General features: G+C 41.5%; 3 protein-coding genes across 5 annotated transcripts in view; all 3 read left to right on the top strand.

Annotated features, from left to right (window-relative positions):
• Positions 1-13,420, top strand: part of DUSP5 (dual specificity phosphatase 5) — a 14,724-nt gene extending 1,304 nt beyond the window's left edge. Inside the window, exons 2-4 of the mRNA XM_073354396.1 lie at positions 4,102-4,244; positions 7,613-7,832; positions 11,787-13,420. Coding sequence (XP_073210497.1) covers positions 4,102-4,244; positions 7,613-7,832; positions 11,787-12,187 — 764 coding nt within the window. The 3' untranslated portion in view covers positions 12,188-13,420. The remainder of the gene's footprint in view (positions 1-4,101; positions 4,245-7,612; positions 7,833-11,786) is intronic.
• A 24,072-nt stretch (positions 13,421-37,492) lies between these two features.
• Positions 37,493-90,511, top strand: SMC3 (structural maintenance of chromosomes 3). 3 transcript variants are annotated; one of them, XM_073354389.1, is made up of 29 exons: positions 37,493-37,628; positions 46,100-46,175; positions 47,609-47,647; positions 48,524-48,591; positions 51,816-51,887; positions 52,070-52,149; positions 54,649-54,727; positions 56,378-56,495; positions 60,443-60,618; positions 60,839-60,919; positions 63,206-63,370; positions 64,127-64,248; positions 64,951-65,164; positions 71,852-71,955; positions 72,207-72,306; positions 73,030-73,190; positions 76,230-76,371; positions 77,667-77,817; positions 79,340-79,492; positions 82,384-82,535; positions 83,031-83,189; positions 83,953-84,060; positions 84,554-84,662; positions 86,711-86,958; positions 87,091-87,303; positions 88,035-88,226; positions 88,405-88,582; positions 89,194-89,300; positions 90,101-90,511. In XM_073354389.1, the coding sequence occupies exons 1-29, from the start codon at positions 37,614-37,616 to the stop codon at positions 90,170-90,172; spliced, it is 3,654 nt and encodes a 1,217-aa protein (XP_073210490.1). In that variant the 5' UTR covers positions 37,493-37,613; the 3' UTR covers positions 90,173-90,511. The 3 variants fall into 3 exon arrangements, with proteins under 3 accessions (XP_073210490.1, XP_073210491.1, XP_073210492.1); XM_073354390.1 differs by lacking the exons at positions 37,493-37,628; positions 48,524-48,591 and having other exon boundaries at positions 46,094-46,175; XM_073354391.1 differs by lacking the exons at positions 37,493-37,628; positions 46,100-46,175; positions 47,609-47,647; positions 48,524-48,591; positions 51,816-51,887 and having other exon boundaries at positions 52,091-52,153.
• Positions 90,512-120,805: 30,294 nt separating this feature from the next.
• On the top strand, positions 120,806-280,053 carry RBM20 (RNA binding motif protein 20). Its single transcript, XM_073354387.1, has 14 exons — positions 120,806-120,994; positions 248,989-250,192; positions 251,114-251,175; positions 251,338-251,429; positions 251,800-251,897; positions 259,943-260,086; positions 261,583-261,714; positions 263,700-263,779; positions 264,801-265,491; positions 269,009-269,107; positions 272,073-272,727; positions 274,130-274,249; positions 275,362-275,483; positions 279,866-280,053. The coding sequence occupies exons 1-14, from the start codon at positions 120,840-120,842 to the stop codon at positions 279,974-279,976; spliced, it is 3,765 nt and encodes a 1,254-aa protein (XP_073210488.1). The 5' UTR covers positions 120,806-120,839; the 3' UTR covers positions 279,977-280,053.
• The last annotated feature ends 8,305 nt before the right edge of the window (positions 280,054-288,358 follow it).

Raw genomic sequence — 288,358 nt, 5'->3', positions numbered from 1 at the left:
TCTATCAAAAGGGAACAATGGATTATTTCGCTTGGCAGTGTTGCCGAGTGTCTGAAATCCTCTACAATGGTGGAAATTATCTCAGTCAGACATTATTTCAGTCCTGCGTGTAACTGAAAACCCAAACCCCAAGTAGTCTGTTCCCGGGTTCAGCAGAGCAGAGAACACCTAAGTAATCTGTGAAGAACGGTGCTATAAAGACTTCCCTGGGGCCCGCAGTATTGCCCCAGTGTGAGAATCCTGTGGCTGATGTCACCAATACAGTACTCCCAATGACTATTTATAGCATTTTCATTGCTCCTTTTTGTTTGTCTTTTGTGTCATGCATGGGTCATAAAACAATAAAAATGAGCACTCAGCCCTTTCTTCTGTCCGCCCTGCTCACCCTTCTCCTTCATTTCTCCTCCTAACGCTTTTGTCTTTTTTTATCCTTGCTTTTTCATTCCCTTTTTCAAAAATCCTGTCTGCCTGTGCTCTTCTCAATGCTGTTAGTAAAGGGGAGGGAGGGATCCCTGTAAAGAAACAGAAGCCCTGTTCCATACTTTTCCAGTAACACTTCATCTTGTGGTTTTGCAGCTCTTAAACTGCAGTTTTCTATTCCAGAAAACAGCAGAAGATTTTATTCCTGAAAGGATTTTAAAATGTAAAGTAGAAATTTAAAACAAAGAAAAAGGCTTCCAATCCCTCCCAATAAACAAATAAATGATTGCAGCAAATGCTGGGAAACTAGGGCATTTGTAAGTGAGGAGCGGATAAGTTTTAAATCATAGGTGTCTGTGTGAATTACAAACCCATTGATAAGCATGAAGTGTAATCTTTTAGTGACCACAGGGTAATCTGGTCAGCTCTTCTGTTCACATAGCCTCATTGCAATTTGTGCGTCATATAAGGAACAACACAACAGAGAGGAGTGTAGTTGCATGAGATACAGGCATATATTCCGTGGTACGAGGCTGAAGGAAGGCCCTTGTACCGGAGATGGGAATATGTAGTAATATTATATCCTCTTCCCTTGGGTGAGCTCAAAGCATTTTCCGAATGCCATGTTAAGCTTTTCAACACCCCTGTGAGGTAGAGGTTAAGTGACTTGTCCAAGGTCACTCAGGAAAAGCTGGGAAAAGAGCAAGATCTTCTGATTCTCAGTCTTGTGTTTTAACCACGAGACCATCTTTTCCCTCCTAATGCACTGCCCCTCCCTTTGAAGTTGTGTTTGTGGGATATGTAATATATCTGAGGAAGAGTGAAATGTAGGGGTTTTATTGCAAAATGTTTTCTATCCACTCAGTGTAGAAGTACTTTCCCTTAATTAGTAAAACTACAGACTCTCTTCCTCTTTCCCCCTCAACCCTGTTTCATTTCCAGTAAACACACTGGAAGCTTGAGTCCACCACGCAGGAACATAAAATATGTAGCAGCATTTAGGAAATGGTGCGGTTTGAAACAAGCCAGGCTGACTCAGTGGGCAGCTAGGCTGACTCAGTAGGGAGACAGACCCTTAGAAGTCATGGTGGTTCTCGAAGATGCCTTCTTCCGAAATGCCAGGGGGAAATAAGAATCACTTTTGAAACTCTCTGATCACTGGTCAGAAAACAGTTTAATTTTGTTTTCAGTAACATTAACATTGCTGCCTAACCCCAGGTATGTGAAATGGATCATCCTGTTGATTGTTGGAGGGGTTTTTTCCTGGAAGCTGTAGCTGGCTTTGGTAGGCAGGCTGTCCTAAAGCCTGTCTGTATTTTGAACTGTGTTAAAAATCATCTGACTGTAGTGTGAGGACATAAATGCGAAGAGCCATAAGAGAGACCAGAGACCGTTCTTAACCTTTCTCCCTGTCATCCTTGTTTACCATTCAAGGGGGTGGCATGAAGAGAGGGGGCACTGGGGAAAGTGTGGCTAATTGGGGTCTTAACCAGGGAGTTATGATGCGATTGAGGCATGAGTCAGACTCTTGTCAGCTAATCACAGTGCCCTGTACAATTCTATAGGGAATTGCTTTTAGTACTGAGTAGCGTCATGCCTGTTTGGGTGGGTTTTTTGTAAGCCTCCCTTACTTGTTTAGCTCTAGGAGTTCAATGTGTCAGATCTTCCATGTGTGGAGGAGCAGTTTCTGGGGGGGGGGGGGGGGGTCATGGAAAGGTAAAACAATAAATCACTTACCACTGGGTAGTGGTACTAGCTTCATATAACAAGAATTACGTTAATGATTGATGAAAATAGAGATGTGTACTGTGCTTCAATATGATGAGCAATGTAGTATTTGCAGAAATGACCTCAAGGAAGTTAGGTTTGGGGAGGGGGGGAGAGGATGACTCATTTTAAGAATGGTCTGCAAATATCTTGATCCCCAAGGCTTGCAATTAACCATTTGCCGGCTGCACCCACAATCTGCCCAAGAGAAATCTGTGTCTCTGTTGAAAACATACCTAGATTTCTCTTGGGTGGATTTCTATGCTTATTCAAGAGGAAAAACAACAATATGGGTCATAAATAGATATCATGGTTAAATATATAAATAACATAGATTCTTCCTACGCAAGGCCATCAGGAAGACTGATCAAAACCTTGCCCGGCGTATGGGTTGTTTTGAGAGGCAGGGGGTTTGAGAGGCAATTTCAAGGCATGGTTGTGGGTGAGTTTGAGGGCTTGTAATACTTACCTAAAGAGCCAACACTATTTGCCCTGGATATTGTTTTATTAGCCCCTTTAAAGCCCTGTATTTTATTTATTAATTTGCCTCCTGACCTAGTGACTTTCACTGTGTGCTCACTGGCAAAGGGTTGCACTGTCTTGCAGTAGGTGGAAAGGTATACTTCTGAATTATGAATGGATGGGATTACTATTCTTCTAGGGCCTGATCTAAAGCCCATTGAAGAAAATAGAAAAAATATTGCAACTCCAGCACCCGTGTTATTAAGAGCAACATGAATTTCAGCATATGTCCTTTTTATTAGACATCTGAGACACAGGTTAAAATGTCAGCATGACTGTACCATGCGAATACATCCATATTACTTATGCAGTCGTTCAAAACTTTAGCACTTCTGTTTGTTCTTGAGGAATTCCATTAATGTGGTACCCTGCACTGACATCGTGTATAGTAGTAATAAACGGTTGCAAGTCAGCTAAGCATATCTTGCATTTATTTGGTCTGGGGGCCTTATTTACTTAAGGGCCACACTCCTGAGGATTATTAAATTTACTGTTAAGACTTATTCTTCCTTTTTTCTTTTACTGGAAACTCACTAAAAGGTGCAATTAATAAAGTACAAAAAATGGCTTTTAAATGGTTTCTGTTCCAACTGTTCACATTCACGCTTGAAAGTGACGTGCAGAATATTCACAGTGGTGAAATAGATGTCAGTTTAGCTAATGACAAACTTTGAGTTACAATGTAATAATAGGATTAATTCCTTTTCATTAGCAACGCAGTGAATATAACACTGTACTTAAACGGTGCAGAATAGCTCATGTGAGGCTATCCAGTTGTCAAAGGCTATTCCAGGATTTCATTAAGTTTTATGGCTGTTATTTAATGGATCGATTTCATTCAAAACATCTTCATTAACTTTCAATCCCTTGTGATTGTGTAATTAATCATCACAGTGCAAACACCTCCTATATGTTTATACTCATATAAAAATGCAAATATATGGAATTCATTTATGTTATTTATGTTGGCACACTGCATAGAGTAATAATTGATATTAAGAGGATGAAAACTGTAGCTAGCAATCTCCTTTTCTGTCTCAAGTGCTAGAAATTCTGATAATTTATAAAATACATTAAATGGTTAGTCCTCATGAAGTTAATATTTGCCAGATTCAACAGATTTACATTCACAAACCGTTTTAATCTGTATCCATCAGCTTTTTAGCAAGTTAATAATTGTTAGCTATAGTGCAGTTTTTCTTTGAGAGCACAAAGCCTTTTTAAACAAACTCTTTGACTGAATGGAACTTTCTTTGTTATTGAACACCCCATGGGAGTGGTCATTTATTATGCAGTATTCTGATTTATTGGAAGCTTAACTTCTGAGCTAGCTTAATTAACTAAATTTTCAGAAACCTGAAAATTCATATTTCTCTCTCTGTTTTTTCCTAGGGGGATATGAAACCTTTTACTCTCAATATCCTGAGTGCTGTGTAGATGTAAAACCCATTTCCCCAGAGAGAAATGAAATGGAGAGAAACCTCAACAGCCACTGTGAGAAGCAGAGCACCAACCACAAACCGGCTTATGATCAGGTGTGTTTAGGGGAAGCTGTAAATAATTCTCCCTGTCCCCTCCCCCACATAGACATTTTCCAGGGCTTCCTGTTATAATTGACTATTCACTCTGTTATTTTCATCTGGTGCTTCAATTAAGCTGTCAAAGAATGGGTCTGTGGTTTTTCCTGTTTTCCTGGGGTCTTAAGTGCTGAGGGCTTGAGACCAGGACTGGAGCCAGCAAATACTATTTAACAGAGCAAACACATTCAAAATGATCTGACAAATGCTGTAGGGGAAGGGAAACAGGGATAAGGAGAACATAGCATTTGCTGCACTTCTGAGGTTCAGATTAGTTGTAGGTTATTTCTTAGGGGTTTAAAGGGAAAGGCAGTAGGGAATCCTCTGTCCTCTTTTTGCAACGCCTCCAATTTATGCAAAAAAAAAAAAAAGTTGGAAAAAACTTACAATTTAGTTACCTTAGAATCTAACTATTTATGATATCAAATATACATATATGTGTGATACGTAATATTTTCACAGAGCCAGCTTCTGCTCCCATTATCTTCCGTGGTACAGGATTAAGCCCACAGAGAGAGCTTTCACTTATCCCAAGAAATAGGAAAAAAAGCAAAATACCATCTGTCTTACTTTTAAAAAATCCATAATTCCAGATGTGCAAGATAGTCTTTGTGGTATCTTGGGACAATAATATTTGTAAATATCTGATTCTTCCTCTTCCCCCCCTCCCCCCCGCACTGAGAAATAACCAAATCTTGATCTGAGAAACTTTGGCCACTCCTCTGGAGGTACTGCCAGCCAAAGGAATCATGATGCCTCTTGAATTAAAGCCCCAAAGTAGATCACAAGTGATAGCTGCATCTGTTATCGATCTACCTTGTGAAATATCTGCATACTACTACTGATGCAAACAAACCTGGGTGCTAGTAAAAAAGCCATTGTAGTGTGAATCGGCAATCCACATGTCGAGTAAAGAGCTGTTCCAAATACTGCTCAGTAGTACCCTTGTACTAGTGTTTTCAAAAGAAGGAAAACCACAAACCAACGCAGCTAGCGCAAATATTATATTTTGTTGACTTTCTCATTACACTAGCAAGTACGTCACAGTCGGCAAAAGGAGACTTTCCTTTTCAAAATCCTTAAGCAACAAATGTCACTCTAGGGGACTTAAATCTTAAAGCAAGGACAGGAAAAGAACCGCCACATGTATCATCAGCCATTAAGGACTTATGCATCTATCTACCTTTGATCTCCAATGCTTTTCAGTCCCCTGTATCAGTGGTTCTCAACTAGGGGTACACATACCCTGGCGGGTACACCGGGGTCTTCCAGGGGGTACATCAATTCATCTGGATATTTGCCTAGTTTTAGAACAGGCTACATAGTGAAGTCAGTACAAACTAAAATTTCATACAGACAATGATTTGTTTATACTGCTCTGAAATGTAAGTACGATATTTATATTCCAGTTGATTAATTTTGTAAATCTATGGTAAAAATGAGAAAGTAAGCAACTTTTCAGTAATAGTGCGCTGTGACACTTTTGTATTTTTATGTGTGATTTTATAAGCAAGTAGTTTTTCAGGTGAAACTTGGGGGTACACAAGACAAATCAGACTCCTGAAAGGGGTAGAGTAGCCTGGAAAGGTTGAGAGCTACTGCCCTGGATGACATGCAAGGAACCACTCCTGCAATCCGCAACAGATGCAGATTCATTTTAACAGGAACAAGACACCAAAGGGACCTGCGGGTGCCCTGCATCTTGTTGGATTGGGACCCCTAGTAGCCCAGTTGAAATTACTGGGGCTATTCATATGCTAGAAGCTGGGAATGGGCGACAGGGGATGGATCACTTGATGATTACCTGTTCTGTTCATTCCCTCTGGGGGCACCTGGCATTGGCCACTGTCGGAAGACAAGATACTGGGCTAGAGGGACCTTTGGTCTGATGCACTACGGCTTCTTAAGAGTGAGAGTGGGAGGACTAGGTTCTGTGAATAGTATATTGTTTAGAAGATCAATTTCTCTGTGGTACTTCCTCTTTGTGGGATTTCCACTGGGGAAATCCTCACACCAACAAACACACCCAGGGGAACACTTCTGATTACAGCTCTCAGTCTGGGGTCGAGCTGATTTTGTTCAGTAGTGTTCTGTTTCTTGAACCTGGAGGCCGGTTTTGTCCTGAGCAGGCTGAGAATGTTCATTCCTTTTTACCGCTGAACAAAACATTGACTAAAAGGCACTCTTTTGGGGGGTGTCTCGAGGTGACCTGCAAAGGGAAAACACTCACATTCCAGCCGCTTTCCCAGCATGTGCTGAATAACGGCATTAATAGCCAGACTAAGGCAGGTATTCAGCGTACTGCAAATGAAGGCAGTGCCGCTCAGCCTAGGTCCTGTGCAGTGAGCGCACCATGGGAAAGTTACCTGCCGAGTCTTTGAAATGCTTCTCTGTTAGGCTGTGTTTTGGGTTTTGTTCCCTTTCTTCCCCCCTTCCCACGCATCTACTATTTACTTCCTTTCGTGGAAGAAGGAACAGAAATTACATCTCTGGTGGCAGAAAGCTGTGGGTGGCCCAGAGCAGCAGCAGTGAGTGTGCGGTGCATATGACGTGGCAGAGTTCTGTGCCTCCATGTTACTGCTGTTAGGCATGCAGGAAATGGAGGCAGCTAAGCTTTGTCACTGAGGTCGGGGGAGGCTCTGCAAACAGACACCAGCTGTCACTGTGCAAGTCTCTCTTAGGTGTGGGTGAAAAAGGTGCTTTACTCTTCAATCCATTTATGTTTTCAGGTTTGCTTTCAAAGCAGCCATACAATAAACACACACATCTAGGCATTCGGAAGTCTAGTGTGTGTGTGTGTGGGGGGGGGGTGGGTTGGGTTGTTTTTTGGTTTTTTTTCTTGGTTACAAATTGGGTACTGTGAGGTTTCTTGTTAACATACTTGGTGTGCGTGGGTTCCAAGCCCTGCACTGATCGCACAAACTGGTTTTCTGTGTGCACCTTTGTGCACTGCTTTGAAATGGCACCCTTTTTGTCTCCGCAAACTCTCCAGGGAAATTAGCTTCACATATGAAAGCACTTTGGGTGAGTTCTAAGGGGAAGCATAGCACTTTAAAGAAAGCAAGAAACATCATGTGTGTGAGTGGGCTGGAACTGGTTTCGGACCTCAGCTGTGGATGGACAAGAAAATGAAAGCCTTTTTCTGTGTGGGCTCTGCCATTACAATGATTCACTGGTCAGGATCTAAAACCACCAGACAGGGAGTCAGCACCCACGCTGGCTCTGCTGAATTTCTCTGTTCAATGATTCTGCCATAACGTAAGACAAAGCTCACTTTGGGGTGGTGGGAAAAAGCAAAATAACATATTTTTATCTTTAACTTCTAGGGTGGTCCAGTTGAAATCCTGCCTTTCCTTTACCTTGGCAGTGCCTACCATGCTTCCAAGTGTGAGTTCCTAGCCAACCTGCACATCACAGCCTTGCTCAATGTCTCCAGGAAAGGTTCAGAGTCCTTTAAAGAGCAATATTGTTATAAATGGATCCCAGTGGAGGACAGTCACATGGCAGACATCAGCTCTCACTTCCAGGAAGCCATAGATTTCATTGGTAGGTATAGCTATTCTACTGTATCTTTAAAAAAGATTGAAGAGTCAATGAATTTTAAAAAATCTCAAATACTCTATACTTCTATAGCACCTTTCAGCCAAGGAACTCAAAGCGCTTTTCAAATCATGAGAGGCCCATGATGCGGTCAAGTATTATACTGATTTTACTTAAGGGCAAATTGACATATGGAGTGGTTAAGGATTTTGTTTAAGGTTTCATGATAAATCAGTGGTAAAGTACCCAGCAATCTGATCACCTTCTCTTGTCCTAACCACTAGACAACACACCTAAAAACTAGATCTATATCTGTGTCTGAATATGAAAATTGCTGTTTAAATACTAAATCTAGATCTATGTGCAAAATCCATATGGAATTGGCATACAAATTAACTTTTGAAAGGGAAAACTGCATTTAACCATTCTTTCTTTTAAATGAGATTCCATTTTGAAAAAATCTCTTCTAGCTAAATGCAGCAACTAATTTACACACATTCCTAGAAAAGGGAAAGCACAAATTATTTTCATGCATTCCCAGATGTCATTGCAAATGCCCAAGCTTATTTTAATCATGTATAAAATTAGACTGATATTTTTTTCTCATCATCAGATGAATTAAAAGCAGGCAAATACGGAAAATGTGGACTGGGAGCATAGTTTCTTTCCAGGTCTCTCTTCCAGATTTGTGTAGAGAGCAGAATTTGAGGATAAATATGATTTACATTTGGCTTTGTAGGGGGAAGACGGGACAAAGCAACTCAGTGGTATCAAGTTGCACAGACCACGGGCATGCGTAGGGCAGGGGCAATGGGATGGTGCTGGAGATAATTATATGAGTTATATATATATATATATATATATAACTCATGTTATATTATATAATTCGGTGTCTGTAAGACTGTAGCAAACACACATGTAATTTCAGCCCAATAAAGGAATGTTTCCAAAGACGATGGTCTTTCTTCTAGCTTTCGTATGGGGGTGTCTTCTGCACATCGGGCCTTGTACAAAGCCTATTGATGTTAATGGAAAGACTCCCACTGACTTCCTTGGCCTTTGGATAAGGCCCATGATTCCTAGTGAATGCAGGGTTAGCTTATTTATTTATTTGTTTGTATTGCAGCAGTGCCTAGGAGTCCCAGTCATGGACCAGAACCCCATTGTGGCAGGTGCTGTACAAACACAGCACGTCCACATTATTGCAGAGCCATTTTGGCCTTGCTTTGTCCTTTAAATCATTTTGATTACTAAAGCCAAGTCTACATGAGAAAATTAGGTCTATCAACTATCTCAGTCAGGAGGGTGAGAAATCCACACCCCTGAGAGGTGGCATTAAGCCGACCTAAGTCCCGGTGCCGATAACACTAGGTCGACTGAGGAATTCTTCCATTGACCTAGCTACTGCCTTTCGGGGAGGTGGATTGCCTATGCCAATGGGAGAACCCTTTCCATCAGAGTAGGCAGCGTCTACACTGATGTGCTACAGTGGCACAGCTGCATTGACGCACTGGTGCCGCTAGAGCATTTTACGTGTAGACAAGTGCTTAGTAACTTAGGGTATGTCTGCACAGGGAGAAAAGATCCGTGTCCCACATGCGGTAGGCCTGGCTCAGCTGGCTTGGGCTCACCGGGCATGGACGGCATGGGGGAAAATTACTGTGTTGACTTTTGGGCGTGGGCCGGGGCCTGAGCTCTGGGACCCTGGGCGGGGGGAGCATCTAAACAGCATTTTTTCAGCGTTGACTGTGAGCCCAAGTCAGCTGACCAAGGCCAGCTAAGGGTTTTTTGTCTCTCTGTAGACACACCCTTTAACTTTTGCTTTTAAATAACCCTGTCTTGCATCAAATTGGGAGGCCTTCCGAAAGATCCAGTCCTCCCCTCTCACCCCCAGGATATTGGACAGACCTAGATAGGGTTAATGGCATGGCAATTAACTCTGTGGAGCACTACAGAAGGAAGCCACAATGTAAAACACAGAGTTGATGGGCGTAGACTTGTGGGTGGAGACTTGTGCTATCAATAACATTTGAAAGGAAAACAGAGAGGAATCACAAAGTTAATTATGAAGTCTCTCTTTTTTTCTGCCTGTCTGTTGCTGGTGGTTTAGTTGGGTCATTCAGATTCAGCGGACTCTTAAAAAGAGAGGGGTAGCTTGCAGGTTGTAACATATATTTCTAGCCTCTAATTGCTTTCTGGTGCTGATGACTTATGGGGCTTTTTACATTTTTAAGGGGAAACTCCAGTGCACCACAATCAGTAGGGATTTTTTAGTATGATTTTCCCCCTCTTCTGGTAGAAGTTTAGTCACTTAGAACTCGCCAAACACTTTGAGGATGGCTTAACTTTTGGTTTTCCTTTTTATTTCTAACGTAGTGGGAACTGTAGATTTCTGTAGCGGTTCACACACATAGATTATTTTGTACAACAACTAAATTTAACCAACTGCCGAGGATTTCGTCCTTCATCAGATGACAAAAGGGGAAAGGAAAACGATAACGTGTTCAGCTTTTTATGTTGTTTCAGGGTTATGTATAGAGCACACGCTCATGTTCCATTTCTCAGTAAACTCGGGAACATATTTCTCAAGCCAGCCTGACCAGAGAATTTCTATTTTCAAACTAGATTTTTATGGAAGGAGCTTATTTTAAGCATTTTTCTTTAATCTAATAACAATAATTGTGTTGTGTGAGTAACCTCCATGCCTCCTGATGTGGAAAATGGTAGTTTGCACAAGCCATTTATAGCCTGACTTAAGTCCAAGTATCCTTTAACTGGGCTATAATTAGAGACTTTATACTATTTATTATGCACTTTGTGGTGGAAGCCGCAGGAATCAAGCTTGGCATCCCCATACAACTGTAAGTGTGTGTGTGTGTGGGGAGAGGGGGCGGCGTACCAAAAAGATCCGGGTAAGGGAACAGAGATGGTATTTCACATTGGCTAAGAGCCTATCTCAGCAATGCTGAGAGACCTTGCTATAACATAGCAGTGACCCAGCCATATTATACAGCAGTTCTGCCCTGCCAGCAAACAGGTGCATGCTCTGTTATGGTGCTGTATTTCTCCTCTAGTTTTGTGTTATAACAGTCATTTTTGCTGTGTTGATGAACCCTCAGTTCTGTATCTTCACCCACTGCGGTCGACAGCTCCCTGAGAGACTTTCGAAGATGGGTTGAGATACTTGCCCAGTGCAAACCCAATAACTTTCTATTTTCCAGTTTGGGACCATTTAACGTGGGTTTGTAGGTTGGTGTTTTGGGGGTATTTTTGCAACACAGCTGTCAAATGAGGGCAAATACGCGTAATGTTGTGTCTCAGAACCAAGTGAGGTTCAGGTTCATCGTTTCTGAAAACACTAGTTGCCCAGGTGAACTTACCCAATCAAACTCAATTCTGAAGTCCTATCCCAAGTGAAACTCCTGCTGAGCATGACTGCAGCTTTCTCGGGGTTAGGACAGCGGAACTGGGCCCGTGCATTGATGACTTTGAGCACTAACAAAGAAAATGTTACGCTAGCTGCAAGGGCAGCATCATACAAGTGCCTGTTGGGTACCAAACTCTGTCCCACAAAGCTGAACGAATACAGCATTCTGATTGCTGTGGAATTGCTGATACTTTCCACCTTGTCTTTGTAGGAAAAGATAATTTAATTTTTTTGCGGAAGAGAAGGGGAAAAGCCTTCTTAAAATTAGAGCTTGGGCCAAAGGGACGGCTCTTAAGCAGATCCCAATCTGTATTTTGACTCAGACCCATCTCTGCTTGTTGTTTTAATCTCTGCTTGATCATGAATTGTTTGTGTATCAAATAAGAGGGGGACTCACCCTCCTCCTGGATGACTGGACATGTGGCTTCTTCTAGATGATGCATTTTGTTTTCAGTGTCCCTTGAAATGAGAACTGCAGCATCCTTCTTGTCCGTAATGAGAACTAATGTCTGTAATGAATTATTTCTTTCCAGACTGCGTGAGGCGAGCTGGAGGCAAAATCCTGGTGCACTGTGAAGCCGGAATTTCACGCTCCCCCACCATCTGCATGGCTTATCTCATGAAAACGAAAAAGTTCCGCCTGGAGGAGGCATTTGATTACATCAAACAACGTAGGAGTCTGATCTCACCAAATTTTGGTTTCATGGGCCAATTACTACAGTATGAGTCAGAGATCCTGTCTTCCACTCCTAGTCCCCCTGTTGCCTCATGCAAAAGAGAAGCTGTGTCTTTTTTTGCAGAAGAACTGACTTTAAGCAAAAACTTTGAAGGCTCATGTTACACATTTCCTACCTCAGTCTTGAGTTCTGTGCCCATTCGTTCTCCTGTCCATCAGCTAAAACTTAGTCCTATTACTGCATCTTCATCATGCTAAGCTCTATTGGAAATTAGAAATAATATGTTCCTTTGTTACCAACTGTGATTCCAATAAGAACATTTCATGAACGTGCAATACAGAAGGCCTCACTGATTTATTCCAAAACAGAATAGTCATAGTGGGTGAAAACTTGTGTATATGGACACTAACTACCAACAAAAGTGATGTACACAGGGCTGGCTTTCTAAAGATTTAATGTCCTCTTTAAAAACAAAACAACACTGCTTTTCTAAGTTTTTAATAGAGTGCAACCACTACTGTACTTCCAGACCCCTAGGGAACAATGGAACCCCTTCCACGTAAACGGGTCAGACCCATACAACTGTCTCTCAGTTCCTGTCTCTTTGAAAAATTGTAACAGCCTTGTTTAAAGGGTAAGCAATAAACAACTGTATCAGGAAAGATCAAGTCAAATGAAAAGCACAATCCTTGAAACGACAGGGAAGGCAAGCACTCTAATATTCGTTTTGCCTTTTTTCTTGTTGTTTGTTTTCATGCGTCAGGGATTAAGCTGATCTGAAGCTGGGGTTAGAAAGAAATTTCCCTTTGTGATTTTATTATTGCAGAATCAGGGGCATTACAGTGGGTTTTCACCTTTCTCAGAAGCATCAGGCATTGGGCCACTCTCTGTGACAAGATATTTAATTACATGGACCATCGATCTATTTAGGTGTGGCGTTTCCTGTGTTTCTGCATTTGCCTTTGTACTGTATGTGCTTTTACCTAACACAGAGAACCAGGGACTTTAAATGAAGTGATCAGGCTATCCTGCTGAGCTACTATATCTCATCTGTTATTTAAGAACTGCCCTATAATACTTGAACATCTATCTAACCCTCCTCAAAGTTACTCTTCCATCCATTGAAACTGTAATTGATGGAATTTAGACTAAAAGTCTCAGCCCCATCCTCTGACCCCTTCAAAGTGTTACTGGTTCGTACTATGTGGAGAAAAGTGGTCTTGTTCAGTGTTACATGGCTTGCTGTCATATGTAGGGTCACTCCCACCTAATGTTTCTTCTGATAAAATTGTCTCTCACAAGGGGACTGACTGTCTTTTGTGTTGAGTTTCTGTGTCTGCAGGGAGTTCGGTATGTGCTGCTGCTTTGTCCGTTGACCTTTGTTTTTTTATATGGGAAATAGCAATAATTCCCTGAAGATCTTGTGAATGTGAAAGAAAAACTGAAATGTTTTTATGGAGTGTCAAATAAAAGAAAAACTGTTGAAAAAATTCTGCTTGCTTTACTTGCAACAAGTCCATTAGGCTCATAAACAGCTTGTGCCACAGAGTGTAGTGAAAGCAGTCTTGGGCCATGGGAACCCCGAAGCAGATATATTGAAAGAGGAGAGAGTAAAAGCACCTGGGCTACCTGCAGAAGACCCCAAAAGTATGTATTTATTTAAGAAGCCTGAAACACGGTGGCTTATTTCCAGGTGGTTTGTGGGAACACTCCTGGTTGACAGCTGCCATTTTGTTTGTGAGCAGGGACTGAACTGGGGACTCACAAAGTAAAACCATGAGCCTTTTACATCTTCAACTGAATGACTTATGTCCTCTCCTTGGGAGCTGTAAGAGTTCTGTGAATCAAGCACAAAGGGGTGGGGACAGGGACATGTAATACACAGCAAACTGTGGGTTTATGATGTTTTGGAACCGGAAGTTCATGTGAAATGTCAGAGTCTCTGAGCCATTTCTTGTCCTGGAACCAGCTGCAAGTGGTAATTGCCATGAAGCTGCCCTGGAGATGTTTCTGGCTCAGCACTACACCCTGCTCTCTCCAAGTTATCAGAATCTAACGTTTTGGCTCCTTTACAGACCCTCCAAATGCTGTGTGGCTTATCCATCTGTAGGAGAGGCTAAACTAAAGGGAAAGGGGATGAAGGACAGGGCACAGGGGAAGAAGAGGGTCGGACAGACAGGGGTGGAGTGAATCTAAGGTGAAGAGATGGGGAGGGTTGGAACAAACAGCCAATCAGCTCAGGGCAGAAAAAGTCAAGTCAAAGCTCTGAATGTCCAGAGATCCCTGCCTTGGCTGTTTCTGCTCCTTCCAGCTGGAGTCTCTGGCTGGCTCCACGGAGCAGCAGGGAGCCACCACCTGGGTCCTAGTGGTCTAAGAGTGGGGGAGTTCTCTTCCACACAGTTCTGGGTCCAGTGGGGTACTGGATAAAGGGGTGACCCCAGCTGGGGCCCATTATACCCTCGCTCCCCTCCTTTGGCTGCTTCTGTCCCGACTGGCTGGAGTCTCTGACTCTGGCCTTAATGTAAGTACTAGTAATAACTCTTTGCCTTTATGGCAACTTTCATCAGAGGCAGTCAGAATGCTTTATGAGAGAGGGCCCAGAACTGTTCCTTCAACCTGAGGAAACCGAGGCCCAGAGTGTTAGATAATTTGTTGGAGGTCGCAGTGTGCGTCAGTGACAAGGCAGGGAATAGAGCCCGTGCCTCCCGCGAAAGCTCTGCAGTATTATTAGTCATTTGTATTTCTCCTAGCTCAAAACTCCATATGGCCGCGCGTACGTATTCTTTGTGCATTAGGCACTTTGCTAAAGGCCACTTTCTCCTCCCCCTCCCCAGTGACTCACATAAAGAAGATGATTTTATGTTCCCCAGTGAAAGCGTGATGTCCAATCTGAGCTACTACTGGCAAATGCATCTACAAGCTGTCAGAAAAAAGCTAAGCCAAGAAATGGTTTGGGACACTATTGTTCTACACCAGAAGCAAGAACTACAGCACAGCTATTGTCTTCCTCTGTTTGCCACTCCTCTCCCTCCCCGTAATCAATCTGTTGGTTTCCATACTGGTACCTGGTTGACGCTTCCACAGCTGCTGTAGACACAGCTTTCTAAACCCCAGAGGTCCCAGACAACTGTCTCACTCTCTGCCTCTACCCCAAACTCCAACACTTACACTGGCTTCCTATTGTCTCCAAATCCTATTCACACCCTGCTCACCCACGCTCAGCAACCTCAGGCTGAGGCTGATCCTGCTGACTCTCCACAGTCAAAGGCTACTCTTTCACTGGTGCTGTCCCTTCTGTCTGGAGCTTTTCACCCCTTCTGAGTCTCAGCCTCTCTCCAAATGGCACTATCAGACTTCCTTTTCCTCTTTAGCACAGCAGGGGTTGGGTGAGGCATGTTTTGGCCTGGTGGGAGAAGGATCCTTTATAAACATAAGCTGTTATCTTCTAGAGCCATTAATGACATGGTACCAGTAGCGCACATTGCAGCTCAGGAGGTATACGTGTTAATCCCTCTGAGCAGGCGAGATTTAGCTCCTGTTAACAGTGAGCCAAATCAAGACCTGGTGTAAGCAAGTGCAACACTATGCTTATCCCCACCCCCTTTGAGTTTGGTCTTTGAAACTTGCAAGCAACAGCTATGCTGAAAAGCTTTTGGGAACTGTTGTTTGACTTGCCAATAAGGTGGTTTGTTTTTTTTTTTCAATCCAGGTCACACTCTAGCAACTCCCCTGGCTTTTAAAAGGGTTAGAAATCTGACTATGGAGAGAGGTTGGTAAAAGTTCTTGCACCTCTCGCATTGATGTTCATTAACTGGTTTTAAGGAAGGTCTCTATTGTTCTGTGGGGATGGCGGTAATAGATTTTTTCCCTATTTATATGATTAAGGGCCTTCTCATTGCAGAAGCTACTCCACTGAGGCTGTTTTCACTGGAAAACAGGTGTATTTTTGCAGTGAGTTAGTTATCTCAGTGTAAAATCCAAGTGGAAATAGATAGGGCATTGTAGTTTTTACCTTGACTAGCTACGTTGAGGTAAACCCCAGGTTAGGGGTCTAGAGTTGAACTGGACTAGCTACATCAAAGTTAAAAATGACCTGCACTTGGTTTCCACTGGGATTTTACATCAAATTAGCTATAATTCCACTCTTTTTGCAGAGAAGCCGTAGCCTGTGAGTGACCTACTTTAGTTTTTTTTATTTTTTAATTCCTTGCTTTCCCTTGGAGACAATTTTCAGGAGATAAAAACTGAATGAACATGGTTCTCTGCCAATATTGTAATTTGTATGTTAAAGATAACACTCACAGCACTGAAAATTCAAAGGACCAAATTCACGCTAGGCATAACTCAGTGAAAGGCAATGGAGTGCCACCCAGGAGGAATGTGACCCAGTGCCTCCCTTTTTCATGGGGCTGTGCTAATTGGAAGGGAGAGACAAAGTTTCTTCTCATTCTTTTTGGGGGAAAAGCAAGAATGAATTTATAGAGCCACATGAATGTGGAAGTAAGATTTTGGCACCGGAGGTGTTACCACCACCGCCACCCATTACACTTCCCTGACATTTGCTTTATCACATTGTAGGCTTTCTCTGAGACATGAGTAAGGCCTCTAAATAAGGAATATGAAAAATAGCTCATGAGATAGGATGAGTCATTGAAGTAAATCAAAGGAAGTGCTGGTGCTTGACTTTCAGTGGTGAAGTCCCACTTTATTTCATATTCATATTATAAATTATGGGGCCATTTTGCTCCGATTCCATCTCAACTTAAAAATTGTAAGTGCTCAGCCATTCATGAGGCATTAAGGATTATGAGATAAATTCAGTTTTCCATTACCAGTTATGATGCATTTCTCTGCCCTGGTACAGGTACATGCAATGAATATAAAGGCTACAGAATGAAACAGCCTCTGTGCTCATGTCCTAAATGTTCAGCTGTTGTTTCAACTTTGTTCTCATGAGGGTTTGTGTCAGTAAAATATCCCTTTCAGGTGGGGCTTTCAGAAGCACTCAGGATTGGCCTCACAGCTCATATTGAAATCAGTGGGAGGTTTTTTTATTACTAATTATTTGCATTAAGAGCGCTAATCACGGACCAGGATCTCATTGTGCTAAGTTCTGCATACACAGAAGAAAAAGACGGTCCCTGCCCCAAAGAGCTTTCAATCTACGTATAAGACAAGAAACAGTAGGTGGATACAGACCAGCAAAGGAAGGAGTACATGGAAACAATGAGACAGTATTGCATGATAGGCAGTGGTCTCAGTATACCAGCTGGGCAGCACATTATTAGTTCTTCCAGTGGCTTCAGTGGGAGAAGAGTTAGGCCAATGCTGAGCAAGTGAAAATCCCACCCTTCAAATATACTTCTCTCTCCATTTGCCTCAATTAACTTTTCAGCAAAGTATGTTATGTGGTCATCGTTCCCAACCTTGAAGTCCCTGGGCTACTCTTATTAGAAAAGTTACTCACGTGGGTGAGTGTTTACAGATCTGGTCCCCGTGTCCCCAAAGCAAAGCTGGATTGTAGTTTTTTTCATGTACCTATTCTTTTTGTTAAACGAATGACTTGTGGTTTATGTCTGTCATCAAGTGATACTCAGTTTCTGAGCTTTCTGTGCAAGGCTGACAGGATTGGATAACAAGACAGCAATAGTCCTTAAACTGTACTGGACTGGATTCCACTGATAGGGCCTAACCCAAAACCCACTGTGGGAAGTGGGAGTCTTTCCATTGATTTAACTGGGCTCTGGGTAAGGCATATGGCAAAAGAATCTCTTCCCATGCCCAGAATAGCTTTACTTTAAAAGTGGGTCACTGTAACTAGAATTCCAATTTGTGCTGTATTTTTCTATTTATTTCTTTTTATAGAACTCAGACTAGAGAGAACCACACCCAAGAGTCAATGTTTTCTGAGTGTCTACATTAGCACTTGCAATCATGTTAGTTAAGTCAAGCTAATTGGAAAGCAATTCACTGGATTTATAATATAACGAAAAGCTGTCATCTAGGCAAGCCTGGAACTGAGCACTCCAAGGAGTGATTTAATAACAAACATGGTTGCTTAAGTGTGTAGGTTTCTAACAAGGATGGAGTAAACTTGTGCTCGTTACTTTTAGGGATGTTCTGAATCCTACGAACTGTGGTCTCTTGTGCAATGTTCACAGCGCCCTCAAACAATTGACAAAGAGGGAGGATGTTTATGTGGTTAATGTACAGGGCTAGGAGTCAGGTGAGCTGGGAACGGTTCCGGGTTCTGCCACTGATTCCCTGGGCAAGCTTGGGGAATCTCATTCAGACTCGGTGTCTCATCTCATAATAGTGATACTCACCTATTTCTGAGCGGAGCTTTGAAGCTTTATTCATAGATTATAAAGCCAGAAGGAAACACTGTGATAATCGAGTCTGACCTTCTGTCCAGCACAGGCCATAAGATTTCCCTGAATTAATCCTTGTTTGAATAAGTGCCTATCTTTTAGAAAAACGTCAATGTTTGCAAAGCACTTTGAGACGGAAGGTGCTACAGAAGTGTAAAGTACTGTTATGTAGTAAGTTCTGTCCTCCCTGAACCCATACGTTCAATAAGAGATAAGATTGTTAATGTTCAACTGATTTTTCCAGTATATGTTTTACTTCAAATCAAAACCAGCAGGCAGCACTTTATAAAATAGTTTAATAAACTACAGGGCCTGCCAACCACTCCACCAGTAAGTAGACAGTGCAAAGCCCTGGGTGGGTAGTGAAAAGTCTGTGGGCTATAGAGTGCTAAAGCATGGACATGGTTCAGCTTCCTAAATCCAGCTGTGAACAGCAGCTGGTTTTCTGGCTGTCAGCATGACATACGCAGGCGGATATGCTTCAGAGAATTGATCAGGGGGCCACTTGTAGGGGGGAATTAAAATGGGAGAGTGTATTAGTCTGTGAGCTATGAAGCTTGAAGTGGCTTCTCACGGTTCCGATGACTAAATCCAGCTGTGAAGAGTACTTGCTTTTTTGGCGTTTAGCATGACGGCTGGTGAGGATGTGCTTCAAAAAATGTGTGAGAGAGAAAGTGTGTGTGGGGGCGGGGAACCTGCAAGGAGGAGAGAAATTGAATGCTTTTGAGTAACCTTGCATTGCATCGCCTGAATGTCTGACTTGCTGGTTTGTGGGGAAGGGTCACTAGGACGAGTGAGAGATGCCTACAGACTTTAGTAGAAAGGTGCCAAGTCTTCCACTACAGATATTTTTTCCCATCTGGCCTCCCTTCCCACTGCCTTCTTCTTCAGCCCTCTCCTGAGAGCGAACAGAGAATCCCCTTTTGTGGCAATTCCTGCTTTGGGAAGGAGGCTGGGAATTTTGATGGAGGCAGAGAGGAAGGAGTGGGAAAAGGGGTTCAGAAAATGAGGCAACAACCAATGAATAAAACCAATAAAGTGAGAAGACAAAGCGAGCAATCCCTGACTCCCTGAAATGCTCTAACTCAGCAGAGAGACAATTCCTATAGAAAAAACCAATATTGCAATGCTGGAAGGCATCAATAACTCCGCGGTAGACTCCAGAGGGGACCCCACGGAAGTCGGTGTAAAAGCGGGCAGAATTCGGAGCGGACACCTTTTGATTTCTGTAATTTATTACCAAAAATTGCCTTGTCCCAGTTAACTCTGTAAAGCATTCTGAGATACAATTTGTGTGAGAGTCTTTCTATAAAATAAAGCTGTATTACCAGTTAGCTATAGAAAAATGTACAAACACAGGTGGATTGTGGTAACTCACTTCCTTGCAGAGGTGAAAGAGTGACCAGAAAAAGTAATTTGGATGCCTATGATGAATTGGATTGAATGAAATTTGTCACTTTCAGCAGTACTGGTAAGACAGGGGCAATGTTCACATGATAAGAGAGGAAGCTGCTCTTTCCATTGCCTTCCATGAGAAGGAGTAGTGAGATAAGAGTGCTAAGTAATGTTGCCATCAGGACCCAGGGAGAGAGAGGACCAAGCGCTCCTGGGTGTAACACTGTGTGGCAGTTAGCTGCAAGGATCAGACTGCAAGTCATCTTTGTTTCCCTTTGATCTTCAAAGGATGAAAATAAATTTCACTCATTTGGAGGGCCACTCAGCTGCCCATAAAGGATGCTGTTGTTTGTGGGAGCCAGTTAGTGCCAATTTTAAAATGGCGCCTCTGCCTTGGCATTAAAACGCCTAAAAAAACTTTATCTACCCTTTCATGATGCTGATTTTGGTACCATCTGTATGTTTGATTTGGGAAGCTTGTGATTTTATGGATCTGGGTGTAGTGATCATCACTTGATCAAAAGGGGAGTTAGATCCAGGTGGAATAACATGATTCCAGATGTAATGTAGAGGCCAATCTGACATTCTGGTGGATATAAGCGGGTGACCCAATATTGGGCTTGAAGTTGAAACTCAGAACATAAGAATATCCATACTGGGTCAGACCAATGGTCCATCTAGCCCAGTATCCTGTTTTCCGACAGTGGCCAGAGCCACATGCTTCAGAGGGAAGGAACAGAATAGGGCCATTATGGAGTGATAAATCCCCTGTTGTCCAGTCCAAGCTTCTAGTAGTCAGAGGTTTAGGGACACCCAGAGCATGGGGGTTGCATCCCTGGCCATCTTGGCTAATATCCATTGATGGAGCTATCCTCCATTAATTTATCTAATTCTTTTTTGAATCCAGTTACAGTTTTGGCCTTCACAACATCTCCTGGCAAGGAGTTCCACAGGTTGACTGTGCATTGGGCGAAGAAGTATTTCCTTACATTTGTTTTAAACCTGCTGCCTATTAATTTCATTGGGTGACCGCTGGTTATTCTGTTATGTGAAGAGAGAAATAACACTTCCTTATTCATTTTCTCCACACCAGTCATGATGTTATAGACGTCTCTTCCTTCGTAGTTGTCTCTTTTCCAAGCTGAACAGTCCTAGTCTTTTTAATCTCTCCTCAGAGGAAAGCTGGTCCATACCCCTAATAAATTTTGTTGCCCTTCTCTGTACTTTTTCCCAATTCTCACATATCTTTTCTGAGCTGGGGTGCCCAGAACTGTGTGCAGTATTCAAGGTGTGGGCATACTATGGATTTACATAGTGGTATTATAATATTTTCTGTCTTTTTATCTATCCCTTTCCTAATGGTTCCTAACATTCTGTTAGCTTTTTTGGCACTGCTGCACATTGAGCAGGTGTTTTCAGAGGACTATCCATGATGACTCCAGAATTTTCTTCTTGAGTGGCAACAGCTAATTTAGACCCCATCATTTCATATGTATAGTTGAGATGATGTTTTCCAATGCGCATCACTTTGCATTTATCAACATTGAATTTCATCTGCCATTTTGCTGCCTAGTTATCCAGTTTTGTGAGATCCCTTTGTAACTCTTCACAGTCTGCTTTGGATTTAACTACCTTGAGTAATTTTGTATTATCTGCAAATTTTGCAATCTCACTGTTTACCCCTTTTTCCAGATTATTTATGAATATGTGGTCCCACCCAGTGCAGATCCTTGGGGAATCCCACTATTTACCTCTCTCCACTGTGAAAACTGACCAGTTATTTCTACCCTTGGTTTCCTATCTTTTAACCAGTTACTGACCCATGAGAGGACCTTCCCTTTTATCCCTGAGTGCTATTTGCTTAAGAGCTTCTGGTGAGGGACCTCAGATTTAACCTTAATACAAAATTCTTCCATTCAAGGGGCCAGTAAGTGGGCACTGGGATGGGAAGAGGGACTTTTCTGTGTTTCTTAGCTTTTTGTGGAAGTCAAATGCCCTGTTAGTGAATCAGTAAGGAATGAGCTGGCACCTGAAGACAAACAAACAATCAAAACTCTGCCCTTTAATTATATGGCACCAGTTGAGCTCATGCACATAAACTTTCCTCCTCCTCCTCCTCCCACAGCTCAGCTTACGACATATGACTCCTAGGGATTTTCAGACACTTCTCTGGAAACATGCTGGTTTCCTTACAGGCTGAGGTGTCACCGCAGCCCATTGTTAGAGAATATCCCTGTGCAGCCAGGAATGGGGGATAGGGGTTTCAAAATATCTCTTAGGTTAAGCTGCCCACTGTCCGGTGGTTTTTCAGCTGACATCAGCCCAGAGGAGACACCTACAGTACCTTGAAATGTGCCTGTCCTTCCCTCAAATAGTTACTGGATTTCCCACAGGCCTTCGCCCACCGTTCCCCAGTCTCTGAAAATGAGTCTTTTCCCAGACGTGGTTTCAGTGCAAGCAGTGATCATGCCTCTGTAATGTTTTCATTCATGTTCACTAGTTCTCTCCTTTATACCAGGAAGACTTGTTATTGCTTGTTCAGCTTGCTGAGCACCTTAGTGTGGGGAAATTCTCTGTAAGTGAAGAAGGCTACTGTTAGCATCATTATTATTCTGACAAGGAACAGCTCATCCCCATTCCCAGCCCCGGGGCACTCCCTGAGTACACTCAAGTTAATGGCGGATGTACAAATCCAATCTCCAGAAATATAGGACCTGTCAGTAATGCAGATATTTGCCTGGATGCTGGTACACTGCTGAATGCATAAATACATCAGTCTTTTGTGCATGTTACTCTAGGCGCCTCCTGTCTGCCTTAATAATAGGCCTCCGGGCTGAGCTCAATGCACTGCTGCATGCCTCCCATCTGGGGTAGAGGCACAGATGGGTGAGGTGACTTGCCCCAGGACTCACAGCCAAGCTGAGAATACAACCCAGGTCTTCTGAGTTCCAGTCCTGTTCCCTAGCTACTGGACCACACTGCCTCTCCCATGAGCCATACGTCTCGCAAATGGCAGAAGAGGTGGTTGGCGCAGCCCAGGCTCTGTAGTGGGGGAGACAATGAATGGGAGGAGTGAAGGAAATAGCTCATGCAGATGCAGTCTTTGAGCATGTCTTCACAGCAGCGTTCACTTGAATTAGCTCAAGTGGCCATGCGGTGAAATAACACTCGAGCTGCTGGGTTCACACTGACTGTGATACTAAAACACGTGGGCACAACCCGTGGTTCTTAGCTCTCCGCTCAGCTGAGATGCTTTATGAATTCTTTCCCAGAGAATTGTGGGAGAGCTTGTCTCTCCGGTCTCGCACATAAGAGGAATTGTGGTAAGGTATTAGCGTAGTGTCTCTATACTGAATGGTTGTGCTAGCCACTGATGAGTGGTATCCACTCAGGTTTTAGCCTGTAACCTCCTTGGGCCAGGCAACTTGAGTAAAAAGCACCACCGCACTTGAGCTAAGAGGTTTTAGGTGTGGGTGGGCCTCAAGTTAGGGGCAGCATCTGAGATATAACGCAAGTTAACTTTGCAGGGAAGATAAGTCCTCAGTCCGATCATCTGCTAGAGATGACCAAAAGGGTTGAGAACCACTGTTGTAGGGGCTAATACTATTTGGGTCTGATCCTATGAGGTGCTGAGGATCTTGTGTATACTCAATGCACTATCATGTCGGGGAAAGTGTGTGTGTGTGTGTGTTGGGGGGGGGCTTAGTCAGCACTTAGCAGGATCAGGCCTTCATTTGTTTGTTTTTTTTATAGAGCTCTAAGTGGAAAAAAATTTCTCTGGGTCAAAACTTGGAGCAATAGCTTCGCCTTCACCAAAGCTGCAAACTTTTTGTCCATGTTTAATTTACAAGTCTAGAAAAATTATAGAAACGCCTTTGGTTTTTGCCGGCTAACATCAGGTCTTCTAATGTCATTTAAACATCAACTTTGTGCAGGGAATATGCTGTGAGATTTCACCTGCGCCACCTGCTGGTAGAAATCCATTAAATGTGTTCAGAATTATCTCTGAGCTCTGTATTTAATTTCTTACTGGTGAATGGTTTGCCTCATAAAATTAGGGAAACATGCAATACTTTAATTCATCCACAAGCAATATTTTATTTATAAAGAGGTTGTGTTCAAAGGCAATGCGCAGAAACATTGCTTTCCCCATAATAAACATTCAAAACATTTGGACATTGACAATACAATCAGAGTGGTAGCCGTGTTAGTCTGTATCAGCGAAAAGAACAAGGAGTACTGTGGCACCTTAGAGACTAATAAATTTATTTGGGCATAAGCTTTCATGGGCTAAAACCTGCTTCATCAGATGCAGCTGATGAAGTGGGTTGCATCTGATGAAGTGGGTTTTAGCAGATGAAAGCTTATGCCCAAATAAATGTGTTAGTCTCTAAGGTGCCACAAGGACTCCACGTTGTTTTGATAATACAATATGTCATTTTTTAAAAGTAACTATTTCCCTAATATGTAATTAATTATTATTTCAACCCCTCCCAAAGTATACTAAATGCTATTGCAAATGTTGTTTAAAAAGCATTAGAAGTAAATACTGGTGTAAGCAGAATTGGAACCCAGGTAATCCCAAACCAGGGGGAATAACTGGGAAGACATTGCTTGCACTTGCCACAACTCAGAAAACCACATGAGGAAATTCAAATTAATACCAACCCTGTCTGTTGTGTGGCCCATTGCTATCTACTGGATGGTATTTTTAAGTCTGCATCGCAATAATTTCCATTTTTTCAAAAAACACTTAACTTCCTGATGTAGTCGAGGGCACTAACTTAACTACACACGTGAACTCATACGTATGCACCCAGCAGGGGAGAAGGCAAAATAATAGTGATATCACTAGTTTTCACAGACACATGAGTTTCTGTGCTGGACGCACTAAACAAATTGCTGTGTGGAGCCCAGTTTCTAAGGTTTTTACTAAGGGAGGCAGCCATAGGAAAGAAGTGGGAAGATTTACCCTGCCATTGAACAGTCAGCTGAAGAAAAATGCCGTGATAGGTTGGGCTAAACCTCATTGAAACTGGGTGGGGCGGTGGGGGCGGGGAGCAACAACCATCTTTCATGTAGGATGAATGTAAGAAACTGTTAAGCTTCTTTATGGAACCCGATAGCTGAAACAAATAGGAGCCTCTACCCAAAACAAAGATACCTTCAAGGCACACACCTGGGTGGAGAGGGTTTTACTGGGTAGTGTTAATAGAGGTGTGTATGAGAGTGAGAAACCCTGAGAAACACCATAGAGACAGAGATAAAGAAGGAGTAGAAAGCCAAAGACACAACCTGACCAAGCAGTGGGAGCATGGCCCTGAGAAAATCGGAGAGAGAACTTTTTGGACTAAGTTCTGGCTAAAAGAGATTTGGAATGGTGAGCAAAGAAACTGTCTCTTGTTGTTTGATTCCTCCTGTGTTAAGGGAAACAGGACTATGAACATTTTTTATTGTAAATAAACAAGAGTGCATCAAAGATATCTGTCTCCATCATCAATTTCTCCTCCAAACCAGAACAACCCCCAGCACCCCAAATTTTGGTGAAGTGCTCTGGACAAAAAGGAATAACCGTATACTATATTCTATGAAAAATTAACCGAAAGTATGACTTCCACTATGGATAGTAAGAAGCAGCTAGAATGAGAATACATCTTTGTACATCAGATTTTTAACATGGTTGGGGAGCATACCAGACTATTGCTTAAGAGCAACCTTAAGGGCAATTTTTGTAAGTATGTTTCATCAACGTGTGCTTCAGTGGTCTGCTTGCCATTTAAGAAGCAGCAGCTCCTGGAGGAAACTTTTTGCTCTTTTTTTTCCATCGGGCATGATAAATGGTCAGCAATGATGCCCCATAACAGTGTACCATCACTGCCCATGCCCTGTGCTGCCAATCAAGCTTCATTGTGGTAATGTATTCAGATATTTAACACTCTTCAGCAGGGAGAATTTTCTATAATTATGGAAATTGAATATTTCTGTTTGATCATTTTAATGAGACTAATATTGTGCTCTTAAAATTTTTAATCTATTTTGCTAAGTTTTCTCTGAATAGTGTTGAACTGCAGATCTTTGCTGGCCAGAGTTGGTGGATTGCGCACAGAGGATCTTAACTCTTTCTGTATCAAGTGCCTTCATGGGGTGATGAATTTCTAAAACTAATCTGTTGTTAATGAATAAAGAGAAAGCAAGATTGACTAAAGACTCCCTTAAAAATATGATTGGCTTTAACAAAGTTGAATAATCTAGCCTTAACCCTTTATATTGTTCAGTGACACTATTAAGTTCTGACTTTTAAAATCAATGTTTTAAAATAATTTTTTAATATCTTAGGTGGTTTAAAATGTATGAATAATGAATTTTGATGGCTTTTTATCTAAATACGCACACACACAAAATCAACTGTTTTTATAAGATATTTACTGTGTCTCAAACATTTGACAATAAAAACCAGAACTGGGAAAAAAATAAACACAGGAAAAGAGAAATCCTATTTACATTCTTTTGCACTGAACTTGATTGGTGAAAGGGATAATGAGTGTATGTTTTTCACTTGTGGAATCCGAATGAATTAAATTGTCATGCCTACTTGTTGTCCCCTTTCTAATGCTAATGTTTAGTTCTAGTATATTTATAGAAAACCACCACTTATAAAATAGGACCATGAAAAAAGATGTATGCACCACAGCATGTATTGAAAGAGCTGCATTGATGTGAACTCCACATGTAGTAAGCGCTGATTATATGTTTTCAGGTACTTATTAAAGTGTGCTGTAGTATGAGCTGCCATTTTGCTGTACTCCTACAGCAACAGCAGCGTGACAGAATAAAGAAGTGACACACCATATTTCAATGGGAGTGCGGGGGGAGGGGAGGGTGGGTACATTTCCAGCATGCTCTACAAACAAAATTTAGTCACAAACCTCCAGTTCATCTTAATGGGAGGTGTGTAGCTAAAGCTCCATGCACTGAGCAGAAAAATTGTATTCCCCAGGTGTTTGAAACACCCACCACGCCCTTACTCCAGTTATCACTCATCACGCTCTTTTACAAATAGGGTAATTTTATAGCATGGGATTGTATCTCTGACCATCTTGGCTAATAGCCATTCATGGACCTATCCTCCATGAACTTACCTAATTCTTTTTTTAACCCAGTTTTTGGCCTTCACAAACAAGTTTCACAGGTTGACAGTGCGTTGTGTGACAAAGTATTTCCTTCTGTTTGTTTTAAACCTGCTGCCTATTTCATAGGGTGACCCCGGGTTCTTGTGTTATATAAAGGGGTAAATAACACTCCCCTATTCACTTTCTCCATGTCATTCATGATTTTAAGGACCTCTCATACTCCCCTTCAGTCATCTCTTTTCCAAGATGAACAGTACCTGTTTTTTAATCTCTCCACACATGGAAGCTGCTCCATACCTCTAATCAGTTTTGCTGCCCTTCTCTCTACCTTTGCCAATTCTAATGTATATTTTTCGAGATGGGGTGACCAGAAGTGTGGCATACCATGGATTTATATAATAGCACTGATATTTTCTGTCTTATTATCTAACCCATTCCTAATGCTGCCTAACAATTTGTTAGCTTTTTAGATTGCTCATCCACATTGAGCAGATGTTTTCAGAGAACTATCCACCATGACACCACATTCTCTTTCTTGAGTGGTAACAGCTCATTTAGACCCCATCCTTTTGTATGTATAGTTAGGATTATGGTTTCCAATGTGCGTTACTTTGCACTTATCAACATTGAATTCGTCTGCCATTTTGTTGCCCACTCACCCCGTTTTGTAAGATCCCTTTATAACTCTTCACCAGTCTGCTTTGGACTTAACTATCTTGAGTAATTTTGTATTGTCTGCAACCTTCGCCACCTCCCAACCAGCTCTAGTGTTGTATGATCTGTTGGGTTGATCAGGGGGTTGGGATCCAAGACTCTGGCACTGACCTCGGGCAAAATCCCTTAACCTCTTTGTAGTTCAGTTCACACTTCTGTAAAATAAGGATTAAAAACTATAGTAGCACATACCTCAGAGAGGTTCTGTGAGACTCTTTGAATTTAATAATGTACCTAAAGCCCTTTGAAATCCAAATGAAAGGTGCTTCCGCAAGTGCAACTTGTGCAAAGTTAATTTTTGCTTCTTAGTCCCATTGATTTTAGTAGTAATCTGAGTGTGTTAGGAGCATGCAGTGCACAGGTGCTGAGTGTGTCATTTTCTAACATCTCTTTCTGTAATTGTTCGTTCTTTGTTTATTGGGCAATGTGTTCTATTTTCTGCAGAAACTGCAATAGACAATTTCTTTAAAAGGAATAGGTAAAATGTACTTCTGATGGATATTCATTAACAAACACTTAATTAAGGGGAAGTTAAGATGGCTAGGTGCACTGGAGATGTTGACATTGATCAGAGGAAGTAATTTACCAAACTATTATTCTAGGAGCGGCAGGAACCAGCCAATTATGTTTTGAACAAATTTTTATTAATGAGAAAGAGGATAGCAGTAGGGATTCTGTTATACAGATACTTTAATTTTGATAATAGTTATAATTTTTGAAGGGGCACTGTCAAGTTGCAAATGACATTTCCTTCTGAAAATCTGCCCCCCCTCCATTGTTACAAGTAACGTCTAAAATTACTGTAATTGAAAGAGATTAGAAGAAAACTATTTTTTCTCTTTCTTCGGTTTGTTTACTTTGTGCATTTGACAACACTTTGTTGAGTGGATCATTTGCTCTCTGGGAGATAAATGAGTGGATATAGTCTCAGGCTAGTTTTGCCTGATCTATTTTTCCGAAGAATATGCGTATCATTCCTGTTATTGCCTTGAACAAAGACGGATTAACAGCAAATGCTGCAGCAAAGCCAAGCGTGCTATTCACATGTAGAGCTTCAATTTCAGAACACTGGTAAAAGCAAATATGTTTGAACATCTTCAGTCAACCAATCTGGTTATCCACACTATTGAAGGTCACTGCTTCCAGCTCTGAGTGTCTTAACCCCCAACACATAAAAAATCCTTTCCCAAGAATGTGCATTTGGACTGTCTTTCAAAACACCTAGGAGTTACCAGATCATATTCTCAGGATTCAGAGTAGCAGCCGTGTTAGTCTGTATCCGCAAAAAGAAAAGGAGTACTTGTGACACCTTAGAGACTAACAAATTTATTTGAGCATAAGCTTTCGTGAGCTACAGCTCACTTCATTGGATGCATGCCGTGGAAAATATCATATTCTGCATTGCTTCTCAGTGCACAACTGGAGGACCATGAATGTAGAGCTAGCCTAACCTGCTAATGGAAGATCACCCCTGTGTAGGGGATCCTCTAGTGGATGGAGATGGTGCAGCAGCTCCTCAGCCAGCTCTTCTCTGGGATGCTGGCAATGCTTAGTTGCTGTATCGGTTCCTAGGGTTGTGTTATCAGCGTGTGTAGATTACACTGTTCTAATTTATGTCAAGGGAGCTGACCCAACATGCAGCTGCCCAGGATCAAGGAAATGCAAAGTTAGTTTTACAATATCTTTACACGTACACACCTACTGTTGAATTACTGTTCTGAAACTTGCCAGTATAGCTGCAGCCATTGTGTAACTATGACAGGGTATATGGATTGTTAGTGCTCTGGGGAGGAGGTTCCAGTCCAGCTCATCCCACACCAGTAGTGCTCCTAGCAGGAAATCCCACTGATCCAGACAGCAGTATGTTTTAAGTTTTTGCGGCTGTGTGGGAGGGTAAATCACAGCAGGGGGGTTAAGGGCTTGTCTACACTCGGAGCTGTTCAGGAACAGCTCTTCCTGAATAATTCCATGTGGACACCCTTATTCCAGAATAAAGGTGCCTTGTTCCTGTTTTGCTCAATCTATATGTGTTAAGCGAAACAGGAGCAGGTCACTCTTATTCTGGACTAAGAGTGCCCACACATGGAGTTATTCAGGAAGAGCTGTTCAGTGTCTCAGCTGGGAGTACTTTCTTGAGCTGAATCAATAAGGTGCAGCTGTGACAACTTGGACTCAACCCTTTAAGGCAGTGGAAGAGGAGAGTGGAGCTGGATTGTTTTTGATGTGGGAATTGGGGATTTGTTGGCCTGGAGGGAAAGGGAGCTGTGGAGACCTAACAGGTGTCTGGTATGTGTTGTCTGGTTTTATATTGTTTGTTGGGAATATACAGCCTGTTGAGATGCATGAATATGGTTATAGTCAGACTTTGTTTTGTATTTGGTTTAACAAGAATCCTAGTACTTCAGAAAGTTCTGGGGGAGCTCTGAGCTGCTGATGCTGGGCCTCTTCCGGAGTTTCTCTTTAGCCATTCAGATCCTAGCCTTGCTGTAGTAAATATTTTTAAACTTATTACATTAAAAAGGGACTTCTGGTTTTAAGAACCCAGAAAAGCCAAAAGGGCTGTTTTAAAGATGATCTTATCCTGCTTCTGTCACCTTGGCATTGGAATAACTTGAGTACCTCATTTAAGACTTGGGGTAAGTAGATGCAATCCCAGAATAGTTAATGCTGTTACAAAGATAGAATTAGCCCAGGGAGTCTGATTTCTTGGTGTTAATGGTAGTATTCTCAAATCAGAAGTTGCAAAACTTCTAAATTTAATGCACTGTTCTCTGAAAATGTATTATTACTTTATTCCTATTGTAGAAGGGAAGCTGCTTACAACTACAAGCATTGAAGAACATAAGAATGGCCATACTGGGTCAGACCAATGGTCCATCTAGCCCAGTATCCTGTCTTATGGTGGTAGCCACTGCCACATGCTTCAGAGGGAATGAATGGAATAGGGCAATTTACTGAGTGATCCATCCCCTGTTGTCCAGTCCCAGCTTCTAGCAGTCAGAGGTTTAGGGACACTCAGAGCATTGGGCTGCATCCCTGACTAGATTGGCTAATAGCCATTGATGGTCCAATCCTCCATGAATTTATCTAATTCTTTGTTGAACCCAGTTATACTTTTGGCCTTCGCAACATCGTCTGGCAACGAGTTCCACAGGTTGACTGTGCATTGTTTGTTTTAAACGGTTATTAATTTCATTGAGTGACTCCTGGTTCTTGTGTTATGAGAAGTAAATAACTTGTCATTTGCTCCATACCTTTTCATTATTTTAAGGATCTTTATTTTATTCCCCATCAGTCATCTCTTTTCCAAGCTGAACAGTTCCAATCTTTTTATCCTCTCCACACATGGAAGCTGCTCCATACCACTAATCAGTTTTGCTGCACTTGTCTCAACCTTTCCCAGTTCTAATATCTGTTTTTGAGCTTGGGTGACCAGAACTGCACACAGTAGTCTAGGTGTGGGTGTACCATGGATTCATAAAGTGGCATTATGATATTTTCTGGCTATCTATCCCTTTCCTAATGGTTCCGAAAAATTTATTAGCTTTTTTTTTTGATTTGCTGATGCACATTGAACAGATGTTTTCACAGAACTAAGCAAGATGACTCCAAGTTCTTTCTTGAGTGGTAACATTTAGACCCCAACATTTTGTATATATAGTTGGCATTATATTTTTCCAATGCGCATTACTTCGCACTTATTGACACTGAATTTCATCTGCTATTTTGTTGCCCAGTCACCCCATTTTGTAAGATCCCTTTATAACTCTTCACAGTCTGCTTTGGACTTCACTATTTTGAGTAATTTTGTATTGTCTTCAAATCTTGCCATCTTACTGGTTACCCCTTTTTCAGGTCATTTATGAATATGTTGTTGTCCCAGTACAGATCCTTGCGGGACCCTGCCATTTACCTGTCTCCACTGTGAAAACTGACCATTTGTTCCTACCCTTTGTTTCCTACTTTTTAACCATTTACCAATCCATGAGAGGACCTTATCTCTTATCCCATGAGTTTGCTAAAGAGCCTTTGGTGAGGGATCTTGTTAAAGGCTTTCTGAAAATACAACACACTAAATCCATTGGGATCACCCTTGTCCATGTTTGTTGATACTCTCTCAAAAAATTCTAATAGATTTTAGATCTAATAGATTTTTCTCATTCTTTATAAGTACTGCTGTTAGAAATTCTCAACATAGTATCCAGTTTCAACTGTATTAGGGTCTGAAATTCAGATAAGCAGTATTTACTACTGGCCAGAGCAAGATATATGCCGTTCTCCTGCGTTCTAGTCCTGAGCCTGTTAATGATACACTGTACGAATGTGAGTCATTTAACAGGTGTGCCTCTGTTTCTCCAATAGTAATATGGAGATGATGATTATCTTTCAGGGATGTTAGAGGCCTGACGAGTAAATGAGAGAGAGAGAGAATGTGTGTGTGTGTGTGTGTGTGTGTTTAATAAATGCTTTGAGATCCTTGGATGAAAGCTTCTGTATAAATTCAAAGTATTTTATGCTATTGGTTTAAAATTGTACGGTATTTTCTAACTAGCTACATGGAGAGTATAGGATCAAAGAAGGATACTTACAGATCTACCACTTTCTTCTGTGTTCAGAATCATTTAGTGAAGAATTCTGAACGCTTTGTAGGAGATGGAAAGGGAGTCGTATTTTCCTCTCATTCTTACCTTTTATAAAATAAATGTGAATACACTACAGGCTACATAGTTTCCTATGATACTAAGGTGTTGTCTAAACACTATACCCTATTTGTGTGGTTGAAGTGGGACAGCTGCCTTAGTGTGGATTCAGTTATGCTGGAGCGGCTTATTTCTATATGGCAATATGCTATACTGCTATAAGGCACCTATACACTAAGGGTTTTACCCATATAATTATTTTGGTAAAAAACATGCCTCTCATCAACAAAGTTATACTGGTACCAAATATTTTGTGTTTATAGCGCATAAGCCAATGACTCAGTAAAGGTAAAAATTTCTATCAGGATCTCAAAATTTCCATTCAGTTCAGAGATATCTGGGTGCACAAATAAAGTATGCAAGCTTAGGCTTGGGTCTTTGAGGCATAAAACTTCGGTGGAACAATGACAGCTCTGTCAATGTGATGTATTATTGTAATGATCCATGCAGACAGCAGCTCCACCAGTAAGTGGTGCTATATCTTTCTCTTAGTGTTTCGATATCATGATTGTGACCGAGATGGCAACTTCCTGCAATATCCTTGAAAAACCTAATTGAATTACATTTAAATATCTTTGGGGGTACATTGTATTAAAGGCAAAGCTTATGTATTATTGTGGGCCAGGATAGTATGTAACCTCTTCGCGGGGGAGATGTGATCCAAGGCCTGGAAGTTAAAAGGTCTCACATTTTTCAATATAGACAAGGTGGGTGAATCTTTTATTGGACCAACTTCTGCAGAGAGAGAGAGAGAGATGCCTTTGAGCCACACAGCTCTCCTTCAGGTCTGAAAACATGGTTAAAATATTGAAAATGTGATAGTCAATAATAGACTTCTGGAATAATACATGGTAAATGGATTTCCTGGGGAATACCTAGGGGGAGCTTAATGTAAATTCCCCACTTCTGGTTATGCAAAAATCCTGCCTGTTGAAGCTACACCATGAGGAGAAGGTCTTTGCAGATTACTTGTTTCTGGAGACTGGAGATCAATGTAGTTGCTGGTGTCTCAAACCCTCTCGCCGGGGCAGAGGTCAAGAACTGTGAAGCAGACCAGTCACTAAAAGAGCTAGGGGGTAACTTGACTGAAGCATCTGTAGAAGGCAACAAAAGGAAGCAATTACAATAGCTGCTCTTATGGTATGCATGCGTGTTCTCTAGGAATGATGAAGAATTTGGGAGATATGATCAGGTGCAACATTGGACTGTACTTAAGCCAGAGTGTGTTCCTGTGAGGCAAGCCCTCTGTCAGATTCCCCTGGCATATCAGGAAAGAAGGTAAATCACATGCTGCAGGATTGCCTGACTGAATCACCGTAAGCATCCCCAGTTGTAATTGTGAAAAAGCCCAATGGAGACTGGAGGATAGGCATTGAACTGGCTATAAATGAAGTCTCCTGTAGTCAAGATAGGTACCCATCTCCTCACATAGTAGACAGCCTGGATAAAATGTCAGGAGCAAATACTCCAGTATCATTTTGATACCTGGATAACATCAGATGAAAGTAGCAACTGACTATCAAGAAAAAACAGACCCTCTGACACCCTGTGGATTGTTTCAATTCTGAAGCATGCTTTTTAGACGCATGAATGCACTAGGGATGCTTCAGAGGGTAGTAAATGATCTAGCCCAAGTTCAGAGAAATGAAGACATCCTCATGAACTTGGATGACTTAATTTCTTTCCATCAAACACATGAGGAACATCTAGTAGGAGTTGGAAAGGATTCTAAAGCCTATTAAAGTGTTTAAACTTGCAGGAAAGAAAGCCCACACCCCCAGCCAGAGCCCTCGCCTCCCTGCACCTCAACCCTCTGCAACAGCCCTGAGCCCCTTCCTGCACTATGAACTTCTCCTCCCCAGCCCCACCCCAAAGCCCTCACCCCTGCACCCCAACCCTCTGCCCTAGCCTTGAGCCCCTCCCAAACCCCTCATCCCCAGCCACACCTCAGAGCCCTCACCCTCCTGCAGCCCAACCCACTGCCCCAGCCCTGAGCCGCCTCCTCTTCCACTGTGAACCCCTCATCCCTGGCCCCATTCTTTACTTAGGAGTTGGCATTTCTTTCCTTTGTTCTTTATAAGTGGTTCTTAGTCTAGCACCCACAGCAATGCACCCCATCTGACTTGTAGGCCTTGCTTGCACTGGGTTATTTTACACCAACATAGCTGCATTTGTGCAAGCCCCTAGTGTAGACAATCCATGCCCAGTTAACCATGACTTGTGCTGGCACAGTTTCTCAGCATGAAACCCCATTGTGGACAAGCCCTTAGTAAGGGGACAACTTCGCTTTATCTAAAATATTAGTTTTATAAAAAGAAACCCTTAAGACAGCCAGAAAAATGTTCCCCCTATTATTCTTTTAAATTCCACTGAAAACACTGGTTTTACAGCAAGGTCAAATTTCCATCAAGTGTTCGCAACCCAAAAATTACAGAACTGAGAACTTGGTAGCACCTTAATTGATTTTCATTGTCCAAGATAAAAGATGCGCAGACTGTGAGAGAGTCATAAATAGGCAAATAAATACTTGCTTACAATATATGGCTTTCAGCTGGCCATGTCCCCAATAACAGTTTCGCATTTACCTCCCTGTGCACATTAATGAAAATTTTAGATTCCTTTCATCTTGGTTACTAGTCTGAAATATTTGTATAATAGTTAAAACAACAAATCCAGTTAAATCAGTGTCCATCCCCAGTAGTAATGCTCTGCACCGCCATGTCAATAATCCAGTTCTGCCTGCTCTCCCGCCTGGGAGAGAAAAGGAATCTTACCCCTCATCCCCACCCCCACCCCAGAGCCCGCACCCTAACCCTCTGCCCCAGTCCTGAGCCCCCTCCTGCACCGTGAACCCCTCACCCCTGCATCCCAACCCTCTGCCCTACCAGAGCCTCCTCCCACACGCCAAACCCTGCAGCCTCACCCCATTAATTTTGTGAAATAATAATCAATGGATAAATTCTTAATAAAGTTACCCAGAGAAAAAGAACAAAAGCGACGTTATCAAGTGACAGCCTGAGCTCGACACCCAGCTTGCAAGCTGAAGTTATACAAAAGAAAGATACAGCAAATCTAAAAGATAAGGAGTTTTCATCAGTCTTGGCTATCAAGATCTACGTGGTTGGGGTACAATAGCTACTTAGAGCTTTTTGCTTTTGAGGGTTATTGATCTAAGTGCTTGGTTGTTTCCGTATTCAAGAGTATTAATAAAGTTGATATTTTTAGTTAAATAATTTTTTCTTACGATAGTGATATTGTGCAATATAAGAAACTGTTACATGCTTACTGTTTCCAGTCCATTTTTACATTATATAAAAAAAATATATCAGCTTACAAGGCGGGCGGGGCAGGACTTGGACCCTTTTGGGGCACCACCAAAAATTATACAAACCTGCCATCACTGACTGGAAGGATCCTATAAACCTGGTGGAGTTATAGTGGTTTGTAGATATTCCACTGAACACCTCAGCAGATCTATCTTGCATCTTGTTCCCTAGACAAGTTATAGACACTTTACCATGTGTATTTGGAGCCTTCTGTTCAAGCCAAGCACACCTAGTACTTACTCTTCCACTGTATCAAATGTGAGTTGCCTCTGTCCTTCTACAGCCACATGTAACACTTGGGCTCATTTTGTACCCACTGTAATGAAACAAGTGTAGTTTTCAACAGTGGGTACTCATTCATCTTTTTTTATACATTTTACTGCAGCTGCGTGCAAAGCTTTCATAGCAAAGGAGAAGTGGCAGGGACTCCCTGAAGTTCACTATGGACTTGGCTATTGCTATTGAATTTGCATGGATAGTGCTCAGATATCAGAGACCAGGGCAGCAGTATACAATCCTTAGATAGCATTTATGCTGAAACTCATTATTTATTTTTTTTTTCCATTCAGTGAAACTTCATTGAAGTGTCATAGACATGACAAGCTGTTACCAACCCATACCATGGGCTTACGGGAACCAATGTTAACACTCTAGTAGTCACATCCGTCAGTTCACTGCTGGGTTTCGGTAGTAACTGAGGCAGTCAAGTGCCTTTAATGTGCCCCATTTTTGTCAAACATTCAGTTTACTTCTAACTGGTGCCTGCTTATTATTGCCACCCGCACCCCATAGCGCCCCCGTGAGAGTCCTCCCATACAGCCATCCCCCTACCACCCGATCCCATAGAGCCACCCTCTGTGGGAACCCTCCCATACAGCACCCTCTGTGGGAACCTCCCATACAGCCACTCCCCTGCCAACCTCCCTCCCCATTGTGCCCCCACATAGGAACCCTCCTATACAACCATCCCCCTGTCACCCCATAGCAGCCCTATGGGAACCCTCCCATACAGCCACCCTGTGATCCCATAGTGCCCCCCTATGGGAACCCTTCTATATAGCCATCCCCATCTCCCCATAGCACTCGGTATGGGAACCCTCCCATACAATCACCCTGCGACTCCATAGTGCATCCTGTGGAAACCCTCCCATACAGCCATCCCCCTGCCAAGCCCCCACCCATTGTGGCCCCCCAATAGGAACCCTTCTATACAACCATCCCCCTGTCACCCCAAAGTGCCCCCCTATGGGAACCCTCCCATACAGCCACCCTGTCACCCCATAGTACCCCCCTATGGAAACCCTCCCATACAGCCACCCTGTCACCCCATAGTACCCCCCTATGGGAACCCTCCCATACAGCCACCCTGTCACCCCATAGTACCCCCCTATGGGAACCCTCCCATACAGCCACCCTGTCACCCCATAGTACCCCCCTATGGGAACCCTCCCATACAGCCACCCTGTCACCCCATAGTACCCCCCTATGGGAACCCTCCTATACAGCTATCCCCCTGCCACCCCATAGGCGATGCCCCCATACAGCCATCCCCTGTCACTCCCACCCCATAGCGCCCCCTGGGGGAACCGTCCCCTACAGCCATCTCCTGCCACCTCCCCGCCCACGCCCTATCTCCATCTCCCTTCTCTCAGCCCCCGGCTCCGCCTGCACTTGCCTTTGGCGCCCAACCCTGACCCAAGCGGACGGCACCACCTGTCGCACCCGGGCGGGGGTGCGAGGAGCGGACCTGAATGTGTCCACTCGCTCGCTTCCCAGCGCTGGGCTGGGACGGGAGCGCAGTCTTGGGGTGTAAGTGAGCGGCACCCCCGCAACCTTCGCTGCCGTGCCCGTCTCGGCCCTGCCCCTGCCGCCCCTGCTCCACATCCCGAGTGGTCCGCTCCGAGGGGAGGCGGCCATTTTGTTTGTGTGTGGGCTGACGAGCGGGCTCGGGCTGCCGCGCCGCGAGGAGGCGGGGGAGGCTGCGGGGAGGGAGCCGGGAGGCCGAGCGCGGCGGGGGCAGCCGCCGCCGCCCCCATCCTCCGGAGACATGTACATCAAGCAGGTAAGGCGGCGGGCTCCGCGCGGCCCCCCCTGCCGGGGAGAGGGCCTGGCCTGGCCTGGCCTGGGGAGCCGGGGCCCAGGCCCTAGCAGGGGGGAGCGGCTCTGGGGTGAATGCCGGGCCCTGTTGTGGGGGCCTGGAGGGCTGTTGGCAGGGGAGAGCGCCTCCGGGCCCTCCCAGTGTCTTCTGCCGGCTGGGGCCCACCGGGTGCCGAAGCCCGCGTGGGTCGGTTCAGAGCTTGCTGCACGCCTGCTCGGCAGGGAGGTAGGGCTGGCGGGAAGAGGGGGGAATTGTACCCGGGCCCGGAGCTCAGCCCTTCCCCATAGCTCGATGTCACTAACGTCTGCGAAAAGAAGGAGAAGTGGGCGGGGCGGGCAGCCGCCAAGATGCCCCTTTGAAGGGATAAGGAGGATGCTAGGTGGCCCAGCTCTGGCCGACTGTGCCCCGTGCAGTGGGGAGACAAGGTGGGTGGGGTAATGGTATTCATTGCAGGGGTTCTCAACCTTTTTCTGAGGCCCACCCGAAATGTTATAAAAACGCCATGGCCCACCTGTGTCTATAAAAGCCAGGGCCGGTGTTAGGGGGTAGCAAGCAGGGCACTTGCCCGGGGCCCGCTACCATGGTGGGGGGGAGCGCTTTCATGAAGCTAAGTTGCTCAGGCTTTGGCTTCTGCCCCAGGTGGTGGGGCCCCAGCTGGTGGGGCCGCGGGCTTAAGCCATGAACAGTGGGGCTTTGACTTTCTTCCCTGGGCTCCAGTGAGTCTAATGCCGGCCTTGCTTAGAGCACCCCCTGAATCCTGCTCGCAGCCCCCCAGGAGCCCCGGACCACTGGTTGAGAACTGGTGATTTATTGGATCAACTTTTGTGGGTGAGAGAGACAAGCTTTTTAGGGCAGTTTAAAAGAAGGGCACAAAGCTAAGGGTGAAGAGGAGGCAGACATTGAGAAAAGAACATCAGATGTTAGTGGGAGCAAAATCATTCAGGCCCTTGAAAATAGAGATGTGTGAAGCCTCAGTGTGAGGCATACTGGTGACAAGTTCTGTTCTGAGCATGACAGTGATTGAAATTTTATGTGACTGGGCAAGAGCTAAAGAATATTTGTGCGTCTCCCATGGAGTCCGTGAAGTCTTGACTGGGGAATTATTCCAGATGGCAAGTAACTTGCTTAGTCTGTATGACGACCGTGAGTGTTTTCAGATTACTTTATAGATAAAGTAGCTGGATGTCTAGATTGGAGTTATTCTTCCAAAATATGATAGACTAAGATAAAAAGGTGGATTTTTACAAAATATACTAGCTAATAATTTTAACCATCTTTTAAAAAAACACAACCCTATTCTCATTGGGAACAAAGTATTGTTTGGAGGTAACAAACAATGTGTTACGTATTTGAGTGTTCACTGGTGTCATTCATTAAGGGTCTGGTGCTGGTTGGGGGATTTGTGGGCCAAGACTTCTCTAAGGACATTGAGAGGTGCTAGAATCATTGCTGATGTTTGTCAAGCTCTCCATTCAGGAGTGCAAAATAAACCCCCTTCTTTCAGAAAAAAAGTGTTTAGAGGCCTTCTCTCATTAAAACCATCTATTCAGACTGAAAAATTCTTAAATTGTTGCCGTCTCAGATTTGGGGGGGGGGGGGGGATTGTTTATTAGGCAAATCCAGCAAAACCTGGAGTCCTTAGTTCTAAAACCAAACTATCTGGGTTAATAAAATTCAAGAGTAAACATGCCAGTTTTTTAAACTTTTCCTTGTAGATCTAGTTTTCTAAACCTTTTATCATTTTGGTTGCTTCCCTCTGGACTCTCTCTCCAATTTCTCTGCATCTTTTCTAAAGTGTGGTACCCAGAACTGGACACACTACTCCAGCTGAGGTCTCACCAGTGTCGAGTAGAGCGGGTCTTACATACAACTCTTCTGTTAATACGCTCCAGAATATTAACCTTTTTTGCAGCTGCATCACATTAACTCATGTTCAATTTGTGATCCCCTGGAATCCACAGAGGCTTCACAGTAGTACTGCCACCTAGCCAGCTACTCCCCATTTTGTAATTAAGAAGGAAAAATCAGATGCACAAGTGTAATTCTTTGCAGTTTAATTCTAATCCTGTCTTGCAAAGTGCTTGCTAGCAATCCTTCTCGGGTTGGTGTCATTTGCAAATTTTATAAGCATACTCTCCAGTCCATTATTCAAGTCATTAATAAAAATATTGACTTCTGATGGATGCAGGACGGACCACTTTGGGACCCTACTAGATACACTCCCAGTTTGACAGCAAACCATTGATAACTACTCTTTGAGTGTGGTCTTTCAGTTACAGAATCATAGAACTGGAAGGGACCTTGAGAGGTCGTTTAGTCCAGTCCCCTGCACTTGTGGCAGGACTAATTATTGAGATCATTCCTGACCGGTGTTTGTCTAACCTGCTTTTAAAAATATCCAATGATGGAGATTCCACGACCTCCTTAGGCAATTTATTACAGTGCTTAACCACCCTGACAGTTAGGAAGTTTTTCCTAATGTCCAACCTAAACTGCCCTTGCTGTAATTTAAGCCTATTGCTTCTAGTCCTATCCTCAGAGGCTAAGAAAAACCATTTTTATTCCTCCTCCTTGTAATAACCTTTTACATACTTAAAAACTGTTATCATGTCCCCTCTCAGTCTTCTCTTTTCCAGACTAAACAAACCCGGTTTCTTCAATCTTCCCTCATAGGCCATCTTTTCTAGACCTTTAATCATTTTTGTTGCTCTTCTCTGGACTCTCTCCAATTTGGCCACATCCTTCCTGAAATGTGGTGCCCAGAACTAGACACAATACTCCAGTTGAGGCCTAACCAGAGCGGACAAATTACTTCTCATGTCTTGCTTACAACACTCCTGCTAATACATCCCAGAATGATGTTTGGTTTTTTTTTTTGAAACAGTGGTACACTGTTGACTCATATTTAGCTTGTGGTCCACTATGACCCCCAGACCCCTTTCCGCAGTACTCCTTCCTAGGCAGTCATTTCCCATTTTGTATGTGTGCAGCTGATTATTGCTTCCTAAGTGGAGTACTTTGCATTTGTCCTTATTGAATTTCATCCTACTTACTTCAGACCATTTCTCCAGTTTGTCCAGATCATTTTGAATTTTAATCCTGTCCTCCAAAGCACTTGAAATCCCTCCCAGCTTGGTATCATACGCAAAGTTTATAAGTGTACTCTGTATGCCATTATCTAAATCATTGGTGAAGATATTGAACAGAACTGGACCCAGAACTGATCCCTGCGAGACCCTGCTTGTGCCCTTCCAGCATGACTGTGAACCACTGATAACTACTCTCTGGGAAGGGTTTTCCAACCAGTTTTGCACCCACCTTTTAGTATCTCCATCTAGGTTGCATTTCCCTAGTTTTATGAGAGGGTCATGTGGGACAGTCTCAGAAGCTTTACTAAAATCCACCCCCCTTATAGTAATTTCATCAAGACCAGATTTCCCTAGGTTCCTTATGAGAATGTCCTATGGGGCTGTGTCAAAAAGCCTGATTGAAATCTAGTCCTTTTCCCCTATCCACTTGGCCAGGAACCCTGTAAAAGAATATTTCAGATCTATCCGTTACCTTTGCAACTGTTGTGGTGTTGATTCACTTGTTACCCTAGCACAGGGACATGTGATGTTTATTGGCTACATTTCTTTCTTTTTGAGATGGGCCAAAGAGTAGTTAGTACTGAGCTATTTCCCATCTTCCCTGAGGGATGTGTTGTGTGAGGGTTCCATTTTGTTACCTCTCCCCTTCCCATTTTGTATGTGGCTATTAATAAGGAGGTACTGGCTATGGTGTCTTAGTATTTTGGAGAATATTAGTTTGATATTTAAACTTCATTGACTGGGTCAGATGAGAAAGTGACTTACTCAGTGCTTAACAGTGATTGAAGCCTGAATGTCTGTATCTCTGTATGTTAATCCATAGAAGACTTTATACAGTGGGAGATGTAGCCAGAGGAATGGTCAAGATTGTGTCATTTTTCCTGAATGAAGGGTATACATGCTGTTTCTCAGGTTTTCAATTTAATGGTCTGGTATCACCAATTTTTCTGGATATCCAGATAACTAGCTGTAGTTGCCAGTAGTGATGTGTGGTGTTTGTGCTCTGCAGATGAAGAATACATTTCTTCTGTGAGAGGGCCAACTATCTGATTTCTTGTGAAGTTTTGGTCTTAACCTCTAAGCCCCTATATGTGTTGTGTCCTGTCTGCCTTAGGGATTGCTTCACTTTGTCTGATATCAGTGGAGTTGTAATCTGAAGTATCCAAGCTTACAGCACATGAGTTTAAACAAGAGTTGTTTTCCATGAAGAGTCCTTGATTCATAAACTCAGACTTACCCCTGCTGTTTGACAGAGGCTTTTAAAAAAAATAATTAAAGAATGAATTAGGCCATTCTCTTCCCTCCCCCATCTTCCCAATTCTTTGTCTTGTCTATTAAGCCTATAAGCTTTTGGGAGTAGGAGTGTCTTCTATTCTGTTTGTACAGTTCATAGCACAATGGGGTCTTTAGGTGCTACTGGAATACATGAGCTTTGCAGCATTTATTGTATTTTATCAGGATTTTTCAGGGTAGAATTTGAATGGGAGTTTTGTAGTAGAAGGAAAGATTGTTTTGGCATGTCAAGAGGATTTTTCTAGTCTTTTTAATCTCATGAATTTGTATGCGTTTTTGATGATTGTATGTATGGTGCCTAAGTCCCAGAATAGGTGCTTTTTATCAATTTTGAATAAATACGCAGGGATGCTGGGGTCAGAATACTGGAAAGGAAGATGCCGACAAAACTATTCTGCTTAGAAGCAGTTTTGCTTATATAATCTATTTCTTCTTTTCTTCAGTAGTGAGAATGTTAGTAGGAAAACAGTATTGGTGTTTAATAGCTCATCTGTTCCTACTAGGGTGACCAACTTTCTCATTTGTGAAAATCGGACACTGAGCACTGGAACCAGTCCCACCCCCCGTTCCTCTTCCCTCACCTTTAGTCGATGCTCTCTCCACTTCCCTCCCCCTGCCAGCTGAGCAGAGCTCTGGGGGTGGGGTGACTGGGGCAGGGCGGTGGAGGGAGAGCCATGCTACAGGGGTGGAGGGGTAACTGCGGCAGGGTGAGGGAGGGAGAGCCATGCTTGGGGCAGGACGCGGGAGCTTCCAGTACCTCTCTTCCAGAGCCGTTCCTGTGTGCTCCTCCAGGCTCCAGCAGCAGCTGCTGCTCTTCCCGCCCTCTGGCAGCAGAAGATGGTTACCGTGCTGACTGGACACTTATCAGGTTCCCTTTTCAACTGGACTTTCCGGTCGAAAATTGGACATCTGGCAGCCCTAGCTCCTACCCATAGTTATAATTACCTATTTGAGACACAATTACAATTTTCAATTGAGGGAATAAGCTAGAGGGAGGAAGATGAAAACAACACCAGCGCTGTTTCTCCTACTAGTATTCTCCCTAAAAACTAGGCTGGAGAAATGTAATTTTTTAAAAGTGGGCTCTATAGTTTTCCCTCATGTCCTCCTTTTTGTCTCTCACTTCACCCAGTCTTGTATTAGGCAGACATGGGGAGAGTTAAAGACATTAGGCTTACTGGGGAGAGTTAAAGGAGTCTCCTGATGGTGTCCCTAGCCTCTGTTTGCCAGAAGCTGAGAATGGGTTACAGGGGATGGATCACTTGATGATTACCTGTTCTGTTCATTCCCTCTGAAGCATTGGCCACTGTTGGAAGACAGGATACTGGGATAGATGGGCATTTGGTCTGACCCAGTGTGGCCGTTCTTATGTGCTTTTGTGATTGGAGGGGTTTGCTTGAGATAGACATATACTCCAAAAGCTAACTGAGTTTTTCTGGTATGCAGAGCCAGTTTTAAGATACAAATACCCTATGCACTATATTTTACTTTAGCTTACCAGACTGAAATCTCTACTACATACAAAGAAAAAAAATGTGGAACTGACAGAGTATCTGAATTTTGCAGTGTTGTTGTAGCTGTGTTGGTCCCAGGATATGAGAGAGACAAGGTGAATGAAGTAATGTCCTTCACCTGTAGAAATTGGTCCAAAAAATTTAAGCTTTTTAGCTACACAGAGCTTTTCTTCAGGTTTAGGAAGGGTATTCAGAGGGCTGGTCTACACTGCCGCTTAAGTTGATGCAAATTAAGTCGCTCAGGGGGGTGACAAAATCACCCCCTGAGCTACGTAGCTTACATCGACCTAATGCGTGTCTACACTGCGTTATGTTGGCAAGAGATGCTCTCCCGCCGACCTAGCTTCCGCCTCTCAGGGAGGCGGAGTACTGAAGTTGATGGGAGAGTGGTTTCCCATTGACTTATTGTGTCTTCACCAGACCCGCTAAATCGATACCGCTGCATCGATTGCAGCCGCGCTGTGGCCAGTGTAGACGAGCCCAGAGTGTCACAGCTAAATAGAAGATGGAACAGATTGTTTAGCATAAGTAGTTAACACGCAGTCTAAGGGACCATTCATGAAGAAAATCTGCCATCTATAGCCTGGCCCTGAGATACCACAGAATAATCTCCAAGGAGAAAGTCCGCGATACACCCTGTAACACAGGGGCGGGCAAACTTTTTGGCCTGAGGGCCACATTGGCCAATTTCAGAAATTGTATAGAGGGCTGGTTAGGGGAGGCTGTGCCAAGCTGTGCCTCCGCCCCCTGACGCCCCCTCCTCCCCCCAGGACTCCTGCCCCGTCTAACCACCCCTAGAGACCCTGCCCCGACTGCCCCATCCAACCGCCCCTCCTTCCTGACTGCCCCCCCCCCGGACTCCTACTCTCATTCAACCCCCCCATTCCCTGCCCTCCAACTGCTCCGACCCCATCCACATCCCCGCCCCCTGACTACCACCCCGAACTCCCCTGCCCTCTATCCACCCCCCCCCCCCCGGTTCCTGCCCCCTTACCATGCAACACAGAGCACTGGTGGCTGGCGGTGCTACAGCTGTGCTGCCCAGAGCGTTGTGCCGGTGTAGTGTAGTAAATTGCTCTCCGTAACTGCTACCAGTAGCATACTCCTACACGGAGCAGTTCAATATGATCTTTCAAGATCCATGGGTCCTACATATGCCTATCATTACCTGTGCACTAAATGTCCCAATAAAAAATGTGTGGGTGAAACCAGACAGTCAGTATGCACTTGAATGAACTCACACAGAAATATAAGACAAAAGCACTATGTCACCTGTGGGCAAACACTTTTCACAAAATGATCACTCCGTATCTGACCTCTCAGTCCTCATCCTCAAAGGAAACCTGCACAACATCTTCAAAAGATGAGCTTTGGAACTTAAATTAATAATTCTCTGGTAGATACTAAAAATCATGGGATTAATAACGACACTGGATTTATGGCTTATTACAATAATCTGTAACCTATTAACTCCCCTTTTTGTCCTATGGCTGCCGGGATGTTAACAGGCAACTTCTCCTTGAATGGTCCTTTAGAGTATATGTTAAATATTTATGTATAACAAGCTGAGTACCTTTCCCAGACCTGGAGAACCATTCTGTGCAGCGAAAGCTTGTCTCTTCACCAACAGGATTTGGTCCAATAAAAGATATTACTGCTCCCGCCTTGTGTCTCTAATAGATCTGAGAGATATTTCTGAATTTACCGATTTGTGTCTCACCTTCAGTTAATCCCTTTCCTGTAGTTTTTGTGCGTATGTACTAAGTGAGCTCATTGGGACAAAGACCTTTTTCTTCCTGGCTGGAAAATACTTGGACTATTAGCACTATGTAAATGCACATTTTCACAAAAAGGTTAACATAAATGGTAGAAAAGGAAGACTGATTTTATTCCATTTGAAACTGGCAGCCTTCTTAACACTGAGAGGTTTTGATCTTACTCACCAGTTTTAGCACTACACGCCAAAAAAGCTTACTGAGCATGTTTGTCTACTTCCTATATAGAAATACGTCTGTAGTCTATAATTTTTACATGCAGCCACTGCTCTGCTTAGAGCTTGCAAGTTGAACTCTTATGCTAAATATGCTAATTGGGGTATGAAATTAATTTAAAAAAAACATTCCTGTCCTGCTAGAACTGAGCCCTTTACTTTTTTTACTCTAATCTGTCATTGTAAGTACATCCTTTCATGTTGCTTTATGCTGTGACAGCAAGGTTGAGTTTATTTGAATATTTCCTTATTTATTATTCTTTGACCTAAATGTGTACAAGTGTACCTTCTGTGATAGAGAAAAGCTACTCATAAACTTACATTGGTTTTGTTTTGTTTTTTGAAATCTCACCCTTAATTTCTTAAAATGTACTTGGATCTGAACTGCAAGACCGGAAAGAAAAAATGACTAAATGTATTGTGATTTTTAAAAAAAATAGAAACCTATTCATTTGAGTTACAAACTTAAAATCTTGTACCTCTTTAAAAAAAACAAACCTAACTTAGTTTTCTTGATTTTTAAGATTATTTTATTTGTTTATCCATCAGGTGATCATTCAGGGATTTCGAAGCTACAGAGATCAAACAATTGTAGATCCTTTCAGTTCAAAACACAATGTCATTGGTAAGTTCTTATAAACATATTACAGTATGAACTATCATTACCTCATTTTTTATCAAGGGTCAAGTCAGTGGTCTTTATGATTTTTGAGAGCCCTTCAGATTTCAGAGGCAGTTGTGTACATATTAACTAAATTTGAAACTGTTCTCTCCAGTAATGTCAGATATGTATTACAGGAAGAATTATTATAATTTGCAGATAATTTAATTTTAATTTTGCCATAATGATTGTTCATTGGTTCTAATCTTGCAATAAGCTTCAGTATAGGATAGGTGGACCCCTCCACCTGTGCAGAGCTCCATTGAAGTCAGTGAGGCGCCACACAGACACAGAGGTTCACCTGCATGGAGCTTGTTGTAGGATCAGGGTTGTGGAATACTTGAACTGTGTCTCGTGAATTACATTCTGGATGTCTGGTAATACCTTCTAAGATTCAGCTTGATTAAAATACTTTGAGGGGTGTTACGTATTCTGCCACTTAAAAACTGACAGACTTGAAAGAAAAATGTCAAAAAATAAGTAGTAATATTGTGGTCAAATAATATTTGATGCTTCAAGTGTTAATATATACCAAAGTGCAAAATCTATCAGAAATGAGCTGTTGGTAATTTAATTGTATATTTAAAGGGCTAAGTGAATTCATTCGTGCACATTTAAAAAAATTTGTTAAATGACACTGTGCCTGCTTATGTCACATACATCTTGAGTCTCACCTCAATGAGAGTTTAAAAAAAAATCATCCAGACATTTGTTTTTAAAAGAAAAATGTTGTCTTACCATTATTTCTCTCTTAAAATGTCATATCAATGTGATAGGAATATTCACAGGTGTTGATTTGATTATAGGAAACTATTGTATATGTATTGGTGTAGACCTGTTGGCTTATACTAATAGTTTCAATGCTGGTTAAATATAATTAAAGCTGTACTCTTCTTGTCAGGTGCAAAGAAATGAATGCATCAGCAAGTTGAGGACTTAAATATTTGTATGTGTGGATCAGTCTCAAGATCTTGTAAAATATGAGGGATTGAAACTGAAGGATCTAAGAAATGGATCCAGGGTTAAAATTGATGTAACCTGGCCAAAAGTTAGTAGTAAAAATACAGAGAATGATTATTATAATAATCTGGATTGGTTTAATATCATAAATGTTTGGGGTATAAAATGCTCTATCATAGGTTTTGTAGATCACAGTAATGTCTCTGTTTTGGGGCAGGAGGGAACTGGGGCTAGGCGCCATTCTATCTTGTTCAGGTAATGACTCCCTGATCCATCCTGTAAAAGATGCTTTGATTCCTAGAAGGTTGTATTTTGTCTAGATCTACTAAAGTTGGATTCTTAAATTCATTGCTGAATTTTCATGTATTGCCATACCATTTAATTTATTTAAATTCATGAAAACTTCTGAATTTATACCTGTTACCTTTCATGTTTAGTGGGAAGAAATGGATCTGGGAAAAGTAACTTTTTCTATGGTATGTATTACTGTTGCTACATGTAACAACTAAATGATTGAAAAGCTGTAAACTTTTTTTCTTTCAGTTTTACATTATGCACTTATTTAATATTAAGTTTCCTTTGTGTATTTTTTTCACATTGCAAAAGAGGGGGGAAGGGGTGGGGAAGTCTTTAAAAATAAGAAGACAGGAAAATCAGGCAAGTGTAATACCAGCGACTTTTTTAAATACTTTTAATTGAGTAAATTCTAAGTTGTCTGTGTCATAAAAACAAACATCAGAGTATTTTAGGTGAGATCAGGTAGTTGTTCTGTGAGTCTTCGGCAGTTGTGATGCTTCCCCATTGTGCTTTATCATTTTTGACTGTAACTTGTGCGACGAGCAATATAGTGTAGATTGCTTACTATCACTTATGCTGTCTCAAGGCTACATCTACATGTGGCTTTTTGGGAAATATTTATCACCTTTTCTAACACCAGTGTTGCTTGACTGATAGCAGCTGTGGTGGTGGTGGAGGTAGTATATACAAAGCTCCAAGTGCCTCCTGCATTTTTAAGTACTGTGTATTCTAAACCTGCTCTGAGCAGGTCTACATGACATGGTGCAAATCCTGGTGACTGTTTACATTACTGTTATTTCAACAGTTCATTGATCTGGGGTTGGCAACAATGGAAAATTTTTCAGAGCAACATTTAGCATAGACAAGGCCAAATGACCAAGACCCAAGAACAGTTTATTTTAAAAAGTGAGACACTGATTTAATGCTTCTATGTTACTTTTAATATATGAACTAAAGAAGGATACAATTTGGTTATAAAGAAACATACTGAGTACTGCTCTTAAAAGAAAGAACAGACCTTTTGTACTACTACTCTTTTTTTTTTTAAATTACAGCAATTCAGTTTGTCCTCAGTGATGAGTTTAGTCATCTTCGCCCAGAGCAGAGACTGGCTTTGTTGCATGTAAGTGAAGATACTTTAAAACAAAACAAAATTATGTAATATGTGTTTTGTTGTTGTAAAGTAGGCAACTCACTGAAAAGCAAAGACTTAAAAACAGCTCTTGTTGAAAGTGTGTATAGCAGCTTTTCCTCACTGCCTCCTGGCAGAAGTTATTTTGCTATAAATTAACATAATTCTGCCTTTTTGTAACATGGCAAGGGAACCACTGATTTTCTAATTAAGTAGTACAAAATTCTCATATGCATTTCACTGTTTAGTAGGCAATTGCCTTTTCAGCTTATAGACCTAACTATTCCATAATACAGTCAGTCAAAAAAGTTGCAGTACTACAACTTACTGATATAATCAATATTTGATTTTTAAAAAATATTTGAAATTCCATATCTTCAACCTCATTAAATGTCTACAACGGTGCAGCAGAAAATTGGATATGATACTCTTTTGGCACATGGAAAAGGAGTACTTGTGGCACCTTAGAGACTAACCAATTTATTTGAGCATAAGCTTTCGTGAGCTATAGCTCACTTCATCGGATGCATACTGTGGAAAGTGTAGAAGATCTTTTTATACACACAAAGCATGAAAAAATACCTCCCCCCACCCCACTCTCCTGCTGGTAATAGCTTATCTAAAGTGACCACTCTCCTTACAATGTGTATGATAATCAAGGCGGGCCATTTCCAGCACAAATCCAGGGTTTAACAAGAACGTCTTGGGGGGGTGGGTAGGAAAAAACAAGGGGAAATAGGCTACCTTGCATAATGACTTAGCCACTCCCAGTCTCTATTGAAGCCTAAGTTAATTGTATCCAATTTGCAAATGAATTCCAATTCAGCAGTTTCTCGCTGGAGTCTGGATTTGAAGTTTTTTTGTTGTAATATCGCAACTGTCATGTCTGTAATCGCGTGACCAGAGAGATTGAAGTGTTCTCTGACTGGTTTATGAATGTTATAATTCTTGACATCTGATTTGTGTTCATTTATTCTTTTACATAGAGACTGTCCAGTTTGACTAATGTACATGGCAGAGGGGCATTGCTGGCACATGATGGCATATATCACATTGGTGGATGTGCAGGTGAACGAGCCTCTGATAGTGTGGCTGATGTTATTAGGCCCTGTGATGGTGTCCCCTGAATAGATATGTGGGCACAGTTGGCAACAGGCTTTGTTGCAAGGATAGGTTCCTGGGTTAGTGGTTCTGTTGTGTGGTACGTGGTTGCTGGTGAGTATTTGCTTCAGGTTGGGGGGCTGTCTGTAGGCAAGGACTGGCCTGTCTCCCAAGATTTGTGAGAGTGTTGGGTCATGCTTCAGGATAGGTTGTAGATCCTTGATGATGCGTTGGAGGGGTTTTAGTTGGGGGCTGAAGGTGACGGCTAGTGGCGTTCTGTTATTTTCTTTGTTAGGCCTGTCCTGTAGTAGGTGACTTTTGGGAACTCTTCTGGCTCTATCAGTCTGTTTCTTCGCTTCCGCAGGTGGGTATTGTAGTTGTAAGAATGCTTGATAGAGATCTTGTAGGTGTTTGCTCCAACCCCTCAGACAGAGACAAATGCGGTTGTATCGCAGAGCTTGGCTGTAGACGATGGATCGTGTGGTGTGTTCAGGGTGAAAGCTGGAGGCATGTAGGTAGGAATAGCGGTCAGTAGGTTTCCAGTATAGGGTGGTGTTTATGTGACCATTGTTTATTAGCACTGTAGTGTCCAGGAAGTGGATCTCTTGTGTGGACTGGACCAGGCTGAGGTTGATGGTGGGATGGAAATTGTTGAAATCATGGTGGAATTCCTCAAGGGCTTCTTTTCCATGGGTCCAGATGATGAAGATGTCATCAATATAGCGCAAGTAGAGTAGGGGCGTTAGGGGACGACAGCTGAGGAAGCGTTGTTCTCAGTCAGCCATAAAAATGTTGGCATACTGTGGGGCCATGTGGGTACCCATATCAGTGCCGCTGATCTGAAGGTATACATTGTCCCCAAATGTAAAATAGTTATGGGTAAGCTAGCCGTCACCTTCAGCCCCCAACTAAAACCCCTCCAGTGCATTATTAAGGATCTATCCTATCAACCTATCCTGAAGGATGACCCAACACTCTCACAAATCTTGGGAGATAGGCCAGTCCTTACCTACAGACAGCCGCCCAACCTGAAGCAAATACTCACCAGCAACCACATACCACACAACAGAACCACTAACCCAGGAACCTATCCTTGCAACAAAGCCCGTTGCCAACTGTGCCCACATATCTATTCAGGGGACACCATCACAGGGCCTAATAACATCAGCCACACTATCAGCGGCTCGTTCACCTGCACATCCACCAATGTGATATATGCCATCATGTGCCAGCAATGCCCCTCTGCCATGTACATTGGTCAAACTGGCAGTCTCTGCGTAAAAGAATAAATGGACACAAATCAGACGTCAAGAATTATAACATTCATAAACCAGTCGGAGAACACTTCAATCTCTCTGGTCACGCGATTACAGACATGACAGTTGCGATATTACAACAAAAAAACTTCAAATCCAGACTCCAGCGAGAAACTGTTGAATTGGAATTCATTCGCAAATTGGATACAATTAACTTAGGTTACCTTGCATAATGACTTAGCCACTCCCAGTCTCTATTCAAGCCTATTTCCCCTTGTTCCCGCGCCCCCCCCCCCCCCGACGTTCTTGTTAAACCCTGGATTTGTGCTGGAAATGGCCCGCCTTGATTATCATACACATTGTAAGGAGAGTGGTCACTTTAGGTAAGCTATTACCAGCAGGAGAGTGGGGTGGGGAGAGGTATTTTTTCATGCTTTGTGTGTATAAAAAGATCTTCTACACTTTCCACAGTATCCATCCGATGAAGTGAGCTGTAGCTCACGAAAGCTTATGCTCAAATAAATTGGTTAGTCTCTAAGGTGCCACAAGTACTCCTTTTCTTTTTGCGAATACAGACTAACACGGCTGTTACTCTGAAACCTGTCATTTTGGCACATGATTATTATACATATTACATAATTTCTGCACTATAGACAGAGGGCAAAATGTCCATATGACCTTTTGAGCTGTATACATTTCAAGTTTATTTTCAGAAATGTAAGTTTGAAAATTGTCAGATAAGTAATGTGTATATAAATTACTTCGGAGTCTTTGAGAAATCAAGAAAAATATACATTTTAAAATCAATTTAAAGAGGGAGTAATCTAACCAAAATAAATATCTTTTTTTTTTCTTTAGGAAGGCACAGGTCCTCGTGTTATTTCAGCATTTGTGGAAATTATTTTTGACAACTCAGACAACAGGTTACCAGTAAGTTTAAAAACTTTTCTAGAAAACACATCTTCTCATTAGACTGCAGCCTTAGTTATTCAAATCTTCGTTAAAGTAATTACCTTTTGGTTCACTCTTAGTGGAAAATACTGTAAATACTGTGGATTAATCATAAATGACTATCACAGGCAGTTGAGTTTGTGCTTTTTCTTTTTCTTAAGATTGATAAAGAGGAAGTTTCACTTCGCAGAGTTATTGGAGCCAAAAAGGACCAGTATTTCTTAGACAAGAAAATGGTGACGTAGGTACTACTTTTCCTCCCCCAAAATGAACTGAATACATAATATTGTGAAGTTTGGTGGAATCATTCAGCATGTGTATTTATTCCTACCTTTAGATTGAATTAATTTATAACATATGAGTTCCTTTGTCAGCAATATTTAATACTAATAGAGTCTGCTAATAAAACTTTATTTTTAGTCCTTATATAATATCTGAACTGTGTGAGTGGGCTGAATTTGATACCCACTTAATTTCATAAAAGAAAACTTCTGTGTATTTCCAAAAGTCACCATTCTTTTTAAAAAAAACTAAATTGACATTTATTTTGAAATTTAAATATTTACCATTTGTACAGTTTGAACATGAAGATGCCATTTCCTGCATGACAAGTTAGGGGTCTGATTCTATAAATACTTCTTCAAGAGTAATTCTTACCATTAGGCCTGTTCAGTGGGGTTAGGCCTAGTAGGAAGTTCACTATTCCTGCTAGTGCTTGTATGTTGAGGCCGAAGGACAGGAAGAGAAGAACTCCACTAGATTCAATGGAAGGAACAATACTTTTCTATTTTTAAATTGGAATCTGTTTTGAAATAACTTTTTTTATATGCCAAGTTTTTTTTTCCTTTAACTAATTTTTTTATTCCTAGGCACATGGCATTCAGTAGTTTTAAGACTACATATAACTAGCATACCTCAAACTTCCACAAAGTAGTTCCATCTTCTTTCCATTCCCATCTCCTCAAAGGCAAGGTTTTCTGCTTTAGCACCAAACTGCACTTACTTCTGTTCCACACAACTATCTTGTGAAGTTAGTGGAATTGTACAGGTTGTTGTAAATAGCACAGAATTTCATTCCCAGTCCTCTGATCCCAACCACTTATGCACTTGAAGCCTTCTCTTATCCTCCTTTGTCACCAGGAATGTACAGCTGCCGAGAGAGAGGCATATTTGGTATGATTGGTGGCGATGTGGAGCACCTTGTCTGGTGTTTCCAATTGTGCTCTCAAACTCCTGTACATGATCTGTGTATGAAGAAAATAGTTATTGAAAAAACAAACCTTTATACAGTGATAAAAGTATTTCAAAACACACTCCAACTTGCATGCAAACAGCAATACTCCTCCCCCTCCTCCTATTGAATCCAGTAGAGAGATTTTATGGGAGTGCATATGTGTATATGCACATTTTTTTTTTTCATGAAACTTTATTTACTCATGGAAGGTTAGATGATAAATCACTTGAGTTTTTTCATTTATCTGAATTCAGCTTCCCCCGCATTGGTGTTAGAGATTGAAGGCTGTCAAGTTTAAGGGCCATTCTTATCACCTGTAAACTTGAAAAGTTTCTCTGAAACTTTTTTTACACTTAAAGATGAATTTGAATGCTCATGAAAATGAGGATTAATATTACTAGCTTGAGGCAGTCATAGCATGGGCACTGTGTATTCTTTCTAAACTTGCTTTACCAGTAGTCCTCAGTTCTCACCAACTATTCCAGGCATCTCTTTCTCATGACTGGACACTTCGAATCTTGCTACATTAATGGGGCAAGGGATTATGTGAATAAGTACAGTCTAGAAAAGACTTGACTTTACCAAAATTTGAATCTTAGCCTTCAGAGTCGAAAGATTAGTGAGTTAAACCACAGTAATGCATTAGCAATACAAATCCTTTTTAAAATTTGGCTCACAGAAAAGAAAATATAGTATCTTGTTTCTCTTGTTTAAGTTTTATTGTTCAGGCACGAAGACAAAGTTGGCCAACAGAGCCAGAGATAAGTATATTTTTATTCTTAGTACCTCTTCATGTTTAAATTGCCCGGTAAAACTGGTAGATTCCTCTTCACCAAAATTGAACGAAACTAATTGTAAAATTCTAATATGAGCTATCTTGACATATGACACTTTATTTTAAAATACCTATGTTAAACTAAACTATGGCTTTACAATTTTTCTGACAACTCAGCTCTTCTCAGTATGGCTAATACTTGCTGATGTCTCCACTCGTCCAAATGGTCATACTACTTTATCACTTCCTTTCGGTGTTTTAGGAGTCATCAGCTGACCTAACTAATTATTGGATAGTGTTAATGTTGTTGCATTAATTATATAATCCTCAGCAACTTGCTTTTAATAACTGAAAATGAGAAGAAAAGAAGCAAAATCTTATGCTAAATTCCAAATTATTTGTGGCATCAGTTTCTCAGTTACCTGTACTAGTCTGTTGGTGGTGTGGGGTACCTTTCTTGGTTGTAATCTCTTCCCAGCCCCATATGTCTTGCTTAGTTTCTTTCTGCTTTTATTTTCTCATTGATTGTTTATCAGTTTAGGTTTTAGTACATGATTAGACATGATCATATACAGAAACTTATTTGAAGAGATACCGTAATGGGGAGAGTGCACCACGTGCAATTTTCATATATGTAGGTTTAGTACTGTTTTGCTGAATTTGTTGAGTGGTCATGTTTGTCATATGTAGTTTTTTAAAAATATACTTACTATTTGAGAAATTATTTACAGGAAAAATGATGTGATGAACCTTCTTGAAAGTGCTGGGTTTTCTCGCAGTAATCCCTACTATATTGTCAAACAAGGAAAGGTAAGATTGGTTATCACAAAGCAAAATTAAATCACTCATTTATAAAGAAAGTTCAGACTTTTTGGAGGACTATAATTTAACTTAATTATTGCAAATGAATAATCAGGCTTTCTTTTTACTTTTAAACAATGTAGAAATGACTAATTCTTCCTGTGCATTCTTATTTTGAAAATGATTCCTCAAGGTACGGCTCCTTTATATAGAAATAAAGTAGTTGTAATTATAAAGAAAAGTAATTGTGTTCCTCCATCATTCTGATTAGAAGCCCCTATTTTATAAGTGTTCCCACATATAATGTTGCTGTAATCTACCAGCTTTATTTAAGTACAGAGAAAACTGAATCATAACAGGCGTATCAGTGTAGCTTTCGAAATCCTTGACTTCCAAGAAGAACCCTGAAAATAATTAGAACCATTTTTTGTTTGTATTTCTATGTTATATTTTCCAGTTCAGAACGTTTTACAGAATTGTCAGTATTGAACTTGTTTGACTTTCACTGTGGGGCAAGACCCGTTTAATATCATGTCTAACGGCTGAATCTGCCAATTGTCTATATTCATGAATTTGACTTCGCAATCCTAAACATAGTTCTCTTGACCAATTACTGAAAAACTCATTTTATCTGCAAGTACTTGACTGACCAGAAAAACTGAAAAAATAAGAGCAATATTAATAATTCCCATTTAGCAACACAGGATATGTTTTTGCTATGCACTGAATTTGCCAAATTGAGGAACAAATAAAAAACTTGAGTTAGAAAGTAACTCTGTGCTAGTGCAGGAGTCAGCCAACGTGGATCCTATCACCGGTTAAAAGTCGAAGTAGATAGACTAGTCTTCATGCTCTGCATAAATTGAAAACCTTTATCTACAAGCATACCATAAAGATGGAACAACTAAAATTCTTATGAAGAATGGTAAAGTTCTAGAGAAGAATAGTGAACCTGGCATGGTATTAATTATTTAAAGCCCATACACCATTTCAGTAATGTTAGAGCGCCAGGTGCTGGTGGTGTGAAGGACGACAGCAGTGTGAGCTGGTGGTTGTGTTTTTTTATTTTTGACATGATGTGTTGAAGTACATGGCCTTATGGAGATAGGGAAAGTAAGAGGTAGTCTTGCTGCAGCAGAATATTAATGCGCATAGTTAAGTTTCTATGAAAATCCGTTAAGCTGATGTATTTTCTCCCTTTGAAGTCCAAGAAATACTGACTGATGCTGCTAGCATTTGAAAATTAATAAAAATGAATTACAAGCAGATTCATAAAAGTATACAACTTCCTGTCTCTTAAAAAGTAATTCATGTGTCAAAAGGGGGAAAGTAGGGTAAATGAGAATTTTTAATCTTCCTGAAAAAACCCAGTCCTGAAGAATTGTATCCTTAAGCAAGTATATATCAGAAATTGGGCAGGGTGGGTTTTCAGCTGAATGTTTCATACTAGCTTGATTTTAAGCATATGATACCTGACTGAAAAGAGTTATCAGGTCTGTTGGTAAACTAAATGAGAATTAATGAAGTTCTGCTGTAATTAAACAATTATAAGAGACATGCGCCATATTAGATCTCTTATGGGATGTTGATCATTATTACTATATAAGGAACATGATGTTCAAAATGTAATCTTGTAACTTTGTTTTCTTGAATTCTTAGATCAACCAGATGGCAACAGCTCCTGACTCTCAGAGACTGAAGTTGTTAAGAGAAGTAGCTGGTACTAGAGTGTATGATGAGCGTAAAGAAGAAAGTATTTCCTTAATGAAAGAAACGGGTAAAAATAGTTATCTTTATCCCCTGTGTTTCTTTTATATAAGGAATGTCCTAGTTCATGCTAGCATCGTTCCACTAATTTCAGGGTTTATAACTTGCTTGTTAAAATTAATTCTTTAGTTTTATTTGTAAATGTTTGATAAATTTAATATTTTAATTTTTTTCTTTCACTCCAAAGATTCCAAAGGGCTTTACAAACTCTATAGAACATCTGCACATGTAACCTACTGCTAGGTTGCAGGTGGCAGTTAACCAGTACACAGAATGCTGCACCAAAACAGTGGGAGGGGAAATATTTATCCACTGGCACTGCTAAAATAAACAACGTTTAAAAAAAGCTTGGGTTATGATGCTTACAAACTTAAAAAAGCCAGAAAATTCAGAGTTAGGGCTAGAGTATCATATATTCAGCTATGAAATTTGCTACCGGGTTGTGTTCCAGAGTCAATTTTCACTTCCTAAAAGTTACATTTCTAGCCCTTATTTGTGGACATAACTTGTACATGCAAACTGGCATTGATGTCTTCCTGAGGAATCCTGAAACAATACCTCTAAATTTTGTGAACTTCCCCGTTCATTTCAGTCAGGCACCTATGGACTCCACAAATGCAGAATTTGACACTTTTTCCCAAGATGCCACAGAAATAAAAAAAAATTTTTTTTACAATGGAATTCACTCTTGCTATAAACAGACTTCCAGTGTTTGGTTCTTCTTTCCATAGCTCAGTGGCTCTCAAACTTTTTTTACTGGTGACTGCTTTAACGTAGCAAGCCTCTGAGTGCGACCCCCCGCCCCTTATAAATTTAAAAACACTTTTTCATATATTTAACACCATTATAAATGCTGAAGGCAAAGCGGGATTTGGGGTGGAGGTTGACAGCTCGGAACCCCCCCCACGTAATTACCTCGTGACCCCCTGAGGGGTCCCGACCCCCAGTTTGAGAATCCCTGTCCTAGCTGGTCCTGGCTGCAGCTGTCACTTATTCTCTAGCTTTCCCCATGAGTGGGAGGTAATTGGATTACTGTATGTTCTCCCTGCACTGTTCCATGGAGCCAGAATTGGAGCCTAATTTGCACTTAAGGAGTGGGGGAGCTAGAAGTGCAGGCTGGCATGTTGGACTGTCTGAAAAGCACAACAGCAGCAGCTGAGGCCCAGGAGCCAAATCTATGAAAATGGCTTCTAGCTGACCCCTTCACTGGTATACATGCAGCGGGGGGATTCTGAGTTTTTGGCTGCCTGGACCATATCAGAGTATTCAAGGCCTGGGAACTGGAGCTAGGTTGCCTGATGAGCATTGTGCAAAAAAAAAATCCTCGGAAATGATTGACTGCTTTTACAGCAATGGATGACTTCAGCTAAGAGCCATAGTTGTGTGCATTTGTGGTGGGGAGTGGTGAGAGAATAGATCAATGTTGCAGCTGGATTTAGCTGTGGTTGTCATGGAATTTGGTCTCATTATGCAAGGGAGTACATGGCCCCTGGTTTTAAGGCAACAGTTACACTTTCAATTCACGTTCTGATATCTTTATCTCATTCTCCCTCTCATCTCCCTATCTTACCCATTTTCTTATACAGGTTGAACCTCTGTAATCCGTCACTCCCTGGTCTGGCAACATCTATGCTCCAGCATAGGCGCCGACTCCATGGGTGCTCTGGGCCTGGAGCACCCATGGGGAAAAATTAGTAGGTGTGGAGCATCCAACGGTGCCAAGCTCCCCCTTCCCTCCATGCCTCTTGCGCGCTGGTGACCCTGCACTTACCACCACCACCACCACCACCTCCTCCTCCCTCCCAGCACTTCTGCAGCGCTGCAAACAGCTGATTTGCAGTGTTCAGGCTCCGGGAGGGAGGACGAGGACCAGGGGCTGGCAGTAGAGCCCCCAGGCAGGGGGCCAGTGGCTGGGACCCTGGGTGGCGGCGGGGGACCACGCTGGTTGCAAAGCCTCAGGGTGCTGTAGCACCCCCCCGCACCTCCACTTCCCGTGCCTATGGAGACCCACTGGCACTCTGCATTGACCTGCTGTGGTTCAGCAAATTCTCTGGTTCGGCACCGATCAGGTTCCGAGGGTGCCGGACTAGAGAGGTTCAACCTTTACATCCAAAACACAATCCCCAACAATTCAGGAATACTCAATGGACAGACAGCTCTATCTCCAAATTGTCTGGCCTTTGTCTTTTCATGATCTTCATGTTGACTAAATGTAAATTTTTTTTTTTTACTTACAAAAGACTTTGCTATAAGTAGAATTAGCATTTATTTTTCAGACGTATCAAAAATTGCCATGCATTGAAAATGACCTATGGTATCGATTTGTATTAGAATTTAACACCAAAGTCAATTTAAACACAACGATCCTTACATCATCCAAAATAGTACCTGCCCAATACTTTTGATGTATGTATGTTGCTAATTTGTAGATGACAAGAGTGCCTTTAGAAAGCATCAGTCTGTGCAGTCATACAGTCCAACACAGACAAAAATACTGATCTAGTTTACTGAAAATTCCTGACTCTTTTTTTAAAGATTTTGAAAGTTGGTTGGTTCATTTATGTAATTTAGTTGTATTTATACCAGGCTTCAAAAACAGTGTATTAAACAAGACTCTTCAGTGCAGCTTCATGTTCATTCAGGAAAGCCTGTAAAACATTCTGTTTAATTGAATAATCATGTCAATATGTTGCTAAGTCCTCATCAACTGCTCAAGGGAACTGTTTGGGAAATTATGGTTATGTATGTAATCAACTTCCCATGAAAATTTTGTTTGCATAGTTAGCATACTCTCTTGCCTCTTTCAGGAGCTGTCACTTTCTGGTAGTGTAAACTAGTTTGCTGGAACCCATTGCCCTCTGTATCTCCAAAATGTTCTTTAGTGTAGTAAATTTTATCCGTATTCTAGCTTCTGTAGAAGTGGATAGATATTTTTCCTTTGGTGCTGGTGTTTAATGGATCGAGCAGCAAGTTGCACACCAGCTGCCTTTTCTAGACCTATGTTATGCATTCTGTGAACTGCTTTAGCTTCATTGGAATGAATCTTGTATCTTGGGCACTTCATTGTGGCATGCATTAATATTCTAGCACCCACTTTTGCTCTTCTTTTAGAGATCTGTTTAAATGAGTGGTTTTATTTGTTTGCTCTTCACAATGGGAAGTGTAAAAGGCACTGAACCTGTTGACTCTTGAGAGTCTGCTGTCTTTGTTACCTAGAAGACATACCCATTTGCCTTGCAGTGACACACTTCTCCACCCCATTATGGTCCTTCTGCCAGAGTTTGTGAGGAGGTCCCTGGAAGGCAGCCTGTGACTGTATTCTACAGTTTCTGCACTGGTGAAATTGTCCCCCAGCTGGATCCAGGGCTCCTAGAGTCCCTTTACATCCCCTTTACTTTATGGAAGAGGATGTCCATAAAAGGCTGTTGCTGTGGTTTGTGTAGTCTTCTGACTAAACTTTCATTTGCAATTTAATTATCTTTGTTAGATTTCTGGAGTGTGAGTTTGTAGAGCACATATTTGAATTGACTTAAGTTACCTTGTACTTGTGAGGCATGGAATTTATATTAGACGTAGAGCAGAGACTAGAGTGCAGTAGCTTTATAAATAGAGCTTTCAATTTTTGATAATTTGATTCCAGAAAATACCCACATATAATATTTTTGGCAAAGTCCAGCGATGGCTTCATTCTGTTACATTTATGCTCAGAACAGTTGCCCATTAACTATCCCCTACTGAGAAACGGAAGTAGAGTTGGAATAGCATGAGCCTTGGAAGATGGGAATTTTTGGAAAGAGGTGTCCAGACCTAGATCTTCATTTCAGTCCATCTGTTTTTTCAAATCAAAAGCTTTACTTATGAATCAAAGATAAGAGAATGATGTAAAAAGAAAAACAAATATTCTGAATATAATAATAATTTAGTTGCTGTCTTTGTCTTGCTTCTCATTTTCTAAAGAGGGTAAACGAGAGAAAATCAATGAGTTGTTGAAGTACATTGAAGAGCGATTACATACCCTGGAAGAGGAGAAAGAAGAGCTAGCTCAGTATCAGAAGTGGGATAAAATGAGGAGAGCATTAGAATACACCATTTATAACCAGGAACTCAATGAAACACGTGCTAAACTTGATGAGGTAAAGCATCTTGTTACCCTTCATTACATATTTCCTTTGTGACAAACACTTAATATTTAAACGTACATAGTCTTGTATGGACATTTGCTTACTGTAAATAGAATAGTTAAATTGTGAAATTTTTGTGCTCGTTAATGTACCAAATTAACATTTTCTTTCTGAATCAATGAGTGATTTCAAAAATGGAACTTATTCATTAAGCAATATTATTTCTGTACAGCTTTCTGCCAAACGAGAGACAAGTGGAGAAAAATCAAGGCAGTTGAGAGATGCACAACAAGATGCTAGAGATAAAATGGAGGTAAAATCTAGAAGCAGTGTACTAACATGAGCAACTCAAGATTTTTGCATTGACTATACATAGTCTAATTGCCTTGAAAAGTCTTTTGGGTCACTTTTTGTGTGTGTGAACATTTCAGTCAGATATCTCAAATCTGAGTGAATTTAAACACAGAATTTGGAGTTATTTGATTATTTAATGCCGATCAATGGAAAATGAATCCTGTCAAACCAATTTGATATATATAAAATGAGATCACAGGTTTGATTTATAAAGGTAGTAGTGTTGATCTAGGTCTCAAAATGTAGTTGTAAATGCGGGATCATCATTGAGCGGGTGTGTTTCTAGTGGGGACCCTCAGAGATTGGTATTTAGCCTTACATTATTTAACATTTTTATTAATGACCTTGAAGAAAACATAAAATCATAACTTATAACATTTACAGACAACACAAAGATTGGGGAGTGGTAAATAATGAAGGACGGGTCAGTGATACAGACTGATCTGCATTGCTTGGTAAGCTGGGCCCAGACAAATAATATGCCTAAATGCAAATATATACATGTAGGAGTAAAGAATGTAGGCCATACTTACAGGATGAGGGCCTCTATCTTGGGAATCAGGACCCTGGAAAAGATTTGCAGTTCGTGGACTTTTATCAGCTGAATGTGAGCATCCAGTGTGATGCTGTAGTCAAAAGAGCTAATGTGATCCTTGGATGCATGAACAGGGGACTCTCGAGTAGGAGTAGAAAGGTTATTTTAAGTCTGTATTTGGCGCTGTTGCAGCCGCTGCTGGAATATTATACTGAATTGTGGAGTACACAATTCAAGAGGGATAGTGATAAATTGGAGTGGGTTCAGAGAAGAACCATGAGAATGATTAAAGGATTAGAAAACATGCCTTATAGTTCATGGTCTTTGTGTGTATATAATGTCTTCTGCAGTTTCCACGGAATGCATCCGATGAAGTGAGCTGTAGCTCACGAAAGCTCATGCTCAAATAAATTGGTTAGTCTCTAAGGTGCCACAAGTACTCCTTTTCTTTTTGCGAATACAGACTAACACAGCTGTTACTCTGAAACATGCCTTATAGTGATAGACTCAAAGAATTTAGTCTACCTAGAGATGATTAAGGTGTGACTTGTTCAATCTTACAGGTATTTACATGGGGAACAAATATTTAATAATGGTCTCTTCAGTTTAGGAGAGAAAGGGATAAACCAATTTAATGGGTGGAAGTTGAAGGTATGCAAATTCAGACTGGAAATAAGATGTACATTTTTGAAACAGTCATTAGTCATTGGAACAGTTTACCATGGGTGATAGTGGATTCCCCATCACGGACCATTTATAAATCAAGGCTGTATAGTTAAAAAGATGTACTCTAATTCAAAAGGAATTATTTTGAGGGAGTTCTATGGCTTGTATTTTACAGGAGGTCAGACTAGATCAGTGGTTCCCAAATTTTTTGGCATCACGCCCCCTTTTTAACTTTTGAGAGACCCTCACACCCCGCACTTCTCCTTTACCATCATCCAACCCCCTTGCTCTTTGTCACCTGACCACCCCTTTCCGGGACCCCACCCCCTATCCAACCCTCCCTGCTCCTTGTCCCCTGACTGCCCCCGACCCCTGTCCACACACCCACCCCCGACAGGACCCCCCAGACTCCCACGCCTATCCACAGCTCTCCCCCCCCCCCCACCGTCTCCTGACCTCTCCCCCAGAACCTTCCATCCCATCCAAGCACTCCCTATCCCCTGACTGCCCCCACCCCCCGGGACCCGCCTGCCCCTTATCCAACCCCCGCTCTCCCTGCCCCCTTAACAGGCCCCTCAGAGCAGCAGGACAGGCTTATTGGAAAGTCTGGATGGGCGCAAGCTGCTGCCTCCGTGGCAGCATGGCTGCGGGGGAGGTGGATAGGAGGGGAGGGGCCGGGAGCTAGCCTATGCCCCTCTTGGAATTTCTTTACCCACTTCTCTCTCCCCCCCTTCCCCCCCCCTGCCGTTTGGGAACCAATGGACTAGTTGATCACAACAGACTCCTCTGGCCTAGGAATCTGAGTTATCCTATGGGTGTTCCTAAATTTTAAAGCAAATTAAAGAAGCAACTTATTTTTAAGGTTAATTTTAAAGATTTTTGGACTTCATATTGTGGTGACTATTCTTTTCTTCTCACATTCTCTTTAATCTTAAGGGTTAAATAATAAAGCTGTCTTGTGCTAATTCCCTTAATAGGTACTGAAATATGGATTAGATCAAGCTGTGTTTGTGTGTGTTTAATTACATAATTCTGTCTGTGTAGGATATTGAACGACAAGTTCGAGAACTAAAAACAAAGATTTCAGCGATGAAAGAGGAGAAGGAACAACTCAGTGCTGAGCGACAGGAGCAGATTAAGCAGAGGACCAAATTAGAACTTAAAGCTAAGGACTTGCAAGATGAACTAGCTGGCAACAGTGAACAAAGGGTGAGAAACAGCTGCAAGAATAAAATGTACAAATTCAATATTTTGTATGGATCACATTTTTGGCTATAACTTATGCGTGTATTATCAGTACTAAGGTATTATGATACCTACTAATAGAATCCTAGAATATCAGGGTAGGAAGGGACCTTAGGAGGTCATCTAGTCCAACCCCCTTCTCAAAGCAGGACCAATCCTCAGTTTTTGCCCCAGATCCCTAAATGGCCCCCTCAAGGATTGAACTCACAACCCTGGGTAGATGTAAGATTTAATTACACTGGAAGAACTTCACAACAATACAAGAGTTCTGTGCCCTGAAGTGTGTAGCGTACTTTTGAGTGCTGTAAAACATGATAATAGATCAGTTATTTCTTTCTGCCCCCATACTGTAAAATCAACTAGCTGTAGCTGTTGTCCTAATCTTTTTCAAGCATATGGTAAATACCAAAGGGACGATGTTGTGAATTGTCTGAAAGAAGATTAGTCAGTGTAGCAGCACTGAGTACAACTGTTCGGCCTGTACTGATCTTTGTTACCCTCCTAGTGTAGCTGCACCTTCTCAAATCTTGCTGATTCAGGGTTGCTCCTGAACCTACCTCTGTCATGTAACAAAGCTGTGTAGTGTCAGACAAGCATCTAGCATTTTTACAGATAATAAAATATGTTCCAGAAATGACATACTAAGTTCACTAATTAAATGATTATACGAAGTTGATCTACTAAGTTACTGGTATTAAATATTACTTTGTTTACTTTTAGAAAAGACTTTTAAAGGAGAGACAGAAGCTTCTTGAGAAAATTGAGGAGAAGCAGAAAGAGCTAGCAGAAACAGAACCCAAATTCAACAGTGTAAAAGAAAAAGAAGAGCGAGGAATTGCTAGGTCTGTGGCTCACAGTACAAGGAATTAAACCATTTTAAAAGGAGCAAGAAAAATAATGCCAAAGCAGTATATAATGAAAATTGTACATACATTACAGCTGTTATAAAGTGAGAGAATGCATTTGTCTAAATGTTTTTTTATTTACAAAGAAATACCCCTTTTGCCAACAAATTAAAAAAATAAAATGAAAAGCGCACACATTTGGTGCTTATGTGGCCCTGTGTTATATTTGCTTGTTGCTTGGAGCGGCACTGAGTTTGAAGATAATTGTTGTTTCTCAAGAACCTTATTAAAGCTTTGTTCAAAGAATCAGTGATTTACTAGTGAACAAGGAGGCATCAGAGCCATGTTGCCCTGTTCTTGAAGAAACAAAGTGAGGTTCTTTTACTTATTAGAAAAAGGCAAACTTGATAAGTGAAAAGGAACTTGTTTTCAAGTTTTAAAAAACCCATGGAGAGTAAATGAAAATTCAATACAACAGTAAATTGGTGCCTCTTAATTGCTTTGCTCATTTTAAAGCTTTCTCTGAGATGATTATACAGCTTGCAAAAAATAATTCAAAGTGTCTTTTGACCACTGTTAACAGTTTAAAATTAATTTGATAGCACTTTGTTCTTGAAGATCTTCTGAATAAAATCTTCAAATGAAATATGTTTGACATATTATAAAGAAACTTATTTTTTCTCTCTCTCTCTGATCTAGACTAGCACAAGCTACCCAGGAAAGAACAGATCTTTATGCAAAACAAGGCCGAGGAAGCCAGTTTACTTCCAAAGAAGAGAGGGATAAATGGATTAAAAAGGAACTCAAGTCTCTAGATCAGGCAATCAATGACAAAAAACGACAGATTGCAGCAATACACAAAGATTTAGAAGATACAGAGGCTAATAAAGAGAAGAATCTGGAGCAATACAGTGTAAGGAGTTCTGAGTTATTACTGCAGAGATATTTTGAGAGGAAAGGCTAAACCACTGGTGAGCAACCTGTGATTACCCGCATGTGGCCCATCAGGGTAATCTGATTGGGGGCTGTGAGACATTTTGCTGATGTTGACCGTCCTTAGGCACCACCCCCTGCAGCTCCCAGTGGCCGCAGTTCTCTGTTCCTTGGCCAATGGGAGCTGTGGGAAGCGGCGGCCAGTATGTCCCTGCAGCCCCTTTGCCTGCAGGTGCCGCTTTCCACAGCTTCCACTGGCCGGGAACACAGTACCGTGGCCACTGGGAGTTGAGGGGGCGGTGCCTGCAGACAGTCAATGTCCGCAAAATGCCTCATGGCCCACAATCGGATTACCCTGATGGCCAGAGGTTGCCCACCACTGGGCAAAACTCTGTGTTCATAATTGGATTTGTTTCAATGAATGAGTTTTATTTCTATTTAAAATCTAGAGGACAAGAGACGGTCTTATTGTGTCCTGCACTATTGTAAATGTTTGCATGCTAACACTAATTTTAGAGTCCTGTTCTCAGATATTTTTCTTCAACACCATATATTTCTTTTTTCCTGATTTTGGAGGGAGGAAAAAAATTAGCTAGACAGCATTCAGCAACATCCTCTAAGACAGCATGCCCGTGTATTACTGTTTCTGCCAGTTAACAACACTCATGGATAATTTGATCTAAAATTTTTCTTAAGTCTTAGAAATATTTCTGTTTAATTTTTTATTTAAAACAAAAACACTGTTCCTTCAACTGCATCTTGCATGGATTTTGCATTTGGCTTGAGAGAGTGTTCCTTTGAACCCTGTTAGATAATTATACAAGTCTTAATATAGGCAAAGCACTTTGTATGCAATAGGAATCAGTTCCCATCTGCACAAAAGAGAAGAGGGACTATCTTGTGTTTTAATGTGTGCCCTTTGTTATTCAGAACATCTGCTTTCAAAATCTTCTCTGTGATGCTTTAGGGAAGGATAAGAATTTGGAGAACACTGAATCGTAATGCCTAAGAGAAATACTGGTGCAGAAGAAGTTTCCTTAAATTCTGTCAGGTACTCTGTGCTGCTGTAGTATTAAAGGAAAAGTTCTCTAGAAAAAAATAAAGAAATTATCACCATTATGGAGTCTGATCATTCACTTCACTAAATCTCTGATGAAAGACATGTGGAGGAGGATCAAACTTAAATACAGCGTGTGGGGTATCTTTGCAGTGGATACATTAAGTAACTGTTATCATAGAATCATAGGACTGGAAGGGACCTTGAGAAGTCATCTCGTCCTGTCCTCTGAGCTCATGGCAGGACTAAGTATTGCCTAGACCGTTCCTGATAGGTGTTCATCTAACCTTCTCTTAAATCTCCAATGATGGAGATTCCATAACCTGCCTGAGCAGTTTATTCCAGTGCTTAACCACCCTGACAGTTAGGAAGTTTTTCCTAATGTCCAACCTAAACTGTCCTTGCTGCAATTTAAGCCCATTGCTTCTTGTCTGTTCTCAGAGGTTGAGAACAATTTTTCACCCTCCTCCTTGTAACAACCTTTTATGTACTTGAAAACTATTATCATGTCCCGTCTCGGTCTTCTCTTTTCCAGACTAAACAAATCCAATTTTTTCAATCTTCCCTCAGAGGTCATGTTTTCTAGACCTTTAATCATTTTTGTTGCTCTTCTCTGGACTTTCTTCAGTTTGTCCACATCTTTCCTGAAATGTGGTGCCCAGAAGTGGACACAATACTACAGCTGAGGCCTAATCAGCGTGGAGTAGAGTGGAACGAATACTTCTCGTGTCTTGCTTACAACACTCCTGTTGGTACATCTGAAAATGATGATTGCTTTTTTTACAACAGTGTTACACTCTTGACTCATATTTAGCTTGTGATCCACTATGCCCGTACGTCACTTTCCACAGTACTTCTTCCTAGGAGGTCATTTTCTATTTTGTATGTGTGCAGCTGATTGATTGTTCCTTCCTAAGTGGAGTACTTTGCATTTGTCTTTATTGAATTTCATCCTGTTTACTTCAGATCGTTTCTCCCGTTTGTCCAGATCATTTTGAATTTTAATCCTATCCTCCAAAGCGCTTGCAATCATGAGGAAAACCTTTTTTGTGTAATGTTGGCAACGACACGCTGCATACGTTATCACCTAATAATAATAACTTTGTGGATATTATTTATGAAAATAAATTCTTATCTTCCACATTGTGACTTTAAAGCTTCTGTGAATATTTTTGTTTACTGTCTGGTGTAAGTTTAGTCCTTGAGGCCTGTTTCTTTGCTTTGTTTCTCCTTTCCTATGGCCTTTAGCACTGCATGCTTTCCTGTTTCCAGTTTAAAGCTAAATATCAGTTGTCACTCCGCAATCTTGTGTGCTTTGTTAGATTTTCATTTTTATATGTCTCTCTTGAATTGTAATTGTTTTTGCACAGGTTTAAGCCCTACAGCCTTATAAGGGTGTGCCTATTTAATATGAACCACTTATAAATTACCTTTTACCCTCACATGTGGAGGGAAGCTAGTTTCTACCTACTTCAAAACAAGGATTTATTTTTAGACCTGACTTTTTACACTTACACCTAACTTTTTTGTTCAGTACTAAATCAATCTGCCTGAAGTTTCACATGTGGTAGGTTAAGGTATAATTTTCCTAGAAAACTTTACAAGGCATTTGAAACACAGGCTCAAAAATTAGGTGATTTTTGCTCCCCCCCCCCCCCACATCTTTTAAATACTTGGCATAGGAGCAAAATATAGTCATATTCCTTATTCACTATGTTAGTGTCCCACAGGGCTTTAGCTTCCCTAGAAGGGTTTCCAGAGGAATCGTTACTTTGTCTTCCTTTGCACCAGCCACAGGAGCTGGCCAGCCATACAGCGGAGTATATTCTGTACTGTTTTGTGCGGTCTAACTATGGGTGTTTTCCCTTTTTTGTATATGACAACTCCAGAAGGCATTGGTAGCAATGCCTTCTAAATGCTCCACCTGGGGCACTGCATAAGAATATAAGAATGGCCCTACTGGGTCAGACCAATGGTCCATCTAGCCCAATATCCTGTCTTCTGACAGTGGCCGGTGCCAGATGCTTCAGAGGGAATGTACAGAAAAGGGTCGTCATCAAGTGATTCATCTACTGTCATCCAGTACCAGCTTCTGGCAGTCAGAGGTTTAGGGGCAGTGAGAGCATGGAGTTGCATCCCTGAGCGCCTTGGCCAATAGCCATTGATGGACCTATCCTCCATGTGCTTATCTAATTATTTTTTGAACCCAGTTATACTTTTGGCCTTCACAACATCCCTGGCAATGAGTTCCACAGGTTGATTATGAACTGTATGAAGTACTTCTTTTTTTTTTTGTTTTTAAACTTGTCTATTAATTTCATTGTGTGACCCCTGGTTCTTGTTATGTGATGAGGTAAATAATACTTTTTCTCTATACCATTTGTGATTTTATAGATCTCTATCGTATCCCCACGTTATCTCTCTTCTAAAATGAACAGTACCAATCTTTTTAATCTCTTCTCAGATGGTGGTAGTTCCATTCCTCTACTCTTTTTTGTTGCCCTTCTTTGTACTTTTTCGAATTCTAATATATCTTTTTGAAATAGGGTGACCAGAACTGCACACAGTATTCAAGGTTTGGGCATTTATATTGGCTACCATGCATTTACATAGTGACATTATATTTTGTCTTATCGTATGATCAAAGATCAAATATTTCTTCTTTACCCCAGGCCTATGAGTCCTGTGGCTAAAAGCCACTGCAGAACATATGTTGAGCAGAATATTGGTCTGTCCTGTGTTGCTGTCCAACTGAGATATCGTGCATATTTTCTAAAGGTTCAGCAAGACTGCAGAGTATTAATGAAGGGTTAAGGAATGTTGCTGATTCTGGATGGGAGAATTGACAGCAGCTGTGATGGCACTATGCTGGCTGTTTTGTTGGAGCCTTTAATCAAGGTTGAACGGTGGCCTATTCTAATCGTGTTGATTTTTCCAGACTGTTTAACGCCCCCCAGTATGTCAGGAGAAACCATACAAATGAAGAATCAGTTCTAACCAGTTACATGGCCATGCAGGGAGTATGCCCACTGCTAATGCCATATGCTTGATGTGCTGACAGATGCAGCTTTTACAATCTCTATTGCATAATAAATCTCCTGAACTTGGTGATAAATGTGAAACCTGATAAAGTTTATGAACATAGTCACACTGAGGAAGAAGGTGTTCTGCCAGTGTAAACCATATTTTGGAAGAGAGCCATGCTACTCGAGCAATTCTCTTCAGTTGGTTGAGTGAGGGAAATGGCATACCAGTCTGGCTATTTTTTACTGGCAGAGTTCCTGCAATAAACCACTCTCAAGCCTCTGTTTCTTCTGGAAGTGAAAAGGATCTTGTCAGTGCTGAAACGTACGTGTGTGTAAAATCACATATCATAGAATCATAGAATATCAGGGTTGGAAGGGACCCCAGAAGGTCATCTAGTCCAACCCCCTGCTCAAAGCAGGACCAATTCCCAGTTAAATCATCCCAGCCAGGGCTTTGTCAAGCCTGACCTTAAAAACCTCTAAGGAAGGAGATTCTACCACCTCCCTAGGTAACGCATTCCAGTGTTTCACCACCCTCTTAGTGAAAAAGTTTTTCCTAATATCCAATCTAAACCTCCCCCACTGCAACTTGAGACCATTACTCCTCGTTCTGTCATCTGCTACCATTGAGAACAGTCTAGAGCCATCCTCTTTGGAACCCCCTTTCAGGTAGTTGAAAGCAGCTATCAAATCCCCCCTCATTCTTCTCTTCTGCAGGCTAAACAATCCCAGATCCCTCAGCCTCTCCTCATAAGTCATGTGTTCCAGACCCCTAATCATTTTTGTTGCCCTTCGCTGGACTCTCTCCAATTTATCCACATCCTTCTTGAAGTGTGGGGCCCAAAACTGGACACAGTACTCCAGATGAGGCCTCACCAATGTCGAATAGAGGGGAACGATCACGTCCCTCGATCTGCTCGCTATGCCCCTACTTATACATCCCAAAATGCCATTGGCCTTCTTGGCAACAAGGGCACACTGCTGACTCATATCCAGCTTCTTGTCCACTGTCACCCCTAGGTCCTTTTCCGCAGAACTGCTGCCTAGCCATTCGGTCCCTAGTCTGTAGCTGTGCATTGGGTTCTTCCGTCCTAAGTGCAGGACCCTGCACTTATCCTTATTGAACCTCATCAGATTCCTTTTGGCCCAATCTTCCAATTGGTCTAGGTCCTTCTGTATCCTATCCCTCCCCTCCAGCGTATCTACCACTCCTTCCAGTTTAGTATCATCCGCAAATTTGCTGAGAGTGCAATCCACACCATCCTCCAGATCATTTATGAAGGTATTGAATAAAACCGGCCCCAGGACCAACCCTTGGGGCACTCCACTTGATACCGGCTGCCAACTAGACATGGAGCCATTGATCACTACCCGTTGAGCCCGACAATCTAGCCAGCTTTCTACCCACCTTATAGTGCATTCATCCAGCCCATACTTCCTTAACTTGCTGACAAGAATACTATGGGAGACCGTGTCAAAAGCTTTGCTAAAGTCAAGAAACAATACATCCACTGCTTTCCCTTCATCCACAGAACCAGTAATCTCATCATAAAAGGCGATTAGATTAGTCAGGCATGACCTTCCCTTGGTGAATCCATGCTGGCTGTTCCTGATCACTTTCCTCTCATGCAAGTGCTTCAGGATTGATTCTTTGAGGACCTGCTCCATGATTTTTCCAGGGACTGAGGTGAGGCTGACTGGCCTGTAGTTCCCAGGATCCTCCTTCTTCCCTTTTTTAAAGATTGGCACTACATTAGCCTTTTTCCAGCATATACACAAATGCTTCTAACCAAGCTGAAATAATTGGCTGGCTTTTTTGTAACATGGAGGTGTTTTGGAGAAATTGGTCTGGAGACTGGAAAAGTGAGCAATAAAAATAAGAGATTTTAAGACTGCAGAAAATAGTAGTACTAATATTAAGAATCATAAAGTTATTACTTGTAAATTCCTAGTCATTGAGCTGCTGAAATAAATGAAAGCTCTTAATTCCCAGACAATGGGGACAGAGGAATATCCACTGGCAAGTTCTCCAGATATGCTGCATTAGCAGAGTACCTGCAGCTAAGTAATACCAGTGCTTGACTTTATTGGGGAACACACTAGAACCTTGATTATAGCAAGAGTAGCATGGAAGGCTAACATGCAATATATTCTTAGCCTCAGAGGCTTATTACTTTTGTGTTGTGAAGGAACAAACTTCCAAGCAGATGGGAGTAATGTGTCTCTTTGATTCCAGTTAATAGTGTAACCTATGGTGGTTTTGAGTATTTCTGCCAATTCTCTAATCCTTTTAGTTCCAAAGGTGGCTGGAACATCCAAATCAACAAAATAAATCTCGTTTTCTTCTTTGTCCTTCTTGCCTGGCTGTTAGCACCCAGTTTCTTCATAGGCTCCATGCTGCTGCTGCTGACCTCTGAAGATCTGTTTTTCTTACCACTTGAGTAATTTAAGTGCAAATCATGGAAAAAGTTACAGGAATTAATTCTGAATTGTAATATAGGGATTTAAAGCTAGAATTGGATAATAGAGGGATTTAAAGCTAGAGTTTTACAGTTGAAAGATGTATTTTTTTTATGTGCATTAGAAATTGGACCAAGATCTTAATGAGGTGAAAGCTCGTGTTGAAGAACTGGACAGAAAGTATTATGAGGTGAAAAACAAAAAAGATGAACTACAGAGTGAAAGAAAGTTAGTAAATTTATTTAAAATTTGTTTTATTATGTGTAAAATGTAAAGAGTGCCAGCTGTGTAGTCGTTAACTTGGCATAACTACTTAAGTATTTTTAAATACAGTCATGTTTTGGAGGTTTAAACATCTACATTTCAATTTGTAAAAAATTACTACTCTAGAAGGAATTTAACCCAGTTTTACTTGCTAAGAATTTTCTGGTAATCAAAGTGCTTAATAATGTTAACCTGGCTTTTGTCTCATTTTGTAGTTATCTATGGAGAGAGGAGAATGCAGAACAACAAGCTCTTGCTGCAAAACGAGAGGATTTGGAGAAGAAACAGCAACTTCTTAGAGCAGCAACAGGAAAGGTGAGATACTGTGCATTTGTGAAAGTTACTAATTGATTATCTGACATGAGGAAAGGTTTCATATCTTTTAAAGATAATTGCCACATCTTTTAGGGGAAAAAACAGTCTACGGCTGCAGATCACAGTATCAGAACTTTTTCATAAGCCTTATTTTTCAAATACTTATTGCTCTCTGAAAAAGAATGATTTTTGGGCTGAAATATCTCCTATTTATTCTCAGCCTAAAGCCAGTTTTTGGAGGGAGAAATTTTTTGTTGAAATTCAGTTTGAGTTTATCAAAGCATTGAAAAACTGGTGGCTCTCAGACTCTCAAATTACCGCGCCTGTTGGTTCCTGTATCCAAAGCAGGAGCTTGCTGTCAGTGGCTGGGAGGGAACTTGTGGTGGCCTTAGAGAAGTCAGTGACAGCTCACATGCACCACCCATATGGGGTAGCCATGTGTTGTCTGCAGTCCTAACAAGAACTGATCAGTGACTGTGGCCTTCATAAGGCCCAATGGCTGACACTGAGCAGCTGAGAGGCAGATCGTGAATGACCCATGATTTCAATTAGAAATCACTAACAAACTTAAAATCCAAGCAATAAGCTTACAAATATTTTGTCAGTTTATGTTTTAAACTGGCAAGACAAAGGACAAAAAATTCTAGATTAGCATTATTTGTAGGTCATGTGATCCTTAAAGTCTAGTAATATGAGTTATTCATTATATTTTTTTTATGACAGGCCATTCTAAATGGTATAGACAGCATAAACAAAGTCTTGGAGCACTTTCGCCGGAAAGGCATAAACCAACATGTTCTAAATGGGTACCATGGAATTGTGATGAATAATTTTGAGTGTGAGCCTGCTTTCTACACTTGTGTTGAAGTTACTGCAGGGAACAGGTAAATTATACCGTATTGAATTCTTCTTGAGTTTGAAAGGGTAAGAGGAAGACGTTCAACTTCATGCATGTTGAAAGCCAGTTGCTGGGACAAGCTTGCCATAGGAGGGTTTATTTTTTGATGTATACTACACCCTTCCTTCTCTCAACCTGTCCCCTTAGGAAAATCCTTGCTGTGTGCCCAAAAGCTCAGTAGGCTTGGGCTGTACTGAGCAAAACTGTGGGGAGGAGAGCAAATTCCAGACTCAAGAGCTCTTCACTGAGTCCTTCCCATAGTCCATTATGTAAATATCTAGAGGTTATTTGCCCACATAACCTGGTAAATGTCAGGGTACGACAGAAATGGTACTCTGTAGGATACATAGGTTTCAGAGTAGGAGCCGTGTTAGTCTGTATTCGCAAAAAGAAAAGGAGTACTTGTGGCACCTTAGAGACTAACTAACCAATTTATTTGAGCATAAGCTTTCATGAGCTACAGTTCACTTCATCGGCTGCATTCGGTGGAAAATACAGTGGGGAGATTTTATATACACAGAGAACATGAAACAATGGGTGTTACCAAAGACACTGTAAGGAGAGTGATCACTTAAAGTGAGCTATTACCAGCGGGAGCGGGGGCGGGAGAAAAATCTTTTGTAGTGATAATCAAGGTGGACCATTTCCAGCAGTTGACAAGAACGTCTGAGGAACAGTGGGGGAGGGGGGGAATAAACATGGGGAAATAGCTTACTTTGTGTAATGACCCATCCACTCCCAGTCTCTATTCAAGCCTAAGTTAATTGTATCCAGTTTGCAAATTAATTCCGGTTCAGCAGTCTCTCTTTGGAGTCTGTTTTTTTGCAGTTTTTTTGTTGAGGAATTGCAACTGTTAGGTCTGTAATCGAGGGACCATAGAGATTGAAGTGTTCTCCAACTGGTTTTTGAATGTTATAATTCTTGACAGGTCCAACAAAGAAAGTAACAGAACGCCACTAGCCGTCACCTTCAACCCCCAACTAAAACCTCTCCAGCGCTTTATCAAGGATCTACAACCTATCCTGAAGGATGATCCCTCATTCTCACAGATCTTGAGAGACAGGCCAGTCTTTGCTTACAGACAGCCCCCCAACCTGAAGCAAATACTCACCAGCAACCACACAACAGAACCACTAACCCAGGAACCTATCCTTGCAACAAAGCCCGTTGCCAACTATGTCCACATATCTATTTAGGGGACACCATCATAGGGCCGAATCACATCAGCCACACTATCAGAGGCTCGTTCACCTGCACATCTACCAATGTGATAGGTGCCAGCAATGCCCCTCTGCCATGTACATTGGTCAAACTGGACAGTCTCTATGTAAAAGAATAAATGGACACAAATCAGACGTCAAGAATTGTAACATTCAAAAACCAGTTGGAGAACACTTCAATCTCTTTCGTCACTCGATTACAGATCTAAAAGTTGCAATTCTTCAACAAAAAAACTTCAAAAACAGACTTCAACGAGAGACTACTGAATTGGAATTAATTTGCAAACTGGATACAATTAACTTAGGCTTGAATAGACACTGGGAGTGGATGGGTCATTACACAAAGTAAGCTATTTCCCCATGTTTATTCCCCCCCCTCCCCCACTGTTCCTCAGACATTCTTGTCAACTGCTGGAAATGGCCCACCTTGATTATCACTACAAAAGATATTCTCTTCCCCCCCCCCCCCCCCGCTGATAATAGCTCACCTTAAGTGATCACTCTCCTCACAGTGTCTATGGTAACACCCATTGTTTCATGTTCTCTAAGTATATAAATCTCCCCCACTGTATTTTCCACTGAATGCCTCCAAAGAAGTGAGCTGTAGCTCATGAAAGCTTATGCTCAAATACATTTGTTAGTCTCTAAGGTGCCACAAGTACTCCTTTTCTTGTAGGATACATAGGCTCAAAACCATCGGGCTATCGTTTGAATAGTACTTGGAAATTAATTGGAAGCCACTGTTGTCTTTAGAGTAGGAGTTTGAGATATGCTCCCAGAAAGAATACTAAGTAAGCATTTAACCAAGCATTTAACTGCCGTCTGTGGACCAGCTGAAATTTCCAAGTGGTTAATAGCCTCAAGGAGAGTATGTCACAATGATCCAATCTGGAGGTAGCAAAGGCATGAGTATTGGTGGTGAAGTCCACATTTCCTAAGAAGGCTAACAATCTCCTAGCCATACACAATTTGTTCTAGTATTTATTCTTGTAAACTTTCTGATTATTTTCTTTAAGTCCAAACACACACCTTTTTAATAAAAATTATTGGCAATGGTGATTTTTATAATTTTTTTTTCTTTTCCTTTTAAAGCGTAGTGGGATGCTGTGTTCGATGTCCTAAACAATAGGAAGAGAGTTAATCTCAGAAGCAGTTAAAATTACACTTTTTGACTCCCTTTGATTAATGATGATAGTAATGATAATAATGATTAACTGCCACTGGGAAAATGCTTTTTATTACCCTTTCAGCACCTGGCTGAAAGTTGATTGCATGGAACAGAGTATTTTAATTTTGTCTACCCATGATCCTATCCTTGGACAAGGTGTTTCTGTGTAAACTCTTACAGGGAAGAAAGGTAGACTGAATAGGCTTGCTATTGCAGGGGTACGTGACAGGTATGCACAGCTGATGAGAAAAAAGACCTGAGGTCAAATGTTTATTGGGCTTTCCCTGTGACCAATGCTAGTAAGTTCTTGGGTGGCTTCATCTGGATGAAACTGAATAAGATGACTATTTAAAAAAAAAAAAAGTACAAAAAAACACCCCTGTCCCAACTGCTTAAATGGTGTTTCAGCAGATTTTAGTATTGTGTAAATTATCTTCCTATTTTAAAAATTTCTGTGACCATTATTTTTTCCATTTGTATTTTCTAAGGTGTGGTAATGCCAAAACCTGTAGAGAGAATAAAACGTGGTTTTGTCTTGTTTAATGGTTCCTGGAAATTTGAGTTTGGGGTAGAAAATATCAATGATTTTGGCATAATAAAACCTTGGTGTTTTTTTTTCTTTGGTCTGTTAAATTAGGTTATTTTATCATATTGTGGATTCCGATGAGGTCAGTACAAAGATCTTAATGGAGTTTAATAAAATGAACCTTCCTGGAGAAGTAACTTTTCTGCCTCTCAACAAGCTGGATGTCAGAGATACTGCTTACCCTGAAACCAATGTGAGTCACTGTGTTGATACTGACTTCTGTTTTTTCTCCCAGTAGATTACATATAAGTCGCATGTTTATGTCACATAGATGCTACGTACTCTTGCTGGTGCTACTCTATAATGCCATTTTCTTCAGGCTGGCCATGTCCAACTAAATATTTTTTTCAGTATTGTGCTTCTTCAAGAATCTCTAACACCTGGCAGATTCAAAAAAATAATGTTAAACTTCATGCATTTAAAAAGATACAGAGGTGAGAATGAAAGGAAGAATTTCATTGTTATCGTAATAGAAATGGTAATTGTTATAAGAGTTGTCAAATGTACTTTCCTCAAGTTGGAAGGCAGCCTTTTTACAAGACCTGGACAAGAGGATGGTATGACGTAGTATAAGACAGCGAAATTTATTATTTGAAATAAGTTGTGCTCTATTGCCACTATGAAAATTTTGTTAAGACCATTATTTCCACTAGTAAATATATACTATACTTACAGTAAATATCTATTTGAAATTGTAGGCTAGAAAATTACTGATTTCCTATGGTGAGGTAGGTCAGGTAGACTTTTTACACAGTCTATTTAATTTTGCATAAACAATGAAACATAAATGATAGGAATAACCTGATTCTTCACACACGTTTACTTTGGAAATACATTTGTTTCTGGTGGCACCCACAATATCTTATTCCTTGTACAGAAAAGGTTAAATTGACAGTTACAGTAACAAAAATCATTTAAACTCACTCAGTTGCTACTTAGCACCTGATCCTGTTTCTGTTGAAATTACTGGCAGACCTGTCATTGCTCCAGTGAGAGTAAGATCAAACCTTAAATCAGTCCCTTCAGATTTTCAGAATTATTTGTGCCTAACTTGCATGTACAATATTTTGTGGTGTGTCTGGGAAATTGTAATAAGATACCCCCTAATTGATTGTGCAGTAGTTTAAAGAACACCATGGCCATACACAGAGACAATAATTTGGGTTCACAGTCACAGACATTTATGTAAATTATGATGGGATGCACAGTTCTAAATGGACTTGCTTCATTAATTTTCAGTACATAGGAATGACCTGTTCCTAATGTTTACATTACAAAAGATTACAAAAGTTCTTATTGTAAATTTGAGTGTTTATTTTATTTTGTTCTTTTTGTTGGGTTGCCAAGGGTTCTCTGTAAATTATTTTTCTCTGGCAATTGCACAGTGCACTCAGAGGATGCTTCAGGCTATGTGTGACACATTCGTGCAACTTTTTGTTCTTATTGTTGGTATGTACTGCTTTATTGATGTGACTGCTACATTTTTAGGACGCTATTCCTATGATCAGTAAACTGAGATACAATCCCAGATTTGACAAAGCCTTCAAACATGTTTTTGGAAAGACACTCATTTGTCGTAGCATGGAGGTGTCTACCCAGTTGGCCAGAGCTTTCACTATGGATTGTATTACTTTGGAAGGTATGTATCATAATTATATAATGAATTTAATGGAAAAACAGGGTCTTTGGCAGATTGAGGTTCATTGAAACCAGTCTATTACTTTCCTAGTGTTCTTTGCAAAACCTGATGCTATGGTAATTTACCTGGGTAAGCTCGATGAAACAAACTAAATGCGAAGTTCTCTAGGTTTTTTGTGACTTGAGTGACAAATCAGTAGGAATTTCTCCTCATCCCAGAGACTTACAAAATGGATTAGACTTGTATCCAATTTTATCAGGTATTGATGTCCCTGAGGAATTGAGAAGCTTATTCCACTCAGTTTAAAACAACTTCCGTGGCATGCTTATGTACCACTTAATGACTACAAAGTGCAGTTTGCTACTTTGGTATACTAGACACATGTCTGTCTTGACAAGATATCTGCCTGTTTTTTGGAGAGCAATCTTCTGTTTAGTGGCTCCCCATGGGCTACGCTGCTATGTTCTCTCTCCTTTGAGATGTTCCTCAGATACCCACTCTGAGAGAAAAAGATTATTTAACAATAACTGGTTCTTGTGGTGGGGTGTCTTCTGCAAATCCACTCTGTCACTTTCCTGTATTTTTCCAGAGTACTTTAATGAATCTTTCAGTGTGTAAGAACAAACTAAGGGCAGTTGAGGCCACAGTCCATTTTATATCCTGGAGTCCAAATGTTAGGATCCACACATGTTACTTGCATGACCCAAACAGTCATTGCATTATAGAAGATTCTGGGTCCAGCAGCATTGTTGCTGTTTTCATCCAGAGTGCATCTTCAGAGGCAGTTCTTTAAGAATCCCAGTTAGTGACGAGTAATGTTTCTTGGGCAAAACAGTTAACCATAAGATCTGTCAGGCCTAAAGCAGACTAAGGTTTTGATCAACCGGGCCGGCAATTACAGATCAAGGTACGGCAGAAGACTTGGTAAAAAGGATGCAGTGTAACAGCAAATGTTAAGAGAAGGTTGGATCTTGCTCCTTTTTGAGTGGAGTGTTTTAATAGAGCGCACACTAGTTGTTTCAGGTTAGCCCAGTTTGCCTTGGTTGTGTCTGCCTGTTTTGGCCACTTTTCTCAAAAGTGCTCTACCATGATGCATTTTAAAAAACTGGTGGTGATATGGTGTTTGGATGTCCCCATTGTTCCTATAAATTGACTTTCATGTAGATTACATGTTTTCAGAAGTTGTTAAAAGAAATTGAACTGCTTGATGATGAGAGAAGGCAGTTCATCATACTAGGAATCTGCTAGTCTTGAGGCATTAAATACACTTTTTAAAAGCTTTACAAAAATAAATGTGATTTTTTTTGCCTTGTTAACATTTGAAAGTGACATTTTGTAAATTAATTGCAAACATTACGTGCATGCATGACTCCTCAGAATTGTATAGAATCTCTCTAGGAAATTGACAGTACTTAAAGTACATATTAGCAGAATAATCATTAGCTTCTAGGAATTGCTTTGAACAACATGTCCTATGGGTGTGCAGTACAAAAGTGCCATTTTAATTGTGTTCTGTTCATAGGTGATCAAGTCAGCCATCGTGGTGCTCTGACTGGAGGTTATTATGACACAAGAAAGTCTCGGCTTGAACTACAAAAAGATGTTAGAAAGGCAGAAGAAGAACTTGGTGAACTTGAAGCAAAACTCAATGAAAACTTGCGCAGAAACATTGAAAATATCCTTTTTGATGTATTTGTGCATGTTGTGTGGAAAAAGTTGCATGGTAATAAGGCCTCGTGAGCTTTCTATTTTCTCCCACCTTCATTACACAATGAAAAATTGTTTTAATACTTTATTTTTACAGATTGTCTATTTTCTGTGGTATTAGTTGTAATTGCTGCCTATGCAGGCTTTCTTCTATATACTGGTATAGAGGCTCTAATGAGAGTAGAGTCAACATTTAAAAAAAACAAAAAACAGGAAAATTACTATATTAAAAATGCAACAGAGCCCACATAAATGAATCTGTTAATAAATTTTATGCCAGATTTATATTGTTGGAGAATTTAATTTCTAATATAACGTGTCTCTCAATTACCCTTGATTAGTTGTACATCTGTAAATAGAGTTTGACATTAGTCAGTGCTCAGGAGATGTTTTAATAAATGATTAAGTGATATAGACACCAACAGATCAATAGGTTACTTATAACACCTTTACTGATATAGTTATAACCACCTTTAACACATACTGCTCATGTCTGACATGCTTTTGTCCTCTATTATCAATTTATTAACTTTCTATAAACTATACCTGTATTTTTAATATAAAGAGACCAATATCTCTAGGTCTTAAAACATGATTTTATACTATAAAAAAATGTCAGCAAGGTTAATTTTATTAGATACTAGCGACTAGATCTTAAAGACAGCTGCATGATGTCCTTTCAGAAAATATTACTATGGCTCTAGCATCCTGAGATTTAAAAGGGGGAAAAATTAGTAAAGTTGTTTTCTGAACATCTCTACTAGATTATAACAATTGTTAAAAAAAATCATCTTGAAACCATAAGCTGTGTGCATAATATTGTAGTCCTAATAAAATATTTTAGTCTAGTTTTGAGAATCCTCAGTATTTTCAGTGCTTGGAGTGAAGTTTTCATAACTCTGCTTCTTATAGCAACATTATAACATTGTAAAGGATATTGCTATAGCAAAGTGCTGTAAAGTAAAAGCAATCCTATGTTGAATTATATAAATTTATTTATTTATTTTATATAGAGGCTCATAGATATTAGAGCTGGGAAGGGTCTGTTAACTCTTGAGATGTATCCCATAGTCACTACAAGGTTGTTCCATACGGAGTTATTTTTAGTGTTAGGGCATTTAGGATTAAACTACACAAAGTAACGGGGATTCTACCACATCCTGCTGTTTCGTTGTCTGCTAGATGTCATGGTCTGGAAGCTTTTTCTGACCGTTAGTCTTTTCTTAATCTCATGCAGTTTCTTCTGTTTCTACCCCGTTGTGCTACCCTTAATTATTTCTCTCCTTCGGTGTCTATTGCATTCTTCTAAATAAGCTTTTGAGATAGCTGTCTTTTCTGATTTTAGTAATTATTTAGCCAAGATATATATTCTGTTCACCCGTAAGGTAAATATAGAATTAGGTCAGTTGTTAACATGGTATGTTTAATACATGTCTAAAATAATAGAAAGGAAACTAATATGTAGGTGGATAGCAGTAAGATGTTTTAAAATACAGAAGAATATCATATGGAAAAGGGGAGAAGTTGAAGTTAGTTTTCTAAATCTCTGTATTTCACTAGCTTTTTGTAAACCTCTTTAGTCATGACAGAACAGCTGTTTCTTTCTAAGCAGGTAAATTATAGCTTTCTCAAATTGTTGATATGTAGAATAGAGAGTTATCAAGCTGTCTCAATATATGTCAACTGATGCAGATTACATGACTAACAACATGGATGCTATTGTAGCTATTGAAGGAGGATTTCAGAAGGAATTGGTGAGACTTTTAAGGCCAGAGTGAATAATTGTGACTTAATTTTTTCATTTGTAAATAACATTTGTATGTAAGTAGCACCTCTGGCAACATTGAAGAAGTTTTTAAAAACTTTTAGTTTCATGGGAAACGCCATAAATAAAGACTTGGAGTAGAATCAAAAGCTTTAGCAAGATTAAACTTCTAATGCTCAGTGTTTCCTGCTTCTAATGATGTGTAGACTCCCAGTCTGCCCCACACCTGCTTTCAGCATCAGATTCCAGACTAGCACACTACAGTTTATAGAAAAGGTTTTTTTTTTTTTTTTTTTTAAGAGACGAATCAATACTGGCCCTGTTCAAGAGCGCTAAAATTCTCTACTGTGTTCCTAATTCCTGACCAAAGTGTTGGACCTCTTCTGGGATCAAAAAGTCTAGTTATGTTTCCAAGGTCTTTTTGTTTTGGGCACCCCCTCCCTCTCTCTCTCTGACTAACAAATGGTAGCATTTGTAATGTGGACACGTAGGTGAAATCTTGGTCCCATTAAAACTGGTAAAGCTCCTACTGACTTCAGTAGGGTCAAGATTTCATCCTTGTGATCTAAGGCAGAGGAAGATAGGAATTGCCATACTGGATCAGCCTGTGGTCTCCATATTCCAGTCTGTGACCATTGACAAGCACCGGATGCTTCAGAGGAAGTTGCAAGAAACCTTACAATGGGCAGATGTTGGATAATCTGTCCCCCATCAATGTTTGGCCTAATCCTAATAGCACTTAATAAATCAGGCACACTAATTTTTCTTTGCATTTGTTTCTAGAGCCTACTGATTACAGTGCTATAAAACTGCTACTGATATGTCTGTCTTGGGGTTGCTGCTGAGGCAACATATTTGACATCTGAGAGGAAATGGGATAAAGCACCACAAGAGTCTAAACTGACCTATTTAATCTCTTCCGGTCAATTGAAGGCTTTGTGTTGACCTCTGAGAGCAGCTGAATGTGACTGGTTCTATATCTATGGAAGTTGTGGTATGATGGGAAGTGAGCAAAAATGAGAAACTGCAGTAATAGTGTGGGTTTAAAGTACCTCTTATATTTAAAACTTGGAATTTTCCTTAGCCCACTGTATGGATTAATAATGAAATTGACCAACTGATGAATCAGATGCAGCAGATTGAGACCCAACAGAGAAAATTCAAAGCTTCCCGGGACAGCATCTTGTCAGAGATGAAAATGCTGAAAGAGAAGAGGCAGCAGTCTGAAAAAACCTTTATGCCAAAGGTATATAGCATATGTAAGAACTTGTTAGTGACTTCTTCTTAGTTAATTGTTATTGTATCATTGTCTGAGTAGACATACTTCCTGTCCCAAAGAATTTATAGTCTGAGTAGACAAATAAAAAATTGGTACACACAATGCACTAGTTAACCATATGTTGGAAAGTATCATGGAGGGCTCAGGAGGGGCAATCAAAGGGGATGATTTTCAATTAAAAATGAAGTTTTCTCCTTTCTATAAGCTGTCTTTTTTAAAAAATTAAAAATTGTTTCTCATTGGAGACTGTAGCATGCATGCTGATAGAAGTGTCATTAGAAAAGAGTTGGTAGTCTGGCATTTCTGACAGGTTACAAGTTGGACTGGTCTGCCTGGACTGTTCATGTTGTCTGTAAAACTACCACATTGGATTTACTCCATACAAGTAGAAAGACAAGTTTAGAGAAGCCTGCAGTTTTATATGAATGATGATCCAATTTAATACAATAATCTGTTCTGTAGCAACGCAGCTTGCAAAGCTTGGAGGCAAGTTTACATGCCATGGAATCAACTCGAGAATCGTTAAAAGCAGAATTGGGAACGGACTTGCTGTCTCAGCTCAGCCTAGATGATCAGAAACGAGTGGATGCACTTAATGATGAGATTCGACAACTGCAACAAGTAAGGAGAACTAAGAGGAAAGATGTCATGACACTAAACGTGGAAAATTTCTTACTGAGAAGACATTCTTTTAATTGAAATTTTTTCTTCTTATGTAGGAAAAGTGAGGTGTCATTGATAATCCACAGCTATGTAGATCTGTGATCTTTGCGTGGTATGAGGGAGATGTTTTCTTTAATTGCTGTCTGTGCTATATATTTGTATGTTCTATATTTATGCTTTTTTCAGATACTGTCTAGACTTTTTCTTTAACTTAGGTATATTTTGCTTTTCAATAAGACCTTTTATTATGCAGTCGTCATGTTAAAATTGACTCGTTCCCATGCTTTGGTTTTGAAACGGGCAGCATCTCCTTCAGCAAACCCTGCAGGGTGTGGGGAGACAGAACTGTGCTATGAAATAAACAAACCAACTCAGTTTTTGTTTCATCTGGGTCAGTTGAAAGAACATGACGTTTTAAGGACATAAAATATTAGAACTGTTTTGGTCTTGGTAAAGAATTGGACAAGGCTAAAGTTTCACATAGCCTTCCATGTTTAATAGTGTAAAAGTTGGGTTCTGTTTGCTCTGTTTTGATTCTAGATAGCTGTACAAATATTAAATATTAAACGTTCTTACATATTAAAATAATTCCACGCATGTAAGGAATTGTGTAATATTTTCATTTTTTTGGTATTCTACAAAGTTTTCTTCCCTCAAAAAATAAACCTTCACTGGGAGCCTTTGTTTGATACAATTAAGATTCTCTCCTACTTTCTTTCAGGAAAATAGACAGCTTTTGAATGAGAGGATTAAACTGGAAGGCATCATCACAAGAGTAGAGACGTACCTCAATGAGAATCTCAGAAAACGCTTAGACCAAGTGGAACAAGTAAGATTATTGATTTTCTTAGATCCATTTTGTAAAATATTCTTGCCTTGCACCTTCAGAGATTTGGCAGACTATTCTTCTCTTAAATATGCACCGGATATACTGCTGATAATTATATATAGCTTTTCTACGTCTGTTTATTCAACATGCAACCTGAGCTATGGTTTTTTGGGTTTTTTTAGGATTGAAGCAGAATTTTTTAAGGACGTATTTGAGGTGTGGCTGACAGTGTATCCAAGCTTGCAGAAGTACAGTGTATATTATTAAACACAAGTTCACATTATAACAGAACTGTACAGCACTGGCTGTGGATTTTTTGGGGGTTTAGATTTAATTTAAAACAAAATCTGTTCCTCTATGAAAAGAATTTTAATGGCTATAGTCAGACATATTGACCAGTGTAGTAGAAACTAACCCATGTCATCTGCAGTGTGGGCTTGTACTTTGATTCCCTGCTATGGTTATTCTTACTGTTTTATTTTTTGTCCCATAGGAGTTGAATGAGCTACGAGAGACAGAAGGGGGCACTGTTCTTACTGCCACAACATCAGAACTCGAGGCCATCAACAAACGAGTGAAGGATACCCTGGCACGATCAGATGGTTGGTAATACTGATTCTTGGAATGAAGATACTCTACACTTTACAGTACTTATAAATGTGTTTGTAATGGGTTGGACTCTCCCTCCCTCCCCCCCTTTTGAGATGCCCCTTCTGCTCCACTGGCCTGGATTCCCTCTCCCTGTTTTGCTGAATTAGGCTCTCTGGCCTCTTGCAGCAAAATAATACTGTCTTGCGCTGTATAGAAAAATCTGCACAGCGCAACCTCATACAAATTCTCCCTCTCCCTCAATGTGAAAAGAGGTATGCACAGCTTGTTGCCACCCCCCACCCCCAGAAACCACACAAACTGGGTCTAATAATAAAACAAATTTGAGTATAAAAGGCAGATTTTAAGTGAATATAAGGGATAGCAAACAGAACAAAGCAAATTACTAAGCAAATAAAACAAAACAAGCTTGATTCACTAAAGAAACAGGTTACAAAATGCAATTTCTCACCCTAAATGTTGAATTAGGCAGGATGCAGAGTTTCTGTAGATTAGAGTTCCAGTTACCTTTTCTTACAGACTGGACCCCTGTCTCAGTCTGGACTCATCCCTACCTTTCCCCTCAGGTACTTTCAGCAGTTTGTCTTCTTGGGTAGGCAATGAAGGACAGTCCAGATCAACCACCTCTCCAGCCTTTAAAAAGGATTTACATAAGGGGGAATCCTCTGTTTGATCCTCATCCCCCTACAGTGGAAAAGTACCTGCAGTGTCCAAGGGGGGTATTTTTCATCGGGTGACATTATCACCTGACCTTGTTGTGTCAATGCAGCATCCCAGGAAGCACCTCAGGAAAGTGGGAGATTAGGATCTTCAGAGTTCTATTGTCTTTCTTAAATGGGTCATTTAGGATGATTGCTTACTGTCTGGTGGGTGTTTTCCCCCAAGTACACACACACACTTGTAATTGTTACATAGTCAATATTCCTAACAGAATATGATACATGCATACAGATTGGATAATCACATTCATTAAATCATAACCTTTCCAGTGATATCCTGCATGAGCCACCTTGCATAAGGTATATCTTAGTTATGATATGAATATGCCATAACTATATTTCTATGAAGAATATGGGGTGTAACATCACAATGGTATTCATTTTGGTTAAAGAATTGAGCATAACATGAGATTAAGAGTCAACAAATAACATTGAAACAAATTTCAAACTGATAAAAGAACATTTTTATACAATATATAATTAACCTGGGGAACTCATTTAACAAAATATTATTGAAGCAAATAATTTTGTAGTAATCAATAAAGGATAAAAATGTGTATGATATTTTAATCCTAGTAAGTAATTGTGAAGGAGATATCAGCTGTCAGACTTAAAGACAAGTCAGCCACTAACTCCTGGGAGTTGGGAAGAAACCTTCCTTATGGGCACATTCTTGCGTAATTGTTTATGGAGTCTTGACATGTTCTCCTAAACTATATAATATTAGCCAGTGTTAGACAGGATACTGTACTTAAATGATTCAAGGGTCTAACCTGGGTCCTGACTTACACTGTGTGCCTCTTTAAGGTTTGTGATCATGACCTCAGTTTCAGGCAAACCTGGTCTGTCTTAGGGTTTTGCATGAAGTCATGTGACAGTCACAGATCTCAGTGGTTTTCATGCAGAATTCATCGATTTAATCTGCTTTCACCCCAAGATTTTGGGTTTGTTAAACCCCAAAGGCTCAAAATTGAAGATTTTTTCCCCCATAAATCCTTGTGAAGCCAAATAGCCAAGTTTAGCACAGCCTTACACTAGAGTTTCTTTAATGTAAGAAATAGTCCCATAGTATGTTCATTTTGACTAAGAATTCTGTATACTTTCTTCAGTGAGATTTTTAATTATATAAAATACCCATGAAACTTTTTTCTTTTTTCAACTTTTTAACCTCATGGGTAATTTTATATTCAAAAAACAAACCAACAACCCCAAAAAAACATGTTTACTCTGTGGGCTTTCTGATTATTTTTTTTAATAGGTCAGTGGCTGGATAACTGCTAATTTTACACAGGCATATTCCACTTTGCTTTTTCTCATCTCAGATCTGGATAACTCGATTGACAAAACAGAAGCAGGGATTAAAGATCTCCAAAAAAGTATGGAACGCTGGAAGAACATGGAGAAGGAACACATGGATGCAATTAACCATGACACAAAAGAACTTGAAAAGATGACCAATCGGCAAGGCATGCTTCTCAAGAAGAAGGAGGAATGCATGAAGAAAATCAGGGAATTGGGCTCACTTCCACAGGAGGCCTTTGAAAAATATCAGACATTGAGTTTAAAACAGGTAGCAAGTGTGCTTGGTTTTATTGCAAAAGCATAACATGATCTTGCCTGGGAGTGTAGCACCACGCGTGTTGAATGTCAAACTGGAACAGAACCCAAAGTCATCGTGATGTGTTTGTTGTTTTTTCCTCAGTTATTCCGTAAGCTGGAGCAGTGCAACACAGAGCTGAAAAAATACAGCCATGTCAATAAAAAAGCTTTAGACCAGTTTGTTAACTTCTCAGAGCAGAAGGAGAAGCTGATAAAAAGACAGGAGGAACTGGACAGGGGCTACAAATCTATTATGGAGCTGATGAATGTCCTTGAACTCAGAAAATATGAAGCTATCCAACTTACTTTCAAACAGGTAATACTGGAAACCATTAGATAAAGACTATGAAGTCAGAAGAAAATTAGTTTTGCAATGCTGTAGCTCTGTAGGATGGAATAGATCAGTGCTTGAGTGTGTTAAGAGCCAGTAAGATTCTCAGAGCACTTTAAAACACCTTTTTCTTTTTGGCTCGTACTCCTCGTTATGTACTACGAATAAGAGCCATCTATAGAGAATCCCCTAGTTTAAATCCTCTACCTTCAGAATTCACCTTAGAACTGGGTAAGATTCTTTTTGTAACTCATCAAAGCTGCTCCTAATATTGGCCAAGGATGTGAGGGCATACTTTGCATACAATGCAAGGTGAACTCTCTCTACAGCACTCCCAGACCCTGTTTAATTTGGGCCTACTCTAAAGCCCATTGACATCCATGAGTTTCCATTGGCTTCACTGGGCTTTGGATCGTGCCCTGGGGAAGCCGCAAGTTTATCCTATGGTATTTACTGTCTTACAATATTATGAGTCTTGTCCCTTTCCATAGACCTTCCAAAAAGGATGAAAAACTTTAAAAAGCCAATTTTTCTGGTTGACTGGATTTCTACAGTAAATGCTATAGATTATAGTATTCAAGCATATCTCTGTTCTTTAAGGATAATCTATTGTCATAATATGTAAAAATAGCTGTTTTAATCTGCTTTTCAGATTAGACTGTATCTATTTGCATATAGATGAACCTGAATTGACACTAACTTTTTTGTTTTCCAAGGTGTCAAAAAACTTCAGTGAGGTGTTCCAGAAGTTAGTACCTGGTGGCAAAGCCACGCTAGTGATGAAGAAAGGAGATGTGGAGGGCAGTCAATCCCAGGATGAGGGTGAAGGCAGTGCTGAAAGTGAGAGGGGATCTGGATCTCAGAGCAGTGTGCCATCTGTAGACCAGTTCACTGGAGTTGGGATTAGGGTAAAGAAAATCTTTGCATTTCAATATTTGTGGTACTCTTTTAGTAGACCAGTAATTACATTTCTAAAAATGAGCTCTAGAAACTGCAGTTATAATGAATAATTAAATTCAAACACCATACAAAAATATTTGATGTCCTAATACGGTAGAGTTAACTCCTTTTATGGCATGTTCTTAGGTGTCATTTACAGGAAAACAGGGTGAAATGAGAGAAATGCAGCAACTTTCAGGTGGACAGAAGTCCTTGGTGGCCCTAGCCCTGATTTTTGCTATCCAGAAATGTGATCCAGCACCTTTTTACCTGTTCGATGAAATTGACCAAGCTCTGGATGCTCAGCACAGAAAGGCTGTTTCAGGTAAAGGTTTTGTTTGTTTGTTCCTCAATAAAGAATAATCTGGTTAAAATGATGTATGTTTGTTTGTTTTATTTCATATTCAAATAAAATATTTTTTTCATAGTAAAGGGACATATGTTATTGTATCCATGTACTTGACAGCATGCAGTGAATATAGAATATAAATTGTATTTCTTTGGCTGTGTTATCTTCAAAAAGTCACTGCAAAATTAATTTTAGGAAATGTCTACATATAGCATACAATTTCTAAAAGATCAGCTTAAAAGATTACAATTGGGGAAAAGTTTTACTCTGGTTCTGAAATTGGCAAATTACTTGTAGAAAACAGATTTTTCTGAATCCAACTTTTTGCAGCATGCGTATCTTATGACTGAAATGGAGTAAATGCTTACTAAATCAAACTCCCGTGACTCATCATAAAGGGTCAATTCATTGGTACACCAAATGGTGGTATTTCTTGTAACACATAATTGATGTTACTATGTAAAATCTAATAAAAATTGGACACTCTTGTTTATCAAGAAAAGAGCAGCTGTTATTTGCCTCTTAGTAAGAATTGTGGCCTGTTTATTGAAAAGATAGCTGGCTTAAGGATGTCCTTTATTTTTCAGATATGATTATGGAACTAGCTGAACACGCCCAGTTTATTACAACAACTTTTAGGCCTGAACTGCTTGAGTCAGCGGATAAGTTCTATGGTGTAAAATTCAGAAACAAGGTAAATATTTTTAAATATGTCTATATAAATAAACATAATATATAAAATTATGTTGCTGATATTGAACATTAGGTGAGACTAAGTTAACCCAGTGGGGTGGAAAATTAAATTTTCAGTTTTGTTTAGAGTCACAAGTGGTAGACAAAAAGAAAAGGAGTACTTGTGGCACCTTAGAGACTAACCAATTTATTTGAGCATGAGCTTTCGTGAGCTACAGCTCACTTCATCGGATGAAATTCCACGGTATGCATCCGATGAAGTGAGCTGTAGCTCACGAAAGCTCATGCTCAAATAAATTGGTTAGTCTCTAAGGTGCCACAAGTACTCCTTTTCTTTTTGCGAATACAGACTAACACGGCTGTTACTCTGAAAAGTGGTAGACAGAGACCTTAGGCTACTCAGTGTCTAGTGGATCTGTGTCCACATCACATAGCCGCTGCTTGATTTGGGACTGTGCAGCATGGTTGGAAGTCTCCACTTCCTGCATGACAGAATTATGATTAAAATAGCAAGGATTCATTTGTTGTATGTCTGTAATACATTCACAACAGAGATGCATTTGAGCTGTTGGTGTCTGCGCTTGAAGAGTACCAGTTCTGACTGTTGTCATCAGTCTCTTTTTAAAAGGAGTTAAAACCTGCAGTTCACAGAATCCCAATCTTCAGTGTTCTAGAGCCATTCATCTCAATTGACACTATTATAGTCCCATCACTGGGTCTCATTTGGCACTTTCTCAAAGTGAGGCCTTCACTATCTAGGAGACATTACTTTTAATATATATATATTTTTCCCCCCATTAGGTTAGTCATATTGATGTGATCACAGCAGAGATGGCCAAAGACTTTGTGGAAGATGATACTACTCATGGTTAAATGGAAATGTATTGCCAGTTTGCTTGGAAGATGTGTATAATGTGATGCCTACACCGGGGAACTGTAAATTAAAATCTGAAATATTTAGTCATTGTTAAAATTAGTTTTTGAACATACATTTTAACCAAGACCACCGAAGATTATTAGTTTCAGAGGAGCTTGAGTACCCATTTTGTCTCTGTTGCTGTATTCTTTTATAAGATACATGTTACCTTTATACAATACCTGTAGTTTGAAAACTTTATCCCTACAAATCTTTTTGTAAAGTGTCCTGTTGCTGTTTTAAAGCTTTTTTGAAAAGTGCTAGCTATTCCTTCCTAATTATAATTTTATCATTTATACTGCCTCACTTGTTTTTTTAAATAGCTTCAATTAAACAGTTGGTTTTATGGCTGTAATTCAGATGTGCTGTTTGAAGTTGTCTTCTCTTTACAGGATTCCCTTTCCATCAGTCCAGGTAAAGACTGTAGACATGTAGGATCTGGCTGCACATAGGAAATAGGAGGCAAAATAATGTCTCTCATTCTCTTCTGTATACATCTATCTTCCCATTTATTTTCCTTTGCATGATGCAAGAGTGGATGCCGTGCAAATTGCAGCTTAGACAAAAGTATCAAATTCTGTAGCCAGATGCCATTTGCGACTCAGCAGAAAAACACTAAATTTGTGTGCGTCCGTTTTCACAGGCTGTCAAATGCTGAACCAAAAACTGGATGAAATAGTAGGAGAAAATACTGGCAAGCCTTATTAGAGGACTCTAAAAATTTGTAAATCATCTAAGACAGAGACTTTCCTTTTGACTCTACCGAATTAAGAGATATTGAAGAAAGGATGCCTCGTGCTCCAGTAAGCAGTACTCTTGAACCTTGGAAACACCCATGCCAAAATAATAATAATCCCTACTGCATCTTTTCAGCTCCAAAAGTCTGCATAAGTAGGGCACGTTGTGTCAGCAGCCAAAAAGCCATCTAGGGGGCAAAGTCTCCCACAAATACCTGGATCCACTAAGACCACAGACCGGGAGGGTACTGGAGAGTTTTCTGATTTGTTTTTCTAAACCCCATCTGTTGTTCGTTTCATCTCTGATAGCAAGGGACCTAGACAAACGAAATTATCAAGAAGGAAATTGCACACACGAGCAGTAGAAACCATTTCATTCACAGAAAAATTCTTTGGACTTTAGTCCATATTGTTCATCCTACAGAAAATAAGAGAAGTAGAGGGTGGGGGAAGGGGAGAATAAATGTTGTTGCTAAGGGCAGTGAAGCTGACAATTAGTTTCAAGCAATGACTTCAGGGTTGACTTCTGCAATCTACTACAATGCTAGTATGCTGCCTGAAAAACCTGAGAGATGGGACCACAAGCTCAAAATTCCACTCTGAAATAATGGGTATACTGTGTATTGGGCAGTCTCATATCTTGTCCATGAAGCCAGTTCCACAAAGGGGATGTTTAAATCAGAAAGAAGACTGCCTGATCAGGCACTTTATTGATTATTCAGAACTATTCCCTAACTAAAGAAGTATTTAATCAGAAAGATACAAGTAACCAAGAAGTTGACAAATTTCCCGCTCAAGCCTGTACTTCTCAAGGGAAATGGATAATCTTTTCCTGAGCACAGATGCCTTCACCCACAAGTGTCCAACCAGGCTACTCTACAACTTTTGAACCCAATGCAGGAGCATTACTTGTTCAGTGCTCAAAGCAGGCATGGCTCTCACCACAATTTTACAACCCTGGTTAAAAGATTTTAACAAGGAACAAAATCTTCACTGCCTCAGCCATTTCCTGGCAGTGATCATCTCTAGCAGGTTATCTCCAGTGACTAGATACCATCTGTCTGGTTAACCCCTGAATGGGATTTCTCAATATGTGCCTCCAGAAATTTCTTCTGGGGACATGGAACCATTTCCTAGTAGATATTTGCTTATGAAGGAAGCATGAATGTTTCTTTGTATCGCTTCCAAAATCAGGGAGTAACCAGAGGTCAGAGCTTCTCTGGCAATAAAAATGATTTTTTTTCCCAAGACATAAAGGATCCGGAAAAAGAGGAAATCAGAGAGCTGAAGTCTTCCTCCTAGTCAGCTGCTGGCCCAGAAGGCACTTCAGACTTGATAGACAGCCAAGGAACCTCCACTGCAATTGCAGAAAACATGAGACCTCTTGAGGCAGGGACTTTTGCCTTTGAAACTGGACAGCAGTCTGGGTCTCAGAAGTGTAGATCAGTCTAATTTCTCCATTAATTTCACTGATACTTTTTGGTACCCAGACAGACCTCAACCAGGACATTTTATTCATTGATCTGGTCAAATTATATTTCTGATGTGAGTGGAAACAGAAAGCTCTCTGGGGCAGGAACTGCCTCTTTTTATTTGAATAGTGCTTGCACAGTGGGAGCCTGGCCTATAGATGGCAGCATAATATAAATAAATAATAATCATAAAGTTCTGGTGATCTCAGCTACAGATGTATTACTGGAGTTCTACAGCCAAGCACCCTAGAAAAGTGAGTATTAGCTTTTCTCACATAGCTCTGATAAAGGTTGCTGGGCACTCACATGGTTGCTGTGGTGGAGTCCATTACACTTAAACCTTTGTGCTCTTGAGCTTCCCTGCATCTCAGTAGACTTCAGCACTGTCTCTTTCCTTGGCTTTTGGCCTTGCTTGGTCTCTGTCTTATCCCTTCACAGATATGGGACCATGTGGATTGGTTGCCTTAGGTGGACCTGTGCTTTCTCTCGCATACCTTGCCCAGTCTCTCCTGTAGTTCAGGTACACCCACTCCCTGAAGTTCCACCATGTGAGCACTTTGGCTTCACAGTTCACCTTTTCAGGGGCATGTGATAGGTGAAATGCTCAGACACAGCTGAGCTTTGAAGAGGATACTAAACACCATTACTTTATATAAAGGCAAAAATAATAAATCAAAATAGGGTAAGTCAAAATAGATAAAATCCTACAGGTAAGTCAAAAACATGGGAGAAGGGTTGGAATTTGGGGGGAGCATGGGCTGTTTTAGCAGGGATAAGGGAGAGACAAGACAGAACTGGTGGGAGGTGGCTGGGAATCAAATCTGTATCTTAATGTCTATACTAATGCAAGAAGTATGGGAAATAAGCAGGAAGAACTTGAAATGCTAGTAAATAAACACAACTATGACATAGTTGGCATCCACCGAGACTTGGTGGGTTAATATGCATGACTGGAATATTGGTATAGAAGGATACAGCTTGCTCAGGAAGGACAGTCAGAGCCCTCTTGGATGTCCTGGATCCTCCTGCAGCTCATAGCTTCTCTGAATCATTGCTCAATTTTTCTCTCTGCTCTCTCTCACTTCCTTTGACCTCGGCTGGTACTACAGTTAAACAGGACCCCTCTCCTACAAAAGCATAATCTTCTGATCCCATCTCCTGCTCACTTGCTTTGTGAGTTCTTTGAATTTGTAAGTCCCACTACCAACACCTGGTTCCTTTTGTTCTGTTTCTGGGCACTTTACGCTCTCCACGTTCAGACCCTTGCAGAGAAGTTACTGGGGAAAAATGGATTTTTCCCTAGGATACAGTTACTCTTGTTCGCCACAGGTAAGATCTATTCAGGTGTTTGATAGTCTTTAACAATTAGCCGGTTCACAGATAGGGAGAAGTGCTGCCAGCACATCTTAGTGCAAGGTGCACGAGTAAGAGTCATAAAATGAGGATACAAAAGCCTGTAATTTCAAATTGAAATTCATAAGCTGTACATAGACAGATTCCCCAAATTGTGTCTCAGCGCTAGTGACATTCTTTAGGAAGGCACATCAGAATGTAGGCCATACTTACGGAATGGGGAACTCTGTCCTGGGAAGCAGTGACTCTCTGAAAAAGATTTGGGAGTCATGAGCTCAGGCTGGTGCTATGGCCTACAGAATGTGATCCTGGGATACCCCTGTTTATGTATCTCAAGTAAGAGTACGGAGGTTATTTTATCTCTATATTTGGCACTGGTGCGACTGCTGCTGGAATACTGTGCCCAATTCTTGTGTCTGCAGTTCAAGAATGAAGTTGATAAATTGGAGGGGATTCAGAAAAGAGCCATGAGAATGATTAAAGGATCAGAAAAATGCCTTAGAGTGATAAACTCAAGGAGCTCACTCTGTTTAGCTTAATAAAGAGAAGGTAAAGGGGTGACTTTATTACAGTCTTTTAAGTATCAACATGGGGAACAAATATTTATAATGGGCATGTCAGTCCTACCAGAGATAAGTGTAATATGATCCAATGGGTGGAAGTTGAAGCTAGACAAATTCAGATTGGAAATAAGGCACACATTTTTAACAGTGGGAGTAATTAACCACTGGAACAATTTACCCAGGGTTGTGGTGGATTCTCCATCACTGACAAATGTTAAATCAAGATTGGATGATTTTTCTAAAATTTGCTTTAGGAATGATTTGGGGGATGTTCTATGGTCTGTGTTGTACAGGAGTTCTGACTAGCTGATCACCATAATTTCTTCCGCTTTTGGAATATGTCAGATTAGACTAGACTTGGGCTGGCCTTTCTAGTTGTCATTACCTTCAAAAGATAAGGTTTGGACTAGTTCCTCTATCCATACAAGAACAACACTGCTGCTTTGAGAGGAAAAGGCTGTTCCTCCAGCTTCAGAAACATCTGTTCAAGGTAAGTAATTTCCACAATTCCTGGGAAATAGTTCTCCCATCGTTTTAAACCCGTATTTTAATGAATGTTCCAAAATGCAGTTTGTGGCTTTGACCAGCAGATGGAGTTGAACTGGAGTAAACAGGAAAGAGTTAAACTCTCATGTGTGGGTATGGGGAAAAGCAGAGGTTTTTTATCTTACAACGTTTGCTAGTGCCAGTGTGGCTTGGTGCAGGTTGGGGTCCCCTAGTAGGTAGAATAATACAAATAGGAAATAGTAGTTATATTGACCAGTGGGGAGTAAAATATCTGGAAACGTATCACTTCCTTGATTAAAAGTTATATCCCCTACAAAATTCCAAGATTTGGCCACCTAGCTAAATCTCTCTGCATTCTTGAGGGGTAGGATCACTCTATTTAAAAGGAACCTCTTACCCAAGAGCTGCAAAAGCAAAATGCAGCAGTACAGCTAAAGAAAGCACGCAAGAGACTATGGAGAATATCAGGAACAGTGTAGAATAAAAGTCTTAGTGCTTTAAATGAGATGAATGAATTATTTTTCAGGTGAACTTCTCGAGTGTTTGTGTGTGTGTGTGTGTGTGTGAGAGAGAGAGAGAGAGAGAGAGAGAAAATTTATGTATCACTGTCACTTATCTATTCCACTCTGGGGCAGGGATGTGCAGGAAGAGGGCACTTTTTATTGTAATTCTGCCACCAAACGGGTGAGAGGATTCTCTAACTGCCCAGGATACTGCTCTCCTGTCTCCAAGGCAGATTATTATCCTCTGAGCACACACAAACTTTTAAGAGCAACTATTTTGCTTTTGAAATTCTCCAGGTTGTACTAAATATGAGATCCTCACTTGGGATAAATGGTCATAGCTACCCCGGCATTAATGAAGCGATGACCATTTGCAGAAGCTGAGGCTGTGGCCTCCAATATGTTTTCAAAATATTCTTCTAGGGAAGGAAAACCATTGATGCTGTACAAGGTCTTCATTTCTCGCCTCTGCCTCCATGCCAGATTAAACACAATGAACTCCATGCTTTGCTATTACTATAATACTCAGGATTGTCTTTCTGGAAACACAATCTAACCCGTTCCACATATGCTTTTAGCATAAGTTTGTTCGCCTAGAATGCTGCCTCATTCCTTGTTTAGGTTTATAAGAAAGCATTTTTGTTTAAATAGGAAATCAAATGAAAGTGACTCACCCACCCCCAACCTGCCTTTCTGTGAGTACAAGTACCTGTGGGTCTCATCACACATGGATACATTTTCATGGGAGCTTCTTAAAATATGGGCACCATGTTATTGGCCTGAAGTCTCTCTCCTCCTCATAGCAGTAGGCTCATATACACAGACTAGTTTGGCTGATATCCTTGGATTTCCGCTCATTCTGCCTTGCCATCTCCTGCACTGTAATCCTGCTGCGATAGCTGATCTGCTCCTGCTGCACACTGGTAATCACAAGGAGGAGAACCCAACACACCGTGTTCTATTCTCTCCTTCTGCCTTGGCCTCCGCCTTGGCCTTGGTCTTTTTCCCCCTGCTTTTTTTTTTCCCCTCCCAGGCCGTTTTTATTAGTGCAGTAACAGTAAGACTTGGTAAGATCAAAGTGTGATCACCTTCAGATTTCTCTATTGCTGAAGTTTATGAGCTAAGTGTTAACTGCGTGCTTCAAGTGAAATAAACTGCATGCTTTTTGTCTGCCCGTTTATAAGCACGCTGGGCTAGCATCAGTCTGACTGGAAGCCTGCAACAGCTGTTTCATGTTTGCATTAGAATTAGTTACTTTTTCCAGACTCCCAGACTGGTTCCCCAATATTATTTCTTGTCAAAATTCTAAATTAACAACAATACCAACACTGATCTTGGAATAACAGTGGAAGCGGAAAGGGTCAGATTGAGAAGTGACACACACACACACACACCTGAGACTGGCACGTTGGACAGCACTTGGCATTCTAGAACTATATTATAACTTTAAACCCCATGGGATCGGCATTTAGGATCCAGTCCTGCAAACATTCATGCATTAGGTGATGTATCTGTAAATTGAGTGTGAACTCCAGGAAGCTCAATGCCATTGTGCTCTCTGATGCATTCTCTATGCTTTAGAGGAATTATTATAATATACATTTTTCAGGCACACAGCACAATATTATATACGTTATGGGAGAGCCTGAATATGTAAATGAAACAGATTCTGATTTCCAGAACAGGGTCTGAACAATTGCTGTGGTGTGCACTAATGCTTGTCTCTGTAGTTTCCGAACGACTAGTGTCTAAAGTTTAAACTGTTGCTTTCTTAGCTAGCTTGAGAATGCAAGGTGTTTGGGAGCGGGTGTACACACTGCACAAGGCCTGAAGGGGTCAAGGTAGCTAGGTAGGCCAAGTAACTGTAGAGGCTGCACCTGGAGGAGGAGCCAGGGAGCAGGGATTAATTTGTTGAGACTCAGCTGGATGGGAACAGGAAGGGCCTGTATAAAGCCCAGGAGCTGAGGATGTGGGATGCTGTAGGGAAGGATTCTGTTACCACTCCCTGGGAGAAGGGAGCTGTGTTTAGGACTATAGAGAGTAGTCCAAAGTTGCTCCCTGGGAGGACTGTATTTGGGCTGACAAACCCTGTAAAGAGAGTCGGAAAGGTGGGAAAGGCTCTGGGGAAAAGCAGCACGGATAGGATAGGGAAGACCTTGGCTGCTGATGAGATGGGCCCTGAGTTGGAACCTGCAGAAGAGGACAGGGCTGGGTTCTCCTACCAGCCAGTGGGGAAGTGGCACAGACCAGGCAGTGGAGAGTGGATTGTATGGGACAATTTGGGCTGGATGGAAGACTTTTTGATACCCTGGAATGGGGGAATCACACATAGTGACCTGGCCGGAGGGCCAAGTCATGAAGAATGAGTCCCTGGACGTGGAGAGGATGATGGGTGGAGAGACCACCAGAAGAGGACGCAACACGTGGAAGGAGCTAATCCTTAGAGCTGCTAGGAGGAGGCACCGTAGTGGTGAGTGCTCCCCATGACAGTGCTATATAAACCAAAATTCTGGTTTGGGTATTACAGAGCTCTGTCCATCTCTCTTGTGATTTAACCTTTTCCTGTGGTGCCTGCCCCAGCAGCCAGAAGAGCAAATGCTTTCCGTGGTGCGAGTTCAATCCCAGTTTTATCTCTTTAGGTGCTGCTGAACTGGATATTTTCTGAGGATCAGGATGCAGCTGCACCTCGGTTGTCCAGCAAAGGAAGGAAAAGCAATGGAGAGTGTGTGAGGTATTTAGATGTTGGCATTTATTGAATCACAGTTGATTTCCAGAAATAAACTGTAGAGCACTAGAGAGAGGCCTGAAACAAAAAACCACACCCAAGCACACCTGGACTTTAGATAAATTCAGAACCTGATCCATAGATTTAGGGCGACCAGATAGCAACTGTGAAAAAATGGGATAGGAGATGGGGGTAATAGGCGCCTATATAAGAGAGATTCCCAAAAAACAGGACTGTCCCTTTAAAAACAGGACATCTGGTCACCCACATACACTTCTTGGACCCATCAGAGGTGAATAGGTGTTCTCTCAGGGCAGGCTTGTCTTTGTGTCTAATCCTCTATGCTGTTTGTCAAGTAGTTGGTGAAGTGTTCCTTGTTTGGATGGGAATCTGAATGGGATATTCGGTACAGTACATCCCTGCTCTTTGTCTACTTTCCTTCCTTCCCTTTTTTTTTTTTCTTTTGAGCTGCTGTATTAAGTGACTCTGGAATGTGCATGGAGATGAGGGGGAAGCATAGCTGGTTCCAGCTGGCATGATAAAACTGGAGAGAAAGTTCCCAGGATATCCAGACTTTCGAGCGCATTGTGTTTAGATAGAGTTTATAAAAAGAACCAGACTGAGAGGAATGGCTTGCACAGGGGTTGGTGATGGCGTTGGAGATACCCTTAGGAAATGCTGTTTTACGTGTCTGAAATATCATCAGCTGCAGCAGAAGGACACAGAATCCTGAACCAGGATTTCTTTCTTGGCAGGCAAAGAAAAAGAAACGGATTCTCAAATATGTTTGCTTTAAAATACATGTATTGGCTCATAAGTGATTCCCTCCCCTTTCCTGCCTTTCCAGACACACCACCTCACCCTGCAAAGTGAATGGTTGCACAGCGAGTAGGGCCTACCAGTGATTTACAATTTCAGCTGAACTGCATGAGGGGTTCACGCTACGTTTTCTATGTAAGGGGGCCTTACGTAATCTCAGAATAAAGCCCCAGAATGCAAGTGTATGGTTTATACACCGAGTGATTGCACAGAGATACCTTACTAGCTCCTTAGAGTCTGATGACTTACAAAAGGATGGCTACAGATTAAAAGCATGGGCTGTGTTCTAACTTTGTCACAGACTTGCCGGGTGACCTTGACCAAGTCACATCATCTCTGTGGCCCAGTTTTCGGCACTGTCACGCAGTCAGCCAAGGTCAAGGTCCCAAACCTTCAGAACTGAGCCATTATTTTCACAACAGAAAGTGAAGTTCTTATTGTAATTTCTTAGCACATTACACACCCTTAGATCTGACCTGTCACTCAGAAAAGGGAATGTCCTTAATTTCCAATAACAATAATGAGGTAGTATATAGATAACCTTGCTTCACACATGCACCTAATATTTAAAGGGGCATATAATTTAGATCTAAAATTTGGGAGTGGGGAAGTCTTTCAAAACAGAACATGAATATAACTTTATTTTATTCTCATGGAAAATGACAGGGGACACAATTTAAATGTTGCTAACGCAGACATGAGAAAAGTTAGCTAATGCATGCGAACATGAAAGCAAGAGGCATGCAGAGAATGGATACAGTGTGAGAACCTAAATGGAATAGAACTGGAAATTAAAGTGAAACTGACCACTCTAGCCTTACTTTCCCTGTTTTCTGAAATGAAAACCATAAACCACCAGCATAAGCGATGGCAGCCTAATTAGATTTGTAAATTTCTCTGTTTATATAAACCAGAGCAATAGTAGTACCTTAGGGCCTGATCCAAAGCTCACTGAAGCTAATGGAGTCTTTCCTTTGATTTCATTGGGCTTTGGATCAGGTTCCCAGGTAAGAAAACTAGAGATGGGGGAGAAAATACATGAAGACCAAATACCTGAAGGTGCTTGAGGAGTCTTTGGGAAAACTCTTACCTAAAATGCTAGGTAGTGAGGATAATCCACTGACACTGGGAGAATTAGTGAGAGCCATTTCTATGGCACCCATCACAGTAGTAAATGAGTGCCTATTGAGTCCCACAGAGAAGGTACTTTAGCAGTGCTGCCAACCCTAAGTGTTCAAAAATTATGAGTCAGGCATCAAAAATAAATCAGATGGCCTTAATTTTTTTTAAAGTGTTGGATTCTTTTTGTCTGTCTTCTGCTTTAGATCCTTTAGTGTACATTTGGGTCCCGGTTTCAAGCTTTTCTGTGCAATCGTGAGGGCTAGAAACTTTCTTCTTTAAAATGAAAGCTGAGATTCTTGTGTAATGATGTGATTCCAGGAATTGGGGTTTTAAGGCAGCATCAGCTCCCAATAAAATAATTAGAGTTGGCAACACTGAAAGGTGATGGAAGGACTATGATATATTTTGGAGCTGACAATAAGACAGGAAGAGTATTGAAGGCATTGAGGAAGAAGGGTGGTGCAATCCTTTTTTTTCCCAGATCCCAGCACCTTGACATAGAGCAGAGGATAATAAATGGTGCATAGTATTATATTTGGAGAAGCTTATGTATTTTGTGACACTAGATTAGTATCAACTCTGCTGGAAAAAAAGTGCAAGAAGTTAGTGTTAGATATGTACTTTGGCACTATGTTATGTAGCCCAGAAACTAATGGGTTAATTTAGTTTTCATTTCTTGGGCTAAGCTGCATATCTGTCTTGTGTATGCATTGGTGGCCTGGGAACACGCAAAGGTTCAACACCATCCAATTACATCTGGAAACAGAGTAGCTTGAGAGCTGACAAAAAGATGGTGGCTTCTCAGCCTCTTGGAAGGTTCTGCTTTGATCTCCATCAACTCCAAAAAACAGAACCACACCTAATCACTGGTAGCCTAATCTGAGCTCCCTACCTGGCTTCTAACCAGCAACTCCATTCTCTTTTCTGAGAGGAGACCAATCTCTTAAAGGTTCTGAGCCTAACTAGAGTCACCTGTACCCAGTTACTTTCCAGAGTGCCTCCCTAAGCTCCCTCTAAAATTCCCTGCTGCGATTTAACTCCAAAAGTTCAAGCCTCTGTTTGCCAGAAGCTGGGAATGGACGACAGGGGATGGATCACTCAATGATCATCTGTTCTGTTCATTCCCTCTGAAGTACCTTGCACTGGCTGCGGTCAGAACACAGGATACTGGTCTAGATGAACCACTGGTCTGACCCAGTATGGCTGTTTTTATGATGGGCCTTCTTCTCAGAGGCACCACAGGGGTGGGTTGTGTTGTAGCTGTGTGGGGCTTCCTGCAGAGGCCACTGAAAGACTGGCACATAGAGATGATCAAACGAGAGAAATTGCTAAAGTTTCATTGATTTAAACATTTTATTGGAACTTTGGAATTAGAAAACTTTTGGCTTCCTCTACGTGAGCGCCCTGTCACATGGTGGTCTGAGAAATGTCAATACCATAGACTGATCTGGGAGTTAATCAGAAAAGGAAAGGTCCTCTCATCATCATTATAATGGTCCCTTTTGGCCTTAAAATCCATGAAAGACTGAAACAGTAAATGTACTAGCCATATTACAAAAGAAAAGTTGGGAACCACAAAATTCTCATTACTTTGAGACTTCTGTCCCTCTGCCATAACCCACTGGAGAATGCTTGAAAGGGGGCTTATTTAAATTTTGAAATTCCTTGGGAAATGTTATGTGATAATTGTAGCATCAACAAATGACTGTTCTTATGTCACCTCACTGCAGCTGATGGCTGGACTTTTTGGTATGTGTGGATTAGAGAGTGTCAACTGATCAGTTGCTGGTTAGAAGCTGGGCAGGGAGCTCAATATTGATCACCAATATTCCACATGAGGATGGACTACAAGCTGTCAAGAACAGTATCCCTGATGAGGCCACGGCACACCTGGTGGCTGAGCTTTGTGACTTTGTCCTCACCCACAACCATTTCAGATTTGGGGACAACTTGTACCTTCAAGTCAGTGGCACTGCTATGGGTACCTGCATGGCCCCACAGTATGCCAACATTTTTATGGCTGACTTAGAACAACACCAATCCAACACCAGCCCAAAGTGACCATTTGGGCAAGCAATCCCATCATGCGGAGCACCTAGGCAGAGTGGGTGTGCCCATGCAAACGAGATCAGCTCCTGAAGTCCTCTTCCACGGCTCATCATTAGATGTCAGGGGAGAGCTCATTCAGACTCTGCTTACATTAGGATGGCGTCTAATGCTCCGACCATTCCAGGGCCCCACTGTGCTAGGTGTTGCACAAACATATAATAAAACCATCCCTACCCCAAAACTCTCACAATCCTTCTGTCAGCTTCATGTGAGTGGACTCCTGTGTTCACGGGAAGCGACACTGATCTCCCTGCAGGATGACTGGCGGTGCAACAGGTGGGTGAAACAAACATGAAGGTTTGGGTTGCAGAAATACAAACTCATTATACATAAACCACCTCTGAGATTTTGCATGGCTCCTAGAATCACTTTTATGATAGCATCTATTCTCCCTCCCATTGAGTCATCAGTTGTGGTGGTGGTTTTTCTTTATACCTGCCTGAAAATGTCTTACAGCCAGTCAATCTGTGGTACACTTTTCATTCTTCTCTTTGGCTGGTTTCTTGGAATCCTTAGTTATAGTTTTCTAGTCTGGGTCCAAATTAGTGCAAGGACTTTAATACAATTGTATTCTCTGTATGAATTTTTTTTACCTTTTGTAATTTCAGTTAAGATATTGCTAATCCCTGAAATATGATCAAATATGAACCATTATGGTTAAAAATAATAATAAAAAATAATCTCCACACACTCTTTATGAAGCAGGTCAGTAGCACCTGCCCCTGTAGAGATGGAGAAATAGATACAAAGAGGTGAAGTGACCTGGGTAAAATTTTCTGAAGTGCCACTGTGAAATAGAAGCCTACATCTCACTGACATTCAATGGAACTTAGATGCTTTTGCAAACTTTACTCTTTGGTGAAGGCCTGAAAGAAAGTCAGGGCAAGAGGAAGAGATAATTGTAATTATAAAGATGTATAGTAGATGTTTGTGGGCTTTCCTTCTTGTTTCTGCTTCTGTCTTGTTTACCAGCCCGGCACCCACCTGTGTTTTGAGTGGCTCACCACTCAACTGTTGGATGTCTTGAAAGATTTTTGGAAAGCAGACAGACACATAATATGTTTCTAATCAAACAGCAAGACTTGATGGACAGTGTATTTCTGAAGGATTATCAGAGGCCCGAGGCATGTTGTGAGACGCGAGGCTGAAGGCCAAGAGCTTTCAACCCCTGCAATTGCAGTAATCTGTCAGAAATGCTCTGTCTTAAACAGTCTAATTGTGCACTTTGCGCAGAAAATGATTAAGAAAGGAAAAGAACAAACAAGTTTTTCTGGCATGTTTAGTAGGGATTGTCAATATTTGACTTGAAATCCTGTCTTGTTCCTGAAATTCCTTCGACATTTCATAATTTAAATCAACAATTTTTTTTGTCAGATGAGACTTTCAGGGCTCGACAGCACTCTGTTATAAAACTTTTACAAGCGACGTGATCCACAAATCATGCAGATGGATGGGACTCTTACAAAGCATGTATTTCAGCTGGCTTGCTTTTTCACCTTCCATTCTCTCCAAAAACCACCTGAACTGATTCTTTTGCAGCAGTACTGGAAGCTGGGCCTTAGGCTATGACAAATAAGTGCGGCTCTTAGTGATGCCCAAAAATATCCCCAAATAGTTTTCAGACTCATCATTTATTGTCTCCTTAGCTCGTTGACGTCAGTAGCCATTTATATCAGCAGAGCATCTGCCCCTAAACTCTTCCCTGTCTTATAACTCTTACTGCTTCTTCCCCACTAGGCAGAGCTGGGATCATCACAGAAGGAAAAACCGCTGGCTTCCTGTGCCTCCTTAGAATGGAGCCAGCTTGGCATGATGGGAAGCGGACTCACTGGAAGGAAACCTGAGGTGGGGAGGAAACAGCTGAGCCATCTCAGGAGAGGTGTCCCAGGGATCAGAGCCATTGGGGATGCTGTCAGAGGGGGGCAAATGTTCCAAAGGGCCTGTTAGAGAAGCTAGAAAGTAGGGTGACCAGATGTCCCAATTTTATACGGACAGTCCCAATATTTGGGGCTTTGTCTTATGTAGATGCCAATTACCCCACCCACCCCGTCCCGATTTTTCACCCTTGCTATCTGGTCACCCTACTAGCACGGTTCCACTGGGGCACAGCATTGGCAGTGGGATGGCTTTCATTTGGGGTTCCACTGAGGAGCAGACCCAGCAAGGAAGAGTCCGAGCTGTTAGGGAATCTTTTTACAGGGAGGAGAAGGGTATATTGGAGTTATAGAGGGCAGGGAAAGCAGCAGTCTGACACTAGCTGGAGCGCATGGATGCAGTGGACTTGTAGGGAATGCCCATACCAATGAAGACCCAAATTATCCCTGGTTCATGTGTAGTGGAGGGACCTTCAGGACTTTGTCTAATGTAAGGATCTCCACTGAGCCTCTTAGTGGGGTATTCACTGAAGATACTGAAGTAGCGGCATCCTCCGAGTGTATTATTCAATCTGGATATGACGGTAGGCAGGACACAAACCGTCTGCTCAGTTGGAATGATTTTTTGTGTTAACCTTCCAACAGGGATTTATCTGTGTCTGCTGGGAATTATGATATGAAATACTCCAGTGTGGAAATTGTGTGTGGGGATTATCGGACTCATGTTTGGTTAACCCATAGCCGTCCATGAGCAATCCAGAGCTCCCATTGAAAGGTTCTAAAGCATTAGCACTTAGTGACAGACAATCCTAATTCTTTGTGCCAAGGAAAGAAAACAAGGAACATTTCTCCGTCCTATCTCCCTGTGGTGTGCCAGTGTCTGGCGAAGAAATTTTCAGCGTTTTCTTTCTTCCCCCTAGCCTTTTTTTTTAAACATTCCCTGGCTCATCTGAAAGATGCAGGAATTGACTTTCCAGCTTTGGACTATGTGCATGATTTCCTGATGGGTCAAACCAAAACCTGGGATGCAAATGCTTCCAAACATTGGAGAGGTTTGGATCCAGATCTGGACTTGGCACCTTTTCTGGACAGATTAAAATACAGAACAATTGAATTTCATATATAGATTCCCCAGTTATCACAAAGAACTGAACAAAGAAGCACTCATTCTTGAGCTGGTCACGAACGGTTAACTGAATATGCAGCTTTGAGGCTACCATTGCAAAGCTCCTGCAAGGAGAATAAATGCATCAATTAATCTCTTGAAATAGGTGAGCAGTTAAGAGCTTATAACTGTTGTGAGTTGGCATGGACTACCTGTCTGCTTCTGGGTGCAGTTCATCGTATTGAGCCCAGCTATCTGAGATAATGCGTCAGACCCTATGTTGTATCATGACTGTTACAATTCTCTAGGGCCCACTTGTCAGTGGGTGAACTCTCCAGGTCCAGTTATCAGGGCTTTCTCAGTGGAGGGCCCACGTCTGCTCCATCCACTGGTCCACTAGAAACACGTTTGGCTAGTTTCAATGTGCAGTATGATACATCTATTTGGTCAAGAGTTTAAGTGTATTATTTTAGGTGCAGGTTCTACACAGAATAAAGACGGCTATGTTTTGTGAATTCTGTATTTAAACTATCTTAAGTTGCCCAAGTGCTGAAGTGATGGGAGCTGTTTAGGAACCCATCAATGTATTGCTGTCACTTTCTGAAGAGCTCTCTAATGGCCTGATCCTGTGTGGTGCTCATTACCCTCAAAAACTATCCGTAACGATGAGCTACAAAATTGTGGAATAGTCTCCCAGTGGAAGTGGTGGAAGCTCCATTGCTTGAGTCACTTTAAATTCGATGAAGAAATGAAAAATATTTTCGAGCAGTGGCAGGTAGCCTTTTCATACTATAGTTGCCACAGGAGACCATGATAATGCCTTATTTTATCTCCCGCCCTTCCCCCCCCCCCCCCATAACTTTTTTGCTTGAAAAATTTGGCCTGATAATTGCCAGGTATACTCTGAAAGCCAAAGAGAAATGGTTTTTGAAAGTCATTCACCTTTCTGGCTCGTTTTCCTCACCTGTAAAATGCTGATAATACTTGAAAGCACTATATAAATGCTAAGAATTATTATGTTATGAACTAATGACATTCCATTACTGGGCAATGTAGACCTAGTAGTTTGTTGAGATTAGTGTAAGCCCTAGTTACGTCCACTCATTCAGTCCTCCTCTCCTGATGTGCCCAGTCACCATGTAATAAAATAATCAGTCACACTTTGTGTTTAAAGGTTACATTTATAAATAGTTAGTTGGTTAGATGTTTAATTAAACAGTTAATCAATTGTTATAGATTCCAACAGGTCAGTAGATCGGTTCTAACTATCTCTAACACCTTCTAGTAATGTGCGTACAAACCAGGCTGGTCTGAGAACATTCGTTTTGTACTCTTCTACTTCTGTACAGTTACAACGCTAGCCTTACTGGGACTTTTTCCTTTCCACATGCAATCGTAACATTCTATTTCCGTTGCTAACCCTGCAGTTTTGGATCCCTGAACTTTTGACTTTGAAAGTTGCATTTTGATTTGGATGTAAAGCACCTGCTATTTAGAGTGACACTTAAATCCATAATGAAAATTCAGTCTTAATCATCAAAGGAAAGTGAGAGTTAAGTTAGTGCATGTCCTGTGTATCCTGTTTCCCTGCTGCTCATCCACAGAAAATAAATCACAGTGGATGTCATTGCATCTCCTATTTTTTGTTTAAATGGTTAGTGTGGGCAGTGAGTCAGTCAGTGATTTTGGAAATCCCCTGTGAATACTAAAAAACATTTTTTTTATAGTCAATTAAAATGTTTTGATGAATAAACCTCCCCTCCCCCCACATTTTTAAAGAAGTCATAAGAAATCTATGGGTCTGATTTCACCACTGTGGCATTCCAGTTCTCTGCTCATGTGACTCCATTGAAATCACTGGAATTATATGTATGTAAGAGTGCAGGAACTCAACAGGCCATTGAAATCAATGAAGTGACACAAGACTGAAGTTGGAGTAACACAGTGAGGAGCCAGACTCTATGTGAACAACTGTAAGCTTTTCACAGTAAAAGGCAATGCAAAGGAGACTGTTAGGATATACATATTCAGGCCTGTCTGTAAAGGCCTATACTCTAAGAATGTAGGTATATGTTTATCATACAAGATATGTTTATCATGCTAGATACAAGAAAGAATCTGTGTAAGGGCCTTCTCTCGCTGTCACAGTCCATTCTTAGGCCAATACCTTTGGCTAAGCAGCAGAGGCAGCCATAAGTTGTGAAGTGAGCGGTCACATCCTCGCATTCCAAACTAGTCAATATGGGACTGTGAGGAAGGTGATCCGATCTATCACCTCCAGAGAAAGGGAAGGGCCTAGAAGATGTAAAAGGAAATTTAATTTTCTGTCTGGTAAGAACTCACTTATCAATAGACACAGTTGGGAAACGCTTATGTCTTTATAGATGTAGTCGTGAAATCCTCACTTCTGTATTGTTTTGTCATTATAGTTCCCACTTTGCTATTGTTTATTGGTGTGGTCTCTGTCTGGTTCTGTGATTGTTTCTGTCTGCTGTATAATTAATTTTGCTGGGTGTAAACTAACTAAGGTGGTGGGATATAATTGGTTAGCTAATCATGTTACAATATGTTTGGATTGGTTAGTTAAATTTCAGTAGAATGATTGGTTAAGGTATAGCTAAGAATATTACTATATAAATTAGGGGCAAACCAGAAGTAAGTTGGGATTCGAAAATAAGGAAAAAGGAACTTGGATTTAAGCTTGCTGGAAGTTCACCCCAATAAACATCAAATTGTTTGCACCTTCGGACTTCGGGTATTGTTGCTCTCTGTTCTTGTGAGAAGGACCAGGGAAGTGGGAGAGTGAAGGAATAAGCTCTCTAACAGAGACAAGGCAATACACACTGTATTGCTACTCAAAGTGAAACAACACAATCCAAAACGTCCATGGAGCACTCAAAGGTCCAGAAGCAAGTATGTTGTCCAGAAAGTCATTGGTCTTCGGTTTCTTCAGACAGGAGATCGATAAGTGGATCCCAGATTTTCTGCATACCACCTGAATGTTGCCCTGGAAATGAGCAATATAAAATGTCCAAAGACATGAGTGGAAGTCCACAGCTCAAGTAAAAACACCCAGTTTTGTCCACTTTAACAAGACAGCTTTTCAAAGGCCACCCCACCTTAGAAGTTCTGAGTGCCTTCAGCCCTCACTGATCCTCAAGTGATGCTCAGCACCCTAGAGTTGTTTTCCCAGTACATCTCCAAAACGACATAACACAGACCTGATCCAGAGAAAACGGTAAAAGTGATTTTACAAACATGGGACTGAGGGCTGCTGTGATGCCACAAGGAAAAATTAATGGGAAGATTTTAAAAGGCACAAATAGGAATTAGGTATCCAGGACCACTTGAGTTTGAACCACGATTGGGCACCTAACTGCCCTTTATATCTGAAAAATCTCCCCCTAAAAGCCTAAGCTATTTAAAGTGGAAAAGAAAAGAGGGAAGGGAAAGCTCATAAAGGTCTATAAGATAATGACTGGTATAGAGAAGCATGATCTCATGGTTCAGGCACTGCCTGGGAACTCGGAAACGTAACCCAAAGTCATTTGAAATCAATGGGAAGACTTCCATTGACTTAAATGGGCCATGGATCAGTGCCCAGGAAATCTCTATTCAGTTCCCAGCTCTACCAGACTCGAATCAATCTATAAAATAAAATACGTCCTTTCTTCCACCCTTTGTCAGTCTTGTCTATTGACATTACAAGCTCTTGCAGTCAGAGATTTTTCATGTAGCACAATGTATGGATATTTAGTACCAATTCAGGAAAGAATTTAAGTATGTGCTTGAGTGCTGTCCAGAATATTTGCCTGAATCTTAGATTCATAGAGTTTAAGGTCAGAAGGAACCATTAGATCATCTAGTCCAACCTCCTGCATATCACAGGCCATTGCATTTCACCCAGTTACCCCTGTATTGACCCCATAACTTGTGTTTAGCTAAAGTATAACTTCCTGCCAGGCATCTGGTGTTGAGTTGAAGGCCTCAAGATACAGAGAATCCACCACTTTGCTTGGTAGCTTGTTCCAATTGTTAATCGCACTCTGTTTTTGTTTTTGTTTTTAAATTTTTGCCTAATTTCTAATCTGAATTGGTCTGGCTTCGGTTCCCAGCCCTTGGTTCTTCTTGTGCCTATGTCCACTACAGTCATTATGCTCTTCTCAGCTGGATTAAAGAGGGCTAGTACCACTATTTTCTGCCCAGGAAAGTACTTATACCAGTGGCTCTCAAACTTTAGCAAACCGAGCACTCCCAGTTTGATTTAAATTTTTTGGGGGGACCCCCAAACCTCCCCACTCACCCCTTGCCCGCTCCTTCCCCCGATGCCATGTCCCTACCCTGCCCTTTCTCTGTGGCCCTGCCCCTGTTCACTCCATCCCCCCTCCCTCCATCGCTCGCTCTCCCCCAACCCTCCCTTACTTTCACCAGGCTGGGGCAGGGGGTTGTGGTGCGGGCTCTGGGAGGGAGTTTGTGTGTGGGGTGCAGGCTCTGGCCTGGGGCAGGGGGTTGCGGTGCGGGAGGGGGTAAGGGGTGCGGGCTCTGGCCGGGCAGCACTTACCTCGGGCAGCTCCTGAAAGTGACTGGCACATCCCTCTGGCAGCAGCTCCTAGATATGGGGGGGGGGGGCAGGGGCCAGGGGATCTCTATGTGTTGCCCCTGCCTGCAGGCATCACCCTTGCAGCTCCCATTGGCCGCAGTTCCCAGCCAATGGGAGTTGCGGAGTCGGTGCTTGGGAGGGGGTAGTGCACGGAGCACAGGCGCTGACTTTCCTAAGTGCTGGGGGATGCTCGAGCTCTGCCCCATGTCCCACCTCCACTTGACCCCTTCCCCCAAGGCCCTGTCCCCGCCCCACCTCTTCCTGCCCCTGCTGCACCCCCCCCTCTTCCCACCCAGTTCCCCCCCTCCCCCTGAGCACTGCATCCTTGCTTCTCCCCCCCAAGCCTCCTGTATGCCATGAAACAGCTGATTGCGGCGGGCGAGAGGCACGGGGAGGGAGGCGGTGGGAGTACTGATCCACGGGGCCCGCTGGCGGGTGGGAGGTGCTGGGGTGGGAGGAGGGGAACTGATGGGGGGTTGCTGGGGGGGTGCTCAGCATCCACCATTTTTTCCCTGTGGGTGCTCCAGTCTCAGAACACCCACAGAGTCAGTGTCTATGTCGCAGAGAGCCACTGGCCCAACCCCCCTAGGGGCCACAGGGACATGCTGGCTGCTTCTGGGAGCAGCACAGAGCGAGGGCAGGTAGCAAGCCTGTTCCACGGCATGCAGGAGGCTCCCGGAGGGAGAGGGAAGGAGGAGAGGTCCGCAGACCCCAGTTTCAGAAATGCTGACTTAAACACCACTTAATCAAGTGACCTCTCACTCTTCTTTTTGATAAACTAACAGATTGAGTCTCAGTTGGGGCGTCGAAGTGCTACTGTAATGCAAATAAAATAGTAGTATGATTTGTTAGGTGTCTAGTGTGTGCTTAGTGGTACTATATGTAGAAAAAGACAGTCCCTGTCCAAACTGGTTTATAATCTAAACAGAAAATCCTTGTTTGTAAAGTAGTTTGCAATATGTACAGTGCTATGTAAGTGTTTTAAGTTTGATCAGATAGTCAGTTGGGAGCAGACTCTGTTTCCTGTTTCTGATGAATGAGGGACTATTTGATCAAATAAAAGACAACCCCTATAAACCATCTACAAGATTTTATAGAGGGTAAACTGCACAGGGAATGAATATTCACAGTGCCTCACAAACGGGGCTGTGATCGTGTTTGGGGTCACTGGTCGTTAACATACTACCCATCACTTTTATTTAACCTGTGGTGCGCTCTGCCATAGAATGTTAGAGAATTTAATAAGATTTTAAAAGCAAGGATTAGACACATTATTATGAGTACAGTATCTGCTGCAACACTGGCTGTGATAAAATTTCAAGGGTCATCAGTCCTCATGTTTCAAAGCATAAATTTATCATCAGCTGGAGTAATGGAACAGATTCCTCAGTGGAATAACAAGTTACTGCTGAATGCCCTGTCACTCAGCAATACCTTCTCCTGGTGATGACTCTAGAAAGAAATCACCTGTCTTTATCCCAGAGCAGTAGCTCAACCCCTCTTTATAATGCATCCAATTAGCTCGCAGAGGGGACTATGTCCTGAAGCTGGCTGAGACCTGCATTGAGCATTACCCCAAAAAAACTCATGTTGCTTTCTGTCTCAGCCTGGTCTCAGTCTAGGGATACCTCTTTGTGGGGTCCCTTCCAGGGGGCATCAAGTGACTGCCCCAACCTCTCTTCTGGCCCTGTTCCCTAGTAGGGTTGCCAACTGTCTAATCACACAAACCCAAACACCCTTGCCCTGCCCTCTTCCCCTGAGGCCCCGCCACTTCTCCAAGGCCCCGCCCCCTCACTCCATCCCCCCTCCCTCTGTCTCACGCTCTTCCCCCCCCCCCCCACTCACTCTCACCAGGCTGGGGTAGGGAGTTCGGTTGTGGGAGGGGGTGTGGGCTCTGGGCTGGGGCCGAAGGGTTTGGAGTGTGGGAGGGGGCTCCAGACTGAGTCTGGGACAGGGGGTTGGGGTTCAGGAGGGGGTGTGAGGTGCAAGCTGGGAGGGAGTTTGGGTGCAGCAGGGGGGTCCGGGCTGGGGCAGGGAATTGGAGTGTTGGAGGGAGGGAGGGAGGGAGGGGTGCGGGCTCTGGGAGGGAGTTTGGGTGTGGGAGGGGGCTCTGTGCTGAGGTGGGGGGTGCGGGTTCTAGAAGGGGGTTGGGGTGTAGGAGGGGGTGCGGGTTCTGGGAGGGAGTTTGGGCAGGGGGTAGGGGTGCAGGAGGGGGTTTGGGATGCTGGCTCCAGGAGGGGGGCTCAGGGCTGGGGCATTGAGGCAGGAGGGAGGTGAGGGATGTAGTCTCCAGCCAGGTGGTGCATACCTAGGGTGGCTCCTGGGCAATGGTGCAGCAGGGCTAAGGCAGGCACCTTGCCTGTCCTGGCCTTGTGCTGCTCCTGGAAGTGGCTGGCATGTCCCTGCAACCCCTGGGGAGGTTCTGGGTGCTGCCCCTGCCTGCAAGCACCGCCCTCGCTTCTGGGAGTGGCGTGGGGCCTTTAGCGGCCTAAAATCTCCCGGATTGGCTTCAGTAGCCTCCGGGAGATAGATCCCGATTCTGGGAGACTCCTGGCGAACCCGGGAGGGTTGGCTATCCTACTCCCTTGCTCCACTCCTGACTCCTCCCAGCTGCTGTTCCACAGACCCTTTTTCAGCTGACTTGCTTGGCTCCTCCTCAGTGTGGCTCATTGACCCTGACTCCAAACTGATGTGACACTGGTATGGACTGCTGCTTCTGGCCTTGTCCCTCAGGACTGAACTCAGACCAAATTCTCAAACCCTCTCCATTCCAGGCCCCAACCTCGACCCATGCCACTTTAGCCAGTGTCCTGAGACTCATGGTGAATCCCCCTTGTAGAGTGTTTCATTAGGACAGGGCGCTTTTAAGCCTCATCTCAAGTTCTGCCCCACGGTTGCGTCAGAATTCCTGTAAACCAGTGTATTCATCTCCCAATATTTCTTCTCCAAGCCTCACTCAACCTTGGGCGAAAAAGTCAAACTTCATGCACTTGATGTGGCAAGGGCATTGTCCATTTACCCTGACGTAACAAAAAACATGCAGGGACATACCTAGGTTTTTTTTTTGTGTTCTTTGCACAGTGGATTAAGGGTCAGGCAATATCTACTCAGAGGTTATTTAAGTGGGTCTCCAACTGTATAAGAACATGTTTTGAGTTAGGATTAGATCTATCTAGACACATTCTACTAGAGCTCAGACAGTCTCCACTGCCTGTATGAAGAATATCCCTATTTTTGAAATCTGTAGAACAGCTACATGGAGCTCAGTCCATGCCTGTACAAGACACTGAATGCCCATTTTGGTAGGGCTCTTCTGCAATTGGTGCTTAACTAGGACTCTGGCTACCCACGCCAAGCGAACAGATAACTGCATGTTAGTTACCCAGCGTGGAATCCATGTGGACTCTCATTCCAAGAAGACAGAATGGTTATTTACCTTACATCAACTATGGTTCTTCATGATGTGTTGTCCACATGGATTTTACAACCCACAATCCTTCCCTACCAGTACAGAGTCCAACTCCTCTGTATTGGGGAAAGAATTGAGGGATAGTTGGGCCTTTATGCCCTTGAGTGGGCAGTGGTCTGAGGACATCTAGAGCACTATCCAAAAGAATCTGATCTCTCATGAATGGGGCACATGCACACCATAAATGGAATTCATGTGGACAACGCATTTTGAAGAACCACAGTTACTATATTGTAAGTAACCATTCTTTCCTGAATTGAGAGAGTCATAAATATAAAGGGAAGGGTAAACCCCTTTGAAGTCCCTCCTGGCCAGCGGAAAGCTCCTCTCACCTGTAAAGGGTTAAGAAGCTAAAGGTAACCTCGCTGGCACCTGACCAAAATGACCAATGAGGAGACAAGATACTTTCAAAAGCTGGGAGGAGGGAGAGAAACAAAGGGTCTGTGTCTGTCTGTAGTCGTCTTGGCCGGGGATAGACCAGGAATGGAGTCTTAGAACTTTTAGTAAGTAATCTAGCTAGGTATGTGTTAGATTATGATTTCTTTAAATGGCTGAGAAAAGAATTGTGCTGAATAGAATAACTACTTCTGTCGGTGTATCTTTTTTGTAACTTAAGGTTTTGCCTAGAGGGGTTCTCTATGTTTTTGAATCTAATTACCCTGTAAGATATCTACCATCCTGATTTTACAGGGGGGATTTCTTTATTTCTATTTACTTCTACTTTTTTATTAAAAGTCTTCTTGTAAAACACTGAATGCTTTTTCATTGTTCTCAGATCCAAGGGTTTGGGTCTGTGGTCACCTATGCAAATTGGTGAGGCTTTTTATCCAACATTTCCCAGGAAAGGGGGGGTGCAAGTGTTGGGAGGATTGTTCATTATTCTTAAGATCCAAGGGTCTGGGTCTGTAGTCACCTAGGCAAATTGGTGAGGCTTTTTACCAAACCTTGTCCAGGAAGTGGGGTGCAAGGTTTTGGGAAGTATTTTGGGGGGAAGGACGCGTCCAAACAGCTCTTCCCCAGTAACCAGTATTAGTTTGGTGGTGGTAGCGGCCAGTCCAAGGTGTAATATTTTGTACCTTGGGGAAGTTTTGACCTAAGCTGGTAAAGATAAGCTTAGGAGGTTTTTCATGCAGGTCCCCACATCTGTACCCTAGAGTTCAGAGTGGGGGAGGAACCGTGACAGAGCAAAGCCTTTTACAGACTCCTTATCAACGTAGCCATTTCTTAAGTTCCATGCAGCAACACTAAACCTTTCCTAAAGTCTCTTGTAAATAAAATGCATTCTCCTCAAAGTGAAGGCGGGAGGAGGGAAGGGGGAATTTGGGCTTGGAGAATGAAATTACCTGAGCTGAAATTTGGCCAGGACATCTTCGATAAAGTGAATGTTTTGTCATCTAAATCTAAATAAGAATGTGGCTGTAGAAGCCCATGAAATCTCTGTGTCCAGCTGTCAGATGTGGTCACTTAAACTGATTACTTTTAAAAAACTGATCCCCTTGTGTAAAGATCTAAGAGGCCTGCTTTACCAGCTGTGTTCTGCTCAACCTGTCCAAGAGTGTCAATAATATTAGCTTCTTTAACAGCTCTTAGCTGTTTCACAAAAATCAGCATTTTCCCATGTGGAAATAAATCAGTGAAGACTGAACAGTGCCCTCCGTTATGCATGCATTAATAACAGTTGTGGAAATCAATCTGAAGGCAGAATTTGGCCCTAAATGAACAATATTGCCATCTATTATGTAAAAATTTACAAACTTACTATTACAACAAAAATCATACATATAAAATTTAATTATAGTTAAATTCACATAAAAATGAAAGGGACACGGTCAGACCCCAAATTTAGGTTGCATAAATTTGCAACAATACCAAAAACCTAAATCTGACTATAAATAGAAATGCTTATTACATGAACGTAAAAAAATAAGATTTTAAAGATTCTCAAGTTCTGTAGTAGTGTTTGATGAGAACCAGAAGAGAAAATAATTAGAAACAGACTAGCTTAAATAAGCTACTGTCTAAATTGAGTGAAATGTAAACTGAACAATGATAATCAGTTTTGTTTGTATTGTTATTAGTAATACACAAAAGGAACATTTTTTTAAATGGTTTTTATTTTGTCCCTTTTTATAGTCATCCTGAATCTGGTTTTCCAATGTCCTGCTCTGCTTTACTTTGTTCTTTTACATTTTTTCTTTAAGAGATAGATTAATATAGCTAAGATGATGAACACTTGGCATTTCTGAAACAGGAAAGGAGGATGACACAAGCCATTAATGACATAACTCAGTATTCTGGGATCAAACAGCATGCATAAATGTGAGGTATGATCAGTGGCACACTCCAATCTTTTTGAAATGTACAGTACAGTATGTGGACAGAGGATTATGCTGCCACTGGTGTGGGGTGGAGGTAGGATATTATAATTTCACAATAAATGCAAAAAATTAAGTTAGTGAACACTGTTCTACAACGGGACAAGATCTTTACAATATTTGCCTTTCATCAGCTGACTCAGTCTCCAGTGTATTGGAAAGTTTCAACTATCACATACTGCTGGTAACCTGGACAGATGAGGAATCTGTGGCTGAGTGCTTGAAAGCGTTGACTTCACACAACTTTTTACATCCTGGTAATTCTTGATCTGCTAGAATTTTGATGGCACTTGTCCACAACATTTGGGTTTCAGTCCAGCTCTGAGTTTTCTCTTTCTCCTTCTGTTAATTTGGAAGAATGTCCTTTTTCTCAAAGCGTCATTTGGGAGTGTCATTCTCTGCCTGTATATGGAGTTAATGTTCTGCTTCCATCTTTAAATTGCTGAGTCTTGCACTTTTAAAGTGATGTGATTTGCCTGTAACACCTACAGCTAGGTAGACCAGTACCTTTTCAAGCAAGGGTTCTGCCCTGTATTTTCCTTTCAGTTTCTTCAGGAAACTTTCTCTTTGTGCTTTGGATTTAAGAGAGACCTCCGTTTAGGTATGTAATCTGAACTCCTGCTCATCCAGTTAGCCACGTGCCTGCTGCTGTATGTTTAGGTATGACCAGGTAGAATGTATCAGGTGTGTCCTAAAATTGTGGAATTCCATTGGAATGTTAAGGGACAACAGGTCCAATGCAGCAAGGGTTCTCAACCTTTCTCTTTCTCAACCCCTCCCTCTCTTCCCCCCCCCCAACACATTATAAAAACTCCATGGCCCACCTGTGCCACAATAGCTGGTTTTCTACATGTAAAAGCCAGGGCCAGCGTTAGGGGGTAGCAAGCAGGGCAACTGCATGGGGCCCCAAGCCACTGAGGCCCCCCCATGGAGTTGCATTGCTCAGGCTTTGGCTTCAGCCCTGGGTGGCGGGGCTCAGGGCCCTGAGCTTCGGCCCTGTGCAGTGGGGCTTTGGCTTTCTGCCCTGGCCCCCAGCGAGTCTAATGCTGGCCCTGCTAGGCAGCCCCCCCTGAAACCTGCTCATGGAACCCCCTGGCTGAGAACCACTGCAATGGAGGGTCATCAGCAGAAAGGTTTAGTGAGGTCACTCTTGCATCTAGCAGCTGTGGCCACCTGGTTCCACTTACATCCAGTAGAAACATCTATTTAAAAGGATCAGGTAAAAAGCTATGCTGGTTCATCTTATTCTCAGGAAAATCTGAAAATGTATGAAATATGGAGAGTTTTCCAGTGGTAGACTTCCTCTTACCCATGCATCACAGGCTTCTGCTTTAGGCCTTAGCTTCTCCATCCAGATAACACTGGAACAACAGACAGAACCCAGGAACAATGCAACTGTTTAGATACTTGGAGGAAAGGAAGAGAGGGGAAGAAAAGGCTGCAAAAGAGAGGATGTGGCTGTTGTGAGTTTAAAGAAAAACGATGGTGCACATTCATGGAGGGTTTCAAAAATCAGAAGATGAGTCTGAAAACACACTCGCATATATATATTTTGGGGAGAAACATCAATATGGTATTATACTGAGTACAATTTATTTGCACCAATAAAATCCATGCTCTTTGCCTTATCCACTTTCACAAGTGATGTAAATAGAATTGTGTGTGTGTATTAAATGTAACATGCTCATATTTTTATGCACAAACCTCAATACTATATACTAATCTACAGGCAGACATTTATTTGTGCCAGTAATGCCCCTCTGCCATGTACATTGGTCAAACTGGACAGTCTCTACGTAAAAGAATAAATGGACACAAATCAGATGTCAAGAATTATAACATTCATAAACCAGTTGGAGAACACTTCAATCTCTCTGGTCACGCGATTACAGACATGAAAGTTGCAATATTACAACAGAAAAACTTCAAATCCAGACTCCAGTGAGAGACTGCTGAATTGGAATTCATTTGCAAATTGGATACAATTAACTTAGGCTTGAATAGAGACCGGGAGTGGCTAAGTCATTATGCAAGGTAACCTATTTCCCCTTGTTTTTTCCTACTCCCCCCGCTTCCTCAGACGTTCTTGTTAAACCCTGGATTTGTGCTGGAAATGGCCCACCTTGATTATTATACGCATTGTAAGGAGAGTGATCACTTTAGATAAGCTATTACCAGCAGGAGAGTGGGGTGGGAGGAGAGAAAACCTTTTGTAGTGATAAACACCTATTTTTTCATGGTTTGTGTGTATAAAAACATCTTCTGTATTTTCCACAGTATGCATCCGATGAAGTGAGCTGTAGCTCACGAAAGCTTATGCTCAAATAAATTGGTTAGTCTCTAAGGTGCCACAGGTACTCCTTTTCTTTTGCGAATACAGACTAACACGGCTGTTACTCTGAAACCATTTACTTCACAGTTATTCTCGTATTCCTTTCAGAAGGCAATCAATCACCTCGTATTTCTTTCACTTCCCCGATTAACTATAGGCATCAGAGTGTCTCTCTGTATAAAGAATGACAATCACAGGAGCTTTCTCTGCTGTAATAACATCGAAGAATTCCATGCAGAGCCACTTTTTCCAAATGAGAAAGTGGTGGAAGCTCGAGACTTTTAATACTAAACTGAACAAAGCACTAGAGAATGCAGTGCAAGGAACGATTCTTCATTGGCAGGGAAAAGGATGTGATGCACAGGTTGCTTTTCATTCTCGAAAGTCTCTTTAGTGTTATGCTGCTATTAAAGGGATTGTACACATTGAAATATATGCTGCTGGTGTAATTCATTCTCCATGACCTTGCATCTGGTTTAGATATTTACACCTGTGCAAAGTAAGTACAAAATACAAGCAAATCAGAATTTTCCACTCACAGTGGTAATATTATGCAAACTTTTTCAGAAAGCAACCCTTGAAAGAGTCCCTAACTAGTACCTCTTTTCTGTTTCTCTGTAATATATGTGGTATTTATCAGAAAGCATGAAGATGGGGGTATGTTAAAGGTTTTAATAGCACTCATTTGGGATAAGCAGCATAATTCACACATAGCTTTCCCACTCATCAATAATGTGTCTATCCAAACTTTATGCAGATTAAACCTATATCTCATATCACACTAGCATGCTTTAACTCTTTCTCTAACAGTTATACCTGCAGTAAAGCAGAGGTGGGTAAAGTTATTGCTATATAGGGCCTGATCCTGCAAACACTTACACATGTGCTTAAGTGTTTGCAAGGTTGGGGGCCATAACTTCTTATACAATCACTCAGTAAAAATACACGCTTTGGGTGATCCCTAACGTGAGTTTCTTTTAGGGATGACTCCATAACTCGTGACTGGCATAGGAGAGTGGTGACATTGCTGGCTGGTGCATAATCATCCTCTCCTATTTTATAAACAAATGACATGGGCCACATGCAGCAGATTATTATTTCCAGGTGTACAATGGACACATTATTGGTAAAGGGTAAAATGATATTAACACTTCCCTCCCTCCCAGAGGTGTTATGAAATTTAATGTTTGTAAAGCACTTTTAGATCCTTGGTAGAAAGGATTATGGAAGTGCTGGTATGTTAGATAAAATATTAAGCTGGGTTTCCTTTCTCATGCTCCATCACAAAAAGAAGAGAGGACTATGAAGCTCACTATACTTTGGGCACAAGGAACAGTGGTATGCCAGCAGCAGAAACCTCTCCCTCCCTCCATACCCAACCACAACTAAGGCACTAGTAATAAAGGTGAGGGGAGAGATAGATGTGATTGTGGTCAATTAGACTTCAAGAACACAGCACCCTTCAAACTAGTAAGGATTAGGAAATGGAATCTCTGCTCAGAGCTCCAATAGTGTCCAAGAAAGGACCCAGAGAGCAACCAATTTGCAATGCAAAACCTTAAAATTTCATTGGAATGCTTTGTATGATTATTGTAGAAATATGGGTCAAATTGCTTCTTTGGGCCAATGATTCCCTTTGTATAGACATATAGGTACAACTTCCAGAACAGTTAGGTGCTACTGTAATAAAGATGAAAAATATATATTTAATTTGCTACAGGTCATCAGGACCCTAAATAGGAGGCAGACAGAGATACCACTGAGGCCCAGAGACACAATCAGTTCCCCTGCAGAAGCCACCATTGGGTGTCCTCCTGCACCTGTGAAGAAGGAGAACAAAGCAGAGAAAAGGTAGTGGGCTGCAGGCTCTCTGGGGCTGTGCAGAGGGAGAGGGAAGATGGTGAGCTGCAAGGAGCTCCAGCTGTTGCTGAGGCAGAGCACAGGGCAGCATCTCCTCTAAGAGATGGGGAGGAAGCTCAGGGCTCTGGACAGCACCTCCCCTGGGGTGCAGCATTGCTCCCCCTGCCCCTGTACCTGGGGGGATGATGGGGAGGGGAGTGAGAGGACAACTGGAAGAATAGAGCAGGGTTGGACCTGACTCACTGTCCCCAAAGGATTTGAGAGTTGGAGGGCTAGTAGGGAGGAAGACAGGGGTTCTGGACCTGGGGGTGTGGGAACACCCCCTGGCTTGAAGGTAGTAATAACAACGAAATATATGCAAAAAGAAAAGGAGGACTAGTGGCACCTTAGCGACTAACCAGTTTATTTGCGCATAAGCTGTGGTGAGCTACACCTCACTTCATCGAAAGCTCATGCTCAAATAAATTGGTTAGTCTCTAAGGTGCCACAAATCCTCCTTTTCTTTTTGCGAATACAGACTAACACGGCTGCTACTCTGAAACGAAATATATGGTTTCCATTTTCAGCACCCCCTCTATAACAATTGTTCCAGCACCCCTGGAGGGAGGAGTGGGTGCGGTGCACCCCCTAGGCCGGGAGGGGGACGGAAAGGGGGGGTGCCCTGGTTCACTGCAGGCCCCTAGGCTGGAAAGGGGGGGTACCGGCTCCCTGCGCCCCCCAGGCCAGGAGAGGGACGGGATGGGGGGGGTCCAGGCTCCCTGCGCCCCCCGGGCCGGGAGGAGGATGGAAGGAGGGGGGGGGTCCCGGCTCACTGCGCCCCCCAGCAGTAGGGGACTCCCAGGTGCTGGGGGGGGGCTCCTCCCATTGGCTCCTTTGCACCAGGCATCGTCATAAATGCTGGTCCCCAGGCGCCCCCGGCCGCCCCCTTAGGGCCGCCGCCAGCCTCCTCGCCGGCCGGCCGGGGGGTGGGTGGCTCCTGTGGGCCGGGCCGTCCAGCCCCCAGGCTCTGCTCCCTCCCTCCCTCCCTCCCCGGGCTGGCTCCGCGGCGCGCTCCGCGGGGCCCCATCGCTGCAGGGCGGGGGGGGAAGCCTCCGGCTGAATGGTCCCCGCTGCCACCATGAACCAGGCCCCGGCCCCCAGCGGCTCCGAACAGCCCGACCGCGATGCCCGCCCCGCGGCCGCCAGCCACCCGGCCTCCGGCAGAGGGATGCCGCCGCCGCCGCCGCCGCCCCGTCTGCCCCGGCTCATCCACAAGTAAGAGGCGCGCCGGGGACTCCCCGGCTGGGCGCCGGAGCGGGGTCAAACTTCGCTCTTCGCTGCCGCTCCCGCTCCCCTTCCCCTTCGCTCTCTGCGCCGCGCCGACGGCTCGCACGGACAGCGGAGCGCACTGCGGGAGTCCGTGTGCAGCCTCTCCCTCCCCGGCTGACTGCTCTTGCTAGCCCGGCTGCGTTGGCAGGTCTGGCGCCTGCAAATCCTGAAGGGTCCTGTAGCTAAGTGTTTTCAACGGCGATCGCTGTTTTCCACTCTCCTAATTTAGGTACCGGCAGGAAGCAAATGCCACCCTCTGGGCCGTAGGCAAAGCCCCAGGACAAGCCATATTCAATTCTGTTCCTCTGGTTGACATGCCGTCATCCCGCCAAAGATCAGCACCGCTCCAGTTTAACAGCCAGGTTAAGTTTTACTCCTGGTGCTCGGCTGAGCTTCCTTTCAAACAGGGGCTCCAGCGCCCACATATGTTCAGCGTATGGGGTCCGTTATAATCCATTTCACTTCGTGCTAGATTTTCGGATTGTCTTTGGACGCTTCTGAAATGTTTTTGCTTTTGTGGCTGTTGTTATTTGTTGTTGCGTTCAGCACAATTCATAAAGGGAAAAGTTGTTTTCGCATGAGTTGTAAAAGGGATAGTCACCAGGCCTACAATGAGCGGAGTCAGTATAGTGCCGGTACAGACAAGAAATACGAATAGTTAGGAAAATTTACCAATCCCATGCATAAAAGACTCTCCCTCGCCCCTATGGGTGTAATGATGGTAATAAAAAACCCCTATTGATATTTTACTTTTTTACTCTCCCACCCAAAAGGGGAAGAAATACCCCTGACACATACAGTTGCTTAAGAGTGATACCTATTTTCTGTTGGGTTAAACCAGAGGGTTAAAGACTAACTAAATGCACTGTAATTAGTACATGAAGTATGAATACTGTATAAAAATGGATACTGTATTGATATAAGGTAATTGCATGTTCTGTATCTAATTTTTGGTTTTTTGCTCTGGTCATAGCTTTATGTTAAAAAAAAAAAAATCCAGACTCGTATTTTGGCAGTAAAAAATACACTAGTAAATATCAATTTGGGAAGTGTTAGACTAGTACCCTCTTGTTTTAAGATCTGCTGTTTGCTTTGTTGGTTAGAAAAGAGGTTGAGTGTTAAGCAATTTTGACATAATGGTCCAGGCCACAACAAGTATTAAGTTCTTGTGTTCAGTTGTCAAGTAAATCTCTGGTGTGATCAAACAAAGCCTGAGTCACTGTAAAGTAATACTAACCTACTAGTTAAGCTTGATAATTGTAGAACTTTATCAGTAAGTGAACATATTTCCTTTAAGTTATCAATTTTCTTTAAATATTACTGTATGGCCAAGATTAAGTCTACAGAGCAAACACTCTCAACCTCCTTCCCCAACATATTCAACAGAACAATGTTTATTATACACAGACATATGGAACATTATTTTAAGATGAACATCTGTGTATTTAATTGAATTTTAAAATGTGTGTGAAAGCAGTCTCTCCAAGATGTCTCTTTAGTTTGTGGTATTAAAAGTCAACAGTGTTTTTTGAAGCAGGCTGCATAATTTTATATATGAAACTTTCCCATATTTGGTATATGTGTTCACGCCAATTATTCTTATAGAAACTGAACTTCAGTTTGAAATATTAGTGTGTATAATATACAGAAATATAGTATTTATATAATATTAGTATCATATAGTTCAGCTGGGTAACGGAAGAGCTACTATATACATAAATTGTAATCCTGCCACAAACCACTTTTTTGTTCCTAAACCATCACAAAGTCTGTCTGAACTTTTAAATGACAGTCTCTAAAGATGGCCCTGATATCTTATTATTTATCAAGATTTTATATGGCACATAACACAAAAGTTAGTGAGGTGAAGACGTCAAGGTGTTTCATGACTGTCCTTCTGGTTTTTGTTTAATACTAGGAAGTACGTGATGGTACAATGCCATCACATTTTTGATAATCGCTTCTGACGGCAAATTCTGGGTAAAAATTGAAATGTGAGTCTCCCTTCAAGTCTATCTTTAAGAAGACAATTTAAAGAACGCGGTGTGCGTCAACTGTTCTGTATCAAGGCAACATGGCGTAAAATGGCAAATGTCGAACATCTCTATCTAAGGCACTGCAACTTGATCGCATTATTTTGTAACTGTGCTCCATAATTTAATCTGTGCTTCCATCTTTACATTTTAGTTGGTGCACTCCCACACGAAGTATATTAAGTAGGAAATAATGGCAAATTGTATTTTGTTCCATGAGGAATATTTGGAAATTAATTTTATAACCCGAATATTTGATTCACATGTTGGTTATTTAAGATAACAAATATAATGGTACATCTTAAAAATGCTGTATCAAATTAGCTTTTTAATGTAAATGAAATGAAATGTAAATTAGGACAGATATTATGATCCTCAAAACAAGATGCCTTAAAACAAGAAAATGGTCATTTGTTACTCTTTGTAGGAAAGTGACTTGCTGATTCATAACTAGAAAAGTTCACTGCTTATAGGAATTTTTCTTTTTCTCAAACAAGTTCTGCATTTCTTGGTTGCCTTTTTAAAACACTTGCTTAGCTTTTGTTTTTATTTTCCAAACCACAGTAAAAAAACTAGCAGCTAATCTAGAAAGCCAACTTTCTAGTTAGCCTAATGCAGAATATATTTATTTTTATTACTGTTTTGGGGGGTCTGTTTCCATTTTGTTACTTTTATTTATTAGATTTAATTTTAAGTGCTCTGGCTCCCCTGGTCCCCATAAAAGTGTTAGAAGCTATTGCAGTCTTTAGTGAAATAAAGATGGGATTATTGAAAATATTTTAAAATAACACTTTACAAGAGTAACTTGGTAACCATTTATTATAAACAGTCTGTTCGGCAATTTTGAGTAAAATTAATAGAAGTGAAATTTGATACTTTGACACAAAGTATCTTTGTTAAACTCTTGCAATGTGAACATAATAAACTAACTTTCTTATTTCCAAGGATTTTTAAAAATGGTTCTCCATCCTAAATTCATAATATTTTCATAAAATGTAATTAAGGTATTTCAGGTTCCTTGCTGATATTAGACTGACTACTGAAATAAGATACATAGTACTATAGAGTTTGCTGTCTACACTCGGTTATATAATTCTAGGTCCTGAAAACATCATTGGTCTTGACTAATAAAGCACCTGAAAAGAGATTTATAGAAAGCTTAAAATTGCAAACATAAGCGTGATTTAGTTAGTTGCATTGGGAAACGACTTTTTATTCCATGGAAATAAAATACGGCTTTGAGGTCAACGCCATCGGATTATGAGATCAGTGTTGTGGGGGGAATGTATGGTTAACTGATATTATTTTTAAGATTAATTTTAAAAATGCAGATATTTTATGATAAATATGTTAGCTAAGGAAAGGAAGCAAGGAACATTCTACTATTACTAGCAATTATTAATGATGATTATTTTATTGTATTCTGTTTCTACCTGTGATAGTGTCTCAGGACGACAAACAGAGATTAATGGCCTATTATACTAGGGAGTGTACAAACAAATAAATATTAGAAGCCTGTAAAATAACTACAATAGCTATTCTGTAGATAATAATGTTAAGTAGCTGTTTGAACTTTTTTTCTTTTTTGCTAGAAAAGTTCACTTTTACAAAACACGTTTTATATTTTAGATGTTGCACTGCACAGTTCAAAAGCAATTTTAGCCCCTGGTTCAGTGTTGTACTGTATCACCTGTTCTTAGGTTGTATGGGAATGCTTAAGAATCAAGAAGAAGCAAAAACTTGTACTGGTAAATCTTTGGCTTCCAAGATGCATGGTTCACTGCTGTGAAATAGAACAACTAGCTAGAAATAACTTTGAGAAAAGACTGATTAGCATTATTACCTTAAATATAAAGAGACTTCATGAAATGCGGGTTGAATTCTGTATTAAAAATCATAGTTAAAAAAAGCTGTGAGTAAATACACAGTTGAGGGCATTAATTGTAACTGAATGCATTGAAAATTTTAAATGATTAGTTGCACACTTGCAGTTTTAATAATTTATCATGGATATAATAATATCTAGCAAAAATGGCGCGGTTTTGTAGCCTCGGGTAGATACTGTTGACATAGGCTCATTGCATCTGTTTTGCAATCTAAGACATCTAAAATAATGAGACAAAAACAAAGCAAATATTTTTTTCTAAGGGAAAATGTTACCTCACTGTCATGTTTTGAACTTTTTGGAAGGAAGATGAAATTTCCAACATCTGTGCCTAAGTGCTCATCAATTCAGACCAGTTTTAGGGATACACATGTTGGTGCTGAACATTTTCAGAATTCCTTCCTTTACTCCCTACATCTTAAATAAGGAATCTAGTTGGAAGAAAAACAAGCACTGAAGGAAAACATACTGTGAGACGAATTAGTATGTTCAGAGATCTAAGAGAGGCTTCCTTGCCTTATATCCTAAAATAGCTCTTGTTCCCAAATTAGGAAAAGGATAAATCTAACTAATCTGTTTTTAGTTGTTATTTTAAAAAATTAAACGTTAGCATCAAGTTTTCATATTGCTTACTGGGGTTTGTTTTTTTTGCTGATAAGTGTAACTTTTTTCAACTATAGGACTCTTTGGACTAGCTTGAGAGAGAAAATATTAAACATACGTCATTATATCCATTAGTCATGGCTTTTTACATATAGTGCATGCTTAGCTGCTATTTAACAATGGTACTTTAGGGGAAAAACTGTTTTTATTGTCTTTGTTCTTATAGATCTAGACTTTCCATATTTATATGCAGATTTAAATGACAGTTTCAAAAAAGGAGTTAATTTGATTCTTTACATTTCTCTTTCCCCCTATCCAACAAAACCATCACAATGTAGTTAATGCCACTTATAACTATGTGATCTTCTTTGCTTTTTCCCTCAGTCCCAAATGAAAAAAAATTACCGTAGCCTTCTTCACCAAGAAATATTAACACAAAACTGGAAAGGGAATATAAAAACTAGATCAAGCAAAACTGGCATTGTGGTATTAAGCAGAGCTTTACTAAACTACATCATCTTAGTCCTCCCATCTGCTGTTTGTACGTTGTGTTTTTACATTCTGCAGGACCGGTAACTTGTATTTATCTGTGAAGTTTCTAGTGCATTACTGATACTATATAAACGAGTCCCTTCTCAGACAATGCCTAGTATTCAAGCGCAAAATGAAAACTATTTCAAGAGTCACTTCAATTTGAAATCTGATTTTTTAATTTTTTTTTTTTTTAACAAAATGAGTTAAGTCCTTTCAGGCACTACTGGTGCCCTGGAGTCCACCTGTCAGTGCTTGTGGCTTAGTTATAACTTCCTACTGAAAATATTTTTCTCTCCCCTGTGACTGTGTGGAATACTGTACATGGGAAACAGAGAAACTGACTATGCACGAGGTGCTGCCAAAGGCACAGAGTAAGCAAACTGAAAAATAGATTTCTTTTTCTCTACTCTAGTCAATTTACGTTTACTGCCAATAGTAGGTAACATATTTTCAGGCATAATGTGTGGGGTTTTTTTAAAGTCGATGGCATTATTTTAATAATATAACTGTCTGAAACCAGGATTACAGAATTTTTTTTTTATCCAGGAATTTTCCTGTGGGCTACACAATAAAACTGAACAGAGTTTTGTCCTGAGATGAGCTCAACAGGTTTTAGGACTTGAGGAGGGAGCATTGAGATGGAGACAGAAGTGGAGCACCAAGCAGAACTATGCTTTTTAATAAGCCTGAAAAAATCCCCCTGTGCACAAATATCCCATTGAGCCTAACTTTTATGATTAGTTACAGTCATTATCCAATTTTGGATGACCCTGCAAATATGGAAGTTGTTTGGTAGATTTTAATGCTGCTGAACTGCAGCTGGCCTGGATAGCTGGCAGTGCCCACAGTTACAGTGCTAAAGACTTCAGTGAAAAGTGAAATGAATCCATGTTTTAGGAGCAGGATAAGGAAATAATTAAAATAATTAGTGTTTTATGGAACACAACAAATGGGAGTGGATTCCTTCTTACGGTTACTAAATTGAGTGGATCTAGTTCTTTTTTTATTGGAAATTCAATACTACTGTTCCCATCAGTGAGGAAGATGGGAAATGTTTGCCTTCGTTAAGCAGTCAGCTCTTGCTACAGGCATTGTGAATGCAAATGCTCAAAGCAGTAGATATGTATAAGCTTGCATATTGACGCTACCACTAAACGACTATATGACATTCTTATCTTTGTTCTTTCCTGTATAAAGAGCCAATGTATGTGGACAAATTCAGCCTTGATTCAGTATTGCAAGAATCCTTTCTAAGGAATTGTCAAAACAATAATTAGAAGTAGTTACTTTAAAGAAAATTAATATTACACTTTGTATGTATACAGGACAACACAGATGTGTTTTGGGAGGGGAATGAATGGAGGCATTATTTGCAACAATCACTATACTGGACTGAAACATTTTATGCACTTTGCAAATATTACCTTGATTTTTTTTTTATCCTAACAAATTCTTTTCATCTCTTTTCCAGCTAGACATTTTATCATGCTCTTCTCCCCCACCTCCTGAGTATATGTCCCCTGCTTTCGTCCACCTCATTCTTTGTAACATTTTGTACTTGATTTAAGGACACAGTTGATCTAGCCTCTGCCCCTGCTTTCTTTATATCACACTAATGACCTCTCAATGGGAAGCTGTCACTTTATGCTGTGGTAAAAACTAGCAATCCTGCCCTCTTGTATTGTGGAAACTTTTAATAGTTTGTTTGTTCTGGCATCAAGCACAGTCTATTTCACAAATTCCTCCTGCCTGTGATTAGAACAAATGCGAATTATGTGCATTTTGCATCGTACTGCGGGAAACCGCTTAATGCTTTTGTAGTGTATTATTTGATTAGGGGGTCGATGTAATTATAATGCACAGAGGCTATTTTTTCATGGCAGACTTATTGCATAAAGAAGTTTAGACCATATGCAGACCATTAGATTAAAAGTTATTTTATCTTTAAACAACACCTATTAATCAGACTACATCCGTTTATCTCTTATAGTCAAAAGATTTCAAAGGGGCCAACTTTGTCATTTAGTTTTCCTTCATAAGCATATTGTTAGGCCAACTAGGTTGACAAAGACTATGGGTGCAATGTTTAGTGATATTATGTGGACATATAAATTGCAGCATAACTGACAGTCTTTCTGAATTTGCCACAAAATGATGCTCCAAAATCTAAGCTATAATTTACACAAATAAAAACTTCTCGCCCTTATGGGTGGTTGTGAGGATAGCCACTAAAATGTAAAAGCTTGCAGGGATGTCTGCCTGAGTCTGCAGACAGCTTGCATCTGTAGCTCTAGGAGGAGTGAAAGGTTGACTTTCATCAGTGTGGTGTTAACTCTGCAGCCTATTGATAATTGAAATGGTAATATGGATAACTCTTTCACTGCTGATCCTTTTTAATAGGTATACCCAGATTACATACTCCTTCCACAGTTTAGGATGTCCTGCATATACTGGGAATGAGTGAAGTGGTGTGAGAAGAGGAATTTAACCCTCTTTCCCCTCACTCTGATTGCATTCTAGATGCAAAACCCCAGCTGTTCCCTACCTCTCTGTCAAAACCTCCGGCTTCTCCCCAAGATACCCACATTGTAGCCTTTTGTTTTCAGTCCAAAAAATGTGCAGCATATTGAAACTTGGTAGCAGCGTAAAATACCCTGAATATAACATCACCGAGGATGCCTGGGTTTGATTCTACTGAACAGTGGGGAGGCATGTTGTGATGGGGTGTGGGAGTCAGGGGCAGATCTACTTAATTCAAGACCAATATGTCTTCTAGGACATAGGGCCTTGATAATGAGTATGCATTTTCTCTTAACGTTTGTATCATATTTTGGGGAATACTGAACTACTTGCAAGTCTAAATAGTAACTTGGCAGTTGAGTCTTCCTTTATTGAGTTAATAAATCGCCTCTCCCCCTCCCCCCCTGCCCCAGTGTGGGTTTTTGTATGCCACATGTCAGAGCACCAGTAACCTGAGAAAACAGCAGAATCTATTTTCCACACTAAGAAGCATTATTTACAGGCAACTGTATCGGCTTAAAGGTAGTGTTCTTTAGGGGAAAGTGCATTGATGTTATTTTCTAGTTCAGTAATATGTGTATGATTCGTTATACTGATCATTTGTAAATGGACTGTTCTTCTTTGAGCATAAGCTTTCGTGAGCTACAGCTCACTTCATCGGATGCACGAAAGCTTATGCTCAAATAAATTCGTTAGTCTCTAAGGTGCCACAAGTACTCCTTTTCTTTTTGCGAATACAGACTAACACGGCTGTTACTCTGAAACCTGTTCTTCTTTGTTGTTGTGAGACCATTACATTTTAAAAACATAACTTTTGTTTTTAAATCTGTGAGCACGCATATCAAATAAATACAGTATATTTCTTTAATGCTATGGAGGATACTGCATACTCTTTCTCCCTACTGCCTATTCTCCTTGGAAGTAAACTGAGTGCTGGCAACTTAGAGCATAGAGAAATTGTTTGAGAAATTCCCTCCATTATCCACAAATTAAACATGAGTAGCCTTATTCTCACAACTACATACTCAGCCTGCTCAGCATGGATGATGATGTTGGATGCAATTCAGAAATATTTTCAAAAAATGCATTTTCCCAACATAAGAAGTTTGTTGGTGTTAAAGATTACACACATCTCAGATTGGGGCTGAAGTTATGAGAGGGTTTCTTTTCTTTTCTTTTTTCTTCTTTCAACAGGAGAGAAATATTAGTAAATGAGGCAGCATATGTCTCAGCTCTTGACTTCTTTTACCTACCTAAACTCTTCCATTAACACATCTTAAAATTCACACCGTAGCTATGCAAGTACTGTGAGCCGTCCATTTGTGCTCTACTCTTTCGCCACCCAGGCACTTGGTTCATTCTTTTAAGGTCAGCCATGGTTTCCACCCTCCTGCCAGCCAGTAACTGAGCATCATGCTCTCTCCTCTGTTTACAACTTTATTTAAGGTCATTATTTTACGTTGCAGTTTACGTTACTGTCTTTTGGACAGGCCCACCCTCCTGCTGATGTCCATTGCTGGCTGTTCTTGAAATGTGTCATGAGGCTAAACATTTTAGAAAGCCATGTAGTTAACCTCTTCTATTACGTTTGAACTGCTTATTTTGTCAGTGATTTTCCCCCTTGATGTTAATGATCATGTCCTGGCAAGGATTTTTCTACTGAACCATTTATTGGTCAAGAACGGCTGCATGTTTTCCCCTTGGTTACTTGTCTTTGTTTTATGGCCATGAAGGGCATCCTTGGTGTGTGTCTAGAGGTGAACAAATTTGCAAATAGTGCAATAGACCGTGGCCCACTAAGATGGGTTTTAGTAGCATAATAGACAAAGAAGTTTGTAGATAGAACAGATTAAAAAAAAATTCTATGGCTCTTGATTCAAAGTCAATAGTGATTAAAAACTATACACTTTCAGTTGATAGCCTAATCTTTGGACTGGCAGACCATTTGAACATATTAGTGTATTTCATCACCTATGTATACTTAATGTGCCAAATATGTACCTATTTCATATTTAATAATATAAGTGGAGGTAAAGAGGGGAACTTCTACAAACCATAGAACAATATGTCTTCAATAAACTGAACTTTGTTCCAGAAGACTATTCTTCATTATTGTCCAAGCTAAATTTCTATTTAGAGAATAAAATGGACTGAACTTGTTTGAAAGTAAAATAGAATAATTTTACTCTTTGTATTTCATTTTATGGTTGCATTTTAGATGATCCAAGTATGAGTTTATGCAGAATAAAACACCAGCTTTCCTGTAATTTACATATTCCTGCATTATGTGGCCAGTCCAACTTTATTTCCTCTTTGGATATATTATACAGACTATGAGTCTGATCTTGCAAAGCCTTATTCACACACATGAGGGTTACTTATGGGCTCCAATCCTCTCAGCAAACCTCACAAAGCATCCTGAATATTACCATTAAACTTTGCCTCTGAAGGCACTGGAGCTGCAGTACAAAAACACTTAAAACACAATAATAATTAATAACAAAGACTTTATAAATATACAATAGAGGCCAAAGAAAGAAAGAAACATCTAAACCATGTGCCATCCTATTTTAAAGGAGCATGGTATCTGGGAGGAGATTCTACACAGGATCCAACATTAATTAAAATAGAAATCTATACAATGTTGCCTTTGAAACAGGTGAGGGATGGGCTGAGGCAGGTGTCCAGTCTCAATAAACTTCCACACCCCAAGGTCCTCCACAGTAATGATGATAGCTATCTGATTTCAGACATAAAAATAAGCAATTACAGAATTTAAAACTTCTCACCTGATCCGTTATCTGGCTATTATACCTGTAACTCATCCTATGCATTAGAAAGTAAATACAGTTGGTAACATTGCACAATTTTATCACAAATCTTGCAATTTTTTTTGGTGTTTTGCTTAAAACCTCAGCTCCTGAGAATGTCAGGTTTCTTTTTTGAAAAAATAAAAAGTAAGTTTTTGGTCCTCATGCTTGTAGTGCAAACAAAGTGCGAACCCTGCAGATTCAAAAACCAGAAGGCAAAGAAAAACCCAACCTTTATTTTTGAAAACCTCATAATTTTAAGCGTATCTCATGAGTTTTTTGCAGTCTGATTCATGACTTGTGAATACTTGGAGTTAGCAGAAGGTAAAGCTGTGTCAGTTTGAATTGATGAGGTTTCAAATACTGGAGTGGGATGTTGATCATTTAATGAAGATTTCACAGTGTTGCTGTGTGAGATCGTTAAAAAAATTCTTCTCCAATTCATTCTGCATGAAGGAAGTGTCCCTCTGAGTGACACGCATCAGGACCATACATTTCCCTCTACATCTCTCAAGTACCATGGTAGGGGCTACATGGGCAGACTGCATGGGGTCTCCGCTCAGACTCCGTTTTGGCCAGCATGGAGTTGACTGAGGACAGTCCAGGAGGGAGGACATAAGGTCCCTGCTTACACAGATCCAGTGATCCAAAAGCCCCATTTGCGGGGAGGGGAAGGGTGACAGCTATTGTAGGATGGAATAGCTAGAAACAGGGGGTCCACACTGACTATTCACATTTATTTATTAACTGAAAACAAGAACAACTTTTTAACGATTTGAGAACCATCCAGCTGTGCACTCAATTAACCTCTGAAACCAAACACTCCTGTTATTGTTTCACTTCTCCTCCTCCTGTTCCTTTTGATTACTCGCCATCCACTTGTTGCATCTTGTGTTAAAATAGATTGTAAGATCTTTGGGGCAGGTATTGTCTGTTACTGTGCACGTGTGCAGTGCCTAATCGCATGGGGCCGTGACCTTAACTGGGGGCTCTGGCTACTACTCTGGGGTTGGGGGCTGAGTTGCAAAATTCACATTGTTCTCTACTGTGGTCACATGACAAAGAGACAGCTGCTTTCTTCAAACAAGGAACTCCATTCTAATAAGGAAGAACAATTTTCTCCTTTAAAGCTAATGTATACTCTGCTTCGTTGTAGAGCTTTTGACTGGCTCCCTGCTACAGATGTAAAGAAACATTGCACCTGTCCTCATATATGAACAGTTGTTTACTAGGGTTTTTAACAGGTAGGGCGAAGACTTCACCCATATTGCTTGTTGACTTAATAGTGCTCAGTGTAAGAGATTTTTTTCCCCATGTGTTTTAATTTAACACCACTCTTATTTGTGGAGTTGAAAACAAAAGTTTTTGCTTTACCGTTTCTTCAAGTTAAAGCACCATTAACTTAGAGTTGGTAACAATGTCCCAAGGCTGAGTACTTGATTGGCAAGTTTTAGCTTTGAGTAAATTTTCACAGCTGATCTACAAATCCCTGATGGACCATTAGATGCTTGACAGTAACCCTGGCAGGCACTACTATAATAATTGTAGTTTAAAGTTTGTTATATTTAGCTTTCTCTGCTCTAGTTGGAAGTCTAATGTGACTAACCACTGTTAGAGTTATCTCATTACAAATATACCATTACGTTATCTGCATATCTTTTGCCAGTCAATTTTAAATTGGAAGTTGCTGTCCATACCAAACTGTAGAATGGCAATTTTGACCCATATTCACTCGCAGTGGGCAAGGTATGGGATGTCAGAGGATCTGATTAGTAACAAATGGACCCCAGTTCTCAAGTTTCCATAGAGAATTGCAGCACATCACTTCCCACTTCCCACCTTCTCCCCGACAACACACACACACGATGGCTGAGAGAGCTAGTTAGTCAGGGAAAAGATTCTTAAAGTTAAAAGTGATGAAGATCCACATCTAGTCCAGTTACACTGAGAAACACACAATTTCCTGACGTTATTTTAAACGGCAAATACTGAGATAAACTTATTTATCTGCAGCAAGGTTGCCAAGTATATGGGTAACCACTAAACTCTAAGAGAAGGGCTGGCATCCTAGCACAGGTGCCAGTAGGTGGATCAACAGGCACTTCCAGCAAGACTTCAGTTACTTTTACTGTTTGTGCTTTGTATTACCGTAGCACCTTGGACCCTAGACATGGACCAGGATCTCATTGTGCCAGGCACTGTACAAACATAGAACAAAAGCACTAGTAGACTTGCAAATGCAAGTGGAAGGCTGGTAAATGAAACAAGCCTTTTAGTATGACAGGAATTGAAAACCATTGCTCAGATCGACATCAGGACACCAATGCAGCTGGAAACAGACAAGTTACTACTAGTATCGGAGTGGCTATGATGTTGCCTGTATCAAACTTCTGAGAACACCCCAGGTAAATTAGGGACCTGATTCAGGATCTAGTGAAGTCAGTGGAAAGACTCCCTTTGACTATACTGGCCTTTGGATCATGACCTACTGGTTCCAGAAGCCTGGGCAGACTCAGAATGAGCTGAGTGCTCAGGCAGTGAATAAAAAGTGGCTTTGCTTTCTCACCTGACAAATCCTGAGTGAATGTTGTACTTGCCATTTGATGTAATCTGGTGCACTTCCTTGTGGGAATGAGCGGTGATTGCTCAGTAGTGTAGGGGAAGGGGTAGGAAGGTGATCGCTGCCAAAGGTAAGGAATATTTCCTCCCCTCCCTCCCTGGGCTTGGGCAAAGAGAAATTAAATGTAATGCAAAATGATTTTTGACTGACTATATCCAAATTTAGAACATAAGAACGGCCATACTGGGTCAGACCAAGGGTCCATTTAGCCCAGTATCCTGTCTTCCGAATCCCTTCAGCCTTTTCTACAGAAGCTAAATCAGCAGCTCTTACATAAATCAGTAAATCCTTTTCTGTATTTCATTACACATGAAGGCAATTTGAAAGGCAATATCTAAACTTTCTATCAACGGGGAAGGAAGAAGGAAAAATGGTCTTTGGTGTTAACTCAGGCAAATTTGAAATTTTTGATGGGAAAAAATTGTCCAGTGATGGACTCATATTAAAATTTATATATTAAGAGAACCTGAAATTGTGTTCCTAATGGTCTTGCTGCAAGGTCAATAAAAAGCCTGTGTGATGCAGTGAGCCATGATAAAATGTGCATTGAAAGTGTGCTCTTGATGGAGGGACAGAAATAAGTCTGTTTAAAATGTTTCCTTGCTAGGAAGCATCTTTGATTGATAGACATCCATTATAAAAGAAATAGGGTTAGTCGTCATCATCATCAGTCCTTGCTTTCAAGTGGCTTTGCATTCCATTTGTGGCAATGAGCTCTCTAGTAGAACTTCACACTCTTGTGGCAGAAATGTGATCCTAAGGATGTCTGAGCTAGTTATGATATCAGACACTTAAACTAGATAAATCTTTAAGATCAACACAGTTTTAAAGGAAACAAAACTAATTGCTTTCGTATGGACTACACTGACAGATGAAACCATGCTGATGGCAGAAAGAAAGAAGACATCCCGCAGCTCATAAATTTTTTATGGGACGATTTGCAAAGCAAAGAAACTTTATGGTGTTGTATAGAAATGAGGTAGGACTCTAGCAAATATATCAGTCAAAACCAGTATTAGAATAAGAAAATAACGATGTGAAAAAGATGGATATGAGCACATACAGCTGTCAAACTCTGGAAGAAGTATATAGCGATGAGCTCTCTGTTTCTTCCTTTAGGGTTGAAGGAGTGGGAAGCAAGTGATTATGGGCCAGCTTGTGAACCCCTTGGAGAGCAGTTATTCACTGAGATAGTGAGACTCCTCATGGAGTGACAGGATTACTCCCTGAGTAAGTGCTCACCAGCTTGAGTAAGGGGTTCACAATCTGGCACTGAATGGCAACAGTGGGTCCAAGTGGTCCCATTGATTTGGATGCCAGCACTTACATGAGGATAGAGTTTACAGGATCTGGCTTGGTATGAGTCCCTACTTAAGAAAAAAATTATAGTAGGAAAAATGAATCTTAAATCATTTATTTTGATGATTATCTTGCCCTAAATTAAAGGTGGGGGAAGGCTATCAGAGAGGGCAATGGATGAAGTAATGAGTCCATCAGCTTTTTATGGTTTTGGGAAACCCTAGGTATTGTACAGAAATTAAACCAAGCCTGTGGGTTTTTTTGTGGTTTCTTTTCCCCCCTAATGTCCACAGGTGCCTTCTTTTGTTTTTGCTGGTCAGTGCTCCTCTCCCCCCCACCTCCCTGTGTGAGCAGCAGGCGGGACCTCAGGAGGAAGAGGCTGAGGAGGGGCGAGGCTTCACGACAGAGCGTGGGTGGAGCAGGGGACAGGGCCATGGTCCAGGTGCCGGGGCTCACAAAAGATTAATTCAGCCTTCCGGGTGCTGCGCACCCCCTTTTTTCTTTTTTCTTTTGGTGGGTGCTTGAGCCCCAGAGCACCCACAGAGTCAGCGCCTATGCTCACATCATTAAGTGTTTTCTGGCTTAAAGGTTTTCTTTTCCTCCTATTGTTTAGAATTAGACTAAAACTAATTTTTTCCCCAGATAAAAATGGAGGGCATTGGTTTTATCGTTATGGGAGGGCTAATCAAAATCTCACAATTTTAAATAATGAGTGAGACAGTCTGCAATAAGTAAAATGAGCCCATATCCTATTCAGTCTGGCACAGGTAACTTGGAAGACAAGGCAACATGTTCACAACATTCACAACAATATGACAGTTTCATGCATCATTGGATGAGAATGTAATACCAATGTTTGTTCCTGAAACCTCCGAGTCTATGGATGAGGAAATTTTCTTTTCCTCAAAATAGGTGAAGAGGTCATTTTTTAAAACTTGGTTTTGTTAGAAATTGATATATGGTTCAGTGAAAAACTGAAAAAAAGATTTGCCCTTGTCCCATGCAATGTTAACCTTTCAGCAGCCTATCATTTCTGAAAGTTCTCTGACTGATTTATGTGCCTTTGAGCATGAGTGGCCCAAGGAAGTAAACCAGAACTTTTTCCTGCTTCAAAGGGTGTACGGATTTAACTAGGACTACAGCAGTTTATTAATAGAATCTGCTGCATTTCCTTCGTACAAAAATACGAAGAGCGCTTTGCTGAGAGAAATTTTTGCTGCGCCTCTCTGTCTTTATGGCTCGCTCATCACCCAGCTAAAATTAAAAAGTGAAGTAAGGCTGCTCTTGCACTCTATTTTTAAATTGCTTTAGCATATGAATGTGAGTGTGAAATCTTTCTTTAGGCCTCCGTTAACTCAATTACCCACTTATTCAAAACATTCTCTCCTCAAATTACTGGGTTATAACTGTGTTAACATATTCTGTGTACATGCTAGACAGTGTGGCTCTCAAGGTAACATGCTTTTCTTTACGACAGGTTTCAGAGGAACAGCCGTGTTAGTCTGTATTCGCAAAAAGAAAAGGAGTACTTGTGGCACCTTAGAGACTAACCAATTTATTTGAGCATGAGCTTTCGTGAGCTACAGCTCACTTCATCAGATGTTTACCGTGGAAACTGCAGCAGACTTTATATACACACAGAAATCATGCTTTTCTTTAGCTACCTGTATTTATTTCATTTTTTGTATGGTCAGTTTGTAGTTATATAATCACTAACCAGTGATGATAAGAGACACCATAGAAGGCCAGCCAGTGTCTTTAAAATCTGCCTTGATCTTCAAGAATCCGAGTGAATAGAAATAAAAAAGATTATCTATACAATTCCTTCCCTCCTAGGAAGCATTACAGCTAAGGCTGGATGAAAACTCCTCTTCTCCCACCCCCAATTCTTTTTCAAGTGGCAAATTTTCATTTGAAATTATTCATGGGAAATTTTCAGATGGGAACGAAATTTTCATTTCATTTAATTAGAATTGAAATTTTTATTTTGATTTGAATTAAAATGTTTGTTCCATTTTGGTTTACAAAAACATTTTACATTTTTGGATCTTTGTTTTTCACCTTTGTACCTTTTTCTTTTTGCCACTCTGTTGAATAGAATGAAAAATGTCTAGGCTTTATTTTTTCATCTTTTTGCTTTATTTCACTCTAACTTTTCAACTTTGGAAAAGTCGCAAGTGACAAAAGGAAAAATGAAACACGGTAACTTTCCCGCCCTGTAACTTTACATTTTGTTCTTAACCTTTTGAAAAGTTAGAGAGTAGCAAAATTAGTGTTGTTTTTCCTTTTGTCATTCTTCAGAGCTTTTCCAGCTTTAGAAAAGTTGCAAAATTAGAGAGTAGAAAAGAGAAAAAAGAAAAAAAAAAGGGGGGGGGAACCCAACAACCCTCCCTCCCCATCCTGTCTCTGGACTTTTTGCAATCAATGGTGAAGAGGAGGAAAACAAATATTCAAAATTTTGAATTATTTTGAAAAATAAAATGAAAATCACAAATAATAACTAAATGAAAATGTGTTTTGTTTAGAAACATTCATAGAAAAACTGAAAGAAAAATGCCAAACAACATTTCCCTCTAATATATATAAATTAGCAAGACATTTCTTCATTCAAGACATTTTGTCATGTTGAGAGACCTGCTATTTCTTGGAACACAGGGATTTCTGATCCCTGAGATATTGTAATCCCATGAGGAGTTTCTAGTGGCCACCATGAAAACGAATAGGAAAGCATTGTGTTCACACAGGGAGAAATCATTGCTCCCAGATTCTTGATGTGTGTTACCTTAGTTTCAGACAATCACATTAACGAGGGAATACAGGGCCTGATCCAACTCCTGCTGAACTCAGTGGGAATCTTTCCAGTGACTTCAGTGGAAGTTGGATCAATCTCATAGTGAGTGGACTTTCCTCCTTCAAATCTCTTCTCTGCCACGATGCCTGTCAGACATTAGCCAGTTAATGATGGGTTAAAGATCAGCCATGGAAATCAGTGGCACTTATATAATATATTTAGCATTATCAGGGGGAAAATTGCATCTCTATATAAAGATTGTATATCTTTCCTCTGCACAGGCCTCCTTAACTTGTAAGATCTTTGGAGTGTGGACCGTGTTATGTGTTTGTGTAGCAGTGTGGAATCTTAATCCTGATTAGGGCCTCTGGACACTACCGTAAAATAAATGGTAAACTTAAAAGGAAACTCTTGAGGGCATATATTATTTCTGTGATTCTGTTCCATTGATTCTTTTGGGATGTGGAAGCAGACCCTTGGTGATGAGCATGGTATAAAATTTAGATGGCCACACATTCTTAAGACTTCCCCAATTTCTTACCTTTTGAAGTTCAGAGCTGGCTGAGGTTTTGAGAATCTTAGCAAAGAGTCTTAGACCATGGCTCATCCTCGGGACCAAACTACTACACTGAATAAATTATTTAATCAGAAGAGCTTTCAAAAGTAAGGGATCTGAGAGGTTTCATCTTGAACTCATGCATCAGAGAAGAAGCCACCACCTTTCTTGGTTGTTTTCCATGTTCACTCTGTCGAGTTCCTTTGTCTCCAACAGGAAACAGAAGTGCTTCTCCTGATCAAGGTTTGGTCTAGGGGTAAGCGAGGCATAATGTCTTTGGTCCCCTCTTACCTCTCTTTCCTCTGCCACCACATATTGGAGTCAAGGCTTTAGGGTTTGCATCAGTGCCCTGCTAGGATTCCTTTGTTGATTATTCTTGTTCAAGTGGTGGTCAGGCCTCCCTCTGTCGTTTTGCTGTAGTTAGGTAGTGATACTGACATTGGAGGAGGAGGAAAGTTTAGAAAGGCGTTTCCTGTAGTGTCCAAAGCCTCCTGGAATGGTGTAGAGTGGGAATGTGTAGCAGGGTCAAATGCCCCCTATGTGCCCATGCCCCCTTGTGGCCTAGGGTCATGTTACAGACAGCCTGCCTCAGTGTTCCCTCTTGGAGTGTTCAAATAAAACTTCACCCAGGCTTCTTCTTGGTAAAAATAGACCACCTTGGGAACTGGGTGAAAATAAACTGCAAATAAAACTAAAAATCCCAAACAAAGTCTATTCCTAAATCCACACAACACAAGGTTTCTCTTCCTCCTCCTAGGCTGTCCTACCTGGGGCCTTTGCAGTCTCTTCACTGCTTGGACAAGGTCTCTCCAAGGCCTCCTTGCGTGAGCAACTACCTTGGTCTCAGGGTCACCCCTGAAGTACCCTGTCCTCACTCTGTGCAGACTCTGCCACAATTTCTTGAACTGCTGCCCCTTGTTGCTCTTTATAGGGAATTACCTGATCCAACCCAGGTGTGCCTCATTCTGTAATCAAGATTGGCTAGTGTCAGCCCTTTAGTGGCAAGCCACCCTGTTACAGAATGTTTAAGTCTACCTTGGGCCTAATAAAATAGTAAACGCGTTCTGAGAGTGCCATCTTTTGGGCTGGTAATGCAAGTGATCCTGGGCCCCTGTCTAAGTCCTGCATGCTATCCATCTGCACGGCATCTTTCTGCTTATCTCTGTCTCTCCTGCCCACCAGAAATACCTGAGATTCCATGTACTTGGGTGTTAGCTGATAACACATTTCTGTTGCTGGATAGAGTATCATGTTGCTCTTCATGGTGATAGACAGTAGTATGGCCAGATAGCTAGACAGTGATGCCAAGTAACACAAACCTGGAGCCACAATGTCATATCCTTCCATGCCAACCTTTATGCTTAAAATAGTCTGCCTACTAATATGTGCCCCATCCCCCATTCCTTCTTCGGAACACCCTTGGAAAACCATCTGTTCTGTTAAATGTTCTAGCTGTATTTATTCAAAGACTCTATAATTCTTAGATTGCTGTTTATTCAGGAAGTGTAACTTGAGTGTGCATGGAATCTACTTTCCTTTTCAATATACAGAGTTACAGCTGATGGCACCAAACTGTCTGCATTTTAAAGTGTCTATAAGTATTGTTAAACTATTGACTGTGTTAATTTTTGTGAATTAAAATACCCACAGTGCTAATTCAGAGGCCCCAGTAAGGAAACAAAGTTTCAGGAATTCATGAAAATGCTTAAACATTCATTAAAGTCTTAAAGAAAAGCACAAACACAGGTGGCTTGCTGAACTGGGGCCTGGAATATCTGCTTGTCTAGGTGCTTGCACTGTGCTCAACACCATGGTATCTGAGCACCTTACAAGTGTTAAAGGTACTCTCCGGCATGCATGCTTTGCGTGTGTGTGTGTACACTGTAAAACGAATGCAGAACCAAACGCACGAGTCTACACATGGATCCTTATTTTCACTTTGGAAAATAAACCCTTTTACAAATTAACCATTTATTTGTATTTCTTTCCTTAGTTTTACTGCAATCTTCATATTTAGCCACAAATTTCATAGCCACTGAAAAGAACAGGAAATATCTTGATAGATCATCAAAGCACTTCCCTCTTATAAGGCCGATTTTGCAAGAAGTAGAGAGTGCAGTTCTGAAGTGTCGAGTGCCCTCTGCTCATACTCACTTCACTGAGAGTCAAGGGTACTCAGCATCTTTCAGAATTGAACCTTTGGTGCACAGCAGTTGTGAGACGAAGTTTTCAAATACATACAAAAGAATGTAGGTTTTCTGAGTTCTATTTCTCCATCTTACTGTAATTATGAAAAAAGTGGTCCATTGTGATCACAGCTGTTGTCCATGCTATCTCGGCCTTTCTAAAACAAGATTGTGCTCAGCTCCAATGCAGGTGTGGAAGGAGGAAGATTTGCACTAGGAACAATGGAACACAAGTGTTCTGTGGGCTCACAGAGCTCAAGGACTGGGCATTTATGTCCAGAACTGACGAGACCATATGCTACACGCTTTCCAAGGAAGGTCAGATAGCAGAGCATCAGTGCTTCCACAATTCTAGGACGCCTGGAGCCTGAGTGAGGCACAGTGCCTTTGGGAGCATCCCATTGGTCCATGGACTTCGGCAGCATCACCAGGGCAGGGTGGTAGCTCTGTACCAGGTTCCCATCCATGGAGTTTCCCTGTTACTGACCGTGACTAATTGTGTTTAATATAGAGACACCGCCGCATTCTCACGAGCAGGTAATCTGAAGCCATAAATTGTGTCTTTAAAGCTATAACAGGATTCAAAAAGGAACTCGATCAGTTCATGGCAGACAGGCCCATCAGTGGCTGTTAGCCGGGATGGGCAGGGAATGGGTGACAGGGATAGGAAGCTAAGAATGGGTGACAGGAATGGATGACTTGATGCTTACCTGTTCTGTTCATTCCTTCTGGGGCACCTGTCATTGGCCACTGTCGGAAGACAGGATACTGGGCTAGATGGATCTTTGGTCTGACCCAGTATGGCCGTTCTTATGTATTCTAAACAATCATATGAAACTCAGGCAACTTTACTTTTGCTAATGCAAGGTTTATACTCCTCTATTAAGGATAAATAGATTAGCATAGCAATTGCTATTTAAAATTAATCTGCTGACACTGACATTGCTTATAACCAATAAGCTCTCTCAGAAAGCGGAAAGAAAATTTTATGGGCTGGAGCGATTATGGTAGAGAGGTTAATGGGCATTTATAAAGAATAAATTAAAGGAGTTTCTTTAGATAGCTGAACTGTTTAGCAGTCACCACCGTCGGTTTAAAAAATCTTACTGGCTTTAGCATGTATGCAGCAGACACTTTAAATGCTGCACTGTGCCTTTCAATAGAATATTGAATTAAGTGAGGAGTGGATTAGAAACTGTAGCTAGTATTTAACAGCTTGAAAATGTTACCCATTTATTTGGTTGCTATACGTTTTTACATGAACAGATTTACTAGCCAAATAAAACATTTTATTTTCAATCTAAGACTATTAAAAATCCTAATGACGTTTTCTTCATATAGGGGCATTGAAAGTAGTTGTTATTATGAGCCATTAGTGTTTTACGTACCAATCGCTCTGAATTAAAGCTGTATATGTGGCATATTTAATTTGCTGTGGTTGTATCTTGGAATTTTAGCATCATACAGTCAGTTTGGTATTTAACATGGACCTTGAGTCTGAGAACCCTCTCACTTGACAACAGATTTTATGGTGCAATGCTGAGGCAAATCAAGGTTAAGCTTTTATTCTACAGCTGCCTTCAGTGACCGATGGGAAGAGGCAGCACAGGTTAGGGATTAGGATATAGAACTAACACTCCACAAGTCAGGAACCATTGATTCTATTTTGGGCTCTGCTAATGTTTTGCTATGTGACCTCTGGCAAGTCACTTTATCACCTCTTTGTCTCAGTTTCCCTAACTGTAAAATGGGGCTAATGCTGCTTACCTGCTTCCGAAAAGCACTTAGAGAGCTACAGATCAATGCTAATGCTAATAATAATAATAATTAACAATTTTCCTCTGGTTTAGCAGAATTTCACATCTCAGCATGTTGTGTAGTTGTTACTTTTCATACTTGCAAATGGTGCTTTTATTTAATCAGCAAGAGCATAACAGAATATTTTTATACTGCACAATGTGTTCACTATTATTATTTTTTAAAAGTGCTTATGCTCTCGCCCCTTGAAGGGAATGGTATCTCTCATTCCCATTCATTTGCACTGGAGTTTTCTTTTTAAGAAATACTTGCTGTGTGCTCCTAGTGGCTAGTTTAATTTAAACATCTTAGTTGTGCAATTTTTGTTTCTTAAGAGTGTCATGAGACCACATGGAACTCATTACAGGACTGGGATCTTAGATTTCACTTCAGAGACCAATTGTAAAATTTAATTTGTTATAATTTAAAGGTAGACAAAAAAAGAAATAACCCATAAAACAATAAAAGGTGCATACTTTCTTGAAGCTGTAAAACTAAACCAGCATGTAGCATCTGCTCCCAATGAAGTCAGTGGGAAAGTTATTAACTTAAATGGTTCAAGCCTTTAGAGACTTGAAGTTTGACTTAACACAGCACAGATGCCCCTCCCCCTGATTCTGAAGTGCAGATTATCCCCTTGCGAAATTTTAAAAATGTGTCAGAAATTATCAAATTACACTCAATTTAAACAGCTCTGACTTTATTTTAGGAAACCATCTATTTTTTCTTTTAGCAAAAATGATGATACTTGTTACCATGAACAGTTCATTACTTTGCAGAATCAAATAAAACTTGCAATTTGTAACAAAACAAAACAGCCATCCACAAGTGCTCTTATTTACTGGGATTTATAAGAACAATATAAAGGTGTTTCTTCCATGAACTAGTATAATAGTCAAAGAACCAGCAGCAATTCAGTGAAATATAGCAATGATTAAATGAAGTATATAGGACCCATAAAATAAAAAAGAAAATCCCATTATATTAAGCAAAGGAAGATGTATACCCAGTTTACTTTATTTATTCAACTCAATTTATATATATATGTATTTATTTTACTCAGATTATTTTAGAAAAGATGTTTTACAGTTATTAATATTAATAACTCTTCCAAGGTGTGAAAACTCCCTCGTTATCACCAAAATAATCCTTCCAAAGTAATCTGCACTGATTTAAACAGAAGTTTGTGTTAGGCTGGAAAATTGAATGTAAAGCAGAATTATTTTGTATAATATATATTATTATATATTGACAGGAAGGATTTTTAGTTATTCAGTCTGATGCAAAGCCTGGGGTTTATGGTGAGATTAGAATCAACCCTTCTATTCTTTGGTTGCAATCCTAAAAAATAATGTTCTGTCCCAAGTTATGTGCTATGCATTGGCTCACCTGTCAGTTTAGTGTTAGGATTATAGCAAGTATTTTGAACAGTTGAATGAGTGTGCAGATGTGTAATTTTTTAGCAATGAGTATGTGAAACATACCAGCTGGTGGCTACAGATAATTTGGATTGTGCTACAAGGTTACCTTAAATTCACTGATTTTCATTCATTGCATTTAAAATAAATTAGTGATCCACTTTTGGGACAAATCCTATGAAAAGCATTTTTAACATTAACAGACCTTAAAAGAGGGCATCACAGAACACATGGTTTTATTTATTTTAATGTTAAAATTAGGTCACTCCCCCCCCCAACCATTTTAATTGCACTTATTATAAAGAGGAAAATCTGTTCAGATTTTTCACTTTCATTCAACATTTTTCTAAATTTGTGCACTTACATGGTTCATGTTCTTTTGATCTTAAGTTCTACCCCACTGTGCTTAAGGGTAAAGAAGGTCTTCAATGATTGTACCTTCCTGAGGAGTCAATGGGAGTCTTTCCACTGACTCGGGCCTGGTCTACGCTACCACGGTAAGTCGACCTAAATTACGCTACTCCAGCTACATGAATAAAGTAGCTGGAGTCAATGTAGCTTCGGCTGACTCACTGCGGTGTCTACACCACGCTGCACTGATGAGAGATGCTCTCCCATCGAGTTATCTTACTCGTTCCTGTGGAGTTCTGGAGTTGACCAGAGAGTGCTCTGCCAAATCAGAGCCAAATAAGACACATGACTATCCAGACTGGAAAGCAGACAATTCCATCGATGAAAATTACTTTACCAGTCAACACTCTTAGCTGCTATGTTGTACACTAGTGCATTCTTCAGCTGTATCTTCACTGACAAATGGGATGTTCAGTTCACTCCCAGTGTAGCTTCACTAGTGACAGTGGAAACTGTAATATACGCAGGCCTGTGTTTTCACCACCATATGGTCATTAATTTAGATGATAAACTCTTGGGAGCAGGGACCATGTCTTTCTGTGTTTGCTGTGAAGAGCCTATCATGCTTGTGAATGCCATAAAATATTAAATAAAAGTCACTACCAACCCAGGGAAACTTCAGATCAGCTTCCGGTTAATGAAAAATCCTGCATCTCACTACCATACTCCTGAGCTAGCCAATCCACTTCTAGACCACATCAGTGAGTTCAGATATAAAAGAGGATTGCTTGAATATATCTATATCTATATAATCTAATAAGGGTGCAGCCTGGAATTTAAATTCACACCGATATGTTACTTTTGTTCAAAAACAATAGTCTGCTTAGTAAATCAGTAGCATATTCAAAAAATCTCTCTTCATGTGTTTATGCTGGAGCTCAAATGAATTATGTTGTAAGTGAGGAAAAGATTTAGATTACTTCACAGTATTTGTGGTTTTCTCGTAACATTTTCCAGATGGCAGAATGTGATATGACCTATACTGTGTCATTTGCTTCATTCAGTGAAAGCTCAGCCATACCTAACAAGTAACTAAGAACCTTGTAGAAGTTCATCATGCTAATACAACCATATCTGATTAATCCAAACAGTCTTTATTACGGGGTCTGCACAGATTAACAAGTCAGTGGTCAGTGAAAGCTGGAAGATTGATTACCATTTAAATCTCTCAGATAACTAGAGATCCAACGAGGGTGAACTAGTTCAAACTGTACTCGAGTTGATGAATTCCATTTTTCTAAGGACCATTAAGTAGTTCACAGCCACTGCATTGTGTGTTTTGTTAACAATCAGATTTTAACAATATTTGTGGTTTTGGTATTTTTCCTTGAAAAGACTACTATTAGGCAAACTGTATTTTGCATTGGCTTGAAATAAAATGCACCAGACGTAGAGTGGGTATAATGTCTGAGATCAGGCTAACCGAAACGTGCTGTTGCTCATCATTCTGCTGGTGTCATTGCAGGCATGTTGTTTACTAATTGGTGCTTTTATTAGGCTGACAAATAAGACTTACACGTTTTTCAAAATGGACCACAATTTGAATGTTAAAAACCCCATCAAATTTTAACAGGCTCTTATGGGTAAATCCTGCATCTTCTCAGCAATGATGGTAGACCTCAGATGTGCTGTGGTGGGACAGATATGAGTCCCTGTGCAGGGGCAGAATTTGGGGAGCACACGTGGAATGAAGTTCCCTTGCATAGCATGGAGCCCAGCTGTTTGGGGCTCCGTATCCGAGTCCCCATAGAGCAGAGCTGTAGGGGCACAGAGTCTGCAGACCCACTGATCATCATCTCCAATGGAGCAGGAGTGCAGAAATTCTGTTCAAAGAGTCCTTCTCTCTCTTCCACTTGGCCCATCTATTTAGGTTAGGTACAGGAGGGATGAAAGTGGGGGGGGGGAGTTTGGAAGAGGTACAAACTTTCATAGGACATTAGCCAACCTCTGAGGAGTTAGGAAGAAACTTCCCCTATAGTCATGTTATTTCATAATTGCCCACTTCAGGATTTCTTGCACCTTCCTCTGAAGCAGCAGGTACTGGCCACAACTGCAGACGGGATATTGGGCTAGCTGAACTGGGCTGATCTAACAGGGCAATTCCTCTGTTATTGAAATGTGTTCCCTAACCAGAAAAAAGGAGGTTTGCAATCAGAGTGGATTTTCTGGAGCACTGCTTAAAAAATGAAGCAATTGCTACCATAATTTATATTTTAAAATATCTTTTGTGCTGTATCTAATTGTAACGATTGTACCCTATGGATTTTTCATATGGTTTTTATTATATGTGGCATTACCCGGCTGTAAAATATTATTATCCCTTTTACCACGTTCCTAGGGAATTCTAAAACTCAGTATGGAAATGTCTCTTTGGTGGGAAAAAGATGATTTATATGATATACATGTCTTATGGTATTGCTCTGTGATTATCTTTCCTCATCTTTACTCATTGTAACAAGCTTTTTGTTGTTCTGAGACATTCAATCCCGGCTCGTTTATTGAATCAAGCTGTCTCTGCCCAGTTCAGCGCTGCTGCTGCTGAATATTCTTTGGAGTTTGATTTGTATTGCTTGTCCTGTGAAGCAAAACACATGCCAGGAGATTTCAGAAATTAAAGAACAACTTCAGAAATTAATTTAAATTATTAGCTAAGTGTTTACTTGACTCATGACCAAACATTGAGCAGTGTGAGCAAATACTGGACTTACCTATATCGTTAGAAGTAGTTACCTACGAGGAAGTAACTAAGGCCATAAGCCAGCTGAAGAGTGGCAAAGCATCAGGCTGTGATAAGATAGATGCCATAATATCAAAAGCTGGAAAGATGGTGAATTACATGTGCTGAATGGTTTGGGAAAAGCAGATCTGTCTTAAAGTCTAGAGAAGAGGTGTCATCTATAAAATCTCTGAAAAGGGAGACCAGCTTACTTGTGACAACTGTAGAGGGTGACACTTCTGTCTGTACCTGGAAAAGTGTTTTGCATTATTATTGTGATTAGGAGAAAAACTGTTGCTGACAAAGTATTCAGGGAAGAACAGGTTGGTTTTTGACCCAATAGGTTGTGTTCAGATCACATTTCCACCTTGAGAAGAATTATTGAGAAAGACTTTTCATACCAGCAGAAGATGGTTTATAACATCATTGATTTTACAAAAAGGTTTGACAGTGCCCACGGAGAAGCCCTCTGGAAGCTCCTGAGACCCTATGGAATTCCAACAAAAATTGTTAATTTGATAAAAGCGTTGTATGATGGGTCTGCGTGCTATGTCAGGACGGAGAATGGAGATACAGAATGGCTTAAACTCCTTACTGATGTAAGGCAATGTTGAATACTCTCCCTACTTCTCTTCTGCATTGTCACAGACTTTGCAGTGAGAAGACTGATGCTTGCTGCCATGGACACGGGTATGGTCTGGGCAAGAAATAAGCTGTGAAACCTTGATTTTGCAAATGTTATAGTCATATTAGAGACCAGCTTAGACAGAATGAAAAGAGTTTTTATGAGCATAAAAGCAGAAGTGCCAAAATGGGACACGCAGAAGACCAAGATGATTGAGATAGGGGAGAAAATGCTGCCAACTCTGGCAGATGTATGCGTGGTGGAGAAGAATACGAAAGAGTTGATGACTTCATCTACCTTGGAAGAACAATATCTGCTAATGCCCAGCTAACAAAGCAAAGGCAAGAATCGGTAATGCCAAGTGGATTGTTCTCCCATCTGTCAAACATCTGGAAGAATAAGAAGACACATCTCTGCACTAAAATGAAATTGTACAATACTGTTAAAAGAAAAGGAGTACTTGTGGCACCTTAGAGACGAACCAATTTATTTGAGCATAAGCTTTCGTGAGCTACAGCTCACTTCATCGGATGCATACTGTGGAAAGAGTAGAAGATCTTTTTATACACACAAAGCATAAAAAAATACCTCCTCCCACCCCACTCTCCTGCTGGTAATAGCTTATCTAAAGTGATCACTCTCCTTACAATGTGTATGGTAATCAAGTTGGGCCATTTCCAGCACAAATTCAGGTTTTCTGCCCCCCACCCCCGCTCCAAACCCACTCTCCTGTTGGTAATAGCTTATCTAAAGTGACCACTCTCCTTACAATGTGTATGATAATCAAGGTGGGCCATTTCCAGCACAAATCCAGGGTTTAACAAGAACGTCTGTGGGGGGGGGCGGTAGGAAAAAACAAGGGGAAATAGGTTACCTTGCATAATGACTTAGCCACTCCCAGTCTATATTTAAGCCTAAATTAATTGTATCCAATTTGCAAATGAATTCCAATTCAACAGTCTCTCACTGGAGTCTGGATTTGAAGTTTTTTTGTTGTAATATCGCAACTTTCATGTCTGTAATCGCATGACCAGAGAGATTGAAGTGTTCTCCGACTGGTTTATGAATGTTATAATTCTTGACGTCTGATTTGTGTCCATTTATTCTTTTACGCAGAGACTGCCAGTTTGACCAATGTACATGGCAGAGGGGCATTGCTGGCACATGATGGCATATATCACATTGGTGGATGTGCAGGTGAACGAGCCTCTGATAGTGTGGCTGATGTTATTACGCCCTGTGGTGGTGTCCCCTGAATAGATATGTGTGCACAGTTGGCAACGGGCTTTGTTGCAAGGATAGGTTCCTGGGTTACAGAGTAACAGCTGTGTTAGTCTGTATTCGCAAAAAGAAAAGGAGGACTTGTGGCACCTTAGAGACTAACCAATTTATTAGAGCATAAGCTTTCGTGTGAGCTGTAGCTCACGAAAGCTTATGCTCTAATAAATTGGTTAGTCTCTAAGGTGCCACAAGTCCTCCTTTTCTTTGTTCCTGGGTTAGTGGTTCTGTTGTGTGGTATGTGGTTGCTGGTGAGTATTGGCTTCAGGTTGCGGGGCTGTCTGTAGGCAAGGACTGGCCTGTCTCCCAAGATTTGTGAGAGTGTTGGGTCATGCTTCAGGATAGGTTGTAGATCCTTAATAATGTGTTGGAGGGGTTTTAGTTGGAGGCTGAAGGTGATGGCTAGTGGCGTTCTGTTATTTTCTTTGTTAGGCCTGTCCTGTAGTAGGTGACTTCTGGGAACTCTTCTGGCTCTATCAATCTGTTTCTTCACTTCCACAGGTGGGTATTGTAGCTCTAAGAATGCTTGATAGAGATCTTGTAGGTGTTTGTCTCTGTCTGAGGGGTTGGAGCAAATGCGGTTGTATCGCAGAGCTTGGCTGTAGACAATGGATCGTGTGGTGTGGTCAGGGTGAAAGCTGGAGGCATGTAGGTAGGAATAACAGTCAATAGGTTTCCGGTATAGGGTGGTGTTTATGTGACCATCGTTTATTAGCATTGTAGTGTCCAGGAAGTGGATGTCTTGTGTGGACTGGACCAGGCTGAGGTTGACGGTGGGATGGAAATTGTTGAAATCATGGCGGAATTCCTCAAGGGCTTCTTTTCCATGGGTCCAGATGATGAAGATGTCATCAATATAGCGCAAGTAGAGTAGGGGCAGTTAGGGGACGAGAGCTGAGGAAGCGTTGTTCTAAGTCAGCCATAAAAATGTTGGCATACTGTGGGGCCATGCGGGTACCCATAGCAGTGCCGCTGATCTGAAGGTATACATTGTCCCCAAATGTAAAATAGTTATGGGTAAGGACAAAGTCACAAAGTTCAGCCACCAGGTTAGCCGTGACATTATCAGGGATAGTGTTCTTGACGGCTTGTAGTCCATCTTTGTGTGGAATGTTGGTGTAGAGGGCTTCTACATCCATAGTGGCCAGGATGGTGTTTTCAGGAAGATCACCGATGGATTGTAGTTTCCTCAGGAAGTCAGTGGTGTCTCGAAGGTAGCTGGGAGTGCTTGTAGCGTAGGGCCTGAGGAGGGAGTCTACATAGCCAGACAATCCTGCTGTCAGGGTGCCAATGCCTGAGATGATGGGGCGCCCAGGATTTCCAGGTTTATGCATCTTGGGTAGTAGATAGAATATCCCAGGTCGGGGTTCCAGGGGTGTGTCTGTGCGGATTTGATCTTGTGCTTTTTCAGGGAGTTTCTTGAGCAAATGCTATAGTTTCTTTTGGTAACTCTCAGTGGGATTAGAAGGTAATGGCTTTTAGAAAGTGGTGTTGGAGAGCTGCCGAGCAGCCTCTTGTTCATATTCCGACCTATTCATGATGACAACAGCACTTTGTCAGCCTTTTTGATTATGATGTCAGAGTTGTTTCTGAGGCTGTGGATGGCATTGGGCTGAAATTGTGGAAAAGCAGCATCACTTGCCCCATAACCTCAGCCGTGCGGAACACTTGCCCCCTCCTCAGACGTTCTTGTTAAACCCTGGATTTGTGCTGGAAATGGCCCACCTTGATTATCATACACATTGTAAGGAGAGTGGTCACTTTAGATAAGCTATTACCAGCAGGAGAGTGGGGTGTGGGGAGGTATTTTTTCATGCTTTGTGTGTATAAAAAGATCTTCTACACTTTCCATAGTATGCATCCGATGAAGTGAGCCGTAGCTCACGAAAGCTTATGCTCAAATAAATTGGTTAGTCTCTAAGGTGCCACAAGTACTCCTTTTCTTTTTGCGAATACAGACTAACACGGCTGTTACTCTGAAACCTACGATACTGTTGTCTTCCTAACACTACTGTTCATGTTGGAAACATGGCACATAGTGGGAGCACTCAACGGGAAGCCGAATGCATGTCACCAGCATTGTTTAAAAAGAATCTTGGAAATTCATTGGAGAGATCATGTAACCAATGTGGAACTGTTGTGCCATGTGGGTCAGCCAACTGTGGACTCAATAATTAGACAGAGATAGCTACAGTGGTTCACCCATGTCATCCGGCTACCCTGTGGCAGAAGCACAAGGTACGGCTGAGACTGGCTTGCACTTGGAGGGAAGAGACGGCATGGAGGACAAAGAATGACCTATCGCAGGATAGTTGAAAAGGGTGCTGCCATCATGGAGACAACTTATAACAGACTCAGACACCTTGCTCTGGACAGAAAGCAATAGGAAGAATGGGTTGCTCAGGTGCTAGTAGGCACAGGTGATTCTATGTCTAAGTCAGTAGACTTCACATTCAAAATGGGCTTGTACCAAAATTCACTGTACCGTGATCTGTGTACTTGTAACTGGGGACGGTGCTGGTGTTTCTCAGTGAGTGGCCATAATTCTGATGTTCAGTCCTGTCAGATGTAACACATTTTGTGTGACACTAGCGCATCAAGCTTCTCTGTCATGCCTGCGGGCTTTCCAGATGAGAGATCTCACGCACTCAGCTGGGCTGTGGACAAGCAGCTGCAGTTATTCCTTCCAGCTGCCGGGGAATGCTGTGGCACTCAGTTTCAGGCAGCCTCTCTTCCTTCCCTCTCTCTGCACCCTCTGCTTTCACCTGTGGAATATAGACCCCCCCCTCCACCCTCGGAAGGCAGGGGCAGGAGCTGGGGAAGAGAAAAATCCCACTTTCAAATTCTTTTCCACAGCAACCCCTTCCAGAAGCCATTCACTCCCTCCAATACCCTGGTCCCCACTAGCTCCTCCCCACGTGCCTCCTTACTTCTCAGGTGTGCATGGAGGAACAGGCTCCTGCCTCCTCAGGAAGTGCTCCCCTTGAGTGGAGGGACATCAACAACTTTTGCTCGCTGGCAAGAAATGTATCGCCTGACGCTGCCAAGGATTTTGCAGCTATGGATGTTTCTGAGCTGGAAACCTAGTCCTTTGGCTTAGTTCGAGACACAGGAAATGCAGCTCAGAATTTGCTTGTGTGTGAGAGGCTGATGTAAATGCGGAACGGTTCTTCTAGAAAAATAACATTCATATGAAAACTTAGTATTCGCCTAGTAACCGTTTATCATCTACTTTTTGGCACTAAGTTGTCTCTGCTTTTAAATAACCAAATTTGTTGACATGGAGGGGGCAGAGGGCATAAAAAATAACATAAACCTTAATTTGGGACTATTGAGTTAATGTCATATAGAGTAACCTTCCCTGCACTGTCCAGATACCATATAGAGGAGGTCAAAATACTGGCTGAAGGGAGCAGACTGGCATGTCAGAGCACTAACGTAAGGAGCAGATGCTGTGCTAGCCAGACATGCATACCACAGCTTTCCAAGCTAGACAGTCCTTGAGCAGAAAAGGTCACAATTAAGGTTACTGTGTGTGATATAATAATATTTTTAGAAATTGGAAATCACAGAAATTGGAGAGATCTGTTAGGACACTCTGTTCCTGCTTCTGCTAATGTAGGATTGTTACATACTTGAGTCCTTTTTTAAAAAAAAAATAAAACCAACAAAAAAACTCCATACCAGTTTTAAAGGTCTATTTGATTTAAAACATGTTTAAAAGTCGTTTCAGGTGTAAATATGTCTTTCAGCCCCCTGGCCAATTTGATGGTTTTACAGCCTCATTATCTTTTCCTCTTTTTTTTTTAATCGGAAAAATCCACTCCAATAACAGAGCGAACTGTCTATACAGAAAGCACAGTCAAATGCACAGTATATTTTCAGCAATCTTTTAGTGATAGCCATTGAGTGTGTTGTTTTTAACAGCAGTAGGTTGAAAAAAAACCAGGCACAAGTATGATTGTTTTTTAATGTTGGCATTGTCCCTTAACAATTTAAATCATTACACTTCCCCTCCTCTCCCCAGTTTCCAGTTCGTCCTAATACTGTCAGTGTTTTGTAAACCAGGTAATCACATATTTTAATCCAGACATTTATTTAAGCACAGGAATTCTTGAGGACTAATAAAGCAACAGTCCTGCACTCAGCAGTTGTTTCCTGGGGAAAACTGTATTTATTCCAAACCAGCTGTGTCCAAACAATTCTTACAAAAAACACGTCCGAAAAAGCATGAAAACTGGTTTCTTGTATGAATCGCTTGTTTCAGTCATTCGCTGAACTTCTCTCCTCTCCTCCAGATGCCACTTTTTACCCTTTTCCACCATATGGGTCAAGACTGCTTTTTAAAAAGCAGTCAGCCCACGAAGTGCTGTGGTGTATTTTTGTGTGGGTGTCTATAAATCCTCTTCCTTCCTGCAGATAAAAAAAAATAAATAACCTTAAATAAATAAATAAAATAAAAAATAAAATAAAATAAAAAAAAAGTAAATAACCTTAAAAACATCATGAAAACAGTGTGTGGTAAACTTTAATATTGACTCTCGCTACTTTTTTACATCCTGCCTTCACTTGCATATTGTCTATATTTTGTTCTAAGCTTTTTGGATAGAGACCTTGTCTTCCTACATGTCTGTAAAGTGCCTAGTGCACTCTTGGTACTATATAAACATTTATTAAAAAAAGTTTTAATAAGTAAAGCTTGCCAAACTATTTTAATCTTCTGTGCTATGTATAGAAAAAATAAAATAATAAATCTCGATAATAACTAGCATTTCATGTGATATTTACTTATCACGGGAACTACTGTGCAGAATAGAGAAATGCATCACTTGCCAGCAAGTTAAAGAAGTATGAGCTGGATGAATGGACTATAGGGTGGATAGAAAGCTGGCTAGATTGTCAGGCTCAATGGGTAGTGATCAATGGCTCCATGTCTAGTTGGCAGCCGGTATCAAGTGGAGTGCCCCAAGGGTCGGTCCTGGGGCCGGTTTTGTTTAATATCTTCATAAATGATCTGGAGGATGGTGTGGATTGCACCCTCAGCAAGTTTGCAGATGACACTAAACTGGGAGGAGAGGTAGAAACGCTGGAGGGTAGGGATAGGATACAGAGGGACCTAGACAAATTGAAGGATTGGGCCAAAAGAAATCTGATGAGGTTCAACAAGGACAAGTGCAGAGTCCTGCATGTAGGACGGAAGAATCCCATGCACCGCTACAGACTAGGGACCGAATGGCTCGGCAGCAGTTCTGCAGAAAAGGACCTAGGGGTGACAGTGGACGAGAAGCTGGATCTGAGTCAACAGTATGCCCAAGAAGGCCAATGGCATTTTGGGATGTATAAGTAGGGGCATTGCCAGCAGATCGAGGGACGTGATCGTATCCCTAAGGAAGGAGATCCCACCACCTCCCTACGTAACTCATTCCAGTGTTTCACCACCCTCGATCGTTTCACCACCCTTTGATCGTATCCCTCCCTATTGTAGGGGGAGGGATAGCTCAGTGGTTTGAGCGTTGGCCTGCTAAACCCAGGGTTGTGAGTTCAATCCTTGAGGGGGCCATTTAGGGATCTGGGGCAAAAATTGGGGATTGGTCCTGCTTTGAGCGGGGGGTTGGACTAGATGACCTCCTGAGGTCCCCTCCAACCCTGATATTCTATGATTCTATTCGACATTGGTGAGGCCTCATCTGGAGTATTGTGTCCAGTTTTGGGTCCCACACTACAAGAAGGATGTGGAAAAATTGGAAAGAGTCCAGCGGAGGGCAACAAAAATGATTAAGGGACTGGAACACATGACTTATGAGGAGAGGCTGAAGGAACTGACAATGTTAAGTCTACAGAAGAGAAGAATGAGGGAGGATTTGATAGCTGCTTTCAACTACCTAAAAGGGGGTTCCAAAGAGGATGGCTCTAGACTGTTCTCAGTGGTAGCAAATGACAGAACAAGGAGTAATGGTCTCAAGTTGCAGTGGGGGAGATTTAGGTTGGATATTAGGAAAAACTTTTTCACTAAGAGGGTGGTGAAACACTGGAATGAGTTACGTAGGGAGGTGGTGGGATCTCCTTCCTTAGAAGTTTTTAAGGTCAGGCTTGACAAAGCCCTGGCTGGGATGATTTAATTGGGGATTGGTCCTGCTTTGAGCAGGGGGTTGAACTATATGACCTCCTGAGGTCCCTTCCAACCCTGATATTCTATGATTCTATGATCACTTTTTTTCCAGAGGCGATAGATAAGATCAGGAATACTGGGGCTATTTACTTAAATCAAATTATGATCTATACAAATACCCACTTCATTCGTTAGTTTAGGGACATCTGCATAGCAAAGACAATAAACAAAACAGTGTATCGTGGTGAAAGCTTAATGGAAAGTCAACCATATAATCGTATTTCTCCATTTTAGATAATTTTATTGTAGTTGAGCATTTTCTCTGAGGAGACACTGATACGTGCTAAACAAGATGATGTATTACAGGTATGCATATAACTTACCCTTTTCCCCTCTTGTATTATTTTAACCTAGGATTTTTCTGTGTAATTGTGCTTTAAAAAGTAACTGCAAAAATGTTCCAGTCTTACTCAGTAGATCTGCTCCATATGTGTGCACTACTGTAACACAAATAATTAATAACAATATTTGAAGTTATAGCTGCTTACTTGTTATGAAATTAGCTTACTTCTATTGCACTAGTTCTGCGTAGATAGTACAGCAAAGAGAGAGAACTCGATTGTGTTCTAGCTTTCTCATCATCAAAAGGTTTGCATATGATCAAAAGAACTATTCAACTGTCTTCAAAATGTAAGCTTTTTGACGTGTGATCCCAAAAGAACCTAAGTTGGCTTTGAAACCCCAGACTCTAAAACCTAAGTTGGCTTTGAAACCCCAGACTGAGGGCTGACAATTTAGATTTTTTTTTACTTGCAAGTTAAACATTTGTAATATGAAAGTCATTTAGACAAGTATGAAACTCCACAATGCCAGTTTGAATAGCTTTTCAGAGTGTATCTGCACTGAGAAAATTTTAAAGCCTGCTTTACGATTACATTTTAAAGTTGAACTGCTCTGGTTTCTGAGTATGTGTTCACTGCTGACTTTATTATTCACATATTTCCTAACTGCTCTGAAGGCAAGTCTCTGTTCAATGGGAGAGATGCAGATGCAGGACCAGATTCAATGGAACTATGCCAGTTCACACCCTATAAGGAACTGACCCCTCATTTACATCCTCAGATTTATCTCACCTGATTAACTGGTTATCTTGTTCTGAATTATTGCCAAATAATACCTATGCTCAGTGATGAGCTGCCAAAATCTTAACAACGGGTTCCCTCCTCACCCCACGAGGGGGTTGTTGCCCACCCCTGCCCGCCGGGACTCCTGCCCCATCCACCCCCCCCGCGTTCCTTGACGCCCCCCCCAGAACCCCGCCCCATCCACCCCCCTCCCCTGTCCCCTGACTGCCCCCCGAACTGGGCAGGAGGGTCTTGTGGGCCACCGTAGTGGGTGCCCACCCAACCCCTAAGAGCCAGAGGCACCTGCCGGGGGGCGAGGTGGGGAGTCCCGGCGGTGCTTACCTAGGGCAGCTCCCAGGAAGCATCCGGCAGGTCCCTCTGGCTCCTAGGGGCGGGGGAGTGTAGCTGGAGGGGAGCAGGGGGAGTGACCGCTCCCCCCACTGATCACATCAAAAGTGGCGCCTTAGGTGCTGACTCCCCAGGTGCTCCGGGGCTGGAGCCCCCACGGGGAAAATTGGTGGGTGCAGAGCACCCACTGGCACCTCCCCGCCCCACCCCCGGCCCCAGCTCACCTCACCTCTGCTCTGCCTCCTCCGCTGAACGCACTGCCCCGCTCTGCTTCTCCGCCCCCCACCCCCCGCCAGCTTCCCGCGAATCACCTGTTTGGCAGGAAGCCTGTGGGGGCAGAGAAGCAGGCGGCGGCTTCACTCTCAGGCTGAGGGTGGCGGAGGTGAGCTGGGGCGGGGAGCGGTTCCCCTGTGCGTGCCCCCCTCCCCTGGGTTACCTGCTGTGACGCGGGCGCCCTCCTCGCGCCCCACCCCCACCCCCACCCCAGCTCGCCTCCGCCTCCCTGGGCCTGAGCGGGAAGCCGCCACCTGCTTCTCAGCCTGCCCCGGCTTCCCGCGCGAACAGCTGATTCGCGGGAAGCCTGGGGGGGTGGGGTGGGCGGAGAAGCAGAGCGGGGCGGCGCATGCAGGCGAGGAGGCGGAGGCTGAGCGGAGGTGAGCTGGGGCCGGGGGTGGGGTGGGGAGCTGCCGGTGGGTGCTCTGCACCCACCAGATTTTCCCCTTGGGTGCTCCTGGTCCGTGGAGTCGGCGCCTGAGACGCCACTTTTGGCCAGTTAAATTTAGAAGCCCTTTTAGAACCGGTTCTCCCTCGCGGAACAACCGGTTCTAAAAGGACTTCTAAATTTAACAACCGGTTCTAGCGAACCGGTGCGAACCGGCTCCAGCTCACCACTGCCTATGCTTCAAATGACTGATTCCAGAGTATTGCTTTTTTCTTGACATCATGATTTTCTACTCTCGCTATAAAGTTTCTAGTATCTTCAGACAGATAGTGTGCATTACATTATAGCATCTGAGAGTATCTCTGCGCTGGAGTCAGAGGGGTGATTGCAGCTCATGTAGGCGTCACTGCCTTTAATCTAGTTTGTGCAGCTAAAAATAGTGGTGAAGACACAATAGCATGGACCTGGTGAATTTATACAGACCACACCGAAGCCTGAGTTGCCATGTTCTTCACTGCAATTTTTAAGTTGCACTAACTACATGAAAGCTAGCCAGATATGATTAAATGAGCTGCTGTCACATCTCTGATTGCAGTGTAGACATACCCTGAGAACCAAGCATTTAATTCTCTGTTAAATTTTCTTGTTAAATGTCAAAGTTTTTGGCAGAATTTTACAGATAGCAAAAGTGTTAACTAAAGCTTGACTAAAGCGTTAATCCATTTTTTCCTTTACTTTGGGAAATTTTTTAAAATTATTTCATCCTGATACACTGTACTTGATGGTGGTAACATCTTTATAGAATGGTATATTTCTAGTTGCAGTGAACATAGCATTTCAGTTTCACATTTTCAGAGATTTTTTTCTTTCTCATATACGATATGGGTAAGATTTCCTAAAGCTGCCTCAAATTTAGAGGCTCTTTAAAAAATTGATCCCTAATCTCTTGTTTCTTTTAAAAAAGTAATTGCATACCTGATGGTTGTGAGTAGTTTTATCTTGCATTTGCTAACCCTGGATATTCCCAGGATTTGCAGTTTTTAAATAAAAGCAAATATAAAATAGCCTCTTACATAGGAGTCACTCAGCACTCTTAAACAGGGTGAAATCAGGGTTTGCATGGTTATTGTTTTGCAAAGAACTCTGTCCACATTGAACAGGATAAACAATTCTTATTAATATGTTAAAATTTGAAGAAATCAGATGCCTAAATGTATTAATATGTTTTCAGGAAAAAAATCACTTAAAAGCAGGTACAGTAGAGAATATGAGTTTTCTAAAATCAAGCTTTTAAAAACCAGCACGTCTGCCTCCAGTAAGATTCATCAATGAATCATAGCATCTAGTGGAAACACAACAAACTAGAATTTGTCTAAATATATTAAGTCAACAATTCAAAATGCTCTTCTGTAGCTCATTAAAAATTTAAGATGACTTTAAACTATGCCACCAAAATGATTTACTGTGACCTCAAATTCTGTTTCAGGCCCCTGGTTACATTTCACAAGATAAACCAATAAAGGCCAACACTTGTTATCTGACTTGTTTCCTGACTGCCAAAGACTTAGCCATATTGACTTCTGAAAAATGCATGCAGTAGAGCCTTGCTAACTTGTGTGAATGTTCAGGAGGATCGTGGAGAATTACTGAATTTTTGTGAGCAAGAGAACAAACTCAATTTAAAAAGCCAAAGATTATGCATCACAAAAGGTATCGTGTTCATTTAGTTTGACAATTTTAGTTTAGTTTTAATTCATTAGAATAATATGTCATAGTTCTATAAATCAGTGAACTCTTAATAATAGGATACTTTACTACTGCATCTGCCTATTAAATCTCTCTTCAGAAGGAGGAAGAAATTATTTTATATGTGTATATCTGGTATATTACAAAGCTTATAGATTAGCAAAATGCAGATAAATTAGGGTCTGTTTTTTTTAGTCTTCGTTGTAAAGTATGTGGTAGTAACTGTAAAGGGTGAGGTTTCTTCATATACTTTTTACTTTTCTATTTTTGAAAGACTCTTGAAAGTGCACTAGTGAAATCACTTTAATTACTGTAGAAATAGGTGGTTTTTTAATTGTTTCTTATTGCCCTTGGCCATCCTGGGTTTTCAAGGGCATGTCTGGGAAAAAGCTATTTTCAAATAGATTGCATCAACTCCAGATGCCATTATATCTAGTGCTTAATGGATTTCACAAAACAACTCACTGTGAGATAACTGTGGAAATGTGCACTGCTGCATTCAGAGTGAGATGGTCTATTTCTGACAGTGAGACCATTAACAAGCCCTGGCTTTTGTCAGGTCAACTGGTGGCAACTGAAGGCCTTATCACTTTTTATTTTGTTGACAGCCTGTCGTTATCGGTGATGGGTCACAGGGTGATGGGTCGATACCTTTGGTATTTAAACACCTAGATAAGAAATGCAGCAGAATTTATTTTTCTATTTTTAATTATACGAGCAAGACCCAAGTAATTTGCAGAGGCAGAGAAATGAGTTGGGGGAGTGTGTGAAAATATCAATAGCAACTTTGGGAGGTCACAGAAAAAAAAATCCTAACTACTTTTCTGAAACGAAAGGTATCGATAGCATAGCTTAATGTTGGATAAACTTGGACACTCTGCACAGATTAAACTTTTATCCTCTCTTCCACGTATTTAATTAATAATCAATTTAGTTTAATAGAGATGCTTGCAGCAGAAGCAAATTTTATGGACTATCATTCTGGGGGTTTCTGATCAGATTTTCTTCTTCATTTTTTAACTGTTGAAGAGGCCCACTGACATTGCATGGTACTCAGGTTAAGAAAAAAGGTTATTTAAATGTATGTTTCATAGTCTTTACAACTAAATAAGCCAGTACAAACTTGTTAAACAATCTTACATAACTAAGCCATGGAAAAAAGCTTCTGAGTTTTGCATAAATAAAATGGATCCTGTTCTGTGAGGTCTTACACCCTGTGAAACCCACTAGAACTCACAAAGGAGAATTTGGATAAGCAGAACCGATTTAACGTGTTAGAGAGTGGTAATAGCCAAAATTTGGTGGCAATGCATATCCACTTTTTACTGTTAACCGTTAATTGTTTCGAATGATAGGAATTAAAATCCTCAGACTTTACAGAAATGAAATAACCCAGTAATTAAGTGTGACGTTTTAAATAGTGACTAATGGATTTATGGATTAATAACAATTTAACTAGATAACCATCAAAATGTATACATTGAATCAGGTTTACTATAGTTGGAATTTTAAAAACTTCATTTCAGTAAAATGCAACTAATGTTTTAAAATCTTTGCAGTGATAAAATATACAGGCTTGATGATGAAGAATTTAAAGGACACCACCAACTCTAAAATCTTGTCGAAAATGTAGCATAGTTTACTGAAATTACAAATAACATTTAAGATTACTGTAACTGAAAAAAGCTAGGAAAATAGCTATTTTTCCGTGCATTCAATTTGTTTACTTTGTGCATTAGACAACATTTGTGTGTGGTCACTGATTCCTCAGTATAGGTAATTAGCTGGTCAATTTCTGCCTTATTGAAAATACCCTTACAAATGAAATATCAGAATAGGAAAACCCTTAATTTTTAAAAAGGTAATATGATATGAAACCTTCCCCACAAAATCCAGGGCATGCTATTTAAAGGGTGTGCTGTCAGAAATATGGGTCTTTAATTGGTAGTCTGTTTCAATAACAATTTAAAAATCTTCCACTGGCAATGGTCAATAAAACATGCTGAAAAATGTTATATGAACACTTTTTCCTGATACGGCAATAAGAAATTTCTTTTCAGTTCTGCAATTGCAGATTTTTTTTTCTGACACTCAGTTGTACTTATTATGCTTATCTAAATATAATCATCACCATATTATGACTGTTAACTGGTTGAATCATGCCAGAAAAAAACAGAAAATAAGGTACCAAATTATGCATATTTTTATCTTGCATATATGAAGTCCAGCAGGAGCTAATATTTAATACTTTGGGTAAATTTGATCTTACAGTTAATGGATAACTTTTTCTATGAGGAGCAAATACTAGGTTGAGCAAAGAAAAATTATTGAATCTCTTTCTTCTCTTAAGATAATTTGTTAGTGAGATGAAGCATGGTCTCCTAGTTAAAGCATTGGACTAGGAGTTACATCTTCCATAGCTTATGTTACCTACTTGTTGTCTCACCTTGGAAAAGTCACTTAACAGTCATATGCCTGAGTTTTCCTAATTTGTAAATGTATGTTAAGCTCTTTAAGTCTGTCAGATGGCAGGTGCTGAAGTTGCACAATTAATAGATTATGGCTATTTATTAATCATCCAAAATATTTCTGTAACAAATATGAATAAGCTTAGCTACATTAGGTAAAACTGGATACCCGTGGATGTAGTTCTTCACATTTATCTTAGACTAGATCATACTTAAGTGTTATAAACTGGTTATTGATGAAAAGCCACAGAGCAGCACTAAACCTGATGCTCTGTCAATTGATCCCAGGATGGCAAAAGTCACTACAGCTTAAAAAAATATTTCTTGACATTGCTTCTATTGCAGTAGCACCTGTGGACCTCAGAGCCTGATTAGACACTCATTTATATTAGGTACTGTACAAAAAACCTGAACAACTCAGATGTCACTGCCCTAGAGAGTTCACCATGTTTAAGTGATCATGTACAGAGGCATGACATTATAAATCATTGGAGAGAAGGATACAAATTAGGGAAGAATGTCCGAGAGAAGACAGTTGCCCCAAGGCAATCTCTAATTCCCTGGCATGTAAGGACAGTTTTATTCCTCATGACTCATAGATAGCTAGATCTATGATAACTAGATAGCTATGAAAATGTTCCCCTGCCAGCAGTGTAATCTACCTGTCATGCAACCGTCCCAAAAAACATGGGTTTGCCCCATGAGTGCGTGCACTGCTCAAATCCAAATATTTGTACCTCTGTCAACACAGAGCCCTTTGCATTACTACAGTTAATGTGTTGGTATTTCTCCTTTCAGCCACTGATCTTCAGGGTTTAAACAGCTGAAAAAAAATCCCTTTGGGTCATCACACATGGGTTGGCCTCTGGAACACTTTTCTGTTGACTACATTTTTAAGAAGCCTTGTGGCTGACTTTTCAAATTAATGGTTTCCTCCAAATATAGCTTGTAGTTTTATCCTTTGCTGTGGGTGGTGTTCATCAGGGTTCTTTAGCTTAGAAACCACTTTCATTTCTAGTACTTAGTTTTCTAGCTAAAAGTCCATAACCAAGCCCTGTGTAATATGTATTTCGGTATTGTTGGAGGGGGGATGGTGGGGTGTATTGGGGTTTTGGTTTGGGTTTTTCAATGTTGTCTAGTGGCTATGTCAGAAAACTAGGGCTGCTAACTGCAGGGTTCTATCCCAGTTCTGGCCCTGACTTGCTCAGTGATTGTATGGAAGCCACTAAACCTGTTTGTGCTTCAGTCCCCATCTGCCTCCCTCACAGGAGTCTGGTGACGTTTGCTTAATGTTTGCAAAACACGTTAAGATCCTTTAATGAAAGGTCCAATATTTACTGATTGTATCCTTTAGGGAGTGTGACAGGGTTCCCAAGGTGCAACCTGGACTGTGGGACCACTGAGCCATTTCCCACCAACCTGGGGTATCCTTTTCACACTGTGATGCTTTTGTTAAGCCACAAACCTCTGGTAGGTTCTGCACTTACACAGACATTTACAGGCAGGGACTCACCCTTTGCCAGCCACTCATGAATCAACAATAGAGAGGCTCCAGCCAATTCCCCCCAACTCCCCAGCCTTGCATCCCAGAACTGTACTGTCCTGCACTGGTCAGAAGCCTGACCAGTGTAAATTCCTTACCCAGTCCACCCCTCCCTCGATGTGGAGAGGACACACACTAGACTTTGTAAACTGAGCTGAGATTTCCCAAGCACTTCAAGCAAAAGACACTCTTTTAGGTAAAATATAAAATAGATTTATTAACTACAGAATGATCTCTCTGCTTGCTATTTATAATAACTTAAAATCAATCTAAGTTGGTTACCTAAGAAACAAATACATTTGCAGAGTTCTACAAACTAAACAGGGTTTGAATCAAGCTGTCTCTCACCCTGACAGATGGTACAAACAGGTTACAGTTCTTCAATACACAGGCTGGGAGTCTTTTCCAGCCTGAGACCACCCGTCCCAGTTCAAAGTCTTTGTCCTCCAGATGCTTATTGCAGGTGTTGAGTGCGGGGCGGGGCAGCAGCTTGCTGGAAAGATCTATGCTTGTGACATGGGGGTCCGTTCCCATTGGTCAAGCAGTGTCCATTGTCTACATGCTCTTTCTGAGAAGTCTTCTGGGATGGCTGCTGGGAGAGTGGTTCCCTTTAATGGGCCATCAGCACATCTGGCTACTCCATTGTTGTACCTGAAAGGCTGGTTGTGGGTGTTCCCAATCTCACAGCATATTTCAGTAATATCTACAGCAGTACTTTAACCTCACATACAATGATAGCACATACAATCCAACAGGATATTAATGTTCAACAGATCAAGACTTTTACAAAGATATATCACAAAGCATACTTTGTACAAAACGTACCATAATTATATGACAGTGGTGAATATGGGGGTTCCAGGGTGCTTCTTTGATGTACATTGTGTCACACCTTCCCCCTTAGTTTACCGCAGGAATATTAGTCATTGACTAATGCGGAGGCAGTGTGCCCAAGGTCCTATTTAAGTTTTGACCGTACAACTCCCAAGCGTTCCTAAACATTGTAGTGTTATTCACACGTGCTCTTGCAAAGTTCTGTATACCTTTTAACACTTTGTAGATCAGTCTGGTGATCTCAAAAGTTAGCAAGTGTGCCTTCTCTGGGTTGCTAGAAAACCTCTTTGTATCTGTGCAGCATTGTTAACCTTTCTGCTTTTCCAACTGGTGTTAACTCAATGCAGATATTAATGTTTTCTAGAGTGTAGGTATCTTGGCATTTAGCCATGCATGCCATGAGGTGGTGTGCCTCAGTTTCCCCTTCCATACAGCGAGAACAGTTTTATTATGGTTTCTCTGCTGTGCCAAGCTTCAAGCCTTTTACAGGTATTAGCTGAGAAACAGCATTACCATAGGACCTCTTAACACAGGTTGTGTTCTTATTTACCACCCCTATCATGTTCCAAAGCTTTTTCCCAAAAATCACCTTTTCATAGGATTTGCCGTCAGTACCAAATTCTTCATCATGAGGTTTACCATTAAAGCCAAACTTTTTATCATGAGATTTAACAAGAACAGAACATCTTTCATCATGGGTAGACGTTTACAAGTATTTTAGTCATATGACACTGTCTGTTTAGACGATCTGGTTTGTTCAGTACCCATTGTCTCTTTCAACTCTTTCCTGAACCTTCTCATGTGTTCAATTACTGGTTTTTCTTTCCATTCAGTGTTCCCTTCAGTGTTAGTCTGCAATCCTTTTGGGTCTTTTATCTTTGGTACTCCGGGGTCTGGTGAGGTAAGGATGTAAGGGGATTCTGCATGTTGGCTAACCCTCTGTGGAGCTGTTTCACAACTCCAGGGTTACACCCATGCAAAAAAATCTGTGTCCCCTCTTAGGGTTACCCTGTGATCCCTGCTTCCATAGAGGGTTGTGATCTGTGCTCTCTGGACTAAGAGTGTTGACTCTTTGGACACATGCACCTTTTCCCAGCAGCTCTCCGTTACCTGTTTTCTGAGTCTTACCAGCCCGGGGGGAAGACACCTTCCCTCTGCCAGTTGGGTTATCTGCATTCTCACAGACAACCATTCCTTCAGTAGAATCTTAAAGAGACACTGTTAATTTCCAAAAGCATATCAGGAACAGCATCCTGAAAAACTGGGACCTGGATTGGGGTACCCTTCATCACCTCTTTTTCTGTCCCCAAGGGGTCAGTTGTGTGACTGCTCCCCTCTGAAAGGTCAGTTGCACAGTTCTCTGTCCAAACCTGAGTCACAGGCTGAGTGCTTCAGTGCACAGATGTTGAATCAGCCACTCTGTCGTGGGCATCCTCTCCCAAGTGACCAGTGAGGAGATATTCCTGAATTCCCACTATTCTTTCACCAGTTCCTCTCTCTCTGCGGCCCCCTCTAAGACACATCTCTCTATGCTCTCTAGAGCGGGATCTCTCCCCTGTTCAGCTGTAAAGGGCTCACAGTTAACAGCCTGGACAGTTAGTCAAAACTAAGCCACACAGTCAGAATTCCCATTATTAATCATTGGTGATTGAGCCATAGAACAAATATGTATGTATTTGCCAGAGAGACAATAAACGTGTGGAAACTGTGATTTACTTATGATTGTTCCCTGAGCAGAATAGGCTGAGTTTGTCCAACCAGTTATTAATATGGGTCTATTTGAAATAGTTGTTCTGGTACAATTAAGCCAGACCATCCTTAATTAATTGTCATTGAGCTGACACATGTGGACCCCAGGTCTTACAACCATTATACCTCAGGGGGTTTACTCAAGTTGTTAGCCTGCCATCAGAGAGAAACTTAAAAAGAAAAAAATCTTCCCAGTATAGACTGGCGTTTGTTACCTTGTTAAATCTGTTAGACAAGTGGCCTCTAAAGAGCTAGAAGAGTTTAGTAATTTTCGCATTATGGTTCACAGGATTAAGACTTAGAAAAAACATCCTCCCTGGCTGAATGTTTGGAATTCCTCCAGTCATGCTTGGACAAAGAGTTGTCTGTCAGTACCCTACAGACCCAAGCACCTGCTCTTAGAGACAGGATGTGGGGAGGATACCCACTATCTACATCTATGTACTAGGGCAGTTTTGAGAATACCTATTAATATCAGACCCAAGGTTGGAAGTTTGTCTCCTTTCTTGGGAGCTTAAATTTAAATATTTAAACTGTGAGAGCTACCCTTGTAGGGTCAGAGCCTCAGCTATGTGAATTGTCAGAGCTCAACTGAAGTCAACAGAGCTATGGTAACTTATACCAGCTGAGCTCCTGGCTCCTAGGGTCCAAGCCCATTCCTGCTCCTGTAGAAATCAGTAATACAATTCCACTTTATTTTTTGGGGAGAGGGACTGTGCACTATCTTTGTTACATCTTTGTAACTTTATTTGGTTTTTTAAAGATCCACTGGAAAGGCACAATTTGTATCGTCTAGATGGTCACTAGAGCAGGATGAATAGCGCAAATAGTCCTTCAAAATTTCATGAACTAATACACATCAGTTCTTTCTACATGCTCTTTGTGTTTGTTTTCTGCTTATTTTAGTTTAATGAGTTTACTAGCAGTAATGTTCACATATATAATGAGTTTACTAGCAGTAATTTTCAAATATCTAGCAAATATTGCAGATTTATGGAAAGTGAATTCTGAATTTTAAAGACAGGTTTCAGAGTAGAAGCCGTGTTAGTCTGTATCTGCAAAAAGAAAAGGAGTACTTGTGGCACCTTAGACACTAAAGTGCCACAAGTACTCGTTGAATTTTAAAGAGTTATCCATACAAAAAATTTGATTCTAAGAATTATGCACATGCAGTAGAACCTGAAACTCATACCATGTGACCCAGTGCATCCAATCACAGCATCAAATTTTGAATATCTAATACTTGCATCAAATTGCTTGTGAACAAATTGCAGATCAAGAATTATCCAGAGAAGTTGATTAGCATGTAATTTTTGAATAACTAATACATTTTAAAATCAAAATCTTAGCGGTCAGTTTCTGAATGAAAAAATAGGCAATTTTTAATAATTTAGTTGATATAGATTATTCACCCAGCTCTGATATAATCACTGTGGTCTAGTGAATTGTATGTTTCAAACACTTGGCATGCTGTAGGTTTTTTAGAATTTCCTCAAATCTCTGTTTACGGTGCCAAACAGTTCATTAGGTTTCTAACATTTATATACCTTTTTAAAAAATCAATATTTATTGAACACATATGAAGTTTTTTGTTCAAGAAGCAAAACATTATTTAATTTTATTGCTTTTGCTATATGTGCTGTATTTTTACTTGTATTTCTTAATTGTCATTCTATTAGTCTGTAGCTAATCTACTACCTATAAATTCCATGTACGGTAACAAGAGACTGTCTAGGTAATGTGTAAAATATCTGCTTCATATTTTAAAGATGGTTAGTTTAAATCCAGTTAGAAGGCTGCTTCTGTAGATTTTCTGTATTAGTACCATTATATATTACTTCTTTCCACTTATTAAAGCAATGAAAGATCTGGTTCAAAACATTTTACATGTTTAAAAAAAAAGTGTTTAAAATCTAACCATATTAGAAAAGGGTGAACTCTTAGACAGCACAATAAGGGACTCTGAAATGGGAAGTGTGATAGGGCATAATTACGATTGTGTGTTTGTGATCATTAAATGGCTGTCTTCGACATGGATGTTTAATACAGATACTTCTCATAAATATGTATGTATTTAATATTATTTACACAACTTCATATATATTATTATGTTTATATGGTTCAACTATTTTTTAACTTGAAATTTAGAAGGTTTTTGACACTTCTGGTATTAGAGTAAAAAACAGAGGGCACTTCTCTCTTATTGTTACTGATTTGCATGCCAAAAAAAGGGGGCATTTTCTGTGCTGGAAATTTGCCATTGGGTTTGGTAGGACTCTCGGATGCTTTCTGTGTTTTGAAATCAAGGCTTGGTTGCTGACTGGGCTAGGTTGCCACGAAGCGAGGTGAGTTAGTTTCTGCTTTCTAGCAGGGCTCTTTGAATTGAAAGCCGTGCAGGGTTTGATTGAATTTGGCCAGTGACAGCTGAGTGAGAGGGGTTGAGTCACCCATTCCAGCTGTGTGTGCGGCCCAGACTTTAAAAAGTACACAGGCTCCTACAGATGAAGGCAGCTGGCAGACTAAGGCAGTTAGCCAGTGGAGGAAGGTAGGGAAGTTTTTTTCCTCCTCCTTAACTTGAAGGTTCTCTACAAGGAAGAACCCGCAAAGGGAGGAAAATGGCATGTTGCCAACACCACTGTTAGCTCTTCCTCTGCCTGTACCTGTGGGGCCCCCTCCAGACACACATCTTCCAGATGTTTGCAGATTGATTGCTTAATTATTTGCTCTATTATCTTTCTGCGTACAGAGGTTAAGTAGACTCGTCTGTAATTCCCTGGGCTGTCCTTATTTCCCTTTTTACAGATGGGCACTATATTTGCCCTTTTCCAGTCTTCTGGAATGTCTACCATCTTCCATGACTTCTCAGAGATAATCGCTAATGGCTCAGATATCTCCTCAGTTCGCTCCTTGAGTATTCTAGGATGCATTTCATCAGGCCCTGGTGACTTGAAGACATCTAATTTATCCAAGTAATTTATAACTTGTTCTTTCCCTATTTTAGCCTCTTCTGATCCTACCTCATTTTCAGTGGCATTCACTACATTTGGCATCCAATCGTCACCAACCTTCTTGGTGACAACCGAAACAAAGAAGTCATTAAGCGCCTCTGCCATTTTCATATTTTCTGTTGTTATTCTTCCCCCCACCCCCCCTCACTGAGTAACAAGCCTACCCTGTCCTTGGTCTTCCTCTTGCTTCTAATGTATTTGTAGAATATTTTCTTGTTACCCTTTATGTCTCTAGCTAGTTTTATCTCATTTTGTGCCTTTCTAATTTTGTCCCTACATACTTGTGTTGTTTGTTTATATTCATCCTTTGTAATTTGACCTAGTTTCCACTTTTTGTAGGACTCTTTTTTTTTTATTTTTAGATCACGGAAGATCTCCTGGTTAAGCCAGGGTGGTCTCTTGCCATACTTCCTATCTTTCCTAGATGATGTCCCGAGAGGTGTGCTGCCTGCCTAGAGCCCTCATCCAAAAGGTTACAGAAAGGTTGCCGAGGTGCATCCATCCCTCTGACCATTACTCCATGCTGCTTATACACAGAGGCAGTAATGATACTACTAGGTATGAGCACATCAGCCGTGGCTACAGGGCTTTGGGAGCAAGCATGAAGGAGTTGGGGATGTGGGTTGTTTTCTTATCTGTCTTTCTGGTTGAGGATAAGGGCCCAGGCACACACATGCATGTCCTGGAGATGAATGCCTGGCTACACAGATGGTGTCAACAGGAGGGCTTCAGCTTCCTCAACCATGGGATGCTGTTCCAGGAAAAAGGACTGCTGGGAAGAGGTGGAGACTACCTGACCAAGAAGGGGAAGAGCATTTTTGCTCACCAACTTGCCAGCTTAGTAAGGAGGCTTTAAACTAGGTTTAAAGGGGCAGGTGATGAAAGTCCACAGTTAGGTGTAAAACAAGGTGACCTTAACATAGGGCTAAATGTTGCAGGGGGGCAAGAAAAATTACAAGAGAGTCACAGGAGCAACAAGAGAGGAAATCAGTGTGGGAATCTACTCAACATCTCAACTATCTGTACAGACATTCAAGGAGCCTGGGGAATAAACAGAAGGAACTGGATGTATTAGTACATAAGCTGCATTATGATTTCACTGGCATCACAGAGACTTGGTGGGATAAATCTCATGACTGGAAGGCTGGTGTAGAGGGGTTTAGCTTGTTCAGGAAGGACATGCAGGGCGGGGAGAGTGGGAAAGAAGGAGGCGGAGTTGCGTTGTACAACAAAGATGCATACGCTTGATCCGAGGTCCAGAAGGAGATTAGAGACAGGCCAGTTGAAAGTCTCTGGGTAAAGATAAAAGGGTGAATAGGGGCCATGTCATGGTAGGGGTAGGATTACCACCTTTGAAATGAAAAAAAAAAGCCCCCTCTCCTCCCCTCCCAAGGCAAGGCCACTCCACTCCACAATCCCCACCATTAACAGTCACTTGTAGTATCTAGAGAGAGAACACAGATAAGATTGATAACATCACACATCTCCTCACTCTCACATGACTCAAACCCTCTCTCTCACACACACGCAGGGTGCTCATGCGTGTGGGTGGGCAGAGAGCTGCTGTATTTCCAACAGTTTTGATCTGTTATAACTTAAACTGTGGAAGTGGGATCACTGCAGCATCTTTAGCTGGACACAGAAACTTTAAATATTTAGCTATCCCCATGTATTGTGGTAATAATGCAAATCTTTAGACCGGGGTGGGCAAATTTTTTGGGCTGAGGGCCACATCTGGGTGGGGAAATTGCATGCAGGGGCATGAATGTAGGACTGGGGCAGGGGCTTGGGGTGTGGGAGGGAGTGCGGGGTGTGGGAGGGTGTGTGGTGTGCAGGAAGGGGCTCAGGGCAGGGGTGCAGGAGGGGTGCAGAGTGTATGAGGGGGCTTGGCAGGGAGTTAGGGTGCAGGGTACGTCAGGGAGTTGGGGTGCAGCAGGGGGCTCAGGGCAGGGGGTTGGGGTGTGCGGTGCAGAAGGGGTTTGGGGTGTGGGCTTCGGCCCAGTGCCACTTACCTGGAGCGGCTCTGGGGTGGCAGCGGTGTGCAGCAGGGCCAAGACAGGCTCCCCGCCTGACTGCCCTGGCCCCGCACCGCGCAGCTCCCGGAAACGGCTGGCACCACGTCCCTGCGGCCCCTGGAGGATGGGCAGGGGGGAGCAGAGGGCTCTTCACGCTGCCCTCCCCCGCGGGTACCTCCCCTGAAGCTCCCATTGGCCACGGTTCCCTGTTCCTGGCTAATGGGAGCTGCGGGGGGCGGAGCCTGGAGGCGAGGGCAGCGGTTGGAGCCCTCTGCCCCCCCTTCCCCAGGGGCCACAGGGACGTGGTGCCAGCCACTTCCAGCAGTGGCACCATGGGGGTGCCAATCCCGCGGGCCAGATCCAGGCCGTAGTTTGCCCTCCCCTGCTTTAGACCCACATTAAAAAGCCCAACAACCTGGCAGATTAACTTATTTTTCCGGCAACTGGCAAATCCATAAAAAAACCTGGTCAGGCCAGTCAAATATTGGCCAGGTGGTAATCTAGGTAGGAGACTACTACAGACTATCAAATCAGGAGGCGTGGGTGAGGCATTTCTTGAACAAATAACAGAAATATCCAGAACTCGAGACTGGGTAGTAATGGGGGACATTAACTACCCAGACATCTGTTGGAAAAGTAATATTGCAAAACATAAAATGTCCAATAAGTTCTTGAAATGTACTGGGGACAACTTTTTGCGTTAGCAAACATTGCTGTATGGTTTTTTCAGACAATGGGAGGTTTCTATTGTACTTCAATAAAATTCAGGTGTTAAGTATATTTTCATCACGTTGTTTGATCATTTTGAAAGTTCTCAAACACTGTTAAAAATAAAGGTTCAGATCTATCTCTTGTATAAGTCCCTTCCCTTCAAAGTTGTTTAGAGGATGAATTTCTCCAAATCATCGACTAAAATGGAAATATTGCCCCAGCCTGATTTGATTGTATCCTTGTAAACACCAAACTGATTGGAATTGTAGCCCTAACTATTGTAATTATTGCAACTTAGTAGATGCAAATTAAAATAAGGACAAGCCTTTGAATGGCCATTCCTTCAAGGAATGTTTTCATATGTGTGTTTTTATCTGAGAAATAAATAAACTGGAAGAGAAAAACCAGGAACAAAAAGACCCCCATGTACAATATGAAACACTTCTAGTTACTTAGGGGATAATGTCAACTTAAAATATTTTTTAAACAAATGTTCTTATTAGCAATATATTATTAAAGTTTACTGGAGCTGAAAAAATGTACAAATCCATTTAATATATGCTGTTTCTTTACTTACATTTTCCTGACTAGAAGAAGGAAAATTACTAAAATCAGCTTCCCTTTTGCATATAATCAATTTTATTTCCAGATTCTCTGTGCTGGGACATTTGGGTTACAGACATCCCTGGAGAATGTTTATCTGTAGAAAAGTCTGTTATAGATAACAATTGTCACCACTGGTATAAAAAAATGAATTAAAATATTTCTCTTGGTCTCGGCTCTGAGGGACAAGGGGCTACTGTTTGAGAGGTGCCTCACACATTGTGCAGGCGAGCGTACCCCAGGAAGTAAAAAATTAAAACAAATAGGCTATGTTAAAAGTTTGCTTTTTTGAAAAAAATTCCTAAATTTTGGGCCAAACTTTAATTGGCAGCTTCCCTTTAATCATTTTCAATTAAATATTTTGAAAGTAAAAATTAAGATTTTTCTATTTGTTGTTTTAATAACTTTTAATATATATTTCTGTCCTTTAAGAGAGGTAGAGTAGAGACAAGCTCTAGTATAGCTGCAGAGGAATCATGGTAGGTAAACCAGGAAGGTCAGGAATGATGGTGAGTTGCTAATGTAAGATATTTTGTCCATTAGTAAATAATGCAAAGATTATATTGTTTCTGTTTTTCTTAAAGTGTATTAAAATTAGTGTTGACAATGAAGTGTATTTCCTTGAAATCTTAATATCCTTGTTTTACTGTAAAATATTGTGTCAGACAAGGCTACAAAAACGGCGGGGGGAACCAAGTTACTTGAAAATATGTTATTATGGGATGTGGCCGTTACATTTCAGTATGCTGGTACAACTGTAAAATGTGATACTTTTAAATAGTTCATATAATCCTTATCTGATGTGTTTACATCCCACGAGTGGATTTCCTTTTGAGTACATTGAAATAATTGCTTAATATAAACTCTTACGGAGAGTAACAAAAGAACATGAAAATTGACCCTAATAATGATAACTAGCTCTTATAGATAGCACTTGTAATGCTGTGCCTTTGCCTTATCAAGTCAAAACTTTGATTATTGGAATCTTATTTATAATTGTAAAATACTTTTCACAGAGGGAAGGTTGTTTCATTTCTTTGGACCTATGAAGATATTTTATTTTTAGTGTAAAACTGAGGCTCTGTTACATTATTGTTCCACAATCCCACTACTTTTAACCTGGGGTAAATAGTTTTTCCTATAAATGAGGAGGAACCTCCTCTTAAAAAAATAGATGATATTATGTTACATATTCTTTAAAATGGAATAGAAAAACACCACTACCACCAATCCCAGAAATCCCCTCCTTCTCTCATTCCCCCCCCCCATACACATACATACATATATAATTATCTCTCTTCCCTATAAAAGGATTTTATAGAATGAGCTTAACAGGCTTGTGCCTGGATGATGAGCTCAAAAATAACGTTGCTTTGGATCAATTCTGATTTTATCCAGACTACTTCACCATCCTTTGTTTTAACTGGCATGTTTTTAAAGAACCATTAAAACAAAATAACTGTATAATTTAGAGCCTCAATTTGTAAAATGTTTAAAACAGTTTAATAATTGGAACACAGAGAGAAACCGAAATGCTGGGTAATTGGATTAATACACTATATGCAGTAAAAAACTAAAAGTTTGTGGCTGTGGATGATATTCTTTCCCCTACTCCCCTAGATTGAGGAGAACAACAGTTGTGTGACTACAACCTGGGCCTGGCAGTCAGAAGACTCATGCTATATTCCCCATTTTGGCATAGACTTGCTGGGTGACCTGCAGCAAGATACATAATCTAACTGTGCCTCAGTTTCTTTACCTGTGAAAGAGATTGGGAGGGTAGCTATGACCTGGGAGCCCATCAGTGCCATCTAGCAGGGGGCCCACCATACTGTTACCCATATCAATTCATTACTCCCAAAACACTTGTCATAATATGTATCTACAAGGTGTCGTGTATGGTATCGTGTCTAAACTTGGTGACTCACTGGTCCCCAAAATCATTGGTGTGATGTATGTACAGGTTGTGTACAAAGAGTTATCGTTTCCAGATGTGTGCTGGAAATATGTTCTTAAAATGTATTTGGGAGGCGGTGGATAAACCCAGCCTGCCCAAGACAAAGGAATGTGTATTTACCTATCTGGTTGGCTTGGTTACAGGCAGAAGACAGTGAAAGTACATTTTCATACACGGTAAACAAAACTACAAGCTAACAAGCAGCAGCTTAGTGAGCATACTTGGGGAAGGATTGTGCACTCTATAAATCCTTCCTGGCTTGTGAAGCAGAGACAATGGACTTTGGGTAATATAAATGGAGCAAAAAGGCCTTTTGGTTACTTGTCACATAGGGAACAAAGAAGACCGTACCATTCGATTCAGTGAACTTTGGGTCCTCCTGCCTGGAGACCTGGAGATGGTGGTAACTTGATGTGAGTAAGAAACTGCTAAGGCAAAGATTGTAACTTGCTAATATTAAGTTTTAGTCACTAGATAACGTGTTGTGTTTTGGTTGGGTTGTAACCATACTTGTCTCTTTTTCTCTTGCTTAAAATCACTTAAATCTGTGTTCTTCGCTAATAAACTTATCCTTGTTTTAGTAAAAGCCATCCCAGTGTTGTGTGTTACAGTGAAGTGTGAGTCTTTAGCTCACCTAACTGGTTGACCTGGGTTCTGTCTCTCTGGAGACAAGCAAACCCAATAGTTTACATGAATGTCCAGTGAGGCGGACTGGACGCGGCAGGGAGACGTCTCTGGGGAACTGGGGCTCCCTGATTGTTATCTGCAAGGCAAGGTCTAGACTGACAGCGTCTGGAAGGGTTTGCTGGCAAGGCAGATGGACTGGAATGTCAGGGAGCTGACCCATTGCTTAACAGCAGTGAAGCTCTCACTTGCTGAGGCAGAAGGGTAACATAGTGGCTCACGGTTCTGGGTGCCTTGGGGAAGTCGCCACAGTGGGTAATAATATTATCTGTGTTGTAGGCATATGGTGAGGCCCAATGCATTATTTCTGTAAGATACTTGAGGTCCTTGTGCAGAAGGGGCTCTAATGTTTAACAATGTTGTTAATTTGGATTGCGCTGGGCGCTATACAAACAACAAAAAGACTGTCCCTGCCTCCACAGACCTTCGCAAGGATTACAAGACCTCTATAAGGATTGTGTCTCCATTATTCAAAGTGTTGCAAAATGCAGTCCCTGCTTAAACGGGGAAGAGCTTAACATCTAGTTTGAAAGAAAGCGTAGCCACAATGGGTTTCCTCAACTTTTTCAGTTATTTCATCCTGGGAACATAAGGGACAAATATTAGAGAAGTATGGGATAGGATTCGGAAGGATTAGGAGATCAGTAATCAGAATAGATGATAACATATAGCAGCTATGTGTTCACACTGATGTGTTCACATCGATGTGCTCTGAGACGGCAAGAAATATTAGTACACAATTATACATGTTGGCAAATTATTACTAGCTTATTGATAACATGCTACAGTATCGTGCATCCCTGCACATTTGCATATTGAATAGAAATAGAATATATTACTGTCTCTCACGTGGATGAAATGGGATACTCCCTGTGTGCAGTTTAAAAGATCAGTATTATAATTTACACCAAAGAAAGCACAGGTGCAGAGAACATAAATAAGATTGCACATGCCTTAGTCATTCCATATCATGAACTGGTTAACTATACTGCTTCTCAGCTTGTAACTGAATATATCCAAACTGGGCTCTTGTTTATGAAGAGCAGTGGGTGATATTTTGTATGAGATTCCTTGATGAGTTTCACATATCATACACGTGACTCCCTTCACCAGAAGCCACTTCCTTACTTCTGTGCCTGTCGAGAGCCACAGACTTTTTGACGACATACTGACAGATGAGACCTGTTTACTGTAAACTGGAATCTTTTCCGTGCTGGAGAAGATATTGTAATAAGTAGGTTTTATAGCAGACTCTTTCTGTCATTAAAATGGCCCCGCTCTTTTTAAATGAACAAAGAAGGTCCTGAAGCAGTGGTAATGGAAACTTATAAGGAAATGGTAGCTGACTGGATGCCTCAGGTGGCTGGTAACAGGATAAAGAGTCTTTCACGTTCAGGCCAGAGTTTGAGTTTAGGCCAGATTGGTAGTGACTGAAGGTGTGTATCATGGGGCATTTGTTTGGTGGGCTGTACAAAATGATGTGGTAGATCTGAATTTGGTTCCTAGTGAATAGAGGTGTCTCTCACATTGTAATTCACAACCTGGATGGTGGTATCAGCAGAAAGGACAAAGATGGAGGGGAGACTGAATTACCTCCCAACTCAAGAAGCAGTTTCTCAGATGAGTGGTGTGGAAGTTTGGAGGTTCTTTAACAGTTGCTAACTCTTCTAAATGTAAGCTGGATTCTCGTCTCCAGGGCTGTCACATGTCTGAGCAGGCTCAAGAATTATTGTCTTCCACCTTCCAGAACAGTCAGAGTTTAGGCACACATTTCAATAGACTTGTGAAGAATTAAAATTGTTCACGTTTTATTCTGACTTTGCCCATCTCAGCCCAAGTCATGCTCTTTTGGAAAGCCAACATAAGAAGCTTGGAAGGCATGTAAAGAGAAAAGAAATTTGGTACAGTTACAAACCTCAGTGTTTTGATAATGTGCATGCAGGGCCCCTCGTTTTTAGCTTTTATTTTATTTAATTTTCCCCAGCAATTTATCGATGTTTATTACTACAACAACAAAAACAGGTGAAAATTGGTTGAAAAAAATGTTAATTTTTCTGGGTAAATATCGGGGTTTATTTTGGTGGATGGACAGACACTGGGTAGGGTGACCAGACAGCAAATGTGAAAAATCGGGATTGGAGTGGGGGGTAATAGGACCCTATATAAGACAAAGCCCCAAATATCGGGACTGTCCATATAAAATGGGGACACCTGGTCACCCTAATACAGGGGGGAAGTATTCAGTAGATTAATGGAATTTGATGTGGTTTGCTGCAAAATTAAAACAGAACTCAAAACACAATGCCACCTCTGAGTTTAAGAAAACAATACACCTGTAATCCCCACATAAAACTTTTCCTGCAGAGTTAGAACTATTAGCCTATAAATATTTACATTTAATAACTGGGCCACACCATTTGTCTTGCATATGCTCAACTTCATCCTTTTCTCCTGATATTTGTGTTTTTAAAACTTTTGAATACTTCCTTGTGTTCTGAAACATATTCTGATACAAAAATAAAAGGAGTATTTGTGGAACATTAGAGACTAATCAATTTATTTGAGCATAAGCTTTCATGAGCTACAGCTTATGCTCAGATAAATTGGTTAGTCTCTAAGGTGCCACAAATACTCCTTTTCTTTTTGCGAATACAGACTAACACGGCTGCTACTCTAAAAAATATTCTGATACAGGGTTTCATTTTCTTTCCATTTTAATGTGTCAGATCTTTAAACAGTTATCTACTAACAGCTTGGAACATGTCCGTGGTGGGTGTGAGATTCATCAGTACATTCAGATGCGCACGCACTTCAGAGCTTGCATGCGTACCTCTTTGATTATTGTATGTATCTTCTGCACTAATACATAGCCTTACTTCAACAGGCAACTTTGCATATACACACAGATTGATGTATTATCATAATGCATATATCTCATGCAATGTATTGTATTTTCCTAATAAAATGAGTTTTTTATATATATATATATTTGAATGATTCAAAAGTAGGGTAAAATTCAGAAAAAAAGAATAACACTTTTTGTAAAATCCAGGATTTTTTTTAGTAAAAATTCTGTTTTTAAACTGAAAACAAAGGGGCTAATCTATATGTGATATGACGGAAGGGGCTAATGTCCAGACCATCAAAACAGCTGGCACATCCTTTGGCATACCAGCAGGTAGTTCTAACAAGTGGGATCATAAGTTCAGGTACTTAAATATCAATGCATCTGAATGTGTATACAATATAGAAATCACTTGTAATATTAGAGGACTAGGCTGAGCATGCAGTGATGCTCAGTAGCATTCACACTAGGTGAATGACATCAAGCCACGAATCAGGTTGGAGTATTTTATGCTCCCTGTATGGAGTGTAAAATACCAAAACAGAAAAGCACATTAGACTGAAAGTTTGCTTTACCTTGTTTTTGCCCCTTCATTGATTTCCATTGTCAAAGCTTTCTTGAGACCGACAATCCTATCCACCCCAGAGGGAAATCCTGGTTCTACTGAAGGCAATGAAAGTTTTGCCATTTACTTCAATAAATCTAGAGTTTCGCCCAAGATACTTACTAAAGAAAAGAAGTGCTAGAATGTAAAAAGTAGACCTATCCCAAAAAATTGAAGCCACAAGACACAAGACTTAGTTGTTTGTCTTTTGGGTGGTCCCCCCCACCCCACTGGAGGATCAATATATATGTCACTGTTCTTTCAAAAATAAGATTTTTATTTTGCACTTTTAGTGTGGTACAGTGCTTGATCCATATTTTTGTTGTTTGTGTTATCTGGTTCAGTAATGTTTGCAGGAAGTTCTTGTAAAACTTCTGCCACCAAACAGACAGGAGGAGGCCTGGGATGGTATCCTTAGCCTCCCATGGAGTTGCTCCTTCTGGATACTGTTAATTTATCCCTTCCAGAAATCTCTGGACTCACAAGAATGCCTTTAAAGAGCAATTTTTTTTTGGCCTTTGAAATACATCAAATGGCAGGTATTTTAAGGGGGGGGGGAATCCCAGAGGATGATGTCCCCATACAGCCCCTACCAAGTCTTCACCTTATCCCCTACTTCAAACTATACAAGTTGAGATGCTGAGCTTATCCTATCAATGTATGCTGTATGTTTTTCAGGAACATAATGTAAAACTTCCAGTATAATGTACTTAATCTAACTTTGTCCAGAGTGATGCCTCGTTCTTTGGTTACTCTTACAAGGAAGTATTTGTACATAAATGGGAAGACAAATGAAAATGTTCCCCAGTCCTTCCCTTCCATTTACATGAGTGCATGCCAACTGGGCATACATGGGGTTTATCACAGGCTAATGGAGTGAATTTTATGGTAGCCCCTTGCTTAAAATATTGACAGCAAACTACTGATCTGGTTTTAGTTTCTGGTTCTTGTAGGATTATGGGCCTACACTGTAACTAAGTAAACAATGGTTTTAAATTGCATTTGAATATTGGCATGGGCATAGGCTTAAAGGGTGTGACCCCCCCCAAAAAAAAAGATCATGAGAAAGAAAAGTTGTTTGTGTTAAATTTGTAGTGACCCTGGAAATGCTCATGTTATCTTATTGACACATCTTATTACTGGGCTGAAGTAAGAGAAATATAGAAAACCTGGTTCGTTGGGCACCAGCTGTATGGTTTAGCACTAAGTCTCCTTTTTCAGTCTTTGGCTAAAGTCCAATAACCAGCAGTGACATCACTTGTTTGTCCTGTTGAATAAAGTCAAGGTCTTCTAGCGGTACTTTGTCAGAGCTTTTCTTTACCTCTCTGGAGTCATCCTATGATGGGCAGATGTCTCCAAGGCATGAGCCTTTTGCAAGTATTTTGGCCAATGCTTATGACTGTATTGTTGTGAGGATATAGACCACTGGTGTATGTGCTTATATTTGTATTTTGGATGGAACTAATGACAAGTGGCCTTTGAGACTAATAAAGGAATGTTTGTGTGGAAACTGAGTCACGGTAGACCTTAATAAACTTATTAATTTTCCAGCAGTCATGTTTGTACATTGTTTCATTAAAGAATCAGCCGTTGGAGGTCTCATGAGAAGAATAAATTATAAGAATAACAGGCTTTTTTGACAGGTTTCAGAGTAGCAGCCGTGTTAGTCCGTATTCGCAAAAAGAACAGGAGGACTTGTGGCACCTTAGAGACTAACCAATTTATTTGAGCATCAGCTTTGGTGAGCTACAGCTCACTTCATCAGATGCATAAAGTGGAAAATACAGTGAGGAGATTTATATACACACAGACCATGAAAAAATACACATTGTAAGGAGAGTGATCACTTAAGATGAGCTATTACCAGCAAGAGAGTGGGGTGGGGGGAGAGAAAACCTTTTGAAGTGATAATCAAGATGGGCCATTTCCAGCACATTTCCAGGAGTTAACAAGAACGTCTGAGGAACAGTGAGGGGAGGGGGGGAGGAATAAACAAGGGGAAATAGTTTTACTTAGTATAATGACTCAACCACTCCCAGTCTCTATTCAAGCCTAAGTTAATTGTATACAATTTGCAAATTAATTCCAATTCAGCAGTCTCTCGTTGGAGTCTGTTTTTGAAGTTTTTTTGTTGAAGAATAGTCACTTTTAGATCAGAAATCGAGTGATCAGAGAGATTGAAGTGTTCTCCGACTGGTTTATGAATGTTATAATTCTTGACATCATCTTTCGATGGTTGACAAAAACAGAACATGGCTAAATTTGTCTCATTCAAATCATATTTACTTACCCAGCAGAGCTGTGGTACTGGGTATAGTCTAACCGCCTCAGGTTCACACGGCCTCTGGACTTGAATGTGGCAGCACAATGCCAATGGCAGCTGGAAAAATTGCAGTACATATACACAGTTATGGTTGAAGTGAAGACACTGTGGGAAACGAAACATTAATCTACTGTGGCTGTGTTGTTTTTTTAAAGTAAGCCTGTGCAATAAATTGCAAGTTTTTCCTTGACTTCTCTTCTACTTGTGGTTTCCTTTTTTTGACCGGAGGGAGAGAAGAGAATGGAAATTGAGCTGAAGCATAAAAAAGTATTAAAGTCTAGAGGCAACTGAAAAAAAATATAAATCGGGTCATACTCTTCTCCCTTGTGAACTCCTCCCCCTTGTGATCTTTCCCATGAGCAAACTTCAGTGCGTCAGGAAAACCTGTGTGTCATTTGTTTGGATGTTTTTTGGAGGTGGTGGTGGGGAAAAAGATGGAGACATGGAACCCTACATCTGGAAAGAACTAGACTTGAGAAGAGGACTGAATTAGAAAGTATTGTTTAAAGAAAGTATTGTTTAAAGGTGACCTACAAACCTACAAAAAACTGATCTTTTGCCTTTTTGTTGGTATTATATCATATCTAAAAAGTCCTGGAAGGTTTTGTTTGCTTTGTCTTGTACTTTTCTTTTCTGCCTTTTTTTTTTTTTTAAACAATGGATGTATCAGGAGTTTCAGGTCTGGTCTTCCCTGCTAGACCTCTGGGAGGTCTGAGGGATGGTCAGTGTGAACTCTCCCTAGCTAAAATGAAGAGGATACTGAATACTTTAAAAAGGCTTTCTTTATCCAAAATGTTAATTTGGCATTGAAATTTAAAAGATATAAACAAAAACAAAAAGTTGGACTAAAAACCCCTTCCCCTTCTCAACTGCTCAGTCATTCTCTTGTGATGTCACCATTTCACTAGTTCTGCAGTCATTATAATCTTCCACCTCAGACAGGACCTCAATATTTAAAGAATAAGTAGAACATTTCCTTCTTTTGAAAGAAAAAAAAACCCAGCAAACTTTCAAGCCACTTTCAGAATTTTAAGGAAGTGAAAAAGGGCATAAGCTCATATTTCCCCCCCATTTCCAGGTCACCATTAATGTTCACAAAGGCTGTGTTCCTCAGCTAAGCTTTTCACAGCATAAAGGAATACTTTTTTTTAAAACATGGCAGAGGTGGATGGGGAGGGAAAAGAAGCCTTTAGTTTAACTACATGACGTACTGCAAATTAACACCAAATCTGGATATAGAGGATTTTAGCGGGTTGGGCAGAAGTCCAGCAGTGCTACCATCAGTTCAGTTTTTGGAGCCTTTTCCACTATCTCTTAAATCACAGAGGTTTGCGAATTAATCATACTCCCCAACCTAAGCTTTTAAAAATAATTGTAGTACAGTATTTTAAAAAAAATTCCACAATCATGTAGCAATTTATGTGGTCACATAATCTCTTAATATGCCAGGCACAGTAAGCTTTGGTTTGTGCTTAGGCCTGCTCATGTTCTGTAAGTTTCAGACAGGCAAGGGAGTTCTTACCCAGGTCTGAAATCTGCACTCACGTACATCCTCCATTTAACATGCTTTCACTCCAGACTGAGGTCTGGACATTTCCGTGGCACTGCTTGCAGTATACCTCTCTGTCACATGGATTCCTACCAAGAAAAAATACCTATCCTTGTAAATACCACAAAATCAGATTATATTGCATGAAATTGTAGCCATGCTATTGTTGAGTCTTAATTAAAATGAGGGCTGTCAAGCGATTAAAAAAATGTATCGCAATTAATCATTTAAATTAAACAATAATAGAATACCATTCATTTAAATATTTTTGGATGTTTTCTACATTTTCAAATATATTGGTTTCAATTATAACAAAGAATACAAAGTGTACAGTGCTCACTTTATTTTTGATATAAAATATTTGCATTGTAAAAAACAAAAGAAATAGTATTTTTCAATTCATCTAATACAAGTACTGTAGTGCAATCTCTTTATCATGAAAGCTGAATTTCCAAATGTAGAATTATGTACAAAAAAACCCTGCATTCAAAAGCAAAACAATGTAAAACTTTACAGCCTACAAGTCATAGAATCATAGAATATCAGGGTTGGAAGGGACCCCAGAAGGTCATCTAGTCCAACCCCCTGCTCGAAGCAGGACCAATTCCCAGTTAAATCATCCCAGCCAGGGCTTTGTCAAGCCTGACCTTAAAAACCTCTAAGGAAGGAGATTCTACCACCTCCCTAGGTAACGCATTCCAGTGTTTCACCACCCTCTTAGTGAAAAAGTTTTTCCTAATATCCAATCTAAACCTCCCCCACTGCAACTTGAGACCATTACTCCTCGTTCTGTCATCTGCTACCATTGAGAACAGTCTAGAGCCATCCTCTTTGGAACCCCCTTTCAGGTAGTTGAAAGCAGCTATCAAATCCCCCCTCATTCTTCTCTTCTGCAGGCTAAACAGTCCCAGATCCCTCAGCCTCTCCTCATAAGTCATGTGTTCCAGACCCCTAATCATTTTTGTTGCCCTTCGCTGGACTCTCTCCAATTTATCCACATCCTTCTTGTAGTGTGGGGCCCAAAACTGGACACAGTACTCCAGATGAGACCTCACCAATGTCGAATAGAGGGGAATGATCACGTCCCTCGATCTGCTCGCTATGCCCCTACTTATACATCCCAAAATGCCATTGGCCTTCTTGGCAACAAGGGCACACTGCTGACTCATATCCAGCTTCTCGTCCACTGTCACCCCTAGGTCCTTTTCCGCAGAAGTGCTGCCTAGCCATTCGGTCCCTAGTCTGTAGCTGTGCATTGGGTTCTTCCGTCCTAAGTGCAGGACCCTGCACTTATCCTTATTGAACCTCATCAGATTTCTTTTGGCCCAATCCTCCAATTTGTCTAGGTCCTTCTGTATCCTATCCCTCCCCTCCAGCATATCTACCACTCCTCCCAGTTTAGTATCATCCGCAAATTTGCTGAGAGTGCAATCCACACCATCCTCCGGATCATTTATGAAGATATTGAACAAAACCGGCCCCAGGACCGACCCTTGGGGCACTCCACTTGATACCGGCTGCCAACTAGACATGGAGCCATTGATTACTACCCGTTGAGCCCGACAATCTAGCCAGCTTTCTACCCACCTTATAGTGCATTCATCCAGCCCATACTTCCTTAACTTGCTGACAAGAATACTGTGGGAGACCGTGTCAAAAGCTTTGCTAAAGTCAAGAAAGCTTTGCTAAAGTCCACTCAGTCCTACTTCTTGTTCAGCCAATTGCTCAGACAAAACAAGTTTCGTTACAATTTGCAGGAGATAATGCTGCCCACTTCTTGTTTATGTCCCCTCAAAGTGATAACAGGCATTTGTATGGCACTGTTGTAGCAGACGTCACAAGATATTTGCATGCCAGATGCGGTAACGATTCATATGTCCTTTCATGCTTCAACACCATTCCAGAGGACAAGTGTCCATGCTGATGATGGGTTCTGTTGGATAATGATCCAAAGCAGAGCAGACCAATGCATGTTCATTTTCATCATCTGAGTCAGATGCCACCAGCAGAAGGTTGATTTTCTTTTTTGGTGGTTCAGGTTCTGTAATTTCTGCATCGGAATGTTGCTCTTTTAAGACTTCTGAAAGCAAGCCCCACACCTCATCCCTCTCAGATTTTGAATAGCACTTCAGATTCTTAAAGCTTGGGTTGAGTGCTGTAGCTATTTTTAAGAATTTCACATTGGTACCTTCTTTGTGTTTTGTCAAATCTGCAGTGAAAGTTCTCTTAAAAAGAACATGTGCTGGGTCATCATCTGAGACTGCTATAACATGAAATATATCGGAGAATGCAGACAAAACAGAACAGGAGACATACAATTCTCCCCCAAGGAGATCAGTCACAAATTTAATTAATGCATTATTTTTATAATGAGCATCATCAGCATGGAGGCATGTCCTCTGGAATGGTGGCCAAAGCATGAAGGGGCATAAGAATGTTTAGCATATGTGGCACATAAAAACCTTGCACCGCCGGCTACAAAAGTGCCATGCGAATGCCTGTTGTCACTTTCAGCTGACATTGTAAGTAAGAAGCAGGCAGCATTATCTCCTGTAAATGTAAACAAATTTGTTTCTCTTAGCCAGTGTTTCCCAAACTTGGGACGCCACTTGTTCAGGGAAAGCCCCTGGTGGACCGGGCCAGTTTGTTTACCTGCTGCATCCAAGTTTGGGAAACACTGCTCTTAGCTATTGTCTGAACAAGAAGTAGGACTGAGTGGACTTGTAGGCTCTGAAGTTTTACATTGTTTTGTTTTTGAGTGCAGTTATGTAACAAAAAAAATCTATATTTGTAAGTTACAATTTCACGATAAATGTAGAAAAACATCCAAAATATTTAATAAATTGCAATTGGTATTCTATTGTTTAACAGTGCGATTAATCGCAATTAATTTTTTTATTTACGATTAATTTTTTTGAGTTAATCGTGTGAGTTAACTGCGATTAATCGACAGCCCTAATTAAAATATTTATTTTATGGGGGCCACTTATTCCTCTGGAGCACCTCAGAAGCACCCATCCTTTAGGAAAAGAGCGCTGTCAAAAAGACATAGACTAAATGAAATGCTCCTAAGAACTGCTTGCTCTTTATTCAAGGAGTTTGATACCAAGTCAGGATGAAGGCTGATGTGGAATATGTGTTATACAGCAATGTCACACACAGTGAAGTCAATAAATCAGTGGACACAGTTATCCTACATGGGCCTGGTCCCTGAGCTACACTGATAGAATGTTATTTTTGTCAGATTGATGGTGTTAGATCATATTTAAATATAAATAGTTTTATTCGTAGTCTAGTGGTTCACCTAATTTATTAAACATATCAAAAAGCACAGCTGAAGCCATAATAAATTAAATTCTCTGATAGAAGAATGATAGAAGTGCCGGCAGTTTTTATATCGCTGTAGTGCTTTAAGAGCAGAACAACTTCAAGTCCTGTTACCCCGGACAATTCTTGATCTCAGGAGCAGGCATCCTAGAGTTGGACCTAGCTATAGTGCTGAGGGGGAATGAAAATGTTTTTGTTTTTCATACGAAAAAGAGAAATTGCATAAGATATCATCACTGAAAGAACAACAGGCACAGAAGAGAATAAAAGGTCAAGTGGGGAGAAAAAACAAGATTTCCTTGCTAAAATTATCTCCTCAGATATCCCATTATTGGACGTGCAGCAGGGATCTAATGCCTCAAAACACCAGTTGCAGAATTCCAAAAATGCATCTACACAAGAAATCAGCCAGACACCTTGTTCCTTCACTTTCCTTTTTGGTGCGTGCCCCAGAGGACCCATAATTAGTCAAGTATCTGAGTATTTTATTAATGAGGGTGTAAGTGCGAGTTTCTCTTGCATTGTGTTTTCTAGTCAACATTGCTACTAGTTTATCTTTTTTTTTTTGCTAGATTTGAAATGGAAGTTCCTTCATAGAGGTCTACAGTCTGACATTTTTGAGCCCTTGGGGGACCCTCCCCTGCGAGGGTGGAGGTTACTAGAGCTCGGACAGCAGCATGAGCCCAACTGTCTGCACTTCAATTAAATAGCTCCTTAGCCTGAGTCCCACGAGCCTGAGCCAGCTGACATTTGCCAGCTGCAGGTGTTTAATTGCTGTTGGCCTCAATCTCTCATCTGGTAAAGAATTAAGGTGTATCCTAGCTGGGTTACTGACTTCTCCTGGTGCAGGCTTAGGTGCATCTTCAGGCACAAAATGTGAAGATCTTGGGCTCCACATATACGTAGGAGAACTGAGACCCATCAAATTGACTGCTCTCCTGGTTGTAAAGGTCAGGTGGTCCAGATCTTAAACTCAGCAGTTAAAAGATAGGAAACAAAGGGTAGGAATAAATGGTCAGTTTTCAGAATGGAGTGCGGTAAATAGTGGTGTCCCCCAGGGGTCTGTGCTGGGACGAGTCCTATTCAACGTATTTGTAAATGATCTGGAAAAAGGGGTAAACAGTGAGGTGGCAAAATTTACAGACGATACAAAACTACTCAAGATAATTAAGTCCCAAGCAGACTGAGAAGAGCTACAAAGGGATCTCACAAAACTGGGTGACTGGGCAACAAAATGGCAGATGAAATGCAATGTGGATAAATGCAAAGTAATGCACCTTGGAAAACATAATCCCAACTATACATATAAAATGATGGGATCTAAATTAGCTATTACTACTCAAAAAAGAGATCTTAGAATCATTGTGGATAGTTCTCTGAAAACTTCTACTCAATGGGCAGCAGTCAAAAAAGGGAACAGAATGTTGGGAATCATTAAGAAAGGGTTAGATAATAAGATAGAAAATATCATATTGCCTCTATATAAATCCATGGTATGCCCACATCTTGAATACTGTGTGCAGATATCATCGTTCCATCTCAAAAAAGACATATCGGAAAAGGTTCAGGAAAGGGCAACAAAAATGATTAGGGGTATGGAACAGCTTCCGTATGAGGAGAGATTAATAAGACTGGGACTTTTCAGCTTGGAAAAAAGATGACTAAGGGTGGATATGATAGAGGTCAATAAAATTATGACTGGTGTGAAGAAAGTAAATAAGGAAGTGTTCTTCTCATAACAAAAAACTAGGCGTCACCACATGAAGTTAATAGGCAGTAGGTTTAAAACAAACAAAAGGAAGTATTTTTTTCACACAATGCACAGTCAACCTGTGGAACTCCTTGGCAGAGGATGTTGTGAAGGCCAAGACTATAACAGGATTAAAAAAAACCTAGATAAGTTCTTGGAGGATAGATCCACTAATGGCTATTAGCCAGGATGAGCAGGGATGGTGTCCCTAGCCTCTGTTTGCCAGAAGCTGGGAATGGGCGACAGGGGATGGATCACTTGATGATTACCTGTTCTGTTCATTCCCTCTGGGGCACCTGGCATTGGCCACTGTCGGAAGACAGGATACTGGGCTAGATGGACCTTTGGTCTGACCCAGTATGGCCATTCTTATGTTTCCTCAAGGAGGAGCTCATTCCAATCTGATGTTTCAAAAGGACACTTCACTCTGAACCTTGGCCATTTGTAAAAATATTTTGTGACCTGTATACCTGCCAGGAGTGTCTATTCATTGAACTCAGTGGGAGAGTGAGAGGATGGTAACCACAGTCCAAAGACTGGTTCAACTGAATGAGCAGAGAATCAATTTTCTGGTCAGGAGGGAGAAAAAAATTCTTTTCTCATTTAGTGTTGAATCTTAGAAAGTAAGCTTAAAAGTGTGTTAAAATAAATAAGTAAAATAAAGCTCTGTGTTGCTCTAGGAGGAAAAGGAGATGGCAAATTCATTGCAGCTGTCTTTTTGATAAATGTCCCTATGTTGAGTAACAGAGGCTGTGACATTCCTGTTATCCCTTCCTGATAATCTAAAAATCTTCTGTGCTGGATTGCCTTGCTCCTTGCCTGCAACACTGGAGTGCCAGATAATTTCTGTGGGTCATTCCCTGGTGGATACATTAGCCAACAAGTTTATACAACGAGCCTCTTTGGGTTGAAAACAATAAGTGAAGAATCTAACGGGAGGCCATCCCAAGAGCTCAGAAAGTTGCTAATTATACTGCAAAAGGATATGGGTGGGTAGGGTAAGTGGAGCTGAATCAGTCATGACCTGATTAATTTAGACGAAGATTTCCTTTTACAGCCAATCTCAAATGGCATTTCTTTTATTAGGAAGAGTATCAAAAAATCCACTGTCCACTCTTTCTATATAAATATACATTTTCCCCCTTAGCAAAAGTTAGTGGAGAGTCAAAAGAAAAGTGGTGTCTGGCCACTTGCAGATATCTCTTCTATGTGATTATTATTAATAATAATAATAGCCCATGATGGAGAGAGATTTTCTTTTGAAGATTTTGAACTCAGTCTTTCAACTCCTCATGGCTCAAGTATTTTTTTTTTTTATCATTTTTTGCTTAAGCTGCTTTCTTTTGGCTGTGGAGGAAAGGAGAGAGCTGACCATGCAAATATATGCCTTTATATCTATTTCTCCCAGGGGTTGGTTGCACTGCCATGCAGTGGTACAACATGCCATCACTTTTCTGGCAGCTGAATCAGTTTTGGGAGATTTTAAGCTTTTAAATTTTAAAAACCCACAAAACCTAGAGATTGTGAAGAAGGTCGTTCTGGATGTGAACAGATGTTGTGCTGTCATTCGGAATCTGCGGAGAGGCAGTAACTCTTAGGAGTGCCATACTTTTTTTGATTCTGAAGGCTTCTGATGGCAGCTTGTATTTTTTAACTCACAAATTGCCCATCACTATCCTGAGGTGGTGGGCAGAGAGAACCCCACAGCAATGAACCACCTCTTTATTTTCTTGAAAGGGGCTGAGAACAGCAATAGAAATATCTAGGCAGATCAGTAGATAAATGTCAACACTGCTAACTATTTCATTGCTGATTATTTTAGCAGACTCAGACCTAGCTAAGTTCTGGCAAAGTTAATAAGTGCTGTGCCTTTTCTCCTGATGAACCTGATTCCAGAATGTTTATTAATGCTAAACACCTCTTCCCGCCTCCCCCCCCCCCCCCGGCCACCGCCCGCCTCTGCGTTCTGGGCAGCACTCACAGTTTGTTATGAGACTGTACTACTGTTCTTCACCCAGTTATTGGGGCATATTAGAGTGTTAAATGGCCTTAACTCTTAATTAATCATATGGAGATCAGTAGCGTTGCAGCAGTTTATCTCATCAGCAAATCTGGCATCATGGATTTAATTTTTTTTTAAATATTAAAAAAAATTAATGTTTGCACCAGGCTGAAAATCTGCATATCTGGTTTCTGTCTTGTGTGGCTTAAAAGTGCAAGTTAAATCAATGAGGGAAAATTTGAAATTACAAAAAAAAAACCAACAGTGGTCCCCTCCGCCTCTCCCGAGTATCCTACAGTTCAAGCCGCTGTGCCTGCATCATAAGGTTGCTTGGGTGTTTTAACATCACTTGTAACAGGGAGTTGAATGTGATACACAAACCATTTATTCACCTGTGACTTGTTAAAAACTTTTTTTTTTTAAAGTCACAAGCTTGGGGTCTGAATTTGTTTGAGTCATGGGAAAGTCTTTGCACAGAGGCTTTGCAGTATCAGGCCAGCAGTAAGTGAATACGATGCACGAATGTTTTATTTCTTACAACTGAAGAGCCTGCAAAAGTATAGAAAGCTGCAATGTACAGAGAAGCATAAAATAATGAGATGCAAGTATTTGTTATTGATCAAAAGATTGCGTAGCCGTGTAACTTCCAATGAAAGACCAGGTGTGTTGAAGAAATAAGCATCAGGTCACTTTGAGTAGCATAAAGAAAAGGAGTACTTGTGGCACCTTAGAGACTAACCAATTTATTTGAGCATGAGCTTTCGTGAGCTACAGCTCACTTCATCAGATGTTTACCGTGGAAACTGCAGCAGACTTTATATACACACAGAAATCATGAAACAATACCTCCTCCCACCCCACTGTCCTGCTGGTAATAGCTTATCTTTTACCGTGGAAACTGCAGCAGACTTTATATACACACAGAAATCATGAAACAATACCTCCTCCCACCCCACTGTCCTGCTGGTAATAGCTTATCTAAAGTGATCAACACCTGTTGATCACTTTAGATAAGCTATTACCAGCAGGACAGTGGGGTGGGAGGAGGTATTGTTTCATGATTTCTGTGTGTATATAAAGTCTGCTGCAGTTTCCACGGTAAACATCTGATGAAGTGAGCTGTAGCTCACGAAAGCTCATGCTCAAATAAATTGGTTAGTCTCTAAGGTGCCACAAGTACTCCTTTTCTTTTTGCGAAGACAGACTAACACGGCTGTTCCTCTGAAACCTTTGAGTAGCATGTGTGTGTTAATATATAAATTCTTTAAATTCTCCTATATTCCATCTCAAGACTAGATTATAGTGATGTGCTGAACTTGGGGCTGCACCTTATGTCATTTGGAAGCTAAAGCTCGTGCAGAATGTGGCAACCTGTTTTTTAAATAGTGTTCTGTTATGAACATATCCAACCAGTCTGCACTGGCTGCCTTCTGGTTTCCAGGTGGAATTGAAGGTATTGATCTGCTAATTCCTAAATGGTTTAGGAGCTTTCTACCTAATGATTAGGGATCTGGAACACATGAGTTATGAGGAGAGGCTGAGGGAACTGGGATTGTTTAGTCTGCAGAAAAGAAGAATGAGGGGGGATTTGATAGCTGCTTTCAACTACCTGAGAGGTAGTTCCAGAGAGGATGGTTCTAGACTATTCTCAGTGGTGGAAGAGGACAGGACAAGGAGTAATGGTCTCAAGTTGCAGTGGGGAGGTTTAGGTTGGATATTAGGAAAAACTTTTTCACTAGGAGGGTGGTGAAACACTGGAATGCGTTGCCTAGGGAGGTGGTGGAATCTCCTTCCTTAGAGGTTTTTAAGGTCAGGCTTGACAAAGCCCTGGCTGGGATGATTTAATTGGGTATGGGTCCTGCTTTTGAGCAGGGGGTTGGACTAGATGACCTCCTGAGGTCCTTTCCAACCCTGATATTCTATGATTCTATGATTCTGAAAGAGAGAGCGCCTGTCTCCATGCCTTACTAACGGCTGCAGTTGAGATCTGCAAAGGTGCTGGAACTAAACCCTCTTTGGTGTAAATGAGGGAGCTGCTGGCAGAACATACTCAGTGAGGGTCCCTTTCCTTTGGAATCGGTCCCTCCTCTTTGGTCCAAAGGCCCTGGTCTGTGTAGACCTTCCACACATAATGTAGGAGAGCTGTGGAAGATGTGAATATTGCTTGAAGAGTGCTGTGTAGGGAAAAATAATTTGATTTGGGCTGTATGGCTATTCAGTTGGGCTTTGTGTGGGTGCTGTTTGTGTTCTTTTAATATGGATTATTGATTTGTTGTGTTTTTACCTAGAGTGCAAGATAGGTGCCTTTTGTCCTTTTATAAATGCAAATAAATCCATTAATATATGCAATTCGATTTTTAAAGAGTTGAGGACTCAAAGGTGCTGGATGACACTTTTTAAAGTTGTGACATTTTGCACCCCATATTCCCCATAGTGATATGATTATAATATGGTTATAATATAATTATGATGCATCTTGTACAAAATAAGTCATGTGAGGTGTCAATGAAAAAGTTATGGTTTGCTGAATATGATTATCCTATTTATATGCATGTATCATTTTTATATCTGGAGTTATAAATATTGACTATGCACCTATATTTCAAATGGGTTCGCTCCTGGGTAACACCCACATATTAGTCTACATCCAGTCTAGCCAGCACATTGTGAAGGGGCTGTTCCCGGTAGTGGCCCATCAACAAGAACAATCGGCTATGGGAAAAATCTTAGCCTCACTTGATAAGCTTTCCTGTGGATGCTTCAGCCAAAATATGGGTAATGGTGGCCATGATTCATTGAAGCATGCAAGGACATTTACTAAATCATGGGATATTGGACTCTATTTTGGTGCCTGTACTTTTCCAGAAACTGTGCTGGGGGCTTTGTTTGGGACAACGAAGTTCCCTCCACATGGAATCATAAAATCAAGGAATATCAGGGTTGGAAGGGATCTCAGGAGGTCATCTAGTCCAACTCCCTGCTCAAAGCAGGACCAATCCCCAACTAAATCATGCCAGCCAGGGCTTTGTCAAGCCTGACCTTATAGGAATAACCTGTAAAAGGGGGAAGTGACATCATCATAGTGCCTCTCTCCCCTACAACACAACACAACATCTGAAATCAGCTGAGGAACAAAGACTGAACTAGGGAAGGGGGGAACCCAGGCGGGACAGAAGAATTCCTGCCTGTGTATGCAAAAGCTGTAACCTGCTTGTACTAGTTAACAGGGTAAGAAACTGCTTAGATTTTGTTTTTCTTTATTTCTTAGGTAATTTGCTTTGATCTGTACCTCACTACTTACAATCACTTAAAATCTATCTTTCTGTAGTTAATACATTTGTTTTATATTTTTTACCTAAAACAGTGTGTTTTGCTTGAAGTGCTTGAGGAATCTGCTCAGGAACAAAAATTGGTGCACTGTCCTCTCCACATTGAGGGAGGGGTGGACTGGAAAATAAACTTACTGGTCAGGTATTTGAGCAGGGCAAGATGGTACAGCCCTGGGGTCCTAGGCTGTGGACCTGCGGGAATAGCTTTCATATATCTGCAGCTAGATGAGTCCCTGTCTGTGTAAAGGTTTGTGGGAGTGCAAGACTGGGAGCGGTCTGCAGCTTGTCACAGCATCACAGTGATTAATGGAGCCCAGGTTGGTATGCCAGAGGTTTCAGTCGTACCCGAGTTCCAGGTTGCATCCCAGGGAAACCCGTCACAAAAGAAGTTATCTAAGATTAAAGGGTCTGACCCAAATCCCAGTGAACTCATTGAAAATCTTTCCACTGACTTTGGATAAGCTGTTTTTAATTGCCACGAGTCTACCATAAGAAATGGATGATCATGGTAGTTATTTAGAAACTAGTGATCATTTAAGCATAACAAATCACACTTACTTACTAAGCCTGGGTACTCTGGACATTGATAACTGATGAAGAATTGTATCTATGCATTCATTATATGGTTGTCCTTTGGGAGACATTTATTACAGCCAACCAAGAATTTTTGGCACTCCTTATCTCCAGGTGCAAGCACCATTATATTCTTATATGCTACTCAGCTAATGCTAAACATGCTAAACGTAGAAATTTGTTTAAAACTGTTTGCAAGCTGTACCTTTGTGATTATCTTTGTGCATAGTAACATTGGTTTATGAAACAAAAACTGATCATCTTTGACCATGTGCAGAGATTTGCATTCCCTGGTGTTTACCCGCTGATTGAAAGACCCCCTAAAAAAATCCCATTTTTTCATGGTTTGTGTGTATAAAAACATCTTCTGTATTTTCCACAGTATGCATCCGATGAAGTGAGCTGTAGCTCACGAAAGCTCATGCTCAAATAAATTGGTTAGTCTCTAAGGTGCCACAAGTACTCCTTTTCTTTTTGCGAATACAGACTAACACGGCTGTTACTCTGAAACCAGTGATGCTTTGCTAACGCAAGAAAACAAGTCCTCTCTTTGGAAATTCTTTGGTGGCAGGCTCTAAAGTCACACTGCACTGCAGAATTCAAAGTTTCATCACCTATAGAGCTTAATAATGATTCCTGTGCCTCAGATCAGTTTTACTGGCCCCCGGGAATTGTTACTCCAGGTAGCACCCACTTTCCTGACCCTACAGCTGATCCACACTGCTGTATAGTAACCTGTTTATGGAAGGTGTGAGGACATGTGTCCCCCACTCTCCAGATGTGCTCACGTTGTTCTCTAATGACCACATCCAGGCAGAAGTGGGTAGAGCTGTTGGTCTGGGAACGTGTGTAATTCAGTGCTTTGATTTGTAAAAATCTACAGAATCACAATTTCAGTGGTGTCACCTCTGCAGCGTGGTGGGAGTGTGAGGGACGGGACACTCAATGCCTCTCCACCCCCCACCAACTCCCAGGTCCTCTGGATAGTGGCTATTTCGATCACACAGTGTCTTTGGAAATGGGTTGAGTTGGGTATCATTAGAAAGCCCTTTCACCCACAAACACAATGATACCAAACATGACAAACTGAGAACAATTATATAGATATATATTCGAGAAAGGGTTTAAAAATCATTGTATTTTTAATTATAGTTTAATACAGGTATTGAATCATGGTCAAACATAGGTCCAACATGCAGCCTTCACAAGTTAAATCATGACTCTTGACTGACCATCCTGTGGCATTGGTTAATGCTCAGAATATGATACCCGATTGATTTTTTTTAATGTTACAGATGACTATAAATGGAAGGAGTGCTTCAGGTTGATTTGTAATCTTGGGCAAAAAAAAAAAGAAGCAGTTCAGTGGTATTATTAGCTTTGTTTATTATTACAAAAGAGTTGCAACGAGGCACTGATTAAGATGTCAGCATCCAGCCAAAAATTACTGGAATCCCTCCGCAAATGGTATACACATCGTTACATGACATACAGTACATCATCTCGATCAGTTGGTCCTTCAGCCCGCATGTAGATTGCGCCGATCACAACAGGTCTTCCATTCTTCTCTGATCCTGGCCTTCCTTCTCCATGTGTGGCCATGCCTCTTCACAATAAACATAACACAAGTAATTCAAAGCCCAAAGTAATTTATTACAAAATCCTTGTTTGTACTTTGGTCTTGATCATTTTTAGGCATCAATGGAGAGACACAGAGAACTGACTAATAGCTGAATCTTTGGAGAATGTCACTGCGGAGGACCTGGTTAAATACAATGCCCGGCAGCACCTTACGTGCTATAAGAAGTGCACCCATAAACTGAACTTGGCAAGACTGGTGAAAAAGTTCATCAAGCATCAAGAAAAGATTGAAGATGCTGGGACAAGAGGCAGCTGTGGGTGAGACTCACCTTATGCTAGGTCCCATGGCCTGCGTTTCGAGAATGACACCTGCTTCTTCTGTGGTAAGCCAGAATCCCGAAGGCATCTATAAAGCACAGTTACATGAGTAAAATCACATGAGACAGATGGGAAACTGTATGAAGCAGTCACTGGAAGGTAAAGTTAAGTGGGTGCATTGACCCAAAAGATGCCCATGAATACAATATTGGATATCATATTGTGTGCTGCACCAAGATGTATGTAATGTGTTGCATCAGAATGCAAAAGCAACAGAAAGAAATACTGATTTTACTGTTACAAGGGTGTGACTCAGCTGGAGTTCATAAGTTGCCTCACAAAGGTTCTAGTGGATGGGAGAATGGTAGTGATGGCCAGTGCAAAGGCTACCTCCAGAGAAGTGTGTGCTTTGAACAGGATTGAAGAAGAACAAATGCTTAGCAGAAAGGCCCTTAAAGCACTTATTGAAGACAAGCTCTGGGATATGGCTATAGTGGGGGGGTTTTTAGCAGTCCTATCCACAGAAATGAAAGAGAGTACGTTTCCTTAAAAGCTGCAGAGATGTGGCACTGAAGAAAATGCTGATGCCAACAGTACTATGAAGACTGTTAGCAGCTGCTAAATTTTGATGTAAACGCTTTATGTCCTTCAGGATGTGGGAGTTTCCAGGGATCCATAGCTGATGCTGGACCTCAAAAAATAATAGCACGTGACCTGTACTGCTACTTTAAGAGGTGCTTGGTGATCGCAGTGACATCAGCACCTACCGGAAGCAAGTGGTGCACAAAGCTGCGATTTTATCACAAAGCCTTGTGTGCGAGTCCTTGCCTGAGAGACAGATTTCCAACATATACATGAGATCTGTGCGGTGTACGTGTAATCTCTACTAATACTAGTCTATATCTAATACTGGACCTATAATGAAGTCCTCCTCATGTTTGACACACATGCGGAGGAATCAATTAAAACCAGTGCCAGAAATAAAAGACTCCAGGGTATTGCACCTGTTCAATATGAAATCGCTGACTCCATGAACGTTGCCAATGTCACAATGAAGAAGCTGCTGTCTCAAACTCGCACAAAGGATGAGTTAACCTTGCAGGAAAAGCACGTCAGCATGCGGAGAATTGCTTGAAGAATTTCATCGTTGCATGGCATAACAAAGCTGCTGCTTCGTACTGTTCAGTGGGGTTTCTTTGTAGTTCCCATGAGGAGGCTGGCACTAAAATTATCTTGAATGCCATCAAAGCCACAGGGAGAGGTGCTGCTAAACTCCAGGTTTTTGCACAAGACACAGATGTTCTAGTGATCTCCTTGAGATGCTACCTGAGACTGCCACAAGATTTTGCTTTTGTGCCTACTGTTAGGGAAGAAAATCACTGTATATCCCTCAGAGATATATTCCTATCTTTTGGACCATGAAAAGCTGCCAAGCTGCCAAGTTTCCACACCCATTTAGGATGTGCAACTACTGGAAGGTTGGCTGGAAAGACCAAATTATTTTACATGAAGGTGTTTGATTCAGCCTCCAAAAACTCTCTCCTCACTCTGAACATGCTTGGAACAGCCAAGATGGTCACTAATGAGGTCATAAATATGCTAGAGGCATTCATGTACTGAATTTACCATTTGAAGACCAACATTATGACATTTGCAGAGCTACATTGGTGGATGTCTTCTAAAAAGCAGACAAATGGGAGAAGAATTGCCACCGACAAGGGGTACATTTACACCTGCTATCAGGAGGGCAAATTATCAAGCAGTGGAGTGGCTCCAGGATAATCAAGCACATCCAGAACTACACTCCCTTATCAGGCATGGATGGGTCTTGGAGGAAGAACTGATCACACCGGTTATGTATGATATACCATACGCTCCTGAATCAATCCTCCAGCTAATCAAATGCTTGTGTGCAAAGACCAGGTGCTCACTACCCTGCAAATGTGCAGCCAGCAACCTGCCTTGTCGCAGAGATGTGCAAGTACAGTATGGATGAGCATCAGTGTGATGGGTCTAGCCATGGTGCCCTAGATGGAGATGACGCTGATGATGACTTTGATGAATAAATGTTTCCCATCCTACACGTCAAAGCTAACTTCCCTAGCATTACCAATGCTCAATGTCTTTTTTTTTTGAATGTAAGTGATGCATCCCTGTGTTAAGGCATAATTTAAAAAAGTTGATTTTTAAACATTTTCTTGAATACGTATCTACATAATTGTTCTAGGTTTGTCATGTTTGATACCATTGTGTTTGCAGGTTTTTGAATGATCTCCAACTCAACCCATTTCCAATGACGTATTATCAACATCTCCACCAACCGGAGAACCTGGAACTGGGGGAGGGCAGTGAGTTTCCCTAGCCATGCTGCAGAGGGGGTGACAGTTGAAATTACGATTGTGTAGATTTTTACAAATGAAATGACACCTCCCTGACCGTTCTGTCACTAACTTGCTGACAGAATGAGATTTTACTACATTATGCCCTCAGATGATGGAAGCTGATTTGCAGTGAGTCATGTCAGTAAAAGCTTAAAGTGCAGTGCTCTTCACTAAACCATTTCTTTAAAAGTTGGTAGGAATCAGTGTGTCTGCTCAGATTTTAAAAACAAACCAACCAACAAAGAAATCCCAATCCCCTTTTTATTTACTAAAATGATCCCCACACAGACTTATTTTGTCTTGAAACAGGTACTGCAAACACTGATATTTGGATATTGCCAAGAATTGCTAGGCACAATACAGATTTAAAATCGGATCGGTCACATGTCATATTCTAAATGACAATGTAAATTCTAAATGTATTACACAAAGGGGTGGAGGAAGGAATTGACCTCAAATAATTAATTATTATTATGGGATTGAAATGTCTAGCTGATAATGAAGCGTGGCTCCCTCGGGGGTGAAAGGCAGCCCCTGTTCAACAGCGCACAAAATCAGCACTCAGTAGGTGAAACCCAGCCTTGAACTTGCAAGTGATTCTGCAGACGGGTTTGTTTCATTTTGTGGATAACTTATCCACGGTCATCAGGAAATTTCCCTTGCTGTTTTGGCACAGTTTGCATAACTGGTACTTTCAGCTTGAGGATTTGAGCGGCAATGGAAAGCGTGTAAATCTCTTCAGTCAGCACTTCAGTTGTACATTTCTGTGGGCATAAGGATTAAAATTCATAGCTGAGACACACCCTGGAGGTCATTGGTGTAATATTTGTTAGGAAGCTTTAGAAGTGAGAGGAAAGTGTTAAATGCACGTCTGCTGGGCTGTAATAAACAGTTGTCTCTGGCAATAAATTATCCAGACTGCAGGTGGTCTGTGGTACTGACAAAATACTGGCTGTATGACACTTAATGTGACCTATGTCCAAGCTAGTGAACGCTTCAGTGCATCTCTGTGCCATATTGTCTAAAAATAGGCAGCAACCCTGATGAAGTCTACTTTAAAGATTTCTTTTTTTGGATTTCTTTTGTATTTGAGTAAAAATTGTATGTTATTTTCTGCAATGCAACTACTAGAGCACAAGAGAAGTGCAAACAGCAAAACAGACAAAATTAATATGAAGCATGAAGGAGGACAGGTAGTGCACCAATGGCAGAAGTTGATGCCAAAGCTGATAGGTTGCCGTATAAAATTTTTTAGATCACATGCTAAAATTCTGGCTGTGCAATGCACAAAGCAAAGAAACAATTATTTCCCTCCACTGTAGTATCACAGTTCAGGGCAACTGCATCTGTATTCCATGGTCCATGGAATCCATGGTCCAATGAGGGCATCCACTCTCAGGCTTCCAGCTCCCCAGTAGTCACCTGTCTTGGGTGAAGACACGTGTGTCACTCCCTTCTGACTGGGGTAGTTCCAAGCTGCATGGTTCCTTGCCCACACTGTGAATTTCCCAGCCAGTCAAAGTGCCTAAGCAGGTCTGCTTTGCTTTTCTCCCCAGAGGCTATAAACAATGTAATCGCCCACAGGTATAAGTTAACACGCAGCCCTTTCTGAGCAAGCACATTTATTTGTAAGGTGAAAGCATGACCAAGAAAAACACATTAAAACAATAAAAGAACCTACACACATGCTAATAAGCTTACCAGAGATCACCCCAGCCCCAACAAGGGCTCTTGCCAACACCCCAAGGGGTTTCTGTGGTCACAAGTCCGTAACAGCTGCTAGCTTAGAACAAGCACACCCATGAATTTGTGTCTTTCCTACAGTTTGGGTCTTTGATCCGCAGAGACTGTGAATAATCAGCCCTCTGATTTTCTCAGGGCAAAGCTTCCAAAAGTTGGGTCTTTGCATAATCAGAGATGGTAATTTGCATTCACCTCCCCCAGGTATCTCCTAGGAACCCTACTTAACTTTGTTTGTCTGACACATTGTTTAAAATAGTCCTTTGAAGCTCATGACCCTTCCCAAGATTTACATTGGCCAAGTCTCCTCTCCAGAGATGTTACATACAATCCCCCAATAATAAATAAACTGCATTTTTAATTCAGTGGGCTCTAAAGATACTTAAACTTAATTCAGTGAAGTTTAAATTAGTTCAGTCGGGTTTGTCAAAGATATTGCAGGAAAACATCATATTGGTTACATATAGCACCTGCAAAATCTCTAATACTGGGTTTCTGCTTGGTTAATTTGTTTCTTGCATATGAATTAGTCTTATGCTGCTGGTTGGGGGGGGGGGTTATTGTTATGTGATCGCGCTATTTAATTAGCTGTTACAATGCCTAAACTATTGCATATGGGTTTTTTCATTGTTTTTTAAATCCAAAGACATAAAATAAAAAGACAAATAATTTTAGTCCTTGGCCAAGTCATAGGTCAGGTTTTCTAAACCTTTTATCATTTTTGTTGCCATTTTATAGCCATCTTTGTTTACTTGAAGAAGGCCTGCTGTAAGATACATAGCAAAATCTGTGGGTAGATAGGCATTAATGTGCTGAACTGATTTATGTAGGGAAAAATCATGGTCTAGTGGCTAGAGTCAAGATCCCTGGATTCTGTTCCTGTGGTGAGTCAGTTAATTTCTATGTGCATCAATTTTTCTCACCTGTAAAATGTATATTATAATACTGGATTATAATACCTACCAACACAGAGCTGTCCTATAAAACAAAATTAAGGATTGGCTGAGGGAACTGGGATTGTTTAGTCTGCAGAAAAGAAGAATGAGGGGGGATTTGATAGCTGCTTTCAACTACCTGAGAGGTAGTTCCAGAGAGGATGGTTCTAGACTATTCTCAGTGGTGCAAGAGGACAGGACAAGGAGTAATGGTCTCAAGTTGCAGTGGGGGAGGTTTAGGTTGGATATTAGGAAAAACTTTTTCACTAGGAGGGTGGTGAAACACTGGAATGCGTTGCCTAGGGAGGTGGTGGAATCTCCTTCCTTAGAGGTTTTTAAGGTCAGGCTTGACAAAGCCCTGGCTGGGATGATTTAATTGGGTATGGGTCCTGCTTTTGAGCAGGGGGTTGGACTAGATGACCTCCTGAGGTCCCTTCCAACCCTGATATTCTATGATTCTATGATTATTATCGAAGTATTTTTGCAATTTCTTGGAAAGAAAGAAGGCCCTAGAGAAGTCTGAAATAGCACAGGCTCAGTTCTGGGAGGGTAGCACCAGCCATGCAGACTGTGTTATGTGGGAAAGCTAATTTCAAATTGAAAGCTCAGTTTTCATGAACTGGACAGCACGAGGATGGGAATGCTTCAAAATATCATGTTCCTTAACAAGAGCCCCCAACTTTGCTTTATGAGCCTTTCATGTTATGTGTTAGAGAGGTGCAAAGTATTTTTATTGGTAATTTATTTGTCTCTTTGAAAAGAGTTATGATCATGTTTCCAGGAGGGCGGGAGTAATTTGTGGCAGTCTTCAGGAACACCACTGAGGGTGCAAACAGCCACACTTCGGTGTGTAAGGGCAGCAAAAGAAGAAAAAGTTCCAAAACCCCATCTGGGAAAAAATGTATTTCCCAACAATATTTCTTCTCATGTGGAATTTTTGGTTATGAGTCGATACGCTCAACGTACATGGGGCTCTGTAGCCATGATGTCCTTAGCTTAAAGGTTCAATTGCTGATAGAATTATACCAGCTTCATGTCAGCAGCTGGTGAAAACTTCTCAGCCACACAGTCCCCTTTAATGAATGATCATGTGATACACATGGGCAATAGTTGTTGACAGGTATGTGGGCCAGTGCCCTGTGTCTTGCAGCAATCTACACATGCCTGTGTCTGCAACTCCTGAGCCACTAGATTAGAAAGTCACGAGACACAACAAATGTTTCTTTGTGCAGAGGTTGTTTTGAATGTTTTTCACTTCACGGGCCCTATCCTGAAAGCAGCTACACACAGGTGTAGTCCCATTAAGGTCAGTGGGACTATTTTGCTTGAGGAAAAATTACTCATGTGTGTAGGTGTTTGCAGAACTGGGCCCCAAGTATTGAACTGTAAATGGATGGCTCCTAACTAAAGTAGGAGGGAAAACAAATTATGTTTCTATTGTAGTGCTTGACAGTGGGTGCTTTTTCATCAGGGGGTCACTTGTACTTCATCCTCATCACAAATGTAATGCTACAGATTAACATGCATGTTTTCTATTCCTTTAACTGCTTTAAATAGTGGAATGGTGTGAATGGGAACAAATTATTTGTGTTTGCACAATCTTGGGTATGTGCTTTTATAATGCACCAGATTAACCTTCCCCAATACGCTCTACAGCTTGTTGCTGTCCTCTGCTATGCTTCTTGTGTGTTCGCTTACATTCCAAATCTTGCTCACTCCTCCTTGATTCTTGGGAAACTAACAAGGAGAGATGTGTAACTTTTGCAGCATGAATTGCACAGGGGCAAGTGAATCCCCTTTTACGTCTGTTTCTATGAAAGGTTTGCTATGCCGGGTTATTTATATCCTGCACTTATCGCCAAATATGTGATGTAATTTCCTAAACTGTGGCCTCATGACTAGTTGCTAATGTTATTCTGTTTCACAAATAGCATGAATGAAATACAAACTTCACACTCTAAAAGATAACTGTCTGCCTGCCTCTCCCACCTGTCGCCCTTCTGTGCCCATATGCAGTGATTTTTAGTGTACATGGCTAATTAATTGTTACTACACTTGGCCAATGTGCATCAAGTTTTCAGAAATACAAAGTATCTTTATCTTAGCTACACACATCTCCCATGAGCAATAAATACATCCCGCCTCATCCATTTTTTGGCGGGGGTCTAATGGCCCTGTGTTGTTTGAATTAAGGAGGGCAATTTTAAATCCACTGCCCTTGTAAAAAACATCATGTTATGGTTTACTGCTGTGTGGCGTGTGTGCAGCAGGCCAAGCTGATTGGTAACACCAGGCTTTCCCGTGAAGCCCGTGGGATTGACAGCCACAGCTTGATCACGACAACAGATGGAAATCTGCTGTATCTGCAGGCGCTCACACCCTGCAGGTTTTAAGGCTGCAGCAATGTGAACACCATTTGCAGCGCAAAGTTGTGTCTGTAAGGCAAATGCCCAGTCACTGGCCCTGTTGAGATTCAGAAGAACAAGTACACACTTCCCTAAAAGCTTGTTATAGCAGATTATTGCACCAGAGATGGCTGATTTGCTATGATCTGTTACATAAAAATGAGTATGTGGATCAGTAGAATTCCGAGGTGAGGCCTGGGGCTTGATACTCTCTCTTCTTTCTCACTTGCTCTTCCCCTCTTGAATGAAACCCGTACAATGCCCCTTGTTCTCAGTGGGTGGCAGGCCTCCTACTCATCCACTTTACATTCCCTGCTGGCTGCCTCTTCAGCAAAGACCCACTTCTAAGGGGGGGGGGTCAGTAAATCCCTGTCCCTCCTGCTGTTGCTTTTCCGAGACCCCTGTTATCTCCTCATGGGAGATGATGTGGACCCAGAATCAGGGGCAAATGGACAGGCTAGTTCAGTTGCAGTATGTCCTGGCATGTGAGGGTCATAGGAATTGTGACTTGATTCCACCTCCCAGGATCCACAGATCTACCATCTTCCCCGACACGATATCCCCTACACCATTGGTTTTCAACTCTTGGGGTATGCAGAGGTCTTCCAAGAGGTACATCAGCTCATCTAGATATTTGCCTGGTTTTACAACAGGCTACATAAAAAGCACTAGTGAAGTCAGTACAAACTAAAGTTTCATAGTGGCAATGACTTGTTTATACTGCTCTATATATTATGCACTGAAATGTAAGTATGATATTTATATTCCTATTGATTTATTTTATAATTATATGGTAAAAATGAAAAAGTAAGTAATTTTTCAGTAGTAGTGCTCTGTGACACTTGTGTATTTTTATGTCTGATTTTAAAAGCAAATAGTTTTTAGGTGAGGTGAAACTTGGGGGTACACAAGACAAACAGACTCCTAAAAAAGGGGTACAGTTATCTGGAAAGGTTGAGAGCCACTGCCCTACACAGTTCCACCTAGCCCAGGAAGCTGGTTGGTTCTGCAGACCTAAAGTATCTCAAGACCGGCCAGTGTCCTAGTAACTGAGCACAGAATCTGAAATTCTGGTGCAATGGTGTTGATTATTTCGACTGCTTTTCGTTATCTTGAGAATGCCAGTGTTCTTGGCACAAACTCATCATTCACAAATATATTATCATTTACCTGAAATAGTGTATGAAGCAAAATCTTCGTCACACGAGTGATTGCTTAAAGCTTGGTAAACACATATGCAACATACATTTCAACAACTCACCATGGCTTGGAGTTGTGAAGTGTTTCCTGACTCGGCTGTTTTCTCGTAGATAAATCAAACTGGATTTCCAGTCATTACAACAAACACTGTGGCCATCTCAAGATTATTTTTTAAAAAAGGTCTTGCAAGACTTGTCACTACTCAAATCTGAGCCATGTGAATGGGTTCCAATACAGCTTTATTTAGCACAGGGTCTGGCTACCCTACAAGTGCTACAGCGGCACAGCTGCGGGTACCCTGCTGAGTCTACATGTAACATCGACAGACCCCAGTCGTTGGTGGGCGGAACCGAACCTGGGACCTCTGGAGCTAAATGCATGAGCCTCTACTGCATGAGCTAAAAGCCATCTGACCCTTAGCTAAGGCTGTAGAGCAGACTCATTAATCTCTCTGTAAGTGGTCTTGGTGCCACTAGATGGGACAGAACACCACACCCAGGAGATGCGTGGGTTACAACTTGCTACAACAGCAGAAGGGGTATTTCCATCACTATAGTAAATCCACCCCCTCAAGAAGTGGGAGCTAAATCAACAGAAGAATTCTTCCATCTATCTAGCAATGTGTAAACCAGGGTTTAACTCAGATTAACTACATTGCTCTGGGGTGTGAATTTTTCACATCCCTGAGCAACGTAGCTAGGTCGACCTAAATTTTAGTATAGGCCAGGTCGTAGTATCCCATACAGACCGTATCCCAGAATGCTTTGGGGAGTTTAAACACAGTTATGGGATTAGCATCTCCATCCCTTTGTTTTTTATTTGAAGATGTATATGCATAAATTACTTCCCCCCCAAGCTCAGATATGAAAAGTGGGATTGAATCAATCAGGCAGAGAGAGAGAGAGGAATTTGGAAGGCTAGCACTGGAGACTCTCTGACCAACCATGGAGAGATTATGCCTAAAGGAAAGAGGGGAGCCAGATGCTAGTTGGGTGGGATGGGCAGCAGAGAGATGTAGAAAGGGCTTAATGCACTTCTTGGATTCCTTTGGCTGCTGCCAGCAGAAAGCCACACTACTCCTGCAAATTTCTTTCAATGTATTCCCTATATTATTTTTAATTTCAGGCAATAATTAGTCTTTCCCACTTGCTATTCCACCAAAGATTTCTCTATTAATTCCAAATCTTCCTTTACAGATAAGGTTTCTCCGCTCCTTTACATTCTGAATAACTCTTTCCCAAGTTTTTACCGCTTTTCCACCAACTTTCAGTTAAAACCAAAATGTTGTATGTCTCTGATAGGAAAATGCCAGTCCAGTCCCCTTATTTTTCTATCATAGCCGATGTTACAGAGTTTTCTAAGTGACTTCATTACATTACTCCATTTCTCATTTTTTTCCTCCTTGCTAGCTTTGTTAACCTGCTTTTTGCCACTTAATAGTTCTTCTCTATCCACTCAAATTAGTTTTGCTGATCCTTCCTGTCTCCCTTACTTACTTCTGTATAGAATGACCTGTATGCAGAGCCAGGAATAGAACCCAAAGTTTCTACATCCCAGTCCTGTGCTTTAAATGGGAAAGCTGTTCTGTTAATCTGTAAAATGGGAATAATGATACATACCACCTGCCTCAAAGGGATGTTGTGTGGTTTAAATAGTTAATGTTTGTACATTGCTTTGGATATATAAAGTACTAAGTGTTATTAACTATGCAACCACACTTCCACTCTACTTATCCACAGACTAGGTACAATATGGCCAATGATATAGCAAGCTTCTCCCTAGCCTCCCCCTTGACCTGGACAGGCTAGCAATGGCCGTTTTCCATGGCTGTTCAGGCCTGGGCTCCTAGCTGCAACCTCCAGCATGGGTGCCAGCCGAGGGGGGGAACTTTTTGTGTGTTGTGGACTCTTTTCTGCTAGCATCTGAGCTGAAACCACCAACTCATTTTTCACAGGCCACAAGATAACCTGCAGATGAACACTACTGTAAATCATTACTGACTCTGGCTAGAACCAAAGCATTGGTGAAGTGTTGACCTATACCTGTACCATACTTTCCCCCCTACTCCACGCTGCTTTCTCCTATTTAATTTGCTCTAATGTGGCTCCAAGATACTAGGTGTAGCTCCTTGATGTTGCCCACCTGTAGTGTAATACTGCCAATGCCGCTTCACAAGAGGGTTGTGGGAGGGAGGGTGGAAGAGGGATGGGTAGGGCACTCAACGTTTAAGACACTGTTGCCTGTTTTAGAGTTATTGGTAACTCAGAATAACAAGGTCTTGAATGCACATGGATCAGTGTGCTAACTAACAAAACCCAGTCGAGGGTACTCATGGTGGTCTGTTTATAGAGCACCAGATCAAACCAGAGAACAGGATGAGTTACTGTGTAAGCACTGTCTGTAAGGTATGGAAAGAAAAATGTATGGATATGGGGAACTTCCGTTTGGGAGATGTGTGCTGGCGATCTTATGAAGCCAATAGTAAAACGTCAGTAGAATTTTTAAAAATTACAGATAATGTTTTCACACAAAAGGTATTGCACCCAGGAGGTAACTCTAGTTTAGACTTCATTATAATAGATAAAGAAGAATTAATCACTGGGCTAGTAGTTGGTGGTTGCCTCAGGACCAGTGATTGTGACCTGATAGCATTGATATGGGCAAACAGATGGCAATCCCAACCAGTAATATATACTTGGTGTTTCGTAACAGTTAATTTCCCAGAGCCGAGGAAAATTGTGAAGAAAATTAATTGGGAGAGGCTGGTCAGCATGGTTTTTATGGAAAATAGGTCTTGTCAAACAAACCTCATTTCATTCTTTGAGGAGATCACAAATTTTGTTGATAAAGGTAGTTGCATAGATAGAGTATTTTTAGATTTGGTAAGATGTCTGATGTAGCGCTGCACGGCATTTTGCCTACGAAATTGCACTCTATATTATCAATAACGTACCCATTAAATGGCTGACAGATAGATCTCAAAAAGTAGTTGTCAACGGGAAATCATCATCAAATGGGGATGTTTCTAATGGAATTCCAAAGGGTCAGTACTAGCCCTGATGTTATTCAACATTTTCATCAATGACCTGGAAGTAAATATAAAATCACTGCTGCTAAACTATGTGGATGACATAAAGATTGGTGTTGCGATGAGGAGAGGGCAATCATATAGTGAGCTCTGGATCACTCAGTAAGCTGATCACAATCAAAGAAAATACATTTTAATACACCGAAATGCTAAGTTATATATCTACAAGCAAGGAAGGCAGGCCACAGCTACAGAATGGGGTCCAGGAAAGCAGTGATGCAGGAAACGATTTAGGGTTCATAGTGGACAAGCAACTCAACATGAGCTCAGAGTCCAATACTGTAGTTACAATGGCTAATGTGTATAAACAGGAGAGTAGTGAGTAGGCTGTGTATGGCATGGGTGGAAGCGACACTGGAATACTGCTTCCACTTCTGGTGCCCACTTCTGGTGCCCATATTTTAAAAAATATATTGGAAAAAATGGAGAGGGTGCCAGAAAAAGCCAAAAACTTTAATGGAAGGCTAGAGAAAATGCCCTAGAGAGAAAGACTTAGAGCTCAATCTGTTTAGTTTATCAAAAAGAAGATTGTCAGGTGACTAGATCGGAGTGTGTAAATACCTCATTGGAGAGAAAATACTGTGTAGTAAAGGGCTCTTTAATCTAAAGAAAGGCATAGCAAGAATCAGTTGCTGGAAGTGGAAGCCAGGTTAATTCAAATTAGAAATAGGGCACACATTGGGGTGTGTTTGGGGTTCCAAAGAGGATGGCTGGGGTTCCAAAGAGGATGGCTGGGGTTCCAAAGAGGATGGCTCTAGACTGTTCTCAATGGTAGCAGATGACAGAACGAGGAGTAATGGTCTCAAGTTGCAGTGGGGGAGGTTTAGATTGGATATTAGGAAAAACTTTTTCACTAGGAGGGTGGTGAAACACTGGAATGCGTTACCTAGGGAGGTGGTAGAATCTCCTTCCTTAGAGGTTTTTAAGGTCAGGCTTGACAAAGCTCTGGCTGTGATGATTTAACTGGGAATTGGTCCTGCTTCGAGCAGGGGGTTGGACTTCTGATGACCTTCTGGGGTCCCTTCCAACCCTGATATTCTATGATTCTATGATTCTATGATTTTTAACAGTGAGGATGATTAACCACTGGCACAAGTTATCAAGGGAAGTGGTGGAATCTCTGTCTTTTTGCTGTCTTCATATCAAGACTGGATACTTCCCTGAAAGATATGTTTTAGCCAAATACAAGTTATTAAGCTCAATATCAGGGTAACTGGGTGAAATTTAATGGTCTGTGGTATACAGGAGGTCAGACTAGATGATCTAATAGTTCCTTCTGGCCTGAAACTCTATGAATCTATTTTTGTGTGAAAATCTCACAGATGGGTGACAGTGACAGGGGTTAATATGAAACTTGACAAGGGAGGCAAAGCATGGAGGGGCAGAGTTCTGTAAATCTTTGAAGATGGTAAGAAACTTAAATTTGGCATGATATTGGCTAGGAAGCCAATAAAGGGATTCAAAAAGGGGAATTACTTGATCAAACTGAAGGGCAAGGAAGAAAAGTCACTCCCTATTCCCAGTCGCTTTTCCTTGTACGCTACTCTGTCCAACCTTATGCTTACAGGTTTACTCCAGTGTCTTGGTGCTGTACCTTTTTTTGCACCCTTCACCACACTTACTTGATCACCAGTGGTCTTTTATGGAATTAAATATTTACTTAACATTTCTTTGCATCATACGATACCTGTTCTGAAGAACTATGTCAGGATAAAAGTCAAGACAGATAGATTGGGGTTGTTTTATCTTTCAAACAAAAGCAAACATTGGGTCGGGAATGTTGAGATATATGACAAGATTCATGTTAACTGATCTCCAAACTCTGAGACAGCGACTAAGATGCAATGATTTGTTGTTACTATGAATAGAATTACTCTCACACACCAGCTAATACCATGGCATTGGGCATAATAATAAAGGTCATGGTGTCTGTGGGTCATGAGAATTCACTTACTTCTAAGTATTGGACCCTTGTCTGTAATTTCATATCAGGTCTAAAATCTTTAGGTGCTTTCAGATTAACTGCATTGGACAAGTGAACGTCATATCGACATTGTATGCGACTCAGCTGTTCCCTGCTGCACTTAATATTGAGGAGGTCCATAGCTTAATGAAGCATGAAGAGATCCTTATCTTATTCTGCAAGATTATCTCCTCTAAACTGAGGGTGTGGACATGTCACCACCAACATTTTTGCCTTTCCCAAACACTTTTTCTCAGAGTAAGTTCAAACACTGGAGTGAATTCTGATACAAAGTAAACATCTCTCTCTTGAATACTGTAGAGTAGAACCTCATTAACTCCTCCTGACTGAGACCTCAGCCCAGCACAGAATTTAAGTATTGCTTAAAGTTAAGCCCTTGAGAAGTCTCCCTGACTTCAGTGGGACTACTGATGTGCTGGCTGAAGGCCTGAGAGGATTAACAAATTAGCAAGTTAACACAGTGGGTGTAGGTTTTGTTATAATTAGACTTTCCCTCAGGCATTTTGTGGACAAGTTTTAATTATTTATAACAACACTTGTAATATATGGAGTAAATATTCTGTGATGTTTTGTAAAAGCTTTGCAATGAAGTCTTAACTGCAGCACTCGATTAACCATTTGCTGACCAGTGACTTGTATGAGAGCGTATGATCAGCAAAGTGCATGCTAGCGAGGTTCTGCTGTCCTTTGGTTAAAGCAGGTGGCATTGAACGCAATGGGAGCCTAGGCTTTCAGTTGCTATAGTAAAATGTTTAAGCAAGAGAATTTATATTTCAGGCAAAACATGAAAGTGTTGTGGAATAGTGTGAACCCTGCAGCGTTTGGTTCATGGGGACTGGGGGTGAAGCGTTCCCTACAGGCAGAGGTGCTGGGACAATTTGTATTGTGGGGGTGCTGAGAGCCATTGAACCTAACTGTAAACCCTGTACATGATGGAAACCACTTTCACCCAGGGGGTGCGGTAGCACCCCCAGCACCACTGGTTCTATCACCAATGCCTACAGGTTGACTGAGAAATTCAAAGTTCTAGTTCAGGACCCTAAGAGGATCCTTTTACCTCCACAGAGACACTCTCCACATTCTTATTAGGATGCTTTGGAAACTTAAGGTAAAAATCTTCTCCATACCTCACTAGCCAATATGGTCTTAGTCTTTAGACTTGATTGCCCTAACAGTGGCCCCCTTCATTATTTCTTGTGACAAGATCATAAACAGTTGAAGGAACAGGCGAAGTCATGAGCTTGATGTTCAAAGAACAAAAGTCTTCTTGGAAAAAAAAAACTTTTTCACCCCCGCCACTTAAAAGGGAAAGAAGTATCTAAAACATTAATAATGATAAGAGTAGAGCATGTATCATGAAGGCTTAGGCTGCTGAAGGTGTTACTCTTCCTAAATCCATTAAAGCATGGTCAGTGAAATCAGCTGATCCATCATGGGTCCTAAAAAGGACTTGTTTATGGGCTTGCTCCTGCTTAAATCATAGACTTTTAGGGGAACAGGATTGAGCCCTATATGTGTGTGTAAAAAATACCCATATTAGCACTAATTTAAATGATTCATATTGCTCATAAGTGGTTTCACCTACTCTAAACATCTACTGATAAACCTTTATACCATGCCACACCATCATGTATTCCTTACTTATGGAACACTGCAGTTTATCACATGGTTAATACCTTCACATATAGGGTGTAAAATATATACACACTGTTCACACACTATGTATGTTATAATGTGTGTGCACATACATGTCACATTTTCTGTTCTCTATAACATGTTCCATGTGGATGTGTAATTATAAACATAATATATCTTCAGGTGTTAACCATGTGACAAACTGCATAAGTAAGGAATACGCGGTGTTCCATGGTATAATGGTTTGTCCATATGACCTTAGAACGGGCAAAGCCCCATAGGAGTAATACAAATAATCTCAGATTGGTATGAATAGAGTCCTTTAGAACATAACACACCATCCATTCTACACATATGAAAATAGTTTTAAAAATGTGTATAATAGGCATTTGTGTACATTACATACAGGGATAGATAGATATAGCTGCATACCTGTCTGCCTATATATGTCTGTGTGCGTGTGTAGTTTTTATTCCGAAAATTATTCTTCCCAGGGACATTTTGTTCAATCATATGGTAGAATTGGTGACAGGAATATAATGGAGAGGTAGCTTCCCATATCTTCCTCCTTTTGCCGATAACTCATTGTCTTTCTAGAACTCCTACGATGGTGCCTGTCATCATTTCAGTTGCTTGTCTTTGTGTGCATTGAAATTTATCAAGAAAAACATTTTTTTAAAGTAACTGTACATCAACTAAATATATTCTGGACAGAAAAATGCTAAAGTTCACTGTCTCTGTATGTATTCCTTCTTGTTTAAATTAACTTCTGGGGTGGACTCCTGTCTCTCTCCTGCCTCTTTGCACGGATCTCTTGTTGCTAGAAGCTTCTACACTGCAGCAGCACCTAATTTACTGCCTTCAAAACATCTCTGAAAAACCTACGTCTCTTTTGCTTATAAATGGTTCCTTTTAATTTCTCTCTCCCATTTTTTTAACTCAGTAACACATTTATTTTTTCTGGTGGTTCATCATTGATTTTATGCTCGTCTCTGCAGCAAAGCAAGTTGCAATGCAGAAAGCATGTCCATGAATATATTTAATCAAGGCTGTCTGTAGTTGCCAATGACTTAACCAGAAACAAGAGATCAACTTTACCACTGGCATAAAAGGTGTAACTCCATTGAAGTTGTGGCCATTTTCACTAACAGTGAATTTGGCCGAACATCTGGGCTAGCAAACCCTTGCTCATTCTGGGCCTGATCCAAAGCCCCTTGAAGTCAGTGGAAATATGCCCCTCCACTTTTCAGGGTTCTGGATCAGGCCCTTAAAGAAGGTTATAGTTTCTCAATTCAATGTCAAGAGAATATGAGAGAATAAGAATGAGAGAATAAGAAAACCCCTAATAATGTTGTACCACATTGCATGTGACCTACAAATTAATAGAGGTCTAAAGTCTCTGGCCATGTCAAACTCTTAACAACTGAGAGCACAGATACTGTGTATATTTGTAAAAATCCCTGACGCTGAGTATTTTGAGAGTTGGAAACTCAATCTTTTGGCAGCAAATGCTAAGTAGCATGCACTTGAGACCTTAAGTATGCAAAATTCACAACTTTGCAAAAGCTTGGGAGGAGTGGGAGGCACATTTTTTGTAGCAGAAACATCAAGGCAGTTTGAAATTCTCTGTTCCAATTGCTGTCTAAGTCACACACAACTGTAACTTGCCTCTCTCTTTTTGTAATGTTGTTTGACACACTGTCACCAGCACCCGAGCAAGTTTTTTCTCCTTGCACGGTGTGTGTGTCAACACATTTACAGCTGGGATAAACAATCTTTCTGTTTTAAATTTCATACATTTTTGGATTATGTTACACTGAAAGAAGCTGGTCTTCATCTGGTATTTTTTAAACTGCATAGACGTGGAAATGCTTGGCCCTATTATAAGACCAAGAGCAACCAAAATGCTTTGAGCATATACTGCATGTGAAATAAACTCCTACATGTACGTGACTAAGGGAAAAATACAGGTGGGAAAAAGAGAGAGGGGTGTTGCCTGAGCTGAAATTCTGTTCTTATACTTTGGAGCGTGCGTAAATGCATTAAAAGGTTCCTTCAATTCTAGCAAAAGGGAGAAGGTTCTTTTAGAAGATTTACCGCAACTACTCCGTAGCCGAACATTTATTATAGATCACACACTGAAAACATATGATTTGATTTTTTTAAAGGAAGATGTAGATAAACATCTAGAGTCCTCTTCTTGCAAAATAATAAAGTGGATTTGAAGTTCTGATACAGTGGTTACAGTACACTGGTTTTTAGAAACCAGAAACTAGTGCGTTAACTTGTTGGATGTTTGTCAGTGTGGCTTAATAGGGCGTGTAAAATATTTCTAGTAAGAGGCTTCTGCGTTAGAGAAATAGAATTGGGATACACCATTTTGGTCTAAAACAGTAGAAAATCCTGCAATAGCCAGAGAGTTTAACTTCTTCATAATACAGATCCTGACCTGATCCATATAAAAGTTTGTTGGTATCTGGTATCTTTTTTTTTTATTTTTTTTTTTAGTGAATTTCTTGCTATAGTTATTCTGAAATGAAATCTGGCAAAATGAAGTCCCTGAAAGTTCAGTGTGATTGGCTGCCTGAAATGTTGACTAGGGAAGATATTGGAAAGAAAATGGCTAGAAAGCTACCTTTCAAGAAGAATGGCATTGCAGGGAGAGGACGCCTAGACAGTACATCTCTGGTTGACTACTGCCCTCCTAGATGTAACCTAAAGGGTCTCAAGCCTTTCTCTCTTGCACAGATTTGTCATGATACGTGATTTGCTACTGCAGTATATAAACCTGTAGTTACGTACTGACAAGGCTTGTGTGAGCTTCAATCTGCCAATCTGGACAATAGGTCATTCCATACGGCGACAAACACAACCATTCAAATGATTGAATTCTTATGTCACTGCTAGCCCAGCTGCCTCCCTCCCACCCTAAATCTGCTTCCGTCTCTGGTTTGCCTCCTATCAATGCAGACTTGTTCTAAAATTTGGAGGATGCAGTTAGGATTTCCGGGCCAAATGTTGGATTCATACTAGTTCATTGGCATGGCTGACAGAAAGAGAGAAGCAAACACAGATGCTGGCCCGCCCTGCAGCCCTTCATTAGGGGCTCCTTTATTATTTTTAAACTTCTGATTGGCAGGTCCTGCACTGTCTAAGGCAGATGTGAAAGGAGCCTTTCCTTTAGGCCTACAGACTACACAGGTGGCTTTAAGGCCAATGGAGGCTAATGGAATCTTCCAGTCCGGGTTGCACTGAATGCCCGTAAGGAAAGTGCAAAGAGGTCAACCTCTTATCAAGAAACCCCCTCTCTCCAGAGCTTGATTTCCTTCGAGCCCTTCCTGCAAGACATTCCAGCCCACTTGAAAGCAAGGTTGTTTTATATTCTGAGACCAAGTTTAGTTTGTGTCTAGTGGGGCTGGGAAAATGGCTTGGGGGAGTGGAGATAATCCAAAAATATTCCAGCCTTTTCTCTTTGAAATGTCATCAGTCTTCCTTAATATCCCTTAATTATGTCAAAGGCCAGAGTCCCCTCCCACACCCAAACTCCCTCCTGGAGCCTGCACCCCCAACCTCCTGCCCTAGCCCCCTCCTGCACCCCAAACCACTCATCCCTAGCCCGCACCCCCTCCTGCACTCTGAACCCTTTGGCCCCAGCCTGGAGCCCCCCGCTGCACCCAAACCCCCTTATTCCCAGCCCCACCCCAGAGTCCACACCCCCAGCCATAGCCCTTATCTAGTCACGCACTCTGAACCTCTCAGCCCCAGCCCGGAGCCCCCTCATCCCCGGCCCCACCCCAGAGCCTGCACCCCCATCTGGAGTTTTTGTACCCCCACCCCCTGCCGCAGCCTGGAGCCATCACTTGTACCCTGAACCCCTCATTTCTGGCCCCACCTAGAGCCCACAATCCCAGCCCAGAGGCCATACCACCCCACACACACCCCAACCCCCTGCCCCAGCCTTGTCCCCTCTCCTGCACCCCAAACCCCTCATCCCCAGCCCCCCCCAGAGCCCGCAACCCCAGCTGGAGCCCTCACCCCCCTCCTGCACCCCAACCCCTTGCCCCAGACTACTGAAAGTGAGTGAGGGTGGGGGAGAGCAAGCAGCGGAGGGAGGGGGAATGGAGCGACCAGGGGCAGGGCCTTGGAGAAGGGGCGGGGCCTCGGGGATGGGGCAGGGGTATTTGGTTTTGTGCAATAAGAGAATGAAATGAATGGTTCCCAGAGGTAAAAGACTGGGATTTTGGTGATGGGCTTATGTGATATGGTGAGACCTTGTGGCTTTTGCAGGCTGAGGTCAGATCATGTGGCCCTCACGGGCCGAGGTCTCCACCGTGTTGCACTCTCCGTCCCCCTTGCAGTGGGGCGGGGGGAGAGGAGAAGGTGAGGGAGGGTGCAAGGACTCAGGGACTGAGGAGAGCCTACTCCACGTTATGGGTTATATGGTAAGGAGCCCTGTAACCCCTAGGATAGGAGAGTGTGGGGGATGGGAGGGTAGTGCCCCACTCTTGAGCTAAAAGTTTAATGTAAGTTGCATCCTGCCGCTTAATTCCATGCTTGTGTCTATCCTCATTTTGCCGCTCTGTCCCCCTCAGTTAGGCATAACTCCCATAAGTGCGAGTGGTTTCAGAGTAGCAGCCGTGTTAGTCTGTATCCACAAAAAGAAAAGGAGGACTTGTAGCACCTTAGAGACGAACAAAATAGTCTCTAAGGTGCCACAAGTCCTCCTTTTCTCTTTATAAGTGTGAGTATTTCTGTTTCTGTTGTAAGTCCACATCCATTCCCACCCCCCATATCATATGTATGGCTGCATTATTCATAGCCTAGGAAAATCAAACCACGCTAAAATCCTTATGGACACTGGGCTGCGGTTCTGCCCTCCGTTACATGTGGACAGGTCCAGGTTGGATGGGTGTTAAATAGGGTAGAATTTGGTTCAGCGTTCGCTGTCTTATCACTACCTTTTTACAAAGACCACTCCCTCATACCCATTTTTCGCCAGAATCACTCTTCTTTCCTACAAAATAGAACGTCTGGGAGACATGCAGGACTTTCAACGCCTCATGAAGCAAATTACTATTCTATATTATCAACAAACCGTCGCTTCTCACACACCTGTGAAATTTCTGCTCAGTTCTGTCAGACTTACGGCTTGGTTGGGTGGCACTGGAGTTTAGCAGTGATGAAATCCTAAACTAGCTATTGTGTTCACTTATCACCTGTTAACAATTTGCATATTGCCATGCAAAGGGACAGGTTAGGATGCCTGTTGCACTATAAATAGTAGCAGGGTGGACTATTAGAAGGTCCTACTGTATTTATAATTATGCACCCATGCCTGTGTATCTACTGCACGGGCTTGTTGGTTTAAGTGGGATTAGCTACTGCACAAGCCTCTTCACAAGTGAGAATTTCATTCTGAATCAGGTAGGAATCTTGCAGAAATCATAGGATGTGATCGTGCAACTACTTCATTGAAAAACATACGTGCGAGACAGCAGAGTTCCGTGGACGGCATGTGCCTGAGAGGTGCCTGCATCCACTAGGATGCAGTGTAAGATGGACTAATACTGCCTCCTGGTATTTGTTTAAAGTTTAAAAACCTGGAATCATATTCTACATTTTCTCGCTTACAGCAGGACATTTTAAAACTTATCTCGTGTCCGCCTTCCCCAGTGGACGTGTCCTTTACTGCTGCTCGTGCCTCTCTTTCCTAGCTCTTTGTTCTTCAGCTGTAAAACCTGCAGCACACAGCAGTGGGGCCAGAACATTTTTAATAGTGTGGGTGCTGAAAGTCAGCCCCTTTATCCCTGTCAGAGCTGGGGCCGGGAGCAGGGCCGTGCCTCCGGGAGGGGGGCACCCAGACGGGGGTAAGGGGGCCGAGGCTGGGGCCACAGCTGGGGGCGGGGGCGGGGCCAGGAACAGAGTCACAGGTGCGGAGCTGGCAGCGGGGACCCTGGACCGGGAGCCCGCGTGCGGGGCCAGGAGCTCAGCACCACCTAAAATCTAGGGGTGCTGCAAGCACCCCCTGCACCCCTAGTTCCCACACCTATGGCACAAGGGGGGTGGGATTCTTTCAACACTGCAGCATCCAGATGTAGAAATGTGAAAAGGGTTCTTTTCCCGGTGGAAAATTTGGCAGGCGCTACAGACAGGCAGGTGTGACCACTCTGGAGTTGGCATTATGTTCCCGTACTTGATAGGGCTGCTAGTGGACTATTTTATGCCTCCTTGCTGTGTTGGGTGCTGTTATAATTCTGAGGATGGTCTCAGGTTTCCTTTTGGGACTCTGGTTATTCGCAATTCCTCTGGAGATCTATGAGTAGGCTCTTTCATGGTACTCTAAATTGAAGCCTTTTCAGGTGCTCACATTTATTTATTCATGTAATGGATCTGTGTGCCCCCCCCCCCATGCATACACTGCATTCTGAATGTTGTGCACTGAATTATTTTCTTTGTGCCTCATGTGAAGGAATTCCACAGCTTAATTGACAGTGCGGTAAACTGAACTGAATGAGCGTGCTGATCAAAGGCCTGGCTAAGAATAATAATAATAAATAATTCATCAATAAACCAGTATTCAGAGCCACAGGAACTTTGCACAAGTTCTATTCTGCACGTCATATGACTAGGAGGATAAAAAAGGTTATATGCCAACTTTAGAGGTCCTTCATTAGGTTTTAACTCAGATTTCATAGTCGTTTTGCCTCGCTATGGTCTGAATAAACATTTCAGGATTTGGTCACCCACAAATTAGAAATGGGGTGTTTTATTAATGAAGATACCCATAGTTCTTTAAGTGCAGTAATATTATTGGCTTTTATTACTTTAGTGAGCAGACCCCTTTGGTCTACCAGCATCTAAAAATGGGACAAAGAATTCAAACTGAATAGTAAAATTATCGTACTTCCATTTTTTAGACTATCCATTAACATTTGCTGTAACTTTTCAACATGTGTGATGTAAATAATTTTCAACTGACAAAGCATGAACATCCAGTTTGCTTGCAAAAACATGGAAATGGGTCGGCATTTCTATTAATGAATAAAATTCTCAAACCATTATACTTAGATTTGTGCACCGCAGCAGACTTCTACTGATAAAATACGTTCTCATGCTCCTGCCTGAGATCAAATGTCTTCATGTTTTGATAGTATCCGCAACGTGATAGACGCTGTCTACACAAACAGGAAGATACAGTCTCACACTGGAGAATTTACAGTCTAAGAAGACAAGCAACATACAAAGGGGGAGGGGGAGAGAGTAAAGAATATACCCAAAATGTCTATTCATACACTTCTTTAATATTTATTTCATGCAGTGTTTTAAAAATCTAATAAATACACGTCAGCTGTACCTGACTGCTCTGCTCCTCAATTTATCCAGTTTGTTATCCAGTTTGTTGTAGTCACTGTGGAAGAAATAAATCATGAGGAGGGACCTGAGGAAGGGAGTGGCCTTTTGTGTAAGTTCAGAGTGCGCCTTCCATACAGAAGGAGCAGGGTGGAAGAAGTTTATTGTGAAGATGATTGTAAGAGAAGTGGACAAGGAGGATAGCATCACTGATGAGGTAGAAAAGATGAGGGTGATGCAAGAAGAGGCAAGAGTGGATAAGAAGCTGTGAAGGGCACTGAAAGTGGGGATAAAAAGCATGGACTTGATACAGTGGTAAGTATGAAGCCATTAGAGATTCAAAAAGGAAGGTGCTATAGTCAGAGCAGTAGACAAGGATCTTAGCAGCCACATTTTGAATGGTTTGGGGGCGGGTGTTATGGGTGTTGGGGATGTGAGCGGAAATGAGGTTGCTGTAATTAAGACAGAAGATAAGCATTTGGACAAGTCCTAGCTGTAGGGCTAGAAAGAAAAGATGTATCTGAATTATGTTATGGAGGAAGAAGTAGCAACATTTGGACTTAGGATGGAGGAGGGGAGGGGATTACGGGAAAAGCATGGTGGGACTCCTAAAGAGCAGGAGGAGAACCAGCTGAGAGAGATACTGATGGAATGACAACAGATTGGAGGAAAACCAGGAGAAGATGGAGTCACAAAAGGCAAGGGAGGACAAACTGTCAAAGGAGAGGAGAGGGTATGATCATGATTGTGCAAAGCATTAGGGAGCTCAAAAAGAATGACTGTGTAGTAGTTGTTTGTTGTCGTCTGATAGGCCATCTCTCTCAGGGACTATTTTCTGCTCTCCTTACAGGCGGAGTAACTTGATATATTCTGGTTTCAGAGCAGCAGCCATGTTAGTCTGTATTCGCAAAAAGAAAAGGAGTACTTGTGGCACCTTAGAGAGTAACCAATTTATTTAAGCATAAGCTTTTGTGAGCTACAGCTCACTTCATCACTTCCACTGAATGCATCTGATGAAGTGAGCTGTAGCTCACGAAAGCTTATGCTCAAATAAATTGGTTAGTCTCTAAGGTGCCACAAGTCCTCCTTTTCTTTTTGATATATTCTATCTCTGTCTACTAACATACTGTACTATTTAACTGTATCCACGCTTTGCAGCATTTCAGATACTTAACCTCTTTTTCGGAATAATCAGGAGTAGCATACAGAGGAAATCTCTTTCCATATTTTTCTTACCTGTGTACACAGATCTTATTGAAGAGGGTAATTGTTTTAAGTGGCCAACAACCTTATGCATTTGCTACTTACTTCAGTCAGACATCCCCATCTAGTGGTGACTAGGTCTTCATTAACATAGTCCTGTTTTGGGGACGAATGATGCTGTGCAGACATATATGCCCATTCACATCTCCGTAGCATTTTTACTTTATAAGACCAGGTGTTTGCCTTAACGCTTTATATTTACGTGTCTTACACTTTTACAAGTGCATTCATCCCTCGAAGTTCTACTGTTAAATTTGACAGTGTCTCACACATTCATCAGCTTCTGCATAGAGAAGTTTCTCCTGACTCCCTTAGCACCTGGTCCTTTCTTAGTTTTAGCTGTGTCGTCCTTTGTTGGAGCTTATTAACCTCAGAAATATTTTTGGGGTATCCACCTTTTTCCTACACCTCAGATGTGTCCAATTTTAGTCCCCATCTGGTGAATACAAATCTAACTTTCCTGACTTCTCTATAAAACCTTTGAGGCCTTTCTCGTCTGAATCTTTTTCAAATTATCAGTTTCCATGTGAAGTCAGAAGGGCTCTGCCCAGGTGGATTTGATTACAGGAGTGGGGCTAAAGGTTTGCATTTATTCTCTGTCTACCTAGCCCTTTGGTCATTTTTGCTGTTCTTCTCTGAACTCCTTTCTGTTTGTCTGCATAGGTGCATTTTCATAATTTGTCTGATCATTCTCCCATCCCTTATTTGCTTTGTATCAGGTAATGACCAAAATTTTAGTCAGACTTACAGATGCTTGCAAAGCTTTCGTGACCTATATTAATCATGCTGCTTTCTGTGTACAATATACTGAACATATTACAACATCTGAAAATAATTATGGTTTTGCTATTAAACTAAACTCGGTAGCCCTCAGTCTGTCAATCCTTGTTAGTTCCTAAATGGCTGGGGAAACAAAATATTGCCTGGAGTCAGCCCCGTTACTACTAGTGCTTCAAAGGTAGGGTAGGTGAGAGGGTCGCTGTCAGTCCTTTCCTCATTTGCAATGAGGGAAATTTCTCATGAAGTCCTTCTTTGGACTTGGCAAATTGGCGTCTGCACTTCTTTATGATATATCGTCCAGATGAATTGGTTTCAGCGACTGGGAGTCCAGAGGTGATCTGGGAAGCCTTTGTATCAGCAAGAATATTCAAATAAACTCCTAAGAGCTCATTTAATTTCTTCCCTCCTTAGCTGGTTATTTTTGATCGTGTCGTCTCGTTAATTGAACTTGTTCTCTAATGAAAGCTCATTACCTGTATCCCCTTAGCAAAAGCTGAACTGATTCTCCAATACTTCAGTGTCTCCTTTCTTAAGCTGTTAATCACCATAAAAGCACTGGACGGCAATATCAGCCGATTGGCACGTAAGTGAAGTGTTGAACTAAAAGCAATAGTGTGAAGTAGAATTATTATTTTAAGGAACAAGTTTCTTTACAAGGCATAGCGTTTATTAATGTGACATTTAAAGGAACAAAAAGTAACTTCAGCCCAAAATACAATCTTTGTACAATTTTTTTACACAAACTCATTATGAGAAATGTCATGAATTTAAATTACATTACATTAAAATAGGTTGGAATTTGGAATTAAACTTCCACCTCCTACAAACTCCAACACAAATAGCCTTATACTTCATACAGGAAAACTAGAAAACAAAACTGACCCCTCTGAGTTTCATGGGCCAAACTTCATGAAGCACAAACTGCCCCCAAAACAAACAGTGAAAAAATAAATCAGATTTCAAATTATTTCAGGTTCAGTAAGATGTTACTGCTAAACCAAGTCAGGTTATTTTAAGAATTTGGGGCCACTGACAAAGTGGGAGTCTATAATCCTTCTGAATTTTGGATGATTTTATGAAATTGTATCATGAAATTACTGTGTCATGGAAAACGTGTATGTATGTGGATCCACCATGAGCTAGCAGGATTGTGTCATGTCTGCGACAGGCCAGAGACAATGTTGAAAGACCAGCACTCAGAAATCCTCTCGAGGCGCCTGGTGAGGGGAGGGGGGGGGGACGTACTGGAGGGACACCAAGTAAAGGGGAGGACATGTGATCTCCCCAGTGGCTCCTCCCCGGCTGATCTATAAGAAGCTGGGACAGTATTTTTCACTATTTAAGAGCACCATGTACTACGCAATAAATATGAGTTATTCTTTTCATCTGCTCCACCCAATGAGATTCATTGTGCTCCAATAATGTACTAAGGGATGGACAAACAAATCAGGGAAAAAATAAGAACCTCTCTCCCCAATCCTTCCCTCACACCACCTGAAAAAGTCACCTATCTATCTAAAATAAACCCATTTGCATTATTCAGAAACGTATGGTTAAAGAGTCCCCCAAAGATTCTAACATCCCCCCAATGGCTCCTGGTCCCTGCTGCCTCTCTCCTACATGTCCCCTCTCACCCCCACTGCCTTCCCAGGCTTTCCACCCCCATGAGACCCACAACCCACATGATTCATGGCTCCTACTGCAGAAACCCACCCTTCCTGGCTCCCACTCCTTCCCCCAGACCACATGGCTACTGGTCCCTGCTGCTCCCCCAGGACTCCCCCCCCCACATAATCCCCCCATCCCTCATGGGTCCTGACCTCTGCTGGATCCCCTTCCTTCCCTCCCATTGCCCCGACTCCCCAAGTTCCCTTTGCTCACCCCAGGTAGTGGCACTCAGTGTACCTGAGCAGCAGGTAACGGGACCAGAATGGACACACAGAAAAGCTTCCCCATGCCCCCTCTGGCAGAGAGCTGGGCTGACAGCCCAGTCTTCCTTCCCTGCTCTAGGATCAGCGGGATGTGGTGCCTTTTCCATGCACACATGTCTGTAGTCGCTCCGACTTCAAGTGGCAGAAATGTACCCCCCATACACAGATATCTGGGGAGGGGCATGTGACTCTTCTTGCCCCTCTGAGGTGTTGCTGAATAGAGTTACCAAGAGGAGAATAAAAAGAAGCAGATGACCCCAACACCTCAGCTGGTGTAAATTAACATTGCCTCATTAATATCATTGGATCTAAGCTGATGTTTAATGGCTGGGATCTGACCTGTATTTTTATTTTCATGTTGTCCCTTTTAATCAAATTGCAAGGTGGCTTAAAAACAAAGATACCACACAAAATAAATTAAAACTCTGTGGTATGAATGAGGTAAAAATGGCATTAGACATGAACAGGGAGAGAAATGACAATCCTAGGACTTTTGGATATTTTATTATTCCTTTTTGAGAGAAAGGGAATGCAAAATGGGAAGATATGTGTGACTTTCAGATTGTAGTCTTAGGGAATAATCCTCCAACAGCTACTACCAAGAGAAACCCATATTCCCAGGTTGATCTCATTGACTTCAGTGGGACTTCTCCCACAAATAAGGGTTATAGGATCAGGTCCTTACATCACAAGTGGTTTTTTTAAGGAAACCCTGCTTTTATTCACGCCTGTTAGCACAAAGTTCATTTATCCTTTCAACTTTGCACATGCAAAATGCTGTTTGTAATACATCATGTATCATCCAATTCCAAACCATCTCTTATATTATAAACAGTAGTAACCAGAACATCCAGCTTATTTATAATCACATTATAGGAGACAATAACATGACTTTTCAGTTTCACGTTCACAAACATGAATAATAAGAAGCAATCATAAATGTGAATAGATCTAATTGAAATATACGTCCTAATAAATTGATTGACAGCCTGGGAAAAAGGAAATGATTTGATGCTCGATACTATGGAATGAATGTGAGGGGCTTTTTTTTTCTTTCTAATTCACTCAATTAAGTAGTAAGCACGAAGGAGAAAAGATAATAAAACAAATTGACAAAATAATTTTTCCTCAGTTATGTCTTATGTAATACTAAATAAACATAGTCATCTTCTGTTGTTTTTGTAGTGCAGAGGAGTCAGTTGATCCTTTTATGTTTTCATAGAGCATATCGGTTCACTTTGTCAATTCTCTGTTAATTCATCTCAGTTCAGTCTGGCTGGATTACAAAGAATGCAGCTAAACTTTAATTTGCTCATAGTCCCTTCCATTAAAAACTCCTCAGGTTTGCACAGTACTAACAAAAATCATGAATACCTTGTCCATTTTTTTCTTTTAAATAAAGAAGATAATGCAGTTTGGTTTGACTTTAGCTAAGTAAATAAGTCATGGCTGAATAGTGCTGACATCAGAGCAGAATTTTCAGAAGTCTTCTTGATCCATCGATAACTTCACACACTCAGCAGTTGACCTCTCAGTGATCTGCTGCACACCATCCATCCATCTTCTTGCTGATCGTTCCCTGCTATGCTGACCTGACACCATTCTCTCCATTATAACTTTCTCAAGGTTATTTCTGTCTCTACACCTGATGTGACCAAATCACACACGTTTGTGCCTGTTGATTTCTGACAGCAGAGTCTGCTTCCCTCCAATAATATTTCTAACGTACGCATTTGTCATTTTTCCCATCCACAAGATACACAAGAGTGTTTGCCAGCACCACATCTCCAAGGCTTCAATTTTCTTTTTATCAGCAGCATTCGTTTCCCAGAATTCACATCCATAAGTGTCTATGGAAAAAACCAAGCTTTTCACCAATCAAACCTTCTTACATTGTGAGATGCCACAGATCTTCTAAACTTTCATAAGGGAGGCTATGGCTGAGCAAGCTATCCCTACCCGTCTTCTGATTTTTTTGGAGAAGATTCCTTGATTGAATATGTGTGATCCCAGATAATAAATTCTTAAATGACTTTAGCAACAGGTGGGAAAATGTGAGAATTACACATTGCATGAGTTGCTCCTCAGATTTTGCAGTCTTTATCAGCATAAGTGTCCCCTGGAACAATCACCGTATAACGGTTATTAAAATGATGGTGTGGTGGGGCGGTGCTGCACCCCCATGCCAGATTGGGCTACAACAGGCCAGAGCAGCTGCGCAAGTGGCAGCCAATCAGGGAAGGCCTGTTAGAGAGCCAATCAGGGCCAGTATTACAGCCAGCCAATCAGGGCTAGGCTAGGCCCTATATAAAGGCTGCCCAGGAAGGGAGCAGGCAGTCTCTCCTAGGCCTTCAGAGGGTGAAGGTCTGTCTCCTGCGTGAGGAGCCCCGGCCCCGGGATGGGGAGCAGAAGTGAACTCCCGCCTGGTACCTGCTGGGCTGCAGGCCCTGAGAAAAAGGGCCTAGCTGGTGAAAAAGGGCCAAAGGGGAAATGGCCCAGGGAGAGAGATGGATGAAGGGAGAGAAGGAGGGCAGGCAGGAAGGCTGCCACCAAAGGGTCCCTGGGTTGGGACCCAGAGTAGAGGGTGGGCCTTGGTCGTCCACCCCCTTCCCACTTGCACTTCCACCTGGCCGTTTGGAGTGGCCATCACAGACTGCACCAGACCCCTGCCAAAAGGGGTTAAACTTTGGGGTGTGGTTGGCCATTGTGGCTGGGGCAAAGAGAAGGACTGCTGATAACACCAAACCCCCAGAAGGGGGTGAGACTGGTGCAGTGGGCACTGCTGGAGGGCAGTGTCCTGAAGAGGACACCGTGAGCTGGGAGCAACATGGGTTGAGACGCCAATCTAGGGCGAGAGATGGATGGGATACCACCGGCAGAGGGGGCTCTGCATGAACTGAGCTAATTCCCAGCGTGAACAGCAGGAGGTGCTGCGGTGGTGAGTCCCAACCCTGTCACAGAGGGGCATAGGTTAGCTTTGGTTTGGTTTCATTTTCTAAGTTTCTAGCCCTGCTCTTGCAGTTTTATAAGCCTGACCTAAAAATCCCCTTCTCCACTGAAAACCAAGGTTTCTTGTAGTAAACTATCAGCAGTTCATCTTTAGTTTCAACTGGTAGCCCTGATAACAAAGCCTGCTAAGATACTTCCACAAAGTTTTCTTAAGATGAGTTTTTTAAAAAACACAATGTTTTGTCATAGAATATCAAGGTTGGAAGGGACCTCAGGAGGTCATCTAGTCCAACCCCCTGCTCAAAGCAGGACCGATCCTCAATTAAATCATCCCAGCTAGGGCTTTGTCAAGCCTGAATTGCCTTGCTCACATATGCCTTGATATTTCCATCTTCTGTTTAGCCCCATGTTACCTTCTTATGGCAGCTCTAAATCTGCCTCTAGCCCTCCTTTCAAACCTCTCAAACTTTCCAACTGCAGACTCAGGTGTAAAACCCCATACATGGTTTGTTGTTTTTTCTCTTACCCTCTCTTCCTCTGAGATTTGGGTGGCTGAAAAGCCCTCCACTATGCTTCCCCTTATTCACAGTTCCAGATCACCACTCTTCATCAGAAGAAAATGTGAAGTGTCCTGAAGAAGGGAGTCACATGATGCCAGTCTGTCTCTGTCATCCTCCTGTCCACCACCTGGGTGGAGTGTGCGAGAACGATGGAGTCACTCCAGAGCAGGCAGATAGTAGTGTCTTTCCTCCTTGGCATCCGGCACCGCAGCATTCGTCACAGGCTGCAATGGAGCTAGTGATGAGAATGACAAAAAAGCAATCAAATACTGGGAGCATCAAAGGAGAATATGGGGAAGAGGCAGAGAGGAGTGGGCGGGGGCGGGGGGGGTTAGGGGGAGGGGGGGCAGGAAGACGCAAAGCAAGGGTGGGGCTTTGGGGAAAGAGGCGGAGTGGGAGCGGGGCCTCAGGGCAGGGCCATGGTCCAGGCGCTAGGGAGCTTCTGGCATTCATGGGTAAGCCTCCCCAAACAGAAGACTCATGCACTGCCTATGCCCATGGACTTCTTCTAAGTTATCTCCACTTTGTGCCATGCAGCCTGACGCACACAACATAGACCACCTCTTCAGCTTGAGATTGAGCACCAGAAGCGTACACAGCATTCCACATGCCTGAACAGACCATTCCCCCCTCAAAAACAGAGTTCTGAGGGACCTGCTGTCACTGTTTCAATGAATCATCTAAACTAGTTCATTTCCAGAAGCCCTTGGTCCCATTGGACTTCAGAGGGCAAATCCTATCTTCCCAATAGAACACAGTGAACTAATGACATGCTACATCTGTGGCGCTGGTCAATCAGGTGCCAGCTGTTGGCTTTAGGCCTCAGCCAAGCACTGACAAATGTATTGCTGGAAACCAGAGTGTTTCACATTTGTGTTAAGATGGGTATTGTGTTTAGTGTTTAGATTTCATGGAATTCTTGAAAGTTGCTGCATGTACTAATCTCACTTATAATACCTTTATCACATGCGATAAGGGAATGTGTACATTTTTGCTTTATAACTGGAAAAAATGTTTGCTCTGGAGCGCTGATCTGGTCAGGAGGGATTGTCTTCTGCTCGTGAAGAAAGCTGTCAAAACTAAAAGGGCCATTGTGGGACATCACAATACAAAGACCTTGCTAACTGCCCCTTCACATCCATGAAGCGGCTATTGTACATGCTCTTTCGCATCCCACCACCTTGAATTCTGGAATAAGGAAATAAAGATAGCAGAGAGGAAAGCTTTTAATCTCTTTTGCTGTTTGGACTCTCACAGGGCTGGAGCTACAAAACAGAAGCAGAGATCCCCAGGGTCAACCTGGGTTAGCCCTAAAAAACATTGAGTGCTGACAGATTACTTCAACTCTGTCACCTTTTGGAACCGAAGACTGCAATCACTTGCATATATATGTTTGCCTGCTTTAACCAGTAAATAACTCTCATTTCTTTTTCCTAGTTAATAAATCCTTAATTAATTTGTTATAGAATTGGCTACAAGCGTTGTATTTGGTGTGAGATCTGAGGTAGAAATTGACCTGGGAAAAGTGACTGGTCTCTTGGGACTGGAAGCAACCTGAATCTTTTGTGATCTTTGGTGTATAGCAACCAACTATCACTAAGTCCAGCTTGTTTGGGTGGCAAGATAGGCTGGAATGCCCAAGGGGACTGTCTGTGTCTTCATGATAAGACTGTTACAGTGCTTCAGGAGTTCACATTTGTTACTGAGTTGGTGAAATCTAATGATAGAACATACCACCATTTTGGGTTGTCTGCCTTGCTTCATGACAGTCTGCCTTGAGGTTGGCACTCAGTCGTGAACCACTCCAGACATCATGCATCATCCATCTGCTGATTTAAACCATTGGTAAGGTAGCCCCCAAATGATCCCTTAACCCTACAATTTGCCATGGTTCTCCAGCAAACTATGTAAAATGAAGCAAGAAGGCACAGATTCCCTGCAACGCTCAATCTCAATCCATCCTATTTACAGATATCACCTGCAGTCAAAAGGAAGCTATTTTTTTCTTTTCAGACACAATTGCTTAGTCCAGATCATGATCACTAGAAATGTTTTGTGCAGTGAACGGGAGACTAAACACTCCCCAGTCCTGCAGGAAAGACCTCTCATCCTACTTCAGGGACAAAACTGATGGACCGAGAGAGTCTCACTGAGATAAAGGCAAACAGAATCAGAATTAGGAAGAATGTCCAACCTTGATGGAATTTGGGCCAGTCATCCAATCAGAAGCTCTGAGAACTGTCCATCCGGCTACCTAGGAAACAGACCCTTGCATTTCATGGCTAGTGAACATTTGGTTCCATGATAATTGAGATTATCTGTGCTTCCATCTTCCTGCCAAAATTGCAAACTACCAACACCCTGAATCTTGGAAAAGCTTGTGTTTAATCCTGCCTAGCCAACTACCAGTTTCCAGTCTTGTTTTTCTTGGAAAGTTTATTAAGCAGGTGATGATGGCAAGCTCCAGCAGCCCCTGCCTTCTGCCAATGTCTTGATTACTGCAAAATCTGATTTCACACTGGGCCATGGTAAAGACAATGCCGTGATGTCACTTGTTGATGACCACCTCCTGGCCTTAGATGGGAAACAGATAGTTAATAGGAAAGTTTAGAGAATTGGTGAGGTCCTTAGTTTCTCCAAAGTAACAGGTCTCCACTTGTGATCCTTGGAGCACTTGCTCGTGGTCCATGGAGAGCTGATTGGTCATGTGGTGTTAACTTGTTTTCAGTTGCTAAATCACACTAAAATACATTAAATATTTTCCTAATATTAATTATTGTTACTAAGAGTTGTAGTAGCCACAGGAACAGCATATGGGGGGGCGGGGGGGTCTGGTCAGCAGAAGGAATCTTGCAGATCTGCTTAATTGCCTGTTGGTGAATTACTAGTTTAAGACTTCTGTTTCAGTTTGTATAAACATAACTAAATAATTCATAGATTTTTAAGGCTAGAAGGGTCCATTAGATCATCATCTTTTCTGACTTCCAGTATAACACAAGCTACAGAATATCACCAGTTTTCCCCTGTAGATTACCTGGAGGCAGTATGGCTTAGTGGATAGAGCTCTCAATTTCTATTCCTGGTTTGCCACTGGCCTGCTGAGTGACCTTGGGCAAGTCATTTTACTGCTTTGTGCCTCAGTTTTCCCATCTGTGAAATGGGGATAATAATACTGACCTGCTTTGTAAAGCATGTTATCTACCAATGAATAGAGTTATTTATGTAAGAGCTAGGTATTATTACTATTACATTATATACTCTCCCAACCTCATAGCTCAGAGGAGACAGAATGTGTGGCCCTGAGAACTTGCAGTGGTTGTAACTGCTGCAGTCCATAGTTTTGCCTGTGGATGGTCTAAATGGATCTGAATGGTATTTTCCATCTCCGATTTCTTCTTCATGCAAATTTGACAGACTACTTAAATATGATTTAGGCCTATGTCCCTGAGGGCAGGTAAGGGCCCTGTTTACATATGTAACAATGTCTGTTACACCATCAATCCTCTAGATGGTATTTCTAGTTTGCTATTTATGATGCAGGGTATTGATGCATAAGAGAGCCTGTCTTGCTTTCTTGTATGTCATAAGCAAGTTGGATGAGGAATTAGTCTGTCTGAGGTTTATTTAAGGCAACTGGGTTGCTGTCCCATGGACAGACCAGCCTAGGGTACAATACTGACCCTAGAAAGATTGTTAATATTTTTAAATGATCTGTTTGAGTCTCTTACTATAAGAGCCTCGAGAATAACAACTCAATGAGAGTATGATTTTGTGCTGAGGTTAAAAGTGGAACTGGGCTCACTTTGTATCAAACCCAATTACAGCCTGAAGACTAGTACATTTTTACTGTGATTTTTTTTTCCCCAAAGGAACTGCATACAATATATATACGCCTGCATGGAATTATAGATTTTTATCAGTAAATATAGATAAACATTGATTTCACTGTACACACACAAACTGACAAAATATTTCCATTAATAACCATCAAAATTTTCCAATAGGCAAAGTAAGAAAAATGCTGCTTAAGACCTTATTAGAGTTTGATTTAAGGCTGTTTATTTTGTATATTGACATACGATGACAGTTTGGTTTAATTGTTATAAAGCTTTAACTTTTTGAAACTCAATCTCTGTCATTAAATAATTGTCTAACCCCCCATAATTTCCTACCCCTGTGAAAATTTAAATTGATAAAAATTGAAAAAAGCTGAAAAATAAACATTGACATTATGCATCAAAGTTATAAATAAAAACAAATTCTTCCAAGCTTATAAGTACAATAGGAACATAGGAATTCCTATAGTGGATCATACCATCATTCTGTCCAGCCCACTAGCCTCTCTCTGACAGTGGCCGGTACCAGATGCTTCAGAAGAAGGTGAAATAAACTTTGAAGTAGGCATGGTATTGCATGCCAATAGGGAAATTTCATCCTAACTCGTATTATTCAAAGGGTGCCTTATGCCTTGAAGCATAAGGTCTTATATTTCCTCCAGACTTTGGGTTTGCAAGAGAATATACAGCATAATACTATCCCTCCAAACTGGAAAATCATGCAAAATATATTCAGCAAAATTTCCTGATATTGCTTCAATTTTCCTCTGGTCCACCAGTGAATTAGTCAGCTTTGATGTTGTTCTACCTGTGCCTTGCATTCAGTTTAACTCAGGAGGGTGTGGAAGAGAAGACAGAACAAGAGGGGCAAAGTTTCTTGTTTTCTGAGTGTTACACAGGGAATAGTGTGGTGTCCCACATACAACAATGGCTCTTCACCGTCTGGTTGTACTGCCTTTGACTGACTGACTTCTCCATTTGTTGCTTCTGCTCTGCCGGATTCAGTTTGCCCTGTACTGCATTACTTTGTCTTCCATTTTGTTCACACTGCGGGTGGTCTTAATGACTTTCTCTTACATCCACTGCAATTGAAGAAGATCCTGTGAATTCCCTTGGGCCAGAGTCTAACCAACTTCTGCCGGCGCCATATTGCCCTAACAGAAGGGCATGCATGCAGGCAGCTGGAAGAGCATGTGTGTGGATATTGTTGAGACTAGACCTTACAATTCCCATCTGAAAACATTGAAATGGCTCCCAGGCCTAACTTTACACAGCAAGGATTATGGGGCTGTACCGTCACTAATCCATCTCTCAACTTGATTAACTTTCAAAAATAAAACAAAGCAGGGAGCCCTTGCAGGGTTATTTTTTCATCCTTTTAAAGTGAGGCTGTGAGGGGAATGGAAAGATGCATTGTAATGAAGTTTTACACTGTTTTATTCTAAGTCCCAGATCGCTCTATAATGGGATAAAACCAGTCTCTGTAGTTCAGCACAGATTTGTTTGCATTCAGTAGCTAGGCAAAGACACAACATTCCACAACAGTGAAGTTTGCCAAATTATCTGAAACGCTGTGATTTGGCGAGGGTTGCCAACCCTCCTGCTTTCACCAGTAGTCTCCTGGAATCAGGCTCTATCTCCCGGAGGCTACTTCATCCAAACTGGGAGATTTGGGGTGCGAACAGTCTGTTGCAGCCACGAAGCTAAGGTGGGCTCCCTTACCTGCCTGCACCCAAACTCCCTCCCAGAGCCCTCACCCCCTCCCGCACCCCTGCCCCAGCCCACATCCCACACCCAAACTCCCTCCCAGAGCCTGACCCTGCACCCCCTCCCGCACCCCTGCCCCAGCCTGGTGAAAGTGAGTGAAGGTGGGGGAGAGCAAGTGATGTAGGGAGCGGGGATCGAGTGAGCAGGGGTGGAGCCTCACATAAGGGGTGGGGCAGGGGCGTGGCCTCATGGAAGGGGTGGGGCAGGGCAAAGGTCTTTGGGTTTGCATGATTAGACAGTTGGCAACCCTAGATTTGGGGCCATTTTTTACCCTAGGTGCTGAGTGAAATGGAAATGGTTTACAATAGGTGAAAATCTGGACAATGGTTGAGGACATCTATACAGCTGAACAGTTGAATCTTTGCCTGTGCTAGACTAACTACACCAGGCACAGCCTTCATACTGGATAACATTTTCTGCAATCAAATTGCTTACATTACTTGTGTTGCTTTACTCTGTCATCCGCCCATTTTGGCTTGGTAGGAGAAACACAACCAGTGTTGATGTACTAAACACATCGCTGGACTCACCCATGCTACAGACAGGTTGGCCAGCTGGAAGCAAGAAGGAGCCCGCGCGGTATTCAGTTGCAAGTCATAGACAGGCAGTGGGGGGGGGGGATTGGTTTTGTTGCTGGACATAAAGACCTTGACCCTAGTTTCTGGCTAGGCTCACTGTAGGTGTTTCCCATGTTTCTAGAGAGCTTTACATGAAACCGATTCATGGTTGCTTTGATTTTTGACCAAGATCATTCAAATTTAAACAAAAGCTGACTTGCATCCCCTTGTCCTACTTAGTACAATATCTATACAGAGGATAAAGTGGGGAGAATTTAGTTAGATTGAGTGGAGAGACACAGTGGAACTTTAGAAAAGTGCTTTAGGACTTGCTAATTGCCTTTCCTGCTGTAGAGTGTTAGGCTATTTTCCACCGATGAAGTTGTGTGAATGTAGAGAAACACTCTGGACCATCTGTTGGGCGCTCCACCTTTTTAATAACACTCCCATCCAACTTCTAAAGATATGACTCCTTAGTGGGAGTAAAGTCCTAAATTAGGTGAATAGTTTTCTTCTTTGGAGAGATATCAGGTGAGGTGTTTTGCAATAAGTGACACTTAAAACAAAAAAAGAGGAGGCAGGAGAAAGAAAGGTACAAAAGATAGACACTTTGGTACTCAGCTTGGTGTAAACTTTATGCATTACGGAACTATGGTTCACAACAGTCAATCATGTAAACTCTTACGCCAGTTTTAGCACAGGATCTGCTTTTATATCTTTAATAAATCATAATTTTGGAACTGGCATCTTCAGAAATAAAACCTTGTAAGCTTCAAAACGCCGGCCACGTTGTGGAAGGTTTATGGGCTCCCAACAACTTGTTACTAAATAAGGCTAAAAAATAACTTGCTTTTCCCAGGAGCTTAAAGGGGCGGGCGAGCTGGACAGCTGTAAATTAGTTGTAAAGGGAGTGAGCCAATTGACTCCAGAGTTCTCCGCACCTTAGAGAGCACAGGCAGAACTGGGTTATGTTGATCTTTGGATGAGGACAGCAGCTCCTTTATTACTCTATCAAAGTGCAGTTTGCCGTTCTGGGATGGGGGAAGGACAATAGCATTTTTTTCATGGCTGAATCTTGGAACAACATAAAATATGAGAGAGCCAGTAATTTGAACATCCAGAGAAGAGTAACCAAAGTTCTATCCCGTGGATAAAGAGGAAAGGCTTGTTTTTAGGAGTGATTCCTATGAGCATGGAATGGCCAAGAGGAAAGATTGATGTGACAAATTTCTAAATATGGTGTAAAAATGCAGAGCTTTCTGTTTCCTTATGCCGTTGGATCAGAATCACTGTTCCGTGTTTCATGCTAAATACTGTTCATATATTTAATGAACAATATATTAACATTGTTTAATGCAATTCCATTTAACGACATAGCAGTAATTATTTTTACAGTAATTAATTTTTTTCTCAATAATTGAATTGCTGGGAGGTTGCAAATCTTCTGAAAATGTATGATTGGACCAGGAACAGAAATATTAAATGAAATACATTATGTGAGTCTCTGTGTTTTGAGTTTGATGACACTGATTATTTGGAGATTACTTTTTGACCTTTTAGACCAAAGTACAATTTCCTATTGTTCTATTGTAAAATTAACAATTCTGATATTTCGTCGATGTATATCAATTTTTTTTTGCACAATTTGCCTAATTGGATTGGGACCTCCTCCTTTGTAGGGTTCCTTGGAGTGAATCGGTATGGATCTGGCTCTGTGGTGCTGGTATGTGAAGAGACCGAGAACATATGGCATAAACATCAACTGATATTATTTGCCATTTACACTCCGTTTGTGTAATGCAAGAGACCTTGTGACCTGTCCTCCAGTCCTGGATCTGATGTTTCGTTTTGTTTTTCCACTCCTAAAGTAATGACTTTGTAAGAGGAAGCTTGTAAATAGTCAGCATGCAGAAAGCAGTTAGAATGTCAATGGGATGTTTTAGGGAGGTGTGTGCGTGACACCAAAAACAGCTACTGGCTGCACCTCCTCCTGGCACCCTTAAATGTTACAAAAAGGTAAGATTGCATAATGTCATCCTGTCTCTTCCTAATGTGGAAGTGACACTGGTTTCTGTCCTCTCCAAAACACTGGCCGTATTTTAATCTCCTAAGTATGATGGTGTATTTTAGTAGTTTCTTGTGGTCTTTTTAAAGTTTAATTTTAAAACCCAAATATTTCCATTACAAAAGAAAAAGTGAAAAATGTGTAGATCTACTTGTAACAGTTAACTTTTATTTTAAACCAGCTATTCAGTCCATGGCAGGTCGCGGCTGTGGTTGTGGTTTTGTGAACCAGGGTTTTTATACTTTAAGAAACATTCCATACGCTTCAGAGTAGCAGCCGTGTTAGTCTGTATTCGCAGATTCCATATTTGCGATTCCATACGCTATTGATTTTCCCTATTTAATTACTCTTTGATGAGCATTTTAAACTATGTGAATAAATGAAAGGCAGAATTCTGTTAATATTATTGACAACCATTATGCCCAGAGCCATTTAAAAAACCCTAAAATGAATCAGAACATCAAAACCATTTCCAAGTTGCTCAATTGAGAAATCTTCTTATTTGCTAAAGAACTGACACTTTTTTTCATAAAATGTAGATCAAGCGTCATGTTTGTGAATAGAATTCTTCAGAATCGAGAAATATCAAAGCTATTACATTAAGGATGATACATTGTTTTACAACTAGTACTGGATGTGAAGTTACTTTTGAAGAAGGCTTTTAATGTTCAGAGAAAAATCCAGACACATAAGTAGCATACAATATTATAGAAAAGTGTTTCGTTGTCGTTGATTTCCAGTAGTTCACACAGTAGGGAAAGTGCTTTCAAAACAGGAAAGCGAGCACAATCTGTGGCCTGAGAAACATTTTGTGATTAAAAGATGTATCAAATATATAATGAATTAAGTAGAATAATCTAATGCTGTAACCAACAGAACTAAGTAAGACCTGGCCTTTTTCAGGAACATAAAGCTATTGAGGAGTGCATTTTCAAGAAAAAATATGAAAAACAGACCCAAAAAAATAGTGCACGGGAAATAAGAATATGTTTTAAACAAAAAGCAGTGTCTTTTCAATTTACAATTTTATCATGTTGATTTAGCGTTTCAGTTAATATCTTTTGGGGGGTTGTTGGTTTGGTTTTTGTTTTTCTGAGAGAGGGTAATGTAGTAAAATCATTAGATGAAGGTGGAGGAAACGGTTGATACCGGGCTTAATTTGTAATGAAAGCCAAGGCACCAGCGCTTGAGCAATTAGGTGCCGGGGCTCAAGAAGTTGTTTTGCTTTGATAACCAATGTGGCAAGCCAGAGGTGCCGGGGATATGAACTGCCAAGCCTAAAGATGCCGGGGCTCAGCCCTGGTACAAATTGAGCACTGATATCATCACGGTTTTTTTTTTCTTTCGCTCTGCAGCTGCTCCATCCAATTCTGTGGAATCAGATATTTTCAATAAAACTGTTTCTGATTTTCCAACATAACACGCTAATTGCTTTTATCATAGAATCATAGAATCATAGAATATCAGGGTTGGAAGGGACCCCAGAAGGTCATCTAGTCCAACCCCCTGCTCAAAGCAGGACCAATTCCCAGTTAAATCATCCCAGCCAGGGCTTTGTCAAGCCTGACCTTAAAAACCTCTGGCGAGCTCTGAATATGTTACCTGTCAGTTACTCGAAACTAACACTGAAGGCAGAAATAAAGGAAAATCTTAAGGTAAATTATACAAAATTTCTAATACAGAGTTTAGATTAAATTGCCTCCTTTGTCGAAAATGCTTTTGGTGTGTGTGTTCAAGATTAAAGCATTTAAACACTCGTCTATTTAATTTTAGTTTTGGAAATTGATTGAATAACATTTGTTTTTTATTATTCAAGACAATAAATTAATATTCTGTATGCCAAAGAGTTCTGATAATTATCGCTTGATATAATGCATTTTCCGCATGAAGGAATATATTCTCTAAACTCTGCTGTGATTCACATGAACTACTGCTCTTTAAAAATAGAGGCACGTTAAATATATATCAAAAGACTTGTATATAAGATGGCATTATCTTTGCTATTTGGATCCTTTTTAAGAAAACTGAATAACAGACAATTACAAAACCGAGATTGAAACCTTTTGGCCAAATTGGGCCTCCTTTTACCCCCAGGAAATCGTATTGATATCATATCTTAATAATCAAATTTGCATTGAGAAACCTTTAAAGAAGACTATTCTTCAACCCACTATTATGTTTTTAAAGTAAACATAACCAAAAGGAGACATAAGAGGGTTGATTCTGTTCTCACTGAATTCACAAAGAGCTTTGCAATTGACTTCAGTTGCAGCCAGATCTGTTCTGTGATTATCATAATTAATATATGTGTATAAATAATGTGTGTGAATATAGCAGTAATAAGTATATAAACATGTATCTATTTTTAAAATATACAACATAGAAGGAACACTTAAAATATGCAATTATGTAATACGAACATTGGTTAAGAAAACTGGAAATTCAGATATCAAAAAATAGACCCATCCTGTTCTAGTTGGCACATATTCTTTCAAATTTATGTCACAAAGACATGTTTTTAAATTGGGTTTTTGCCATTTTTTGCTTCATTATGGGGTATAAAGGAGGCTTGAAGGGATTTTTTAATTAGAGTTTTTGTTGTGTTCTGTTAAAAGGCCACTGCTTGTTTTTTCGCTATGGCTAGATCGGGAGTGTCAAGCCTACTCTTCTTTCTTTAATTTTACTAGTTGGGGTGGGATGGGGGTCTGGGACATGCACTGTGAATACTCACTGAGGCTTAAAGATGGGGATGCTGACTTGGACATTGGCATCCATTCTTGCAAGCGTCCAGTAGGCATTGCAGGTAGTTAGCCAATTATCTTCTCTCCTCCTCGGTCTCTCCCCTCTCACTCCATCTCTGTCCGGGGGGGCCTTCTTCCCTCTTTGATCCTTCTTGCATTTTCCAGGTCTGCACCACTCTCCTTCCTGGGGTCCCTCTCCTCATCCCATTGGCATCTCCAATTCTCTCTCTTTTCCTCTCCTAGCTGTTCCCCCTTCCTTTCATATTCATCCCTGGGCCCTTCTTTCCCTGGTTTCTCCATCTATCTCTTTCCATGTCTCTCTCACATTGGGTCCTCCTCTCCTTTCCCCCTCCCTTTGGGGCCTCGGGTGACCTCCTCTCTCCACCTTGTGGTAGGCTTTTCCATAGTCCTCTCTCCTTCGGAAGCTCCATTCCCACTTTCTGAGGTGTCTCTCCCCACACTTTTTAGCTCTGCCCCACCCCTACAAATAGCACTCTGTTGCTCTTCAGCCTTCCCGGAACCCCACCACTCAGTCACCTGGCTCCAGATCTGGCTGATCTCTTGCGGATCTGCTGTGGTAAAACGCTGGTCTTTTTGGTTGGTTTCTGTGCAGTTCAGCAAGCGAAGCACCTGAGTACCCTGGTACTAACAACCTTTTGCTCCTCAGCAAGAGTGTCTTCATTCTACAGTGCATCAGTCTTTGGGGCTGGACTACAATTTAGGCCTTGCGAGGGAGTATTTCTGTGATCTAGTAGTGCTACCTATGGGTCAGCCCCTGCAGTTTTCATTTTTTCCCAACAGTTTTTTAGCACTTTTTACTGCTGATTCCACTTTGCCATTGCTTTCAGGATGCCCTGGTAGCATCATTAATCATTGGTATCTCCCCAGCTGAGCTGCGAAGGTTGTCAAGTAACTTGATTCTTCATCCAGTTCAATGTGCCAGAATATGTTTTTACATCACATGCTTGGAAAAAGTCTCACTTTAGACAGATCTGGTAATATGGCCTCAATTGTAGTCAGAGGCAAATGGTTCCGTTCTAAAGTTTGGTTTAAAGGCTTTGGTCTTTGCATGTTCTCAGTCTTCTGTATGTCTGTCTTACCACCATAAAACTGCCTATCCTGCCTGTGCCCTTCCCTACAGGCTGTATAATTCCACAGTTCTGCAGGTTCTGCAGTTTGTCTTTCAGTGGCTGTAGTAATGCGACCGGTACTCTTCTTTTTGGCAATTTAACTGGCTTCACACTGATCTCCGTCTCTATTTTATAAACACCATCTAGCCATCCGCCTCCCTGAAACACATGTCTATACTCCCTCTGTATCATCTCCCAGTCCCAGGTAATACCATCCGAGGTATCTTCAGTCACCCCACTATCCACTTCCTTTGTTCTGGAGCTGTACTTTTATCCGGTCCATGGCTTGGGTGGCCCTGCTGTCCAGAAGCAGTACTGCTGTCTCATCTTTGACCACAAAGTCCAGTCTGTATTACTTTGTGTTCCTTGGATTTCTTAATTTTACGTTTCTCCATGGGCTTTAAAGTGGTAAGGTTGTACATTGTTAACAGCTGGTTAGTCTCTTCCAACCATATGTCTGGGTTCACCAGACTGGTTGGGATAATGTTACAACTTGCTCTGCAATTTTGAAACAGTATCGCTTTTCTCCCAAATAACATGGCTGCATATAACTGTTTCTAATGCTCACTAGGGCCCTCCTGCACTGTGTTTACCAGCTGTTTGGTCAACCACATAATGTCCTCATGCTCACTGTTGCTCTCTTCAGTTACTGTGTGTAGCATGGATTTGTTTTTCCTCTCTCTGGACAAACACTTGGCTACAAAATTATTACATTTGTCACAGATATGGCATTTTTTCCCATAAGCCAGGCACTTCTCTTTCTCTCTTACATGTTTTCTCCCACAATACTTGCATGTGTCTGTACCATTGTCATCTATTGATGTTGTATCTGATTTTGATTTCTGTTTCTTATGTACTGCATGGGCAGTGTCTGCTGACTGTCCTTCCAGGGTTCTAATCCTCTCCTTGGACAGCTCTTCAGCCCTGCATATCTCCAAACTTTTCTCTACAGTTAAGTCAGCTTCCCTCTGCAACCGCTCTCATACTTGTGAATTTTGTATCCCACACACTATCCGATCTCTTATCAACGAGTCTTTAATATTTCCAAAGTTACAGCAGACTGCAAGCACCTTTAAACTGCTGCTGTGCTTATCTGTACTCTCCCCAACTGCTTGATCCCAACTAAAGAAATTGTATCTTTCCACCATTTCATTTTTACAGGGGGTATGGTGACTATCAAAACCAGCCCATTATTGCTTCTAAGGTGCATTGAGCTCGGGGAAATTCTGCACACAGAATCTCACTTATCCCTCTCCCCCTTTCTCTAATGAGGTAACAGAACAGTTTTATTTTGAAAGCCTCCTCTTTATCCACCACAGCGATACGTACATAGAGATTAAATTCCTCTTTCCAGTTCTTCCATGCCTGAGCTAAATTCTTAGCTTCCAGGTTTACTGTCCCTGGAGGCTTCAGCCCCTCCATCTTCTGTATCGGCCTTGTCTTGTAAAACAAAACTATGTACTCAGAGAAGTGTTCCGCTCTCTGCAGTGCAACTCTGAATGGTCTCTCTTGCTGTCTAGGACACAATTACCACTGCCAACAAAGGAAGTACTTCTTCACACAACACAAAGTCAACCTGTGGAACTCTTTGCCAGGCGATGTTGTGAAGGCCAAAACTATAACGGGGTTCAAAAAAGAATTGGATCAGTTCATGGAAGATAGGTCCATCAATGGCTATTAGCCAAGATGGTCAGGGATGCAGCCCCATGCTATGGGTGTCCCTAAACCTCTGACTGTCAGAAGCTGGGAGTGGAGGACAGGGGATGGATCATTCGATGATTGCCTGTTCTGTCCATTCCCTCTGAAGTACCTGGCTTTGGCCACTGTTGGAAGACAGATGAGCACATATCTCTAAAAATAAGGGGAATTGGTATGATTGACATATTATTAATTTATAAAGCTATAGTCGTATTTACAAAATAGTCCTCAAACACTATGACTGTACATACAACACTGCTTCGAGAAAAATGGTACAAAGTGGTACAAAAGAAATCTTGAAACCAGTGAGCATCACTACAGAATTCAAGAGTAAATGGAGTTTTATATCTGACACATTCACTGTCAGAGACACTATATCCTGTACTTACAAGGGGCCGGCTTTGCCTAAGTAGTATCTTTTCCATCTCTAACTTCTCTGACTCAAATGGAAGGAGGGTATTACATGAGAGAGTTGTAAAGAAAAGCCAGTTATTACAGTACCTGGAAATTGCACAGCAAACAGATGCCATATAACACTAGGGTTACCATATTTGAACATTCAAAGAAGAGGACAATCCACAGGGCGGGTATTTGCTCACACCCTGCCCCAACTCTACCCCTTCCCCGCCCCCATTCCAATCCCTTCCCCAAAGTCCCCACCCCAACTCCACCCCCTCCCTGCCCCATTGGACCCTTTCCACAAATCCCTGCCCCAGCCCCGCCTCCTCCCCTGAGCACACAGCGTTCCCCCTCCTCCCTCGTCCCTCCCAGCTGTGCAAAACAGCTGTTTTGCGGCACAAGCGCTGGGAGCTAGGAGGAAAAAGTGGGCACTCTCTCGAGTGATCAACATTCACTTTCTTTCTTGAATGATCGACTCTTCTTTGGAGTAAAATAATAATGGCAAAATCCCAGTCATTTTTAAATATTTAAAAATTCTTCCCAGATGGCAATTTAAGAACCAAAAAGCCGGACATGGCCGGGAAAATACGGACGTATAATAACACAGAACATTCTCTGAGCAAAACTGAAGGTGCTGGCATCAGTGTGAATGTAAATCAAATATGAGGTAGCAAAATAGTGAAGCACTCTGAATGCCACAATCCTAGCTGTGTTGTTTTTATGCAATTGCCCTGGCTTGTGATCCATGACGGTGGTTTCATGGTTTGAGCTGGTCAAATTGAACAAAACTCTCTGTAAAGAAAACAAAACATTTAGTTGATTTCTGCAAGGTCTGTTGTCCCAGATGAGGCACTCCCAGACCTGTGCAACGTAGGTTGGACTGATTAATAAGAAATGTCTCAGCAGCATTAGATGAGATGCAACTTTTTGTCTAACAACTGCAAGTGTAAAGAACTGTTGATGCATATAAACAGAACCAATGCGGGAATAGCACCTAGGAGGCTAAAGGACTTGCAGTGGGAATCGGGCATCTCAGTTCCTTAGACAGCTTTGAAAATCCCAGCCTTTACAGCTGTGCAATAAATAGTGAGTATTTGCATTCTATCCTCCACCGAATGGTTAGCTTTGTGTAATAGGCTGAATAAGGGTATAACCCCCAGTGCCAAACATACACGACTGTTCTGTCTAGGTCCCAAATAAGCATTTGCTAATGTTTTCTTTTAAGTTCTCAGTAACATAATGGTGGGCTTTTAATGTAGAATTTGGATTATGAAGGATTTATGCCCCCATTGTTTAAATGCATTAAAGCAGGTCAGATTTTCAGTGCCCCTGTAATCAACTGATTTTACTGTGAAACGTCATCTAAGTCTTTTATCTGTTCTGACCAAAGCTCAGCAAGAAAACCTCTGATGCACAGGATTTCAGAACCTAAATAATCAAGGTGGAGTTCCCGCCCCTCCCTTCTGCAAATGTCCAAAAATCGTCTGACCCAGCAAATCCTCCTGCAAAAACCAAAGAAAATATTCATCATAGAGCTCTGAGGAAAAAAGGATCCTGGAGTATAATTCAGACAAAAGACAAATGTTTCCCCATACACCTTTTCACCAAAGTACGCATCCTCAGTGATGAAAGGGGTGAGCTTATTTAACAATTAATTTTAACCCTACATTTTCTGGGGGTTAGAAGAACAAAAGAATATAAACCTTGATTTTACTAGTTAATCTGTTTTATATTACTGGGGTTTATCATCGCTCTACTTGTGACCCTAATTGCAGCACTGTTATAGGTATGGTTGTGGAGCTCTTTGAATTCTAGGGGACAGTTTTTGCCCTCGTGTGCCCAAAGATGCTCACGGAAGATTGCTGAAGTTGTGCACATTTATCTGAAGGCAAGGTTTGGCCCTAAGACCTTATTGATTTTTGTTAGCTCTTCGTAGATAATATGGGGTTGGATTTTTTTTTCTCTTTCCGCCAAATGGTGAATATTTTTTTTAAAAAGTTTAGAAACATTAGTCCAGCTGTTCTGGAACTAATGAAGCATTGGGGAGAAGATATGTTTCCTACTTTTAACAGAATATAATGTTTTGTGTTCAGATAACTCAAAAATGGCTTTTTTAAAGTCCTCAAACTCACCATGTACATAGTCTTGAATGAAGAATTACAAGTTTGCTTGCTATGTTAGAAAAATTGATTCAGACAAGAGTTGTAACTTACCAAAAATAGCATACTCTGACATACACAGCTGTCATAAATTATCATAACTAAAGAGTAGTGCAAAATAGAAATCGTTTTAGAGTACTCCTGTATATTAAGTCGTTTTGGTTTATTTTTATGCACTAAATGGATCATTAGTTTCAGAAAACTTTACTGAAATATGCTCATTTTTTAATTATATTGTTAAAGTGAAAACAAGTTTTACCTTGGAAATTTTCACAAATTCATGTTTTCTCAATGTTCCGATTGGAAAAAATGTCATCTCAACAAACTTACATGTAATGCCAGATTCATATGCATAATCACAGAAGATGTAAAATTTTCATACAGAATTCCACAAAACAGATTAAATTTTGCACACCTTTGAAGCACAGTACCTTTGCCTAATCTATTTAAACTCACACCAGGTGCAACAGTCCAAATATATGCATGAGCAAGCATAATTTAAATCAATCACTCCACAAGTGTAATTCAAAATAGAATAGAAAGATAATTTACCAAACTGCACTTTATGAGCAATTTTGGCTTTGAATAAGCAATCAACATATTCTTTGAGTCTTCTAATGGACATGTTTTCTATTTAGCCTTTTCATCGCTCTCATAGATAGGGTTATTCAACTAATCCAGGTGTCCAGATACTAACTACAGACAACTCTGTTACTGTCTGTTCCTGGATGCTAAAGGTTACAGAGATAACAGATTGGCTGAACTAAATAGTAGCAATATAGTTGTGCCGGCTTTTGCAATTTTATTGTGAATCTCATGATATTTGATGTGTTTCTTAAAGCCTCAGCTCCTGGAGTCATATGAATGTGTATGTGAGAATCACAACTTTCGTTTTTTGGTTTTGGGATTGTTTGGGGGTTTTTTTCCTTAAAGGTTTCTAGACCTCATGGTTGTAGGGGGAAAAATGGAAAATGTAACCCACATATCCCAGATGTTAAAAACCAGAAGGGAAATAAAAAGAATCCCCCAAACTATTAGTTTTTAATCTCCAATCTCATGATTTTTGAACAATTAGGTTTGGCAATACTGTCAGCAACAAATGTATAGGAAATGGATTATTTTGTCTCTCTCTCTCTCTTACTCTCTGTGTAAGTAGGGTGCATTACTAATCTAAAACATCTTTGCTGAGCAGAATCTTAATACAATTTATAAAATCTTTAATATTTGGTTAAATCTGTGTCTCGGAGTTGATTGCAAAATTGTGCTGCCAAGAACTAGTCATAAATGTAAACATTTTGCTCAGATTGTAGAAACAGAGAAACAAAATATAAAATGATTATATATATATATATAAAATATTCTTTTTCAGGTCCCATAACCACTCCTATGTCCCATATTACATAGGGGAGCACAAGTTCTCAAACTTTTTCCTATCATGCACTGCTTTTTAAATACAAAGATCCTGTCCTAGACACAGCTGCTCTCAGCCTCCTAATCTACAGCCTCCTCCCAACCTGGATGCCAGTGCCTCACCTTCCCAGTCCTAACTACAGTGATTGGCTGCATTTAAAAATATCCCGTTAAGGAAGGTGAGGGGGTGGGAACTCAGCAGGACAGAGGGGAGGAGGGAACTGTGTTAAAAGAACTTTACGGTTGTAACATGAAGCATTCCAAAATCTGGAAATGCCAATGTTCAGAATCAACTTGCAACCCATGTCCCTCCCCTGCACCTTCCTTCATGTTTTCACTTGCTAAACAGTGTTAGGCAGGGATGGCAGCAGCTGCTGATGACTGGTGACTTAATCTCACAGCTCCTCTTTGCTCCAGCTCTGCAGACAGACACAGAAGGTATGTCTACACTACAATAAAACACCCATGGCTGGCTCAGGTCAGCAGCCTCGAGCTTATATGGCTCAGGCTGCAAGGCTGTAAAATGGTAGTGTAGACATTTGGGCTCAGGCAGTAGCCTCGGCTCTGGGACCCTCCCCCGATGTGTGGCCCCGCAAGGGGAGGGAGAGAGGACGTTGCACAGATCTCTGCTGTCCACTTTTGTCTCCCCTCCTGTCCTGCTTTAAAATGGACAAATACTTCACTGTTGTGACAAAAGCAAGCTCCACAGAGTACGTTGAGTGTTGCGTGGCCCACTGATAGAGAATCACTATAACAGGGCATTATGGTGTAGAATATTCTGTAGGGCAGTGTTAGCAGCGGTCCCAAAGTAACTGCTATAGTTATGGCACATCGAGTACCCGTTGCTTTTGGGGCCTGGTTTGAGAACATGTGAGGCAAATGGTTGTACCATCTCCCCTGAGAACTGGTTCCAGGTGTCTAACAGGAGCTGTTACAAAGCCATGGCAGCTGCGGTAATGCTCTGATGTGTATGTGCTATTGTATGTCCTTTCAGCACCGGGGATTAAACCGTTAGAAACAGCATTCATCTGGATCTCCAAAATCTCAAAGAATTATAAGTGGAACTACAAGCCCTTCAAGTTTTTATTTTAAGACTACTAGGCAATGCGTCTTTATGCTCATAAAGCAGTTTTAAAAAGGGTTTTATTGCTTTGACAGTATACAGGATGGACTAGCAGCTAAGAAATGACACTGTTCTGATTTTAGTAAATCCCACATAGCATAACATAAGAATATTCCAGATGCCAGCTACATAATGTATCTTTCATAGTATGTAATCAGGCGTAATAGTGTGTCTAATTTTCAGGTGGTAATAACAACGTTTGCTAGTTTTCTACCACTTCACTGCATGTTAAAGCAATACAGTTTTGCTAATTGTGGCCTTGATTTTTGTAATGTAATGAGCAACCTCATATCCTGTTGACATCCGCTTGGGATTTGTGGGTGCTTAGCCTCTCACGGGATTGGGTTTGTTTGTATGCACATGTAATATTTTGACCATGCTTGCAAAGTAACTTCCTTTTGCAAACGAATCTGGAGTAAACACTACCATAAAATCAGGTCAGATAATGAGCAATGGAAAGTAAAACCACCATAAGGTAAAACAAAAGGCACTACAAATCTGAAGTCTGCTGATATGCGTTTATTCTACTGGCAGAGAATTCTGTTGTTGCATAATAAAATACTTGTCCAACCTCTGTTTGATATCCCTGGAGACAGATGTGCCCTGCAGTTGCTAATGGACATTTAACGTTAAATATGAAACCCATTCATTTTCTTTTAGTTGTACTTTAGATTGAACCAGATATTTTATTAATTTGTATTTTTACAATGTCACATACTGACAAGCCATCAAAATTAATTACATCTTTATAAATCAGCCAATTATTAACAGCAAATGTTGCATTGTAGTTGATGGTTAGTTCTTGCTTTGAAATTGAAACTTAATATATTTTTATAGGACAGATAAAATGAGTCTTGGACAGGATTCCTCTTATTCAACGGCTTAGCACCGTGCGTAATAGTTGAAAGGATGAGCAGCCATTTGAAATGTGTTGATTATCTGTGGTATGCAGGGTGGTTGTTTCCCTGTCAGTCCCAGGATATTAGAGAGGCAAAGTCAGTGACGTAGTATTTTTTATCTCGGAAGCTTGTCCCTCTCACCCACAGAAGTTGGTCCAATAAAAGATATTACCTCACCCACCTGGATTATCTGTGGTGTTTGTTAGCAGAAGCCTCTGGCAAGGAAAAGAGGGTGACATGACAGAGGTGGAAAATAGATGCAACCACTGCTCTGCTGTGGGTCTGTAAGGGGATGTCTAGTCCTCAGCAAGCAACCCAGCTCAGGTCAACAGGCGTGGGTTAGCGGGATCAGAGCTAGCTCTCTAAAAATAGCTGTGGAGACAGCACTTTGAAATTGCGGCTTGGGCTGGGGCTGAGGCTTGGAAGCCCACCCCTATGCCTAGGCTTCAGAACCCAAGCTGCCACGTCAAAGCGTTGTCTAGATAACAATTTTTAGAGAGCCACTGTGAGCTCTACCAGCCCAAGTCTGTTGACTCTAAGGATCCTAAGGGCTAAGCTCTGTCCAGACCGGGGCTTGAACTGCTTATAGAGGGAGTGTGGCCAGAGGATACCATCTTATGCACATCCACTGAGCAGTCTCCTCCAGAGATTGTGCATATCTCCTGGAAGGACACAGGATGGTCGTTATAGGCAGAAGTGATGGTTTGTGGTTTTGTTTTTAAGCGTCTGCAAAAACAGTTCAGCTCTTTCCAAGAAGAAACTTAGGGGAAAATGCATTGTTTGGCCGGTGTTTTAAAATTCGCACAACTGTCTGTCTAGTGCTTCCGTGTTTCAGAGCAAGGATGTGAAATGTAGCAGGTGGGTTACCTTGGGGTCAGAGAGAAGCCTTGTGCTGCACCCATGAAAATCCTGAGCATGCTCCACTGTGGGAGCTGAGCAGAACTTTTCCTGCAATTGCTTCTTCTCCCTGTTGGGAGCCATTCTGGTGCTGGGCACAAGAACTGAAAGCAGTGAGACTGTCCTGTACTCTCAGGTCTCCCGCTGCTTGATCCCAGGCAGTGTGGTGTCTTTATAAAACTAGTGATTGTGTAGCTAAAGTGCATCACAATGCATATGTACAATGGGGCAGAATTAACGTTCTACAAGCAATCTTAATTCTGACCTTTCCTAACTTTTGAGTGCTTGACTATTCAACCTTAACATTATTTTAATGTAGGTTTTTATGTGTGTAATTTATATCCTTACTCAGTTATTCAATTAACACCGTATTGCCCTTTGTTCAGTGTGGTATTTAGCTTTCTTTTTATTATGTGTAGCTAATCTGTGTGGGAACATAACATTCCTCTACATATTCTCCCTCCAACCTTCTCTCTGGGCTGTTTCCTTTATGCTTTTTTTTTTTTTCATACTGCCCTTACATTTGGATGAGCCTCCAATTCAAGTTCATCAAGTACCCTTCTTTCCCACCCTCGCAACTCTCCTGAAGGCTCCCTTGGACCGTGAAGCATTCCAGCGCTGAATAACACACTCCACTGTAGCCCTAGTCCTGAAAGCTGTTAAGCACATGCATAAGCGTACTCACATTAGGAGTCCCATTCAAGTTATTTAAACAGGGGTATATGTTGAACATTAGCAGGGGTGAAAATCACATAGACCTTGATTTTGATCTGGTGAGATTGTAGAATTATTTGATATCTTGTGATTAAAATGTGCAGACTTTACAAAATTGTGTGTGTGTGTGAGAGAGAGAGAGAGAGTGACTGACCGACTCCCTAGGACCGCACAGCTATTTCAAGGGAGAGGGGTTGTCTGAGCATCTGTTCATCCTGGCTCTGACTGTAGCTTCCCCTCCTGACTTTGGCAGGCCACTTGACTTTCCTGCCCCAGTTTTCACATCTGTAAAATAGGGACAATCCTTACCCGCCAGATAGTCTGTTTGTAAAGCAGTTTATACAGGAAATCTATATAAGTGTGAACTGTTGTCTGCTTTCACTTCACCAGCTTTGTTGTGGGTGAAGCCCTTTTAGACTGACTTTGGGGAAGATTGCAGGCACTGTCTTTCTCATTTTCCTCCACAGTGCAGTCATGGGGAACTATTCACCTCCTCGTGTTAAATCTCTGCTTTCCCAGCTTCCAAGTTGATCTCTCCGAGGGACAATTGCCATTGCCAGAGGATGCCATTTTGGGGACAGGGTGGTTTCATTTGGGGTCTGTAAACCATGATGGTACCTCTTGAACAGGGTTTGTCTCAATGGGTTTTGTTTGTTTCAAGGGGTTTTTTTAAACTATTTTTTGTAACCAGTACGGGAAGAATAGGTGGCTCGGGGGGTAGTGATGGGGACAATAATGTCCCTGCTAGAATACTGGGTTGAATCTAGGCTCATTGGTGACCATAAGAACATAGGATTGGAAGGGACCTTCTGGGTCATCAAGTCCACTCCATTGTTATTGCGGGAACCATGTCATATAATCCCAACCATACATTTATCAAGCTCTATCTTAAAGCCAGTTAGGTGTCTTGCCCCCACAACTCCTACTGGGGAGGCTCCCTCCTCTGATAGGTAGAAACCTTCTTCTAACTTACAGCCTAACTGTACTCATGGCCAAAAGCTCTTACCTTGGGGCTCTTGGGGGCTTGAGATAGACTGAGTTAGTAGTCTTGGTCCACCTCCTAATGAACACATGCCCAGGTCACAAAAAAAACATCATAAATGGTGCTGCCTCAGCAGAGAGGGCAAGGATTGAATGGGTTATGGCGAGGAAATTATTTTGTCTCAACCCGGGCAGATTTTTTTTTTTTTTGAGGTTGAGATGGATGCAAATTTTTGGTACAGTCTGGGAAAGCTTGCACTGCTGCTGTGAATATAAATGCAATACAGGTTGGTCCAGTAAAAGATATTACCTCACCCACCTTGTGTGTCAGATATAAATCCAGTCACGAGTCCTACAAATACTTTAAATGAACGAAGGGCCCGATCTAAAGCCCACTGAAGTCAATGAGAGTCTTTCCATTGAGTTTAGTGGGCTTCAGATCAGATTAGGGTTGCCAGGTGTCCGGTTTTTGACCGGAACGCCCAGTCGAAAAGGGACTCTGGCGGATCCGGTCAGCACAGCTGACCGGGCTGTCAAAAGTCTGGTCGGCGGTGCAATGGGGCTCCTGGGACTAATGCGGGCTCCCTGCTGGTGTGGGCTCCACATGGCTTCTGGGAAGCAGCAACATGTCCTCTGGCCCCTAGACCAGAGAGGCTCTGCGCGCATCCCATGCCCTGAGCGCTGGCTCTGCAGCTCTCATTGGCTGGGAACCAAGCTGCCTGCGGGCAAGGGCAGTGCACAAAGCCTCCCTGGCCGCCCCTGCGGCTAGGGGCCAGAGGACATGTCACTGCTTCCGGGAGCCGCCTCAGGTAAGCGCCATCCGGAGCCCACCCAGATCCGGAGCCCACCCAGAACCCCCTGCCCCAGCCCAGAGCTTCCTCCTGCACCCTAACTCGCTCCCAGAGCCTGCACCCCACACCCTGTCCTGCACCCCAACTCCCTGCCTCAGCCTTGAGCCCCCTCACACACTCCAAACCCCCTCATCCCTGGCCCCGCCCCAGAGCAAACACTCCCAGATGGAGCCCTCACCCCACCCCCTGCACCCCAACCCTCTGCCCCAGCCCGGAGTCCGAGCCTGCACCCCCAGCCAATGCCCTCACCCCCTCCCTCACCCATCCAGTGAAAATGAGCAAGTGAGTGAGGGTGGGTGAGAGCGAGTGATGGAAAGAAGGGGGATGGAGTGAGTGGGGGTGGGGCCTCAGAGAGGGTGGGGTAGTGGGCGGGGCAAGGGTGTTCGGTTTTCTGCAATCAGAAAGTTGGCAACCCTAGTAGATCAGACTCTAGATAAACGTGGCGTTTTTTTCCGTCTTTGCACCACTGATCTCCCTAATGATATTTTAATTGAAATGAATATGGCACTAGACACTTGAGAGATGGCTTACTGCTGTGTCATAAACCACCATCTCGTCTGCCACAAGTTTAGAAAATGTAGCTTCTTAGCTCAGGTCCCATTATGGTAAGAAGGGGCTGCTGTTAACTTTTAGATTAATTTAACAAAACCGTCTCCTGTTCCTTTTCAGTGCGGCCAAGCTTCTGGACAAAAATCCATTCTCTGTCAGCACTCCAAATCCGCTGCTTCCTTCTCCCACAAGTCTTCAGCTCGCTCAGCTACAAGCCCAGCTAACCCTGCACAGGCTAAAATTGGCTCAGACAGCAGTCACCAGCAACACAGCAGCTGCAACCGTTCTGAATCAAGTTCTCTCCAAAGTGGCCATGTCTCAGCCGCTGTTTAATCAATTAAGACATCCGTCCATGATTAACACGCCCCAGGGCCATGCCGGAGGACCTCAGCAAGGACCTGTGATCTCCAATACTAGATTTCCATCTAGTGGAATACCTTTTCCAGCACAGAATCCAGCTTTAGCGGTACCAGGAGGAAGCATAGGGCCAGTTGGGAACATGCAGAATCAAAACACAAATGCTATTGTCATGCACCCCTTTGGAGGTGTAATGTCTCAGACGTCCAGCCAACCAGCTGTAGTTATGAGTCTAAATAAGGCAGGCCACTCGTCTGCTGCAGGAGGATTTTATGACTACAATAAACAAAATGTCTCTGCCCCTCAAGTATACACAGCTGATGTAGGCCAGGGCAGTCAGCATAGCTTCATGACCAGTGGGTCTCACTCAGTCTCCTCCTCCTCAGGAGGGGTACCCTATGAGGGTCATTTTGGTCCTTCCGGCCAACTAAAACACGACAGTCAGCCTGGATTTCAGAAAGACTTCTATGGTCCCAATTCTAAAGGACAACATCCAACGGGAATACAATCTTTGGGTTTTTCTGGTGAGCCACAGATGAGTGCTCATCAAACTGTGAGTCAGAAAGGAGAAGCAGGCCCTGGGGTACATAATGCAGGTGCAAATAGCCAGTGGGAAAATGCTTCTAATTTCTCCAGCCAGAACAAGCCTGACCTCATGGTCAGTGGCAACTTGTGGCCATCCACAGGTCAGCAGTATGAAATAAGAAATGAACTCTACAACCCTGAGGAACCGACACCTGACACAAAGTTTGGTGCTGGGACTACACTTCCTTTCCACAGACTTAACAATAGTAAACCAAGTTTCAGTAGTTCCCGAATGAGGCAGAATGAGGAGTTGACTGCAAACACATCTGACTTGTCAACGAGATCTCTTCAGCCTCATGAGCTAAATGACTTTCATGGCATAGCCCCTCTTCACTTCCCACACATCTGCACAATGTGTGACAGAAAAATCTTTGATCTAAAGGTAAGTGATTCTAATGCATTAAGAGGTGATTCTACTCTGCAAAGTGATTCAATTAAATTCATCTTGTGGAGTTCTCAGTACAGATTGTCTCACTAATATCATATCAAACTTGCTTGCTTTACAAGTAAAATTGACTATGTTGGCTTTTAAATACCAGTCCCGCAAACTCTAACTAGTCTCTGAAAGTCAAGCTGGGTCCTTTCCTCCTTGTGCATCATCACTAGTAATACAGATGCTGCAAGCAAACGTATGCTAGCTGTGTAACCCCCTTCGACCTTGAGTGGAGTTACCTGGGTGTAACTGAGGACATAATTTTGTAGGACTGCCTGGAGGACAACAGTTCTGTTTTGAGCCAACTTTTTGAGGTCTTGACATTTGCTTTTGCTTCACGCTGGAACAAAACCAGAACATTTTTATGAGCAGGGTCGCAGTTGCCCAAGGTGCTGAGAACCTTCAAATGTTATGGACACTAATGGAATTTGATGGTACTGAACATCTGTTAGGATGAGGCCTTCAGATACATTAACTTAACTGATTTAATACTCATAAACTTAATTGTTTGAGAAAAGTCATGCATAGAAGATTTTCGGGAGCTGGAGTCTTTTTAACATCCATTTATAGTATTTTACTTACAAGTTGTGAATTGATGTCAGAGTGGAATGAAAATCCACGTAGAACTAGAATCATTCCATTTAGTACCCTTCTTATACAGTAAGCCTTTGTATTCTTCCTTACCTCATGAATCACACCTCAGATTCTCTTGCCAAGTTTTTTCCATGAACTATAAAGTTAAATATAGTTAAACTATAAAGTTAAACTATAAAGTTAAATTATTTCATATACTAGTATATGAAATAAGCTGATTTCAAAAACAGCCTCTATTATACATTTATCTGTCATGTCCTGTTTGTTTCAACATAGGACTGGGATCAGCACATTAAAGGAAATCTTCACATCCAAAAATGTATGGTTTTCTCAGAAAAGTAAGTACTGTTTCAGAGATCTTGGGCCAAATTCATGCTGGTGTAACATCACTAACTTCAATAGATTTATACGAGGATTGAATCTGCGCCTCTGAAATTTTGACATATTGTGTTTTGTTATATTCCTGCTTCTTGAAGTAAAGCTCTGTTTTCCCTTTTCAGCACTGGCATCCAATGCACGTTAAGTTCAGTAGAGGCAGCGTTGCATTCATCTCCAAATAGCACATCAGTTTTCAACCCTTCTGGCATCGAAGGTGAGTTGTTTAAATATTCATTAATAATGAGTATTCAAATTAAAATGAAAAAGAAAGTAATTTTATAATGAACACTTTTTTTTTTTTTTTTTTTTGGTAAAATTTCATCCTAAGTGGTCCCTTTTTAAGCTTTCTGTGCTAGGAGTTTATGGAAGAACTAAAGCCAAGAAAGCAAGATTGTACCTTAAAGTATGAATTTGTTTTTCTTTTCATTAGTGTGTTTTGCTGTGGTATCGAGCAATCTGTAGTTCTGTGTAAAGCGTGAATAATTCTGATTTATTTAGAAGTGGTCTTTTTTAATTAGACACATATATACAGTTAATACAAGTCAAGGTTTTCACTCTGTGTGTGTGTATAATCCATTATTTAGATTACCCATCGAATGCTGGCTCATCTTATGCCACTGTGTCAACAAGATCCTTTGGTCAGCCAGGTCCTACATTTTCTTCTCCTACATCTGGAGTAAAAGTGAGTATAATAAGCCAAATCTCTTCTTCCTTGATTTAATTGTAGAAACAGACTATACTTACTCAAATCAACAATGAACTAATTTTAAGGTCCCTTTTGGATAAGCAACTACAATTTCAGATCTTTATTCAAATTCACCTGTACCTCCTACATGTTTCTGGTCTTGGTTGAGTTGGGACTTCCTTACACAACTATGGTTATTTTTGTTGTGTGCCCCAGTTGAAGCCTGGAGTGGATGAATCAGAATGGTTTTCTGAACGTTTTCAAACCCCAAAGAGGTTCAGGTCCAGTTTGAGTTTAGGATGAAGATCTGAGTTAATTCTTACCTTATTCAAAATGTTTCACCCATCCCTACGAGCAACATCTAATCCTTTTGATACAGTACTTTCTAGCAGTGGTGTTCAACCCTCCCCACACTGGGACACTCCCTTAGTTAGGAGTATGGGATGGGCAGGATGGGTGCAAGTCCCTGACACCTGTTCACTTCCCCTCCCCCCCCAAACAATGGTCACAGCCCCCAGTTTGAGAACATGTGCTCTATAGGACTAGTTTTCTGTTAGTTAAACTTTCTGTGCTACTTGCTTGAGCTAGTGCCATTAGTAATGTTTCAGCAAGTTCACATCCCTGTTCACCCTTCCATGATTTCACACTGTAACTCTTCCCTGCATTCATCGTTCCTCTCACATGCCAAAAATATTCCCCTATTAGTCTCACCCGGGTCACCTCAACTTTTATCCAAGTGGATAGAAAATTGCAAATAAATAAAAGCTAAGGTTAAAATTGATTCTTAAATTTAAAAGGGCTAATAATAATAATAAAAATATAAAGAGATGGGAGTTAAAGTTGAAACATAGAAAAGGTAGGGTGAAAAATAGGGAAGTCAAAGATTCACTTTGAGTGCTGCTATAATATAAATAATATCCAAATGTGTTTTTATGTGCAGCTTGTTATGCACTAGTCTACTGAGCTCGTGTCAAAAGCATCTTGGAAACCCAAGCTGATTCTGTTCCCATCTCACTCCTATTTGCTTTGAGTTATCACCTTCAGAAACGTCACCCTGTTTGTTTTAATATGGTCATTCTTCTTCTGTGCTCTCATTTTGCTCATGCCAGGGATGTTCAGAGATTCACAGATGATAAAACTAGAAGGGACCACTGTGATCATCTTGTCTGACCTCCTGTATAACACAGGCCATAGGACTGCCCTGAATTAATACCTGTTTGAACTAGAGCATATCTTTTAGAAAAAACTTCCAATCATGATTTAAAAGTTATCAGTGATGGAGAATCCACCACAAACCTGGGTAAGTTGTCCCAATGGTTAATTACTCTCACTGTTAAATTTGTGCCTTATTTCCAGTCTGGTTTTGTCTAGCTTCAGCTTCTATCCATTGAATCGTGTTATACCATTGTCTACTAGATAGAAAAGGCCACTTTCAAATTTTTGTTCTGTCTGTAGGTACTTATAGACTCTGATCAAGTCATCCTTTAACCGTCTCTAAACTTCCTTAAGTCCTCTTTGAGTCCGGGATGAAGATTTGAGTTAGTTCCTACCTTATTCAGAGTGTTTCACTCATCCCATGTTTTCTTTTAATCATTCTCATGGCTATTCCCTTACCCCTCTCCAATTATCAACATCTTTCTTGAATTGTAAACACCAGAATTGAACACAGTGTTCCAGTAGAAATCACACCAGTGCCAAATACAAAGGTAATATCACCTTCCTATTACTACTCAAGATTCCTCTGTTTATGCATCCAAGTATCGTGTGAGTCCTTTTGACCACAGCATTGCACTGCAAGCTCATGTTCACCTGATTATCTAACATAACCCGCAAGTGAATCACTGCTTACTAGAATAGAACCCCCACCCTTCCTGTAAGTATGGCCTACTTTCTTTGAGCATAGACGTACAACTTCACGTTTGGCCCTATTAGAATGTATATTGTTTGCTTGCACCTGGCTTACTAAGCCATCCAGGTCACTCTGTATGAGTGACCTGTCCTCTTCATTATTTATCATGCCCCCAATCCTTGTGCCATCTGCAGACTTTATTGGTGGTGGTTTTGTTTTCTTCCAGATCACTGATAAAAATGTTAAAATAGTGTAGGGCCAAGAACTAATCCCTGAAGGATCCCACTAGAAACACACTCTCTTGATGATGAAGATTCCCAATTTATAATTACATTTTGAGATTTGATGATGAAGATTCCCAATTTATAATTACATTTTGAGATCTGTCAATTAGCAAGTTTTTAATCCATTTAATGTGTGCCATAGTAATTTTGTATCATTCTAGTTTTTTTTAATCAAAATGCCATGTGGTACCAAGTCAACTGCCTTTCAGGAGTCTGAGTATATTACATCAGCACTATGTTTTTTAATCAACCAAATTTGTAATCTCATCAAAAAAAGATATATCAAGTTAATCTGATAGGATCTAGTTTCCATAAACCTATGTTGAGTGGCATTAACTATATTGCCCTTCTTTATCACTTTTTTTTCTTGAGTCAACTGTTCATTATTTTTCCTGGGATTGATGTCAAGCTGACAGGCCTATAATTACCCAGCTCATCCTGTTTACCTTTTTAAAATATTGGCACAACATTAGCAAGCTTTGTTTTATAGATTCATAGACTCTAAGGCCAGAAGGTCCCACTGTGATCATCTAGTCCATGTCAGTTATCTCTGCGCACATCACAGATCCTATTACACGCTCAATAGCCAAACGCTCATTAGTGTTGTTTAACTGCCCAAATATAAACAAAAGCTAGGGGGCTGATCCTTGTACCTCTAAGCTCTGCCTCGTCAATTTGGCATCCCCCTGTTTTCTGAACTGGGAGAGAGGCTTTCACTATTTGCAGTAGGCCGTCTTGGCCCACCTTACATTTATAACAATCCAGTTTTGTCACAGTCCCAGCATTTAACTGAACTGTTTCCATTCATTTTTGCATTATTATTGCCCATCTCCCTCTTTTACAAACCAAATTTATCATTTGTTCCAGTCGTTCCATACGGTCACAAGACAGGTTTGAATCCTTTCTTTCATCATACGTATCAGACACAAAACTGTAATTTACAGGGCTCATGATGCTCAGCTTCTGTCTTCCTCACCAGCAGCTGCTTCCTCTTCTGGTGAATTGCTACCTGAAAAAAATTCAAGTTCTGTAGCAATTTCCACAGGCTCTCGGAGTGTCTTTGGCCTCCTTTTGCTGATCTTGATCTGCAAGTCCAGCTGAGCAGCTGTAGATTGGCTCATTGCCAGTCTATCCTGGAAGGCCTTGGCAGTATCCAGATAGGTCAGGAATACAGGTTCTCCGCCAGTTCAGATGGGGTTTCTTCTTTCCCCTCTCCTTCTAGCTCTGTAGCTGTGCCATGGCCAGCTTAAATTAATGGCTAGCTCCAAACCGCATGTCAAAGGCCTGTATTAGGTCTGGATAACTCCATCTCTTTTCGGGGAGTAAATTCTGCAGCACCATCAGAGGTCACCCAAGTTGGCTGCTTGTAAGCCCCCTTTCTCTCTTTCTTCCAAGCCATTCGTTTGAGCTGTAATGTTGACTTGAGCCAAATAAGCCTCCCAGAGAGTTTTTCCCTTTAGCATTATTTGAGCTGGGGGTACATTTGCACTCCAGCCTCGGAGCACCCATGGAGTCAGCACGTATGGTTATGTTAGCTGAAGGATACATTCACACCTATCAACCTCCATGGGGTTTTAATCCAACCATGACAACATTTCACCCAGCCCTGAGCAAAGTCCAAGGACAGCACCCTACTAAGAATCTTTCCCTTTTCCAGGAGCTGGGGACAAGGGTTGGCTTCTTACCTGAGAATTGCCCCGATCAGTGAGGAACGTACATATTAGTCCATAGCTCATAGATGTAGCCTGTTGGCTGCTAGGACTTGGAAATATAAATAGAGATACAAGCATGAGTATGTGTATGTCTTTGTGTGGGTGGGTTGGGTGAGAGATATTGATGGGATAAATTTAAAAAGAAGAGAAATACAATGATGAGAGAGATTTGAGAGGAAGAAAGGAGAGATGAATATAGCATAAGGTAGGAACTTGCACTTACAATGTAGGGAAAAGGAAACAAAGATGATAAGATGGAGGGGGAAAGGAAAAGAGTAGAACTAGTCCAAAATTTTCTTTCATGTTTTCATGATGCACAAAATCGACATTTCCTACAGGAACATGTCTATTTTGCTGAAATTTCAATATTGAAATAAAATGTTTTGGCCTGAGCTCCCACAGTATGTCTTGAGAGCTATATTTCAGGTTCTCCCTTATGTGTTGGGCTTCTTGGCCAGACTACTTTTCCATGATGCATTGTGATCTTCCACCCCCAGCCCCCAACAAGCTGCAGCTGTGCATCATGCGAGATGTCATCTGGCTGGGAAGACCGGCCCAATGAGGATAATGGGGGAACGAAGTACCCAAACTACAATTTCCAGGAGGCACTGTGGTAGGGCAGGTGGATGCAGTTCAACATCAAACAGATATGAAACAAAACATTTTGGCATTTCAAAAAAAATTTTGGTGAAGAGTTTTGGCATTTTGTCCTTTTTTGTCCTGATTTGAGATGGGGGAAAAATGAAATATCAAAATTTCCCTTGGGACAGAAATTTCTATTTCTGATCAGCTGTCAGAGACAGGAAAGCAGTGCTGAAAAAATTCCAGTGGGAAAGTCCTCATGATCAATTATAGGAAGGATAGAGAAAGTATAGAGTGAAGCTAAGAAATGAAAAGAGATATAATAAACATACAGTAGAAGTGTTTAATGCTGGTGAAATAGCATTTGGCTAGTACTGTTTGAATTTCACAGGTATGCATCAAATAATTTATTCAACAAATTTGTCATGGTATTTGACCAGATCTATAGGTTAATTACATGTAGAAATTACATGGATTGTAAAGAAAGTTGATTGAAAATGCTGCTGAAAACCATACCTAATCAACAGTACACAGCTGTTTCTTTAAATTGTAGGGTATGGATTTGGCATGCATGACAGAACAGGTATTTTTCATCCTTATTGGCTGAATTTATCCTCAAACTAGTAGGAGAGGGAAATCCTTCAAGCCCTGTACATTCTCAGTATACCATCTGCTAACAGTAATAAGAAAAAAATAATTTCACAATAATATCTTTGTTTATATGAATGCTGGCTATTGAAGTTTTAAAACAGTGATTGTTGCCTGAATGTTTGAATTGGTAGAAAGTTTTTTACCAAGTTGTGGATTTTAGATACAGAGTTTGGGTTCTGATACTGAGTTCAGGTTCTGAGCCCCATCAAAGCTCAGGTGGACCCATTTCTAGTCCCATCCACACACAACTACAGAGTTCACAGGAATGTAGAATACAAAGCTATCCCTCTGCCCACGTTTGCTCGACAAGTTCATGAACCTTCGTAACTTTTCAATTAACACAGTCTGCATTCATGACCAGACCCAAACCCTTCTGAGTTTTGCATGGTTTCAAGTTGCAACTTTCCAAAAGCATCACACACAGGGCTATTTTAGTATATCTCTATAGTGACTGTGCCTGCTAAAAGGAATATACAGCATCATATTATCCTGAAATGTTGGCAGTGACAACCTGATCATTGGCTTTTAACAAAACAAAACAATTATCAAGGGGTAGAGAGGGGCTCATGAAACCAAAATATCACAGCAACACAGCCCCAGCTCTGTCCTGCCACCAAAGTGCAAGCTTCTCCTCTGTTCCAATGTCAGTTTCAAAGGGAGATCCTGTCACTCAGGGAATGTCTAGACTGCCACCATGGAGTGTGATTTCAGCTCGAGTAGCCATACCTAAACTAGCTTTAATCTGCCTAGTTCAGGTCCTAGAGCAGTGAAGCCCTGCCAGCACAGGCTAACAATCTGAGTAATTACCCAGGGTCCCGTGTGGGCTTGTACAGTTCATGCTGAAGCCTATGTGGCTTCACTAGTCTGTAACCAGAGCTAGCTGGATTAAAACTAGCTTGGGTATGTCTGCTCAAACTGCAACCATGCCCCAGGATTGCAGTGTAGATATGCCCTCAATCAGGAATGAGACTTGAGCTTTCCCTAAAACTCTCTGGTAAATCAGAATTGCTGATCTTGAACTGGACCATGCTGAGAGAAGATTGTAAGCTCTTTGGGGAAGGGACTGTTTCTTACTATAAAAGGAAAAGGAGGACTTGTGGCACCTTAGAGACTAACCAATTTATTAGAGCATTATTAGTCTCTAAGGTGCCACAAGTCCTCCTTTTCTTTTTGCGAATACAGACTAACACGGCTGTTACTCTGAAACCTGTTTCTTACTATATACGTGCATGTGTGTGCATAGAGCATCTAGCAGAATGGATGCAGATTAGGGCCTCTAGGCACTAGTGCAATACATATACTCCCAAACTAGAAGGCAATACACCATACCTTTAACATGTCTAAGATTCCAAGACAAATTTCTGGCTGATCGATATGATGCAAGTCTTTTTTATCAATATGTTTCATACAAATAATGCATAAGACCTCAAGCTTTCGAAAAAGCTAGGATACAGGCACTTGACATCCATATTAGGTTAAACAACATTGGATTATCCCTGAAAATTTAAGGGGAAATATATTTAGATGTTTAAAAATGAATACTTCTCATAGCAGTTTTGGTCCCTTGGGCATGCTTCTACAATATGCTGAGCATACTAAATTTCTGTTCCCTTCAGTGGGAGCTGAGAGTGCTTAGTACCTTGCAGGATCAGGCCTTTAGTTCTCTGTTTGCTGGAGAGAATATTTGGAACTTGACAATAGTTCAGCTTTCATAATGCAAAAGGATCTGCCTAGAAAAGCCAGGTATTGCAAAGTGAGTGCATTTGTAAAACGTCTTGATTTTCTTTTCTGTTCTAAAGACAAAGCAATGAGTGACAATGAACAGATTAAAGGAGCTCTCTATTCTGGAGATCCATTGGAAAAAAATAGTTGATTTATTCAAAAAGGTCACAATGTGTTCAATAATTCAATAGTGGTGTTTGACCAGCACTAGTGGTGAGGTATAGAATCACAATAACACTCATTTCCTAGTGTCTAGGCAACCTAAAATACAACTAAATAATAAGTAGTGCACTGTACAGTTACTCTTATATTTCATTGTAATGGAAAACAAAAACAAACCAATGGTAATCGGTTAAAGCATGGATGCAAGGTAATGGGTCAGAGGAGCAAATTGGGCAACATTGACTTTCTAAATTGTAAACTCAGGTGACAAGCCCAACATCTGTGGTGGCTCCAGTGAACTTGATCCTACTAGCTCAATTGCTTTGCACCTTTCTTTGAACTGCGCATTCTAACTGAAGGCAGAGTTACTTCTCTGGGAAAAACCTGCCCTCACCACATAGCAAAGGATGTACTCCAGAGTACATCCCCAGTTATCTCCTGAGTGAGAAGTCTTCCGAGTAGCATTAGCTAGGTTACATTACTTACATCTCTCAACATATCTCGATGCCTCTTTGAACAGGGAGCGTAAAGCCTCTTTTCCACGTATGGGCAACAGGAGACTGCTTTGGAAACTGCCTCTGCATTTCAGAATAGATTTCCACTATCTCGAAGCGATTACCACGCTGTCAGCTTGAAATCTGTGCCAGCCCAATTAGGGAATTCTGTTCGGTGTCTGTGTTCAAAAGGGGCCCCAAAGAGGAAACTCCGCAGTATGTTTCATTGTCATGGTGGAAGGGGGAAGGTTGTAGGTTCTGCAAAATGAAATACATGTGACTCCCCTAAAAGTTAAACAGGGCTCATTTTACTTCCTGTGTGATTCAGTCTAAGTTAGAGGCAGAAGGATTTAAATGCAGCCCATGATTATCCCATTTGGAGTCCCCTCATCTGAATTTATTTCTATCGCTGTATAATGTACTGAGACGTGTTGGGTCTGATGTAAAACTATAAGGTTGAGAACATTTAAAAGGAAGGAAGTATGGTTTTAATTATTTTAGTGCTGATTAGGAAATCTCATTTGTGCAAAAACCTACCTAGTTGCTGTATTATCAAACCTTCTGTACACACGTTTATTCCTCTTAGTTCCCACAAAGGAAATCCACCGAAGGCCGAGTAGTACACATCTGCAATCTCCCTGAAGGAAGCTGCACAGAGAATGATGTCATTAATCTTGGACTTCCCTTTGGGAAAGTCACTAATTATATCCTCATGAAATCTACTAATCAGGTATGTTGCCTTTTGTGCCATTAATTGAGATGTATTAATCTTTGTGTAAGGCTGTTTCTTCGTAATAGAAGCTTGAATATGCAAAGCGTGCTATTAAGGTACAAAGGGCTGTTTTTAAAATGTGATCAGGGTTACAGCTGTGGCTGTAACCCATGGCATCTCTGATTGCCTGTTAACTGGCAAAAATAGGTGAAAACGTTGTATTAAGTGAAACATTTTTGCAAAAATGCTTCTTTATCATTTCAGAAATTGGAATAGTTTTGACTTGTTCTATTACCCTTAGTAGTTCCCTCTGTATTTTCATAGCGCTATTTATTTTTTCTACTCATCACTGCAGAGCTGATTTAGCTGTGGGAAGAATGAGTTGTATTCTATTCTGCTTAATTCATCACCCACTGCTAGCTGAGCACTGGCCACAGAATCTTCATTTTTGGTGATGCAGAAAGCAAAGCACAACCTGGATTTTTAGATCACAGGTTGAGCTCCTCATGCTGGCTGTCAGCAAAATCTCATGTTGTATTTAAATGGAAAACTGATCAAAACTGTATGGAAATAAATCACTGAAGTGGGATATGTCTGATTTTATAGTCTTCTCATAACCATACTTTAAAATCCAGTAAATTTACATTCATGGGTTTACACTGGCCACTTAAGCTAAAGTCACATCAGAATATATTTTTATTGAAATTGTTATAAACCTGCTTGTTAACATCACTCTGATTTTTAATTCTTTCTGGCTTTTGATGGTGACGGACACGTCTCCTAACTTATCGACATTTGATTTGTCTTGCAAACCAAAGTCTGGATCCTTACTGAGTCTGCAAAATTCAGTTGGAAATCTCAAAAGCAGCACCTCTCACAGTATTTGCCTCCTTTCACCAACTAACCACGAAGATCGAAGATGACTGAGAAAAGGGGAAGAAAGTGAATTAAGTCTTTCATATACCAAGAAAGATTTAGTTAAAGTCATTTTTATTTTTTTGCTAAAGGTGGTTTGTTCGTCTCTAGTTTTAGTAGGGTCTCATCTTTTGTAATTGACAATTCATTTTCTTTTAAATAAATGGAGACTGATCAAAATACTCACGGTCACAATTTCAGTTCCAAAGCTGAAAAGCTACGTGGCTCTAAGAAAAGGAGTACTTGTGGCACCTTAGAGACTAACCAATTTATTTGAGCATGAGCTTTCGTGAGCCACCACTCACTTCATCGGATGCATACCGTGGAAACTGCAGCAGACTTTATATACACACAGAGATCATGAAACAATACCTCCTTCCACCCCACTGTCCTGCTGGTAATAGCTTATCTAACGTGATCATTAAGTTGGGCCTAAGGAAATCTTGTTTCATTGAGCAGGCTATTCTAAACTCCTGTGTTTTACAATTTACTATCACAAATTTCTCTTAAAAATATTATGAACTAAAGTTGGTGTGCCACATTTTTCTCTTTCATTGCATATTGTCTAGCATCTACCAGCTTCTTCTTTTTTGTGATAGGCCTTTCTCGAAATGGCTTACACTGAGGCTGCACAAGCCATGGTGCAGTACTACCAAGAGAAACCTGCTATGATAAATGAAGACAAGTTACTCATTAGAATGTCTAAAAGATACAAGGAGCTTCAGCTGAAGGTAAACTATAAACAGCGTACTATAACTCTGGAGTTATTGGCACACCCTCAGAAACCCATCTAAAATCCTCTGCTAATCACTGATTTTTACTTACCATAGTAAGAATTTTAAAATGAAATGATGGCAAATAAGTTAACCAACATATGCTAAGAAGCCATGTTTACTTGACCGTTTGCTTTCTTCTTGTATTTGAGTTATTCGCAGAGACTCTACTTAATCTGATTGTCACACCATTAATTCTAAACTCCTTCCCCAGCTGTCTTATTATGGCCAGACATTGGTATTGCTCAGTCAAACGAAAGCCTAATATCCAGCCGTGCACGAAACGTTGCAGACTCCGTGTGGTGGCAAAAATAAGAGGCTACTGTTCTTTCCATCATTCTTCAGCTATGATTTAGTAAATATGGCTTCACTAATTGTGCCCTGGAGCCATGGTACAATTTCCATGTATAATGATGGTGGCAGCACTGCCTTAAACATTTTCATCAACAGCTTGTTTTCTCTCTCTGCGGATGATCTAACTGAAGCACAGAATTTGTCATGGGGGATCAGAATGCTGAACGATCTATTGAGAGTGTCACTGTACAGATTCCTGTACACTAAGAACTGGACTGAGAAAACCTAATGCATTTTACATATGCCACTAGGGTGACCAGACAGCAAATGTGAAAAATCGGGAGAGGGGGTAGGGGACAATAAAGCCTATATAAGAAAAAGACCCCAAAATCGGGACTGTGCCTATAAAATCGGGACATGTGGTCACCCTATATGCCACCAACATTAAGGGAATAATTACTTTCATGATGACTAACCTGGGAAGGAACTGTAGAGGCGAAAGGCTCCACAGCTCATTACCCACTCCCCTGAGCCACATACTGTGTGGTTTTATTTCACGATATATAGGCTGAGTTGCGTGTATGCTGTAGCATTGGTGTGGGGGTAGACCAGGGAATAATGAGGGTCCAGTAGTTAGGGCACAAGCCTGGAACTCACATGACCTGGATTCCATTTCTCTGTTCTACCAAAGATGCGCCAGTCTCTGTGCCTCAGTTCCCCATCTGTAAAATGGGAAGAATAGTTCCTCCCTACCTCACAGGGTGTTGTGGGGATATATACGTTGAAGCTTGTGAGGTGCTCAGCTACTATGGTAATGGGGGCCTGGTAAGCATCTAAGGTAGGTAGATGTTGAACGTGAACTGTTCAGAAAACTCTAAAAATTTTCAGCAGTTCCAATTGCATGCAGCCTTATGGCTCAGAGGTTCCTGACCCTTTCCTTCAGAGGTAGTAAAAGGGATTTTTTTAATCCAGGAAAGGGTGGCTTCTATTGCTATGAACTGCTTTCAGTGCCCACCTGACTATATTGTTCAGCTATTGTTGTTGTTTGTGTTTGAAGAGGTATCCACACTTTGATCTGCTGTAATACATTTTTTATAAATGGTCTTGAAAAAATATCACCTGTTGAAATTTCACTTACAAGCTTTCCTTGCATGTTTTATTTGACGCTCCCATGGCTACACATGTTGTTGTGTGGCCATGCTCCTGAATGGGCTAAGCAGTGAAATTAAATACCACACCAGTCTATTCCTAGGGAGGCAGAAGCATGAATGACACATCTATTTAATCCATGTTTTAGGCTAGTGGCCTGATTTGACTCCTGTTACATGCAGATTCCTAGCAAATATTCTATAGTGAATGCCCAGCAAAAAGAGACTGTCTAGTGTTCAGATCATATCATATATAAGCCAACAAATATAAAGATACAATGATGTAGTGTAACAGATCACTGTTTTCTATCAGTACAATTTTACTGCATCAGTCACCATGTTACCAACTTTAGAGAGGACTGTAGGAAACACACTATCCGAATATTTTTCACAAGTAGTGTCACGAAATGCTACATGGAATGTCATTTCATAGATGATGTTGCACGTAATATAGCTTGGAGACATATTGGATTCTAAACAGGTATCTTTTGTTTTGCTTAGAAACCAGGTAAAAATGTGGCAGCAATCATCCAGGACATCCATTCTCAAAAGGAAAGAGATATGTACCGTGAAGCCGACAGGTAACTCATCATGATGTCAGCTGAGCGTACTCTGTTTTGATTCAGAGCAATATAGAAAGCAAATTCTGTACATTCCGAATACTGAGCCATTACCCTTGATGATTTAGAGGGTTCCTGGATGGTTTGGAAATGGGGGTTTAAATAGCACTGCTGACTGGCAAGCAGGATAATCACTGCATGTCTATTTACTTTTCTTTTTTAATTCTCAATCTCTCATGTTTTGGAAGTCTCTTATATTTCATTTCTACTGCTTGGAAAAAATACAAATGGATACTGTGGTAAATCATAGAGCCTGGGTAATGAAACACAATGACAGATGGATTGATTGTTATGAAAGAAAATGATGTTTTTATTATTAATTACTTATTATTCTGAGCATTGACAACATGCTTGGCATGATGTACAAAACACAAATTAGAAGACATTCTCCTATCATCTAAAGACAGACAGGCTAGATGCACTGGAAGACCCAGAGGAAGGAGTCACATTAAATAAACATTTATTTTTATTTATTTTGCATACTTTCCATGTGTCTCTTTTCTACTGTGTGCATTTATGGGCCATGCGCTATGAGTGGTTCTGTAGGAGAGATAGTCACAAAGTGAAACCACTTTTAATATATGAAAACTCAGAGTGGATGTGCCCCTTTTAATCACCTTAGTGATGTCATGGATGCATAAATGGCCTGTATTAAACATGTCATAGGCTTATAGAAACTGACACCTTGTGACACTCTTAAGGAAAAACACGCATGTTCCTCTCATAACAAATTCTATGTGGATTTTTTGAAAACGCTGTGACCGTTCGTACTGTCCTAACCAGGCTCCAGCAAATGCAAGGGAGCAATACATGTGCAAATGGGCACGTGTGCAAAATCTGTGGGTGCAGTTTTAAAGGTTTGTTTGATTTGGCCCCAGTGTACAAACCCAGTATTCAGTATGGCTGGATACAAACAGGGTAACGATTCCCTAGATTTCCTCCAGACAGAGATGATTAATTGTGTGCTTTCGTTCTGCTGCAGGTATGGGACTGAGAGGCCCCGATCTCGCAGCCCCATAAGCCGCTCTCTGTCACCAAGGTCCCATACCCCAAGCTTTACTTCCTGCAGCTCACCTCGCAGTCCATTGGGTGCCAGCAGGACAGACTGGGGAAATGGAAGAGAGTCGTGGGATCAGTCCCCTTACTCCCGAAGAGAGGAAGAAAGAGATGCAGCACTCTGGAGAGAGAACGGGGAAGAGAAAAGGGATAGGACTGACACATGGGTTCACGAGAGAAAACACTATATACGGCAGCTGGATAAGCTAGACTTAGATGGACGGATCGAAGGAGCCAGAGGACACAGAGAAAAGTACTTAAGGGGTGGTTCACCCAATGCCCTTCATGCTTTACCTGGTTATAAGAGCAGGGAAGATGACTATTACAGAAAAGCATATAAGTCAAAATCTGATCGATACCAAAAGCAGCTGCAGGATGCACCCGTGAAGTCTAAAAGAAAAGAAGAGGCCAGGTTAAGAGAGAGCAAACACTCTCACTGTGAGGACCTAGATAAGGAGGAAGCTTTAGAACAAAGGCCCAACAAGGTATTTGAAGGCTGCAGGCAAAAGCAAAGTGATAGATATAAAATCAAGAAAGCTGACAAAGACCCAGTTGAAGATGCTGCTGCTGTGGCTGAAAGCAGTGATGCGAAGGAAGGCAATGCACCTGAGAACGAGGTAACATGGAGCTTCTTCGGTTAGAATAGGGGACACTTACATTACAACTTTTCATTTTTATGTGAAAAGTTGTAATGCTGGAGTAATGACTTTTCTAACGGGCGCAGAACTACTGTGACTGTTGTGGAACTAGTCCAAACGTGTCCTCTGTTTGCAATGGAACTGCAGTGATGTTTGCAGGTAAAAGGGATGCATACAAAATGTTTTGTTTTGCTCCCCTTTCAGCTCGCTAGAAACTTTTTTTCTTTTTTTCTATCGATCTGTGATTTATCGAGCAGTCAGCGTGGGAATGACTTTTTACTCTCATGACACCATTTTCGTGGTGTTGTAGGCACAGCAATTGGTAACTTATATTTGTAATTCCCTGCTCTTGACTGTGACAATGAATATTACTAATTTCTCACTCCATGTAATGGCCAGGCAGGGACTCGTTATCCACTCTAGGCCAAAGCAATGAATCGGTATGCACATTACTTCATAGGTTCAAATTCCTTAGCAAATTTCGCTGGTAGGTAAAGTTACAATCTCTGTGGGCTTGATTCTCCGCTTGGATGGAATAGAAAGGAAAAGCTTCAGGGACCCCGTAGCAGCCTCCAAATTCACAGCCCATGCTCCAGGCTGCCCTAACCTATGCCCAGGGCCCTACTAAATTCACTATTCACTTTGGTCAGTTTCGTGGCCACAGGGGTCTTAAAATTGGTCAATTTCACAATTTCAGATCTTTACATCTGAAATTTCAGGTGTTGTAACCATGGGGGGTCCTGATCCCACTGATGATTGTGGGGGGAGGGGGGTCCCCAAAGCTGTTGAAGGGGGGCTGCAAGATTGCAATAGTCTGCGCTGCCTTCAGAGCCCAAACCCAGGCAGGAGATGCAGGGGGAAGGGCAGAAGCCCTGGAAGTAGGGTGCCCCTGAGCCACAGCAGGAGCTGCAGGGGAACAGCAGCCCCAAGCCCGCGTGCCCCGAGCCCTGGCAAGAGCTGTGGGGGGTGGCAGTACGGAGCCCAGCTCTGGGGCTGCTGCAGTGCAGAAGTGAGAGTGTACCACCTTCCCTTCTGCACTGCCTGTGGAGGTGGGTCTGATCTCCGCCCATTAACAACTCTGCAGGGGAAGAAAAAGTTTTGTCCCTCCCCAGCCCAGTTGATTTTGGGGAGATCAGATTTCATCGGGAAGGACTTATTTCATGGCCCATGACATGGTTTTCACAGCCGTGAAATTAGCAGGGCCCCTACATATGTCACTGGCGTAAGATCCTTTACGGAATGTACCCGGCTGGCACAGGAGACAGCCGAGCTGCCATCACCAGATTTCTGCCAGCAGCGCATTCCCCTGCATAGAGGGGATTCTCCAGGGGCTATCTCTGGCTGGTGTAAGGTCACTTTGTGCTGCTTCAGACCAGAAAATCCAGATCATCGGGTTTAATAGAAGTGACAGGTAAACCTGTCCAAGGTGTATTTCAACAGGGGATGGGCTACCTTTCTCATGGCACCAGCCCTCCACAGAACAACCCTTTCATACCGTAGCTCAAGAATTCAGTAGGCAACTTTGTGAGCAAAAGTTTGTTTTCCCTTATTCATGCACCTGGAGACCTCTCTTGGGGAGCAGTTGCACTTTTAGGGGTGCAACGTACACCGAGCCAGTTTTGAACTCGCATTATTAACACCAAGTGGGGAGAAAAATCCACTTGAACATTCTGTAACTTGCCACATCAACAGAAATGCCATTATGAAGAGCTCCATTGTTCACTTCAGTACCTTGCAGCTTTCTCCCCCAAAAATCACTGACTAAAAGAAGCCTAAGGGAGTTAGGTGCCCACCTCCCATGGGACATCAGTGGGATTTGGGCACATAATTTATTTACAAAAAGAAAAGGAGTACTTGTGGCACCTTAGAGACTAACCAATTTATTTGAGCATGAGCTTTCGTGATGCTCAAATAAATTGGTTAGTCTCTAAGGTGCCACAAGTACTCCTTTTCTTTTTGCGAATACAGACTAACATGGGTGTTACTCTGAAACCTGTCATAATTTATTTGAGCTCTTCTGAAAAGTTCCAGCCTTAACTCTTTTTGTTACTTTGACACTAAGTCTGATGACCGCATGGTGTACAGTGGTTGGTAACATTACAGCACGGGTGTGTAAGTGTAGTGTTGCACAGAATGGAAACAAGTTATTTCAATACATTTACAGCCAATAGTCTTTAATATCTGTAGGTGGTTGGTGTCTCTCGCTGGGGAGCATTTACTTGAAGAAGCTGCTGGATATCCTGTTTGTGGTTCCCCCGGTGCAATGACTTGAGTTGATCCTGCTGAACTTCAAAATCTGTAGTCAGCTCAGAGCAAACCTTAGTTGATCTTGCTCTCCTTCCTCATGCAAGGAAAACATGGTGGAAGTCTCCAGGTTTCCGGGTTGTAGCTCAGCAGTCTCTGTAGCAGGCAATGGCTCTGCTACGTCCAATCAATCTGTTTGTCTGCACCAGATTTTTGTCCCCTTTTTCTTTTACTGTGTATTTCAGCATGGCTGAATAATACCTCGGAGCAGGGCTCTCTTTAAGGTGTAGCCCTATGGAGCCAGGCACCCTCCTGCCTGGCCCTGTGGCACTCCTTTTGTGGCAGTCTGCAGGGACTGCTAACGACAGACGCTTTGATCTAGGCACTTCTGGCTCATGCAGCTGGAGTCTCGGAGGAGTAGAGCGGGAGGAGCCCACATCAAAGCTGTCATTCCTGTGTGTTAGGCATACCTCTGGTCCTGATCCACTGAGCATGTGAGTCGGCTGCAGCTGCTTGGTGTGGATCTTAATCCTTTTGCAGAAGCTGCAGGGGCTCCTACTTTTAACTCTGGAGGTCTTGGGTTCAGTCCCTGGTGACAATCAAGATGATGTGGCTTGATTGTCTTTTTTGTGATCGCTTTGTGCTTCCTTGGAGAGAAGCTGCAATGCTAGTTGCACACATGTACATAGTCATCTTAAACTAACAGAGTTAGCAATAGACCTTCTGAGAATCTTTGGTTAAGGTCACTCATACTGTTAAAGGGACGCCCTCAAGCTTAGAAGACCTCAACTTCCAGCCCATCTAATGTTTTTTTTTTAAACACCATATAATGTTGTAGTTTGTTTTTCCAAAATATAAGCCATGCAAGGAACTGCATTCCTGAGCAGTCCTACAAGAACAGATCAATGGGTTGGGGCCCCCTGCTTACACTGCATTCAATCATTATAAACCAGGGTTGGTTGGAAAACCAAAGAAGGAAGATTGGAAATTCATGAATTTCCAATCATTTCCATTTTTTTTTTAAATTTCTTTTCTTTTTTTTTTTACATTTTCTGTCCAGTTTTGCTAGATAGAAGTCTCCAATCTCTGGGTGTTTCCGCAGAATTCACTTGTACAAATTTGATGAATAAGGAATGGGACCGTGTTGAATGCCTTTGCTCACGAAGACTCAGAATAGAACCATAATGGAAATCTCTCTGTTTAGGATTACTGCTGAGTGTCACTACAGATATACATGTTGTATTTGTTTTAGCTTGGGAAAGAGGCGCATATTACAGAGAAGACCTCACCTTCAGCGAATAAACAGGGAAAAGATTCAGCAGATTCTGTGGAAAGCGCAAGAAAAGAGAAGGTAAGCTGTGTGTTAACTGGGTTTGGTCTCTATTATAAAACGAAGCAACACATGAATTTGTCAGCAAATTTTGCAGACTGAAATATTACACCCCCGTTGAATGCCATTTCTCAGACACTCTGAGGGAATGTCTAAATTATCTTACCTCGTATTGAACTCTGCTTCTATGGATAGCTTTTGCCTGACAGGGTTCTGAGAGGCTCTTTTTTTAGTTGCTGTATGCTCATATAGATTACTTTTAATTGCTGCTGCCAAGTGCTATGCATGTGAAGGAACGTATGCCTAAAAAGACTACATAACTGTCAAGTGTGTCCAAAAATAGAAGAGGCAGTCATTTTGGAGCTACAGCAAAGGAAGGGACAAGAGATGAAGCCTTTCCAGAATGATGGAGTTAGATGTAGTATAGACAACCTCTTTTTAAATATTTCTCTTTAATTCATAGAATCATAGACTATCAGGGTTGGAAGGGACCTCAGGAGGTCATCTAGTCCAACCCTCTGCTCAAAGCAGGACCAATCCCAACTAAATCATCCCAGCCAAGGCTTTGTCTTTAAATAGGGCTTTAAATAATTTCACTACAAACCTCCTGTTGCAGTAGCACAGAGACTTATCCTTGGCAATTCTCCAGCTTCATACCTTTACAGTTACGAGCTGATGGTCAAATGTGGAAGCTATCAATATCTGTTGCAGTAGAAAATTGATCTCCTCATCCAGAACAGTCTGTCTACCTTAGGACACTGCCAGGCTTCATATGAAATGACCAAAGAGGAGAGAGACACAGATTTTTTATCTCTTATGTACATAAAATGATTCTGAGAGTTGAAATCTAACTTATTCTAAGTATGTATTAAAAGTAAGCAGGCGTTGTAATTAATATGTGCACTTCAGAAAGCCAGTGCTAATGTTTTGGAATGAAGGTCCACTGTCGGATACTGACTTTATAATTAGTACCATCCTGCGATTTTTATCTGGCATTTATCTGGTGTTCCAGGAGATTAAAATCTTAGCATAACTCTAAAGGCTAATTTCCTTCAAGGTCTAAGCCAGCTTCTGCCAGCCGAGTCTCTGTCAGAGAGTCCATGTGGAAGGAAGTGACCGCAGTAGGTAGCCACAAGTTTCCTGTCTCTGTAGGAGCTTGAGGTAGTGTGCAGCCAGGCCAAAAAATGACTCTGTTGGTTGGGGAGAGGTTGGCCATGGTGATGATGGGGAGTGGACAAATTCAGCACATTCCCCCTGCAGTCTCTGCTGGCAAGGCTCCTATATCCCCAGAGGTGTAGGCAAGTGAATTTCCTCTGGGGTGAAGAAAGATGTATTCAAAGAATTAGGTACAACAGGTTGTGGCTTTCTGGGCAGTTGCGGCACTGCTCACATTGTGGTAATTAACACAAGTCTGAGACGGGGAGATTTCAGCTACCCAGAGAGTTATAAAATATCCCCAAAGAAGTGCAATGCTAGAAGCATTTATATGGGCTATGGTAAAGGGATCTGTGTATATGTAACTGTGGGGGAGCTCTCCTAGTGCTTAAACAAAACTCCTATAGAAAAGCACATGGAGACCCAGAGTTCAGGCATGGAGGACTTTCAGCAAGGATTCACCACAGTCAAGTCCAAAAAGAACAAAGGGAATGAACTTGGGTGGAGGGATAGCTCAGTGGTTTGAGCGTTAATCTGCTAAACCTAGGGTTGTGAGTTCAATCCTTGAGGGGGCCATTTAGGGATCTGGGGGAAAAAATTGGGAATTGGCCCTGCTTTGAGCAAGGGGTTGGACTAGATGACCTCCTGAGGTCCCTTCCAACCCTGATACTCTGTGAACTTAATTCTTAAGTACCAACTTCATACAATCCTATAATAATGAAGAAATAATAATAGCTTAATTTCTACTACCTAATAAGGCTAGTTCAGAATACACATACGCTGTCTTCACAATTATACATAAATATAAACAAAAGAAACGAATTAGCTCTGAACAGGTCAGTCCCCACAAACACACAGTGAGAAGTAACTCAGAATTCCAACAGCTTAGGTTGAGTTTACCTGTCTCAGCTGGAGTCTTTGTTCATCGGCTCTGTACAGTCTGTGAGTCAAAAGCTCTGCAACAATATCATCCCTCTGCTTGCTTGTAGAAATCTCCAACTCGAACCCAGGCAGCCTTTCTCCTCCTCTACTGGACTGTGGAATCACTCAGCTAGTCAGCTAACTAAATAACCAGCTAATCAGTATTAAGTATATAAAACAATAACCCTGTTACAAGAAAAATACAAAACTTAGACTAGCCAGATATAGGTGACTTTCCCCATCATCCCATTTAAATAAGGAAAAAGTTGCTGAACCAAACTGGTAAAGACAATTGAACTAAAACAATTTGGCTAAAATCAAATCACATTCAAGGTGTGTAACTAAAATGAAAGACATTTGTTTCCCTGCCCAGTTTCCTCTTTTTAAAATTGCCAGGGCTTCCCTGTGTTGGAAAGTTAACAATACCCCTAACCTGCTGTACAATGCTTCAGAGTTAAGGGAAACAGGCCTGCTTTCTGCTTCCATGGCTAAGCTTCTCCCAACAGGTAACAGGTCCTTTTGTAAAGCAGCTGCCCTGATTACTTGTCCTCAGTGGAGTCTGAGTCCAGCTTCCACACCCATTTCCAGAAACTTCTGGGTGTGAAGTGCTAATTGTGCAACTGCTTAGCAAAAGTGACCCAGACACAACTCACTCACTCCTCTCTCCCGCTTCTCTCTAAAGAAATCTCTCCCTATTAGCGTGTGGATTACATATACACCCCCCGACACATACACAGAGTAAATCAAACCTGATACCACAGTGCACAGTTCCTAGGAATTGTGGACATGGTAGGACATGAGGGATGGCCAGTCCAAAGCATCACTTGTGATCACTAGGCCAAAGCCCATTCCCTAATATTGATGATATATAACTGACATCTTTCCCAACCTGTTTCCCCCTTTGCTGCAGGAGCGAGACTGGGAGAGTGGAAGTGAGATGGAAGGCGAGGCCTGGTATCCAGCTAATATGGAAGAACTGGTCACAGTGGACGAAGTGGGAGAAGACGACTTTATTATGGAGCCGGATATAACCGAACTTGAAGAAATTGTTCCAGTTGATCCAAAAGACAAAGCATGCTCAGAAATGCATCAGTATGTAACTAGCACGTTAGAACTGGAAAATGACCACAGCCAGATAAACAGGAGTGAAGGCGAATCTGCCCAGGAAGCTCCAGAAACGAGCTTCAGATCAGCAAAGGAAAGCAGAGCTGCTTCCGGTGGCTGTCCAAATGATGATGATGCAGTTACTGAAGCATCAAGCCTAAATCTGGGCACTGAACAGAAGCCAGATGAATCACAAGAAGACAGAGCTCTTAGGGATTCTAATTATCACAAAAAGGAAGGAAAAATAGAGGAGATCTCTGATATTCACATAAAGCTGGAGGATGGACAGATACTTTCTGATCAAATGAAAGGAGAGACTCTCCAGCTCTCTGGCACTTTTATGGATCATTACAAGCAGATGGGATCACAAGAAACGGAGAATAGAGAAGTCTTGGACATGCTTGTGAAAAACTCCAGTGAAGAGAAAACCCATGGAAGCCAAGAGTGTCAAGAGACGGGGGGTAACTACTTCTGTGTTTTCTTTTCTGCTGGTGGAGAGCTTTTATCTGTGCAAGATGCATTAGATTTTAATCTCCTGCTAACGAGAATAAATGTTGCTAATAGTGTCAAGATTGTCCTAGGAGCAGCTCAGTAAAAGAGCCCGGCTGCCATGAGAGCCATGTTAATCCTTTAAAGGCTTTTAGTCAAATGGTGTAAAGGAAATACGATAAGCAACTTGCAATAATCAGCTGTAACGGTCACATCTGGGTTCACGTGAGTTGAGCTGAACTCTTGCAGCCCCCTGCTAAGTACTTTGAATTGTCAATGAGAAGAACTACAGTTCCTGCAGGTCAACAAATAACAGAGGGATCTTTTATATATGTCTAGCTCCCACCCATATAAGAAACTCAGGATGGGTGTTTCTTACCCACCGTGCAAAAAGATGAAAATAGTTTGTAGGTTGTTATTTCTCTGTCCTTGTTCATCCAAGCACGTGACTTTGTGTGGGGACTTGGGTGGGTACTAACTAAGTACTGTTATTTCTTATACATTCCCTCTAATATAACCTGATGTGGCAAGGCACATGGTAACACAAAGCCAGAAAATATTTTAAGAGGGTAAGATTAATCATACCTGCCTATTAAAAACTTTTAACTGTCAGGAAAAAGATCTGAGTAAGGACAGCAGTGTCTGGAAGAACTGCAGAATCCGAATCAAGCCCTTTATTCTTAAACCTGCACCTCTGTTGTAATGCTGTAGTGATCTGGAATCTTGAATGGCTCTGTACTTTATCTATAATATATAAGCAATTCACATGTCTGGACCGGGGAGGAAGGATACCTTTCTTACCAGCCTTAATCCCTCCCAATAAATCAACACAATATTTCCCATGCATTAAGTCTGCTGCCTGCACAGATTTAACATCTACATACAGAATAATAGTGTTTGTCAGTGTCCTGTAATACTGAGTCATGCGTAAAGCACAGCTCCAGTTTTAACACACTCTCTCTAATGAAAGTGGTCAATTTCCAAAATGGAAAAGTTTAAAATATAAACAGAAGAGCAGTAATGAACATGAAATTGTCTCTAGAAGAAAGAGAAGGAGTGTGAGCTGTAGCTCACGAAAGCTCATGCTCAAATAAATTGGTTAGTCTCTAAGGTGCCACAAGTACTCCTTCTCTTTTTGCGAATACAGACTAACACGGCTGTTACTCTGAAACCTGTCTCTAGAAGAAATTTTAGTTCATGTGTGGTGTTTTTTATTGGTTAGCTATTGTCAGCTGTACGGTATTAGACATCCAGATTGGGTGGAAATATTCCATTTCCAGGTCATGTTTAACTTCTGGCCTCATTCAGAAAAAGTTTGAAAGGGGATTATAGAAGTTGTCGTACTTCATTAAACTGTTTTATTCCTTTGTTAAGTAAATTCTAGGTACCTGGAAATGAAATCTCCTGAATTATCAGAGGTGAAATCTAAAAGAACCCATTCTTCACCATCCTGGGAACAAGAGGATGTTTTCACTGAACTTAGCATTCCTCTAGGTATGTCTAAACATTTAGGTCTCTCTCTGCATGAGACACTGTCCATTGCAATACCTTGACTGTACAAAAGGTGTCACTTTAAGGCTACTTATTGTATTTGTTTCTCAAAACGAATGCAAGGAGAATCAAAAGAAACAGTAAATAACACATGGTTAAATGTTGAAAGAACTGAGATTTTTATTTCAGATTATTTATTATTATTCCAGATAAATTGACTATGTATTCGTTAATGACACTGAACAGCTGAAATATCTGCCATTGGATTCCAAGATCTAAAACATAGGGGGACTGACACATTCATAAACAAATTATCTGGGTTTTGGTAGCAGCATTGCTCAGTGCCAAGGAAATCCTGAGGGCAGAGAGATGTCTCAAGTGAGTTCTCTGTATAGTAAGGAGCTTCCAAGCATGCGACGTGAAATATTAGAGTGATTTAGCCCCTGAATGGATTGATTACACTTCACAACCATAGATCATGAACATACAGAATACACAAAAAGAAAAGGTGTACTCGTGGCACCTTAGAGACTAACCAATTTATTTGAGCATAAGCTTTCGTGAGCTACAGCTCACTTCATCGAAAGCTTATGCTCAAATAAATTGGTTAGTCTCTAAGGTGCCACAAGTACTCCTTTTCTTTTTGCGAATACAGACTAACATGGCTGTTACTCTGAAACCATACAGAATACACTGTGGTGTGATCTAATATAAGGATATTATTGGCACTTGCTAGGAATGACCTATATAACTCAGTTGTGACTTTTACCCTAAGTAAGTTCTGTGGCTATCCCAACCCTTTGTGCTATACGATCATGTATTCTCAATAAATATACATGCATATATTATCTGAGAATGTATAAATACATATAATACCTAAGAGAATGTATACGGTGTGTATTTGCAGTACACATTTTAAATTGTCATTTTTCGCCGTCATTCGTCAGTGTTACAGAATTTGATGTCCTTTCATGAGAACTTGAAAGTAGTAGATCTGGGATTAGCCTTTGTATCTTTATCATTTAGCTAAATTATATTTTTTTTCTCTTTGAAAGTAAACCTGTTTTTATCAGGCAACATTTGTCATGTTAATGTGATTCAAAATCGTTTGGTAGGTGTGGAATTTGTGGTGCCCAGAACTGGGTTTTACTGCAAGCTTTGTGGACTCTTCTACACGAATGAAGAGACAGCTAAGACGAGCCACTGCAGAAGTACTGTTCACTACAAAAATCTTCAGGTAAAACATGTGTAATTAGTGTTAGTCCTGCTTCTACTAATTAATGGATCAGACTGAGTAAAACTTTCTGGTGCTATAAAACGGACATCCATGGTGCGCACAGAATTCAGTGGCATGGAAATGGACAGTTTAAAATCTTTTAAGCTGACAAATGTATAGAAATGAAATGGTTTGTGCGGTGCTGCTGGCCAACACACTAGCCTATCACCTCTGGATCCCTGTGCTCAAATCATGGCTCACAAATGAAATGAGGTGAGAAGTCCACATCACAAAAATACTAGCACACAATTTGGCCCAGTTGAGTCTCTCCTCTTAAGAGTCCCAAAATTAGGGAACAGTAGGGGTGTTTTCAGGTCAGGACTGAAGCACATTGGCAGTTCTTTCTGGAACAGATAGCACAGAGCCTGCCACCATTACTGATTTCTTAATTTCATGGCAGCTAAATTTGTTACTCTTTCAGAATGTGTATAATTTTATTTCTGTGCCAACTTAAGTTTCCATGGTAAGTTTCAACTTGTGGAATTTCAAAGCATTATGTGTATGATACAGAAATGATCTGAGGATGGCTTCATATGCCACTGAAATGCAGCCATCTCCGCTGTGGAACATGGCAGCTGTCCAACAGTGCTGTGCAATGCTACATAACAATTGCTAGAAGGCAATGAAGAAGAATGCCATGTCCTATGTATTTATTTAGATTTACTTTTAAATCCCAACCCATTGCTCTGGGTATTTTTCCAAATATAAAAGCATACAGTAGACAATATCACACTTAGATCATTGGCATATCCAAAAATAAACTAAACCCAACCCTACCTTGGTCACTTTTTAGATATCAACCTGAGAATATCAGCAATCTCTGTTCATAACAGCATCAATATTAACCATACCTTTGTGCATTCTTCACCCCCTCCCCCCCCCCCCCCGCTTGGTGCACCCCCACCCCAAGTACCTGGAAGAAAAGATGGGGCTGTGAGGCTTGTCTGGAACATATTCAGGCCCACCAAGGGGGGTAATCAAGTTCCAGTGTTGAAGATCACTCACAGAAAAGGCCCAGTCTGCTTGTTAAACTGTGATTAGAGAGGGAGGACAGGTTGGTCCAGGGGTTAGTGATTAAGGATTGAGGTAAGTGGATATAGAAGAAGGATGGTCTAGGGCACTAGCATACCTGCTTTGGTACCAACTTCCTGTGTGACCTTGGGCAAGTCACTTAGCCTTTCTGTGTCTCAGTTCCCCAACTGAAGATAATAGCATAGTGTGTACACTGCTCCCCCTCACATTAAACACATTAAAGATTACAGTGATGGGGGCTGAATAAGTAAATAAAGCAGATAGATTGTACTTTAGATTAGATTAGTTGTTCTCAAACTGTGGGTCAGGACCGCAAAGTGGGTTGTGAGCCTGTTTTAATGGGGTCACCAGGGCCAGCATGAGACTTGCTGGGGGCCAGGGATGAAGCCCAAGCCCCACCACCTGGGGCCAAAGCTGAAGCCCGAGGGCTTCAGCGTTGGGCAGCAGGGCTCACGCTTCAGCTTCAGTCCTGGGCGGTGGGGCTCAGATGACAGGCCTCCCCATCCTTGGGCTTCTCTTGGGTCCCTCTGCCAGGCTCAGGAGGGCTCAGGCTTCGGTCCCCTCTCCTGGGGTCGTGTAGTAATTTCTGTGGTCAGAAGGGGGTCCACATGCGATGAAGTTTGAAAACCACTGAATTAGATTAATGCCACACAGTTTTCGAAGCCACTTTCATTCTGGTTTACATATAAATGTCGAGAGGTTTTATGGAATCCATTGTAATGCCTGACTGCCTTCTAGACAGGTTTTGTAATGAATTTCTATTTAAACCAAAAAAGTATCTTCTCCCTCTTGCTGCAGTTCTGTGATGAATAGCAGCTGGGGTTTTAGATTGAGATTTTCAAAGCTGAGAAGGGCTTTAGGTGTATGAGGCGGTATTGAAATCAGCAAGGGGGTGTGGCAAAACCCAGAGTCAGCTTTGAAAATTTCAACCATCGTTGGGTAGGCATTAGTTTAAAAAAATCAGCATTGGGTTATATGTTCCATCTATGTGTGCTAGTAATTAAATGTAGTTTATGGTTTTAAAGATAAATTAAACCGACCTTAATGAATTCCATGTCCGTCCAAAGGCTGTTGTAGTATTTACTCTTGCCTGCAGCCATGTGGAATTTTGTCCAGTTAGATCAAGACAATGTGTTGTGTGCGGCGTTTCCTCAGGCCACACCTCTCTATTCAAAATTTACAGCAGTGGCAATCATCATGGTATACAATCTAAGAGCAGCTCGAACGATCTTGGCAGGCCAAGTTTGGGGTTTAAAAATGGACCAGCCACTGCCCCTTCCCCTCAAAAAAAAAAAGTAGGGGGAAGGTTGCCTCTGAAAGCTGAAGAATAGTTTTGAGTCACCTCCTGCTAAGCTGCACACATGAAACATAAAGAGTTTTTTTGCCCTTTCTCTAGAAAATGAAGGCCACATGGTCAGTACTGGGTTTACAATAGGGCCGGGCCCATGCTCAGAAGAGGCCCCGTCGCCTGGACTGTGGGCACTCCACAAGGCCCCGCCCCCACATGGCCTCTTCGCCCTGAATCTCCACCCCCAATCACTCCTCTGCTCCCCTTCCCCCTCCCCCGCTCGCTCCTCTCCACCTTCTCCATGCCTCACCCCTCTCCACACACCCCCATGTGAGCGGCAGGGATGTGGTGCTGGCTGCTTCCCGGAGCGGCACTGCATGGGGCCAGGGCAGGCATGCAGGGAGCCTGCCCTGGCCCCCGTGCACGCCGCTGCCACCCCGGAGCCCGAACCCCTCCTGCATCCCGCCCCCCAACTCCCTGCCCTGAGCCCCCTGTTGCACCCTGCACCCCTCCTGCACCCCATTCCCTGCCCTGAGCTTCCTCCCGCAGTCTGCACCCCTGCCCTGAGCTCCCTTCTGCACTCCGCACCCATCCTGCACCCCAACCCTATTCCCTGAGCCCCCTCATACACCCCGAACCCCTCCTCTGCCCCAGTCCCTTGCCCTGAGCCCGTTCCCGCACACCGCACCCCTGCCCCGGCCCTGCAGACAATTTCCCCACCCAGATGTGGCCCTCGGCCCAAAAAGTTCGCCTACCCCTGGTATAGATAGTGCAACACACAAGCACCACCGAAAGGAGAGACACAGAGCTGATGATGATGTGCCTGCTGCAGAGTTGCCATGAGGATTCTGTTCCCCCCCCTGGAGCTGTGTTTTTAAATGACCAGTCCTGGACCAGAGCAGTTGTTCGTAGCTAGAGATGTGTGTGATTTCTCATCGCAGCTGTACATATTCATTAGCACCGTCAGACTATGTTTCAAAAGTTTGAGTAATTGGCATTTGCGTGGCCAGGCTTCACAGAGAGGAACATTTTTCCATTTGTTGGATTTATGGTCTCTAATAACACTCAGATCAGTTACTCATGCACACAAGTGTGATTTTATATATATACATAAATCTTTAATAAGACTCCATCTGTGTGATTATAGAGATATCTCCCATGATTCTGACCAAATTTACTTGTGAGGAGGAATTTTTGTTCCCTTCTGCCCCTCATGCCATTCACCTTGGTTGAATCTGAGTATAAAATTTGTGCATGCCACTCTCATGCCCATGTCATTCCACCTTCCATTTTGTGTGCACCTCTGCCACCCAAAGGTATTGCCAGCAGCTTTACTGGCTGCTAATAGATTTTGGGATCGCACTATACTGTTGATATTTAGGGCACTTGAACACCATCATAATAAAACAACTCCGTACAGGCAAATACTCCAGCCAGATTGTTAAATTCTATCAGTGATGATTGTTGGCTTCACTTTTCCTTCCACTTAAAATACATAGATTTATATACATCAAAAGGTATGTATCTAAGTCAGATGCTTTGCAAATGTAATGTATGTTTTAAATCATATCTCAGGAACGGCGTCTGCTCTCAATCACACCACTTCGATACCAGTGTAATTCTGTTCACTTCTGTGGCATTACTGCTGATTTACCCCAATGTGAGATCAGAATCGAGCAATCAGCTTCTATTTGCCAGGAGAAAAGATCTAGTAGATTGAGCATGGGACTGGAAGCCAGGATATCCTGAACTGTAGTCCTCCTGGGTCTGCCACTGACTTCCTGGGTGGCATTGAGCAAGTCACTTAACCTCCCTGGCCTTGTCAGCATTAAGGGAATTTGCTGTAGGGGATCTACATTAATACAGATACACCAGTTTACATTTCCTTAGTGTAGACAGACTGTCTGTGGGTTCTACCTCCCAGGGTTGTTGAGGGCCAGTGACTGCTTTGAAGCTATAAAGCACTCTGTGCTGAGTATTATCAACCTTGCTAATGCCAACTCTGGTTTTCCTTTGGTCACAGAAGTATCTATCCCAACTTGCAGAAGAGAGTCTGAAAATGAACAAAGAAGACAGCACTCTGCCACAGGACGATGCCGGGATTGTTCCCCACTTTGAGAAGAAAAAGCTATGATGTCATTGAACTAGAAGAGTTGTAAATGAGTGAATGCTGACATTTCATTGTTGATCTACATGATGTGGTGATCAGTTTGCACTGTGCAGGAGGAAGGAAAGCACAATAAACAGCATGTTCCATGCATCTATACCCAGGGGTCATTAAAAACCATAATGCCTGAATAGTTTCCCATGGGGAAGCCGTGCTGGCGTATCTGCAGCTATTCTTTCTCAGACTCTGTGTGTTGGGAGCGGCTTCCTATACTAACTCAGAATTCTCAGGGGTTCTCAGATGCCACACAGTAGGTCGGGCTGAGTATTTAGAAGAATTTAGCATCCTCCAGTGGAAATGATCTGAAAGGAGATGTCCAGAATTAAGCTTTTAACATTAATATATTTTAAGTCACTTCACTCATTAGTATAGTGAACAATAGGCCTTGTTTAAGAGACCTAAAGCCATTGTGCTACTACTAACTGTTAAATGGCATAAGGTAAACCCCAGTGGCAACAGGCTATGTGCACCGAGAGCTTGATGATGATGATCATCATCATCGTTTTTTAATTTTCGAGGGTTGTCCGTGTACTCGATGTTGTACAAAGATAGAAGAAGTCACAGTCCCTATCTCTAGGAGCATACAATTGAAATCCAATACAGGCAGAACAGTTCAGGCTGAAAGTTAATTGCTTCCATTCTTCAGTGCTTTATATCCTGTGAGCTGGATTCTCTTTGGTCATTTCTGTGCTTGGAAATATTCCTTGGGAAAATTCTAAAAGTGTGTCCACTTTGTGTCTTAGATTAAATTCACACAACAAGCTTTATAACTGCTACACGTTTAGTTTATGTAACTTGTAGAATTCTTTATCCATTCTCATGGGGGGGGGGGGGTAAAACATGTTTTTCTAATCTTGGCAATCTTGAATTTCCTGGTCTTTATGGAAATAAGCCAGACTCTTAATGTTGTTTTAACAGGTTTTGTATTCATTCCCCTGAATTTTTATGGCTAGTGTAACAACTGTTCACAGAATGCTGCAGTGAGAACACAGGATGCACCAGCCACTATAAATATTATTATATGGCATTGTTTATACTCAGAGTTGTTGCTTAATGTAATGCAAAGTCCCATTGAAATGCACTATTTAGATTTCTGGTTAATTTCAATGGGCTTTGTGTAGCAAAAGTGAATATGTACTAAAACTGCTGCCAGATTTGATCCTGGGATTATGCTTTTACAAAATGCACCACAAACCATGTCTCCAGGCAAGTGGTAGGAAAATTTTTGAAATTCGGATGAAAAATGGAGAATTTGCAGATTTCCCCCCACCCCCATACTTTGCCCAGCTCTGATATTGACCATATTAAGGGCCACTGAAACATCTGGCATTAGATGTTTTACGTAATGCAATAGGACTTTGTGTACAGTAAATAATTTCCCCCCAGAATGGCTTATCCATCACAGAGAGCAACATTAATATTAATAACATTAATAGCAAAATAATGCAAAATGGCCAATCTGCCAAAACTGCTCCCTCCAAAAAACCTGTTCCATATCACCTGCACCAGCAGCCATATTCTTCTTTCCCTGAAAATTGTTTCTGCTCAGTATCCTATATCTCCTGGCTGCATTTTGTTGTTTGGCAAGTTCCCTTTCAATTAGATGGTGCAGGCATTCCATTTATGTCAGTCAGAGTTGAGTGCAAGCTGCAAATCTTGGATTCATTTTTCTCCAAAGTTCAGGGATTCTGTGGATTCCAGGTTTGGGCTTGGTGCATCAGAGAGAAAGAAAGGAAGAGACAATATTTAGGCATAAATCTAAGCTTCACCAGATTTCAGGTGTGGCAGGACTTGGGCCCATCTTTTATTTAAAACCTGGCTTTTATTCCTCACTTAATTGAAACAAAAAAATCTTGAAAAGCAAATTCTTCTTGCTACAAGATTTCTTATTACATTTTGATGAGATTTGTTGGGCAAAAATATTATTGCAAGGTATAAATCATGAAAAAGGAAGTAAATATTATGTAGTTACTGTCCAAGGCATAGTGGTTAGGGCAGTGCTGCATAGACTGAATGTGAAGAATTACTCTCGTTGCCTTATACGATGTGGGGGGTGGGCAGAAATCACCCCAGATGCAAGCAACTGATTTTTATATCCCAGACTCTTCCTGACCTGGCGCACTCACCAGAGTGGTGGTAGATTTTTATGTCACATAGTTCTGCTAAAAGTGGATGGGAGGTAGGATTGATAGTGCCCCAAATCCCCACGCCTCTAGCAACTTACCTCCAGCCAAACTCCAGTATAAAGAGGAGTATTATTATTTATTATTCATTTGTATTGCAGTATCACCGACAGGCTCCAGCCCCATTGTTCAAAGCACTGTAACAAAAACTTTCCCAAACCCCAAAGAGCTTACAATCAAAGTTCAAGGTGAGAAACAAAAGTGGATGCAAACAAATGGGGGAAGTAGAAGGTGACAGCGAAACCATTCTGGTCAGAAGAAGTAGAACTACTAAAACTAGCTTCTGTGTTTGCCCATGGGCTCATTGTCAGACTTACATGAGCGATTCAGCTTATTACCCCCCAAATATTAAACGCTAAGGCCCAGATTCACTCCTGTGTTGCACCCCATATATATTTCACCTTGTACTCCCAGGGCTAGTTGCATCAGCAGTGCAGGATCCGTCTGAGTCGTGGGTTGGTAGTGGTATCCTGCAGCCACCACCCCAGAGATCTTGCCTGAGGAAGAGTGCTTCAGTTTCCGGCCAGGGCTCCAAAGGCTGGGGGCTTGACGGGCAGCCCAAGAGCCATGCTGAGTCAGCACAACTCTCAGACAGCCAGGATCTCCTTGCCTGTGCTGGCTGGTCCTAATCCCCCCTGAAAAATGGGGGGCACCCTTTCCATGTGGAGTTTCCTCCTCTGATAGCCTGCAAATCTGGGTTCCACTGGCAGAACCCAAGGGGTTATTCTGGCCTAATTACTGTATTTGGGGTGCAGGGCCAAATGTTTAGAGCCTCCAGAAAGGCATTCACGATGCTTGCACATCAAATCCAGGCATTTTCAGAGGGGATTTGAAAATCAGGCCCCTAAGGACTAACTACTGACAAAAGAGCACATGAATGTGGCCAAAAAGAGAGCTGTAGTCCTGAGAATTTTATTTTATTCTGCAAAATCCCTACATTCAAAAGTAGTTGAAAAGAACCTCCAAGTCTTAGCATTCAGTCTAACAGTCTGTGCAATCAACTTTCAGCCCAACACATTTGGGCTATATAATGTCTTTCCATCAAAACAGCCCATAGTAGCAGTGCTGGCAGGCATTTAACTCCAAGACATCACTCTATTCAATACCTATTCTGCTGAGAGGCAACACACCTGTACAGGTAGCTATTTGCCTCTTTCAACTGCTGTAAAATGTGTTGTTTCTCTTTTGACTTGCTATATTTAAAATCTAAGTTGTAGTATTTTTCTAGTCAGCATAGTTCTTCAACAATTTACATTTCTGATTAATATATGGATAGCGCCAGGCAGTCTCAAGTCTAGCCAAAAATTATTTATTATTATTTAAAGAAGAGCTTCCATGATATTTATGAATCATTTCAACATGTCTCAACCAAAGATTTCACAAAGGCTGCAGCCTTTCTGAACAGTGAACATGTTTTATATCTGCTGATCTCAAATAGTCTTTAATGTCACAGTGCAACTTGCTTTCTTCAAGGTAAAAATTAAAAAAAAAAAAATCTAAACATTAGCCCCATAAGACTTAACACATTTTAATATTGGCTTGAACACTAACTTAGTGTCAAGCTGGTTATATTCAGGGTTTTTCTATTCTCTATTAAGGCTGTGATTTGTTTAATTATACTTGAACTGGACCAGACATACTATTTATTGAGCTTATAGAATCTTGTTAATTTAAGTTTTGCCTTGTAAACAATGGGAATTTGTTAGAACTTGTTGAGTTATGTAGGTGGTGTCACCAGTATTAACTGATCTGTGCAACTGATTGCAAAGTGTTTCAGATTGTGTTTCTTAAAAAGGATTTTAATAAAGAGAATTTTAGAGCATAAATAATGGTTAGTAGTAGTGCCAATGTTTTCACAATAACTTGTAGGGAGATTGGCGCCTCTCAGAATTTGGTTCTTCGTAATTATGCCGTTCCTTACCCATCTACTGCCCCTCCATCTCTCTTCCTACACTTCACCTCCACCCTTACTGAGTGAGCTATCTACAGCTGTTGCCTTTTGAATGCCCCTCTTCCACCTCCATCCTGGATTCTCTTCCACACTTTTTGAAACTGTTCTGATCTCTTTCTAGCCAATTTGCAAGGCATCTACTCCACCTACATCCTTCTTGTCCCATCTGCTGTGTTGATTACACTTGCCTGCTTGATATCTCCTTCCTCGGCTTTCATGACATGGTCTTCTCCCTGGCTCTCCTGCTGTGTCTCTTTGGTTGATCATACTCCCCTCTCCCATTTTCCCTATTGGTTCCACAAGGCTCTATCCTAAATCCCATGGTCCCACCCTCTTCTCTCACGAAACCCGCTCTCTGAGTAACCTCACCCACCAGAAATGGGATCCACATGGAAAAATGCTCAATGAAGACTCATAGTTAGTTTAAGGGTAAGTAACCATTCTTTACTATTATCACTATAAATAGTTAAAGAAAGCTGTAAGGACAAAAGCAGTGGGGAAATCTATAAGACTTTCTGTGCTGTTGAAAGAATTGACTTGGAAAAAACAGGACAACGGGGTGGGCTAGGAAGAAGACAAAAAGAGGGAAGCTAAGATGAGACAGGTTTGCCCCCTGCTGTACAGTAAATTATTACACAAAGTTGTGATTGCAGATTCTGTATGATTGGGGTGATGGTGGCAAAAGTTGACAACGTACAGAGCATACAGCTTGCCTTTTTGAAATACAAACTCACTTTGTGTAGCAGCCAGATTTCTTGTGGATAATATGTCTGGAATACCCCATTGTCCTGGTTCCGGAGTAGCTTTGTAGAACATAAGTACACCTTAAAAGGCATGCTGTGTAAATCCTTTGGAACTATATATCCTGACATCATAAACGTGTATAATACCAATATTACTGAATAGACACAGTACCTCAAGGATGCTCTTCATTGTGTCATTCAGGAGCATGGAGGTTCAGGCTGAGAAATCAGCCGGGTGTGGCTTTGTGGGTTAAGTATTTCTCTCTGTGTATGTATAAGTATATGCATAAGTTTTATAGCTGCTTGTAAACCATGGCTGCATTCACACAAAACCTACAGGTTTCAGAGTAGCAGCCGTGTTAGTCTGTATTCGCAAAAAGAAAAGGAGTACTTGTGGCACCTTAGAGACTAACCAATTTATTTGAGCATAAGCTTTCGTGAGCTACAGCTCACTTCATCGGATGCAAAACCTACAGTCGTCATTACGGATTGACCCAAGGTTCTTCAAGACCAAAATCACAGGCCTCTACCAACTGAGCTAAAATACATTTTCTTTAGCTCAGAGCTAGTAGGTGTTACAGTCATTGGGGCATGCTACAAGAGGGGGGCATGCTCAAACGCCCTGGCCCAGTGTATTATCCTTTGGGATCCTCTTATACAAAATGCACGGCATAGGTGTGGCATATTTCCAAGTACTTCAATCAGCCCCAGGAACCGGAGCAGTCTGCAATGCCACGAGTCACATACTGATATAGTCTTAGTTTAAGCCTTGTGTATATTAGTATTTGTTTAGGAAAATTCCCATCAGTGATAAGAATGGCGGGAGCCATAAAGTCGGCAGGGTGCAGGCATTCTCGTGCTGTCTACAGCTGCTCTCAGTGGAACTAGATGACATAGTGGTCAGAAAATGTCTGACCACTTGGCCACAACTAATAGTTGGCCACTATTGCTGGGAGTGGTGGAGCTGCAATAGTGTAGTGCAGCCCTAAGAGGTGAAAAAAAATCTCAGACGAAATCCTAGCCCTATAGAAGTGAACGGCAAAGCATCCATTCACGTCTGTCGGGCCAGGATTTGCCCCCTCTTCTTTAAATGGGTGATCTTATCCACTGGGCATGGCATAAGCTGCATGACTTCAGTGGTGCTATGCTGATTCACACCAGTAGGGATCTGACTCCTAGCCATTATGAAACATTTTACATTAGCTGGCACCCTAAAATACTCATAGGTTATGAAACTTAACCCAAGAGAGGTAGCTTCCCCCACCATTCTCCCTGTCTGTCTTCCTCCTCCTCCTCTGCTTTCTCCCCTATAAATGGCTCACTAAGGAGTGGAATTGCATTATCAGAGTATGTGGGTGATTAGGAGGGGAAAGGAGCTGAGCTGAACTGAACAAACAAGGCCCTGTACACAGTATAAAGAGGCTCATGTTAGAGCTTGTCTGCACACAGAAGTGCTCTAGTTTAATGTAGGGTGTGATTTGTAGTGAATTACACTGATGCAAAAAGCTGTATGGACACTATTATTGCAGCTTAAACCAGGTTTATTTTGGTTGTCCTTAAATCCATTAGGAACAAGTTTTAGCCAACCTGAAATAAGCGACTTTTAACTGAAATAAGAGTTTCATGATAGGGATATAGGACTGGAAAGGACCTCCTGGGTCACTGAGTCCAGTCCACTGCTGTCACAGGCAACCCCGACATATATTCCCATTCATAAATTTATCAAGGTCTGTGTTAAAACCAGTTAGGAGTCTTGCCTCCACTACTCCTATCCAGAGGCTGTTCCAGACTCTCATTCCTCTGATGGCTAGCAACCTTCCTCTAAATTCCAGCCTAAATTTATTCATGGCTAGTTTTTACCCATCTGTTTACACCCATTTAACTAAATTGGTTTAACTAAACTTCTGCAAACTTGTATGTAGACATGGCTGTAGTGAGCACATTCAAAAGCTTTTCATGCATGCGGGATCTCTACAAAGCTCATCTCATTAAACCTTTAAATAATTGCCAGGAGCATTCCGGGGCCAGTTTTCCTTTAGATGGGATTGTAGTAACAACAGCATGACCTTTAATTGGTAAGGTGCTTATCTAACTGATTTACTCCCAAAGCCTTGGAGACCTTGATTCCTAATTAGAAGAGCTCTCCCCTTCTTTCCTCCGACTTGTTTTAACACATCTCTCTTTTGTTCCACCATCTGCAAACAGTGCCTGTGTGTCTTTAGAGGGCACAGGAAGCATGCTTTGTTTACAGCTTTCTTCTTGGCTGGGTGGTGTTTGGACTGCTCCAGTTTATCTTTGGCAGATAGCAACACCCTGATGGCAGCAAACTTTCACCTTGAACCACGGGGTGTTGCAAAACGGTGCTCTGCACACCTGTGACGGGAAATAAGGAAACCAGATAATTGCTGAAACGTTCTAATCAGCCTCCCCCAAGCTGTAGATGGAATATTCACTAGATACTCTCAGCCCCAGGAACCAGCCCCTCTGGGCATGTTGGCAGGTCAGCGTGGGTGGGTGGAAAACACGCACTGCCTTGTGGATAAGGAGAGGGCGTTTAGTCTTCGAGGGCTTGCCAGTCTACTGCCTCTCACCAGGACTCAATTCACTCTCTCTGTTGGAAAAGAAAGAAACGTGCACTGGCTGAGTTTCTAACCTCTGAATCTGCCTGGTCTCCCTCTGGCCCCCAGTTCTGTACCCATAGATACACTGCATAGTGTAGGGTTACCATACGTCCATATTTTCCCAGACATGTCCGGCTTTTTGGTTCTTAAATCGCCATCCAGGAGGAATTTTTAAATATCTAAAAATGTCCGGGATTTTGCCATTATTATTTTTCCCCAAAGAAGAGTTGATCGTTCAAGAAAGAGAGTGAATGTTGATCATTCGAGAAAGAAAATGAATGTTGATCACTCGAGAGAGTGCCACTTTTTCCCCCTGGCTCCCAGTGCTTGCACCATGAAACAGCTGTTTCGCACGGCTGGGAGGGAGGGGGGAGGAGGGGGAACGCGGCGTGCTCACGGGAGGAGGCGGGGCTAGGGCAGGGATTTGGGGAAGGGGTCCAATGGGGCAGAGAGGGGGCAGAGTTGGGGTGGGGACGTCGGGGAAGAGACTGGAATGGGGATGGGGCCAGGGGAGGGGGGGCGTGAGCAAATCCTTCCTCCCCCACCCCCCCACCCCCCCCGTGGAGTGTCCTCTTTTTTTAAATGTTCAAATATGGTAACCCAAGCATAGTGCCAAACTCATTGGACTGGACTGTGGCTGCTGTTGTCTGGCTGCACAAGGAGAGGGCACCAGGAACTGGTGTCTGTGCTTTCTGACCGCAGAAGGAGTGGGGTAACCAGAAGGAAACCTCATCCCAAAGCAGGCATGGCTGGAGGTAGAGAGGGAATTAGACATGTATAAGAGAAAGTACAATGGAACATAGCATGAAAAACAGCAAACAAAATGCAGGCCTATCTTCCAGTTTAAGGAG

Source organism: Lepidochelys kempii, chromosome 7 (genome assembly GCF_965140265.1).
Source record: "Lepidochelys kempii isolate rLepKem1 chromosome 7, rLepKem1.hap2, whole genome shotgun sequence".
NCBI lineage: Eukaryota > Metazoa > Chordata > Testudines > Cheloniidae > Lepidochelys > Lepidochelys kempii.
This window is presented reverse-complemented; position numbering and strand designations above follow the sequence as displayed.

Coding starts and splice junctions, on each gene's coding strand:
- SMC3 (XM_073354389.1), top strand. Junction 46,176..47,608: donor TTCAAAACACAATGTCATTG/GTAAGTTCTTAT, acceptor TTTCATGTTTAG/TGGGAAGAAATGGATCTGGG. Junction 79,493..82,383: donor CTTGCGCAGAAACATTGAAA/ATATCCTTTTTG, acceptor AGCCCACTGTAT/GGATTAATAATGAAATTGAC.
- RBM20 (XM_073354387.1), top strand. CDS start 120,840: ATGGTCCCCGCTGCCACCATGAACCAGGCCCCGGCCCCCAGCGGCTCC. Junction 269,108..272,072: donor AAAGCGCAAGAAAAGAGAAG/GTAAGCTGTGTG, acceptor CCTTTGCTGCAG/GAGCGAGACTGGGAGAGTGG. Junction 275,484..279,865: donor TTCACTACAAAAATCTTCAG/GTAAAACATGTG, acceptor CTTTGGTCACAG/AAGTATCTATCCCAACTTGC.